Source organism: Vicugna pacos, chromosome 2 (assembly GCF_048564905.1).
Source record: "Vicugna pacos chromosome 2, VicPac4, whole genome shotgun sequence".
Taxonomy (NCBI): Eukaryota; Metazoa; Chordata; class Mammalia; order Artiodactyla; family Camelidae; genus Vicugna; species Vicugna pacos.
The window spans coordinates 3,442,615-3,723,903 of record NC_132988.1 but is presented as its reverse complement, the minus strand read 5'-3'; the positions used below and the strand labels follow the sequence as shown (position 1 = coordinate 3,723,903).

Below are 281,289 nucleotides of genomic sequence, written 5' to 3'. Positions count from 1 at the left end.
TCTATTAAATAGAAATAAAAAAATAGAAAAAAGAGAAATAGATTATATATAAATAGAAAATATATAACCTAGAAATAGATTATATATAAATAAATAGATTATATATGAATAGACACAGCCTCGCTTTCCTTTCTAAAATGCGAGCTCAGGGAAGGTAGAGATTTTTGTCTGTTTTTATCCATCGCCGTTGCCCAGAGCACCTACATTTGTGTTGAATGAGGAAGTAAATCTTGGCCTAGTCACTGAACTTCTTAACATTTCATGTTTTCTTCTTAGTGAAGTGAAAATGGCAAGGCGTGGCTTGCAGAATTATTCTAAGGACTGAACGGTGAATTTATGTTAAGTGTCTGATCCTGAGAAGAAGGTCCATGAGTAATTACCTCCCCTCTTGGTTTTTCTATTCACTTGATGAAACAATCACTGTTGAAGTGATGCAACCCTGTGGTATATTTCTTTCTGTTATTTTCTTCCTTTATTTGTGTCTTCCTGGAAACATTTTGTGAGGCCACCTCAACATAATCAATTGGAACCCGGTTTCCTGCACACCCAGCTTCACGTGTCCTATATTAATTTTCTCTTACTGGCTCATAGAACTTAAATGCTGACCTGAATGTCTTATGTTCAATTAAGAAACCAAATGTTAGAAAAAGAGAGAATTCTCACCAAATCATTTGTGCATGTGACATAAGCATCACTGTTGTCACTACCCAAACAGCCTTCAAACATGAGTCTTGAATTTATACATTATCTCTCTTCTATTTCCTCTCTATATGAGTCATATTTACTCTTTAATCATAACCTGAATTGTAATTGTCATTTATGAGATTTTTCTCAAAACTTCAGTTAGGATGCCATCAGATGTTTTCAGGAAGAAGTATGTCCAGCTGTTTAATTTTTTTCCAGTGTTATTGAGATATAATTGGCATAACATCATACGAGTTTCGGATGTACAGCATAACAATTTGATATGTGTAAATATTGTGAAATGATCACCTCATGTAGTTACAAATTCTTTTCCTTGCAATGAGAACTTTTAAGATTCACTCTCAGACACTTCTCAAATGTACAATACAGTATTATTATCATCACATTGTATGTTACAACTTCAGTACTTATTTATCTTATAATTGGAAGTTTGTATCTTTGATCACCATTAACCAATTCCACCACCATGTCCAGTTGTTTTTAGATGTGTTTTCCCTTGAGTCATCATCTTAAAAAATTTCTCAAAAATAGATAATAGAGGTATAAATGTAAATTAGAAGATTACAATAAAGGATGATTAGATGATGGGTAAGTTATTTTGCATCTGTTAAGTACTATTCATGAATTTTACAGGACAGCAAAACTTATATTGAGAAATGTTGATGAGTAATCAGTCTTATTGTATTAGAAAAATAAAAATATTATTTGATAACCAAAAATCACTTCCACATGTTTTTCTGACATAGCACATTATCCTTAAAATAGTCTCCAAACACCTAATTATTTTTACACTCACTTTTAAACAATCATTATTTTTAAACTCACTTTCAAACAATCTTCTTTAAATATTTGGTAGAATTCCCCTGTGAAGCCATATTTTTTGCTTGTAAAGAGTTTTTCTTTTTTTTTAATTACTGATTTAATTTCATTGCTAGTAATTGGTCTGTTCAGATTTCCTCTTTCTTCCTGATTTAGCCTTGAAAGATTGTATCTTTCTAGGAATTTATCTATTTCTTCCAGGTTTCCAATTTATTGGCATGTAACTCTCGTATTCTCTTATGATTATTCCTATGATGGTAGTTGTAACTTCTCTTTTATTTCTAATTTTATTTAATGGCCCCCTTTTTTTTTTCTCTTGATGAATCTGGCTAAAGATTTGTTCATTTTGTTTATCATTTTAAAAAACCAGCTTTTAGTTTCACTGATCTTTTCTCTTCTTTTCTTTTTTTGGTCTCTATTCCATTTATTCCCACTCTAATTGCAAGATGTTGTTAATACTCTTATTATTTTTTTATGGGAAGTGTTAGAGTTAGTTCATCTTTAGTGTCCTATTAGAACATCAAGTTTCCCACATCAGTTGCACATAAGTGAGTTGAGCAGCTTCTTTTTCAGACACAGACTTGGCTTGTACAGAATTCCGACTGCAGGTTAGCACATCGAAGCCAAAGAGGCCGTTCTGGTGCTAGACCCAGAATCTTGCTTCCAACTTCAGCTTGGTCCTAAAGATTTACTAACGTGTGAATTGTTGTTCACTTAATTTTCCTTTCTGTTCCATGTAACAGCAGTAACAATAATTATAACCATCATTCATCAACAATGTACTAGTCTCCAGTTGGTACACAAATATATTATCTCCTCTACACCGCCATGAAGTCGATATTATTCTTATCACAATTTATGGGGACATATCCAGAAGCATCATATAAATTTTCCAAAGTTTGTCAATATCATTCATAATAAATGATTGGGAGAACTATGCCCCTGAGTATGTCTGACATTGGAAACTGGGATCTAAAACTTTTTAAAATTATTTTTTGGGGGGAGGTGATTAAGTTTATTTATTTATTTCATTTTATTTTTTAAATGGAGGTACTGGGGATTGAACCCAGGCCCTCGTGCATGCTAAGCACACACTGTACCACTGAGCTATATCCTCCTCATAAAAATATTTTTTGTGTAATTGTAAATTGCACGTTCAATAATAGCTTATGACGCCCAGAATAGCATTAGTATACAACCAGATCAACTACGGTGTAATTTTGAGAACATAACAGTAGAAATGTAAGATACTCCTACTTATGAATTTGAGGATTGTATTCTGTTTCATTGAATTGAGGCAACAGTTCAGAACAATCAAAGGCCACTGTAACTGCCACCAAGCCATCCCAGCCCTTATTCACACAGAGAGGAACTACCTGGGATTGGCGGTGTGTGGGTGTCAGATTTTCTTGTTGTGTCAGAGTATTTACTGTGAAAGCACTGACATTGTATGATACAGCTTTTAGATAAATGAGATATACACTATTCTTTAGTTCTAAGTAAAGAAACAAAGAATTACTCACATCTTTGTCAATGACATGATATTCTTAATGCCCCTCAAGAACACACCTTAGGAAGAAACAGATAAGCCCAGAGCTTATTTGGTGCTATCCGGGCTAGTCCAGTAAGGAGGACATCAGGATCACGGACAAGCCCCAGCTCTTCACACCCAGCTGGGTGTCATGAAGCAGTTGTCATCCACAGATCAGCTTGTGTGAGTTGTTTGTTCCTTTGTTTCACAGTTGCTGGGTGACAGGTCAGCTCAGTCCCGACAGCTCAAACCCAAACGTTCCTTTGAAGCAATAACAATAATTCTTGGAGCAGATGCCTGGCAACTCAGGCCCACAAATCTTCCAATACAATGGAATCTCTTCCAAAAGTGTTTGCAGCTTTAACTAAGTCTGAGCAAAGCTAGAATTGCCTCTTTGGGCAAGTTTGAATCTGCCGGTCAGCAGTGCTGGAGGTCTAGGAAGTGGTCACGTGCTCCTCCAGCGGGCAGGACATCAAGTCTCACATGTTCGTGATGACATGCTGGCGTCCTCTGGTAACCAAAGCAGCTACTTACCATATGATCCAGCAATCCCACTCCTGGGCATATATCCAGAGGGAAATCTAACTCGAAAAGATACTTGCACCCAAGTGTTCACAGCAGCACTATTTGCAATAGCCAAGACATGGAAACAACCTAAATGTCCATTGGCAGATGACTGGATAAAGAAGCTGTGGTATATTTATACAATGGAATACTACTCAGCCATAAAAAATAATAAAATATTGCCATTTGCAGCAACATGTATGGACCTGGAGATCATCATTCTAAGTGAAGTGAGCCAGAAAGAGAAAGAGAAATGACATATCACTCATATGTGGAATCTAAAAAAACAAAAAGACAAATGAACTGATTTACAAAACTGAAACAGACTCACAGACAGAAAACAAACTTATGGTTACTGGGGTGGGGGGAGTGGTGGGAAGGGATAAATTGGGAGTTCAAGATTTCCAGATACTAATTGCTATATATAAAATAGATAAATAACAAGTTTATACTATACAGCACAGGGAGCTACATTTGATACCTTGTAGTAACCTATAATGAAAAAGAATCTGAAAAGAAATCTATGTATGTTTATGTCTGACTGAAACATTATGCTGTACACCAGAAGTTGACACAACCTTGTCAATTGACTATACTTCAATTAAAAAAAAAACAGTAAGTCATAGAAAGAAAACCACGGTATTTATCAAATTATTATGGCTTTAAAGTAAATTTAAAATCAGGCTCACCAAGCAAATTAAGCTCTTTGTGTTGTCATTAAGGAAGTCCTTAAGCTTGCTGTGGATTCTAAAGATTAGATCTCTCTGACCTAATTTTGAAAACTCACTTTGTCACTAGAATTTATATATAGCGCTGGCGCAGAAGGACATTTGTTCAAGGGTAGTGGAATCAACCGAAGGAGTGAGGGCTGAGAGAGAAACATCCACTTCTGAAGCTAGCATGGCCAAGGAAGAGAAAAATCAGTAAAGCATTAGATTGGACGAGAAAAAGAAGGACCAGATTAAACGTTTGGACGCAACTCTCGCATTTCCTAAAGCACATTTTTTGCAACATTAGCCTCAGACAAAGAATAACTCAAGGACTAAACAGACTTGTGGAAATTTTGTCTATCACATCTTCATTTAAGATTTATAATGTATTTTAGTATATCAAATGTTTGGTTATATCGTAAATTAAAAAAAAGTCAACATTGTTTAACCCAGCATCTCCTAAACATGTTTGACCAGGAAATTTTTTATGCTACACCTGTAAATATTCCATAGATCTATTGTTTCAAGAATTGTCATGTGGAAAAATGCTGCTCTGGGCAAAAACAGTCTAAGAGTAAGCTCCTGATTTGCATTTCTTTGATAAGGTATCACCTTACACCAGTCAGAATGGTCATCATTAAAAAGTCCACAATGATAAAAGCTGGAGAAGCTGTGGAGAGAAGGGAACCCTTCTACACTGTTGGTGGGAGTGTAGATTGGTGCAGCCATTATGGAGGACAGTATGGAAGTTCCTTAAAAAACTAGAAATAGACTTACCCTGTGATCCAGCAATCCCACTACTGGGCATATATCCAGAGAGAACTCTAATTTGAAAATACACCTGCACCCCAATGTTCATGGCAGCACCCCATACAATAGCCAAGACATGGAAACAACCTAAACATCCATCAACAGATGACTGGATAAAGCAGCTGTGGTATATTTACACAATGGAATACTACTCAGCCATAAAAAAGAATGAAATAATGCCATTTGCAGCAACATGGACGTTCCTGGAGAATGTCATTCTGAGTGAAGTAAGCCAGAAAGAGAAAGAAAAATACCATACAATATCACTCATATGTGGAATCTAACAAAAAAAGAGAAAAAGAGGACACTAATGAACTCATCTGCAAAACAGAAACAGACTCACAGACATAGTAAACAATCTTATGGTTACCAGGGGAAAGAGAGGGTGGGAAGGGATAAATTTGGGAGTTTGAGATTTGCAAATGTTTGCCACTATATATAAAAACAGATTTAAAAAACAAAATTTCTTCTGTATAGCACAGGGAGCTATATTCAATATCTTGTAATAACCTTTAATGAAAAAGAATATGAATATGAATGCATGTATGTATTTGCATGACTGGGACATTGTGCCGACACCAAAAATTGACACATTATAACTGACTGTACTTCAATTAAAAAAAAAGAAACCAATCGTCCCAAGTGAATACTTTTTCTCCCAAGACAAAATAATGAGCTGCGCTTTTGATAAAGCATTATTCTTGTGTTCAGTTTTTTTATTTATGAATTCCAATTAATTCAACTCAGTTTCCTATACTTTCTTCATAAATGATTGAAACCTAGGATCTGATTATTGCAAGTTTATGAAGGGGGAGGGTGTAGCTCAAAGATGGAGCACGTGCTTAGCATGCACGAGGTCCAGGGTTCAATCCCCAGTACCTCCATTAAAAAATAGTAAACAAACAAACAAACATAATGATCTCCCAAATAAATAAATAAATAAGATCTATTGAAAAACTTTTAAAAAGAAAAAAAATTTATGGAGATGGAAATGATAGGGAGTTAGAACAATTTCAGGCACAGTTTATTTTTAGTAAGAAAATTACTCACTAAGGCTGAAGAAATACCAGATAGCTCATTTTTATTCTATTTTCCTATTAATAATGTTTTTCTGATAATGTTCTGGATATCTACTATAGGTCAAACACTGTGTAGGCAACTGAAATATAAAAACTCGTAAGAAATAGTGTCTATACTACAGTGATCCAAGTAAGGGAAACAGACATATTTATAAACTATGGGTAAGTGTCACCACACAGGTGAGTAAGGACACCCTGAGATTGCACAGCTCAGACTCGGGGAACCATGATGTTTTCCCAAAGAAGATATTGGGAGGAGTCCTGTAAAATAATTAGAAGTAAACAGGATGAAAGTCCTTCGGGTGCAGATGTTTTTTCTAAACAGACAAACCGGGATGTATGCCGGCATGTGAACTGACTGTAAGCCCAGTCAGTAAGCATTCAGAACTACAGAATGGCCGGAGCATCCTCAGAAAATGTAAAAAGATAAAGCCAGAGCAGTCCACCTGGCATCTCTGGGCAGATGACGGAGGCAACCATGGCTTCTGCTGCACATTTTAGAATAAAGGAAGAGTGGAACTTCGTGGCCAAGGAAAGGAGGAAAGGCAGCCCCCAGGCTGCGTACTGCAAGAACAGCTTCGTAGACACCAGCGTGAGGCTTCTGGATAAGATTGAAAGGAGCTCTCTCACAAGACAGAGTTCGCCTTCAAAGAAGAGAGGCAAACCCAGAAGTGAGTTCGTGTTTGAACTTTCGAGGGAGCACTGGAAGGCTGCTTGAAGAAAATGAAGGAACCCAGTGTGAGTTTCAACCATCTGAAGAGCATTCCTCCAGAACTGGGAGATGGTGAAGACTTAGAGAAACTGGATTGTCCTGGAAATCTAGAATTAACCGAGCTCCCCTTTGACTTAAGTAATTTGAAGCAGGTTTCCTTCCTAGATATCTCAGCAAACCAGCTCTCCAGCGTCCCGGCCTGTGTCCCGCGGATGTCTAATTTGCGATGGTTGGACATCAGCAACAATAGCCTGAATGACCTGCCGCAAGACATGGACAGGCTAGAGGAAATGCAGGTCTTCCTCCTGTATAAGAGCAGGATGACCACCTTCCGCACGCCCTGCTTAACCTAAAGAAGCTCACCCTGTTAGTCAACCGTGGGGACCACTTGGTGGAGCTCCTGACTGCCCTTTGTGATCCATCCACACCTTTAAAATTCATAAGCCTTATGGACAGTCCCACTGAAAATACACAATGTCAAGATGGTGATGCAGTGATAGAAAGTGAACGAGATCGCCGGCATTTTGATAACGAATTTCTGAAAGCCTGTCTTGAAGATCTTAAAGAAAGAGAATCTGTTCCCAGCTATACCGCCAAAGTGTCTTTCATCCTTCGGCTTTGATACCATCCAGCAGAAGACTACGGAATCTTCCTGCCCTGAGAGGCCATAAATCTTCATGTTGTGGGTCATGCCAGAGAGGGATAATAGCTTGTGCTTAAGGGCAAAGTCTAGAAACCACGGTCATAGTTAGGAAAAATGATTTTCACATTCAAGTATGTGAATACCTCTTTCTATTAACTGGAGAATTAATTGATAAATGGGTTTATATATTGATATTTAGAAGTTTATTTGCATACACCTGTTTCTAAATAATATACATTTCGTATTTTAGAAAATGTGTTTTTTTTAAAACTGTCACTTAAAGACCAAATTTTGAAGTTGATTGCATTGTTTTCAGGAATCCGGGGAGAAAGGGGCTGTGAAAAGAATATTGATATTGGACTAGTCAGATGAAAGTTTATTTTTAAAGAGGTTAATACATTTCTGTCTTTTGACTGGTAACAGCTTTCCTTGGGTTTGTTACACAAATTGTTATTTTCACATGTTTTAAGTTATATTTTACAAGGGGTAGGCGCTCAGGAAAGGCTTTTAGGTGTATAATCTGGCCTTGAAGGTAGAAAGAAGGGCTGGATTCTCTGCCCGGGCACTGGGCTCAGATGGCGCGCTGGTGGCCCGAGCGGAGGAAGTGTGGGCCTGGCTGGTCACAGGAAGCCTTGCACGCCCTGCGTGGACCGTCAGGCTGCCCTGCGTGGGCACCGTGGGCACCCCTCAGAGAAAGGAGCAGAGGTGGTGCTGCCAGGGCCCCATCCTCCAAGGAGGCCATGTAAGGTAGCGGGAGTGGCTAGTCCACGCTGACGTGGCACCCTTAGCCAGGCTTTGCTGCAGGAGAACTCTGCCCCTGGCCAAGATACTGCGGCCCAGAGGGAGCTCATGAGACTGGGTTTATGTTTGGTAAAGAAGGGATTCATTACAGGGCTTTGGACTTTTCCACTGTGTTGTATGAATTGGAGAAATCATAAAAATATGGATTTTTATACTATTATCTTGGGCTGAAATAATCAAGATTGTCCCTCTGCTGAAGTTTGTTTAAACAAGTAGCATTTGTGATGGAGAAGGAAAAAAATACATATATTCACATAGTTATATATGAGTCAGCTCCCATATTGTCCAGCCAAGTGCTGTCTGATGGAACTTCCTACAGTGACAGAAATGTTCCACATCTATACTGTCCAATTTGGGAACCACTAGATGCATGTACTTCTTGAGCAATGCCTGGTATGACTGAAGAAGAATTTTTAATTACATTTAAATTTAAGTAGCCAAAGGTAGCTTTCATATTGGATAGCACAGATCTAGCCAGTTGGGTTTTTTGGAAGTTAATCTGCGCTAGAAATGAAGGGTGATTTTTGTTTCATTTCTATTTTCTTACCTGAAGAACTAGCCTAGCCGACCCCAAGAGGGGTTAATATTGACAACCAATATTTTGCCTTGATTGGCTTAATCATAATTCTAAGTATATCATCCTCAATAGACATAAAATAAGCAGAACATTTTAAAACACGGTGATGCTTCAGTAGAGCGCTGCTTCAACTTGACCTGCTTTTCGGAGTTAGTTTTTAAGAGATGAAATGAGTAACAAAATGAGAAATCACTTTAATTGAACCTCAATTGTATTTTTCTTTTTAACACATTTAAAGTATTTACATTTAGTTATACTACATGAGTGAATTTGGAATTTTATTTCATGCCAAGGTATATGTCACATACAGCCAAATGGAAATATCTGAAAAGGGGGGAAATAAGGGCTTTCACATAAATTGGCAGTCCATAAGTTATGTAAAATTTCAATAAAACCAATCTTTTGTGCAAAAAAAAAAAAAAAAAGATAAAGCCAGAGAGGTGAGCGCAGGTTATGAAGAACATTAAACCACCGGCTTAAGGTCTATTTTCACTTTATTTAGAAGGCGATCAGAGTCATTGAAGATTTTAAGTAGGAGATAAAACCACGACCAGATTTACATTTAAGAAGTACGGTTAGCAAGAGAACATGTTGATTTTGAATTGTTTCCAAACATGAAAGAATGTCGTTAAAATAGATGAAGCAAGCAACATAATGAATTCGCACTGAGAGTAAATCTCTTTCAAAGCAACAGATTGTGATCCCAAAATAGCACACCATTGTCATTTCACTTTTGTGCTATATTAGTTCTTTCAGGTAATTTTCTTGAAATAGCTATAAAACTGAAGCAAGAAACTATTTATGGCATTTTTTTTAAGTTACATCTCTCCATTAACAAATTCTGTACAAAACTTGACCGTCAATCAGTCTTTATCCACAATTGATAACTGGTTCTGTCCCAATTTAGGTGATTTTGTACCTAAATTTGTTTTAAATAAAAATGGTACTGGCATTAATGGAACATGATCTGAATACACACACACACACATGTGTTTATATAACTGCGTCACTTTGCTGTGCACCTGAAACTAACATAATACTGTAAATCAAATTTAAAAGCTGGTGCTGGCACAGAACAGCTGCTCTACCTCTGATCAATGTTATTCAGGAACTTTCACCTGTTCCGCAGGAACTGTAACCTGGGACGGCTGAGCCTCCGGCAGACCTGGTGCCGGAGCTGGAGCAGAAGGCAAGCCCATGCACGCATTCTGGCACCTTGCTTTCTGGCGTTGGGAATATTTAAAGACAAAGAAGAAGGACACCTGTATCTCAGGCTGAATTTGGGGCTCCCCTCGGAAATCTTTTCCACTAGATTTACGAATTAAAGATTTGGTCTTCCTAAGTTTTGGAGAATCATCTAACACAAATGGGTCAGCATTGCTAGCTATTTAATATAAATCTCTGTCTATGGCTTTAGGAAATTTTCCAGATGAATCATACATCTGAGTTTGAAAAGATGCATTGTCTTTTTTTCTAACAGAGAATATAATGATATGTATATAGGAGGACAAACATAGAAACAGATAAATACGGTACTTGAGACTTGAGCCTATGCCCCTTGAAAAATTATGGGGTTTTTGTTTGTGTTTTAGTGTGTTTTTAAAGGAAATATAGGAATTCCAGGAATAATTCTTACTTTATTGGCATTCCGTTTTGGTTAGTATAATTCCTGGGGAAAAATCTGGGCGATTGATTGGGTTAATTGTTTCCATTTGAAAACCAAGACAAAAGAGGTCTCATCCAGATGTCAAATCAGGTACAGTGTTACTGACGGAATCACTCAAAACAGAAGAGGTTTTATTAGACTCGCAAAAAGAGTATGTTTCAGATTTTACAATAGGTGGCATTTAGGGCCGTTTCACTGGGTTCATTAAGAACCCGTAAGTGATGCTTTCAATAAATTTGTGGCTCTAAATGGGAATTGATCAGGAAGATGAGAAAAGCCAAGAAGGAGGACGTGTGTTCAAACTGAAGGAAGTCCTAAGAAACTGGAATGTCAACATGTGAATAAAGCCCAGGAAATTTATGTGATTCCCATTGTGTTTTTTTTCTCCCATTGTTTTTGAAGCAATATTTTTTATCATCACCACATTGACAAGTAGGCCAAGATATAGTTCAAGAAGTAGGCCTCTTCATTTTCACAGTTTATCAGGAGAATATTATTTTGTGAATAAGTAGAGCAGTCTGGATTTGAGAACTTCTTGGCCAGAAGCAAAGTAATAATTGAAGAGTTTTTCTAATACATAGATGTATTTCTTTAGTTCATTCAAATGTGAGGATCCCTTTTACCTATAAGGGATGAAATATTAAAATTTCTTCAGCGTTCTCCAAGCCCACATTGCTGTATTTAAATGGACTCAAAAACGGGGGAGGGTAGAGCTCAGTGTTAGAGCATGTGCTTAGCATGCACGAGGTCCTGGGTTCAATCCACAATGCCTCCATTAAAATAAATTAAGTAAATAAATAAACCTAATTCCTCCCCCCAAAGAAATAAGTTAAAAAAAAACCTCAATATAAAAGAGTTGCTTTGTCTAATTTTTGTTATTGAAGAAGATGGAAAAAAATTAATAACCAGCAGCACAATGTGATTGCAGCTCGGGGCAAAGCATAAAGCTCTTATCTATAGTGTCCCCTAAAAAGAGGACTGGCCAGGGGACAGGAAGTCAGGAGAAGTGCCTCTTAAACTTGTGTCTTCTAAATAGAGCCACTCAACGCACAGGTCACGCTGCCAGTCCACGGGCTCCTGCCAACTGGTGACAGAATTCACTTCTAACCTCTCACCACCTGGGTAAGACATTTACCAGATAGGAGCAGGGAAATAAAAAATGAATTCTTAAAATAATACAAGAAGATACTTCAAACAAAAACTAGCAGAGAACAAAAAAAGTGTAAAAAATTTTAAGGCAGCAACAACATGATTTTGGCATGTTAAGAAAAGTTTAATAAAGGAAATTAAAAATAGATGGCTAACGACAAAACTTTAATTCAGGAAATTGAAGATCAGATTCCTCATGATACAAAGCAAGATGCTATGGAAGTTACAGGCTGAATTTCCTATTCAGAGACAATAGTACCAGAATATCTTACGCTACAAAACTCTATTTCTTGGGACATAAATTTCCTATGGGCTATTAGTTAGGAAATTATTTTATAGATGGGAATAATGAGTTCCAAGGAAGTAATGTGGCCCAGATTACATACCCAAGAAGTGCAATATTAGAAGGATTGACAGTTTGGAAACACACACACACACACACACACACACACACACACACACACGCACGCACATTACCTGACCTAGATTACAGTCGAGAAACCTGAAGACAGGAGGGCGTCGCCTACGTGATGGGTCCCTGGATCTTTGTGGATCTGACTCCCCACTTCGGGCACATGGGTCTTATCAAGGCTTCCAATTCGCTAGCCACTTTGACTCATCCGGTCCAATTAGCATCACGGCATGAATACTGTGGATCCATGTGATGTTCTGTGGGTCATTCTGAGGACACGGGTCTCCTGGGACCACATCTGGGCAGAGCAAGAGGGCAAACACAGCCCTGGCGCAAAGTTCTTAAGGGCTGGAAAAGTCTGGTCTGTTCCAAGTCCATGTCAGCTGTCCACAATCCTCTCTTCCAACTAGAATGGAAAAGAACAGGTTCCTCAAGTCCCCGGCCGTACAGCACGTACCTGTGATTCTACTTGAGCAGGGACAGTCACCGCTGGCCCGGCAGCCACAGCTTGGATGCCACCTGGGTGGACGTGTCAGGAGTCAGCTTCCTCCTGTGGCCAAGCGGCAGGTGGGCCAGCTCTGAGTCGCGTGTCAGCATCTGCTTTTTTGAACACTCCTGGCAGGAGCCACTGTGACTTGGCTTCCCGCTTGAAGCCGACTCTGCGATGAAGATGGCTTTGCCAGACTTTTGTTCAAGGTGCTCAGGGGAACCCACAGCTGGAGGAGAGAGACGGGAAATGGGGCTGGACGAGAGAGAAGCTGAGGTGTGATGATGTCCCAGCGAAATCCTCCCTCTTTGGACTCTGGACTCTGCAGAGAGGTCTGGAGCGGGGATGGCCTTTCAGAGTTGTCCCCGGTTGGGGAGAGGGGCTGGGCCAATGGGCCCCAGGGTGCAAGCTAACCCCAGAAGCAGCCGTGACCGTGATGGGCCAGTCTCCTCCAGCCACAGCGATCCCCAGAAACAGACGCCAGCGGGGAGCATCTCCCCAGAGCACCCGGCGGCTAGAAGGATATGCCCTTCACTTTTTAAGGGAAACACAGGCTGCACATAGGAGCACCTGCCGCTGTTAGATGACAGTATGTGGGGCCACTTCCGGGCTCTCTATTCCGCTCCTTTGTTCAACTTCTCCGTCTTTGCACAGCTATCACATCATTTTAATTACTACGGCTTTATAATAAGTCTGAGTATTTGGAAGCATCCAGCATTGTTCTTCCAAGGATCATAAATTATCCCTCCATTTATTTAGTCTTCTTTCATCCTAATAAGGATTTTAATTTCTAGTGTAGAGGCTTTGAACCTCCTCTGACAGATTTATTCCTGGATATTTGATGTCTATTGGTGCTGTCGTAATGGTATGTTTTTCCATTTCCTTTTTTTGGTTATCTTGTTGATGGAATGCAAACGATTTCTGTCGATTGAACACATATGCAATAACTTTGTGACATTCAATTATCAATTCTAAACATTTGTAAACTCTTTATATTTTCTAGGCACAGAATGACTGTCTGTGAATAGCAATTGTTTAATTTTTTTCTTTTCCAATTATTCCGTCTTTTATCCATGCCTTATTTTACTGGCTTAATCTCCAGTACAGTGTTGAATGCTGTGTTAGCAATGAGCATCCTTATCTCATTCTTAATTTCAAGGAACATCTCTTCAGTATGTCACCATCGTGAAAGCTGCTTGCCCTAGGATATTTCAGATATTCTTATAGACTACTTAGAGGTTAAGATACTTCCCTTCTCTTTCTAGTATACCCAGAGTTTTTCATCAGGAGAATTAGTTAGCATTAGAATCAGTTGAATTTTGTCAATTGATTTTTCTTTTTCTTTTTTCCTTTTATCCATTTATTATTAATTTTTAAAAATTTTTTATTGAAGTATTGACATAGTTACAATGTGTCAGTTTCTGGTGTACAGCACCATGTCCCAGTCATGCGTACACAGACATATATTCATCTTCATATTCTTTTTCATTAAAATTTATTGCAAGATATTGAATACAGATCCCTGTGCTATATAGAAGAAATTTGTTTTTTAATCTATTTTTTATACGTATGATTTTTCTAAACCTATCAAAATCGTCATGTGATTTCTCTCCCCTCCCCCATCTTTTTCTTAGATTGGTAAATCACACTGGTTTCTCAGTGTTTAACTCTGCACATGGGCAGACCCTACCTGACGTATACACACACACACACACACAAACACACTTCCTGAACTGGAAAGTACACATTTGATGAAGACTGTCTGCATCTATGTCCACAATTGGTCTTTAGTGTTACTTTCTTGTAACTTCCTTGTGGGAATTCCAAATCGATGGCTGAATGCTAGTATAAAAAGAACGAGGAACTCTTCCCTTCTTTCCATTTCTTGGAAGAATTTATGTCTGATTGGTGTTATTTCCTATTTACTTTTCTTTTTTCAATTTTTGGCAAGATACACTAGTGAAGCTTTCCGGGCCTGGGGTTTTTACTGTGGGAAGGTTTTTTAAATGATGTATCCAACTTTAACGTTCAGACTGTTTAGGGGCGACATCCAAGCCCTCTTTACTGAGTGGTTCTTACTCACCAAGTAACATGTCAAGTGTACATGACGCCCCACAGTGACAGAGGCTGATGCAAAGGTAATCCCGTGAAGCTAAAAGGAGCTTGTGTTGAAAACACAAATGTGAGATGCATGGCCCTTCTTTCGTGGAATGTATATTCTGGAGGGGGAGAAGGGCTTTTGTCAAATATACAGCCATAAATATCATACTTCAGTCTTGAAGAATTTAAAGAGAGGTTCGGGACAGCACAAGCGTTCATAATCGGAAGATTTGGGTCTCTGGGTGTATTAGGGGTAAATTTCTTAAAGAAATTCTATTTGTGCAAAATTAAGTACTTCCACCTAATCTGTGTTTATACTTTGTAATTATTCCTTTCATCTTTAAAAACATCCTGTTGACATAGCTACTCCTCCACAGAGCTCCTCCGAGATGGGCTGTGGGTGCCCTCCAGTCTCTCCTATAGTCCAGGGTATCCCCCCAGGAGGGGCGACTGCTTCCTCGGCCACCTCCTCTCTCTGCCCAAGGAGGGGGCGGCTGGGTTTCTCATTCTCCTCCAGCTGCCATTGCTTCTCCCCGCCACACGGGGTCTCTGTTGACAGCTGGTCCTCCACCGTCGGCCAGGTAAGGCGTCCCTGCATCTCTCCCAGCATCCGCCCGGTTTGGACGCACATCTCGCTGAGCCAGATGCAGGGAGCACTGCTTCCACATTATTCCAAAAACTGTCTCTGCAGTTCTGAGCCCTCCCTTCATAACTCTCAAAACTCGGAGAGCCCCCTCTGCCCCTCTGTCCAGGTCAGCACCGGCCCTTGTGAGGACTGTTGGACTAAAAGGCCCGGCTCTAACAGCAGGCAAAACACTGCAGAGGCCCAGAGCCCCTTTTACAGACCCGGGAAGCGACTGCGTTTGCTCAGAAAAGGGCAGGGATCTATTTCCAGAGCTCAAAGGAAATTTTCTTCCTAAGGATGACTTCCTAGCACCTTTCTCTCTAGATCAAAGAAACACAAACAGGCGTTTAACTTGGGGGGATGTATGCAATTAAATACTCTTTAATTAAACATCTTTTCTTTTGTTCTAGCAAACATCGGTATGGAGAAAAATAATAATTAGTCATAATCTCCTGAAGATACGCTATGTATCTAATTACAGCAGTCAGGCTGCCCCAGGGTTGGGGGGGGGTCCCTTCTCTGTTATGAGGAATGCAACTCTTTAAACCTTTCCTTGGCTACTATTTTCTCTCTCTTTCTTCATTTTCCTTATTCTTCCCTGACCTTTTCTAGTTTGTCCACATCTTTTAGAAAGTATAGCGACCAAAAGTAGCCACAGTTTCCTCATGAAGAGTTCATGAATGCATAATACAGCAGAAAGATTGCTTCCAAATGCCCACAAATTATTCCTTTTAATAAATTCCAGAATCCTTACTTACTTGGGTTCAGCATCAAGATTCCAAGTTTCCTTTTATATTTTTGTCTGGTCAGTCCTTTCCATTTGTTAACTTCTACTAACTGTTATCCTGCTTTAGAAACCAATATTTTTGCTCATGCCACTTTGATCCTTATTTTAACATTTGAGGAAAAGATGGCAAGATTTCCAAATCCAAGATTATTTCACATCTCAACCCCTTTGTATGTATTAGACTGATCATTCAGTAGTTTCCATGTATTGACCTTTAAAATAATTACCTTGTACTCTCCCCCAAATATCTGAACATTTATTTTAAAAAGGCACAATTCAGATAGTAACTTACAATGTCCTGCTGATTCCGGGCAAATTTAATAGCATTTTCTCCATCTTAACAATGATGCAACTCTTTTGTACAAAACAAAGACCCGTTTCTATTACATGTCTTTCAATAAAGTGCTATGACTACAGGGAATATTTTATTTTAGTTTTAACACTAACGTATCTGGAAGCAAATATGTAGGTAGAATAATTTCTCTGCATTTTTATTGCACCATTATTTTAAGTAAGGTCATATGTATAAGTTCTATAGCATATAGTTACACTGTTCGGCAGACAATACAATTTATTGTATTGTTCTACTATAATTTATTGAATCAAACACCCTCAAGTCTATGAATCTTAAAATGACATTGGAAATCATCACATAAAGCCCCACAATTAAAGACTCTGAGGTTCAAGCTTCAGAGATTTGTCTAAAATCAATTAATTCGTGATCAAAACTGGATTAGAAACCCATTTTTCTGAGGCAAAAATCCAAGGTTCTTTCGTCTACACGACACCGTCCTCTGAACTTGCCACTTCAGTAACTTTTCATGAAATGTAGAGTCCATTGGGAATAACATTGAGAAGCTTTCAGTCTGTGAACTCAAGTACCAAAGAATTGCAGCTTTGCAGCAAAAAAAATCTTTCATTAGTATCAATTAATTTGTTGTAAATATGATTTGTAATTAGCACTAAATGAAATTTGAGACGTATTTTCAAAGAAGATAATAAATAAACATTGTCGATCACTGCCTGATGGTCTTGCTGGTTTTAAACCCACTGTATCTCTGTTCTGTATCGACCCCCTACAGTGTATGCAGCAAAGCTGAGCTGGAACTCTGCAGGTTACACCTAACGGACTTCTACAAAAGCAGCTCTCCGGACCCAGAGCAAGATTAGGGGACAGCGGGAGGGGTAGAGGACATCTTCGTTACCCAAGCAGGGGCAGCTGGATTCAGCATCCAGCCTCCTCCGCCTCCCTGCTCCCACCCAGAGATAGCAGAGCAGCCAGGCCGGGCCTTCCATGCAGAAAGTTGCCCCAGATTCTGGGGGTACAAGTACCCCTTTTCACTCCCCTGACCTAGACTGGGAGCTACTTCCTGCTCTTACTCTATGAGGGTTCGGGGTTTCTCTTTGCTCCTAAATCCTCCAGCGCCTCGGTAGCAAATTTCCTGTATCAAATCCTCCCTATTTAAAAGCTTCTGATCCCTGACAGGTAAGGTTGGCCCCGTCAAAAGAAAGACTGGACATTTGTTTCTCTTTATTTTTTAGAATTTTGTACTATGAAGTTCAGAATTATCTACTGTTAGGGAGAACAAAAGAGAGAGAGAAAATCAGAGCACGGTGTGAATATCTACTTTCCTTGGACAAAAACTCTACAAGTCATCATGAGAAACAAGGTACCTTATGCTAGAATTAAATTCTGAAGTCAGTGTGCAAAATAGAAATAGGGTCCAATCAAATTAGCCTTGAAAGTCTCTTAATAATTCATTACTACGGCACAAGCAGCTTTGAGCAAAGTGCTGTATTGTAAATATTTATAAAATATGTGCATAAAAGGCAAAGGATACGTTACCGAGTCCAAACTCATTCTGTTCACCGCACGACAAGCCAATAAATCAAGAGATGGGGTGTTGGGGCAAGGAATAACCACTCTATTTGGAAAGCCAGCAGACTGAGAAGATAGGGGACTAATATCCTGGAGAACCATCTTCCTCAAGTCAGAATTCAGGCTCCTTTTGTACCAAAAAGGGGAGGGGGTGTGGTTGGTTGCTGCAAACTTCTTGATGTAGGAATCCTTTGTTCTTGCAGCCATCCACGTGGGTCAGGTCATGGTGTCCTGCAAACCTCCAACAAGACAAGTGTTAGTTTCTATTCTGCAACTTTTTGCCTCTATATGAATGGAAAAAGTGTTACCCCCTTAAAGGTCAGAGCCTTGAGGATGGGCTCTCCTGTCTATTTCAGGCTCCAGGCAACATTCTGTTACAAAAGGTGCAGAACCAGCGAGACTGAGCCCAGGAAACAGAGCCCAGGGTTAGAGCCAAAGGAACAGGTCAAATACGGAGTCAGGTTTTTTCTTCCCTATTACATACGTTTTTCATAGTATTCATGCAAAATATAATTTAATATTTTTTTGTTTTTGAACATTTATGGTTGAAGCTTTATAGTTTAAATTTAAATCTAATGCAACTAGGTCAGGCATTTGTAGAATTGGGAGAGGATATAAAAATTAAAATGTTAGCAATTTCCTTAGGATGTAGTTTTGAAATCCAAGAGGAGTAACATCAGCTAGCCAAGTTTAGTTGTCTCTAAATATAAAACTCAAAATGTGTATACATGTAAGCACTTGTGTTAATTAGAAAGGACTGAATGTACTTCCTACAGCACATCTATTTTATACGAAGTCCTCAGAGGATTTAATAACTGGAGTGAATAAAATTCTAATTTTAAATAATTATTTCTAATAATTAATTACAAATAGTACACAGTGTTACTCTGGAAAAAAAAATGACAGTTCTTCCATTTTTGAATCTGTTGTTATTAACGTTTTGCAGAATGTCATTCTCATCCTATTAATGCATCATATCATAAAGATGAAGAAAAAGTTGGATTTTTTAAAAGCAAGTTTTCATAGGCAGGAATCTTGCCATATAGTCTTAAGTATGATGATTAGTCTTTTATTAACGTAACTAATTTGTATCCTGGTGAATTCTTATGATTTACGCAAATGTAATTTTATTAATGATTTTGCTTTAGAGATAGTATTATCTTCTCTTAGAATTTATATCACTATCAGCTCTGCTTTCCTTATATTCATCCAGTCATGTTATTCTCTGTATTTATTCTCACATGTTATCCTCTAAGGTTTTGGAAGAACTGTTTTCTGGAATCAACAATAGAAACACAAACATTATGCTGCACACCAGAAATTGACACAACATTGTACACTGATTATAATTTTTAAAAACTAATAGAAACAATTACAGGAAATGGCTCACTTGTTTAATTACACAGAACAACTTAGAAAATTATAAATACATCATAACAATATATATGTTTAATTACTAAAACGGATTCTTCTTGATTTATCCTTCTTATTCAAGTGGCTTCCTGTGATAACTTCATTGGTGAGGTACAGTGTCTCTTCTATTATATTCCAGAAGTATGTGAATTACAATCCACTACTGTCCCCGGCCATCAGCTCGATGACAGTGAAGTGGTTATAAAAATTCCAAAAATTACTTTCTCACAAATATGCAAATTAGAAGATAAAATGGTTATTTGAATGAGCTTTATCGGTATGAGAAAAGTCTTTGTTGCTTTGTGTCCTTTGCTTGGAGCAACTTTTGAATTGAAACTCCATCTGCTTAATTCATAAGCTTAGTCTTTAAAAATCACTCAGCTTCAGCTGCACACACCAGGTTCTTGACTGAATTAGATGCTCTAGTGTAGTGAGCTGTCTCCAGGTATGAGAGTCCTGGGCAAAGCCTGAGCCTCCTCCCTCCCCTCCCCTTTCTGTGAGCTTGTCCTCCATCCAGGGCATCCCAGGGCCACACAGACGGTCGTCTCCAGGCCCGGCCACCCCTGGTGTCCACAGGGAGCGCACTGGGCTTGGCCTCCTCCTTCTGTCCCATTTCCCCCACCCAGCCGCATTCCTTAAAACTCAAGCCACCTGTCACAGCTGGAGGTCAGTCGTGTGATAAAAGAATTCATACAGTGGAATGTAAAGGAAAACTGCCCCAGGACTTTGCAAAAACAACCCCAAAACTGATTTTTGGAGGTGATATGATTTGAGATAAAGTGATAAATCCCTAACGGTGAAGTTTTGGTCAGTGTAGCGGGCCAGCGGGAACCAATGTGAGGGCTGAGTTCTTAGGGGAGAGACATCCTTTCACTTCCCTGCCTTCCAGCTTTGAAAAGCAGTACCGAGCGTAGCAAGAGGGGAAAGGTCTCCATGAGGGTCCACGGGCTTTGAAGTTTGACATTTTTTGTTTCACTTTGAACAATTTCTTGGATAATTCAGGTACACACATTGTAATCTTTGAACTGAGGAAGCTGAGCCAGAGAAAAACAAATCCAATCTCACTTCAAAGAAAGACATGGACCACAGTCTTCAGCATAAATTAATGTGATTATTGTTCGTTTGGCCACCTCAAAGACGATTGAATTTTTAACCAGTTAAAGACGGGATCTGGGGCATGATTTTATAAAACCTAAGCCAGATTAGCTTGTTTTATTTGGATCCTGGTTTATCTCAAGAGTTGGAATTCAAATTATCTTCAGAGCCTGATCTAAGCCCAGGCCATCCTTACAAGAACTGCTTACCTTAGAATCCTGGTGTTTGGTAAAGAAATGAATATTCATCTTCAAGAACAAATACGGAGATCATAAGTTTATTCAAAAATTAAGGATTTTTAATATGATGTCTCTGTAAGAAAATTAATATTTAAACGCATACTCAGAAATGACCTCTTTGCAGCTTGGATGTGTCCTCAAATGAAACCACCAGTACCTTGTGAAAAGTGCGGGTGACAAATCAGTAGGTCTAGGGTGGAGCCCAGGAATCTGCTTTTCTATTAAATGCCCCAAAGGAAGCTGGCACTGCTGGCCTACCTTGAATGGAAGGTTCCAGAACAGTGTTTCCAACAGAACTTCTGCAACAATGAAAATATTCTCTAACCATGCTTTCAAATAGGAGAGGCACAAAGCATGGTTGGCAAGTAAGCCACCGAAATACGGCAAGTGAGAGTGAATTTTTAATTTTGGTAAACTTAAGTTGACTAAAGGCTAAATTGTCAGATATGGCTAGTGGCTATCATACTGAACACTGCTACTCCCAGACCCCTAACGGCGTCTGAGAACTGACAGAAGTGAATCCAGCAAAGACCTGGGATGTCTCAGTGCAATCAATCGCCTTTTTCTAATAAGAGGTGTATCTCCCAGAGTAACAAATTGACATTTTGAGGTAAACCCTCAGAATGATGTACACATGCTGGAGTCATGGTAGTGATCCAAAGGAAAAGTTTAAGGATTATCTTGATTCACATGATAAAGAGATAACTAAAGAGGAAAGAGGGGGGAAAACAGAATAGGATGGCAAGAGAAAGGTTTGAAAGATTCGGAGTGTTGAAGGGACGACCATCATGCTTGAGCATCTCTAGAGAGACAGAAAGATAACCTGAATAAACATAGGAAATTTCCCTAGGTCTCAGGTGTTTTTCTGTAAAACTCCTTATTACTCTCCATTTTTTTTTTGTGCAGTTAGATACAGTTGTCTTTGCATGTGTTACCTCCCATGCCCACATCAATGGGAAAGCCAAGAAAGGCAGGTGGCTCCAAGCTGAGCCTGTGACCTTTATCCCCACCCAGTCTCCATCCTTCACCTCCATCGAACTCTGGAATTGACTCTCGGCTTGCATCTTCGCGATCTGTGGAAACTGTGGTTGCAACCGTGATTGTTAAAGAGGATAAGCGCTTTAGCACATCAAATTATAAAATAAAATTTCTTAACATAGTTCTATGCATATGAACTTGCATCCTTAACACTGCTTAAACCTTCAGATAGCCCTGTCTTCTGGCGTTTTATTCCCCATGAAGCAGTGGACTCACAGTCAGCTGGAAAGAGAAGTCTAGGCTGCTGACTGTGTCACGGGGCTCTCTGAGCCATGTTTTTCAGCAGTTTTATGCTGTCTTTTGACCCAGATAGCTCTTTATAACCTTCCTGGCCCGATAATCGACTCTGAATTTCCTGCCTACCTGTGAGAGATTCCTGCAACAGATTTTTGCAGACTTTTCCGTTCATCGGTTGAGCCCACAAAATCCCTGCTTAAAATGACATTGGTGAAAGCTATGAAGAAAACAGCTATTGTTCAGACTGGAAATGTCCGCGGCCAAGAATAGCAGCACCTTCTCTGCTGCTGCGTCTGTCATCAGTCTCCTCGTTCTCAGCAATTCCACACCAGCATGCGGGGAATTTGTTGAACAAAGAAAAATCGAATTAATGAGCCAACAAAAATGATCGACTTCAAAGACGGGATGGAGGTGGAAAAGGTGAGTGAAAGAATGGACGTGTTCAGTGATGCTGGTGCCTCGCGTGACTCTTCTAAAAGATGTCACCCATCAACCTTTGAATAAACAAAACATGCCTTCACGGTTGGCACTGCGATCGCCTCTTCCGGGGCAGGTTTGGACAAGATCCCAGTGAATATATCACCGACACTCATGTCCAGCACTCTAAACCCTAAGTCGTTCTGTTGACTCTTCAGAGCCTCTGATGCCTATTTAACTAATTCATTTATACCAGCTGCTGTGACTCTGCATGTAAGTACACAGTAGTCCCTGTGTACACCTCGCCTGGAAAGGAGAACGTTGACAATCTCTCTATAAACGCACAAGTCTTCCTGCTTGGGATGTGGCTCTGATACATCAGCGCCTGAGAGTGCAGTAAGGAGTTGAAGACAGATCTTCCTCAGGGTTCTAGCCACTAGATAGAGCAGGACTTAACACCAGGAGACTGGGCTCTGCAGTCAAAACAAACAGGGCAGCAGAAGACAGACCCGTTAGAAAGTCAGGACTGACATATAATAAACAGGCATGAGCTACCAAAAACAGCTGTCAAAAAGCACACGTTTGAGTGTTCAGTTCAGCCTACGATTGAGTCCAGACACTCCAGAGTGTGGCTCTGGGTGATTATTCGTGGCCTGCAGAAATTTTACAGCTGAGATTAGTTGTCATAGTCAAGTTAAACAGAGCATTGAGACACTTTAGGGTAATGGCTTCAAACAATCTGATAAATACTTGCCCCAATTCTGTGCCTCACGGGGGGATCATGGTGACACGGTGGTGCTGCAGGAAAAAGCAGCTTGAGGAATCTAAATAGCATGGAATTAAAATGTGTCCACAGCTAGAATTTTTGAAGCATTGTCCTTTAATCCAAATCTTAGGGCTCTTCCTATTTGGAAGCGTTTGAAACAATTTGCCACAGTTTCCTTCTCAGTTGGATGAAGAAAATGTCGTCACCCTAAATTTAGCACATGAAACGATGCATTGAAACATGTAAAAATTACAACCTGAAATTCCGCACGCGCGAAACAGGATCCAAAACATTTGTTGGGATTAATAATGGCTCAGCTCTCGCTTTAAGAGTTAAATTTGCCTTGAGCAGAAATGTACACTTTACCCTCAGAATTTCATTCAGGTACCTTAGCATCTCCTAGAGAGTGCATATGAAAACGGGGGAGTCCCCGGACCCCACTCCCTGCAGATTCTGACCTAGTAGGTGTGGGACGGGCACTCGGGGTGGCTCAGGGGTAAACGGTGCCCAGATCACCTTGCAGACGCTGCCCGTGACCGCCCCGCTACAGAAGGCGTGTCTCTGTCTCACCCACGGAGCGCCTGCGGCTCCCCTAAGGTCAGGGGTTCCTCTGTGATGAATGCACCTGTGAAAGCAATCACACCGGGTGCTCCATCAAGCTGCTTTCCTCTCTGATAAGTATATGAAGTCTTAGGAGGAAAACTGCTGCTTCTTGGCCTCACCATTGAAATAATTCTTTGTATCCCTTTTACCAAGTTCTGATGCCCAGTTCAGGGGAAAGGATGAAGTAAGTTTGACGCATGGTGAAATAATTTTCCTTGATAATGTTTTTCTACTCAAGACATTTTTTTTCTTATCCTTTTCGGAAAATGTTAAAAATACATAAAGATTATGTAGTTGAATAAATCAACATCTGACAATAAGATGTTTTCCCCTCATTGTCAGATGCGTGTGTCTGCGTGTGTGTGACAGAGAGACAAGGAAAAGAAAGTACGGAAAAAGAATGTGGAAAGGAATATATGATGTGTGACTGAATCACAGTGATGCGTTCCAGAAATTAACACAGCATTGTAAATTGCCTATACTTCAATTTAAAAAGAAAAGAAAAAGAGTATTCTTGGTTGCAGCAAGAGAGAACCAGAGAATCATGCCTGAAGGCAGGGCAGCTGGGACAGTTCCTACATTCTGCGTGGGACCACATCCCAAAATAAAGGAAAACCAGAAGCAAACGCTGGGCACCGCAAATGTTTACTCCACAGCAAATCTCTGTGGAGACTTAAAGTCCTCTCATGAGTGATACTATAACACACTGCTGTTATGATACAAAATGGCAAGTCTTCGTGCCTGACGATCATGCAAAATGGCAAGTCTTCGTGCCTGACGATCATGCCATAAATACGGAAGAGGAGGGGCGGACAAGGTAATGTAGAGAAGAGGAACCCTGGAATTCTTAAAAGTTCTTGGCCCTTGTATGTAGTTAACCTTTTGGCCATGTGGGATTGTCCCATTCTCCTTTTTTTAAATAATTTTTTATGGGGGGGGGTTAATCTTAGGTTTATTTATTTGTGTATTTTTTTTAAACAGAGGTGTTGGGGGTTGAACCCAGGACCTTGTGCATGCTAGCGTGTGCTCCACCACTGGGCTAAACCCTCCCCCCATTCTTCTTACTGTTCAACTTGAGGTAACTGTACTGAGACTCTAGAGTTCTTCTGGAAATTAAAACAAAGAGAAACTGATAATCAGACAATACCCACATCAGGGCCATCCCTCAGTCTTGGCGTTAAGAGCTAATATGAATTTTATAAAACCTCTATGAAGATGTATCTAAAGGATGTACAACGTTTCAAAAGATTTTGTTGGAGGGAGGTAATTAGGTTTATTTATTTTTATTTCATTAATTTTCAATGGAGGTGCTGGGGATGGAACCCAGGACCTCAGACATGCTAAGCACGCGCTCTACCACTGAGCTACACCTTTGCCCCAGGAATGTGCAGCATTTTGTCTAACGTTTTGGATGTGATATGGGGTGAAATTTGTGCTGCTGTGCTTTTAGAATTTTGGGCACTGAGGGACTGCCAGGGCAGTTTTTTCTAAATCATGGTGTTTACCACTCGACAAAGTTGTATCAGGTACATGCAAGAATGTCCCCTGTGTTAAGCACTTAAAAATGCAAATGCATTAGACGCCAGAGGACTCTGCCTGCAGGCCCACTGGGAAACACCAGAGAATTATTCCCATGTGCCCCTGCGTGTTGGTGTGACTCCTCCACTCACATGGGGGCCCATAAACCACAGGACACATAAATCACTCCTGCAGTCTCACATGACCCCCTCCTCGTGCCTTCCATCCTAATAAAAATCAATCTTATTACTTTCATAATAATAAATGTGTTCATGGTAAGTGTGATTTTTTTTTCAACCTCGAACATTTTAGGATTATAAAGTTATCAGCTTTACACTCAAAGGTTTTAAAACACATTTACGTGTAATTGATTTACCGTTTAGGACATTAATTGCTAATGTATCAAGTTAGGTGTGATTTGATCATTTGATAGCTTCCAAGGGAAAACATTTTAATTCATGATTTAAATCATCTACAGAAAAGTCTGATTTTCCTTGACTGGAGATGAAGGGACATCCTGATACATCCACTGTGGATTGAAAACATTGCAAGTCAAAAAGACACTGAGTATTTCTAAGCTATCAAACATCAGAGCTCACCTAACCCACCTTAAACAGACTCAGAACGCTTACATTAGCCCTCAAGTGGCCAAAATCATCTAAAATGCAAAGCTCATTTTATCCTAAAGTGTTGACTATTTCATGTCGTTGAATACTGTACCGGAAGTGAAAACCAGAATGGTTGTGTGGTTCCAGAACGGTGGTGAGTATCCGTTGTTCAGTCTTCATGGTCACCAGGTCGCCCAGCATTACCAAAGAGAACTGTCCTGCAGATCACCAGCCCGGGAAAGACCAAACTGCAAAATGCCAAGTGTGCCTGTTTCTTCCCCACGATCCTCAAGTCAAAAACTCAGAAGCCAACCCACCAGAAGCCAGGGACCATCATACTAGAAATTCCCCTCCTCTCTCTTTTTCTCTGTTAAGATAGGAATTTCAATTAAGATTGTGTTTGATTTTCAAAAGTCTCTTTTCACTGAGTAGCTCAAAAGGAATGCTGTGGTCCCTTGATTCCTAACACATTTAAATATCTTAAATATTTTGTAAATAAAGTTAATTTTCCTGTAAATTGGGAAGAATTTGGTCTCTATAATTTAAAATTAAACTGAATTATGAAAGTAAGTAAAAAGAGGGGGAAAACCTCTTGAATAATAAATAATAATCAGCAAAATAATAGAGAAATGCTTAATTTTTCACGTAGGTCCACAAGCATAACAACTGGCAAACTAGTGCAGTGAAGCCAAGGAATTTTATAATAAAATTCATGAATAACAATGAAGGGGAAGTTGAAGTCTGTGTTGAAAAGACACACTTTCAGCTTCTAGTCTTATAAGCAGTATTTTTAAATTCTTTCCATTATTTTAAATTTAAAACAATTTTTTCCCTATGTTTTGCTATCTATGCTCATTTCCAACAGATTTTTCTCCTCTGGATAGAATTCTAAAGATGACTTTGGGTTTTAATAGCTTCAGACTCTTGCCTGGAACTACACTGAGAACAGAGCATCAGACTAAAATATGTCTTTCCTATGAAGGGAAGGAATTTCTAAAATGACAAGATTTTAGAAGGCTTAGGATCTTTTCCTTCGTTCTACATCTGCTTCTGTCGTGGTGATGGGAGCAGCAGGGGAAAAAAGCAAGTTCAGTTCGCTTGGAGTCCTGCTACAAATTACATGACTCAAGTTTCACTTGGTTTGCATGAATATCTAGACATAATATTGGCAATTCTGTTTCACATCCCCTGAGTTTTAAACTGATGCAAACTCAGAAGAATAAGCCAATATACTCACAAACCAAGTAAACTTGGGGGACTTTTTTCTTGCACTCTAAATAACATTCATTGTAATATTTTTCTGAAGAATCCTTAGAAGATTTTTTCTTCTTTACTTCTGACTGTACTAGAAAAAAAAAATTAGTAGCAGACCATCTTTACTTCAGGACATTTTTTTCTTAGTGTTGCAATGTGTGGATTTTCCTAGTCTTTGTCAGAAACAATATTGAATCAAGTCAATATATATCTTGGCTAAAAGAGTACATTTATTGCTTTTTATATTAATATCAATATTAATGAAAGATAGCCCCTGGAGCTTCGATTTTCTTCCCTAAGTCTTAATTAAAAGTTTTTTTTGACCCATGCACAAAAATTATTTATGTATTTACATTTTATGTTAATTTGGTAAGCCTTTAAGTCTGCCTTTTTATACAGGGTAAATGTTTCTCCTTCATTTATTCAAAACAGATTTACTAGCATCTAAAATCTAAGACCTTGGGAAAAGTTCAAAGATGTGTATGTGTCATTCGTGAATTTATTCAGCAGCTACTTCTGAGCATTTGCAATGGGCTAAATCTCAAAAAGAGACACTAGTACAGACACCCAGTTATGAGGAGGTGCGGCTGCTGCCTGCGAGAATTATTATGTGCGGGCAAATTCTAATGCGGATGTAATTAACATGGGTAAATGGAACTGTGTGTCATAGAGCAAGGGTCAGACAGATTAAAGATGCTGCAAATGCAGTTTCTGTGTCACTTTTCCATTTGACAAGTGAACTCTAATTTAACCTGGGCTGCCCTTAGTACTTTATCTGACTAACAGAATGCATTGGAAGTAATGTTATAGGACTTCCAAATTCAGACCATAACATGACTGTGTCTTTATTCCTGACTCTCTTAAAACGTTCACTCTTGGGAGCTCACTCCCTCCGAGAGCCCAGCTGACATATGGAAGCCACAGGGAGAAGCCACACATCTTGGTGCTCTCGGCAAAAGCCCCAAATCAACACCCAGGCGGAAGCCAGCATCAATTACCAGCCTTGAGAATGAGCCCTCTTGGACACCTAGACCAGGAGAAGGTACAGGTGAGCAGGGCCCCAGCTGACCTCACCTGCACCTGTTCTAGAGACCCCAAGTCAGAGGCAGGATACACTATACGTTCAGTTTTTTGAACAAGGAGTTAGAAATATAATTGTGTTGTCCTAATACTAGCTCATCAGCACGAGGTAGGAGCCTGGCAGTCTTTCACACCCTCTGTGTTAGTTTATATGATGGCGTGGAAAAGCTAAACTGGGAGAACTCCGTGGTTTAACACATCACGTGTTTATTTCTTGATCATAGTAAATATCCAACACACATGGGTTGGTGGCTCTGTTCCATAGAGTTAAGATGAGGTCCAAGTTGACGGGGAGGGGCACCACTACCTCACAGCTGCATCTTCTGCAGCACAAGTTCTCCTGCTTGGAAGAAGAGAAGACTGGAGAATCATTAGTATACTGAGATGCTATGGCCCAGAATCTGGTCCTCTCCTTTCCAAGCTGTGAAATATCATCTGACCAGCCATGCACCATCAGGAGTGACTCAAGGTTGATGTATAATCAGAACAACACTATTCTTTTATAATGAGAACTTTTATGGCGCTCATATCTTCCAAGAAGTTCATTCCTTTTATTTGAGAAAGCTTTGAGGGAATGTAATGGTAAAAAGTGCTTGCTTATTCATTTATAATTAATAGTCTAGCTGCTAAGTAGCCTCAGCAACATAGATCTTGACCTGAAGGAAGCTGACATTGAACCTGAAAGATGTTTGGTGAAGAGGAGCAGGACCTAGGAGAAGTTAGTTACAGGAATCCATTGCTTATTGACATTAAAGAGAGTAGAATGATCTCACCTCCACATTAAGGATGACCTCTGTCAGGTGGAGACCATATGCAAATACACCATCACTCTCCATTCAGCCCAGACCAGAAGTTTCCAAGGAGGACATCTGAAAATCTCATCTGATCATGGCCCCAGGGTCCAAGCCCAGGATCTGGCGACTGTCTCCAGGTAATGTCTAAGTGTGGCTCCTCGTGAGTTTGAGACCCATGAAATAAAAAGAACTCACCTGTCCACATGCACATACTCCAAACACAATTGTAGGACAAAGCAGGTTAAGGGCAATAAGCACTACCTTCTGAAAAGTGGAAGAGTGGGAGCCACAGAGCAGGCGCTGGACCATAGCAATTCTGAAATCCTGCTGGGCAGGTGTTACACGGTCCCCCTGTACCTGGGGGTGGGGGATGGCTTTTGATTAAGCCCCACGGTGGCTCCCTGGGAACAGCTCTCCAGTCCACTTTCTCCATGGCTCTTGGAACCACCCTCTGGGAAGTTTTTTCCCTGTTATTTCTTTGCTTCTATGTTAAGAGGTCACTGGGTTGATGAGATCTGGGCAGCTCAGCTCGCTTCCCACAACAGAATTGGTGGCCCATGTGTCAGTTTAGGTTTAATAGAATCATATACCTTTAAATCCAAGCTGGCAATACCAGGAACACAACTCTGTTAGGGACTTCACTCACTTACATTTTTCACTCCAGCGCGATAGCTGTGTCAGGATTCCCCGTGTCAGAGAACCGTGTCTCTCTCACTAGAGTTAGTTACAACATTTTATTCTTATCAGCCCTCCCTGGGACCAAGTCCTTTTTTATTTGTCCTCAGCCATTGTATCCAAATGAATTGGAGGCCACAGAAATCCAATCAGTAGTCTTAAAGAAGTCTGTGATGGTCTGAGGGACACAACTGTGCTTTCTTTTCGCCCTGATGCTGTGCCGTATCAATCAGCATTTGCAGCTCAAGAATTTCTCACTTTTGTCTTTGACTCGCTAGACAAGAGAAACTATTTCTCCAGATTCTCTTAGACTTTCCATGTCCCCTTTGCAAACAGTATAAAGCTTTTCTGAGCATAGTTTTTCTTGTATTAGCCTTACAAATCTATCAAATCACAACCAATTTCAAACACCAAATACATTAAGTACATTCTCAGCTCTTATTTGCCTTCAGAAGGTCAGTCAAATGTTAACTTAATGCACAACACGGGGTGCCACCTTCCCAGACTCCTAAAACTTTTCTTACCTTACACCAACCAGCCCCAAGGCAATGTCAGAATTTTCCGTTTCCTTGATGTTATTGCGGGGGGAGGAGGGGGAGCACTTCCATCCTAGATATTACCTTCTTTTGTCAGCCTTAAGTATGTTATGCTTCATAACAAAAATAAATAAACAAATAAAAGGAAAAAACATCTCAAAATCATAATGACTGAGCACTGCAAATACTTCATCTCATTCACGTTGCATGTGGTTGGCTGTGCCTTGGGCTGTGTGTGGGATTCAGGTGTGCCCCACAACTTGGTGGAAACTTGTCATTTCTTTTAAGCTGTCAGAGTTATCAAAATGTCACTTTTGCTACATTCCATGGGCAAAGCCAATTAATTATATGACCAAGCCCAAAACCAATGGAGTGGGGAAGTAGGCTTCTCTCGGTGGTTAAGAGCAAAGATTGAATATTTGTTGGCAAATAATAAAATTTACCACATTTGCTAAACTTTTGTTGGCCTGACTAGGATGTGAATCAGTGAAAAGAAAGGACAATGTATCAGCATCCATATTTTGTAACTAATGATTAGATGCTAAAATATCATCTATGTTTTTAGCATTTATAGAACTGTTTTAATATAATTACTAGTAGTTACTTAGTTTGAACTCAAGCTGAAACATATTTACTCCTTGCTCTCTCTAATAAATGGCTTTATTAAAATAATGTACATTGAGAACTGCACAGGCTATGAGAAAGTCATAATTAAAATATCAGTAAAAAAAATGACAGTAATGTCTTTATCTGTAATGCCAAAGCATATCAAAGTCAATTTATCACCCCTTTGTGCAAATTTCACCATCATTAAATCATCAGAGTGTTGCACTGAAGTATCTTTAGCAAAGAAGTTGGCTTTTAGTACCATCATAATATTGCCAGTCTGCCCGTCAGCCAGGTTTACCCTCGTTTCCATTTGAAGAATAAGAAAATTCAGTTTTTCTGTAACGTGACCAAGCATAAAGTAAAACTTCTTTCATGATCCACCCTCCATCCTCTGCGCCCGGAATCAATAGTGTAGAGTTTGGAATGCTTTTGAATTATGTGAATTTTTCACCTCTATCCTTCAAATAATATTTATATACAAGGGTCAGAATTAGAACAGTCATCCCAAAGTTTCCAGCCAAAAGGGAAGTGTGAATCACGGAGAATGTGATTCTCCGACCAGGAATTTCTCTTATCCACTCTCAGCACCTTTAAAAGTCTCACTCAGCTCCTGACAGTCATTCCAGAATGCTAACAGATCCCTGGCACTCTGCGCTGAGCAACAGTATCAGCACCGTTAGCTTTGTCCATGTGCCCTAATCTTCAGCCATCCTGTGACCACTAGGTTATCCATCTGTCAGATCTCATAAATGCAGGGATAAGGGTAAAACATTCAATGCGTCGAGAGGAATTTTATACCAGCTGCTGATGTCAATTTTCCACCTGTTTATTTTACAACAAGCTCACATTTCTAAGGCAGGGCATGGATAACCACATTCAAGGCAAAGACGGGGCCATTCGTTCCAGAGTCGGGGCTGCCTCCTCAGTTCGTCAGGGGTGCAGTACCAATTCATCCACTTGTCACTGCGATCAGACCTGCTCTTGGACGTGAGCCAGAAAGTACTGGGGTGAGTAAAGGGTAAAGTAAACTTCACAGAATTTTAATTCGCAGAGGCACGTTCTGCAACTGAAGTCACTTCTTGTTTGTATGTCAAAGTTGAGTCTAAGACCCTAGGTGATCTAAGACATCAATAAATTAAGCCCGCATTCTCAGATGCAAACCTCAGTTTTCTAATACTTTCTTCCAACAGTTCATATGTAAGAAGGAAGACTTTTATCTGAAGACAGATGAGGACTTGATCTGAAAACATATGGCAGAATTAAGTACCATAGAATAAACATTTAGGAAGAACCACTACGTGCCTATGAAAATGACTAAATACCAAGGAACTGACAACACCAAATGTTGACAAAGATGTGGAACAACAGGGGCTCTCATCGTTCAGGGGGAGGTGCAGAATGGTGCCACCACCTTGGAAGACAGTCTGGCAGTATTTTACAATATTAAATATACTCACAAATATGATTCAGCCATCTTGCTCCTTGGTATTTACCCCAATGAGCTGATAACGTATGTTCACCCAAAAATCTGCCCATGAATATTTAAAGCAGCTTCATTTATAAATTGCCAAAACATGGAAACAACAATGATGCCCTTTGATAAGTAAATGGATAAATAAACTGTGGTCCATCCAGACAATGGGATCTGATTCAGTGATAAAGAGAAATGAGCTATCAAGCCAGGAAAAGACATGGAGGAAACCTAAATGCATATTACTAAGTGAAAGAAGCCAATCTGGAAAGGCTACACACTGTAGGATTCCAATCATAGAAAATTCTGGAAAAGACAAAACCATGATGATCAGTGGTTGCCAGAGCTTAAGAAGGAAGGCCCAATAGAGGGAGGAAAAGGCAGAGCACATAGAGAGAATCCAGGGGGCAGGGAATCTACTCTGTATAAGACTGTAATAGAGGATGTGCAGCATTACACATTTACAACACAACACAAGGAGTGAACCCTGCTGCGAACAATGGAGTTTAGTCACAATGATGCATCAATATTGGCTCATCAATAACAAATAATGATACAAGGGGGAGGGTATAGCTCAGTGGTAGAGCAAGTGCCTAGCAAGCACAAGGTCCTGGGTTCAATCCCCAGTGAAAATAAGTAAATAAATTGAAAAAAACCAATTACCTCCCCTACAAAAATAAAATAATAATAAACAAATAAGTTTTTTAAAAAGAAAAAAGAAACAAATAATGACACACATCCTGCCTCCGTAACATCTCGCACAATAATCCAAGCTGTTAATAGCAGGGAGAGCTGTGGGGAAAGGAAGGGTATAAGAAAATGCTCTGTGCTTTCCGCTCAATTCTTCTGTAAACCTAAAACTGCTCAAAACAATTAAAGTCTATTCCTGTAAGAAAAAGAGTTTAAGAAGTCAGAGAGAGCTGTGGAGAGAATGAATTATGTTGCAACACTATGAGTTAAAACGAATCAAACTGATACCATGTTATACATGGCAGTAAGTTTCATTAAACATTACTTTTTACTTCATATTTCATAATCATCCCAGATATATTCAGAAAAGAGGTCAAAAGAAGAGTGAATACTGGCACAGTATTTGCCAAGTGTTTAAAAGCTGTATATTTTTAAACTATAGTTTATTTTTTAAACCATATATTTTTATTTTTCTAATTTTTAAATGTATCTTTCTTTCTTTCTTATTTTGGGGGGAGGTAATTAGGTTTATTTATTTATTTATTTTTAGTGGAGGTGCTGGGGATTGAAGCCAGGACCTCGTGTGTGCTAAGCACTACCACTTAGCTATACCTTCCCACTAAACCATGTATTTTTAAAAGTACAGTCTTTTAAAACAATTTTGAAATTGAAAGGATCTTTACTCACACTGCCTCCTGACATTGCCTGAGTTAAAAGTACCTATTATCTCTTCTTTAGGATACTCATTTACTTATTTGTTCAATGTATATTGAGTACCTACTGTCTGCTGGGCATTGTCCTGGGTGTTTCAGGGGAACGAGAGGTGCAGATAAGTAACGCGACACCTCTGAGCTCAAGGCGCACCCACAATCTAAAGAGACAATGCGGTGTAGTTCTGTGATGGACCACGTCGGAATCTCAGCAGCTTCACACAGCAGAGGTGACTTTCCAGTTCCTGTCGCAGCCTGGTGTGGTTCCCCTTGCACCTGGTGGGGGCAGAAGTCAGGAGGGGGAGGGTGCTCCACGCGTTGATGCAGAAATTCAGGCTCTTTTTATCCAGTGGCTTCATCAGCTTCGATGTGTGGCTGTAAAAATTGCCAAAAGGGGGAAAAGGAAGACAGGATGCAAAGACTGAGTAAGGATTGTACAAGGAAGCCTCCCAGTTGCGCACATCACACGGTTCCAACCAAATTATAAAGGATGGAGGAAGGCAGAGTCTTCCTGTGTAGCCAGGAAGAAACAAAAGGGATTGATACAGAAGGGGATGTTTTCTGTCACACTGACATGTAAGGAAACATTTATGATAGAGTGTGGTGAGGGACACAACAAAGATGTGTAGGCAGTCCAGTTTTATTCAGAGGGGAGGTTCCCAAAGGCGTTAAATTGAAACTCACAAAATTCAACTAATTTTCCCATTAATACAAATGTTGGTTAGGGGAGGTGTGCTCTTGGATATTGTATGACTTGAGTAACTACTCTCCAATTTTAGCACCTTTCTGCTTGACCCTATCACCTTCCATTTTCTCAAAGTAGGTCTAATATTTTAAAGTTTCTCATTTGAAATAAATTTGCAAGATTCATGCAGTGTTGGGCCTTCTGGGCTTTTCGTCACTTCTGACTTGATTCCAAAGTTTGCAGACAAAGTTTTCAGCAAATGCAGTAAAACCACCAGTACAGATAACCTCCGGATGCTGCTGTGAATGGATATAAAAATATTATACATATTAATATCATATGATAAAATGCAGCTTCATGTATAGACCATCTGAGGCGCATAAACAAATACACATAATGCCTACTAAATACGGATGGAAGGAGTATCTGTTTACCAGCCAGACTGGTGCCGCCATGCGGCAACAATATTTACACGGTTTACAGTTTCTTCTGCCAACAGCTTTAAAAGTATGTGCTCTGGATGAATATTTAAAATTTTTTTTCAGGGGGGAGGGTATAGCTCAGTGGTAAGAGCACATGCTTAGCATGCATGAGGTCATGGGTTTGACCCCCCAGTACCTCCATTAAATAAAAATTAATAATAAATATATAAACCTAATTACCTCCCACCCCCCAAAAAATTTTTTTTAGATTCTCAATATCTCAAAGTGTGACAGTATTAATATGCTGGGAACTTAAAATCACATAGTAAATTTTGCATAAAATGTGACCACATTTATAGACTGTTTTCAATAGACTTATAAGCTACAGACTAATGTGTGATAGTTTTTCTGTCTTCAGCCCATTCCAATTCCTTCCCCACGTCATCCACAGAGAATTTTCCATGAGAAGCAGGGATCTCACTGTGTTATTCCCTTAAGTAAAAGCCCTCAATAGTTCTTACGGCCAAACGCTAAAGCTTTTAAATACAATTCCATACAACAAACATTTAATGAAATCTACTAGATGCCAAGTATTTGGGAGAAATAAAACTTGAAAACTTCATAATCTTTGAAATAATCTTCCATCTTTTTCCACCATTCTCCATCTCTGGCTCCAATGTTTTATTTTTCATTTTTTAAAATGTTACTTACTTTTCTAGGTGGGTAATTTATTTTATTTATTTACTTTTAGAGGGAACATGGGTGATAGAACCCAGGACCTCGTGCATGCTGAGCATGCGCTCCACCACTGAGCTACACCTTGCCCCCACCTCTGGCTGGAACTTACCCAGCTGCCAGTCACTCGCTGACGGCAGGATTTTCTTTTCTCACATCTCCTGGTCTCTGAACAAGCTGTATCAGCCAGAAGTGAGTGTGGTAAACAGATAGTTTCAGCAGAAGGGATTTGACACAGGAAATTAAATGCTTTCGAAATGACTGAAGGTCTGGAGGAGGGAGTCCCAGGGCTGCTGCTGGACCTGGGAGTTCAAGGACACCCTGGATGGTGACAACGAGGCCCAGGTGTGCTGATTTCGGCTCCTGCAATTACTCTGACTGCCTCGGACCCCCAGGGTGCTGGAACATTAAGCCTAGCTGCTACAACTGTCTTTAAACTCTGACGTTTCTGCGGTATCATTTGCTACCTAAAATAGCGAGACAAGGGCTGCACCACAAAGCCACATTCCAAATTTCACCGGAATGCGTCTAATTAGCACAACCTAATTTGCATCCAGACCTGGGCTACTAGGCAGCCCAGGAAACCTGGTTTCTAGCTCTCTGTCTCCCGTTGTTCAGGAATGGAAACAGAAAGACAGAAGTAGGAGAGGATGCAGAGTCGTACCCAGAACACAGGATGTATCCAATGCCTGGATTGCCGTCCATTCCTGACTGACACCCAACTCCAGCAATCCCTTCCATGAGATGAATCCAGAGGCTGTCCGTCGTGACCGCATCACTCCCTTCCCGAGGACACCATTCTCACAGAAGATACTGAAGATAAAGGATGTGTATATAAAAATAGATAAAAAACCAAATTTCTTCTGTATAGCACAGAGAACTATAGTCAATATCTTGTAATAACCTTTGATGAAAAAGAATATGAAAATGAACGTGTGTATGTATACACATGACTGGGACATTGTGCTGTGTACCAGTAATTGACACATTGTAACTGACTGTACCTCAATTAAAAAAGGATGCAGAGGATGCCCTGGGTTCAGCTGGTCTCCTGGAGAAACAGCAGCACATTGGAGGCTCCAATGCTGGCAAATTAGCTATTTAGAGGCAACAGGCCCCAGATCAGCCTCAGTATGTGGGAGTCCATACCGTGGCTGCGTGCCTATTCCCCGTCTCTGCCATTGTGGTCACCCTGCTTATGGGCTCATTGTGCTGGCTCTTGGATGGCCGGTGACAAAGCTGGCCAAGTCACCTTTCTCAAAATGGATACTTTCTGGCAGATGTGAACGTGATTTTTAAGAATATCATCACACTTTATGCCCACTCCTATATATCCACCTTCATGCCTGCCTCTCCCTCCCTTTTCTTTGTCTCTGATGTGTTAGTACTTTTCTTTCTAGACCGCTGAGCTACTGGCCAGGGCATGGACCACTGCCTACAAGTTTGTACAAATTCTCCACCTGGCTCCCTCTTTTCCCTCCATGAAAGTGAGGCTCCACCCATCGGGAAGGTTTTCCTGTGTCCCTGTTCACATATGCCCTGTTCCCCTACACCTTTCAAATGTCAGAATCACCACCCTGGAAAGAGCACTCCCCTCCAGCGGGACTTTTTCCCAGGTCTCCACTGGTGACATCTTTAGCGGCTGGGCCTCCATTTGCGCCAGGGAGTGTCTGTGGCCTGTACACCACGAAGGGGCAGCATCCTCTTGTCTCTTTGCCAGTCAGTGATGAGTCCTGGGACCTACAGACCCATCCTTCCTCCTGACTTCTCCATCCACCTGCAGCACCACCTGCGTCAGATCATGCTCTGGGAAGCAGATGCCAAGTAGACAGCAGACGTGCAAGAGGTCTGTTGGGGAAACACCTGCGAAGAGAAAAGGGAAGAGGGAGCAGGAGGAAGGAGGGAGAGCCCACCAACTACCATGCTGGTCTGACATTTGTGAAAGGAGATCGGATGGGAAGCACTTCTGACTGCAGAGCTGTGCTGAAGACACCTTGGCCGGACATCCAGATGGTCCATGAGAAGAGATCCACGTTGGGCAGAACACCCAACTCCGGTCCCCCCGCCACATTCAGTCACTGGCTGGAAGCAGCCCAGGGAGAGTGTCACTTCCATGTGGACACCATGGTAGGTCCCACAGATGGGGCAGCTGGAAGCCACGGGGTCTCCCAGCAGGAGGTCTACCGTGCACCATTGTGACTCTTTTATGGTTGCAGCATGATCTCTTCCCGCCTGGAGGGGTGGGAACACCATGGACTGGCTGCCAACAGAGCCATTTCTCACTTCTTCATCATTTTAACGGCACATTCATTAAATTACCTTCCACTGTCTTTGGGATCTGTTATCCGGCTCTTAATTACTTGACTTTCGGGAAATACAGTCTCTCCATGATGACTTACCAGCATGTGATACTTGATTCTTGCTAAGTCATTAGCATTTGATGCTAGCGCCCACCTTCCTACCTGGCTCTGACACACTTTTCTGATCAACCACTTGGTGATTCCCAGCCCTCTAGGACATCCTATTCTGCCTGGCATCCTGTTCTGTTGTCCCCAGCTGGCGCCTTTAATCACACCCTTCCCTTGGCCTGAAATGGGCTTGCCTGTATCTTGTTTATCCAGGAGCTTCTCCGTTTCTTGCTGATTTAACACGAAACACTAACATGAATTAAAAACAATGTACGATTCCTATGATGCCACTACAGTGAGGGCATCGACCCTGCAGGGATGACGCTGACATTCTGGCTAAGATTTGTCACAGTACAAGAGCATTTAAAATGCCCTACATCACACAGCTCACACTGGAGACTAGCTGGACAGAGATTTTCTTAAATGTGGCTGCAATCCAAAAAATTTACAGCATAATCCGACAAGTTGAAAATCTGCAACAATCATCTCTAAACCATTAAGAGGAAGAAATAAATTTTGGATCCACCACGGTATAGGACAGAATAGACTATTTCTCTGTTCTCTCTGCAGCAGCTGATATAAAATTATAGTTATATGAAGAAGAGGATTAGACAATACATCAAATGCATCAAAATACTATAGGAAAAATTTCCTACAGGAATGTATCAGACAGTATCATGTAAATGCTACACCCGCCAGAGGGAAATATTTTCAAATATTAATACAGTGTTATCTGTGTCTTAAGATGTCGATATAAAAGTGTAGCTCTGGTGGGAATGTAAATTGATACAAACTTGCTGCAATGAAACTCAAAATTTTAAGATTATTTCTTATATTTTTTGAAGGAGAAATTCTTAGGTTTTCAATATTTATACTAAATATGCTCTGCTGGCTTGGAGAGTACTTAAGTGATTGCATTTTGACAGAACTGAGGACATATTATCCCTCTTGAAATACTAGCATCATAGTAGAATAGAAAGATTCAGGACTGAAAACCAGGATAGCTAGCTGCTAGTCTCATTTCTACAGTAAATAATTTTTTTTTCCTTTGGCCGAGTCATTAAATTAGCTTTCTCATCTAAAATCTTAGAGGATTAATCAGTTTCTTGCTATTCGAAAATTATAGGAATATGACCATCAGTTCACCAGAATATATAAAATCTATCATTACAAATATGCTCTGCTTTGTACTGTGACACAAAACCAAATAAAAATTTAAGTATTATTAAAAGCTTGGTCAATGATTAGTATCATCAGTCAGTATCCAAGTCAGTTATCCATGCTCTTTTCTAGGGCTATTCTAGAAAACGTTTTCATTGCATTCAAGATGACTCCTTTTTTAGAGAGTAAATGGAGGTATATCTGCAGCTGCCAAGGCTAACTGTACTCTATATCAACTGTAACACAGACTCCAAAAATAGTGACTTTTGAAAAAAGATGGATGTTTTTCCCCATGTAACATAAATCCAGAGATAAGCAATCCAGATTCATGAAGTCTTTACAGAGCCAGGATCCTTTGTAGTTTCTACTCTGCTCATGGCCCAAAATGACTGCTGGAGCACCAGCCTTCACACTTGCATTTCACGTAGCAGAATGGAAGGGAAAATCCAGGAAGGGAATATCCAGCTCCTTTAAAGTACATTTCCTAAAAGTAGCGCATCACGTTTGCTGCAGCTCATTGGCTAAAATGTTGCCACTTGGCCATAACCAACTGCAAGAAAGGATGGAGAATGTCCTTATTTTTTCCTGGACTGCAAGTTGTTCACTGACCTTCAAAGTTATTACTACTAAGAAAGTAAGGGAGACTAGACATTAGGATACTGCTAGCAATCCCTGCAACAGCATGTTTGCCTCATCTTCTAAGAATTTATTGCAATGATTACGCTTTGCTTCCAAGAATTGGTTTGGGTCCTGACACTCCAGTTTTTTCCCCGATTTCTGCTCTCTTGCCTTACTCTGATTTTGGGGGTTTCAGAAGAAGACTTCTGGACATCTGTCTTCCTTCTAATTTGGCTTCTTCCTATGACTGCTTCTCAAAGCTCAGTCGCTACTCAGCTCAGCCACTTAAGCCTCCCGTCAAGTGATCACGTCCCCCACCTCCAAGCCCAGCTCAGTGACTTCCTACCCAGGCCCGAACCCAGCACCGAACCCAGCAACTGGGCTCCCTTGTCTTCCAGGAAGAGAGATTACCCACTAACAGGTTAAGCTTTTCCTGGTTTTTGAAGCCTTTTCTCAATTTCACAAACGGATATCCTCTCATCTTTTAAACCAGTTGCTCAGTGGCTACATTCACTCATTCATTCATTCCCTTGTTCCAAAAATATATGGACAGATGTTGAATAGCAGAGGATTGTTTTTCCTCTATACTGACATGTTTTGACAAGGCACGCACTCCGAATCCAGCAGCAATAGTGGGTTAGTGATAGATACATCTTTTTTTCTACCAGAACACTTTGCCTCATAAAACAAGGGATCACTGTGTACTTTCACAATGCCTCCTAGCCTAATATTTCAATTTTTAAGACAGTTATAGCACATTTCCTTATTTATCTCCCTGACTCTTTCAACTCCTGGGTTTCCGTCGTTGGCAGGTATGTTCTGGCACCTTCCAGTGGATAATTCTACACACCTTCCAGCAGGAATCGCTTCAAAGAATTAGCCTATTTACTGTTACCGATTATGCAACACATCATCTTGACAACCTGAGCACCACTTCCTGGAATTATGAGAACACGTTGTACTGAACTGGCAATTGGTGGAAAGGGTACAAAAATAATTTCCCACGAAAATAGTGTATGATAACATCAAGAACAATTTAAAGTATTTCTTCTGTCAAATGCTACCTAAATATATTTCAATAATCTAGAGCAAACAAGTCACAGAGAATATTTTGGGAAAGAATAAAGTGATTTAATCTTGGCCCTTAGTTTTAATGAGATCAAGTTCCTGGCAACGACGAGTTCAAATTCTTGGCAAATCACCAAATGTGTGAATTCTGACATGAGTTTCCAACCAAATATGGGATCAGAAGGTAAAAAGTGGCAGGATCCGCTAAAACAGGTTGCGTTTTATGATCTAAAAATCAAAAAAAGCTAACTCAGAATTTCTGAATGCAGCCCTCCCATCCACATTTTATAAAATCAAATAAAACATCCAAAATGTGCATTTTCCCTTAAGACCTTAAAATTACCTTTCTTTTTCTCCTTTTCTTCATCATCATCAGAGTCCTTCAAACAGTAATCGATATGTTTTTCACCCACTTTGTCATCACTTGGTCACTTTTATTACTTTGTAGCATTTGGTGTACAGTGTATGATAGACTTTTTGCAGGAATAAGTACATTCAAAAGCAGCAATGGACACACACACACACACACACACATAGCGTATTTCTTGCCTTCAGAGAGTCTGCTGCAAGCCCAGCGCCCTGTCCCAAGCAACTCCCTTCAAATGGGTCAGGGGTCTACAGCGTTCTGTCCCGTGGCTCCAGCATGTCCCTCGGCACCCCCCAGATCACAGTCGGGGAAGGAGCGAGCTAGAGGGTCACACAGTAGACGTCACTGCCTCTGCCCGGAAGGGACATGCAGAAGTTACGTCTCTTACAGCTCAGCTCCTGGGTCATCACGAACCACATGGCTTTGCCTGTTTGCAAGAGAGCTGGTGAGTAAGGTTCTTCCAACAATCCAGAAAGAAGAGCCTTGGATATTGCGATGCTCTAGAACGTTTCCCAGACCAATAAACTGAAACCATCCTGACTGTTGATAACATAAGCGTGTTTCCCTAATACCTTCTATTTATTAATTTTGTTATCATTTCCATCCTGCACGTAGTAATTCTGTTCCAAAATTTGGATAAACTCAGAGCGCCTTTTTTAACCCTTGGCCAAAGTTGCAGGCATCGTTTTAAAATTATTTATTTATTTATTCTTTTTACTGAAGTACAGTCAATGACAACGTGCCAATTTCTGGTGTACAGCACAATGTCCCAGTCATGCATATATATATATAGACTCATTTGCATAGTCTTTGTCATTAAAGATTATTACAAGATACTGAGAATAGTTTCCTGTGCTACGCAGAAGAAATTGGTTTTTTTTTCCATCAGTATTTATACAGGCATCTTTAAAAAAATAAACAGAAGTAAAGTGTCACCATCGCCTTGACCTCGCGTCTGCACCTTGAGAAATCCATCCACATTCCTTTTCTGACCTCTCGCCCTACACCTGCCGGGGGGGCCCTGGTCTCTCTCATTGCCGCGGAGCTGTCTGCCCTCACCGCCAGAAGGACACTGAGAACAGAAGCCACAGCTCACTACCGATGGCGTCAGCGATCTGCTGGCCCAGGGACTTGACTGTCTTTCCCTCCCTTTCCTGGAGACTCACTCAGGCAAGTGACGTGCTTGCTCATGACAAGAGCTTTCTGAGAGACCCGCCCATTTTTCGGTGGAAAGCATCGATATCTTGAGCCCTACGACTTTGAATTTCTCTCCTCCAGATCCCAGCCTGCCTGTTTCCAGCAACCCTGGACCACTGTGACTGATCATTCCCAGCCCTGATCAAGCCCCTGTGTCAAAAGACCCATCTTAGATCAGGCTTTGCACTGCCAGCCGTCTCCAACCTCCTTCTGCCATGTGCAGAGGCTCCAGCCTGGGTGGAGGTGGTGCTCTTCGTGCGCAGTGAGCCAGACCTCAGCTCTGTGTTGGTACCAATACACCATGTTGCTAGTGTTCGGGGAACCGGGAAATGACCTCTTGTCTGGTTTCTGCCTCTCTGCCTCACTAATTTAGAGTCAATTTTGTTTAAAAATATCTTCTTTTTCCATACGTTTAATTTTGCCACTGACCCCATCTATTGTTATTAATAATAATAATGATGATGATTATGATGAAGTTGTCATCCTTGGCTCTGTGCTTCACGGCCAAGAGTCAGTGGGCTCCAGCTCCTACCATTCACACACCTGCCGTCAGCACCCCGACGTGAATCTACCTTCACAGGAAGCTGCTTCTCCAGGCGGACAGGCTGGGAGACATCTATTTGCCTCCATGAGCCCACTTTTGTCCAAGCTACCTGCAGTGGGTTGAAGTGTGTCTCCTACAAAGTCATTGTTTCCCGCTGCCCTCTCCGGGAACCTCAGAAAGTCACTTTATTTTGCCAAGGGTTAAAGGCTCAAGAGGAGATCAAACTGGGTTAGGCTGAGCCCTACAATCCAATAACTGGTGTCCTTATGGGAAGGGAGGAAGACACTCAGAGACACAGGGGAAACAGTGGAGGAGGATGTCAAGACAGAGATGGAGGCTGGAGGGGTGCACCTGCATGCCAAGGACCCTTCCCCAGAGCCTGCAGAGTGGACTTGGGACATCCAGCCTCCAGAACAGTGAGAGAATAAATCTCCAATGTGTCAGCCCACCAGGTTTGTGGTACTCTGTTCCAGTAGCCCCAGGAAACAATGGATTTTTACCTAAACTGGAAGACTCGGAAGCATCTTCCATTTCCTTCTCCCCTGTCCACGCGAACCCCTGCTGACGTCCCGGCAAAACACAGCAGCCAGATCGTGTCAGCTTTACTCCCTGGGGGCACCCTCTCCTCCGTCCCTGCCTTTGACCATCTTCCTCACAGCCCCGCCAGGATCAATCACAATGTCGCTCTTCTCATGCAAAGAAAAATCTCAAAAACTTCCCATGGCCCTCCTTCGCTTACGGGTTCAATAAAAATTCTTCCGCTTGACATTCCAGACCCTTGGATGACCCAGCAGTATTTCCCACTCTTCTAATCTAAGATGCATTCTCTTTGTGTTCCTTTTCCGTGAGTGGTCTGTACCCTGACAGAATTTAAGGAAATGCAATTTTCCCATTAAGTTTTGGATTTTTTTTTTTGACAGAAAACATTAACGCATTAAAAAAATTCCAATAGCTTATTTTTGTTGCCTGTAATTAAGTTATATTTTGCCTTATAATTTATTTACACACGCCCTCCCCTTGCCCTGTCCAGATGGAATATGATTTACCTGCACATAACTCTAGACTTTTATTGTATTGTTGTTTTTCATGTATATCGTTGGTTTGCCAGTTCAGTTGACGTTTGTTGAATTTACTTGACTTAGTAACTGATCTGGAACTGACAAACCTAGAGACTTCGTGAGGTGGGGAACTTGAGGGATGGGGCACAGTTAGTAAACTACTGATATCAATCTCATTTAAGACACACCACCAAAGGGCAAACACGATTTTAATGCTTACTTTTTTTTTCCCCCTTACATAAGCTAAGGTTAATTTCAGTGTTTATTGGGGTGACTACTAGTCCTTATACATATGAAGAAACTTTTTAAAAAGATACACGGCCGTTTTATAACTATGTAGCCGTTGGGTTCTATGTGTGTTATTATTTTGTGGAGTTCAAGGTAAGACAGTATCTTTAGCAAGGGAAGTGGACCCTCCCTGGGTGATTTGATTTTCACTCTTCAGTTGCTCTGAAAGCTATTGCCCTGACTCCATAAACTGGAGACAACTGACAGCAACACAAGATCATTCTTATCCACGTCCATGCAAATTCTGTCCTGTCCACGGAGGCTTTATGGATGATCCCCCACCGCCCATCGTGGAACAAACAGCTCTGCCCCCGTTTGCGCCGTCATTTCAGTTTTCCTGACCTATAAATATGTCCATTCTTTGGATCCTTTGGAACCAGTTATCACATCTGCCTGGTTTTGTCGTGGATTCTGAGCTTAAGGAATCTTTAACAGGTATTCCTCTTACATCTGCATGAGAGTTGTGATTGAACCTTTTTCTGAAATTAACTTCAGACAGAGATGTGTTCCTGTTTCACTATTCCTGGTGTTGTAAATTCTGACTACCAGCTTTTAAGTAGGACATTGGATAAACTGGAAAGCAATGAGAAGGGTGGCGAAAAGTGGTAGGGAAACCTTGAAACTGCTGTATAGAGGACAAGTGGGAAAAATTTAGGTTGGGGAAGATTAATCTAATAGGGAAAAGAAAGAGGGGCAAGGAGGGATAAATTGGGAGTTTGGGATTTGCAGATCCACTCTACTATATATAAAATAGATAAACAGCAAGGTCCTACTGTGTAGCACAGGGAATTATATACAGTACCTTGTAATAGCCTGTAATGAAAAAAATGAAAAGGAAAAAATATATATATGTATAACTGAATCACTATCCTGTACACCAGAAATTAATATCACATTGTAAACTGACTATATTTCGATTAAAAACACTTTTAAAAATAAATTAAAAAGGAAATGATTATTATTTTCCAAAAACCTAAAGGGCTACCATGCAGAAATGTGACCAGTCAGGTTTGATGAGTTCTTAGAGGATAGACCTGAAAAAAATCGGGTAAAATTTACACAGAAATTTTGACTCAGAGTAAGTCCAAACTTGCCAGCAGTTAGGTCTGTACAGAAACGGTGTGGTCACCTTTGAGATGTAGAAATGTCCTGATCCCAGGGGTGCTCACGCAGAGTTTGGACAGAATCTTATTCGGATTCTTTTACCATTGATTAAACTGTGTTGATTCTGGAACTGGACTGGATGTCTTGTGGAGGATTTCAACCTAGAGTCACTAATTTCATGATTCAATTCGATCCTGGTCGTGTGTGTGGGTTGCGTCCCCTGGGACAGCCGCACCATCGGAAACACCAGCGGGAGTCATCTTTCTGGAGTAGGATGTGAAGGTGAGACTCTGCTTCATGGGTGCTTTGGCTCAGCCTCCAAAGCCGAGGACAGTATGATAAGAACCTTTGATGTGGATGATTTGAAACAGTCAGTGGTGGAGAATGGAGCAGCATACCAGAAACCCAGAAATATATCTCTGGACCCAGGCTGCTGTCCGTGAAGATGCAGAAACTCAGGCCTTCTGAACACAGAGGCCAGTGCTCAGGGCTCTGCGGTCCCCCGGGCTGGGGGTGGGGGACAGTCAAGGCAGAGGGGATGGATTCTTCCCCAGGGGAGTCCAAGTCCAGGGTTGGAGTTACTTAAAAATCAGAGCACAGACTGCAGCTGCCAGGGGTGTGGCCAGGCCATAAAGAATTTGATGGGCAAAAGAAGTGGAACATTTCCCAAAGCCCGAGGCCGTGGTCTGGACGGCAGCCAGGTGTGAGTCAGGGGGAAGGCATGTTACATCAGCGATGGCTCCTCGTGAATGCCCGCGGAGCGAGAGTGGAGTGGCAAATATCAGGGAAATGTTAGCCAAAACTTGTACTGCTTGGGTTAGGAAACCACTGTTTGAGAAGGGGTGGGGATGGGGGTGTCCCCAATCCAGCAGGAGAGAAACAGGCTCTGGGAAGGCCCACATTCCGTACTGCGAGAGCACCAGTCCCTGAAGGACTAGCCCTTTCCTCTCCTTCCTCCACCCAGCCTGTCCTCATCCTCAGAGCATCAGCAGGGAGGTGGGAGGAGGGGGACCGGAGGAGCCAGCTGGGGAAAGAGTGAGGCAACCTGCCCCCCCACCCCCCGAGGCCACACTGGGGCAGGATTCCCAGGCTGTTCGGAGCTGGAAGGGGAGAAGCTTTGAGAGACTGAAATGATGATATTAGGTTGGAGCAACGCTTTAAAGCTAAAATGACATTGTACTAATATCCGAAAGGCCCAGGGAGGCTGGGGACTCTGCCCAGTGGGTTGTACAGGAGCCCAATGGCAGGTGTGGAAACAAAACCATCTCAGCTCACACCCTACCAGGGTGTGAATGAAAACATTGCAGCTGTATCAGTAAACAAAGGATGCTGTGACCATCAGGACATCAGCCACTACCGCCACCCCTGACAGTGAGCGGAGGGGGCTCAGGTGCAGACAAGCAGGCAGCGTGGCCTCTGCTGCCACCCCCAGCGGTCCCCCCTGAGGGGACTCAGGATGGGAATGAGTAGGACACTGGCCCTAGACAGCTAGGTGCACATTGAAGGAATGATGTCAATGAGCCCAGACCTTCCCACCTTCCCTTACGTAGAAAACCACTAAATTCCTTAACTTAGGGTATCTGGTTTTCTTTAATAAACAGTAATCTTTTGATGTTCCAACCACCTGGTCTTTGTTGCAAAAACACCTATAAACCCTGGCCCCTCCCCACCACTTTGGAGCAGCCTCTTGTGATCTGAGAGGCTGTGTCCCGGGCTTGAGTCCTAACAAAATCCACCAACTAAAACGTAATTCTCAACTTTTAGCTTGTGCATTTCACTTCCGCCGACAATGGACAGCTGACCTTAGGAACCTGTTTCATGGGTCACAGCAAACCTTCCGCCCAAACAGAAGCTCCTCCTTCCAGGTCACTCTTCATAGTTACGTCGAGATCTGATGAGGAAGTGACCTGTTTTAGCATCTGAAATCTTGCACCCTTCAGCTAACATCAAGCTCAACAGATGGAAATGGTTGCAGAAATTCTTCTTTTCATGGACACTCAAGTTTTCCCTCTTGTTGACTGAAATAAAATGCACAAGCTGCAAGCTGAGGGTTCTGTTTTATTCGGTGCACTTTCTGAGGACTCGAGCCTGGGAGGCAGCCTCTCAGATCACTCTAAGAGACTGTTCCACCCAGGCAAGGGAGGACCCAAGATATACAGGGGTTTTCGCCACAAGGACCAAGAAGTCAGAACATCAAAAATGACTGTTGATTTTAAAAAGCCAGATGTCTCAAGTTAATGAGTTTAGCCCTTTTCTATGTATGGAAGGTGGGAAGGTCTGTGCTCCTTGAAATCATTGCTTTGATGTGCACCTTGCCATTGAGGACCACTATCCTGTTTTTTCACATCCTGAGTTCCACTGTTGGGGGTGGTGGCAGAGGCCAGGCTGCCTGCTTGTCAGTATTCTGAGTTCCCTCCACTCACTGTTCGGGGTGACGGTAGCGGCAGTCACTTGCTGGTCACAGCATCCTTTGCTTACTGATATAGCTGAAATATTTTTCATTCACACTCTTTCTGTCTTTGCCTTTTGCACTAAACAATGTCATAAGTTTTGCACATCTGTTGTTTGAGAACATTAGTGGAAGTTACATGTTGATGTATGATTGAAGGATTTTTTTTCTCCTCTTTGACCACATCCTTCATCAATGACAACCCACTCTCTATCCACTTGCAGCCTGGGGCAAAAACAAAGGGGTGGAGGGAAATAATAATATCATAAGAGGTATTTAAAGAAACAAGTTGGAGGTGAAGGAGAGACAGACCCTGGTTTATCCTACCACTGGAACCACATGCTAGCCAGAAGGTGTCAGCTAGAAGTGAAACTTCACATCTAAGATCTGATTTTCTTTTAAATAGTCCACATAGAAACTGGGCCATCTTGAGATCTTCAGTTCTAGCCCCTCCTCTCCTCAGTGTTGACCCCTCCCCTTCCTTAGTCCTCAAGAGCCAATGACACTGCACAGTTTTGTTTCAATTCCCTCAATAAGCCAAGCTTCCCCTTGTTTCCAGGTTTTAACAGATAATTTTTAATTTTTTTTCTTATTAGAACTTTCTGCCATCCCACCTTTACCTGAACACCTCCCATAATATCTCTGCTTAGAAGCACCTCCCACTGGGAAAGCCATTTCTGCCCCGCCGTCCAGGTGAGGTTTTCTTTCTGTTCTGCAGATGCTGATCTTCCTCCCACAGCATTTAGGACACCATGCCTGCCTTTTCCAGTTGCCATTAGGCTCCCAGAGAGCCGGGAGCTTCTGGTCACTGGTAGGTCCTCGGTACCTAGGACGTGCCAGCACCAGTGAGACCCTTGGGACACTGCCAGGGTGTCAGGGAGTGGTGGAGATGCAGAATTTGACTGTTGAAACCAAAATGGAGACACAGGACCAGTGTCAGCTTTCCAACACTCCTGTGGTTCTAGGGTTTGATCTCAGGACTCACTTGGTCAACTTCAAGGACCTTCCTTGATCATCTGTGTTCCTGAAGTTGTGTATATTTCTTGTTTACAGAACTTCTACATGTTGTTATAAAAATTTAGGGATGAGTGTGCCCTCATTCTAGATTCTCAACATATGGGCACATGTTTTCCTCGTTTTGGTACTGGGTTACCCACAGTGTGGGCATTCAACAGCACTTGCTAATGTTCATGGAACCTGGTGCATGATATAATCCTTTCAGAAATGTGATCCCTCTAGTGGCTAATCCACACTAGTACATACTTTCACTTTGACAAAATGCTTATTATGAACCAGCTCAGCCAAATATATAGCAAGAGAATTAAATTTTGGTCTATTGATTTTATTAGATGATATTAGCAATAACTTGTCTTTTATACACCTTTTTATTGATGAGAAAGAATAAATGTGGGATAAGATTTATTAATAAATTTGAAAATGTATTTTAAGAAATTTAAATACATTTTCAAATTTATTCTAAATAATTTAAACTTAAAAAATACATAATTTGGTGCAGCCATGATGGAAAACAGCGTGGTGATTCCTTAAAAAAACTAAGAATAGTGTTATGACGTGATCCAACAATCCCGCTCCTGGACATAAATCTGGAGGAAACTCTCATTCAAAAAGATGCATACACCCCAATGTTCATAGCAGCACTATTTACAATAGCTGAGACATGGAAGCAACCTAAGTGTCCATCAACAGATGACTGGATAAAGAAGATGTGGTATATTTATACAATGGAATATTACTCAGCCATGAAAAAGAATAAAATAATACCATTTCTAGCAACATGGGTGGACCTGAAGCGCATTTTGCTAAGTGAGGTAAGTCAGACCGAGAAAGATAAATATTATACACTATCACTTAAATATGAAATCTAAAATATGATACAAATGAACTCATTTACAAAACAGAAACAGACTCATGGACATAGAAAACAAACATGGTTACCAAAGGGGAAGGGGGAGGGATAAATTACGAGTTTAGGATTAGCAGATATACACTACCGAATATAAAATAGATAAGCAACAAAGACCTATATATATAGCATAGGGAACTATATTCAATACCTTGTAATAACCTATAATGAAAAAGAATCTGAAAAGGAACATATATATATATATATATACGTATATATATATATATATATATATGTATGATTGAACACTATGCTGTACACCAGAAATAAACACAACATTGTAAACTGACTACAATAAAAAATTTGCTCCATTCTAATGTTTATTAATCTCTTAATGCATGCCTAATGAACAATAATAATTCTTTAACACTTAAAAAGAAAATTTTCAAGTTTTTGTGGGCTTGTTAGTATATATTTTTAAATAAAATCTATTTACCATCAAAAAAGTATATAATGTTGCTTTTTGTACAATGCCATGTCCCTGGTAACAGGGGCATGCTGATTCAGTGATACACATTTCCTGTTTGGAATTTATTAGATATAGAATATACTCACAGGACTTGGACTGTTAACATTTGACTTGATGCCATGAGCTTCCAATAACCCCATATTTTCAGTCTTCTCCTGTTCATGTGAGGGGAGCCTACCAGTTGTTGAAAAATTATTGCTATTTTATGGAAACAATTCTTGGCAATTTTTTCTTTGGCTCTGTTGGGGTGAAGGAGGCAGTGAAACATGAGTGACTCCAATTTGCACACTTGTCACATGTAGTTTCAATACCTTTCTAGTAATTTCATGACAGAACAATAATGTACTTTTAAATGTATGCTCCTAATAGAACACTTATCTATAAATTAATGTGGCTAATTTTGTTTTTAACACCTTTCCCAAAGGACTCTGTTATACTCCATAGAGTCTGTGGGATGTCACAAATTCCAGGAGGATTGACATTGCTTAAAATACAGTTTTTAAAGCATGTTCCATTTGTGTATTAAGCTCAGATGGATGGGCATTTACTGAGTCAGCCAACATTTAATGAATGTCCGCCATGTGCCTTTTGTGTCCCAAGTCCTCTCCCAAGATTCTGGGGACCAGGGTGGGAGGTGAGCACATGTGAATGAATAGAAGTAACACAGTGTGGCAAGTGGGAGGATGGAGAGGTTCTCCGGCTCCAGGATCACAGAGCAGAGTCCTGTGACTCAGCACGGAGTTTTCCAGAACGTTTCCAGATGGAAATGGTGTCAGGGCTGTGACCTCATATGTAAACAGACACTTGCCAGGGAGGAAAAGGGGAGGAGTTTAGAAGTAAAAGTCTGAAGGCAAGAGACAGCCTGATGTGCAGGAGGAAATGCATGTGGTTTGATGTCGCGGGGACCAGACGGCACAGCGGCAGAGTCAGAAGATGAAGGACAGGCAGAGATAACAGGCTGGTGACTGTCCAGCTGCGTCATCTGTCCCAATGGAGAACACTGCAGAATTTCAAGGACGGGAGCCACACGGTCACATCTGGAAAGAAGGAGTGTGAATCTGAGAAAGATAAGACCCGAAGCAGCAAGGTCAACTTAACGGCAGCTAAAATAGCTCAGGCAAAGATAACAAAGCCCTTAAATAGAACAATAACACCAGGACAGGGTGGGGGGGGCGCAAATTGAAGAAATATTTCAAAGATGGCATTGGCGGTCCCTGCGCTGGGAGGGAGAGGAGGAATCGGGGATGCTTTCTCAGACTCCAGCTCAGGTGATAAACCAGCCTGGAGGGTTCATTTCACAAGTGACAGAAACCTCATTGCATGTAGGTACACCAGAGATTGACACGTTGTCACTGCCTGTACTTCAATAAAAATAAATAAGTAAACAAATACACAAGTAAATAACAAGACAACAAGAACGAAAGAAATCTCATTGCAAACTGGCTTCAAAAGAAGTGAGATGGAAACGTTCCTCCGTCCAGCACAAAGAGCCCACTGCATGCCATGAGGCTTTGTTTCTGTCCGTCTCCCTCTCCCTACCTGTAGCCCACCCTTCAAACACCCTGGCCCCCTGTCTGCCTCACCAGGGCCCCTTGGTCTTCTCCAAAATCCAGTCGCAAGACCTACCCCAGCCCAACGTGAAGCCTCCACGAGTCACCTCCAGGACTGAGGCCAATATGTGGGTGTCATACAAAAGGTTAAATATTTCGGATCGCCCCTTGGTATGGGACTCATGGAGCATATTCATTTCAGAGCCCCATACACGTGACGTAGAGTGCTTCATTATCTGAGAATGATGCAAGGGAAAAGGGGGTGAGAGGATGATCACGTCCCAGGTCCCAGGTGGGTCCTTGGGATGCACCCATTAAGTGAGTGTCTTGGGCTTCACACAGGAAAGAATTCAAGAGTGAGTCATAGTAGAGTTAAGGTGGATTTATTCAGAGACATGCCCACTCCACAGACAGAGTGCACGTTGTCTCAACAGGCCAGAGAAAGGCCAGGAGATACACGTTCCATAGGCAGAATGCGGGTTGTCCTCGTCAGAAGGGAAAGCGGGCGGCGGGGGGTGCTCAGAGCATGGAGCTGGCCAGGAAGATGAGATCGGCCACCAGCTGCAGAGTTGTTTGTTTTTATGGGCTCGGTAACTTCACATGCCAACAAGTGGGAGGATTATTCCAACCACTTTGGGGAAGGGGCTGGGATGCCCAGGAGTTGGGCCACCACTCGCCCTTTGACCTCTGATGGGCAGCCTTGAAACTGTCCAAGGGCCTGTGGGAGTGCCATTTGGCAGCTACTGTATTTTAATGAGTGTGGACTGAAGCTCAGGGTCTACTGGGAGCTGAGTCTTCTGCCATCTTGGTGCTAAGGGCTGTGTCATTCTCTTAATGGCTGTGCTCTGCCCCCTTCCCTCCTGTCTCAAGGTGGGGCTGAGGAATCAGATTTGCTGAGCAGGACCTGTTAGGTTCTCCAGATGCCCCGAAAACACACGTGTGCTCTGTCACACAAAACTTACCAAGAGTCGGGGGCCTGAGTCAGACTAAATTGTTCTGTCCATAACAATGGGGGCTTACATTTCCCTAGAAGCAGATCCTGAGACAAGGCTTAAAGTGCAATAAGTATTTTTGCAAATGACCCCAACAACCAGCAACAGGGAAGAATGGTGGCTGACAGTCGCTGCCGTCTTGCTGTGTCTTCATACGGTCATTCCCATCAGTTCAGTGTCATCAGTGTCTACACCGGGCAAAGCTTACCAATCTGTGTGCCTGAAGTGCACAAATTAATTGCATAGACATCATAATAAATGAATTTTTTAATTAAAAAGCAATCTCTAATTACTTCCCCAATTCATTCCATCCCAGCCGCTATCATTGCCTGGCTACTAACGCGGCTTTCTTCACAGTCAGCAGTGACGTCCATGTTCCCAGATCCAGCGCCTTCTCTGCCTGGTTCCATTAACCACCTTCCTGACCTCCAACAATGGAACGTGTACTCTGGGCCCAGCTCTTGTGACCACGCCTCCTGATTCATTACAAGACTGGCTCTTCAGCCCCTCTCCTCAATCTTTCTTCTCCACCCAAAGCCTACAAATCAGAGGTTCTCAGGGCTTCATCTAGGCTGCCCTCAATTGTCCCAATTGAGGGCACAGTGCCTGACACACATAGTTAATATTTGTTGGAAAAAGGGGTAAATAATAAATAAAATACTGCAAATCCAACACAGAATGCAGCTGTATCAATACAGTCTTAATGAGTCCTGATCTGGAAGAGTCTCCTTCTAAAGTGTTCGTAATGGCAATTTACATTGGTAAATACTACAAGGTAAACGTGCTGCTCTGTCCACTCATCCTAAAAATCATTTTGGTCAGCATTCTCAAATACGTCTCAAAATACGTCCCCTGTGTATTCCAACTCCTCTCTGTGATCCCTTTCCTGTTACCGAAAGTAAGAGACATCAGATAAGGGACAGAGCTATGGTCTGGCGCAGATTAATCTCGAGAGCCCATGTACATACTAATGTGTGAGCATTTTTAGAGGAAAACAGAAGTTGTAGCTCACTGTTTTTAAAAACTCAGCTTATTTGTTCATATTGTTGAAACCAGCTGTATTTTCCTTGGGAAGAAAAATAGGAGGCATAGGAGTTAAATATTTTTTTTAACGTGATGTTTAATTTTCAGTAACAATTCTTAAAAAAGCGGAGAGTGATATTTAAATTTATGCATAATAATGGTCGCTTTTTCTTTTAAAATATGGCCAATAGTCTCCATAGTAACAGATTCAGAGTCCCCTGTATGTGCCTCCTGGGGTTATCAATGTGCATAACCACACAATGTTAGATTCAGAGAAAGGCAAAGAACAAACCCATAGCAGACATCACAAGTTGCAGTGGTTTTAATTTACATTTAAATCTAGAAATTATTAATATTCATTATCATTTTATTATGTAATGATAAAGGCGATGTTTCCTTCTACATCTAGACAATATTAATGTTAATGCAAACACAATTTGCATGTGTATGGAAGACTGGCTGCAGTCATCAATCACTGTCCCTTTCTGGTGCTCCAAGGAGTTCACACATCACAGAACCATCGGCACAGGCCAAAACAGAAAGTGGCCACTGTCATTTCATAACTCATATTTATATAGAAAGATAAGGACCAAAGGGAGTCTAAGAATCCTAAACTGTTCAAGACTTGGAGAATAATTCAGATAATAGACTTTTCTAAACAAATGGAAATTCTGATTAGAGGATCTTTATCTTTCTCCCTTGGAAGCTTTCTTCTTTTTTTTTTTTTTCTTAGATTCCACCTTCTTTGCCCTGCTTCTTAGTAAGTTTGTGTGGTTTTTTGTTTATTTAAACATTTGAAAAAAAAATTTAGCGTGAACTATACTCTGCCTCTGGCTAGAAAAGTCTTTAAGGTTCAGGTAGGCAGGTTTCTAAGACATCATGACTGCTTTGATGGGATGTCCAGCTAAAAAAAATCTCTCTGGAATCAGGCTGTTTACCTTTAAAGAAAATAAAAAGATTCTTTAAAAAGCAATTGTCTACTCACAATAAAGATTATGAGAATATATTTTTTTCTAGTAAAAAAATCAGAGAATTAGAAATTGAATCAGAAAATGTTGGAAACAGAATCTTGAAATCAACTAGCTGAACTTTCATTTTTGCAGTTATAGAAGCTGAGGACCAGAATAGTTGACTTCTTGTTGTCGTTATTAAAGTCACGTACCTAATTGTGGTAGAGCACAGAATTTCTATTGTGGGCACTTAGCATTGTAACACGATGCCCTATGATAAATTACCATCCTGCACCAGCATTTGGTATATTTTAAAGCCCTTTTTATATCTTTCAAAATTAAATTTCTAATGAAAACTCACTCGCAGTTTCAGAAATACATGCTCCCTTTCTCCCATGCAGTTTTGCGTCTGATCAGCTTCACAAGGCACATTTAAATGGAGCATTGGTTGGAAACTCCATACCTTGTCAGTTGCCAATGCACTATTTCAGATGAAACCTACTAAGTGTATCAGATGAAACCTACTAAGGAAAAAGGAAATATTATAAATAGCATTTTTATTTATTTTTATTGAAATGTGTTTGGTTCATTCTATAGTAGTTAGAAAAATTTTAGTCCGATTTCACAGTAGAATTAACTGCTCAAAGCACACGAGATGCAAAATGAATTGTCACTACCTTAATTTACTTTACATATGAATATCCATAAAACAGGGACATTTCATGTCCCATTTTAGCTTGGTGGCTCTTAAATTTTCTTCTAGCCAGGCTGCAGCAGTCAGCAATTATTAGTTCAAAACCACACTTTCACACATATACATTTTAAATTGTAACACAAACTTCAAAATCTAAAATTAAAAAAGAAGAACTTCATTTGACATCATGATTTCAAACTAGGAAGAAGGTCTTTCGTACAGTTAGTCTCCAAAATCATTACATCTTGGCTATAACAGATTGGCTATTAAATAGACAGAGTCTTGTGAACCACCTGTCATGTAAAATTTCTCTACCATATATTTAAACCAGTCAAGCAATGGAAGTAGAGGCTGTTTGCCAGGCCTTAGAAATACCGTGGAGTGGATGTGACCACGGTATCTGTGAAAACACAGATTCTGCATGGGTTCCATCTTGGAAAATGCTTCCCTGGTCTTCTTCCAGGTCATCAAAGAAATGAGATGAATAAATTTCACTTAGGTGTGAGCTCAGAAATCAGTGCTGCTTGACTGCTGTTTTCCATGATGTAGGTCTTCCTCGTATAAAATCCTCTGACAGTCAAGCAAGACCATGAACTCCACGTGGCTCCAGTCTCCTTAACTCCATCAGAAGTAGCTGGTTTTCTTCTGTGAAGGTTTATCATGGGTGTAAGTGCATTTGGCTGCTTCATAGTTCTGTTAATTTCACTCACCAGTGATTAAAAGACGTGTTAAACGTGGAACCGCATGCACCTGGCGTTGGACACTGCAGTGGAGAGGCAGGACAGGGATCCTTAGCTGATCAAAAAAAGAAAGAGAGCAAGAAAGCAAATTTTCTGCCATCAGAGAGTTTGCAGTCAATTGCATGGAGGGTCTATCAACTAAACTAGAGGAGATAATCATTAATTTGCAGCAGCGAGGTTAAGGACTCATCCTAGAAAGTTCTCGGAAGGATGAGTGACTTCCCTGGTAATGTAGTTAGTGACGGAGATAAAGAAGAGGGGACAGAAAGACCTCTTTAGTCAAAAAATGATTGAGGGTTATCTTCATTTTAACACATCATTAGTTATAAAACTCTCCAGTGAATTAATAACAGCCTTTGGAGAGAGAGAGAAATGGGGACCTCTGACTTCAAAGCTTGGATCATGACTGGGCGTCTGTCTACACTGCCTCCAAACACTTGTTGGACAACCTCGATGAGAGGCAGAGTGATGGTCAAGTGCGTGGACTCTAGAGTTAGGCTACTTGAGTTCAAATCCCAGCTCTGCCGCTCTCCTCCTGAATGGTCTCAGGCCAATTGCTCAGCCTCTCAGTACCCCACACTGCTCCTCTGTAAAACTCGCTAAATCCACCTGTCTCCTATGGTTACAGTGACAACTCCTGTGACACATGGGAGTTCTTAAGATAGCACCTGGTGCGTAGTCAATCAGCTATTACACTATGATCAGTGCAATACGTTAAGTTCTAGGAAAAAGAGGCTCTAAAGAAAAGTGTAATGGAAGACAACTCTAGAATGTTCTAGAATAAGTTCTGGAATCTATCCTTGTGGCGTGAGCATGAGAAAGGAAGCAAAGATTGGCAGGCCTGAGGACAGGAATTGAGGTATGTCAGGAAACCCCGAGACCTGCAGGAGTGGGAGGCCCGGCCTACAGGGCAGAGCAGATCACACTTAAGGAGAAGTTTGTATCCTGAAGACAAAGGGAGACTGAGACCTTAAGACTGGGGGCTCGGGTTGTGATCAATTTGTGTTTAAACAGATCAGGCTGGTAATCTGAGGACAGTTTGCAGGAACATCGCCATAGGAGAGGCAGAGAGCGGTCTGGAGGGCTTTTTGTGGCGGGGAGACACAGCAAGAAGACCAGGGTTCTATCCGGGGTGGAAACAAACACAAAGGAAGATGACTGGAGGCCTCACATTAGGGGGCACTCACCGAGGGCACAATGATCCATTTTTATGGATGCATTGAGGGTCTCCACAGGTTGCTCTTTTGGTCAAGTCCACGAGAATCTCAAGGTCACTGGGAACAGAAACTCTGTCTCCAACTTAGAATGTTCACCTTCACCCAGAAACTAGGAGGTCATCTCCCTAACTTCGCATTTGTCTCCTTCTGTCCTTCAGAAACATACTTGAATACACATTGTCAGTTTCCTTCATCACAGGCTGTCAGCACCAGCAAGACAGTAACGGTGATTTTACAGCCAGGTTTTATTGCTAAGAATCGGGGCAGCAGACCCTTTTTCCTTCCTAAGATTTCAGAAGTTTCATTTCTCATGTCTGTAGCCACGGATCTGAGACAGTGATGGTTTCATCGACTCAATGTCTAGTTCCTGTACGCTCTGGGCACTGTCTTTCCATGTCAGGCAAAAGCAGAATGACTTAGTTTGTTGTTGGCAACAGAGTTTTAAACTACATACTTATGACTCGAATTGTGTGGAGTTACCAAATAAACACCAAGTGCTTAATAGAAATGTGCATTTCCTAGGTTTGAAATGTCTTTTTTGGGGTCATACAACACCTAGCACTGTACTAACAGCAGGGAGAACTAAAAACGAGATGGATTAACGTGCCAGCTCTGAAACCAGCTCCCCTCATTCAAGTTCTGCCTTTGGTCCTTATAAACGTGTGACTTTGGTCCAGTTTTACAAAGCCTTTCAGGGGCTCAGTTTCTCAACTATAAGATGGGGCTTTAAGGGGGAGGGTATAGCTCAGGGGTAGAGTGTGTGCTTTGCATGCACGAGGTCCTGGATTCAATCCCCAGCACCTCCATTATAAACAAAATAAACAAATAAATCTAACCCCCCCATTGTTTTTTAAATGGGGATTCAATGAGTATCTACTCACAGAGTTGTAGTTTCCCCATTGTTTGGGAAGTGGGAGAGGATTCTGCTGTAGTGCACTTTACCTCATTGTGGATATTTCATTAAAAAGGGTAGTAAGGTGTCACCAGCTTGGCAAGATGCAGAAAGAAAATGAGCAGGCTACTCTAGCTCCCAGAACAGGTGACAGTGGGTTCCCAGGCCAGACTAAACAGACTCTGCGGAACGCTAGATTTCTTTCCCCTGAGCTGGGCTGAGACTCCTGACTGTGGGTTTCACAGCGATAATCATCTTCGAACAGAAATCTGGTAGGCAGAAAGAAAAAGATATTAGGAAGTACTTCGAATTCTTAAAAGGCTGTTGTTTGTTTCTGTTTTTGTTTTTAACAGGTGTGTAGTGTAATCATTTGCCTCAATAAATAGGAATAATAGTAACTATAATAATTAGCCGATTCTCACATTTTTCACTTTAGTTTTATGTGTATCTAAAAAGTCATTCACAAAAGAAAGTAAGGAATTTTTTTCCACTGACTGTCCAGTGGGACAAAAAAAATGACAGCCACTAGTGTCTTTTCTCTAATATATCCTTTCAGATACAAATGGAGTTTATCTAAAGAGTTAGAATTTCAAGGGGGAAGATATTTGCTTGCCTGAGGGCTTAATAAGTCACTAGTCATTTCCTGGAGCCTCTTTGTGCTTTCAGTAACTCCAACCAATCTAAAAACACCTTTGTCAAATTATCAGTGAAGATGCTAATTTGCCTTGCCATCAGACTTTGAAAAAAACCCACCTCCCACACACAAACAAACAAACAAAAAAATACCAAACCAAAAAAAACTTGACCAGGAATTCTGAATTAGAAACAGGTAGAGGGAGACCGGTAGGAATCTTATGAAAAAGAGGCTGAGACGCTGACATCTATGGTGAATCATAAATTGAGTCTTCAAAGGGAGCAACTGGGAAAATAGCGTCTCTCTCCCAAGCCCCGATGCTGTGATTCGGTAGCAATCATGAGTACGGAAGGAGGAATGATAATTCATTCCCTTTGTCCTCCAAGACCAGGAGATGGATCCTCTGATCTAACTGCCTGCAGATGTCCAGGGGAAGGCATCTGGGGTGACCAGCTTCGCCCGGGATGAACAGGAGGCTCAGGGAGCCCGCGCTTTGGGTGGGTTTCAACCCCCAGGCCAGCTTCTCCATGATGTCTTAGTCACCACTGCTGCCTCCTGGCTCAACTGTTTTATTTAGGCTGTTCCAGAAAGATAGCTGTCTGAGTGTCGTGTTCTGTTCTCAGACACGTGGGAACGTGTGTCTCCCATCCCACGAGTCTACCTTGAGCGAAACCCAGGGAGGGCAGTCATCGGGAAGAGAACTTAGAGAAACCTACAAAAGCGTCACCCAGGAAGGTTTCTGTCCAAAATCCAGGGTTTTAGTGTCCAGTGAGAGGCACAGGAGTCGAAGGGGTAGACCAGGAGAGAAATGATAACCGTGTCTGTCCCCTGTGGTGTTGAGACAGGAAGGAAGTGGACAGGGCACAGCCACTCAAGGAGTAAGACAGCAGTTAATACCAGAATGGTGAGAGATTCAACCCCCAGAGGCCTTGAGGCTCAGGATGGTGGGAGATCTGACTTCTAGTAGACCTTGAGCTTCATTACACACTCATTGTAATGTACCAGCATGGTGAATAACACTCCCACAGGTGCCATGACAGTCCCATGGCTAGCCACAATAGGTCAAAGAGTGAGAGATGGCCAATTTCTGGGAATCCCAGCCCCTTCCCCAGGGTAGTTAGTCCTTCCACTTATTAGCACATGAAGCCACTGAACCCATAAAAACTGGCAACATGGTGCCTCGTGGCGGTCTTTTTGCTCCCTCCCCTTCGGAGACGGCCCGCACTCTGTCTGTGGAGTGTGCACCTACTTCTACTCTCATCTGAGCACCCAGCCCCACACCTCGTGGCCTTTCTCCTGTCTTCTGAAACAGCCTATACTCTGTGCAGTATGTATCTCTCTAAATAAATCTACCTTTACTCAACAGTGGCTCACTCTTGAATTCTTTTCTTCATGAAGCCAAGGGCCCACACTTGGTGGGGCACGTCCCAGGGACTCAACCGAGACCTGGGACACAGCCCTCCTCACGCCCCACATCGGTTTTTCCTGTGTCAGTGTGGCTCTGGGAAAATTAATTCTCCATTTCTCTGTGATCACCGGGGGAAACTCCAACTCTCCTCCAGGGGCTGGTGGGAAGATGAAATCTAATCTAAGGCAACTAATCTAAATCTAAGGCATCTAATAGCTCCTGGGACGTGACAGGTGCCTCAAAAAGTAAATTTGAACATGAATGACTGTCCCCTCCATTTATTTTCCCTGGTTGGCATTTGTTTAATTATAAATCCTTCTGAGCTGTCAGCAGGAGAAAAACTGTTTTTTACCCTCTTAATGTCCTGGAGGACGTGTAAAAGACAATTCAGGTGATGAGGAAGGAGAAAAGGTGGTCCAGGAAGATGGGGAATGCATCAGAGAAATTTGCGCCAATAGAAATAAAACTGGAAGAAGAAAGTGATGCCTTAGGATGTTGTAGGGCTGTTTTCGGACAGAAGAGAGCAAGTCCTTTTCTTCCTATAAAGATGGCAGATGGCGGACAGTCATAATCACAGAAGAAAAGGACTTGAAAATCCCTTGAACTGTCTTGAACTTCAAAAGCAGCTGAGGCTACTTTAATGGCAGATGAGTGAAGCTCTATTTTCCTTTCTGCTAACCAACTAGACTTCTTTAACGTCTGCTGAGTAGTGGACTGGGGCCACGCACTTCTTTTACAAAGGCTGGTAGCCAAGGGAAGGATCACGTTTGACACAATGATCACAAAGTGAAAGGGTCCTTCTCCCAGGACCTTTGAAAGGAGAGGGTCAGTATCCAAGAAAGGAAGATCTGTAGCTGCGTCTTGACCTCTTGACTACGATTTGTCATGACACGGACAAAAGCCTTCCTATCCTACACGTGATTTCCGGGGAGAGAAAAATGGCATCTTAGAGACGGGAGGATGCAACCAAACGCAGTGCTGGTGGCTGTCCACATTTTAGGGGATGCCCCTTGCTCTCAGGGCTGTACAGATGTCACCAGGGGGACTCTACGGGACTGCAGGACACTGGACTTCCGTTCTTGGCTGGCAGCAATGTCACTTTCTTATTATTTACAACTCACCGATGTGCTACAGCTATTTTTCTTGACCTTGGGACCACACTGGCCCCTTTTGTTGTTGTTCCCATGATATCACACACATATTAAAAATTAAAATGTGTACAACAAATTTCTTCTGTATAGATTTAGTATCTTGTAGTGACCTATAATGAAAAAGAAAATGAAAAGGAACCTATGTGTGTACACGTATGACTGAAACATGACGCTGTACACCAGAAATTGACACAACATTGGAAACTGACTCTACTTCAATAAAAATGAAAAAGTAAATACGTAAAAATTGAAATGAGGATACCCACACATAATTTGTTCAGTTTCCCCAAATTCAGTAAAATTCCCGAGACTCGCCTTGGTCAGGGATTTCCCAGCTCTTCTTCCTCTTTTTTTTGGTTCTCAGTAGAACTTGTCTTTCCAAACTGTAATAACAGATAAAAGAGAGCTACCTTGATGGGACGAATGTAGGGAGAAGTGCACGTTCAACATCTCTTGCTGGCCTCCAAGGCGCCTTCGAGTTGAGCCTCTGGAACGTGTTCCGTGCGCGCATTGTCACGGCGGCACCATTACGTTGGTAAAGCCTCCCCATCACTGTCTGTGGTAGCTCAGAGAATGGAAGAATTCCAAAGCCATGAGAGGAGTGAGGCAGACTCCAGGGCAAATCTCTCCTGTAAAGAAGAGGAGCAGAGAGGATTTTGAGGTCAAGTTTGTGCTGTCTGTTAGCAGTAAAGTCGGACCAAGTCCCCAGTCTCCAGTCTCCCGGTGAAATCAGCTTTTGTTCGCTGATCCAAGGTCACCAGGGCACCTCTTTATTTGAGGCTATTTCAGACGGCCTACTCCCTCCGACTTCTGAGTCAGACAAGACCTTCTGAGATTTCAAAAAGAAATCTTGAATACTCAGCTGTGATTTCCCAAAGGAAAAAGCAGCTTCACTTTGATGGGGACAGCCACAGAGGGCCACCTGAAGGCTAGTCCTTGCCACCCATTTCTTTCGGCCACTCACCTCTAACATTCCATCTCCCAACTCCCCTTCCCTGAAAGAGTCAAAATGAGAAAGTACACCTGCTCCTTTTGAGAGCAAGGCCTTAACACAACCCTCGACCACTGGCCTCAGCAAGCAAGCCTTTCTCGGTTAGTTGGCAGTTGCTACACTGGGAGGTAGAAGGTGACTGATCTAGATAAACAAGGTAGAAGGAAAAGTGTGTTGTATTATTAGTTTTTTTGGTTGGGAAAACAGAGTATTAATATGACCTGAGGTACTGAGACATAGCAAGGCTGTGTGTTTCTCAGGGCAGAGACAGTGGAGAGAGAAAAGTATGCTCTAAGAGATTATTGCATTTCCTTTTTCCCCCTTGAGCAGTCTTTCTGTCCTGCTGAGGTGTCGGCATTTGCTGTGCTCACTAATGACACCCCCAGCTCCCAGCCTCACCAAAGTGAGTGGAGAAGTTTTGCTCAGTAGCCATTCTAGACACACAGTGGACATTTAGGTGGGTCATAGCTCTCTGCACAGAAGAGAAACTCAAACTCCATTACCTGCCACTACAATACTGAAAAGTTCTGGGAAAAGTCTTAACTAATTTTGCATGCATATCTGTGTGTGTGTGTGTGTGTGTGTGTGTGTGTGTGTGTGTGTGTTGAATCAGAAGAGCGAGCAAGAAAACTTCTAACATTTGATTTTCTGAGAAAAAGTCAGGCCCCATGGTTCCTGCCCTACTGGGTGTTAAGTGATTAATTGAATGAAGAATTGGCTTTAAATCTTATTTCACTTCAAAAAAAACTTTTTTTAGGAGTGACACCCACCCTCCTTCTCCCAAATTATCATGGTTAATACCCAAGTACACTCTAGCATGTCCCTCAGCAGGGCTTTGCAGGTAGCTCTCTGCAGGCATCCAGCCGGAGTGGGCGCTCCCTCCTAAGGTTTAAGAAAACATGAAAACCACAAAGAATGCTCGCAATTATGTTCTCCTGGTTGGTGGAACAGATGCTTTTCCTCAAGGAAAATGCTTTAGGCCAAAACAAAGCCACATTCATTCAAAATGTCTTGTTTAGTAGTTGCGTGGAGTCTGGATTATATAAAATTTACTTTCGATGCAAGGATCTCACTTTCTTAGGAAGGGTTTATGAGCAAAATGGAGCAGGGAGACACGCAGAGGACACCGTGCTGAAAGAATCAACTATGCCAAGGGGGAGGGCCGTTCGAGAGACAACAGTGCGGGTCCCCTGGAAGGAAACAAGGCAACCTCGATGCAGTTTGGTCTGGGGGGGTCACTCGGGAGCACCTGGCTGGCTTCAGTTATAAGGCACATGTCAAATCAATCTGTAGAATGTGGATGAGGTGAAAGGCAGAGGTGAGGTATTATGCTAGATCATCTGTAACTTTTCAAATGCAACCTTCACGCTGAAATTCCAGGGAGAATGTAAGTGACTCCAATAAAGAAACCTGTCAGTCAGTCAGGAGTGTTCATTTATTGTACCCCTGGGCCAGGCACTGCTCTGGCCAAAATGAAATGATACGGAATAAAGAGTAGTCATCACCCTGCCAATCTTGTGAGAGCAAATGGATTAAATCTGCAGCCACACACACACACTCACTCTCTCTCGGTAGGTGGCCAAGAAACATCTCGATGAGAAAATTAAACTTGCAAAGTTAAAAAGACTGAGGAGTAATGAGTTTTATTACAAATAGATGAAAATGTGCTCAGAAAGCATGTCTTCTAGATGACAAGTCTCATGCTACCAGAACCGGGAACCCTAACCCTCTCTGCCCCACATCTACAAGACCTTTTGGGAACATATTTATTGTGCCTATACGGATTCACACTGGTGTTGAGCTGCTGCTGAAGTGAATGAAATGACAATGCTTGTGTCTGCTACACTGTAAATCCTCGAGCGTCAAAGACTGGGCCTGATTTATGGGCCCTCATATCCTGCAGTTTGAGGACAGAAGGCGGAAAGGAGTAAGAATGAAGGGATGGGATGGGTGACTCAAGGGTTCACGGAGGAGCTGAGCTGAGGAGAACCTTAAAAGGGAAAAAAAAGGAAGAGGACTAGGACGTCACAAGTTGGTTGGTCTCAGTGGGCGTCCAAGCACAGGAAGAGGGCCTGACCCTTTCGCCAGACCGAGGAAGGGTGGGCCCTGGTCTGGTCCACTAACAGGATGCCTCAGTCTGAGCACCCCTGGACCCCTTTTCTGGGCAGCTCTCCTCAATACTCACAGATGGCCTCGCAAGGCCAGGAAGGGCAGCTCCTTACAGTCGAGACTCCACCCTGACTCCAGCCCACACCTTAAGGCTCCGTCCTTCCCCCAACCTGTACTGGGCACCGGACCTGGTCTGATCTGCATTGACCGGCTGACCAAAGCTCGCTCTGCTTTGCTCTGCGTGGCCCTCGCTTGCTGTAAATTTGAGGCGGGCCAACTTGTAGGCAGGCTTCTCGGGGACAGAGACTTTGGTCCCTGTGCACTACTCCGGCCCCAGTTCCCAGAACACTGCCTGACCCAGGAGGCAGTCAAGTCAATGCGGTGTTCCCTGAATGAATGCACGACGTGGTTATCATTTTGGCCTTATGTCTTGACTTCTGCTTTTTCCACTCCCTGCTCGGGAGAGCTGGAAAGCGGAGGGGAATCCTTGCCTTCCAGTTTCCCGTATTCCTTCAGGCCAGAAATCCGGCCCAAGGGCCCCGCGCCAGCGCTTTGGGGATGGAGATGCCCTCGGGAGGGAAGGAGCAGCCCGGGCGAGGCGGGCGTGGGGCCGGGGGGTAGAGAGGCAGGAAGTTCTTCCCACTTCTTCCGACCTCCGCGGTCCCCGCAGCACCACGCGTGCTCTGCATCCCGCGCCAGGGCGTCCCGGGAGGGTAGCCCGCGCCGCACCCCCCCGGGGCCCCTCGTACCCAGGCCGCGCCGGCACCTGCCGACGGGCGGTAGACCGCCCAGGCGGGCGCGCAGGCCCCGGCCTCCCCTCCCTCCTCCCTCCTCCCCCCCCTTCCCGCGGGCGGCGGCGCCCCGCCTGGCCCGGCCCCCGGCCCCCTCCTCCCCGCGGCCCGGACGGTGGGGAAGGGGAGGGGACAGCCGAGCCCCGGCGCTCGGCCTGCTCTCCGCCCGGGGCCGATCGGCCGCGAGGCCCAAGGCGCGGGGGAGGGGACGCTGAGCAGGGCCCCACGCACCCGGAGCCCGACCTCCCGGCGGCGCGGAGCGGGTTCGCGCCCGGAGCGGGGAGCCGGGTCGCGGAGCCCGTCCAGGTGCCGGGAGCCGCGCAGCTCGGGGCGGGAGAGGGACCCACGGCCTCCCCGCGCCTGGCACCCCCGGCCCGGCTGGGACCCCCGGCCCCGGCGCCGCGCCCGCGTCTCCCCTCCCCCTCGGGGTGGGGGCGGGGCGGGAGCGGGGGCCGCGGAGCCGCATCGATCGCCGCTTTGTTATCGATCGGAGAGCGCCCGCCGCCGCCTGGGCTTCCGGGCGGCTCCGCGCGACCCTCGACTGGTCGCCGCTCCGGGCCCCCCCGGCTGACAGGTGCTCCCGGCGACCGGCTGGGGACGGGTGGGCACGCCCGGGCCCCCCGCGTCCCCACCCCCCGCACCCCTCCCCTCCCCACCCCCACCGCGCCGGCCGAGCGCAGGATTTGTGGAAACCTTGGGAAACTGGTTCGGATCCAGGTTTTGCTTTGATCCCTTTCACAAACTGGAGGCGCACAAGCGGGCCCTCGGAGAAAGTCTCGGAGGCGATTATGTGGAAACTACCCCGCGAGCCCCTGCGGCCCGAGCAGGCGCGGCGCGTCCAGCCCGGCGCGGCCCTCCCCCGGCGGCGCTGAGCCCGACCCGGAGCCCGGCTTCCCCAGTGCCCGCCGAGAGCGCGCTCGCCCGCCCAGCCCAATGCTCCTCCTCGGGCTTCTCCTGCTGACATCCGCCCTGGCCGGCCAGAGACCCGGGACTCGGGCTGAGTCCCACCTGAGCAGTAAACTCCAGCTCTCCGGCACCAAGGAGCAGAACGGTGAGTCCCCCGGCCCCGGTCCCGCCGCCCCGGGAGGCCGCCTCGTGCGCCCGTGCGGGATGCGGGAGGGTCCCCTCGCCCACCCGCCCCCCTGGGCACCGACGTGGGGAGGGTCCGCGGCGTTTGCAAGTTCGGAAGCGGCCGCCGGACTCCGCCGGGTGACCCGAGGGCCACCGCAGGCGCAGCGGGAGAGGGGACACTCTGGGGGCGGTGGGGGACGTCAGCCCTAACGCGCCTTGCAGGACCTCTCCTTGCCAGAGTTCTAAGTTCAAGAAGTGCCTCTAAAAAGGAGTCCAAAATGAATGAGTCTTGGCATGTTTGACTTTTCTCAGCTTTTTTCTATTGGAGTTGCCGAGACATGTATCAGCCTCATTAATTGAAGCGCTCGCAGTGGAAAGCCATCAGTTAATCAGTAAGTAGACAGGAAATAAGAGGTCAAGAGGCTGTGTGGACATTTTCAGGGGGAATTAAAACATGGATTTCTCTTTTGCCCAATTTTTTTTCTTTTCTTTTCTTTCTTTTTTTAATGCGCCTTTGTACTCTGACGCCCTCACCTTTTTGGTGGTGTGTTTTTCTGTGTGATGGTGAGTGACTGCTATTTTGTGTGTGCTGGAAACGACTTAATCCTGCCGAGGAAATGAGAATTACTTTCAGCTTTCAAGTGTACCTGAAATGTTTAGAAAACTCTCAGATGCAAGTTTTCTTGGGCTGGGATTGCGGGGAGCTGGAGAAAGGCTCCTTTCATAAAGCCATGGCTGCTTCAGGGTGTGTAATTTGCTTAGCCTCTGAACCCCATATGATTTACATCATTCAATTTCTAAACTCTTTTCCTCTTGATCTCCCATTATGAAGTCATTTTTTGAGACTGTTTTGTAAATAGAAATCTTATCCTGCCTGTGAAACCACCATGTTAATGTAGGCTGTCTAAAATTAGATTATTAAACACCCTGTTTACCAGAGGTGGCTCTCAGTGTTATTTGAAGAGAAATGTATATGTTTTTTTACTGCTTTGTATGCCATCTATTGGGAATGCCAGCATGCTGTCCCTTCGTTATCCAGGCGAAATGAACGCAAGTGGCATAATTAGGAAATCAGATCGGTGTGTAGGGTTTTTAAGTCACAGCAACTTTATGTTTTGGGGGAGTTTCAGAGCTTCAGCTTTGAACGTAAACTCTCTAAAGTGTTCATCTTTAAGAAAGTGCAGAAAGTTCTAGAGTACAAAAAACAGATACCATAAGGATTCCTGGGACCTTGTTGGACAGTTTGCATTTGCGGGATGTGCAGCAGGACCGGGTTTAAAACCCAGTGTGCACGCGGTTGCTGCCTACAGCTTGCTGGGTGGGACAGCCCGGGGCACCTGCACGGGTGGGTCTCCAGCCATGGGAGCTGCGGAGGGCTGGGGGCAGTGATCCCAGCAGCCCCCGCCCCAGGTGGACCCTGGCAGGAAACGGCCCGACCCACCTTTGTGCTTTCTCCTTTGAAAAAAAATATGCGGCTCAAAATACCACTTCTTACCGGACCAGCTGTTCCACAGTGGCCATGCGCGCCCTCCCTGGCTTCTGTCTTCTGTTTTTGACTTTTTCTGTCCTAAGTCCTTTCTCCTGCAGCTCTGACTCATCGGCCCTCATCTTCCTGATTACCTGTGCGACTTGAGCCAGTCCTCGCCCTGACCTTGTCCCTGTTTCTTGTGATACACTTGCATCATCACCTCCGCCTGGGCTCCCGGACTTCCCCAGGGTCCTTGTGGGCGGGGGACGCTCACACCCTCCCAGAGGTGGGTCCAGGAAGCCAGGCACACACTGTCCGTTGCCTTCTGGGGCCCAGCCATTTCCATTCCCAAGATGCATGCTGCTAAAAATAGCCGTTTATTTCTGAATGGGCGTGCGAGGATGAGGCTCTGTTTAGTGCTTGTAGGGTGGGCAGCCGGAAGTCCCTGGAGGCCGAGGCCCTGCCCGCACCTTGTCCCCTCCAGCCTGGAGCCGCGGGGCCGGCCAGCACCAGGGGGCAGTGTGGAGCTGTCTCCCTGCACAGGCTCAGAGTGATTTGCGGGGGATCTTAGGATTCCTGGGTCCGTGACTGGAGTTTAGCAGGTGAACGCTAAAGGAGGGCCCCCTGGAATGTCCACAGATTTGCTGCAACTTCTGTTTTTGTGGCTTTCACGTTTTCCACTCCCTCATGTGGGTATTTTTGGCCATCCGCTTGAATTATGGTTGATTTAAAATTTTTTTTTTTTTTAGTGAAGTGTAGTTGATTTACAATGCTAGGTTCAGGTGTACAGCAAAACGACTCAGTTATTTTTTTTAATGTATTTATTTATTTTGTTTTTTGGGGGGAGGTAATTAGATTTATTTGTTTATTTGTTTATTTATAGAGGAGGTACTGGGGATAGAACCCAGGACCTCATGCATGCTAAGCATGTGCTCTTACCACTTGAACTATACCCTCCCTCCAAAATGACTCAATTACACATATACATACATACATATATATATTTCCAGATTCTTTTCCATTATAGGTTATTAGGAGATAGTGAATGCAGTTCCCTGTGCTATGCAGTAAGTCCTTGTTGTTTACCTGTTTTGTGAACAGCATTGTGTATCTGTGAATCCCAGACTCCAACCAGTTTTTGAGTGCCTGCTTGCTCTTCTCAGTTTAGATGACTGTCTGACTCTGTAAGTGCCCGCCCACCTGAGGAGGCCACACAGAAAATGCCATCAGCCCAGTTTGCACACTGCATCCTTTTGTGAAAGGTCTTCCCGGTGCTAAATAGGAAATGTCCAGATTCATCTGTCCTGACTGTGGGAGCTCCTCCTGGCGTTCAGCCGCCCCTCCCCAGTGGTAGTCTCTTACCTTGAAGACCCCCAGGCCCCCTGCTGTGCTGAGCGGGTCAGACCCCCCAGGCCTGCTCAGTGTCCTGGGCGTCCTGGGACGTGGTTATCGGTGGACATTGATTGCTGTCGTCAGTGCCAGGGGCTGGGGTTGAGGCTGGGACAGGTGCAGGCGCTTCACAGTTAGGTTTGAGGGCTCAGTCTCCTTTACCCTGTTACTAGTTACTTGGTTGTTTACTTAAAACCCTGCTGCAATTCTTGCCTCTTGACTGTAAACGTAATTGCATCCTCCAGTATGTTAAGTGGCCTTTGTGTCTTTCATCCTGAACCTGACTACTCACAATGAAGTCTCACCTATCACCCCAGGGTCTCCACCCAGATTTAACTCAAAAGAGGGAGGGAGAAGGTAAGAACCCTGACTTAGGTGGGGCTTCTGGCCTGGCCTCCCTGTGAGAGCAGAGGGAAAATGACCGCCATCTGTGTGCACTCGTTTTAGAAGAGAATGCCCAGCACGGAGGGGGTCAGCCCTGGGGTGGTGCTGCAGGGAAGGGGCCACGTCCATCAAAAATGGAACAAACCCTAGGAGACACCAGGCACAGCGTTGTTGCTGGAATAAGGTCTCTTGTCATTGGAGAGGGAGTTTTTTATTTTATTTTATTTGAAAACGCTTTTTGTTTGTTTTAGAGGGACGTGATTAGGTTTATTTATTTATTTGCTTATTTAGTGGAGGTACTGGGAATTGAACCCAGGACCTTGTGCATGCTCAGCAGGCTCTGTACCGCTGAGCTGTACCTTCCCCCAGCCAGGAGGGGGATTCTGATTCACCTTTTGACCTGAAACAAGCCTCCTTCTGTTCTCTTCTCTTCCCACTCCGAGGACAGCTTTGGGACATGCCCTGCTTGGGCTATCCCTGTGAACCTCATTTTTAAAAAAACCGAAGTGTAGTCACTGTACAATGTGATGCGAGTTGCAGGTGCACAACATAATGATGCACAGTTTTTAAAGGCTGTACTCCATCTATGGTTATTATAAAGTATCAGCTGCAGCCCCTGTGTGGTGCGAGCCATCTTTGTGTTTCATGCATAATACTTTGTACCTCTTACTCCCCTCCCCCCAGTCCCTCCTTCCTCTCATCCCCCCACTGAGCGTCATTTATTGTTCCTGCTCTTTATCTCCAGGACTCTTGTGGCCTGTGGGGCCGTTTACTCTGGGGACAAGTGGCCCCCTCGCAACCCCTTGCCAAGGACACAGTCTTGTGTGCATGGCTCTCCTGTCTGTCTTTCTCCTCCTCCTGCTGCCAGTCCACTCCCCATCCCCCTTTTTAGGTGGTGGCTTCAGAGCAGATCGTCACAACCTTTAGAACAGTGTCCCTGAGTGAGAAGGCTCTGCCCGAGGGCCACAGGGGCTTTCCTGCCAGCTCGTCTGTCAGCTGTAGTGCGTGACCTTTGTGACATAGATTTTTGTTTTTTAGACACTTCTTTTTATTTAACTTCCCCCTGGTTCTTTGCTTGGGACAGTTGAGGAAGTGGAAGCAGTGAAGAACCATTATGTAATGATGATGTTGTTTTTCACACTGGGTCACAGAATTCCCCCTTCTATTTTACAGTAACTGTTCCCCCACTGCCCACTGTCATCTTGTACACTTAATGTGCCATCCTTGGTGTTTACCTCTAAGAACAGATCAGAAAGCACAAAGGTTGTAAGACACTTCAGGGCCGAGTGTCTCGTTTGTTAAATGGCTGTAAGTAGATGCTGGGGTCCGACCCGAGACCCGGACCTTGCTCCTGGGCGCGTTTGGTAGCGCCGTGCCGCGGGCACTGCGATCTAGCTGTGTCTGCTCTTGTGCCATCCTTCCTGAAATGTGTTTCCTGCATATCTTCTTCACAGCCTCTGCCAGTTCATGTTTTTCAGTCTTTGGCCCGCTAGAATTCCGTTTTGTCCGTGAACTTGCACAGTTTTGGTAGAAACAGCATTCAGATGACGATGTGATGATGTGTGTTAAATAAATAATAATTGAATCAATGCATTCATAATGTCCACAACCACCGCCCCCCCAATGTGTCCAAGACTCCTAGACCTTTCCCCACAGTTTATTTATTTTTTATTTTTTTAACTGAAGTATCGTCAGTTTGCAATGTTGTGTCAGTTTCTGGTGCACAGCATCATGGTTCAGTCATACGTATGCATACATATATTCCTTTCATATTCTTTTTCATTATAGGTGACTACAAGGTATTGAATATAGTTCCCTGTGCGGTACATTAGGACTTTGCTGTTTATCTGTTTTTGATATAGTAGTTAATATTTGCTAATCCCAAATCCCCAATTTATCCCTCCACCCCTATAGGTTTTTATTGATATCAGCCCAGATAGGAGAAGTCATAATAAAAGTCCATCGATTTACTTAGTCTAATTTTGCTGTCTCTGATGGTTTTGAAAGCATGATACTAAGCCAGCATATGTCTGTCTAATGCTGGGTAATGTCTGTGTAACTCGTTGGTTAAACAGCCTCTGTGAATTATTTTTCCCCACCCCTGCCTCCAACTGTGATATTTTTCCCCCCACATCTCCCTTGTCTGTCCCTAGAGCACCTGCCTCGTGGCTGATTTTCAGTTGTCATGCACTGGTACCACCACGTTGGTCATTAAAGCATCAGAACATTCCCAGGGGATCGGGAAGGAGCCTGGCTGTTCCTCTGGGACAAATGGACCATCTCTGAACCTGAAACTGGGCGTTGATGCCTGGCAGGCTCAGGACACCTGGGACGCTCCGGCAACCCTGCTGGCCTCCTTCCCGACTGACCGTGCACCTGCCACCCTGATGGTCAAAGATTTTGACACTTTGAGCTACGGACGATTTAGTTCATATGGGGATTAAAACTATCCTCCTCTTCTCCCCACTGCTTGGTACTCAGGCCTGACCCACCTGCTGCTTGAAGGTCCTGGAGGAAGAAAGCGACTGGCCCTGAGCCAGCCTTCTGCCTGTGGCCTCTCAGCATGGGGGCCTGGGAGGCGAGAGCGAGGTCCTGGCACACGGGGCCTGGGTAGCACCTGCTGTCATCAGGATTAAATAGACCATCCTTTCTGTGTGGTCTTTTTTTACCTTTTTTTCCCAGTTATACACATATATATTCTTTTTCATATTTTTTTTCATTACAGGCTATTGCAAGGTATTGAATATAGTTCCCTGTGCTGTACAGTGGGACCTTGTTGTTTATCTGTTTTATATACAGTAGTGTGTATCTGTTAATCCCAAACTCCTAATTTATCCCTCCCTCAATCTCCTTTCTCCTTTGGGAACCATAAATTTGGTTTGTATGTCTGTAAATCTATTTCTAGTCTGTAAATGAGTTCATTTGTCTTTTTTTTAGGTTCCACATATAAGTGATATAATATGGTATTTGTCTTTCTCTGACCTGCTTCACTTAGAATGACGACCTCCAGGTCCATCCATGTTGCTGCAGATGGCATTATTTCATTCTTTTTTATGGCCGAGTGGTATTCCATTGTATAAATACACCACAATTTCTTTATCCAGTCATCTGTCAATGGACACTTAGGTTGCTTCCATGTCTAGGCTACGTAAACATTGTTGCTGTGAACATTTAAGGGAGTTCCCTTCTCATGAGCACCACTGCTGTGCACACCCCTGTGTATTCTTCAGATGGGGCCATCTGGTGATCTGGACCAGGGACCCCTCACAGTGGTGAATTTTGAGAGGCTGACACCACCCCACCTTGAGTGAGTGTGCTTTCCGTCTTCTGTGTGTGGTTCACGGAGAACTTGCACAGACTAGAAATCAGTAGGAAGTTTGGTGTGTGGACTCTTAGGACTTGGGAGGGGGGTCCCAGAAGCCTGTCCTCACCAACATGTGGAGCGGGGACTAGAGCCCTGAGGTGACTTTGTGAAGGTCACGCTCGAGGGCACCTGTGCGCAGCTGCTCCCATGCTGACATCTCTTCCTTACAGGGGACCCAAGTCGTCAAATGGAATTCTGGCTTCAAAGTCCCAGCACTTTGTATAAAGCTTTTCTTTATGGTTTCAGGACGTTTCATGCTTTGGGGGTCTTCAGGGGAGGTGAGACTCCCTTGATCCTGAAGCATTATTTATAGGAACACTAAAGGCGACCATGTCAGAATAATCACATTAATTCAGTCGACCAGGTAATCTGCGTCATGTCTAACGTAACACTCTGTTGGGGTAGAAATCTGACAGTTTGGCAAATGACTTGAAATACTTCCTTTAGAATCGTTACTCTTACGTGTTGGGGTCTTATTTGAAGCAGGTGTCCCAGGTCCGTGGGTGGACAATGTTTATTTCCGTATTTTGGTGTGTTTATTGATGAGGTTGAAGAGAAAGGCTGATGTTGGAAAACTTGGTTCCACAGGGAGCTTTGCTTTGTTGAAGCAACTTTGAACATTTTTTACAGCAGGCTATCTCCATGGTAAGAGTTCCATAGAAATGGGTCCATACGTGTGGTTTGGTGAACTCCAGAGCGCACAGCCTGGGATTCCTTTGAAATGGGCTTAATAAGCAACTTTTAACTTTTATTTACCCCTATATTATATAGGATATTCTATTCTGTGGCTCAGGTTTCTCTTTCAAGTCCAGAGCATCAAGAAATAAATTCTTAGCTGTTGCATTGAATTGCTTGCCCAAAACAGGATTAATTTACCTTTAAAAAAAATTGTTTGCTAAGTTCAAAATGTGAGAACCCAAGGAGCTAAAGTGATTAAAGAGGAATTATCTTAATTACACTGATCCTTAAAGCCAAGTGGTTGAGAGTGAAGTGTTTGGGTTGCATTAGCTCCTTTTACCTTTGGCTTCTGGAGAATTCGTTTTTAACGAAGTCCAGCCAGTTTTCTCGGCTACCTGCCTCCACATCAGGCACCCTGTGTGTCTTCGAGTGGCTGTTCCCAATCCCCTGGTGATGGCGCAGACTCCTCTCTGGACTCCGCCTTGTTTCTAAGCCAAACCGTCTTTGCCGGCCCGGCTTCCCTAACTTTGCTTTCTTGGTTTGGGCTTAATTCTTCATTAATTTTCAAACTGTGTATTTTTTTTTTTGTACTTGGCATTTCCCCTGTTGAAATCAAGCCATTTCTCAATCAAAGGAGGAGGCACTGTGTTGTTACAGCGTTTGGGCGGATGGAGGCAAAGCGGATGTCTGGCTATTGGAGGGAAACCAACATCCCCAAAGAGCATGTGGCACATCGGTGCTAAGTGCGGGGTGTAGGTCTGCGTTGCCCCGTGTCCCGGTCCACTGAGGAGAAACCACGCAAGCGCTCCTGGGAAGGGCGGCATTTGAATGCAGCCTTTGAGGGTGATCAGATGGCCTCAGGGCTGGGTTCTCAGCAGGTCTCTGGATTTGCGATGCTTCACGCCAGCTCCTCAGGAGCGCCTGCGGGTACCACACTATGCTGAGTGTTTGCAGGCAGTGCCCAGTCTGTCTTTCTAACCTCCCAGTGCAGTATTTGGAAAAACCCCGAGGCTTTACTGGCCAAGTAGCTAAGGTCACATAGCTGGTAGGTGTCTGGACCAGGGTCTGACTCCGAGCCAGGACTCAGAGCCGCGTGCCCCCTCCTTCCTGAGTTAAATGGCCTAATGTTTTATGAGAACGTTGTTTGGAAACAGCAACTATTTACGAGCATCTGCTCTTTGCTAAGCTCTGCCCCAGAGCCTCAGAGAATAAGATGCAGCTCTGCCCTTGAGAAGCTATGGCCAAGGAGGCTGGCATCTCCTGCTTCGAGCTCTGGGACTTAGTTCTGGGCCCCAGGTGCTCTGGGAAGGCTCCGGGTTTACTGCACTCAGGACTCCTCCACTGATGGACTACACAGTGGATTCTACCTGGAAGACAAGTGCATGAAGTGTTCCCGCGGTGGCGGTGGGGTGACATATTTTAAAGTGGGCTCGAGAGGGAAAGAGGGGAAGGCGGTCTAGACCAAGGGAACCGCCTGCTCCAGAGAGCAGGGGCTGGACACGGTGCATCATGGGGGAGAGACAAGCCGGGTCCAGGGCTGAGCAGGTGCAGAGGCGGGAGGGACATGGAGAGGGGCCCTGGGTGCGCGCATTCAAAGGCCCTAATGCTGTTTGCAGGGCGTCCCCACTACAGAGTGTGCAGTTCACAGATGGCATCCGAGGAAAGGTGGTCTTCATGTTTAAGACTGAGTCAAAATCTTTCCAGTGACTTTCTGGGCAGGCTTGTAGCAGGGGTCGGCTTTGGTGTGCGCGGTTGAGACTCGGTGGCGGGGCTCCCCCCAATCGTTAGGCGCATTGGAGGTTCTGAGCAGGTGCAGGGGCAGGCTGCCTGGCTTCGGTGCGTCCATACTGCTCTCCGTTGCCTGCTTTATGTAAACAAAGAGCTGATGACACACAGCCTTCACAACAGGGATGGCAAGCAGAGGGAGGCTGGGGAAGGGTCAGGAGATTGTGATGTAGAGTTAACATCATGAGAGCTCTTCCATCTCCAGGAGCAGAGACAGCAGCCTTCCTACTAGCTGGGGAAAGGATTTCAAGTTTCCTGGAAAACTGAATCCTATGATGTAGTTTGCACTGAGTAACCCTCGGAGTTGGGGGGGGGCATTCTGCTCCCTCGTACCCAATGCTGGAAATACTTCCAGGTATTTAAGGAGTTGCTGTGAGTGAATTCTCTTGGAGGTGCTGTCTAGATGCCATGCCGGGTTTTGGAAGCCAGACTCCTGGCATCCTAGGACAGACAGCCTTGTTCGTGAGCGGGCTCTATTTTAAGCTTCTCAGTGTTTGCAGGATGGAGATGTGCTTCTGAGTTTACACATGCCCAGCTGGCCGCTGCACCTGCCTCCAGAATCGCTGCAGAGCTCAGAAACCATTAGCGGCAGAAGTCGGACTTCCGCGGTGCTTATCTGCTGCTGTTTCTGGCAGTTATTTTTGCTGGGTATTTACGAGGACATCTGTCTTTTAAAGAGTCATATTATTTATCTTTTTTCTTTTCCGCTGAGGAATGCATCAGAGCTTGCTTCCCGCACTGCCACCCGCGTTCCTAGTCTGAGGTGAGGAGACATGCAAGTTGGGACTGGTTGCCTTATCATTTCTCTTCCTAGGGCAGCAAGTCGTGCTTAAAATCAGTGTCTTCGGAAGGAACACTAGCTTAAAAATGTGATTAAGATGTGAACAGAGGAGAACAAAAAAAAACATGTTCAGTTCCTTACTGGAAATTTCTTGCTGGGTTTGGAAGAAAGGGGAACCTGCAGGGTTCCTTTCTGATTTATCTTAACTTTAAACCTTGAGACAGGCCGACAGGTGGTTTATGAACGCAGGAAACACAGTGACTTCCAGCATTTCCCTACTTTCCTATGGAAACACATTAAAGACTCCTTCCTACTGGAGTGTGATTTCCCGTCTGATTATGCATTCGAAGGACAGAGATGGAACCCTGTGAAAACAAGGAACAGAGTTGGCTCATGTACTTTGAGGAGCAGAGATGGAGCGGGTTTGCTGGAGGCAGCTGTCCTCTGCTGGTAATCAGTTCATGTTGTTGGTGATACAAGGTATTCGAGATTTATAGATGTTAACCACTATATATAAAAATAAATAAACTGTCTTCTGTATAGTACGGGGAACTATATTCAGTATCTTGTAATAACCTTTAGTGAAAAAAATACGAAGATGGATATATGTGTGTATATGCATGACAGGGACGTGGTGCTGTGCACCAGAAACTGACACATTGTAACTGACTGCACTTCAGTAAAAAAAGACACTGAGGGGTTACCTCTTGAATAAGCAGCAGTGTCTCAGTACGTGACTGCCTTTCCTTTTATTTATAAACATAAGTGCACTCTATTTCTGGAGGCCTCCATGAGAATGAATTCTTTGACCCTGTGATGGGAGACTAGATCTCAAAGCCCGTTTAGTGTTTTTTAGACTTTCAGATGCAGTTTCACGTGGATTATAGTTATGTATTGTGGCTTCAACTGTATCGTTATTTTGTGTTAGTCACAAAACCATCTGACCATTTGTAGAAAGATCGACAGTCCAAACATCGCAGGTATTTCTCAGTGGTCAAATCTGGTCAGGATCCTGGGAGATGCTGAGAGAGCCTTAGACGCCACATTGATAAGTGCTGATTCTTGAAAAAGTGGTTTTCACCTCTGTTTTCTTTTCTTTTCTTTGTTTTGTTTTTTTAACTTTTTTTTGTTGATTTATAATCATTTTACAATGTTGTGTCAAGTTCCAGTTAGAGCACAATTTTTCAGTTATACATGAACATATATATATTCATTGTCACATTTTTTTCTCTGTGAGCTACCATAAGATCTTGTGTATATTTCCCTGTGCTATACAGGATAATCTTGTTTATCTATTCTACAATTTTGAAATCCCATCTATCCCTTCTCACCCTCCGCCCTCTTGGCAACCTCTGTTTTCTTGAGAATAGTAACTGGCTTGAAGTTCCCGGGTGTGCTCAAGAATTTAAAATTAGGGATTAAATAACCTCTGTATGTTAAAAAAAAAAGAAAAGAAAAGAAAAGAAAGCACTCTTCCGGCACTCTAGAAAATGTATCTGTAATCTGTGCTGATAACTTTTAACAGGCATCGGTTGGACATGCCATTAAACTAACTGCTTCAGAATGGTTTCCTTTTAGAACTGACATTCACATCCTCGGAAATCAACCAGGGTGCCTGGATTTCCGGTTTCCTTGCCGTGTTCCTTGGCAGTCATTTCCGAAGGGGCCAGCCTCCTGTAGCAGAACACTCAGAGGTGCAAATCTTCTGGAAGACGTGCAAATGCCACACTTTTGCTTGAAAAATGGAAAAAAAAATTGGACTTATTTGAATATATCTGCTGGACATTTCAAACCTGTGGAAAGCACAGGAAGTACTTTTGGGGTGTGGAAATGGGCAGGGTTTCCAAACTACAAACGTTGTTTTGAGAATGTCCCCTGGTGGTGGTGAATTACATGAGACCGTGTCCTTCTAAGGGGAGCTTGTTTAACTGACTTGTGGTCCTGGAGCCCATTCAGACACTCTTAAACAAGACAAAGGGAATGGACGTAATAACTTCTTTATGGAAAGGCTGTAAAAAGGTGCAGAACCATGTAAACAAATGGAGTCATTTACTGGATGTTTCAGTGATGGATTTGCAGCCCTGGTTCAGGGGTGTGTGTTATGTTTTATAGGATCCTGATGGTGTTCTGCCTTGAAAACGGAGTTACCAGCTTATTCTGGAGGGGGGGTCGTGTATCTGTGTGTCTTGCTTTGGTGCATGGAGACCCCTGACTGCTGTTTCATACCACAGTTTGAAAGCACACTTAAGACGTGGAGCGTTGACACTTTCCTCCACTCAGCTTTGGAGAACGGTGAGAAACCCTTGTGCGAAGTGTGGAGGTGACCTGGTTTGGGTAGCCCTCGGCTCTCTCTGTTCAAGGGAAATAAGACGATTGAAATGGAAATTTTCCTTCCGGGCTCAGGCACGTCTAAACTAATTGTAAAATAATTGTTCTGGCAGCAGGAGGAGATGCATGACTGCAACTCTGTAAAGCAGAAATCCAGCCAGAGTTATGATTTACAGTCCCTGGAGCTCTGCCCATCCTGTAATGAAACGGTGACGATGGCCAGCTTGCTGTGACATCTCTGGTCTCACCTGAGGCCTGGGTAGAAAGTCCTGCCCCAGGTGGTCCTGCTCTGGAGAGCTGCTGTGTTGCATTGGAACATTAACGTGCCTCCTGCACAAGTGGGGGAGGGCTGTGCCCAAGGGGCCAGGCTGGGTGGGTGGGAAGGGGGCTCGGTAGGCTGGTGGCATCAGGTGACCCGCGGCCACGGGCGGGAGGCGGATGTCAACGTGGAGATCAAAGTGGGGAAGGAAACGGAACCCCTTCATGTCGGTCCTATCACTTTTCTTCATCCTATAACTTCTCCCAGTCAGGGTTGGCTCCCTCGGCCTGAAAGGAAGTGGATTGTGTAAGAAAGCTCAGTAAAAATCAATGAGCCTTTCTAAGTTTTAAAAGCCGATGGCACCGTGCCGTCCTGGCAGCTTGCACGTGTTGCTGCTGGAGGTTTGGCAGCGGAAACACGGCTGCGGCTCACGGTCCTGACAAACAAGGGGGAAAGGTAGACATACCAGTTGCTGTGGAGTTGGGGCATGCTAGTTCACTGGTCCTTTTATTTTTTTTTAATGAATAACTCAGGGCTGGATGGCCTTAAGTCTATGATAAGTCAGAGTCTCTGTGATGTTGAAAACAGCAATTCACAACCTGTTAACCTCCCCCATGTGGCCCAGAGCTCTGCACGGTGACATCCTCCCTAAGTGAAGCTCCCTTGATGGACGGAGGTGTCTCCCACAAGGCGATGCTTGGACCTGAGGCTTCAGGGGCTCCACGCGAGCACGGAGGCCAGGCCCTGCTGGCTGTGATGTGGATAAAAGACAGGGTTTGGTGGGACCTAAAGACAAAGGCAGGTGCATCCACGTTAGGGGACAGGAAGGGGTACATGTGGGAGTTTGAGATTTGCAAACATTAACCACTAGATATCAAAACAGGTAAAAACCAGATTTCTTCTGTACAGCACAGGGAACTATATTCAATATCTTGTAATAACCTTTAGTGGAAAAGAATATGAAAACGAATAAATGTATGTATTAAAAAAGTTAAAAAAAGGCTCAAGAGAGGCCCTGGGGGAGGCATGTCCAGGCAGGGGACTGGGAGATGAGCAGCGGGGGTGCTGGCAGGGTCAGGGCGGGAGGAGGGGACGGGGAGGGGACCCGAGAGCCAGCATGCAGAGTGAGGGGTCAGGGACCCACAGTCTAACGCGCGGCACCGTGACCCGACCTCAGTGGGCGGCTGCTGGGGCGGTGAGGACCGGGCCCCCCCGGGGAGCAGCGGGGGTTCAGCTTTGGGGGAAGTGAGTCTGGAGAGGATGTTTGACAACGTGAGGAAGCGATTTCAGAGGTTACCAGCAGTGGAGGAGGAGTGAGCCCTGCAGTGCGGTTTTTGTCCAGCCTCAAGTCTCATTAGTAACAGGAGAGCAGAGGTCACCAACGTCGGGTTTTTGCAGGGTCTGTGCGTCCAGAGGGAGGATGAGGTGACAGGTGTGGGGTTTGGAGACGCAGGAAACAGTGGGATTGGCAGGCGAGGACCCAGGAGTGCAGCAGCAGGAGCCAGGGTGCGTGAGGTAGTGAATATAACTACGAGGAAGAGAGCGACGTGGAGAAAGGTCGGTTGAAAAGACACGTGGAGACCAGCATCAGCTAGGACTTGGTGCAGCCTGTAAAAAGCTGCAGGACTGAAAAATGAACCAGTGGAATGCACGTGACGTGACCACTTTAATGTCCTCTGTTTTCCTGGTGCTGATGCCCTGAAAAATGTGCCCTCAAGTCATAAACGGTGGGCCGACACCACGGCAGGCCCTCGGGCTCTCTGCTGGACCGCTTTCACATCTGTTGGAGGCACCGCACAGTTTTGTTTTGTTTTGTTTTGTTTTGTTTTGTTTTGTTCTAACACCTTGTAAAGCCATGGAGAAACCTGCTGGAGTTGGTGTCAAGTTATGGGAGTCATTTGCTCGAGAGGAGAGAGCATTTCGACAGCCTCGCAAGATGGCTGTTTTCTGAGTCTGTCTGCAGAGTGGGGGCCGTGTGTGCTCCTGTCCTGGGGAACCCTTTTCTGTGTCCCTGTGACCCTTGGCAACAGGGACTTGGAATTGGTTTGCTGAAGGATCATGACCCTTGGATCCTGCTCAAAATACAACGTGGTTTTTGTTTCTCCTGAATTTAACTGAGCAGGGGGAACCTTCACTTGTCCCCAGACAGATAGGTCTGCAGAACTGTGGTTTCTTGCAGCTCACTCAGAAGAGATGCAGGCTTCTGAGTGACTTCGAGTATAAACACCTTACAGTTTGAAGATGAGATGGCCCAGTCCTGTGAAGTAATTAAAACTCTAAATGTGACCGATTTGGGTCTCTGGGGTCCCTCCCCAGGGCTGCTTCTGGGTGGGGGCCTGTCCAGGGAAGGAAGTAGGGTGGAGGGGCTGGGGCCTTGCTGTGCCTGAGGGACCCAAATTCAGGGACCGCTTCTGGTCCTTGGCCTCAGAACTCTGCACATGGTGGGCCCCTGACTTCCTGTGGCTTTGGTATCCAGGCACCTGCCATTGGCACCTCAGTCCCATTAGAGGGATACCAGTTACACGCATGTCTGCAGACTCCCCGGGCCTCATAGTTGGGCTGGATCTTAGCACTCCAAGTTGGAGAAGGCAGCCTGAAGCCAGCAGTTTTGGGCCCTTTTCAATATCATTCCTTCACAAGAATTCCTGATGCACAAGCCGAGAGTTACTGGTTAGCTAACGCCTGAGTATTAGCGTGTCTGGTTTCAGGCAGAGTGACTGTGTCTGTGGTTCCTGCGTCCTCACCGCATCACCCCGCGGCAGGGGCTGGCTGGCTGAACTCTGGCAGACGTGTCCTCGCTCTGCCTTCTGCATCCGGGCCTTGTCCCCGCCCCAGCTGAGCGCCTGTGGGAGTTTGACGTCAGGCAACCTCCCCGCGGTCGAGTTCTGGTGGTTGTTACTCTTGTTGAGATGGGTCCGTTGTGCCCCTCAGACTTAATGTGCTTACAGAGCACTGGGGAAGCTGAGTGAATCTGTTCTGATTTTGTGGGTCAGGGCTGGGGCCGGGGAGTTTGCATCCTAGCCAGCCCCCAGCTGGGCTGAGGACCAGACTTTGAGTTCTGAGGGTCTCCTGGGCTCCTTGAGGTCCGCTGTGACCTCCCTCACTTTGATTATCTTTCTAATAAAAGAATTGCACAGAGCCCGTCTCTGCTCAGCACAGAGATGCCTCTGCACCCCGTTCCTGCAGCCCTTTTAATCAAGAGGTCCGTTCAGTCCAAAAAACATCAAATGCCTTGTGTTCTGGGTACCAGGTCGCATCCTGAAAACGGATCACCAGAGTGCAGTCCTTGGGGTCCTTGATGTTAGCAGTCATGTGGCTTGTGACGCGCAGACGAGTGCTCAGATGCTCAGGGAAACCTGGGGGCTCCCTTTCCCAGCCACTAGAGACTCCTCAGGAGGCTGCTGGGCCAGCCGTGTCTTGGAGGATAAGGAGAATTCAACAGAAAAGGAAGAGAGTTCTAAGCAGAAGGCGTCGACTTGGGAGTGAGGACACTCTATCAAATCAACTCTGGTGGGAAGTAAGATTGGAAAAGTTATTCCTTAAATATGAAGAGCTCTGTCTGACATCCTGAGGGGCATGTTAGACCCACGAGGTGATGCAGGGAGAAGGCTGGATGCCTCTGCACTAGTTCCAAAGATAAAGGTCTGTCTTTCCCTCCATTTTCATATTTTCATGCCTACCACAGGCCAGTAACTGTCCACTGAACAGTCAGATTTGTTTCCTGTTCGTTTGTTTTCGTGTAATTTATTTTCTGCTTTCAAAAAAAGGTGCATCGGAATGATCATGATGGACGGGGAAGCCAGAGGCAGGGACACCGATGCGAAGTCGTTGGTGGCAGTTCAGATGGAGGGGGAGGGGCAGAGATGGACCAGTTTGGCGGGGATAAGGGCCACACATGATGTCTCCGTCACTTGGTGTTCACTACCAGGCCGGCCTTCCTGTTTTCCAGTCTGACATCCATACCTTCTCTAAACTCCCGGAATAGTGCAGAATGGACCACTGTCTACTTCAGAGCCTGATCACACACCTGCCTATCGCCCGTCATTTTCAAGTGGCAGAGTTCAGAGGGTCACGCGTGGAGCAGCCGGTGGCGCAGAGCCCCGCTGGCCGGCAGGTCTCCTAAGCGACATGAAAACAGCCCGCTTGGCGCAACGCAGTGGGCTCTGTCCGTGGGGCCCTCCGGTCCCGGGGTCCCAGAGGTCCCCGTGGACGGGCTCCCCCGAAGTCAGCCGCCTTATTTCACAACCAAGGGAGGCCACCACCGTCTGCTTCTTTTTGAGGAAGTAAAAGGGGACACACTGCAGGGCCTGTCCGTCTTTCTGCTTAGACAGTGAAATCAGGGGACTGGGAGCCTCGCTCTGCGCGATAATGATGACTGCTTGGAATCTTATTTCCTCAGCGCGAGCACGGAATGTGTCGTTTCCAGGGAAATTATTTTTAAATAGGGAACTTCGCGAAACCAGAGTGCAATCCGTGTATTGGAAGAAGAGCATGACTCTCAAAAGTCCAGTTTTTAAGAGCTTTAACTTGTTTCTGTTTTGATTGTTTCCCCCTTGTGTTCTTTCTAGTTGACACATGTACTTTCTTATTTTTAGTTTTTCTTTTTTTCTTTTCTCTTCTCTCTTCTTTTTTCTTTTTTCTCCTTTTTCTTTTCTTTTCTTTTTGAGATTGACAACTGTGATTTATCCCCTGGAAGGCAAACATCTTGAAACAAATTATTTTTTATAATCATTTACTACAATACATAACTGTAATTGTAACAGATAATTAAGTAATTATGTATAGATTATATAAGATAATAGATTATGTAAGATACAGATGAGCAATGTACACAGAAGTAATTAATTATGTATATACTGTGTAAGATGATCAGAGAATGTCTTTTCCCCCTGGAATACAGTTGACTTTCTCAGCTCTGACCGGATGAGACTGCAGGCACGTTGTCTTTAGTTCTGACCTGTGGACGGACCAGCAGCAGACCCTGGAGGGGAGGGTTCAGGACTCCTGGCAGGGGGCACAGGCTCATTGAGCCAGGGTTTCCAGTGTCACAGCCAGCTGCAAACCATGCCCTCTGCCCTTCACATCAGTGCGGCACCCCGACTGCACAAGGTTGTGCCCCTGTTTTTCAGTAAATCTGAGGCAAGACAAACGTGCAGGAGGCCAAGGGACCAGACTCTATTTTCACATTTTGCTCTTGGAGAGTGAATCGTCTTCACTTCTGTTGGTTCTAAAGGACTTGCCTTTAGCGGAAGGGCACACTGGCTCTGTGCTTTCACACTTGCTGTGTTCAGGGCGGTCGCACCCTCTCAGGCGCGGGGAGGAGACGGGTGTCCTGGTTACTCGTGAGCACGGACAGCTGCTTCCATTAGGTGGTAGTTCCCAGTCTTTGCTCTATTTAGTGTTCTGTTTTCACGTGAGGAGAGGACCTGGATTACACTAGTTTGGGGGGGGGGGGACAGACCAGCTTATTTTTGATGAGAAGACATATTTTATGTCTTTTTATGGCAACTTTTAAAGTATTACCAGCTGGTAGACTTTTAAGAACAGTACAAGTCCAGAAGCATTGCTGGAAGCACATCTTAGTTCTCTACTTTTACAAGACAAAGGAATCTAGTAATTTAACTTGTAATAACACTGTTAGGCACCCCTGGTGCCCTGTAAGTGACAAAGGTAATACAAAGGCTACAGTGGTTTTATTGGAAACAGTGTATCCCATTTGCTGGTGAGGGTGACACTGGAGTGGGAATGCATTCTTAATGATCCTTTTGAAAGGCCTAGATTTTTGTCAGAATCCTTCTGATTCTATCCTTAGCTGAGACTCTCTGGTCTAGAAAAAAATGTGGACAGGAACTGGGTTACCAGATATCTTTAACAGGTTGGCTCTTCGGGAGATGGTCCCCTAAGTCAGTGTCAAGTGAAAGTTTTTCACAACAATTGGTGACAGCAAGTGACCTTCTTTTCTACAAGGGGGAAGCTTTCTCATTTATAGGAGAAAAGTTTTCAAAGAGTAACTCCCCTATGAGCAATGGAAGCTTGACTATGTAAATCCTTCTTTTATAATGCAATAGAATCCAAGATATTTAAGACGTTATTTTATTTTTTCTTGGGTTCTGTAATTTAAACATTGTGCTCAAGCTCTTTTTTTGGTCGTCCAAACATTGACTATTAAGATTTCCCTTGGTGTTTCCTTAAAAAGACAAAACTCAGTATGTCCTTTCTTTGTAAGTAATTGTCTTAAAAATAGACAAAACAGACAACAAACTTTGCAATTTTTTTCAGATGAATTATTCAATCCTTTTGATCACAGATTTTTGCACTGATCTTTTGAAGACTTATTTTGGTGCTGGGGAAAAAATAAACTGTAGAGGTTACTCTGGGTGTTTAAGTCCTAGGCAGACTGATAGAAAAAAACCAAGGACATTTCCTTGGCTGCATATTAGAAGGTTTAGGAGGATCACTGGCTTTTGCAGTCCATCAGTGGATCAATTTATTGAATGTTTAGTGGTAGGTCTCTGGTTTACCAGGCAGGGCCGCTGGCACTGGGAGAACTGACCTGTGCTGTTTACCTTCTCATCTAGCTGCTGAAATTGATTTTCCCATTTTGTATGCAACTTGGGTCTTTGTGCTGGAGTAGATGCTGGGGTAAATAAACAGTCATGTCTTAAAACATTAATCGATTAAGTTCCAGGGTTGTCAGTATTTCTAGTGGATAACAAAAATACCCTTTTTTATGTATATTTTCAATGTAGATTTAAGGAACTGAGGAACTAAAGAACTGAAGATTTCTGTTTGATTTTCTACATGGTAATTAACAGTAAACATTACATTTCCTAAGAAACTTGACTGTATCCTCGTAAGTCTGGATGTAGTAACAAACCTATAATTTAGGCTAACTCCATCATTATTTTGTGACTTGAAATTCTTGGCTTCTGCTTGTTTCATGACTCTTTTTAAATTTTATGGAAAATACCTTATTTATTTAGGGGGGAAAAGGATGTAGGTAAAATCAGATATTTAGTAAAAGCTCTAGAAGAAAAATTGGATTATTCGAAACACCCAACATTGTGGAACCGAGCAAATTGATCCTTTTTGCCGAAATAGACTGTCTTGGGTTATAAATCGGATGTTTCTTTGCACTGTCTGTTTCAAACAGGTTCTGTTACAAATAAGAGAATGTGACCGACGGTTGTCATTTCAGTGTTTTGGGGAAGGAAGTCTGAAGCAGAAGAATGTGCCTAGGGCGAGGATTTGGTTTCTTTTCTGCCAGTTTAGACATTTCACTGTCACTTTCTTTGTCCCTAAAACTTATGCTTGAAATGGCCCAGAGATTTCAGATGTGGACCATTTTAGGGACCTGGGTACACTGCAGCTTTAGGAGTGACATCTTGGACCCCTGTGCATGAGTCTGCAGCGAAAAACAAGGACTTTCATCTTTCCAGCCGGTTGGAGATTTTGGCTCGATGGAGTAAGCGTTTCTCTGGTTAGAGTAGAACCAGAACTAAGGCTGCCTCTGGGACCCGGCAGGAGTTGCCTTCTTCCCATTGTCTTTGCCATTTGAATTGTATTTAATAGACAAGTATCGTGACCTTGAACACGGAACCACTCAAAAGCCCTGGTTAACTTCTGCCCTGGGAGGCGGTCTCCTGGGGAAAGTACCCTTTTAACAGATCATTCAGCAAGAAACAAAACCACTGAGAACTTCACAGTCCACTCAGCAGAACTGTGTGGTTGACAGTGATTTCAAAATTTTAAAAAACAATCCGATGCTGGCACACTCACAAGCAACCATATAGAAGAGCAGAAATATGTCTATTGTGTGTTCTCTTTAAACCGTCTGCATTGGTAGTGGTGGGTGCTCAGAAATTGAAAGAACGAATGAATAAATTTTACAAAGTACAAAAATGTAAGCTGCTGATTTTATCTGTGATAAAGACCTGTCAATTAACGTTTCTATTTGGACATTTTGGCCAATTCTTATCGATTTTTACATTTCATAAACTTATAGTCAGCTAGCACTTCAACAATTATAAACATTTCAGAGAGGGGGATTTTTCCAACTCAGCTGCTTTTCAAATTGTCTATTGAACTGTAGAAGGTGGGGGCTTTCTCTCCACACTCTTAGGTGCCTGTAGTGCAGTATGTAAATTAAACTGACAAAAGACAGATTAACAGAAGAAAGGCAAACACGTTTTGTGATATTTTAAATTTTATGTGCAGAGAGGCTTCACAGCACGGAAAGAAAAACACAAAGAAGCAGTTAGACTTGGGGGTATTATTAAATACCATTTTAACAAAGGGCTGGGGATTGGGTGAAAGTGGCCGGGAACTTTATGGGAGAAGCTAATGGAAGATGAGGGCTATGATTATTTCAGTAGGGTCTGTGTCTGGGTGCTCCGCTCCGTCTCCAGGGATGAGGGAAGCTCTTCTCATCCCGGGACTGGGGTAGAGGGGAGGAAGATGTGCCGCCCTCACAGAGGGAAGCTGATGCTCTGCTTGTAGGCAGACGAGGGGAGGGCAGAGAACTTTCCCTGTGTCCATCCTTAGTTGCCACCCACCCGAAGTAATCCTTGTGCCAGAGTGGCACATTTTGGGTGTCACACTCTGGACCCCTCACCAATGGTGACAACATTTGACTTTTGCTAATAGCACATGCAGCCTAAGAAGGGGTCTTAGGTGGGCTGCTGACGGCTGGGGATGCCGGAGGGCGTGCACCTCTGTGTAAAGCGACTTGTATTTTCTGGCACACTCCTTCCTTCTCTTCCTGGGAAAGCTGAAAGTTACAAATAACGCGGTATCTGATCTTAGTGGCTTCTGCTGGGACTGAATCTGCATGATCTCAGTTATGTCCTCAAACGCCGCGGGGAAGGAGGGTGAAACATCCTCGTTTGTGTCATCCTTGATTTCCATCGACAACCGGAGGCCCTTCTACTCACGCACAGGGAGGAAGTGTGCAGTGTTATGACGCATTGTATTTTGCCTTTGCACCGTGTAGAAACTTCCTCAGGCTGGGAAAGCAATGCCTTTCACACTGCCAGTCCCCTCCATCTTCAGGGCGACAAGTGGTCCTCATCCCTCTCAAGAGGTGGCTCTCTCTTTGCTTAGACAGTCTTCTGGGCTTCGCTGCCATGGGACCCCCTAACCCTTCAGTAATAATTCCCTGAGGCTGGTTTGTTATAAAGAAACACTGCAGCACAGGCAGTGTGTGTGTGTGCGCGTGTGTGTATGAAGATTCCTTAATGACCAAATCACCTGGTATTCACACTCTGCAGGAAAGAAACAAGTGAGCATTGGAATTCTTCCCTCTTTATTTGTTTATTTTTGATTTTTTTTTTAAATGGAGGTACTGGGATTTGAACCCAGGACCTCCTGCATGGTAAGCATGTACTTTACCACTGGGCTAACCCATGCTTGCTTCTTTAGTTTGCATGTTTTTTTTTCTTTTTTCTTTTTTTTAACTGGAGATAATTTGGTTTATTTATTTAATTATTTATTTATCTAATGGAGGCGCTGGGGATTGAACCTGGGACCTTGTGCATGCTAGGCACACCCTCTAGCACTGAGCTACCCCCTCCCTAGTTTGCATGTTAATCAAGGACATGGCAGCCTTAGGCAGAAGGTAACGGATGCTTTTTACCTTCTCTCCAGTATCCAAATCAGATGGCTCATTTTCTGTATTGTACACACACGTGAGTAGCTCGAGTATTTAAAGGAATCATCACAAATCTTTTAAGGCTCCTTGAGATCAGGAAACAGAATGCACTTGTCTTTTTCAGTTCTTCCTAGTTTCCTGAAGAAATCACCCAGGAAGGGATGGGCTCACAGATGGGCTTCCGGATTTCCATCTTGTGCCCTGTGGTCCGTCCTCACCGTCTCCTGTTTCAGCCCCACATGCCATCGGTGAACTTCACACGGGTCCGGGAGGGGCCAGCAGGGCAGACAGCCTCCCGAGAGAAAAGCTGCGAAGTGTCCAAATGTGCCATTGCTCACGGGGTACGAGGTGGTGATCCAAACGCTGTCTCCTACGAATGTGTGTGTGTACGTGCATGACTGGGACGTGACGCTGTGCACCAGATGCTGACACGCTGCAACTGATCGTACTTCAGTGAAACAGAACAAAGCCCCGTTTCCCCAGGGACAAGCCCGCCCTGACAGTGGAAAGGAGGGTGGAAGGAGGGCTTGGGAGACGTTCACGTATGTCTGCACACATTTTTCCGTGGATGTAGACGGACTGGAATGAAGCAGACTCACGTGTTATGAGTATTTATCTACAAGGGTCCTAGAGAAGCAGTGGGCTAATGTTTTCCTTCCCACCACGCAGGTAGTGTTTAAAAATCCCCTCTAATTAGGACATACTCGTACAGTGGAAGCAATGGAGTACCAAATTTTTAAACCTAATTTCAGTGAGGGGTAGGCGGACACAAACAAGAGTGTTTCCCCTGTTCTGAAGGAAGGCACCCAGCAGGCAAGCCCTGTGGTTAGAAGTGAGGAGATGGCGTGTCTGACCATGGCCCTTCAGGGCTGAGGACTGAAGCTGCCTCTCAGTTTCTCCCCGGGGGCTGGATGTGGCCGATGTGGCTCCAGGCACAGCCGAGCAGCCGTGGCCAAGGGTGAACATCACCACAATGATCTGTGTTGTTTCTGGCACTTTACAGGAAATGTTGTTTTCCCAAGACCTAAGAGATTTGTCTGGGAAGAAAGAGGAGAGTGGCCAACATTTGGCACCATACGGGGTTTTCTTTCTCCTTTTTTTTTTTTTTTTAAAGCTTAGTGTGTAGTCTGTGCATCCTGCTCTTAAGCCGTAAAGATGGAGAAAATATTGTGGTCTTGTTTTGTGCACTCTTGGAAACATCTGGAACGTGCCACGAGGCTGCATGCCACGGGCTTCATTTATAAAGTGTGCGATGTGAACCACCAGGGAGTAAAAGACCTGCCTTCCCGCAGCCGCATCCCCGGCACACGTGATACGAGGTCCATGTGGACCGCAGACTCTGCTGGTCCCATTCGCCGGGGCAGGGAGATCGAGGCACAGACAGCACTTGACCTTCTCAGTCCAGCAGGTCCTGTGGACAGACAGACACCTGGTCCCCTGCTGGGGTCAGGCAGCTTCCACCGGGGCTGCGTGGCCCTGGGGCCGCACGCTCTCACACTTCAGATCATATAAGCTCACCTGCTCTGTGACTACCTTTCTAAAAATGCAAGAATAAAAATTTGTAATAACCTATAATGAGAAAGAGTATGTATATATGTATCTGTATAAACTGAATCACTACGCTGTACACCTGAAGCTAGAACAACTCTATAAATAAAGTACACTTTAATAAAGTCTTAAAAAATTTTTTTTTATTGAAGTGTAGTCAGTTACCATGTGTGAGTTTCTGGTGTACAGCATCATGTCCCTGTCGTGTATTTATGTATACATATATTCGTTTTCATATTCTTAAAAAAAGTCTTAAAAAAGGGAAAAAAAGAACAAAAATGATTTTAGGCTCTAGGTGTAAGGCACATAGAACACTCTGCTCTGAGCAGCCCTGTTTTGTTTTTGGAAGCAACACTGCAGTGTCTGTGACACCAAAGGTTGAGTTAAGAGAATGAGGAAAAGAAAGGAATATTCTTTTTCACGCCTGTGCGCTGAGTTATACGTCAAGCAAGAGACTGATGTGGGGACCTCCCCACTCAGCAATTCACCCATCACAGAAGCAGTGACATTAGTCGTCAATAAAAGAACCCAAAGAAACAAAAACCAAAATAACAAAGAAACCACACACATGACTGGATTTTTTTTTCATGCTGCCCTCATCCTTCATGGCTGGGTCTTCATTTTGATGTTTAATTATTATGGTTCCAGGATTCAAATGCAAAATTCTGTCTGCAGAGCCTGGAACCCCTCCAAGTGAACTGGCCCCCGAGACTTGGCCATCTCAGGAGAACTCTATGTTAAAAGGGAGTTTATGGTTTGCAGATGCACACTACTGTATATAAAATAGATAAATAACAAAGTCCTCCTGTATATGGCACAGGGAGCTGCATTCCATACCTTGTAATAACCTATGATGAAAAAGAATATGAAAAGGAACATATGTACGTAAATGCATGACTGGGACGTTGTGCTGTACACCAGAAATGGACACATTGTAACTGACTGTGCTTCAGTGAAAATGGGGGGAATTTGAAGAAGAAAGTAGATTTGGAGGTTTGCATGGGATAGCCAGTGCCCCAGCTGCCCCTGTGTAAACTGTGGGGGTCAGGGCATCCCTGGCAGGGGGCTGGGGTGCAGCCGTGTCTGGACATGGATCTGAGCAAGAAATCGCTCGGCTGGGCCCGCCTGGGCTCTTCCTGTCTTCCGCCTTTGGCCCTCCATCCTGTTTACTTCCTAGGGCCCAGCATCCCAGGAGAACAACGGGCAATCCCCTCTGTCCGTCCTGCTGACCTCGTTCCTGCGGCTGCAGACTTGCAGAGTGACTCATGCCTGGGCGGTGCGGCGGGGCTGTCTCAGCCCCGGTGACAGACTTGCCTCCAGCCTTCCTGGTGTCGGAACTGGGAGACCTGGGCCTCGCCTTCTGCACCAAGTAGCCCTAACCGTTATCTCAAGCACGCTGCAGCAGACCTGAGGATGTCTTCTTCATGCTTGTTCTGTTTTGGAAACTTTCAGGGCGACCAGAGTCTTTGAAAGCCCAGGACCAGGCCCTGTGAGGGATGTGGGTGCTGTCAGGGGCTCCTCCTCTGGTCTGGGAGGTGAGCTCATCTTCTGAGTCACAGAGGGCTTGGCAGCAGGACCAGAACTTGCGGTCGGCTCTGGGCCCTGGGCTGTGGGCTGCATCCTGACCTGCCCTTCCGCTCGGGTGGTCCTGATGCAAGTAGGTGACGCCCTGCGAAAAGCAGAGCTCTGCCTTCAGGTGACCTTGGCCCACTGGGGCTCACCCTTGCCTCCGAAAAGGGATTTGTTGCTTAAAAAAAAAAAATCTTGTGCCCATTCAATGGAGAAACACCTGAAACCCTTGCTCTGACATATTTGTTTATAATGTTCATTGATAACCAATAAAATCACCAGGGGTGACTACTGTATGCCTTTAAACAGGTTGGTCTCCTTTTCTGATGTATGCCTTTTGTGTTTCTGGCTAGTTTATTACTCTAAGCTGTGACATCAGGGCTATTACTTATATTTCTTTTTTAAAATATATTTTTATTGACATATAGTCAGTATACAATGTTCTACCAATTTCTATTATTATTTTGCCTAATCTGAGGACATATTTCATATTCTAGGTGGTAGATAAGGAGACATTTCAGGATTTCAGTACCTTAAATTTCTTGATTTCTAAAATAATTTTTTATTTTCTCTGTGCGGTGTGCATATTAATAAGTAGTGCTTTCTGCAGGACTCACTGTACTCCTGTTTTTCAGATTCTGTAGGCTGTTGTAATAGGTAGGACATAACCTACTTTTATCCATTTTTCGTAAATAATAAATGCTCTGTGATTTACAAGAAGAAATATCAAGGCTGAAGCATCCTGTGGTTGGGATGATAAATTTTACAAAAGCAACTGTGAGAAGAGGACAGAACATGAGTAGCAGTTTCTTAGTTCTCAGCCGCTGACATGGATGCGATGTGATGGGTGTGTGGGAGCCGAGGGCTGGACCCTCGGGATAGTGGACCAGTGATGCAGGAGTGAGGCAGTGAGGCAGCGAGGCAGTGGTGCAGGAGTGATGCAGTGATGCAGGAGTGAGGCAGCGAGGCAGTGGTGCGGGAGTGATGCAGTGATGCAGGAGTGAGGCAGTGAGGCAGTGGTGCGGGAATAAGGCAGAGAGGCGGGAGTCATCTTGAACCTTGGAGTGGGTACCACAACAGAGAGGGAGGGAAGCCAGATTGGATACTTCTGAGATTAGAAAGGAAACACACTGCTAAGTCTGGATGGTCATGAAAATCCTCAAGGTGCTTCTTGCCATATTCCGAGCTGTTAGCCAGCACCCTGAGTAATTGCCTTGCCAGTCAGCTCTGTGGTTTCAGCAGTACGAGTCCTTTGCGTCCACCTCCTGAGCTAAGCTGCCATGTTAAGGGAGAGTGACCTCTTTAACTAGGAGGGGGCGGGTTCTTTAATTAACAAACCCATACATTTATGTTTTTTTTTTTCTTTGCTTTGGGAAATGAAACTGTGGTGGTTTAGCTACTATAAATTGGAGTTTAGCTTTTTCCCCCTTTTTTCTTTTAAATCTTCAGGGGGTGGGAAGGGATAGATTGGGAGTTCAAAATTTGTAGATACTGACAGGCGTATGGTTTTTGATTTAGATTTTTGTGCAGGAGGATGCACATTGCTGTCTTTTAAGTTTTTGCTTCTGAGATTTATATATATATGTGTGTATATATATATTTATATATTATATGTGTGTGTGTACATATATACACACACACATATAATTCTAAATATGACTAAATATTAGTGTATTTCCCAGAACATATACTTTTCTTGGGAAAAAAATTTTTTAGAAGAATTTTTTGCTCCAATTTGCTTAATAACTTTGTATCGTCAATAATGAGTGCCTGATCTAATCTGTGGTATGGCTGTACATGAGACATGGAAATAAATGTATATACACATAAATATATGTAAGTATAAAGGTAGTATGTGTATACTATAAAATATATAGGATAATGTATATGCTATAAAAATATGAAGGTAGTATATGTACTGTAAATACTTAGTGGTAGTATATATATATACTACAATGTATATAGTATAGTGTATGCACTATAAAAAATAAAGGTAGTGTATCTATATACTATAAAATGTTTAGTGTGTATACTATAAAAATACAAAGGCAATATATGTATGTGTATAATCACACATACATACACACACACACACACACATCATAAGGGTAGGATATACAGATATACCATAAAGGTGGCAGGTGCACCGCAGGAGATGTGCAGACTTAGTCTCGGGGTGAGCGGGGTGCAAGGAGGTGAAGCCCCCTGTCCACCTGCTCCCTCAGCGACAACCTCCTGCTTGCTCATCACGGAGGCCACAGGCTCCTGGACGCAGGTGATGCCACAGTGAACCATGTGGATCCCCTGAGCTTGCGCCTCACCTGTGTTGCAGGGCAGAGAGTGGGCGAGGACACACACCGAGGTCGCTGTTGTGTGGTCAGTGCTGCGCACTGAGGTGGGGGGGCTGTGCGGCTGTGTGTGTTGAAGTTGAGAGCAGGTTGTGGGGGCCTCTCGAGGCGGCTTTGTGTTCAGACCCGAGGAGGTGGGACAGAAGGCCTCACAGGCGGGGCCCTTAGCGAGGACTGTGCCGGACACCAAGGGGACACCGGGCAGTGGCTGGAGCGGTGTGAGCGGGTGAGTGACTTTTCCAAAAGGATTATTGCTTCTGCCGGGGGAGGGGAGAAAACGGTGGCTTGGACCTGCAGGCAGTCGGTGGCTGATGAGATTTCAGGTCCGCTCTGGTGTTAGAGCTGTCAGAGCATCTGAACCGGTGACTGAGTCGTCAGGACAAGCTGGACGCTCTCGCCCCGGATGTCTGGCTGGACATCTTGGCCTGTGGCCTTTGTTACGTCTTAGAAGGCTTCCCACCACCTGGTAACTGTACCAGTGGACACACGGCTCAATTGTGACCATGAGAGGATGTAAAAGATACAAGTTGGTGAGGGATTTTAGTGTTCATTTTTAAAAAAAATTTAGGCATATATATTTTTTAAATTGAAGTATAGTCAGTTTACAATGTTGTGTCAATTTCTGGTGTCCAGCAAGTCATACATACACATACGTAGATTCCTTTTTGTAGTGTTTGTCATTATAGGTTACTGCAAGGTATTGAATGTAGTTCCCTGTGCTGTACCTTGTTGTTGATCTATTTTATCTACAGGAATTAGTATCTTATTGTTCATTTTCAACAATGATAAGCAATCAATGTAGGTGAGTTTCAGGTCATCCAAAGAGAAGAAAGCAAATGGTGCATGGATTCGGGAGAATGTCCCTAACAGCGTGGCTCCGTGGAAGACGGGCCCGTTTTATTTGTAGCAGAGGCAGGTAATACTGGAATAAACTCCATTTGATAGTAAATATAGCTAACACGTACCGAATGCTCACTGTGCACCTGGCGTGCAGTGATGTACGATTCACACACATCCATTCCTTTAACCCTCACCGGCACCCTCTCAGGCCAGAGGCCGGGATAACCGCCTGTGTGAGGAGGATGTCACTCAGCCAAGGTCAGCGTCTCCAGCCAGGCAGCCCGGCCCCAGGGGTGTGCCCGTGACCTCTGCATCCTTCTGCTTGTAACTGCCACTCTGCGTGTTGAAGTCCGGTTAGGACCTGCGCAGACGTGTTCATCTTGTGCCCACAGGTCAACGAGGGCTCTGAACGCCGGGGTTTTTCTCTCCTGCATCATATGCTCGTTTTCAGGAAAAGCCTTGGTGTTTAAGATGAGAAGAACCCCTAAAGGAAGAAAAGTGAAAATATGGCTCCCTGGAGCCTGGAACTGAGTTTCAACCCAGGTTCACCCTCTTGTGAGTTATGTGATGTGATCTTTGCGGCCTCACCTTTCTAAGCGGCCAAGTCTCTGCTCTGTAAAATTTTAAATTTAATACCTGCCTCACAGAGCAAGTCATGAGAACAAGCGGCGGGTCTGGTCTGCTTCATACACTGGACATACTTTGCCCATATTTCTGGCCCAAGAGGCTGAAAATGAACGTGGGGCTTTCTAAAAACAAAGTGGATAGAAAGGAAAAAAGAGATTTGATGCTGGAGGCTGTCAGGGCAGTGCAGAGTCACTCCACTGGAGAAGATTAAAGAAATAATCTGCCTGCCTTTACTTACATCAGTGCTTGGCAGACTGGACTGTTCATCTGAACCCTCTGGGACCTTGCTAAGGTTCACATTTTGCTCAGTAGGCTTGGGGTGGGGCCTGGGGTTCTGTGTTTCTCACAAGCTGCTTCGATGCTGTTCTGTGGACCACACTCTGGCTGCTAGTGGACCAAACTGGGGTCCGCTCCCTGGCCCCGCTGCAGAGCCCAGCCGCTGGTACCAGGTGGTGGTGAAGGAAAGTACAGTGTTTACTGAGGCTCCCAGCAAGGAGAACGGGCAGCTTGTGCTCAAAAGACCCAAACTCCTCATGGTTCTCAGGGAAGGGTTTTTTTAAGGCCACCTCTGGGGTGAAGCTGCAGGGTGTGTCTTTCCTCTGATTGGTTGGTGGTGAGGAAGCAGGGTGGTGTTTCGGAAATCTTTAATAATCAACTTTCTGGTTCTAACCAGCCTGGGGTCCACCTGCTTGAGGTCAGCAAGTAGTCACCCTCGTCCACATGGACGGGGGTCTTAGTTTCTGCAGAACAAGGTGAAGATATGTGTCAGATTGTTACGTGTATCCCTTGAGGAGGAACCAGGACTCTGTTTTATCTCTGAACTGTTTTTGTTACTTTTCTGGCTTAATTGTTTTTCCTGTGTTTCTGCGTTCCCTCCCTTCCCTTATTAGTCACTGCATGAGTCTGCTCTTTGGGACTCAGGCAAGACCTAGGAGACCGAAGCCTTTTTCTGCAAACAAGAAACAGGGGCTTCAGAGGGCCTTTTGTACCTGGGAGGGCTCCCTGGGGTCCTGCTGGTTTCATGACCAGCAAAGACTTATCCAGAATGGTCCATGAAGCACGCGGGAAGTTACAGTGGCCGGCACTCAGGTCAGTATCAGGGAAGCATTTTTCCAGAGCTTCTCCGAGGTGATGGGGCTGCATCCCCGCTGACGTGTGGATACTGCTGATGCTCTGGAGGGTGAACCAGATCCGAATCTTTCCCTGCCCATTGGTCCCCATTACCCTCGGGTAGAAGTGAGTACAGCATTTAAGCGTTGTCGGTTCAGGAGGTTCCTGGGGAAGAGAGTTTGAGTCTCTCTGGACAGTGAGACCACCAGGCACAGATGTTTCAGCGGAGACTCAGTTGCTGAGAAGGTGGTCAGACGAGGTGACCATGTTCCCTGTAGCCTTGTGATGGGGCTTTAAATCAAATATGGATGCTTCCATATCTTGGCAATTATAAATAGTGTTGCTGTTAATAGCAGGTTGTATGTACCTTTTTGAGTTAATTCTTATTTTGCAGTTGGCTTTATTCCTTTGATAACTATGTAAGTTGAAAAAGCTAAAGCTCTAAACGTTCTTAGAAACAATGGACAGTACATATATGTAAATTTAAAAATATAGGTGCCATTAAAAAAAAAGAAATGAGCTATCAAGCCATGGAAGACATGGAAGTGACTTAAAAGACATATTACTAAATGAAAGAAGCCAGTCTGAAAAGGCTACAAACTGTACGATTCCAACTAAATGACATTCTGGAAAAGGCACAGCTACAGGAACAATAAAAAGATCGTGTTGTCCAGGGGTCTGGGTGGGGGAGGGAGGAATGAATAGATGGAGCACAGGGGATTTTTAAGGTGATGAATTATTCTGTATGATACTATAGTGGTGGCTACATGTCATTATGCATTTGTCAAAGCCCATAGAATGTACAACATCAAGAGTGAGCCCTAATGTAAACGATGGACTTTGGTTGATAATAATGTGCCCATGTTGCTTCATCGATTGTACCAAATATGCCTCACTGATGAGGGATGTTGAGGGTAGGGGAGTGTATATGTGTGGGTGGGGAGGGCTATGTGTGAACTCTGTATTTTCTGCTCAATTCTGTTGTGAACCTGAAACTGCTCTAAAAGAATGGAAGTCTATTAAAAAAAAAGTCAAACACGGTCTCCTGGGGAAAGCCATAATCTGAGATCCCTATATTGTCTCTTTAACACAAGCAACTAACCTGAAATCTCAGGTTTCCTGAGTTTTACATGGAAGCTGTTTACTGTATTCATAGTCATGTCTATGTCACACACACACGCGTGTGCACCCACACGTGCACACACCTGCACGCACACCCTGCACACCCCCACTAGGCATCATGTGGTGCCGTGTCTTTAATTATCGTGACCAGTGTTTTCCCTCAGTTTTACACCATGGTAGTGTGTGCACTTGCTGTTTCTCCAAAGTTCTCGAACTCTAACCTTCTAGAAGCGTCAGTGGACAGGCCGTCCTAGGGACACAAGGACCCTCTGCTTCCTTCTGCAGTGTTCGCACAGCTGGGACGTGACCGGGAAAGCAGTGCCTCTTTCCGGGGAGTGTGTCTCCCCTCCTCCTGCTCGATCGTAAAGGTGTATTTTCCAGGATTTCCAGACCTGTCACCTGTGGGATGGTCATGATCTTATGCTTTGTGGGTATTTTCCCCATGAGACAAGACGAGCTAGAAAAATAAAGGGCATTAGGTGAGGGGTGAGGGCACAGGCTGTCTGAATCCTGCTTGCCGTGGGCCCCGGACCCTCCTGTGCTGGCCAGCCTCCAGGCGCGTGAGCACAAGGGAATGGCATGCATTTACGCTCGGGGAAGGCAGACCCTGAGCGCTGTCCGCCGAGGGCGTGCAGGCCCTTTTATGGTCAACAGGGGCTTCCCTCTGGCCTGTCGGCAGATGGCAAGGCTCAGTGCTCCAGGGTATGTTAGTCTTTCTTTTCTTTTCTTTTTTTTTAGGTGGGGGAGGTAATTAGGTTTATTTATTTATTCTTTGGAGGAGGTACTGGGGATTGAACCCAGGACCTCATGTACACTAAGCACGCGCTCTCCCACTTAAGCTGTGCCCTCCCCGCCGCCCCCAAGTGTATTTTAAATGATACCATCCATGAGAGTGGTTTCCCAAGCTGGCTTCCTTTTGTGAAATCTTAGAAACGGTTTTGCGGTGTTTCCCTTTATTCAGTGAAAGTTCGTCTGGGAACTCGTGAAGGCTTTTATGCAGAAAGACAGAGTTTTTATCTTGTTTTTGTCAATGTCTCCTCTAATCCTGTTCAATTCTCAGTTTTATCAGTAGGCAGGACCTTACTATTTTGGTCATGTTTTGTTATGTTCAGAATCGCTTGTGCTCCTTCCAGGAATATACGGTATCTTATTCTGGGGCTTAAGTAACTTCCACATTTGTCTTTGAGGAAGAGTCTCGGGGAATTCTATACCCCAGGAAAGTATTAGCCAGCCTGAAAGGTCCGTGGGTGAGTCATTTTAGGAAACATTTCTGAGCAAATGCTTAATTGGTGTTTTTCTTTTGATTTGACCTTATTTTTAATAGCAGATATTATTAACATTGATCATAGTAACATTATTTGAAAAGTGATGCCTTCTAGAAACTGAAGGACCTAACAAGAAACCACACTTGTCCCCTCAGCACAGTTTTGCTATGAAAGATGCCTGCATGCCCAGCTTTAAATCCAAGATTTTCTCTAAAATCACAGCATCGAGTCTGCAGAGAGGTGATGACTTTTCATGGCTGTGGCCGCCTTGTCCTGTCCGGTTTCTTCTCTGTAAGGAAACACTTCACCTGCGTGGAGAACATTTTAAATAGCATGACTTATAAACTGTGTCTGTTGATCACTGCATCTGTGTGGCGTCCCTGCTAGTTCCTGACTCAGTCCTGACCACCAACCATATGCAGGACCAGTGGTCCAGCCCTCTTGATCTTCAGAGGCTTTTATCCTGGTGAAGACTATTGATGATGCCAAAGATCTTTTGTTTCTATAGATTAAACAGACTCACAGACATAGAAAACAAACTTATGGTTACTAGTGGAGGGGGTGGGTGGAGAGGGTGGGAAAGGATAAATTGGAAGTTCGAGATTTGCAAATACTAACTAATATACATAGAACAGATAAACAACAAGTTTATACTGTACAGCACTGGGAACTATATTCAGTATCTTGTGGTGACTTACAGTGATAAAGAATATGAAAATGAATACATATATGTTCACATATGACTGAAACATTATGCCATGCACCAGAAATTGACACAACATGTAAACTGACTATACTTCAATAAAAATATATTAAAAAATCAATCGATATATATTTTAGCTTTTCTTATTTAATTTTTTTAATTTTTATTTTTGTGTTGAATTACAGTCAGTTCACAATGCTGTGTCAAACTACTGATGTTTACCATGTTAGAAATTAAACTGAGGATGCTTAAACACACTTCTTTAGAAATAGCTGTGATAAATATTACTATGATTTATGAAAACATAATTACAGTTTTCCAAAGCAGACACAGTGGTGTGTTTTGTAGTGTCTGGACATCGCTCTTGTGTCTGGCTTGCTGGAAGGCAGCTGAATTCTCCTGTCTGGCTCTGCGCTCGGTCTGCTGTGATGCTGTGCATTGGGGAACCCTGAGACGACACCACTGCACATTTGTGGGAAAAGAACATTGACCTCAGACACCCCCAAATGCTCCCGGAGAGCACTTTGAGAACCCCTGTGCCAGCTGTGAGTGGCACAAAGAGCCACTAGTCCCGGCTTTGATGGACCTGAGTGGGGTGGATCCTCATAGTTCGTGCCGTTTTCCTTCTTAATTAATACTCGTAACTCTCCCGCTTCTGTAAAGTCTACGAAAAGACTCCTTGTTTTTGATTCTCACTCCCTGGTTTATTTTTCTGGTTCGCATTATTAAACATTGAGTGAGTGGATAAAATGAACTGTTGATGGTGTTGAATATAAATTTTCTAATTCTATATTGAGGCCATTTATTCTACAAGTCTGGACACGACTCCAGTAGCTTAGAGAACCCCTCTGGGTGAAGTGCTAGACTCTGAACTTTTTCAGGATACTTGGGACTGTATACAGCTGACCCTTGAACATCCCAGGTTTGAATTGCACGGGTCCACTTATACGCGGATTTTTTTGCATAGTAAATATACGGTACTGCACAATGCAAGGTTGGCTGAATCTTAGGCTGCAGGAGAACCGCGGGTTGAGAGGGCTGACTGTAACTTATATGTGGGTTTTCCGCTTCGCAGAGGGTTGGCGCCCCAGCCCCCACATTGTTCAAGATTCAACTGTACTAAAACACTTAGGGAAAAAAATGCTGCTTTCAAATTTGAAGATAATTGATTTTATGTAACAATAAGATGGCTTCCTTCGTCGTTCCTCGACTACAAGTCAGCAGTTTCATTCTTTAAATGCGTATTTCTGGTAATTCACCTAGTTCAGCGGGATAACAGGCTTTTGTGTATGAAGAGTCTGTCTGAATGATTATTAATTGTTTCAGGTCTTACAAAGAAATGAGAAAGTCAGTTCTTTTTAATTTTTTATTTCTTTTGGCACGGAGAAAAGCAGAGTTGCACAGCGACTGCAGTAACTTCCCAGTTCCCCAGACTTTCCCAGTAAGACGGCATCGTCTGTCGGGAACCCTTGTAGGTTCAGCTCCATCTTCACTCTGCGTCCTTCACCATGAAGCTGGTATCAGGGTGGACAGTGTTGTGGCCCACGGGCAACACCTGCCAAGTAGCTTGAAGACGGAGGTTCAAAGTTAGGACTCACAGTTACTACATATCAAGTGCTTAGAATCAGTGTTTCTTAGATGAATATGTTAATTTTATTTCTTCTGCAGACACACCTATGTCATCATGTTTTCATAAGCTATTTTATTTAAGCAAATCACTCTTTAATTATGCTGTGATAAGACATTTTCTTTTAACATTTTTTATTGATTTATAATCATTTTACAATGTTGTGTCAAATTCCAGTGTAGAGCACAATTTTTCAGTCATACATGAACATATATATATTCATTGTTACATTTTTTTCTCTGTGAGCTATCATAAGATCTTGTATATATTTCCCTGTGCTATACAGTATAATCTTGTTTATCTATTCTATAGTTTTGAAATCCCAGTCTATCTCTTCCCACCCCCACCCCCTTGGCAACCACAAGTTTGTATTCTATGTCTGTGAATCTATTTCTGTTTTGTATTTATGCTTTGTTTGTTTGTTTTTGTTTTTGTTTTTTAGATTCCACATATGAGTGATCTCATATGGTATTTTTCTTTCTCTTTCTGGCTTACTTCACTTAGAATGACATTCTCCAGGAGCATCCATGTTGCTGCAAATGGCGTTATGTTGTCGGTGCTTATGGCTGAGTAGTATTCCATTGTATAAATATAGTACATCTTCTTTATCCAGTCATCTGTTGATGGACATTTAGGCTATTTCCATGCTGTGATAAGACATTTTCTTTGTCTACACTCTTTGGCTCATAATACAGTTCTGAAGTGAACTCCTCTTTGCCATTTGAATGAAAAATGCGTTTTCCTAACTGTGAGATTTGCATAGACTCATCAAGGTTCAAGCCTTCTTTTATGAGCCTCCTTTTTTTAGGTTATGAGAGGAAAATTCAGCCCATGATAGGATTTTCCTTCATGTTGAGTTGAACAAGCTTGTTGCTTCTTGTTTCTGTAGCTGACTCACTGAGTTATTTTTCTAGTGAATTCACTTTGTTCACGATATCATAATTACAAGTTTACACCCATGTCATATAATATAATTTAAGAAAATATTTGGAACCAGAAAAAGAAATAACTCTAGAGTGGTGGTGTAGTAACTACAGTAGAGCTTGGACTGTGGTGCGTGGCCTGGCACACCACTGAGCTTAAAGAATAATGATATATAAATTAAATGCCAAAGATTCTTTAATTAATAAATAAATCACGCCTAGACTTTATTTATCCAAAGGCTGAGTGAGGGAGAGACCATCGTACAGTTTGGGTAGATTTGTGCGCAGTACTAAATCACAAATCCCAGACCCTAAGGCAGTTTATTCTGTATTGGTTTTGACATCTGCTTAAATGAAATATAATATTTGATAGTAATACAATCTTTATCCCAAATCAAATTTGATTTAAAAACTTTAAATTCCTGTAATATTTTCCTAAATACTGAAAAATATCATTAGATAAACTGCTTACATTATTAATAGTTGATTTATACAAGAAAGCTTTAACTATGCAGACTATTGATAATTTCCAGATTTTTAAATAAAAATGTCTAAAATTTGCTTACCAATTTTAATATTCCTTGCACAGCTTTTATAATTTTTCTACATATGATGTTGACACATTTCAAGTTCCTTTTTTACTAAAATGAGATCTCACATAATGTGTTATTTTTAAACCTGCCTCTTCTCACTCTTCCAAATATCGTCATTGTCTTTCACTGTAAGTACTTGCTTGTGTCGTCAGTGATTCTTAAACTCTTCTGGGTTGTAACATACTTGATATTCTAAAGAAGTCTGTGCAACATCTCTCTGTGCCCCATAAATAGGCATATAGAGGAAAATATTGTATAAAGTTTAGGGGTCTCGGGGCTGTGGATCTCAGATAAGAAGCCTTGATCACATCACCATTCTGACCAACAGCTTTTTGTTTAACCAGTGCCATAGTGTTGGACTTAAAGATTAATTTTAATTTCACTCTCATAAAACTACTGTACAGTGAACACCTTGATGTATACATACGTCTTTAAATATTTTCTTATGTATTTCATTAGAATGACTTCCTAGAAAGTTGAATTATTGGGTCAGATTTTCACTTTTTTCAGTATGTTTGGTATATATTACCATGTTGCCTTTTAAAAAACTTAAAAATGTCCTTTCAAAGAAACATATAAGAGTACCACTTTCCTTTATTTGGGATAATTCCTCTAGTCTTTGCCAAGCTGATGTGCAAGTGTAATATATTAGTCTTTTAATTAGTAAACGTGGTATATTAATATTAAGTGTGTTACTAAAGCTGAGACAAACTGCCAGGTCCTCATTTTCTGACTCTTCCATTTCTTAATTATTAAAGAACTTTATCTAAAGTGACTTTTTCCCCCCACCCAGAATAAAATTCCTACAGAAAGAAATTTGACTTCCAACCAATCTTAGAGTTTGTGTGGTAGTAGTAAACTCGGAAAATTACTCAGTGACATCAGACAGTTTAAAAAATACACTGTCCACCGTGTTCAGACCCGTGAGCGTGCCTTCCTTATTTTACGCCATCTAAGTACTTGCTTGGCTTCTTCACCCTGGGTTCTATGGTCGGACGTGCAGAAGAAATAGCTCACATGGGGTTTGTGACAGAAAGGCTGTAGCTCTGTGTCCAGTCCCACAAAGGGTCTGATGCCACTGCTGCCCGTGAAACAGGGATCCAGGGCTTGGAAGACGAGGCTCCCTTGACCCGTTTCTCCTGCTGTGACCTCCTCTTAGGAAGTGCCCTCCGCGACCATGGCTTTAATAACCACCTGTCCATCGATAGTTTCCAGATCTGTATTTCAACCACACCTGTCTGTCATGCTCCAGACCCACACAGGCAGTGCCTGCCGGTCATAATTACTTGGATGGTCCCTTAGAACCTCAGTTCTACATGTTCAAAACTGATCTCACCTCCCCAAGTTGAGACCCCTCATGAATTCCACCGTACGGGAAGGTCTTAGTCCGTTTGGGCTGCTGGAACAAAAAGACCATGGACTGGGAGCCTTGAAGATTTGTTTCTCACAGTTCTGGAGGTGGGATGTCCAAGACTTTTTGTCAGGTGAGAGCTGGTTCCATTTGTTCACACACTCTTCTCCCTGTGACCTCACCGCATGGAAGGTCCCTTTCTGGGGTCACTGATCCCATTGTGAGGGCCCCACCCCCGTGGCCTCATCTACCTCAGAAGGTCCTGAGCGCTGATAACATCACAGGGAGGGGCTAGACTTCAACACGGGGATTCCCTGAAGAGACACAAACGTTCAGCCTGAAGCTGGGGAGTGGTAACATGTGTCACCAAAGTGCTGGAGTCAGAAATCTGAATCCGTGAGTCCCCTGTGAGCTCCCTGTATATAAGTGCTTCCCAAGAGCCGTTGTTTCTCCTTCCCAGTGCATCTTAAGGATTCCTTGCGGTCCTTCTGCTGCTGCTTGAGTTGAGGGCGAGGTCACAGCATCCCGGGCCCCCGCGGTGCCCTCCCCTGTCTCCTTCTCCTTGTGTTTATAGGGTCTGACCCTTACAGCCTCCTCCACCCTTCCCTTTGTCTTTCTGGTAAAATCCACATTCCTCAGCATGGTGTTCACACCTTTCAGTCCGGTCTTTCCTCTTCCTCCCTCCGTGGACCTCTTGGTCCCACGTGGGAACCCAACAGCAGAGCTGGAGCTGTCCTTCCTCCTCCCAGCTCTGCACGCCCCCCACCCTCTTCCTGGAGCACCCACCCCTCTGCCCTGGGACAGCTATCAGTTTAGTCCCAGGTTCTGTGTTCTCCGGTCCAGGAAGCCTCCCCAGGATCTCTTCCCTGTGTCACCTGCTTCTCTCTGCTTTCATGAATCTCGGGCACCTGTTCACTGAAGTTAAATTTTGGTGTGACACCATCCATTTTCTTAGTGTGCATGTTTACATTTCTCTTTTCACCAAAGTGGAATATTACGGTCCATCTGCTTTGTCATAGGAGTTTTTGCTAAATAATGGAATACCATGGACATAAAATATGAGTTGACAGCATTAGTTTGTTCGTGATGTGCAGGTCCTTTCATGTTTTGTAATTCCTTCAACCAGTTTTCCACTGAACAATACACACATTTTGGCCCAGTTTTTTGTGTCTCTGTAGGCAGTGAGGTGATGATTACCCTATGTAGCTACATCTTGTTTTAAAACACTTAGAAAGCAATTTCTCAATTTTAGTACTGGTGACATGGAACGTTTTTCTTCCTAATTTGTCATCATCTGAGTTTCTCTTTTGGTGAGTGCATCTTCGTGCCCTGGGTCTATGTTTGTGTTGGTCTGTTTGTTTTTTTCTCATTATTTTATTCTTTTTTATGGCTGAGTAGTATTCCATTGTATATGTATACACCACGTCTTCTTTATCCAGTCATCTGTTGACAGACATTTGAGTTGTTTCTATGTCTTGGCTACTGTAAATAGTGCAGCTATGAACATTGAGGTGCATGTATCTTTTCAAATTAGAGTTCCCTCCACATATATGCCCAGGAGTGGGACTGCTGGATCATGTGGTGTTTTTCTCTCATTATGTGTAAGAATATATTTACAATTAAGTGTGTAATCCGTTGATACATACCTGGTGAATATGTTTTCCAGTTTATAATTTGCTTTTCAACTTGTGCACAGAAGATAAAAAATAGGTAATCAAAGGGATCGTTCTTTAACTTGCACACTCATGACTGAGAGAGTGTGAAAGAGGCAAAGTGTGTGTTAATGTTATTACGAAAATAATTTGGATCTCATGGACCCCTGGAAAGGCCCTGGGAGACCCCAAGGGGTGCCTGAACCACACTCATTGAGCCCCTAATTTGAGGACAGGGGTCTGGGGGGTTAGGGGACGGGAAGGAAGAGGGAGTCGGGGGAGAAACACCCAGGCTTTTCCTCCTCCTGCCCCCTGAGCTCGTGCCTGCCGTTCAGCAAACCCAGCAGGGGGTGCAGGGGGTGGGGCTTGTCTGTGGCCTGTGCAGCTCAGGACCTGAGGACACGGGCCCAGGCGAGAAGGGGGTGGCCTGGGTGGGGAAAATGGCTGATGCACCGCCTGCCTTTGTTTGCTGGTTGGACCAGAGGATGACCTGAGAAAGAACAGCACTGGGTGCGGGCCTCTGTGTGGGTCACAGAGAGAAGCCAGAAGCTGCTTGTGTTTGCTTTAAAGACACCGTAAGACACCAGCAAGATGAGTTCATCACGTGAGCTCCTCCCTGTCCCTCTAAGAGGAGGCGGTTGAGGGTGGAGGATGTGGGCAGGAGCAGCGGAGCAGGGTGGAAACCGTCCTGGAAGGAAGGATCCCTCTCCCCTACCTGAGACCCCTAAGCCTCTATCACAACTTACTCTCCAGATGCTGTCCAGGCTCGACGTTTAAATACTCTCCAGGGAATCAGTTCACACCCTGGACAAACAGACACAGCTCTTGAAACTCAGCCTATGGAGGCAAAGGGCGTGTGTGGATTTAGGTCACGGACACACCAGGCTGGGGTAGGATGTCGCCGAGCTAGCAAGGAGCCCAGCGCTTTTTAGCATCAGCTGACAGCAGCCCGAGACCGTGAGCATTTATATTTTAATATTAACCCCCAGTGACGTGATGTTTATGTATTTTTAAAATTTGGAGAAGAATGGCACAAATTTCGATTGTATTTGAATGTTTTACAGAGCGTGTACTTGACAGTTTAATTTTCTCGAGAGCGAGGGACTGTGTTCTTTAATTGTGTGTACCTGTGGTTTAACATAAGCTCTGGTTATTTGTGGCAGTTACACTGGATCGGTCACTGCAAAAGTTGACCTGGCAAATACAGAACCATCACACCTGGGGGAGACACAGGATCGGGGCCCGCCAGCCCCCGGTCACCAGTTTTCTCAGCTGATCTCTGGGCAACCTGGTCCTGTGTGTGTCTCTGTTTAAAGACACCTTATCTGACATGTACTGTGAGTTCAGGACCATTGAACTCAAGGCCGATGGCCGCTTCTGGACCAGGCTTGTCGCACACCCGTAGGGGGCATCTCAAGACACTAGCCAGCACTTAAGTATGCTTGGGGCCATTGAAAACAGTGAAGTCACCCCCAAAACACAAAAATGAGGAAGACATGGCACTCAGTATACTGGTGAAAGGACACTTGGTCACAGGATGGGACTGAAAACAGGAAGGGAGCTTCTCCTGGATGGACACCAGCTGGGACCAGGTACCTTGGGGGACCCCGTACAACCTGTCCCCGAATGACCACAGAAAAGCTGCATATTGATTTCTGGTTACAAACACGTTTGAGCTGATTGGAACGTTAGCGGTCCTGGACGCAACGAACAGTGAGTATACTGTAGTGGGTGTGAATGTTTTATCAAGCGAGTGAGCAGCATTTCAGTTTAGGAGAAGGATGTGGAGCTGAAATCTAGTGATGCCTCCTGTGACCAGGGCTTCCTTCACTGTCCCTGAGGCGGGTCTTGGAGCAGACCCCGGCTCCTGGTTCAGGGAGGTGTGGCACAGAACCTGAGGGCCGACACCTGGGTTCCCAGCAGGTGTGACTGACCCCTTTGGCGATGATTGGGTTACATATTAACTCTCTTTCCGCACTTTTTTGGTTCACTCTTTCAGCACAAATAGAGGGGCTATTTCTGGGTTTACTTTCTTCAACCAGATAAAGTCAGTATTATACCTGCCTGGAGATCCAAGAGCTAAACCTAAGTGCATTCATTCATAAACCTTTTTAAATATTGCCCTTAGAAATGGAGATGGTAGAAAAGGTGGGGAGGAAATTAACACAGACTCCTGATCAAAACAAGACTTTTTGGTGTATTAAAAAAGTTCCTCATAGTAAATTAAATTAGCATCATGTTACTAAGTAAGTAGCCCCTCCTCGCTCTTTATTCATACATTGTGTAGAACTTTGAGCTATTTTTAAGCCAAATCCTATACTAGAAATGTCCTGACCATGCATCACGTGCTTGTTAAATGTTACCATAAAATACTCTTCTTGAAGTGTGTATGGAACAATTTTCAAAGGAGAGAAGATTCTAAAACCAAAGGAAAACACCTTGTACCACCTGAGAGTTTTCTGTTCAACAGATGTAGTCAAAAAAAATAATAAACTCCTATAAATGTAGTGTTTAAAACTTACACAAAGATACGTTCCAGTGTAAGTATAAACTATAACTCTGAATAAATATCTCCACTTCAGTTTAAGAGAATGGTTCGCATAGCGAGCATCTGGGTGGTCCCGGGTTTCCTGGGACTTGGGCCTCCTTGGGAGGCAGGGCCAATGGTAACAGCTGGCATTTGTCCATTGTCCTAGCCTCGGGTGTCCAGATGTAATCCATGGTCAAGGTGTGATGGGCTGCCAGGGAACCTGGGGCTGTGATTCCTGGATGGTGAGGAAAGGTTATCCCCCTGCCCCTCCCCGCAGCCAGCCTGCCCGGCGACTGTCCCTTGTTCCAAGGCACATGCACTGAACAATGGGGGTGAATGTGATCCCAGGAGACTTCAGCCTCCATAGATCTTTGCCTGTAACCGAAGCCTTCTTCCTGGTAGAAATAGCACACTCCTGTCCCGGTGCTGAGAGCTCTCCCAATGAACTTTTATTGTGGCTGGGCAGTTATCTTTTCAGAAGCTCCTCAGTATTCCAGGGTAGGAACCCCAAATGCTGGTAACAGGAAATCTGTGCCAGTTTACCCATCACATGAAGGTGTTCCTGGGGTCTCGGGGAGCTGGGTCGTACCTCTGGTTTCAGGTTTTGCAGATCAGGACTCTGACACTGTCACGTCCTCTGCTTTCACAATTCTTGTCAGTGTCGTCTACAGAGAACCACCCGGCTGTGCCCCACACTTCGCTGCCCACCCTCCCTCCCCAGCTGGTAGGGAGCAGGGGAAGGTGAAATGCCATTATGGGATCACTGGGCAGGGACGTTAGCACCAGTCATAAAGGGGGAAGGGTGAGGCTGAATTTCACGTGTGCTCAACATATAAACCTAGATCCTACACTGTGGCCTTTGTGACAAGGAGTCTCAGCTTTATAATGGGATTTCATTTTTGTTTACAACTCTGTAACAATTGCAGTGACACCTTATTTTTAAAAAATGCCTTTTAAGGTCATGTCAACAATTCATTCCTTACCTGATTGCCTCTCAGTTCAAAAATTAATAACAGAACTTCCTATTTTGCAGATCAGGCTCAAATGCTTTATTGCCTTCACCCATCCACCTCTGCTATTTAAGCCTCAGCTTTTCTGAACTCCTTTCAATTCCCCCAATTTGATGATTTTTGCATGAATTTGAACACACTCTTCCCACTGCCTGAAATTCTTTTTCCAAGCGTCTCCCTGGAAAAGTCATACAGCAGTAAGGGTGACCTTAAGAGAATTTTGTTTTTTTCTTTAAAACCTGCTTCTGAACAAGATTATTTCTTAACATGTGGTTTTAAGTAACATTTACATCCAGCGCATGTAAGATACCCAGTATTTTCACAGAGGCACGCAGGTGAGGCAAAAATATAAAATGTGCCCTTTGGAGGTTAGAAATGTGAGTCTAATGACAAATTAATCCAGTGAGTAGCTCAGTTCATTTGGTTTCCATCCAGACTCAAAAAGCAACCCACTTGGTGTTCTAGCGTCTGGCACATTACCATCTGTGAACTGAGGGTTTTTTCAACATTCTACTTGGGTGGCCCCCCGAGCAGGACCCTGCGAGTTCGAGCCTGTCAACACAGATATCTTGAAAGGGCCATTTGAAAGGAGGAGAGGTGGCTTGATGTGAAACCAAGTATTTAAAAGCGTTATCAACTGTGCCCAGGACCCATAAGTCACTGGAGGGTAAATAACCGGGGATGATTTTTCATTCTGCTCTGTGTGAAGGCTGAGCACGAGTGCGCTCTTTTTTCTTTCCCCCTTAAGCTGACCTGTGTTAACCCTTGTGGAACAGTAAATCATTCGCTGAAGGAGGAGGAGGAAGAGGACCCATTTTTGTCTCTTTGGGTCATTCTTTTGTATTCTGGTGCTTTCTGGGAGGCTGGAAGAATAGAAATTACATGTGCAGATGCCACGGGGCAGAGCCAGTTTTGTTTTTTAGCTGGAGGGTAGTTTTATATTTTATTGCCCTTTTCTTTGCTATGAAAAATCGATATTTTACAAACTATAAAAGTTATTTTTATGAGATGTCCGTACTTTCCTCCTGTTAATTTCCTTTTTCTCTTCTTCCTTCCGCAGTTGGCATCTTACCTAGATGGCTTGGGACAGAGAATATGTTATATTTTCATAATTTCTAAGTGCTGAGCAGACAATGGTAGTTTTCTTTGGGAGTGCACAGAGATTTAAATATTGGATTAGCACTTTATTAACAGTCTTTTTTCCAAACCGGTTGATGGGTGTGTATGTTGTACCTTCTTGCTCAGTGTCATTTGCACACTTTTTTTTTATCTCAGGGGTTCCAGATCGTTAATGGTCTCAGATGCTGGGTCTGTGCAGGGCTGGCACCGCCTCTCTGTTATTTCCAGCTGACCCCCTGCGATGCTCCTCGGGCACTCATTTATTGCAACTGTTTCGACTCCTTTCTTTTTGAAAGAGGTCACGCACAGTCATCGAATTTACCATTTCTCTGCCCGTTGTGCTTTCTGTTTGCTGTTTGGTTTGGCGTTCCTGTCTGCGTAATCGTGTATTGTTATCATGACAGCCCTCTTGAGACCCACCGTGGAGATAAACACTCGGTCCTTCAGTGATTATAAACTTTATTCTGACAACAAGCAGTACAAGAAAATGTGGCATCTCGGGTACACAGTGTTTTTCACAAAGTCCTTTATGGCTAAATTTGTGTTTTTAGGAGCTGTGTACTCAGAAGTCTTTAAACACCACCATAAAAGGCTGTTTTGCATGATCTCAAAGAATGGCAGAAACCGAGCTGAAGGGTGTAAAGGGCAGGCTGTCTGGAGACCAGTGTGGAGCGTGGAACTGTCCGCGTGTCCACCCATCTGCTCCGTCAGCCTCTTCACAGCAGTGAGTCCCTGTACTTGACTGTCCTGAGCCTGCTTCATCTTCGTACGCAGCCCAGGTCTGCTCTTTCCCTGTACCCTGACCAGTAATTAGTAACCCTGCCTTACAGATCCAACTTTATACATGCATTTCCAGTCTTTAAAGATAAAAATCAGATAGGCAGATAGATGGAAAAGGTGCTGTTAAATTATCTATATTGTGGGGAAAATTTAACCAAAACGGACAATGTAAGTGAGAAGTGCACTTCCAGGTCATAATGACGGTTCACAGTGCATTAGTACCACGGAAGTAATATTCTTGAAAATGGAAGTGCACTGAAATTATGGCTTCTGAAATATTTTTCTTAAACTCAACCAAGTACATTTTTGGCACATAAGAAGTGAATTGTCTCCTCACATAGGCTACTTTAGAAATGAATTGAGTAAATGTGGTGTTCTAGAAATACTCACCACCTCGCCCCTTCATCTAGTTTATCATCCAGCAAATTCAGCTACTTAATGAACTCTAGAATTTTACTCCCTCCAAGGTCCCATGTCTGTGGTTCTGTCCTGTAAATCACAAACTTTTGAAACGCATCCACTTTTGAAGTGTTTACAGTGCAAGTTCCACAAGTTTGAAAAGGCGTTAAGCCTCAGCTTTAATGCTGTTTTCTGCTCAAAACCGTTTATGATTTTCCCAGGTGGAGGTAATCCCTTTCTCCTGAGTTTTCATGGTCCTTTTTTCTGTACCTCTTAGGACAGTTACTGTGGTCAGTCTTTAAGCTTGAAGTGTTTGCAAATCTTAGCTTTTAAAAAGGAGGATTAATACCTATTTTTAATTTCCTACAGTTCTCAGCATAATGCCTTAAGTCTATTTTATATTCAATAAATATTGAATGAATGAATGAAATAATGAGTTGGCTGTGATAACTGAGGTACCTTTTACTGGTCCAGTAAAAGGCTATTGACATGAAATTATTACTTGCAGTGTAAAAGTCTGTCTTTGGAACCATTTCTTCCTTATCTGTAATCTGAGGGGACATCATCTCGTCTCTTGCCTTTGATGCTGCATGTGTCTAGATGACTTTCTTATGTCCGTCTGTAGTTCCAATGTCTCTCTGATCCAAACTTGTATTATTTACCTGTCTGCAGGTATCACGTAGGCATCTTAACTTGATTGAAATGAGCCCTTCATTTTCCCCCCACAAATGTGCTCCTCCCCTAGTCTTCCTTCTGGTGGAAATCCCACTGCCCCCGCCATGGACAGAGTTGCTGGTGAAGAAGGAGGAAGGGTTCTGATTCATCCTCTCCCTTCTGTGCCCACATCTCTCTCTTCACATCCACCCCTCCCTACAGCCACGTCCTCATTTTCTGCTTCCTCTCAGACCTCCCTGTTCATGTGCACTGGAGTCCCCTTCTGGAAATGCACAAGCCTGTGCTCCCCCCACCCCAGGGTCCCCCAGGCATTTACTTTGGCTTCCAGAGCTCCCGTGGTCTGACTTGTCACTAGTCTCCCACTCTCCTCCTGACATTCCGTCCAGGGGACCTTCCATAAGCACACCACGCTTGCCCTGTACTAGCAAGGCCTTCTGTCAGGAAATCTTTTGCCCTGGGTCCTTCTGTCTGCTTAGATGCCAGCACAGGTGCCTCCTGGTCCTGCAGGGGCACCTGTCCACGCTGCCTGCACACCTGCAGCCCCACCCCCCCAATCTCACTGCCTGCATGCTGTCTGTTCCCCAGTGAGCCTCCCTTTACTGCCCAGAATGGATGCTTTCTCCTCCATCAGCTCTCAACCAATGATTGGCAGAATTTGGTGTATCAATACCCCAGCTCCCCATCACACAGGATTGGGAAAGTCAGAAACATGTGTGTTCACAGGGTCCCAGCATTTACCCAGATAATTAGCATCAGGGCTGAAGTGGTGTTGCTCACAGTGGTCGCTGTCCAGATGCGCTGTCCTGATATCTCTTGGCTACTTGATTTCCCAGTCTCAGCCCCCCCCCCCCAACTACTGATGTTTCTTTCTCCTCCCAGATAAACATTTTACACCTAAATCCTTGCCCCCCGGTCTGCTTCTCGGGATATCAGAACTAAGACACCTGTGACCCCTAGGGGATCCACCTGTCTGTGTCACATGGCAGCATTTTAATTCTCTGCGAAGCGCATATCATCGTCTGATATTTTTCTCATTACTTCAGATAAAATCTATTAAAAATTGTTTTTCTTCCTAATGGGATTTTTAAGAGTAGGGTATTTTTCTCAGGTCAGTATACCCAGCAACTGAGGGAAGCCCTGTGTATCACAGGCACTTGGTCAATGATTGACAAAAGAACAGGTAATGAGTTTACGCAGGGAAAAAAAAAAAAAGCCCAAATTCAAGAATGTAGAGTGCAGGTTAAAACTGTTCATCTGTTCCTGAATAGACACTTGACTGCAGGCTAATGAAGTTGGAAACTTTTATATGACCCAGCTCTGCAGAGACAAAAAAAATGGCTATTCACTTGGCCCACGATTACTGAGAGCCTCCTCTTTGCATCTGAGGCTAGGATGCATGGCTGGGCCGGCATATTAAGCAGGACCTTGAAATAATAATATTTCAACTGCTCTAATTCTGCATGGGGCAGGGCAACATTTCTTTTTAGGAATAGGCACCAGCCGTTCCACACTGGACATCTTTTCTTTCATTTTCCCTCCCCGACCACGCAGCTGCGTGTCTTCCTAATGGCCTATCTAACCCTCCTCCCCGAACCCCCCAACTTTTCTGTCTTAGCTGCTTTTCGGTCCTGTATGGTCTCCCGATCATGAACTGCAGAATTACAGGACCTGACCTTTCAAAACATCTCTTTGTCCCCTGTTCCTGGCATATATTAGTAAATGATGAATAAATATTTGCTGACTGATTAGACGCTGTGTCTTTTGGAATATGGGTTTATGTGTTGCATGATTTTTCCTTTTTTGAGAATGATACACATCATTTTAAAAGGAATGACTCACCATCGTTGGTCATTCTCATGACATTGAATGGAATTCAGAAAAAGAATCTCTGCTTTTATATTTCGTTTCAAAAGACAGCTTGAAAAAATGGCTTTGAGTTTTCTTGGAAACGACTTCTTTGTTTATTTACAAATTAATTGCTTTCCCCACCACTTCCCTTTAGTGCTGGTAATTAAAAGTATTTAGAAATAATTAGTAACCACATCCAGTCCTGATTTCTTAAGTCTATTCATTGAATAAATTGAATAGCACGGTTATTTTCTCTTTATTGTTCTTGAGCTGGTTTTCTTAGCTGTTTTTTGGAAGGCTCACAGAGCATCCATAGATTTGAAATATTCTTCATTTGGGTCTAACTGGTGTATCGCTAGGTCTCGCTGTTTTAAATAGTTTCCTATAATTGTAGCAGAACGTGAGATGCAAACATAATGAATTAATAATTATATTTCATTATGAATACATGTTAATTTTTCTCATACATTTTAATTTTATATGAAGAAGAAATTAATTACTCTGTAATTCTTTTGGCCAAAATAATTACTTCAAAAAACAACAGCGTGAACGTATTTTGGGATATTTTAAACAAAGGTTTGACGGTGCCAGAACAGGTAACAATGGCTTGGAATTTCATGTCTAATGTAAAATATTGCTACAATCCTTAAGTCACTCTCGGGGCTTTTATCTGTAAAAAGCTAGGAAATTCAAAGCTTAATTTGACACTTCATCAATAACAAACGCCTCTCTTGTGAACTGACTTTGCCATGATTAAGAAAAATAAAACGGATAGGGCTCACTATGGGAGACACTACCAGTTACTCCTCTTACACATTTATTTTTATTTATTTGTTTATTTATTTTTGGCGGGGGGAGGTAATTAGCCTTACTTATTTATTCTTTGAGGAGGTACTGGAGATAGAACCCAGGACCTCGTGCATGTTAAGCACGTGCTCTGCTGCTGAGCTGTACCCTCCCCCCACTTATATGTTTATTGAGTATGTTATTTGTTACTTTTGTGGGAAATTACTGGCATGGGGTTAATATGGTATGTCTGAATTTTTTAATTTTTTATAAGAGTACTGTGATTAAGTTAACAGAATGAAAACTGCTGATGGTATTATAATAATTTATTACAGCTCTGTCTAATATTTTTAGTTCCTTGACTCTAAGATGCACTTTATTTTACTTTTTTTTTTTTTTACAGAATTTCCATTGCTGCAGTTGCAGTAGACCTTAGAGTCAGAATACATTTAATGTCCTTTTCTTTTTCCTTCAGAGCTGTTGTTGAATCAATGATGCATCTTAAAGTCAATGACATTTTAGGCACATTAATTACATATAAAGAGTAACCCTTTCAAAGTTGAAGTATATTAAAGTAAATCCTACATATTTGATGTAGAAAAGACCTTAAGGTATCCAATAGCTGCCTAGTTCACAATCATTTATTTTACTGATAAGGCAGCTGAGGTTCAGAGAAATTAAAAACTGATGGAAAGTCAAATAGCTAATACATTCATGAGTCGAGTAAGAGACCAGTAAAGATGCTGGTAATCCAGCGCGTTGGAAAGGGCTTGGGGGAACTCTCATTTCAGTGCTGGTGGAAGAGAAAGCAGCGATACCATTTCTTACACACCAGCTTCTATTAATGTGCTGGGACTACAGCTGTGGCCTGATGGTGCAGACAAACATGGTAGCCACCAGCCACAGCGGGGTATGTAAGTTTAAAGCAAAGTAAACTTAAATGAAAACAGAAGTTCACTTCCTCACTTGCTGTGGTCACTTTGAAGTCGGCAGCCACATATGGCTAGTGTATTAGACAGTAAAGATGTCCCTAGCATCCTAGGAAGTGCTAATGGATGGAATGCTTCATTGGTACCCTTAGGCAGTCACCTTTAAAGCTGAAGAGCCACCTAAGACATGTTCTTATTATGACTTAATGCCATTTACAGCAACATGGATGGACCTAGAGATGATCATACTAAGTGAAGTAAACCAGACAGAGAAAGACAAATGTTACATGATGTCGCTCATATGTGGAATCTAAAGAATAAGGTGCAAATTTTATTTACAAACCAGAAATAGACTCTTGGTCATAGAAAACGAACTGTGGTTACCAAGGGGGAAAGGTTGGGAGGGATAAATTAGGAGTTTGGGATTAACAGGTACAAATTACTGCATATAAAATAGATAAACAACAAAGACCTATTGTAGAGCACAGGGAATTATATTCAACATCTTATAATAACCTCTAATGGAAAAGAAGCTGAAAGAATATATATATGTGTATATATGTGTATGACAATCGCCATGTTTTACACTAGAAACTAACATTGTAAATCGACTGCACGTCAATGAAAAATAAGTGATGTACTGATCATCTGCATCCTCTTGTATCCTAACCCTCCCCCGCCTTGTGAGCTTTCCCCCATGTGGTACCTGCACTTGTCTTCTAGGTTTCATCTTCTGTGTCACTGTTGTCGCCACCTGCCTACCTGCCGGTCCGTTTGAAGTTGTCCCTCAGTGGCCTTACTCCTTTCAAAGCTCTTCTCAGTCTGGAATGTCTTTAACTCGGGAATATTTTGTGATCATCTGTGATGTGCCAGGCCTTGTTCCCGGCCCTGGGAATGGAGAGCTGAGGCTCAGAGGTGGAGTCCCTGATAGAGCTGATACATGGCCAACAGGCACATGAAAAAATGCTCTGTGTTGCTAATTATCAGAGAAATGCTAATCAAAACTACAACGAGGTATCATCTCACATTGGTCAGAATGGCCATCATTCAAAAGTCTACAAACGATAAATGCTGGGGAGGCTGTGGAGAAAAGTTAACCCTCCTACACTGTGGGTGGGAATGTAGTTTAGTGCCGCCATTATGGAAAACAGGAGGGAGATTCCTCAAAAAACTAGAGTTACCATATGATCCAGCAATCCCACTCCTGGGCATTTATCTGGAGGGAACTCTAATTTAAAAAGACACAGGCACCCCATTGTTCACAGCAGCACTATTTACAATAGCCAAGACATGGAAACAACCTAAATGTCCATCGACAGATGACTGGGTAAACAATAGGTGGTATATTTATACAATGGAATACTATTCAGCCATAAAGAAGAATAAAATAATGCCATTTGCAGCAAGATGGTTGGACCTGGAGATCGTCATTTTAAATGAAGTAAGTCAGACAGAGAAAGAAAAATACCATATGGTATTGCTCACATGTGGAATCTAAAAAAAAAAAAAGACACAAATGGACTTATTTACAAAACAAAAAAAGACTCACAGACATAGAAAACAAATTTAGGTTTACCAGAGGGGAAAGTGGGGGAAGGATAAATTAGAGGAGTTTGGGATTAGCAGATACACACCACTATATACAAAATAGATGAACAACAAGGTCCTCCTGTATAGCACAGGGAACTATATTCAATATCTTGTAATAACCTGCAATGAAAAAGAATATGAAAAGGAATGTGTGTATGTGTATGCATGACTGGGACATTGTGCTGGACACCAGAAATTGACACATTATAACTGACTATACTTCAATTAAAAAAATGCAAAACTACCAAATATAAAAATAAAAAATACCCCCTGCCCCCCCCCCAAAAACACACACAGGGTGAAAAAAAGAAGCCTTCAGAGCTTGGCAGCCCCAGTGGGTGAAGCGGAGGCAGAGGCAGGGAGCAGAGACCCTCCTGGGCTCAGCTCCCTCTGCACCCACCAGCCCCCGCCCACTGATGACGGCAGGCTCACTGCCACTCCAGCTGGAGGTCAGGGTGCGAGGTCTTACTCTCCAGCACCTATTGCTCTGAACGCCTGGGTGCAGCTTGACTCTTGGTCCCCAGTCCTTCCCTCCAGCATCCTGCCTTCGGTGGATCTGCTCACACCCGGGGGCAGCTCCCTCCGTGACCTGCATGGAGACTGGGAAGGAAGGCAGTCCGCCCGGCATGGGAAGAAAACGACTCCAACTGCTTAGGTACTTGGAAACCTCTTGGCTGCTCCTTTCACAGAGGCTGTCTTACTGGTGGTCTTGCTCCTTCCCCGGATCCCAGTCGTGTTCTTACTGCTTGAGCGGCCCCCTCTCTACTGCGACTCGTCTTCTGTCTCCAGTGCTGTCTGCCGAAAGTTACAAACTCGTGATTTTGGTTTTGCAGAGAAATTTAACTTTCACTGTGCCACCTCTAGGCTGCAACTTACAATGGGAGGCATTACACTCCTCTGAAGAGAAGTGCCATCTACCAGGCCATGCACTTGTAGAACCAGAAAAAAAGGAGAAAAGGGTTTCCAGTTACAATTTTCACTTAAGTTGGGCCAGAGAAAATTCTTAGGCAGACCTGTTCCCGACCCAGGGGACAAACTGCAGAGGGGTGTGTGTGTGTGTGTGTGTGTGTGTGTGTGTGTGTGTGTGTGTGTGTGTGTGTGTGAGTTTCCCTTCCTTTGAGGATTTTCCAGAGCAGAATTTATATTTTCTCAAAATACACACACTCCCTCAGATCACTGGATTTTTCTTTTAACTGGATCAGTCTGCTGGTTTAAGCTAATTTAAAAATTATCTTGAAAACGAAGACTTTTTCTTGAGGTCGTGCTGGACTTTGGAGACAGTGTAGAACTGGGAGGCGGACTCCTCTGCATTCAAACCTTTGTCTGCCAGTTTTCGTTGTTTGATCTGTGGTCTCAGTGGTTTCCATCTGTGGGAATGACAGCAATGTCCATCTCTTGGAATTGTTTAAGGCATTAAGTGAGACAGTGTCTAGGCCATACCCTGTTTCCTGTGTAATGCACCTCTTGGATGTATTAAAAGATCAAAACCAAGAAATTGACCATAGGTTTATATGTTTTATACATATATATATATATTTATTGAAATCTAGTCAGTTTGCAATGTTGTGTCAGTTTCTGGTGTATAGCATTGTGTTTCAGTCAGACATGAACATACATATATTCATTTTCATCATAATAAGAAGAGTTCTGTGTTTAGAGAGTTAAGATATTTTGAAATTCCAGTGGAGTTTCATATAGGTAATCCTGTCCAAACGAATACTGTCCTGGTATATTCCAGTGACTCGGGAAGTCACAGCTGATGGAACCCTGCTCGGGCAGGTAACGTCTCCGTGCTGGTTGTCCCCGGGGGGCTGATGACACGTCCTGGGCAGCCCCCTCTCTGGCCCTCTTGTCCTCTCCTCATCCCCTCCCCCTGGGGACAAAGCCCACTTACGCAGCTGTGTGAGAGTGATTATAGTCTGATAAGTGGAACCTGGGGAGAGAGGAAGACACAGAGGAACAGACTAGGATGCTCTCGAGGAAATGGGGCTGGGCTGTCCTTTGGGCTGTCTGGTTTCCTTCTCTGGAGTAACTCCCTCTTTCAGTCTGGAGTTTCAGAAAACTTTTAAGTAAGGTCTTTGGTCTGCTCCATTTTCTTTCTTTTTGTTGAAGTCTAGACAGTTTACAATGTTGTGTCAGTTTCTGGTGCACAGCATCATGTTTCAGTCACACATGTGCCTACATGTATTCATTTTCATATTCTTTTTCATTATAGGTGACTACAAGATATTGAACATAGTTCCCTGTGCTGTACAGTATAAACTTGTGGTTTATCTGTTCCATTTTCCATACCAACAAATTCTCTGCTCAGATTGAGATTATAAAGTTTGGGGTCATTTAGGAAAGTTAGGGATTACCTGTATGTAGAAACCAGGACATGTGTATCTCTGTAATGAACTGTTAGCTTCCCTTTCTAATTTATAGTGAGATCAGTGAGAAAATGTGATCTGTAAGGCCAGCCTGCTTTGAAGGATAACGCTTTGCTTCACTTTTTTCAGACACCCTGATACAAACACTTTTTGAACTGTACACTTTATATTCTTCATTCACAAGCTGATGTGTGTCAGACTGAATGCATATTTGGAAACAAGTGAGTGTCTTTATAGCCCTGAAAAGAGGGTACTTGGTAAACAGCACTGGAAGTATGCTGGTCTTTAGAAAGCACGTGGTATAATCGCTTTGCTTTTTGTTGGTGTCTTTATTACCCTAAACCTTAACACAGTACTAGAAACCATTGTAAACTATACATTCAAAGAAAGGTCTTTTTAAGAAATTTGATAATACCTTTTTTGATAACTTCATGAATTTTACCTTTCAACGATATTCAGTAAAACAAATTAGTGTAGCAACACTCAACCCTGTCTAGGGGACGGGTCCTATAGTCACAGCCTTTTAAATTCCTGTTTTCACCTTTAATTTTCCTAAATGGAATATAGGCTCTTTTTAACTCCGTATGTGTAGCAGTATTAAAATTATTACGATTTCTTACAGTAAATTCCCCCAAAATAGTTATTCCTAAGGAGAAACAATAGTTCAACCAAATTTTAAAAGTGCCAGTAAGGCAAAAATCATGAAATATATTCAATTATGAGTTAAAGATGATGTGGTGGAAGTGATTTATTTAGCAATGTCAAGTTTGTGAAGATGAAAACTAAATGCATTTAAGCACACATTTAAAATTTAAACAGGCTTCTTTTCTCATGAATGAAATTTAATTAGATTTGAAACAAACTTCTTCTGAATGTTGGAAGAGACAAATGATGTTAAGTGTGGATCTACTTGAGAAACTGATGAAAACAAAAAAGCATTTTTTTTTACAGTTCTTGTAAAATTATTTTCTCCTATTGTGAAAGCTTGAAAGCTAAAGACTCCACATATCAGCAAAATATTCCACCGAATATAACTCATGCAAAGTAGGTGAGTTTAAGTTGGATGAGCTTAATTTGTTGAAGATTTTGCAAAATAAACATTTTAAAGATCCTATTTTCCAACTCGGCTCAGGAGATTCTATATTTATGTGTTTATTTTTTACTATTTAAGTGAAAGACCAGACTCAAGGCTTAAATGGAAATTTTTACCTTCATGAAGTTTTTAGCATAGTTGGTGTACAGGTGCGACGGCACGAACGTGATTGAAATGCTGTTCACTGGAACCTTTGCCGTTTGCTCGTGTTTTACCCTTGGCTGGGAGAGAGAATTGGACAGTTTTCTTTCGTGTCTATAAACACCTGTAACTTAACTGATTAAGTGTCTTTTTTAGGAAAGACAATGCTCTGAGAGCTTGGCGATCCGATATTTTAGGAAATGACAGGAGTAAATGGTAATTTTTAAAAGATAACCCCACACTTATACCCAATTAGTTAAAAATGCATCGAGGCATACAATGGTGAATGTATGGGAACCACTGAATTAGTTGTGTGGTTGTGAGTTATAGCTCAGTAAAGCTGTTACAGAAAGTAAATTATTGACCCAGGGATGCAGGTGGGCTGCCTCCTAGCCGAAGGATGGGGGTGGGTCAGGAACTGGGAAGCATCTGGATAGATAAACATGTGGCGGTGTTACCGAACTGGTCAGGTCCTAGCCCGGCCCGAGACCCCCATCCTGGTCCGGGAGGTTCGTTTTCTGATCGGATTTGCGCAGCCAGTGACAAAGCCGATGCAACAGCAGGGGCTTTGTTCTGTGGCCAGAGAACGGAGCCCTGGGAACCTGGTTCGCAAATCAGCTTCTCAACCCAATTCTGGCGGAGACAGCCAACAGATAGAGGGTGGAGGTAAGTGGGAGGGGACCGGAACGAGAGGGAAGGACATTCACGAGTTATCTGAGAACCGGGTTGTGGTTTGGACCCTGAACTGACAGCAGCTCTCCTTTTCCAACCTTGTACAGGCTTTTCTGTTGTTGTCATGGCAACTGGCAACTGTCATGATGTGATGGGTGTGTCATTTAGCAGTTAGTGTATTACAGTGAGCGCATGAGGCTCAGGGTCCCCTGGACGTCAAATCCACCACCATCTCGGGCCTGGTTGGTTCTAACCGGGTTTGTTTTTTTCTCGTTGCAGCTTCCTCCTGAAACTTAGATCAGAGCAACTGGTTTCCGTTGGAGGGAAGGGCGGGGCACGATCCTGGGAGCAACAGCCTCCGTAGCACTAGTTGACGCCCAGGATGTGTAAGAAGTCTTTCAGGAGCTCTCCTCTTTGAGAGAAAGGAGACACACAAGACTTGCTTTTTAAAGGCAGGCTTTTTAAACCTAGACTTTACATCTGGGTTTTTCTGCTCTGGGATCATGGGAGTCAAATTCCCAACTGGAATCCTGTGTCCAAAATGTGAGGATGGATGTGGGTTGTGTCTCAAAAGACTGTAATGATCAAAATGAAGGGAAAATAGCTCTTAAAGTTTTTTTTAACCCCTCTAGCTTTTTTAGCAGCATTCCTTTAATTTTATAGTCTATAATTAAAAATATATATATGTAGACTATCTGGCATCCTACTGACTACCTCCAATGTAGAGAAAAATGTAAATATTTATATGATATGGACCGTATACCACATGCTTTGTGAGGTTGCCCCTCCCCTTAATATTATGATTGAATCAATTTTATACATTTTTGTTGCCACTGTAAAATCTCAGTGAAGTGGACAAATGAAGCTAACTTAATTCATGGTAGCCTTTTAGAATGCTGCTGATTATCCGAATTTAGGGAGCCTTTTTGGCTTTGCCTTCCATGCTGTTTCCTCACCTACCAGAAAGACAGAAGGAAAGGCAAGAGGGGAGGAGGCAGGAGGGGGCTGCCCAGGGACGGAGGGAAGATGAGAGGGTGTTTTCTAAGGACGTTTGTCTTGAGTGCAGTAACCACTCCCTAATCATGAGAGGCTTGGATTCACAAATCTGTGAGCTTTGGGCATCTCCTTTGTACAAGGACTGAGTTCCTCAGTGGAGCTACATTCAGTGTCAGAAAACACAGGACGCCCAGCCTTGAGGAGTGTACCAGCTCGTTCCGCAGGTGGTGGCCTTGGCCCAGTGAGACACACGCAGAGTCACCTATTTGTAACTTTGGTGACTTTCTTAGGGTTTCCCTCATTCAAGCTCCAGATTTCACTCCAGTTTGCTGGAAGTTAGGTGCCCTGTTCCTGTCCTAGATTCCCTTTTTCTGACCTCCAGAGAAAATCAATTTCCAAGGTTTAAACTAAATTCACTCTCTTGTCTCCTTTGTTTTTGTCTACATGCTAACAAAATTCTCCTTAATCCCTCAAATCCGGACACCAACCCCTCTTTTTTCATATCGAAACCTTGATCCAAAACCATTTAATATCTGCCCAAGAATATAAATATTTGTTATGTAGCTGTAACAAATTCTCCAGTCTCGTACTATTGTATATAAGTCATAAATCTGTCTACCCACAGGAAATATAGCTTCCCCCTCCCAGTAATTAGATTATCTCCTGTATCTCCCCACCCGCTCTGTGCAGCTGTCTGGGGTAATTATACATGTGTTGTGCCCAAGGGTTTAATCCTGGCATCAGACAGAATTGGATTCATTTCGCATCTCTGCCACTTCCTCGCCGTTCTGGGCTGAAGGTTTGTGTCCCCACCAGCGTCATTCACTGAAGTCCTGGCCCCAGGTGTGATGGGGTTATTAGTGGGTGGGGAATGCTGGCGGGAATGTAAAATGCAGCCACTCTGGGAAATAGTTTGGCATTTTCTTACAAAGCTCAACATGTACTTACCATCTGATCCAGAGCTGTGCTCTTGGGCATTTATTCCAGGTAAATGAAAGCTATGTTCTGACACACAATCTGTATATGAAGTTTCACTGGGAACAAGCTAAGTGTCTTACAACCAGTGGATGGTCAAAAAAAAAAAAAATCTGGCGTGTCTGTGCAGTGAAATATTTCTCAGCAATAAAAAAGAGCAGATTATGGATAAAGTACAGCCACTGGGTGGATGGTAACATGACAGTTAATGAAAAAAAAAACAGTTTTAGAAAGGTATGTGATGTATGGCTCCATTTATATAGAATTTTCGATGTAAACTGGAGAGCTAGAAACCAGACAGGACAGGGTGGAGGATTCTGCGACTGGTGTGGTGTTTGGAACTCACACGCTCACACACAGGAGAGCGTGCTCGGGAGACCCAGGCAGCGCCGCGGCCTGGTTATCAGCCTGGTTTGGCTGTTGTGCTAGAATTGCTGAGGATGCCGCCGCTGAGAGGAGCCGAGTCAGTGACAGTCAAAGGGCCAACGCTTCTGCAACTTGTTGAATCTGTAGTCTTTCCAAAATTTTTAGAATTAAAAAAGTTATAAAGTATAATAGTGTCAGTTGCCCAGGGTCATGGTAACAAATGACCACATACCACGAGGCTTAGAATAACGGAGGTTCCTCCTCTGACAGTTCACAAGGGCAGAGGTCTGAAATGAAGATGTCGGCAGCGTTGGTCCCTCCTGGTGGCTCTGGGGAAGGTCCCTTTCCCAGTCCTCTGGTGTTCCTGGTCCTGTGGATTCACTCCTCCAGTCTCTCCTGTGTTCACGTGGCTTTCCCCTGTGTCTCCCCACGTCACGTCTCCATCAGCTTTCTCTTATAAGGACCAGTCATTGGGTTTAGGGCCCACCTTAAGTCCAAGATGGTCTTATCACCAGACCCTCAACTGAAGAATCTGCAAGTTCTTTCTGCAAGAAGTTATTTCCATGAAAAGTCCCATTCACGAGTACAGAGATTTAAGACCTACACGGTCTTTTGGGGGGAACAAACCACCAGAATAACCGAAAACAAAGAAAAATTACCCACAATTCCATTTTCCAGCGATAACCACTGTTTTAATATTGGAATATATCTGCATGTGGATATTTATGGAAAAATACCTATGCTTGTATAAACGAAGTCATGTTATAGCCAAGGTTTTATATGTTTCTTTTCTCGTTTAGCTTTGTATCATGAACATCTTTTTCAGGTCAACTTGAACTGAATGAAATGTAATTATAATTATATAGATGATTGTAAATTATACCACGTCAAATGTTTGTGCCTCTGACTCTCTTGACTCATTCTTTTCCTTGGAATTTTCTTTCATAGTCTTCATGTTTGCAAGGCAAAGAGAATTTTGCATGTCCCAACTTGGGAGATGTTTAGATACAGGAACTTGTGCTAGTGCTGTTTGTATAGGACTGAAATTTCACTTCATTTTAGGAATTTTTTCAATAGCAGCTTTATTGAGATTTAATTCATATATCTTACAGTTCAGCCATTTAAAGTGTAAAATTCAGTGATTTTTAGTATGTTCACAGAATTGTGCAACTGTCACACAGTGAACTTTAGAATACTTCTATGACGTCGGAAAGAAAGTGATACCCTCCAGCTAGTATCTCCGTCTCCCCTCATGTCCTCCTCCCTAAGCAGAGATTGATATACTTTCCATCTCTAGATATTTGCCTATTCTGGACATCTTGCATCAGTGGAATCATGTATATAAATATGTATATGTGTTTTTCTGTGATGTAATTCTTTCCCTTAGCATAATGTATTAAAGTACAGTCAGTTACAATATGTCAATTTCTGGTGTGCAGCACAATGTCCCAGTCATGCATATACATACATATATTCATTTTCATTTTCTTTTTCATTAAAGGTTTTTACAAAATATTAAATATAGTTCCTTGTGCTATACAGAAGAAATTTATTTTTTAACCTATTTTTATATATAGTGGCTAACATTTGCAAATCTCAAACTCCCAAATTTATCCCTTCCCATCCCTTTCCCCCAGTAACCATAAGATTGTTTACTGTGTCTGCGAGTCTGCTTCTGTTCTGTAGATGAGTTCATTAGTGTCCTTTTTTTTTCTTTTTTTAGGTACCACATATGAGTGATGTCATGCTATTTTTCTTTCTCCTTCTGGCTTACTTCACTTAGAATGATGATCTCTGGGTCCATCCATGTTGCTGCAAATGGCATTATTTTATGGCTGAGTAGTATTCCATTGTATAAATATACCACATATTTTTTATCCAGTCACCTGTTGATGGACATTTAGGTTGGTTTCATGTCTTGGCTGCTGTATATAATGCTGCTGTGAACATTGGGGTGCCTGTGTCTTTTCTAATTAGAGTTCCCTCCAGATATATGCCCAGGATTGGGGTTGCTGGATCATATGGTAGCTCTATTTTTAGTTTTTTAGTGAATCTCCATACTGTTTTCCATAATGGCTGCACCAAACTACATTCCCACCAGCAGTGTAAGAGGGTTCCCTTTTCTCCACACTCTCTCCAGCACTTATTGTTTGTGGATTTTTAATAATGATGGAAAGAATAACTTTTTTTCAGTGGTCTTGCTCCTACAAACCCATGACCTCAGACTAATCATGAGACAAACACCAGACAAATCTCAGTCAAGAGACATTCAACAAAATGCCTGACTGGTACTCTTCAAAACTGGTAAGGTCGGCAAAAAGAAAAAAGAAATGTCTGAGAAATTGTCACAGTAAAGGGAAGCCTAACGTAAGATAATATCTAAGTATTACTGTGATCTCCTGGAGCAGAAAAGGGATGGGACTGTCAGTAAAAACTAAGGACACATGAATACATGTTTGACATCTGTTAGTGGTAACACATGTCAGTCTTGGTTCACTGACGACAAAGCTACCATAGAGTGTTAAGATGCTGATGATGGGGAGACAACGTTTAGGGTTAAGGGGCACTCGGTACTGTCTTCACAATTTTTCTATAAATCGCAAATTTCTCTAAAATAATAAAATAAAACTACATGTAATTTTATGTAATTGAAGTGAAAATCCCTGTTGCCTGATGTCACTGAGCTACAAGTAGACCCCACTGGGCACTGCCCCCACCTGGGGACTCCCTCCAACAATGCCAAGGGATAGCCAGCACCCAAGTCTGCAGAGAGGAAGTTGCAAGAGCTTGTGAATCGTAAGTCTATTTCCACTTTAATTATTTCCCCCAACCTCAAAGGGAAACCTGTGTCCATGCTCAGAATTTCTTTAAAGTACTTCATAAATCATTTTTTATAAACTGCCCCCCTAAGCCACCTTCCAAGAATGCTTAATTACAACGCACTAAAGGACCAGAAAGTCAGCCCCCGTTACGCATTTGCCTGCTCTTAAAATTATGGTTTTACATTCCGCTGTATCCCACGTTTTACAAGTGATTATAAAAAGAGTAAGTCGAAGAGAGAAAGTGATTATTCCTACAAAAGATGAGACCAGACGACCCCTCACCATGAGCCGCAGACACTCGAGAATTTAAGCAAGGAAACAGAAACTGGATTTCAGGTACTTTATTTAACAATTGGTACCATTGTAATGGAAAGGAAAAGCAGGAAAAAGCGTGAACTTAACCATTTTCTAAATTTAGGACATTAACAAGTCCAAGTAGCAGTATTTTTAAGTGATTTGTATCTGTTTAGGTACAGTCAGCCCATGAAATTTTCTATTGTTTGTTTTTAAAATTTCTGACCTTATAAGTCCAGAAATGCCAGCATTTAAAAGTATTTTATGTGTCTGTTACATGTATATATACAAACAGACATTAAATGCATGTGTGTAGATTATAAACGTATGTCTCTCGATAGTTTCACACACACACGCCCCCCTCCACCCCACAATACAAGCAGACAAAGGAGGGGGCACCTTTCTCCGAACAATACTGGTTTCGTGTTTTACTTTTGGTCACTGACACATTTGCATAATGGACTTGTAAGCAGAGCTGATCTGTGTGTTCAAGGCCATTTATCTGCAGTAAATTAAATGTGAGATGCTGTAGGACAATTGTGTTATTTTATTCCATTTGAGAGAGAGAATGCCTGCTTTGGGTGCCCCTTGGGTAATACAGAAAGGCTTTACTAATGTAATTAAAATAAAGCTGAGCTCTTTAAACTCTAAAGAGATTCACTTTGGTATCTGGGCAAATAGTATTTCTTTGGGAATGAATCAGAGATTGGATGCAGATCCTTCTAAACAGTTGACGGAAAGGCGAGAAGCTGATACATGTTTTCCACTCCAAGGTGTGAACCACTTGATAATTTAGAAGATCTGTTAGACAGCAATTTGGAGCGGACGTGCAGTATTTTAGACAGAATAAGAAGCTTTGAAATCTTAGGCAGAAGTATGAATCCTGGTTCTGGTACCGAAGTCTCTATGTCATTTGGGTGAATTTTATTAATACCTTTGAGCCACAGTTGAGTTCACACATCTGCATGATGCGGGAAACTCTCATATCTTTGGGAAACAATATCAACACATGTGATTTTGTGAAATACCTTCCAAGGTGTCTGAGGAGTCAGAATTCAAGAGTAGAGCCAAAGCCATACAGGGCTTTAGTGGTGATTAGGTGAAATCGTACGTGTGAGATGTCTACAGCTGCGTCCAGCACGTGGTGGGCACTTAGGTGGGGTCCTCCTTGCTCAGCGGTGCTCTCAGATTGCTGTGCTCGTGTTCTCCACAATTAGGGTTAATTCCTTCGGTGAAGCTTGAAGGTTGTGTGTGAAATCTGTGTTTATTTCTAGCTGGAAGCCTACTCTTAGGCCTAACAACTCCATCCTTTTGTTTGTGTTTTTAATTTAAAAATTTTTTTATTGAACTCTAGTCTGTTTACAAAGTTGTGTTAATTTCTAGTGTGCAGCATAGTGATTCGTTTATACATCTATATATTCATTTTCATATTCCTTTTCATTATAGGTTATTACAAGATACTGAATCTAGTTCCCTGTGCTGAACAGTACGACTTTGCTGTGTATCTATCCTGTACATAGTAGTTTGTGCTAAACCCAAACTCCTAATTTATCCCTCCCTCCCCCCCATCCCCCTGGTGAGCATAAGGCTTAAGTTTGTTTTCTATGTCTGTGAGTCTGTTTCTGTTTTGTAAATAGGTTCATGTGTCCTTTTTTTTTTAGATTCCACATATAAGTGAGATCTTATGGTGTTTTTCTTTCTGTCTGGCATACTTCACTTAGCATAGCACCATCCAAGTCCGTCCGTGTTGCTGCAAATGGAAGTATTTCATTCTCTTTATGGCTGAGTAGTATTCCATTGTATAAATATACCACAGCTTCTTTATCCAGCCATCTGTCAAGGGGCGTTGAGCGTCTCCATCCCTTCATATTTCACATCTGGGTAAAGGAAGCCCAAACCCGGTCTGCTGGCCCTGCAGTGCCCAGGTGCTCCTGCTGCTACGACACATGAATTTAGGCCAGGATGCTGTTCCTTTTCTGATGTTTGATTTGCTCAGATGGTAATTTTCCTTTTAACTTACACTTTTATTCAGCAAATACTTACTGGGCACCGATTATGCAGTGCAAAATACAGATAAAGTCTCTCCGTTCTCAACAAGTTTTCGTCCCTGTGAGGGTGGACAGCCAGTAAACCTGTAAGTGTGGATGTGCTGGGTGGTGAGGAGTGCTAAGAGGGAAGTAAAGCAGGAGTGACAGATGTGCAGGTTGGCAGGTGCTGTTTCAGTAGTGAGGGAAGGCTTCACAGAGGAGGCACTTTTGAGCTTTGGGGTAAAGTTGATGGTTGGAATGATTGTAAAACACATGCGCACGTGAGTGAAATTTATTTAAAGCTTGTTTATAGCTCCTAAAATTTATGTCACACAAACATCTTAAGAGAAAATTGATTCCTATTTGTATCTTATAAGTGATGGAACCCTCCTGCCATCATTAACTGAGGCTAGGCCCCCAGTCCCTCTGTCCTCCCCTGCTGCAGTGTCCTTACCTTGCTGATGGCACTCTTAGACTCCCTCTGCATGTAAATCCTTTGCAGACTTTCTAGAGAGACCTCTAAGAGCAGCGTCCTTGCTGAGGACCCTCCCGAGACTCCCCACTCTCTCTAAGGGCATTTTTTATAATGCATGGATGTCCCAGCATCAAGCCACCTGTGGTCCTTGTCAAAAACGCAAGTTCCCTGGTATAGACACTGATCTAATGAATCAGAGCCTCTAGAGGTGGGACCCCCATGAATATTTATAAGAAACAGCCCAGATGACTTACATGCTTGATACGATCTGAGCATCATCAATGTATTAGATAAAATACCAGCTCTGGAACGGGGTGTGCAAAGCTCATTCTTTACTCTTCATGTCACCTGTTTCATCTCTGCCTCCTGCACCCAGTCCCCTGGCCTCTCCTGCTCATCCTTTAAGACCAGAGACAGCAGCATCTCACCCCAGGGTCTCATCTGTTCTCCCCCCGCCCAACTGCACATGCTTCTCTCTGTCAGTCTTCTCATCCCGTTCTCAGCCCCTCCCTCCCTTTAGATGATGACGATCTTGAGGCTGGAGAGTCTTGTTTACACAACACATAGCAAGGTATCTGGTATAAGGTACACCTTTAAAAAAATCTTTCAAAAAATAATTTTAGATGGATGAATAAATGGCACCACCTTCTAGTGGACAGGGAGTCCACTATGGAAGTTGAGCCTGCGTTTTAGGTAGGTCACACAAGAGATAGACAAGAAAGAGAAGGTCAGAACTGGACAAGTTGAATTCTAGTAAGAATTTCTAAAATTGGATGTTTAGGAGCTCACGACTGGAGATTCGCCTTAGATCTAGGAAGAGATGATTGGCACCGTGGGGCCACAGCCAGGTGGATGCAGAGGCTTTATGTTTTACACATATTTGGTACAACTTGCTGTTTATTTATTTAACAAAGATGATCAGGGTATTTATTTAGAGACACACAGTCATGATCTAAAGTCTAGAAATGAACTGTCTGGAAGATACCAGCCAAGCTGGGGTCATTGAAGTAATGTGATTAGATGATCTTCTAGAGGAAGGAATGGACAGCTTAGGATGTAGATGATAGAGAAGACCTGTATTTAAAGAGAAACTGAGAATGAGGGCTTCAGAGGAGAAAGCAGAGAGAGGGACTGGCAGCCGAGGGGAGGTTTTATGGAGATGGGGAGTGGTCGGCTGTGACAAATGCTGCAGAAAGATCCAGTGAATTGAGGGTTGAAAGCTGTCTTTTGGACTTTGCATTTAGGAGTCAGCAGGGACATTAAGACAACCAGTTTTCATGGGGCGACGGGGTTGGGAGCCCTTGGGGTGGCCAGTGAAGGTACTGCCATTGAGAATCACCTCCGTGCTCAGGAAGCTTTAGACCGAGGGCAGCAGGACGGCGAGGAGGCGTGCCCTTCCCTGGGTTGGTTTAGTTTGGTTTTCCTTGTGGTCCCTGTAACTTGAGCATGTGTAATTGCCCAAGAGTTAGAAATCCTAGGAAAAGGAAAGTTCCTTAGGAACCAGGAAGGATTGGACGCTACTGACATGGAGAGGAATGGAGGCTGCGTCCCTGAGCGTAAGTGGAGGAACGAGGGACGTTAGCTTGAGAAGGGGACACGTGCCTCTTCCTCCGGAGTGAACAGGGAAGAGGGGACACAGGCCCCCGTCGGGAGACATGCGTGTGGAGAAGTGAGAGAGAGAGACCTGGAAGGTCGGTCCACTCCAGGCTCCTTTATCTGATCCTCCGTGGTGGGTGCTGATCACTTTCAATAGTGCAAATAGCCTGTTTGCTGAGATACCACAGAGCTTCACCTCATCCATCGCACCCAGAGTCACAGCTGTGTGGTGGGAAGCTGATCAGTCTGATCCTAAAGCCAACAGTTAGGACTCGAAGTCTCAGTCACTGATGAAGGGTTAAGGCAAATCTCTTCGCAGCGCGGGTTTCATGTGTCTTACTGTCGCTTGTGTTTGGTGATTGGGTTTGCTCATTCAGATCTCTAAAAACGGAAATAACTTCACTTGCAAGTAACATATACCTTCCAAAATGCTGTGCTCACGAGTGTGAATATTGATGGTGCCTTTCTGGAAATCTGTCTAGCCCTTCAGCTGTCTCAGCTTTCCCCCCTATTTTCAACTCACATTTAATGTAGAACAAGGAACGGTTTTGCGCCCTGGCGGGGCTCTTTTCTGATAGGTCGGGTAGAACACATTCATTCAGTTTCATATGGACAAAGTCATGTGATTTGGGGCCAGAAAATGTGTGTATGTGCAGGGAGCAGAGAAGGCAGACTGAAAAGTCAAAAAAGAAGGCTGACCTAAAGCATGTTGAGTTTGAAAGAATGATTTTGGCTATCATGTTGTTAATTTGAGCAGTTTCCTTTGTTGAATTATCAAAGGAGATGCAGCTTTCCAATAACTCAAAAAAGTGAGACCACATCTCTGTTTTTGAGTCAAGATGATTTTCTGTATACCTCAATAAAACCTAAAAAATTAATCTCACTGCCTTTCCCTCCCCAAATCAGCTTCTGTCCTCTGTCCTGTTATGCATGGAAACCTGAGCATCTGTAGATTTCTGCATTCCTGCAGCAGGGCATTGACGCGCCTTCTTCACCGTAGGTATTAAATTATGCTCCTCGTGAAGTGAGTAAGATCATTTCTGCCAAAAAGGGATGCCTTCATTTTAGCAGGTGATCCAGAGACGTATGTTGTTGGTCTTTTTCTGGCTCCATTTCAAACCTTCATTAGAATCTACTCTTCTTAAAAAACAAAACAAAACAAAAAACCCCCCCAAAACTTCACTTCCAGATATGTCACCCAATGGTGCTGAAAACTTGCTCGGTTTTCTCATAAAGCATCTTTCAGTAGATGCCATGTTTCTGGGCTTCACTGGATGCTTGAGTAGCTTCCTATCTTCTGACTCCTTGGGTTGCCATGGTAACTGACGTCCAGTAAGCACAGCAATATCTGCATAGTTTTCTGTTTCCACCTCTTAATGCACATGTAACTTGTTAGATGTATGACTTTTTCAAAGGTAGAACTGAAATTCTGATTTGTTGATATTGTGTTGTATCCATCTATTAGTTAAAATGTGTCAGTTTAAAATTGTGATAAAGCTTTGAATAAGTAGGAGCTGTGATGTGGGCTGGAGGAATCCACATCAGGTGGCATTTCTTTTTTTTTTTAATTGAAGTGTTGTCAGTTTACAATGTGGTGTCAATTTCTGGTGTACAGCAATATGTTTTAGTCATATATATGCATACATATATTCGTTTTCATATTCTTTTTCATCATAGCTTACTGCAAGATGTTGAATATAGTTCCCTCTGCTATACAGAATAATTTTTTGAAATCTATCTTATATACAGTAGTTTGTATCTGCAGATCTTGAACTCTCAATTTATCCCCTCTTATCCACTTTCCCCCAGTGGTAACCATAACTTTGTTTTCTATGTCTGTGAATCTGGTTTTGTTTTGTAAGTAAGTTCATTTGTGTCTTTCTTTTTTTAAATTCCACATATGAGATATCATAGGGTATTTGTCTTTCTCTGTGTGACTTCCTTCACTTAGAATGATGATCTCTAGGTCCGTCCATGTTGCCACAAATGGTATTATTTCATTCTTTTTTATGGCTGAGTAGTATTCCATTGTATAAATATACCACAGCTTCTTTCTCCAGTCATCTGTTGATTGGACTTTTAAGTTGCTTCCATGTCCTATATATATTGTAAATAGTGCTGGTGTGAGCATTGGTGTGCATGTGTCTTTCTGAGTTAGAGTTCCCTCTGGGTACATGCCCAGGAGTGAGATTGCTGGATCAAGGGGGCCTTTCTCTTGACAGCAGACCTGTAGACCTCTGTGACCAGGAGCATGTGAACGACTTGATCTTGAGGTGTCTAAACTGTAGAATGAAGCTGTCATTTCTTCTCAGGGTCATTTGGGGAGAGAGTGGGGATGTATGAAAGCATTCAGCACTTTGCCAGTCATGGGTCAGACCCTCACAGACATTGCTGGAGAGTGGTGGCTCTCAGAAGCATCTTCAAGACAACAATGATGTTTATGTCTAATCTTTAGACAGTAGAGGGTTGTGATATATTTTTGAATTATGCTAAGAAAGATTCAATTATGCCCTGTATATTTCTGTGTTGTGTGTTTGGTAAAAAGGTACTTCATGTTTGATACATGAATTGCTTTACTGTTTAACCAGTCAGAATTCCTTCATCCTGATATCAGGTTTCCATTATCATTCGTTTTCTTCGTAATCTGTAGTTGAAATGCTATAATCTTTTCTAATCTTACTTAAGTTTTGTGGAGTTTTGACTAAGTTACCTTCTTTGGATTCACTCGGTGAAAGAGGATTACTTATTATTGTGGCTGCGTTAATGTTTAATATATTAGTCATGTTTGTTTTCCTGGTGAAGCAACATTTTCAGCTCGTGTTACTTCCCTGACTTTTCTGCTTCAAGTTCGTTCTTCCCTGTTCCCTCACTTTCTTTTGCCTTTCTGTGCGACTTACTTTAGTCTTGTGGTTTGGTTTAAAACCACTGAAGTGTTGTGCATGTATACTGTACTATATATACACAGACATGTGCACTTATACGTAGATTTTATGTCTTTATGAGGAATTCAGGTAGAATTTATCACTTTTATGAATCCGTGTTTTTTTCTATTGTTTTGTTATCCCAAATTCAATATAAAAGCATTTAGATTTTTGTATACTTTAGAGTACTTTTGTGTTGACATCACTTTTTCCCATTCGTGAGTAGGTCTAGTAGACCTCTTTTTATCCGTTCTGACCACGCATACCTTCTCGCCATCAACGCCAGGACTGAAGTTTAAAACAGGCATTGCTGCTGGTGTATGTAATGAACAGGAGAGTGTGTCTCACATTCAGAAAACCAGACACTCTTCTTACCTTATCCTTTGTTTTTCCACTAAAATTCTGTCATTGACTCACAGTGTTTTAAAAGAATTGTGGCAAATGCTGTTAGACTGTTATTAAATGAACAGTATTGCAATACAAAATATAGAGGAAGGGTGTTATGAAGTGCTTTTAAAACTCATCTGATTGACCAGTAGACACATGAAAAGATGCTCAGTATTACTAATCATGAGAGAAATGCAAATCAAAACTACAATGAGGTATCACCTCACACTGGTCTGAATGGCCATCATTCAAAAGTACATAAATGATAAATGCTGGAGAGGGTGTGAAGAAAAGGGAACCCTCCTACACTGTTGCTGGGAATGTAATTTGGTGCAGCCACTATGGAAAATAGTATGGAGATTCCTTAAAAAAATTAAGCATAGACTTACCCTATGATCTAGCAATCCCCATCCTGGGCATATATTCAGAGGAAACTAATTCAAAATGAGACCTGCACCCCATTGTTCACAGCAGCACTATTTACAATAGTCAAGGCATGGAAACAACCTAAATGTCCATCAACAGGTGACTGGATAAAGAAGCTATGGTATATTGATACTATATATATATATATATATATATATATATATATATATATATATATATTCCTTTTCAGATCCTTTTCCATTGTAGGCCATTACAAGGTGTTGAATATAGTTCCCTGTGCTCTACTGTAGGACCTTGTTGTTTATCTGTTCTGTATATAATAATTTGTATCTGCCAACCCCAAGCCCCCAATTATTCCCTCCCCCATATTTTAATTCATTGCATTTTTATAGTTTTCTCCCACTTCCCTCATAATAATCTCTCAGGATCTTCATGTCCTGCTTTGGACTCCCAGTCTACCAGGTATCCACTGCCAGGATGGTATTCTGTGAGGATTACCTTTCCTTTTTGCTTGAGAGTCATGGTAGGAAAAATGTTGGTGTCCTCAGAGATAATTAAAAAGGAATTAAAAAGTCACAACAACAAAATAAAAAAAATAGGCCCTGTCTGAGAACTGTTCTGGGGAGGAGACCGTTAATTCTGCTTTCCGTGGGGTGCATTTTAGTCGCTAGCAGGGCCTCAAAGCTGAGTGGAGGAGCACAGGTCACCTTTGTTGATGACGCCTCAGCTGGAGTGTAATCTACCTGAAGACACTGACCATCATCGTTGTACAGCGTCTGCCGCTGTTGGTGTCTCTGTGGTCCTGGCATTTACTGGTGCTTTCCATCTTTTTCGGGGGGAGTGGAGGGCGGGAGGGAAGTGCATTTACTTATTTACTTCTCTAACGGCAGGACTAGAGACTGAACCCAGGACCTCATGCCTGCTGAGCAAGGGCTTCTCCACTGAGCTTCACCCTCCCCGCCTCATGTCTTTTTTCATTTGTCTTATGAGGTAGATATTATTTAATAATAATAAAATGTATTATTTTATACACAAGGAGCTCCAAGGTCAGGATTTGAATGGTTCCAGATTATATAGCTGGTCGAGCTAGCCCCGAGCCTGGCTTTGGCTGTGTTCAGAGCTTCTGCAAGACTTCTAAATCCACACAGCAGGGCTCGGTACATGCCGGTTGGCAGACATCCATCTTGTCTGGGTGAAACAGAACTCTGTTCATCTCGGTGATGGCCTTTAGAACAAAAGTGCTGTCTGTGTTTGTGTTCAGGCTTTTCAGTTATGAAAGGCTTTTCCCATATTGATGCTGATAGAAAATTCACTTTTAGTGGGAAATGATCAGACTTTTCATGAAAGCGCTCCCTTTTGGTATAAATGATTGCTGACTTATTCAGCCGGAAAACCTGCTACCTTCAGTCACCACTACATCTTAGCACGCATGCTAAGAAAGGGGGAAAGGTTTATATTGTTTGCCTGAGTCTGTGATTAACTTAGTTAACTCAACACTATAAAAGTTTGCGGCAAGGTTAATCTGAGGTCATTTCAGTTTGTCTTTGGCGGCCGGCCGGGTGGAAGTCACTATTCCTGTCTGAGGGTGGATGTCATCAGACTGTGAGGTTAATGTCCACAGCCTCGCCGTCCTCAGTGAAAATGCAATATGTGTGTGTCTGTGTTACCAAGTGACGTGTGTGATGGGCAGCAGAAAAATGTAAATGTTGAAATGACACATTTAGGGAGAATTATGTTTGTACAAGTTATTCTTTAAATTCGTGTTTGCTACTGTGTGGCCATAGCAATATTTACATGAAACATTGTACAGCTTACTAGGTTTTTTTTTAAACATTAGCTTCTTATTCAACACATTTATTGAGCATCAGTTTACTCTGTTATAAACTGAGTAAAGAGAGCCCAGAGATCTTGCAGGAGCAAGACCTCAGGTTAGTGACAAACACAAGTAAACCAGAAAAAGGGGTCCATGTGGGAGCAGCGGGAGGAGAAGGTCTTAACTCTGAACATGTTAAGGATACGTGCAAAGCAAAAGCACAGTGAAGACTAACCTCACACCTGTCAGAATGGTGATCATCAAAAAGCCTACATGTAACAAGGGTTTGTGAGGATGTGGGGGGAAGGGAACCCCCCCTACACCGTTAGTGGGAATGGAATTTGGTGCAGCCACTATGGACAACAGTATGGAGATTCCTCAAACACTAAAATTAGAACGACCATGTGATCCAGCAATCCCACTCCTGGGTGTATATCTGGGAAAAGTGAGAACACCAATTCATAAAGACACCTGCACCCCAATGTTCACAGCAGCACTATATACAATAGCCAAGACATGGAAGCAACCTAAATGTCCATTGACAGATGACTGGATAGAGCAAATGTGGTGTATTTATACAATGGAATACTACTCAGCCATAACAAAGAATGAAATCCTGCCATTTGCAGTAATGTGGATGGACTTAGAGAATCTTATGTTAGTGAAATAAGACAGATAGAGAAAGACAAAATCTATATGATATCACTTATATGTGAAATCTAAAACATCTTTTTCCAAACTACTGTGAATACTGAGTGCAGGGAGCTGCTGGAGCCTCAGCCACCAGTTGGTAAAGGATGCAAAATTGTCAGACAGTAAATATATGCTGTTGTGGGGGGTACCCTGGAGGGAAGATGGATTAAACAGTAAGCTAGGATGATGTGAATTGCAGATAAACAAAAGATGGAGCAAGGCCGAGTGTTTTGAGAAGAAATCAAAGCAACGGGTGAAATAAGTCGATAAAAACATTAGGCAGAATGTGCAAGAAGGGACGTCTGAGGACAGACTCTGGGTGACGGCCTGAGAAGGAGGAGCAGTGTCACGTGATGGGGGTGGGTGCTTTTTAGGGAATCTTTTGATCTCAAACCGAGTTTTGCATCTGAATTTATGATCCGTAAAGACCTGGTTTCTTTACGGGCTCCCTTGAACTGATTATGTTATAACTCTGGAAATGGTATAAACACCTGCACAAAGTTGAGTTCTAAGTCGCTGTTGGTGGCCTGATAATTACAGCCTTAAATGACGTGTCACAGTGGTGAAGGTTTTTTTTTTTTCTTCATGTTATTTAAATACCAGGATGAGTATGATGGTTGTGAGAAATCCAAGCAAAGGGGACAGTCTACACCTGGGGCTCCGAGCAGGGGGTTGCTTTCCATCACCTGACCCTTCCCCATTCATGGTCCCTCCCGGGTTGGACATTGTGATGACCTGTGGGACACACACACGTGATAACCTGGCTTTAATTCCCTGTGGATATTTATCAAGAAGAGATGAGGCCGAGTGCTCCGTTTTCAGGGAGGTTCCTGAGAGAACGCTCTTGGAACTGTGTGTGCCAGCTTCTGCCTCTGCTCCGCGGCAGGGAGTCATCTCTAGCTTGACCTCGCCTCTCCCCCGGGTCCGAGACCAACACGGACTCCGAAACTGTCTTTAAAAATGGATTGATTTCTTTTTTAAAAAGATATTACTACTTCCGTGATGCTGTCAGTTCACTCATGACTCAGGAAGAGTTCGACTAAAATACATGACTTGAGGCAGAATATTCATGCTGCTGTTTAAGGATAGCTCACACCCTCTGTTCCTGTTCCTGAAAAAGAAGTGAGAATGTCACAAGGCAGAGCAGACAGCAGCAGGGAGGTGGGCAGCGCAGTGAGTTCCCTGCCTGGCTTGTTACTACGCAGTGGAGCTAGAGGAAGGCTTGCTAACAATTTACCAGTAAGACTTTTCTTTTTTAAGTTTTATCTGTTTTTTGTGGGGGGAGGGGCGTAATTAGGTTTTTATTCGCTTATTTCCTTTTTTTTTTAATGGAGGTGCTGGGGATGGAACCAGGACCTCATGCATGCTAGGCATGAGCTCTACCCGCCACCTCTCCCCCCACCACCAGTTAGACTTTTAAATAAATAACTGGTGTAAATTCATTCCCAAGTCAGATTTTCACACCTCCACTAAATTGGGATGCTGTGAAACTTACGATGATCTTCCTCAGATTCTAACGAATGTGACATCTAAAGGGTGTTTGAATGCAAAAAGACGTTTCTTTTTTAATTGAAGTATAGTCAGTTACAATGTTGTGTCGGTTTCTGGTGTCCAGCATGGAACAAGCTTGTGGTTACCAGAGGGGGAAGAAGGTGGGAAGGGATAAATTGAGAGTTCGAGATTGCAGATACTGACCACTATAGATCAAATAAAGAACAGGGTTACACTGCACAGCACAGGGAACTCTATTCAGTATCTTATAGCAGCCTGTGATGAAAGATGTTTCTTAACAGTCGGTCACATGGCTTTGTTTTAGGATGCACATTATGTATCTATCCGGATGCAATTTCTAATACAGTGTCATCCATATCAGGTGCTAAGAGCTGCAGGAACACAGCTTGAATGTTAAGTTTATTGTCTCATGTAACAAGAAATCTCGAGTTCGGGCAGGTTTAGGCTTTCTTAACTCCAGGGCTCAGAGGCATCACCACCAGGCTCCTTGTCCATTTTTTTTTTCCTATCATCCTCAGTCTGTAGACTTTAGATCTCAGGCATAGCCCAGTATCACCTCCTCACACAGCTGTGTCCAGACACAGAAAAAGGAAGCTTCTGCACAGCTATCTCTTTTTTAAGTGCAGCTTTTCCTTCCTTGGCCCGAACTTGGTCTCAGGACCCTGTCTAGAACAGTCGCTGGCCACAGGGCAAGTAGACCACCACGAACTGTGCGAGTTCATTTACGATTCACCACTGTGCTGGGGAGGTGGTCACCCTCCCCCAAAGGACCTGACCACTTTGCAAAGGAAGAAAAAAAAAACCCAGATTCTGTTAACAGAGTGTACTGAGTGTAGGATGACAGTTGGGGTATTAACGAGAATGTGCCTGCCAAATATTAACTCACAATATTTCATCTAAGCTGCTGAAAAGTAAAAACTACTTTTTTTTCCAGGAGAGTTAAAAAAGTGTTTCAATTGGAACAAGTCTTGTGGGAATGATCATTAAGGATGGAGCAGCAGTTAATCTTTTTTTAACTGTGAGCACACTGCTCATTGGAAGATAGTTTATAGAACGTTGACATTTTACTGATAGATAAGTAACATCTCTAAAAAATGACCCCCCAAATATACTTACATCAAAAGATAAGATTTTATTATTATAGTATTATCTTTGTCATTTCTCTTGTAGGATCTTGGAAATGGCCGTTTTAATTGATGTTTATCTATTTTATATACAGCATTTATAAATCCCAAACTCCCAATTTATCCCTCCACCTGCCTTCCTTCCCCCCTGGTAACCACAAGTTTGTTTTCTATGTCTGTGAGTCTGTTCCGTAAATAAGCTCATTTGTCTCACTTTTTAGATTCCACATGTAAGTGGTATCCTATGGTATTTTTCTTTGTCTTTCTAGCTTACTTCACTCATCTCTAGGTCTATTCATGCTGCTGCAAATGGCATTATTTTATTCTTTTTTATGACTGAATATTGTTCCATTGTATAAATATACCACATCTTCTTTCGCCAGCCACCTGTGGATGGACCTTAGGGTGCTTTCGTGTCTTGGATATTGTAAATAGTGCTGCCGTGAACATTGGGGTGCATGTATCTTTTCAAATTAGAGTTTCCTAAAATAAACAAATGGAACCTAATTAAACTTAAGCTTTTGCACAGCAAAGGAAACTATAAGCAAAACAAAAAGACAGCCTGTGGAATAGGAGAAAATATTTGCAAATGCTTCAACTGACAGTGGCCTAATTTCCAGAAATGGCCTTATTTGTGCTGTTTGAGAATCACAGGGAACCCGATTGGCCTTACTGGATTGACTCACAGGCCATGGGGCTAGTCTATAAATAATCAGTCAGAAGGAAATGTACATTTAGTTAGGAATTCAGTAAGAAACAGACTTTCTTGTGAGCTATCAAAATAGAGAAAAAGGAAAAATGGATATAAAATCCCAGGAATGGGCCATTGAAGACACTTCAAGCTCTAAAAATTCCAGAATATGTTCCAGACATAAAGACTACCAGTGTGTGTATCTTGGGTGGGAGGGGTGATAAAAAATAAGTGAAGAAGTCTAATCTGGAAGGAAAAATATCCAAGTACAATGCCTTTTCATAGGTGAATATTCAAAACAAAAAAGAGTTCTTGTTTTAGTTAAGAGACCAGCCTTCCAGGTTCTCTTGCTCTGATGGAACCTCCCCGGATTCTTCTCCCCAACTGAGACCCTGTCTCACGTCTGCCTCTTCCCAGCCTTATTTCCTGGTGGCAAATTGGCTGGAGCTCGGCTTTTGCAAAGCACAGTTTTAATGATTTCACAAGAATTCTAAGTGCTAATTATCAACCCAGGAGATAAAATGTAGCGTAAGGGTAAATATTCCTGTAAGTGCGCTGGGATACTAAGAGAATTGCCAAAATTATTTTGTTACTATATTGGGAGCTGAGGGTAAGAACTGCTGGACGCCTCAATCTCATTCCACAAAATGCAGCGGGAACCAATTTGGCGGTAGGGAGTGCGCCCCTCAAATTAGCCATGAAAACTTACGTTTTTTATATGACATTCGTATTTACAGTTAGAAATTTCAAGTCATAAGCCACACACGCTGCTTTGAAAGGCCTCTCAGACAGTCTAACAAGCCTGATTAAGCGCACTTTAATTAATTAATTGTTGCTGTCTAGAGAATCCCGAGACGTGCACTTCTGTGCCTCTGATTCTTAAAAGTAATGCCCGTGGTTTGTTTGAGGACGTGTGGGTAATGCAGGGTTTCACTGGACGCTGTTGAAATGGAAGAGAGGAGACAACAGAGGCACACGTATACCGTCCCTTTGTGGAGCAGAACGGTTGGTAAAATACTTGGAGACTAAATGCTCATGTAAGCGTGTGTGTGTGCGTGCGAGTGTGTGCGCGCACAGATGCACACACGTGCAGGCTGAGTCCTTTTGCCCCTCCTGTTCTGTTTCTGCTTGGGTTAGGTCACCCATCCTGAAATGTCTAGCAGAAGAAATATTATGATTGCGGTCTCTCCCGAAGCAACAGTGCCAGTAACACTGAAAGTGTCTTTCATCTAAAGATTTATTTATAATGCATCTCCAGGGACTGGACGGGTTCTTTCTGTGAGAGGTCTGCCTAAGCCAAGCCTTAACTCCCAGAAAGTTGAGAGCTACAGATGGACCATCATTTTTTTTTTTTTTTGTAAGAAAGCATCAGTAAGATTCTGCTTTTGTAGAATGTGTTAGGTGACTTAGTATGTCTCACGACAGCCAGGTAGCCATTTCATACAAGTGCGTGTGTAAAGTGACTTCCACATTCGCTGCGGAGAATTTGGGGTCCCTGTCTGCTAAGCCTTGGCTGGCTTGCATTTGAGATTTGCATCAGGTAAGTGTCTCCTTAACCTCCAACGGCTATGTGAACGTGCTTGTCAAACTCAGCATGATTTTTTCAGGGTTGGTAGGTTCTTTCTCTCATTTTTGGAGAGAACTGAAACTTTTAAACTGACTTGAAGTAGATACTATATACAGCTTACACCGCTGCGGCAGACGTAACCAAGCCATCAGCAACAGTCATTTTCTAAATACAAACACAATTTTCTTTCTGTTGATGACAGGTCTCTGATATTAACAATTATAAGATAAAGATATCTGTATGTATTTAAATCAGCCTCAGAAACAAATAACACCCAATAAAAATGCAGCATGTTGTATGCATGTTTCCCTAAATGTATATGCACTTTAAAGAATTATCACTGTCCTTGCTTTCCTAATTTATTTCTGTTACAAGGAAAAGGGGAAAACTCAGGATGGAGAGTCCCTCAAATTTCATAGATGTTAAATATATGTTATTTCAGCTGATTTTATCCCATTAATATAAAGCAAGTAAATGTGGCATCGTGGAATCTAAATGTATTTGAACGTAGAACCAAGTTGCTGGGTTTGCCTTCCCACGGGTTTCCTCCTGATCTTGCTTAACTTTCTTCTTGGAGGCAGATCTCCAGATAGGACATGACCTTAAAGAGGAGAACGGTCCATAGGGACCTACAAAGGAATCTATGCCTTTACTTCTGCTAAAAGTCAGGGTGGGTCAATTCTAAGTGACCTGGAAGAGGTGGAGATCCTTCACCTCCCCTCCAGGTCGGTGTGTGAGTGGTGTTGCAGAGAGACCCAGGAGACCTTGTGCTTGGATTTAGGTAGATACTCTTAGTAAAAGCGGAAGTCCAAAGGGCTCCGTCAGATCAGATGATGTTTTTAATTAATTTTTCAGTGCATAGAAACAACAGTTTAGAAAATAATCATTTAGATAAGCAGCTACTTGGGTTTTCTTTAAGATACTGAGAGGGAGAGAAAGAAGTCCCAGGTCATCCAAGACTTCCACACCCTTATCGAAAAGAAAGTTAAGAAGCCACATGAAGACTTCTGTAACCCAGTGGCGGATCCTGAAGACGCTGGAATAGCAAAGAGCTTAGCATAGACTACTTTGAGAAAGTTTTGAAAAAAATATGTTAAAGGAGGCCAAAGAGAAAGTCAGACCTCCCCTAATTCACATCTGTCTCCAGAAAAATCACTCTTCCAGGCTTAGTGGGTGGTAACTGCAGGCAGCAGGGAGAGATTCAGGACCAGGGGTAGACCAGGAATACGAAATTAACATCTTACCATGTCCATGGTGCCTTTCTTTCACTCACATCAGCCAACACTCACCTCAAAGGCATCGCATGAGATGGATACCCACTGGTGGGTGGGTTAAAAGGTTGTTAAAAAAAAAGGTTGATGTGGGGGAGGTGTTGCTCAGTAGTAGATTGCATGCCTAGCATGCACAAGGTCCTGGGTTCAATCCCCAGGACCTCCATTAAAAATAAATAGATAAATACGTAAATAAACAAACAAACCTAATTGCCTTCCCCCCAAACAAACAAAAAAGTTAAAAAAAACCTAAAAAACAAGCAACAATAAACAGTTGTAAAGAAAAAAGGCTGCTATAATCCAGTGACAGTAACGCCTAATAGTGAATGATCGCTGGAATCATCCTAGCTAATTTGTCTTCTTCGGCACATGGTACCCGGGCAGTGTAACCGATCAAGGCAACTGTATTTGAACGTGCGCATTTTTAAAGCATTTCACAAGCGGAGTTGACCTAGCCCCTGCCCTGAAAGGCTGCTTGTGAGCATGTAAAGAGAATGTGATGCAGCAGCCAGGATGAGCTGTAGACCAAGAGTCCGAGATCACCAGGCTGCATTTTCAATTTCAGCGTCTGAAAACCCAGGTTCCTTTCATCCAGCAACTTTGTGTCATATCATGGTGCTCAGTCAAATAGTCCTTGTCTGTAAATTAGGAGTTGGAGCTGATGATCTCTGAGGTCTTCTCCGACTGTACAATATTCTGAAATAATAGAAAAAATACGACAGTATACGAAAGAATGCAGTGTGGTTTGATCTAGACAAAGACACATTCAGAAAAGTGCGTAGGCGTGACATTGGGGATAGACCAGTGAGGCCGTCAAGCCAGAGTCACTGAATGGCGTTTCCTCGCTTATACGGTGGGACTGAAAGGTGCAGGTATCATAACAATACAGTTCATTTAAACTTGTGCTTAAAATGGCTGTAGGGAAACCTGTTTCAGAATCTGCTGCTGACTGCTTTTAGTGAAAAGAGCTCCACTGAATAACGTTTAAGCTTTTTAAGAAGAGAGAAGAGTCATTGTTATCCATATGCGACTTTCTAGAATCATAAGCGTCAGGTGCCGCTTCTGCTTGCCCTGTGTGTTTATGTATGTAACATGGTCATTTTTACTATCTTATAGTATTTTTTTGGAGTCTTTCTTAGGTTGTCTTATATTTAGGGCCTTCAATGCACATTTAAGGATAACTGCCTTAATATTTCTTCACCTTCAGCAGATTATATGATTAATTGTATTTCTGTACATACAATCATGACTTCTTAGAAACAGTGGGGACGATTCTCTTAAGATTTTTGAGTCTTGATGCAATTTGTATTCCCTAAAATATTTTCTTCAGAAAATGCCTTGGTTACCATTTTACAAAAGGAGTAAAAGACAGATTTATGAATGCTAAGATTTTTCTGACTAAAGACTCAACTTTCAAAGTTAATACAGATTTTTCAGTTGCGAAATAATGAAACAGCCGGGTATGTACGTGGGAGACTTACTATTTGAGATAAAACAAATGTGGCTTAGAATTCTAAATCTGCCTGGAAATCTATGGTCAGAAAAGTAACTGATGCATTTTCACTTATAGGAGTGAAAGGCTCTTTTTCACTGGAGGCTTTGAAAGAACTGTATTTCAGGAGAGGGAAAATAGCATGTTATTGTTTAAAATCAAAACAACGAAAATCTACATGTTCTATTCAGTAGCTAGAAAATGTCTGTAAGTCATGCTTTAGAATACTGGAATTTGGACTAAATGCCCCTTGTTAGTAGAAAGGCTTAAAGGCGTCAGCAGTTTTATCCTTTATTATTAATGTACTATGTTTGCTAGTGACACCCAGTTGTTTGGTTTTCTTGTGCCTTGGAGATTTGGCTTTTTTTTTTTAAAATATATGTCACTCTGAGGCTTTTTACTAAGGGGGAGGTCTTTAAGAAAGTAAGCAATTTACAAGAGGCAGCGAGGAATTGAAATCTAAATCAACCTGCCTCCTCCGGCTTTGCTCCACGGGACTGGATGGTGGACCCTCAGATCTTGGCAGATTTTTGTTATCCAGAAATGTGCAAGCAAATCTTTCAAAATACCTTGTGACAATAACAGAAATGAGTTAGTTATTCTCATCAACTTTCAGGGACAAACCTTTCCTTAATTGTGATGTCCACAGACAGAATGGTTTAAGGGTCACCTTTTGTTGTGTTGTTCAAACTAAACTTCTAAGACTTATCAAGGCTTTTCAGTGTAGACCAAGCAGGAAGGAAACCTCCAGAGGAAAGAGGAATGGGGGAAAGAGTGGACTTCTTTTGGAGCAGATACTATGCATGAACCACTCCATAAGGCAACTGACAACATCTACACTTACAGAAGAGCTATTCGGGGCACAGAGATGTCACGGAAATCCATCATGGTCACACAGCTAGCCAAGGTTTGGGAAGGTTCAAAGTCAGACGCATTCCAGTTGCTTAGGACCTTTAAGATGCCGAGTAGTAAATACTAGTCTTTGGAAATGCCAGGATAAATCAGACATGGAAATGCTTTGGAGGACTTCCTTCCGGAAGTGAGTCATTATTCTCTGATTCTAAAGTTCTAGCCCTGTTCGTTTATTATAGGATAGTGCTAGAGGTGGAGCTTACAGGCTGTGTAAAGATTCTCTCCCAGTTAGAGGAAAAGGTTTTGAACACTAGACCAGTGATGCTGTACTAATGTTGTCTGCACTGCGAAACCATGAATGTTTTTGAGCAACAGAATGATACTATCTATACCGATCTGTTCATTGTAATGTTGAAATCGTTTTTGTGGTGACTTTTATCCCTAGTCAAATTCATGCTGCTGTATTTCGGTGGCATCCTACTTTCTCAACCATTTCACGATGATTGGATCAGACGGGGCTTGCCTGCCCCTTGCTCACACCTTCCCCAACAAACTAAAGACTTCCTTGCTCTCCTTTCCCAGATCGAAATCACAGATAACTCTCTATCCCAGCCATTGGCTACTTCCGCAAATATTTGAGTGCCTTGTGTGTACAAAGCCCACGGGTGAGTCCTGCAGTGTGCTGGTTGAAAGAGAAACCTCGTTCCTTACCTAAGGAGCTTACCATCTGGTTGGGTAGGTGAGCAGCAGAGACCTGATTAGCCTTGTTGCATTTACTGTGTGTGCTGTGAAAGACAGTCCGGGGCAGCCTCCTCTGAGCAGGGTCCTGTCCTAGCCTGGACAATGATGGGCAGTCTCCGTGAGCCGAGGATGGCCACTGAGAAGAAAATTTGGGATGTGGGTTAAGGGGGTGGGGTGGGGACCCCAAAGAGATGACCTCGGAGGAGGAAACAGTGCTTCTGAATTTCTTGGCACTCCAGTGTTTGTAACAGGCATTTAGTATTCATTACATACAAATATGAAGTTGGCTGTTACACCTTGCCTTACTTCCTGATTGTACAATCGTAGAATTTTGGAATTTCTGTTTTTACCTCCAGTCTCTCGAACAAGGCTTTGCATATAGTATTTTCTCAGCGGGATACTTGATTACAGTATATGAATAGTTTTTGCAGGGTTTGGAATGGAATCAAGAAGAAAGAAGAGATTTTTATAAAAATAGCCTACACCATGCATCACTAATCCTATTATAATTTTGTAAGTTACCTAGAATTATTAAGTTATGGCCCTTTGAATGTGCCCCTTAAAAACTGTCATAATTTTTAGATTAAAAGAGAGCAATGTTAAAAACGAAACTATCTTTATATTCAATAACTAACTATAATGAAAAGTATGTTAAAATATACATTTATTTTTGTAAACTGACTCACTGTGCTGTACACCAGAAACTAACACAAAACTATAAATCAACTATACTTCAATTTAAAAAAAACATTTATTAGGAGGATGTGTAGAAGCTATTCATTGTTAAGTGATATTGAAACGGTTAATTTGAGATATTTAAATAAATGCACCTCTCTTTTTAGATTAGGTATTGTTTTTGACTGCTGAAAGGCATAACACAGCTCTATCTGATCTGTTAATGGAAGATGCATTTCTTGCACAGAGGACAGCATGTTGTGCTTAGCCTTTGTGCTGCCATGTTTTGCTTTGATGGTGTTTCAGCAAATGAAAGTAGGCTGTTAATGGTGAGAAAGCCATCCACATTTCTTAATTCTAATAAAGATCCTCTTATCCAACAAATAACAAGAAAAATAATGTATAGTTTTAATGTTTTAAGCATATTCCTAAGTTCTCACCAGAAATTCTATTTTATGAAGAAGGAACTGATGTTATAACCTCATATTTATCTTTTATTTATTTATTCTTCTTAGGGGGAAGGTAATTGGATTTATGCATTTATTTTTCAGAGGAGGTACTGGGGATTGAACCCAGGACCTCATGCATGCTAAGCACACACTCTACCACTGAGATCCCCTTGTAAACTCACATTTAAAGAAGAGTTAAGCAATGCAATCAGGAGAAATCAGAGTAACCATGACCCTTAGCGATGTGGACAGTGACTCACGTTTATATAGGCCTCCTCCCTCTTTCTCCTTGTGGTGCCGTCCATAAACCCTGCCTCCAGGGTCCTCTGTGATTCAGTTTCCTTAGCTATTAACTAGGAGATTAAGTAGTACTTATTTCAAAGGTATATATTAGGAAGTATAAACACAATAAGTGATCTGAAGTTTACTCAAGGATTCTCCCTGTATTTTTATATGTTAAAATATTGTGGGGAAATGATTAGGAATAGAGCTGCTTTCAGTAAGTTTGTGAAGGACAGTGGGGAAACTTTTAATCTGTTTACTCACATTGTTATTTTGTTTTGTTTGGTTTTTTTTTTCTTCTTCCACACAACCAAGTATTTGAATTTGATTCTGTTTCTGTCCCAAGTTTCCATTTTCTTTCCCATAAGCGTGTATCATCCTTAGGCTGAGTCTGTGTTATTTGTGTTCCGTAGCTCACATCTCCCACAGCTCAGGGGTCTTGGTTCCCCAGCAATTCACTGATGTTGTAGAACAATCTTAGAATTCTTTCTTCACGTTTCTGTGCTCGGTCATCTTTGATCTGATTTGTTGGGATAATAGTACCCTTTGTCTGTGCTGCAGTCATTTTTTTCATAGTATCCGTATATTTATTTTACCACTTACCTTGATTGACTGAAGAGACATCTGGTGGGCGCTGGGTTTTACTGGCAGGGAGGTGTAGGGACTTTTTCAAGGATCAGCATCTGCTTGGATGAGGGTCACAGTCCCCCTTCAACCAAGTAGAGGGAAGCTTGATGAGCTTTTAGATCCAGCCAGTTCCCAGTGAGCCAGGCTGTCCTTAATCTTCATGGCCTCCGATTCTGTTATTCTGATCCAAAGGAAGACAGCACAGACACCCGTACATCCCTCCACGGGCACTTAGCACCTGTGTTTCTGGGTGCACTCTGCTTGTGACGGGTTAACATTTAACATGTCCGTTTTCACACATGTTAAATGCCATCTCTCTTAACTTTCTCACACTCACCCATTATGTTTGCTTTGCGTTCTGATGGCTGCAGTGTCTATGTGACCCATCACATAAAAGGCGCTGCATACACCTAAAGTGACCCAGGTCATTTCAACAGTAAGTTATCAAATAGAGGAGTGTTCATCTTGTCTGACACGTATTCAGTGTTTTTGACCAAGAGGCAGCGGGAGGGAAGATTCATTTTTTTCAGGTGGGTTGGCTTTTTGGACTTCTTGAGCTAAATCATATGTAAGCTACTGATTTGTTTTTTTATTTCAGCTGCACTGACGTTCTTATACGTGGAGATTCTCCCCGATTGCATGGGATCTGTTTCGCTCATCATAATTTGTAATTATATTTAAGTCTTTATGGTTCCTCCGGGTCTGTCTTAGAAACCACTTTAAACGCAAGATGGTCTTTTGTTTGAGTCTTCAAACTGGATATTTAATCAGTGTTTTAAGGATTGAAATAAATATGGATATACAGCCTGTGGCCTGGAATATTTTACTTCTTAAATTCTTTGAAAGTGGCCATCTTTACAGTCGATTAATTTTTCTTTCCATGTTTATTAGAGGTCAGACAATTTATTAACTGTATAATACACAGCTGTGCATTTTCACAGTTATACAGTTGTACAATTATACAACAACATAGTGTGGTTTTTGAACATCTTGTAATTTAATGTCTCACATTAGAGCTGATGTCCAAAGTGCTGATGAGCTGCTGGCTTTGATTGGAACGTAGAAGGTACGTCGTGTCTGGAATCTGGCCATGCCACACTCCTTCAGTCTTCTAAATCGCCTGAGAACTGCTCTTGCAAGTGAGGATATGTGCACGTGTGACAGGAGATGCCAAATCTGTTACCTAGCTGTCATTCATGGGTGAACCTGGCTTGCAGGGATCTGACCAGATTGACTTGTGGTAGTTTCAGACAGTTTAGTAAGAAAGGTCTTTCCAGCACCGAGAGTTTCATAGTCATTGAATTATTTTGCATATGTAATTATGATGTCTTTTGCTCAAAGCTGATACATTATTTTTAAAATCTAGTGACAAGACCTATGTACTATATGTGTTCCACAAATGTTTATTAAGATCACGATAAGCCCAACGAATGCGCGAGGCCCTTGATATAAAACAATGAGCACATCAGCCTCGGTCCCATTGTCAGGACCTTGACTCCTTTCCTCCAGACTCAACTTGGCATTACATGCTTTCACACTTTTTAGCAAAATTATGCCCACCTGCTATTCACTAAATTAGTCACTAAATATTTTTTCCTTAAAATTGAACAACTTTTCTCTTAAAGGAATAGATTTTTAAAACAGAAGCAACAAGAAATGTCCGTGAAAACAAAGTATCATTTGCAGATGTTTAATATCTATTAGAGTGAATTATCAACTGTTAAAATAGCATGGCATTTTTCTGTGCTAACCAAAATCATATGAACAACTCCTAGCGGTACAATTCCCATGCTTTCAGCCACCAGGGTTCTGACCTGGACCGCAGGAAGGAGCGGTTGTCATTGTCACCGTGACGTTGGATGTGGGGGATGAGAGCTGTGGTCCAGTGGGTTTTCCTCAGCCAATCAGCGAGCTGCTAATACTGATGGGTGGAAGGCAGTTGGAAAAACCTAGTGTTCGAAAGGGTCAGTTGTAATAAATAGTAAGTGTTTTGTGTCTTATGTGAAGCTCATTATGGGTTTAACGCTATGTATACATTCTTGGTCAGTGTAAGAGTTTTTTAACAAAAGACTAACCAACAGTCCGAATGAATTTTGTAATTCATAGAAATCCCAAAATGCATATGTACCTCAGTGCTTACTGTGTACAGAGTCATTCTTCTCAAAGATGGAACCATTTGAAATTCTATATTCAGTAGAATTAACAGGGAGGGTTGAAAAGGAAAACACAATCAGGTGTATTTTGTGGCCATAAGTAATGTCCATCTAGTTAAGGAGATAAAACTTAAACATACCCTTCAGTTAAAGAGTAGTGAAGGCCTGTGAGCATCCATTGCAGGTTGTGGGAGTCAGACAGGTGGGCCCCAGGCGTTCGGATGGGATGAGGTCACGGTGGGCTGTGTGCGCGTCCCACCCTGGCCGGCCCTTTGGAGCTTTGGGTCAACAGGGTCCTCCAGTTGGAGTGCACCAAAGCGGCACCACCAGCGGTGTCTGCTAATGTGTGTGCTGAGAAAAACAAATCCTCACCAGCTTTTGGCGTTTGAAGACCTAGCCTCGTGTGCATTTCCTTCAGGCCATAGCCTGCTGGCTTTGGTTTCCCAGAAATCCACACTTCTGGTCCATTGTTCTGCACTTGGATTTAGTGATGTGTGTGCCTGTGCCTGTGTGTGTACAAGTAAACTTCATCACATCATATTTAGGGAAAGCACGGTAAATGGCAGCAGCTGTGACTGCTGTGGTAAAGTGGCCCCGGTGTGGCTGGAGTGGGCAAGCTGTTATTCTTAACCTGCAGCGGGAAATTAGAGGTTTAGCGATCTTATATTGTGTGTGGGTTTTCTTAAGAGGTTTATTTTTATAACCTTAAATTAGGGTTTTTATTATTCATTCTTTAATTAGTTTTATTCCTTTAAAATGTGCCATTCAATGATTGAGAACCAAAAAAAGTGCAGATTTATGAGGAAAACTGTTTGAGAGCTAGTCTTTAGAGTCCTGTAACAGGCAGGCGCACAGGGCTAAAATTCCGAAATCGACATGTCCTTGGCTCCACCTTTATATTTCTGTGTACAACACATGATCAAGATTCCAATGTTTATTTACAGTAATACTGACATGTTACAGACTAGCCTGTAGCTTTAAAAAAAAGTTTTTATTTAAGCTTGTGCATAAAGTAGTTAAGCGCTATATACATACATATATATATATTTATTGAAGTGTAGTTGATTTGTAATGTGTTTCTGGCGTTCAGCATAGTGATTCAGTCATACATATATATGCATATTCTTTTTCATATTTTCCATCATAGGTTATTACAAGATACTGAATATACAGTTCCCTGTGCTGTACAGTAGGTCCTTGTTGTTTATCTATTTTATATACAGTAGTGTGTACCTTAAGCAGTATATTCTAAGCGGTGTATTTGCTTTAATAAATTTTCCTGGATTCTGTCATAACTCATTTTCAGTTGAATGAAATACTTAAGCACACTTTTTATGAATCCATAAACAAAACATAAATATATACATATTGAGCAGAAATGATTGAGAGCACTAAACTAGATGACAGTTGTAACAGATGAGTTCCTTTACGCACGGCCCATTTAGATTAAATTTCCTCATCCCCCTTGTTTTATTATTATACCTACATCATTTCTTATCTTCATTTGCACCTGTAAACCCCACACTCGGGGTGACACAGTAACTTTTCGGTTAGACTCCCTGGGTCCTTGTGATTGCGTTCATGTTTTCTGGATTTCCAGTCCTCACCAGGAAAGTATTTTAAAATCTAATCCTTTTCAGCCTATAAATTGCCTAGATTTGTTCCAGTTCCGTCCATTTGTCTCTGTTTTTAGTGCTAATATTTGCAAGGAATTCCGAACACACTTCCCATCGTAAGCTGATTAAAACCCCTGTGTTGGCATCTATTTAAGAGAAGTCACAGCTGTTCCTACAAGCTGAGCAGTTCAGAGGAAGGCGTACGAGGAAGGTGGCCTTTTCCCTCCCACGCTGGTTTCCTTCGCTCCACGCCTGGTACACAAAGACGCTCCGCTTGAGAACAGCTGTGCTGTTTACCTCTAGGATTTTCCCTCCACATTTCCTTTCAGTCTTTTGAGTCCCTCAGTGTTCAGTGTTTTCTTTTATCTGTTCCCCTTTATGTTTCCTTTGTCCAGTTTCTTCAATGAAACTTTCCAACAATGCCACAAAGCATCAATTCTGTCATCGTGTAACTATAGCAAGATATAATATACAAAAAAGTGGCATTAAAATGGGGGGAAAGGTTGGAATACCTTGTGAACATGGACGGGTGAGGAAGTCATTGAGTTCTTCGTTGGCAGTGTCTCTGTTCTAAAAGGATTCCTTAATCTTCGTGGTGTTTACGTATCTGCTGTGTAGGGATTGAGCGTGCTTTTGAAGCAGTAACCCCGTGTTTCTTTTTTTAAAGATAAATTTAGATGAGTAAGCCTGGTGGAAGGAACTTTGTAATGTCAATTTATTTATAGGTGAAGAGGATAAGAGCTATTTAAATACAGCAGGGGCACCATCTGGTTCAAGAAGATGATGGGGCAGAATTAGTTGCAGAGAAAAAAGACAGCATCCTGCAAAGGGAAAGTTCTTAGAAGCAGAAGAAAATAATATGTTGTGTTCATCCTTTCCTGCAAGATTTAAGACAAAAGCAAGGCTTGAAGCTCACTTCAGCCTTGTGGCTTTATAACACTAAGAAGTTTGTTCAGAACACTCTGAACTTTTTCTCCTAATGAAATTCCTTTGGGTGAGATAAACAGATAGGAGTGGGGAGGAGAGGAAAAAGGAAATCCCATGAAGGTAGAATTAGACAAGCAAAGACTTGTTCGAGTGTAATAAATGTGTGGAAAGAAGAGAAGGGAAGAAGAGATTGGAGGAGACATGAACTGGGGATGTCAGTTCATCTTCCTTTAGCAGATCCTCCTGGTTTGGCCATGATGCTGGTCCTTTGGTCTCATTCTAGTGGATGGCAGAATTCCAGAGTCATGAAACAGGACAAATCCGATGATCATATAGTTACATGTAAGACATATCATTAGATCAATATGAATTGATTAACGCAACAAGTACATATTGTGCACCTCCTTGGGACAACGGATTATGCTAATTGCTGGAAATGCAGCAATGAGAGATACAGACAAGATGCTGGCTGTCAAGGAACTCACCTTCTGGAAGGGAGGGATGGGCAGTGGAGCAGATGTCTGTTATGTAAGACGGTATCAGACCTGTAAGTACCATAGAGAAACTGAAAGTGATGTGATGAGGAACCCATGGGAAATAAAGTGGAAAAACTATCCTATTCATAATAGCTACAGAGTTATTACCATTTAATTCACCTGAAAAAGGATGTGCGGGGTCTTTGTGACAATAATGAAAATGTTATTGAAACAGTAGCTCGACAACTGTTAAAGGCTGTGAATGTGACTTCAGTGGGGTTGTGTCTCTTCTGTTGATGGGTGAGTGAGCTAAGATTTAGAAAATTTGAACATCTGACATTTTCGAGGAGGATAGCTGTGGTTACTGTGGTCACCGGGCATCTGTTTGTGTTCCACACCCTTAGATTCAGCTCTGGGAAGTTGTCACACATCTGATGTTGGCATTTCCTAGGTGACAAAGGCACACTGATCAGAAGTTTTATACCATTCCTTTCATTTTCAGTAGCTGTCTTTGGAGTTGTTCTAACAGTCTTAAAAAGAAAATAAACACATGGAATGTAAATACATGAAGAGAGGAATACCACATTTGCTGGCAGTGGAATTTAATATTACAGTTATGTACAGTGTCGTCCATTAATTTTATAAATTAAACATAATTTGAATGAAATTCTTGTAGAATTTCATGGAAATTGATTAGCTAATCTGAAAGCTGATATAGAACAGTATACGGCCGTGAGTGGCCAAGGCATCAAAGCTTATTATAAAGACATAGTAGCTATATGATGTTTTTGTATAAGAACAGGCAAAACTGTACAATGGAAAAGAACAAAAGACCAGAAATTGATTGACGTACATATAGCAGTTTGGTTTACGAGACAGAGAAGGGAGAAATGTTTAGAATATTGACCATCTATATGGGAAAGTAAATAAAATTAAACATGACTCATCCCATAAACAAAAATATGTTTTTAGAAACATTCAGGGGTGAAATATAAAAGAATATCCTTTTGACTTATAAGACATGGTTTATTAAATAAAACACAAAAGACTCACACTTTGACTATTAAAATTAAACTATTGTGTGTGTATGACAAAAACCACACCAAAGTTAAAAAAAATCAAATAGCTTTCCTCTCAATTGTGTTCATTTAAAAATTCACTCTAATAGAAGCAAACATGAATAAGCATATTTGGTGAAATGTGTTTACTTCCTGAGTTTGTTACCAAGTCCAAACTCATTTGAACTGGCCAGTAAATTGGGAGACAAAGTGTTGGAGCCAGGAATAATGACTTTATTTGGAAAGCTGGCAGACCAAGAAGATGGGGGACTAATGTCCTGGAGAACCATCTTCCCCAAGTCAGAATTCAGGCTCCTTTTATACTAAAAAGGTAGGGGACGTGGTTGGTTGTTGCAGACTTCTTGGTATCAGAATCCTTTGTTCTAGCAACTGTCCACGTGGGTCAGGTCACAGTGTTCCTATAAACCTCCAAGATGACATGTTAGTTTCTGTTATGCAACTTTCTATCTCTATATGAATGGGAAAGTGTTACACTCTTAAAGGTTGGAGCCTTGAGGATGGGCTGTCCTGTCTGTTTCAGGCTCCAGGCAACATTCTTTTACAAAAGGTGCAGAACCAGCGTGACTGAGCCCAGGACGTATTCAATATGGAGTCAGATTTGTTCTTCCCTGTTACAAGTTTATTCCTTAAGGAAGTATGGGGTTACCAGTATTCATTTTAATATGGGAGACTTGTTTCACTTATAGATGTGTCCAAGTAGTACACAAATATACTGTTGCTTGAAGATGGGTCACTGGGCTGGAGAACAGAGACTTCATTAAGGAAGAGGGAGGTTTCCACGTGAGCTAATGCATGATCTATATTGAAGACAGTTACAGAAACAACAGTAACCAGTACGCATTGACCATTGCCTGTGTGCTGGACCATGTTTTATTTAAAAGTCGTCTCAGTCGTATTACATTGGCCATGTAATGGCAGAAACAAAAGTGAAAGTCAAAAATAATGAAAATTTGAGGCTCACTGGCTGGCGAAATGGGGATTCCATTAGTAGAAACTAGAAAAACAACATAGAAAATGGACTGGACCTTACAAATGAGTTTGGAGTAGGATCCATTGATTTAAAGGGCTAGTGAGACCCCTGGGAATGTGATTTTGTGACTTGGAAGAGTTCTGAGCTATTACTATAGATGTAAAGAGCATATGCTTGTGGAAGAGACTGACTTCAATCCAAGAGGTATTTTAGGCTGCCAGGGATTTGGAAGAAGACTGAGAATAACATCTTAGAAAAGAACAAACTCCCAGTGTACAAGGAGACAGTTCTGTAGACGCGAAGACATCTGAAGAAGCAAAGGGAGTAGGAGGGGTGCCAGATAACAAAAATAAACCAATCAAAAGATCAATCAGTTTCTGTCATATCTTCTTCCCATTGGTGATTGGTGGTTCGTTGATAGAAAACAGTTTAAAAAATCAGTCTCTGAAAATGTCTGAGAAAATAGTACAGGCTTCTAATTTCGGAGAGTTATTTTTACACATCCATTCTTTCCTCAGCTGTTTTAGTTCATTGTCAAGCATTGTTAAATTGATCCTTTGACAGATGCACCAACCCATCATTTATGTTTTCAGTGTTGGTGACAGATAATCCTTAAATAACAATGTTTGCCCAGGAATCCTTTTCAGAACCGTCTATTTTTGCAGTACTAAAATTTTATTTGACTTTAAAATGACCTGTGAAAGATTTGGTTTCCAACTCCACAATTTGTTTTACATTAGATAAAAATGTTTCATTTGAAGTTCCAAAATGCTTCTCTTTCTTTTTAGTGGCAGGTATGAGTGGTATTTGCATGACATTCATAGTCTTTAATTTACTGCCTCTATTGTCACAAAATATTTATTCATTTAATTTCTTCCCATGATGTTATTTTTGTCAGTGAGTGAAATGCTTTAGACTTTTTTGCTTGAATTTAACTTTCACATTTTTCTTTTACACTCACATAGATTCTTAGCAGTCCCATCAATTCTTTGGTATTTAAAGGTTTATGGTTTTAATTTTAGCGACTCTGTTTAATATAGAGAAAGCATTAAAACTAGCTATAATCACATGCTTGTGAACCACAAGAGAGACCATCACTTAAAACATGAACCTCCTGAGGTTATGTTGAATATTTTTCAATTCTCTAAACCTTCTCTAGATGACTGGCTGGTTTTCTTGAGGTCACAGCAGAGTGTGGGAGAATTGGCAGTAAGTTCTTTTGGATTTATAGGCACACACACCTGGCCATGGCTGTGATGTTAAAACGGTGGCTTTCTACCACCTTCCACCACCTGGACCATCCCCAGCCCCCACCATCTCTTGGGCAAGAAGAAGCCTTAAAGATTATGAATATGGAGACATTATATGCTTTTAAAAGTCACTTGGTTCAAGAGGTAGAAGGGTCCCCTAGTATTATTGCTTGGAGCTTTGTAGTTCAAGTATGTAACACCTGAGTAGGTAGCAGTGACCTGGACCTCCCCCCCGACCCCTGTAGCAGCCTGGCTCCACAGCTGGTGCCCTGAACTCAGTAGGCAATCAACGAATATTTGTTGACTGTGACACTTAGTTACAGTTCTGAAGTCTAATTCTAGTTAGATATGTTCTATATGTGATTTACTAAAAATTTCAGCTTCATGTGCATGCTAAAATATTTTGCTCTTGACTGAAATGTAAAATTTGGGGGTGAAGACATTTTTGTCATTATAATTGAATCCCCCTTTTAGGATTTTTATTCTACTGGACTTTTTATGGAGAAGGGATAATGTGAAAAATTAAGGAGATCACAGTTACTGAATTGTCTTCTCTGTCCTGTTTACACTCTGCAATGATAAGTAGAAAATAATGGTGATTCCAGAGCATTATATGAGCCTGAAGCCAATGATAATTTAGAAGATACTCACTGTGCACTATTTTCCCATAAATTTTCTGTACCATGCTGACTAAAGAAAGAAACTACTGAATGTATATTGGTCAAGAGAAAACCGTTTCAGTTACAATTATTGAGTAAAAAAACATAGTTATGTATATAATACATATATATATATACATATATATATAGATATATATAGATATATCTATATATATATATGGCCATATATATCTATATATATATATAGCACTGTTATATTTTTGTGTTTTTTCCTTTTTGGCGGGTGGTAATTAGGTTTATTTATTCATTTTTAATGGAGGTACTGGAGATTGAACCCAGAACCTCGTGCATGCTAAGCACACATTCTACCACTGAGCTCTAACCTCCCCCTGATTTTTTTTTCATCCCTAATTGCTAAATTGGTTACTCTTTTACACTGATGTTGTCTTACCAAACTGGTACTGAGTTTGTTCGGCTTTCTGATGGGCATGTTATTTTTGAGTAGAGCGTTCTTAACCTTGATTATTCATAGGTAAAAGGGTTCCTGGATACTTTCTTGGGGCCGGGTGAGTCCTGTGAAATTGTATGCCACTGTGTGAAAACTATGAGAGTCTGTACTGAGAGATATAATTTTCTGGCTTGAACGCTCCTGCCTTTCATCAGATTCTCAGAACTTTCTCAAGCGATTGGTTTACAAGGATTTTAAAAAAAGTAGCTCTTGTTATACTTGGTTCAGAAGTTTAACCTACTTGAGGAATTCTGAAGCCTGGTTTTATAATTGGAGCTATTATAAAGGAACAGAGAATTATAGGCATTTTGAGCAAATCATGTCAAGGTTTGTTTTGTCTCATGAGCTTCCTACGTTATTATATTCTTCTGCCCAGACCGTCCCACAGCGTGCTCTCCACCATAGTGGTGCTACTGGATCCTTCTACCATACCATAATACGCACAGTCAGGTCTGCACACTGCCTGTCATACCTCTCATCTGGCACAGAAAAATTAAGCTCTGGGCTAACTAAAACAAGTCTCGATCTTGGAATTGTGGTAAGAAAGGGAACCGTGAGAAGAATATCTCAAAATTCTCCTTGTTTAAAATGGATATATGTGTGATTCTCAAGTCTGACCAAGAGAATGGGGATTCTTTTTTTAAAACAAGTACTTGACTTTTGATTTCAGAAAGGGAAAAATAGCTTCTTCCCTGAATGTGATCAGCTCTTTGGATGAAATCTTGCAGTTGCCTGCAGTTTTATTTTAGGGATCTCAACGGGATGGTGAAGTCATTCCAAATATGAATTTAGTACAACTCAGGCCCACGGAAACAGATTTGATGGCATCGCAAGAGGGTGCTGGCATCTTTGCTTATAATATAGTGAGGGACTTGGATCAATTCCTTTTAGGTGAGCTGTCCTCAGAAAGCAGCGGTGGGCGGAAGTTAACCCACATGCCATCCTCTTTACCCACTAAATGTTCTTTATAAATGTGTCTGCAGGTGAAATGTGGGCTTTACTCCTGCGTTCAGCCAGTCGACAAATGTTTGTTTATTAATTATCTGTCGTGGGTGAGGTGCTTTGTTATACTTTGGGGGTTACATTAGTCAAAAAACAATGAAAATAAAACAACTGCCTCAGCAAAGTCCAGGATCCTTTAAGAGTTTATTAATTAAATCACACAGATACGTTAAAAACTACGTAATCCAGTAAATAAATGAATATGCATGTGAGACTGTGTTCATTGTGAAAGATAAACAGTTTTTGCTTTTAGTATAGCTTCATTTTTCTGTACTTTTTAACTGTAATAATAATGCATCTTTTAAATGCTCTTATCTTCTCTAAATTAATGTGGAATTTGTCATTTGTGAAAGAGTACCAAATTCTGGAAGAATATTTACAGTTAGAAGTACAATTAATATCAACTCTCCTGTGCCAAGCAGTGGCATGAAGCCAGAATCCACCAAACGAATAATAATTGGTGAAAATGTCTCCCACTTCATTGGTAGGATTAGAAACACCCCACAAATAGCCCATTAGAAAGTGGTTAAGCAGAAAAAAGTTACTAGGATTATTCTTTTGTATTTTTATTGAAGTATAGTCAGTTTACCATGTTGTGTTAATTTCTGGTGTACAGCACAGTGCTTCAGTCATACATGAACATGTATGTGTTTGTTTTCATATCATTTGATACTGTAAGTTACTACAAGATATTGAACATAGTTCTCTGTGGTATACAGTATGAACTTGCTCATCTGTTTTATATATAGTGGTTAGTATCTGCAAATCTTGAATTTATTCTCGAATCCCAATGTATCCCTTCCCAGCCCCTTCCCCCACCCCGCAAAAGGAGGCAAGAACATACAATGGAGTAAAGGCAATCTCTTCAGCAAGTGGTGCTGGGAAAACTAGACAGCAGCATGTAAATCAACGAAGTTAGAACACTCCCTCACATCGTACACACGAATAAGGTCAAAATGGCTTAAAGACTTAAACGTAAGACAAGACACTGTAAATGTCTTAGAAGAAAACATAGGCAGAACATTCTCTGACATAAATCTCACTGTAGGATTGTTATTTTTGCTGCTGTTGTTTGCACCTACCTTGAAGTAAAGCACTGTGTAAGTAATAGGCATTACCAAGTTTCATGAAAACAAAGGAAAAGTTCTCCTCGGTGTGCTGAGCTGGGTAAGGAGGCTACCAGGGAAACAGACACTGAAGAATTCATCACTCAGATGTTTAGGTCGAAAGATTTCATGGAGTCATGTGATGTCGCAGGAAAAAAATAGGATTTAAACTCAAAAGACCTGGATTGAAGGTTAACGTTATCATTTGTCATTGGGGTCACTCGACATCCAGGTCTTCTGGGGACCTTCATGGTTTGTCTTTGTCCTGACACAATTGAAAATACCACCCTCTTTCATTCTCAGATATGTGTTGGTTTGGACAGGAAGCTATAGGGTCATCCAACTGTGACAGCCAACCCAATTTTTACAGTAATGAAGTTTGCATAATACATTTGGTCTTGAAGGTGGTTGTGAGAGCTGGGAAAAACCTGTGTAAGAAAATGTTTTGTAATCTGAAAATCACTGTAAGAACTATGAAGAGGTATATAAATATTAGTGTATTTATTTGGGCAGGATGACTAAGGTGAATGTAGAAATGAGAGTAGGTTTATTTTAGTCACTCATCCTTGGACACAGTGGTGTTACTCTTGTGTGGTAGTTTTATTTTCCCAAAGTATGGTATGTTGAAATCAAGACACAGACCATGATGACAAGGATTATTGAAACCTAGACTTGACTTGTGATTAGGAAAAGGGATAGATTCCATCGCATTAAAGTTTCAATGGCTTTCCTAAACTAAGTGAGAAAAATGGAACCAATTAGTGTGGAATTTCATCAATGTTCCATTGAATTTTGAATTTAAGTTCTTACAATTTACTTATTATCTTTAAGAAGTACTTACACATCCTTCTATGAGCTTTGGAAAATGATAATAATTTTATTCTTTTTATAAGTCATTGCTAGTGTTAGTGAGTCCAAACTCATCCTGCTTGCTACATGACAGGCCAGTAAATCGGGAGAATGAGATGTTTGTTGGGGCAAGGAATAATGACTTTATTCAGAAAGCTGGTCGACCAAGAAGATGGGGGATGAATGTCCTGGAGAACCGTCTTCCCCAAGTCAGAATTCAGGCTACTTTTACACTAAAAGGGGAGGGGGTGTGGTTGGTTGTTGCAAACTTCTTGGTGTCAGAATCCTTTGTTCTTTCACCTGTCCCTGTAGATCAGGTCATAATGTCCCTATAAACCTCCAATAAGACACATGTTATTCTCTGTTCTGCAACTTTTTATCTCTATATGAATGGAAAAGTGTTACACCCTTAAAGGTCAGAGCCTTGAGGATGGGCTCTCCTGTCTATGTCAGGCTCTAGGCAACATCCTTTTACAAAAGGTGCAGAACCAGCATGACTGAGCCCAGGAAACAGAGCCCAGGGTTAGAGCCAAAGGAACAGGTCTAATATGGAGTCAGATTTGTTCTTTGTTGTTACAGCAGTAATCACAAATGTTAGTATCCTTAGGAATTTGATCTTAAGTGAGCAATTTCTCAAAGGAAGCAAAAAAAAAAAAAAAAAAAGGAAGCAGTTTCCATGGAGTGCTACTCCTGGACTCAGTTTTATTTCAGATGGTACCATTTAATCTCTATCAAATGGTTGCATCTTAGCTTTTTGCACTTCTTCCTGAAAAGCTGCTAGAGGACCTGTGTTAATTTCAAACAAAAGCAAGCAAAAACAGTTTTTACCAATAGCAAACGAGTTTCCAGGAAGAAGATACTAATTCTGCCGAAATCTAAGAAGCCATTCACCAAACAGCATATGGACTGCAGAAAAAACTCGGCAAGCAAGAGCCAGCTCACCATTTGGAACTTTTAAAAATATAATTCAGGAGCAAGATATTAGGGGATAATGATGACTGTCTCACAGGGTTGTTAAAAATAGTAAATAGCTAGTGGATAAGGAAACATCTGGTCAGTGACCTGCAATTTTGAGTGGCTCCTCTATAAATGTGAGTTGAGTAGATGAGCGAGATTTGGAAAGAATGAGGCATCAAGGGAACACAGCCTACAAATAATGCTCTTTCTTTTATTTTTTTTCTATGCCAGCCAAGACCCTCTCCCTTATAGATTCGTACAAATGACCACAGAGAAAAGTTCATTCGACTGACTCAGATAACAATTATTACAGGCTTTTTGTGTCTTCTCAATCATTCAAATGATTTTTACTTCCAAAATCTGCCATTGAAGATTCTGAACCACCTAGATTGGGATTTGAGGTCACCAAAAGACTCAATTTTACTCTCTCTGTCTACTGGCAGGGAGGAACTATTCTCAAGCATCTGGACTGGCATAGAAAAGAGGAGAAAGAACATTTAAAAGGTAAGCAAAACATGTATTTTTGTTTACTCTACATTTTCAGCCTGTTCTCCCACACTCTAAGATAATCTCACCTGATCAAGGCTTGTCCAGTGAACCCTAGTAAAGAAGAGAACGTTTTAGGTGGACGGACACTCTTTGCTGATTCTTCCACAGGAACAAGTGTAGACTTGAACAAGCCCTCCTTTCTTAATGGAAGTCTTTTCTGTCCTGGTGCTTCTAAATTTCCGCCTGGCTATGCCAGTGTTTCAGTACTGTTGTCATGTTGCTCGTGCTCTTCAGACTGCAGTGTGCTTGCTGAAACACCTCTGGTCTCATTTCTGTATTGTCTGATAAGTCAAAGATCTGGCATATTATTTGGACTGTTCCGGTGTAGCGAGGGTTGGAAGTGTGTTTTGCAAAGTGTAATCGATTATTCTGGTGTTTTTTGACTTTTTTCCCCCTCTTTCACGTCTATTTATTTTCTTTGGAGGAAAATACTGAATAAAAGGACCTTGTTAATTACTGAGTAAAAGGCTTAATACATATTTTTATCAGGTTTTGTGAGTTTTGTTTGTTTGGTTTGGTGTTTTGCTTGCCCATCATGGATCCTTTGTTTGGGTTACCACAGGGCGATCAGATCTTAAAGCCTGACCACTAGTTGTTATAAAATAAGTATTTTGATGGTGTGTGTGGTGGTGCTGGAATAGATCTCTGGAAATTTAAATCATGTAGTTTAAATGGTTAGTTGTTCTTAAGGCTTCTGTTAGGCATAGCTTTCTTAAAAAGCCATTATCTCAGCTTGAGCATATAACCACCATGTTATTAGTATTACTACACTTGCTGTAATTAAATTAAGTATAATTGGTACTTTCTCCTCTGTTAGTTTTCTCGGCTTTTCCTTGCCCCCTGGGCATGCATTTCTGTGTCTCTGTTCCATCCTTTGGACAATGTTCCATTTTTTTCAGGACAGGATTGGATGCACTTATAGGGAACATGGGTGGAGAGTCTCCCAACTTCAAACTTGGACTGTACGGCCACGAATTTTCAAGGAAATACTCTGTTCAGACAGGTGTGTTCTCGTGCTGGGAGGCCACGGATGCAGCAGGTCCCTTTGCTGGCCAGGGGATTAAACTCACATCAACAGTGCGAATACCATAAAGAAGGATTCTTAAATCTTGTGGCATCTGACAACGTCCAGTCTGCCAGATGTGTCCTCAGAGTCTTCCTGGAGGTCAGAAGAGAGGAGAGTAGATATTTTTGGATAATGTTGAAGGAACTAGTGGTCCTGAGGTATTAGAGAATCATGTCTCCTCACAAATGGAACTTCTTTCTGGTGGACTTGGTCAAGTCCAGTCCAGCCCCTATTTTGAATTTTCACTCAGAATTCAAAGACTTATCTTCTGGAATCTGTCCTGTCCTCTGTTTCATCTCCTCTTTTTAGACCACTTGCTTCTGGATCTTTGGTTTGTTTCTTGAACTACCATCCTAAGACTAGCTGTGGCTGAAGAATTCTGCTAATGGTTATATTCAAGCCAGTTACACAATATCTTCATGTGTATGTTTACTTATTTTTTAATGATAGACCCACGGAATGATAAAACAAAGGAAGCTGACAGGAGATAGCTTGGCATGCTTAGGTATTCTCAGGATCATGATGAAAACTGTCTTTGCTTTGAGAAATATAATTTAACTGATCTATTTTCCCACCAAAATTATGTGTTCTGTTATTAATTTATGGCACTCATGTCTTTGAAAAGCCTCACGTTTATATTTTATTAGTATTTTAACTTCCCTTTAAGATTGACGAGGGTTGTTGAACGTGGAGTGTGGGCTGGGGAGGTGACGTTTGCCTGCAGGCAGAATGGTGTGGATATTCATGAGTGTTAAGTTGGTTTGAACTTAGCCTGTGAAAGGCAGTCCTGTCCAGTGTAAGTGTACTGCATTTATTCCTGCTCTCTTGGTGTGGAATTACTCCAGAAACCAAAGATCTTGCTACACATATAACTGATAAATCTCAAATAGTGCTTATGGAACTACAAACCCTTTATCAGTAATTGACAGCATTCCGAACATCAGATGGGAGGACGTGATCTGTATGGAATTGACCAAATTTATTATTTTGCCTGCCTTTGGATGTTACTCGTAAGAAATTCGTAGGCTCATTACATATAAGTTATGTGCATTCACCTTGGAACATAAAATCCTAAATATAAGTAGAGAATCTGACTTTTCAGCGTTAATGACTGCTAAATATAATAAGATGGAAAGAAATGCATTCCTATTTGATCGTTTCTTAGGAATCATTTCCTTAGCCTAATGCAGACCTTGCCCTAAAACAGAATTTTAAATATTTTAAATATTCCCTGAGCTCATGAACGAATGGCCTTATTTGCCCTTTTTTGACAGAGGAAGTTTGTATTTGATTACCTTTTCATGATTATTACTCTTGATGAAATTGCTGGTTAACTCCATCTGAATGTTATAAATTACACGTCCAGTACAGATGGAAAATTGACAGACGCTGGTTCTCCAAACAGACGAGGTTCTCCATTGAATACATCTTTTTCTTAAATAAGCATGTTTGTTAGGCTGTACAATATGATTTTATGCTTCGTCGCGTTAGCCAGTTTTTGTCATAATATCTCATGTAAATGCATTTCGCTGCTTAAAACATTTCAGAGCTCCTAACTTTTAATGTAAACTTTCTACACTAAATAATTTAATTCAACAAGACAGTTGATTCAGTATTGAAAAATGAAATCACTATTGAACTTTTAAAGTGAATGTTTCTTTTGTAAAGCGAATTAATCCGAATTTATTTATCTCTGTTCATTCTGGTTTTGGCCTCCTTGTGGTATCTGAAATAACACAACTTAAGAATGAAAACTAATAGCATTGCCCAGACACGTTTCCCTGTAGTGGTGTGTCTAATGTGTGGTAGGCAATTATATTCATTACTAATTGGTATGAATCAAAAGCTTTAAGGAGATTCTGTGTATATATACTTGGCTCTTCATCCTGCAGGGTGATAGGTACAAAGATTATTGCTATTTGCCTCTCGTAATTGAGCTTTTGTAATTTTAAAACATTATATCCTATTGTATACAACCAAAATAGGTGATTTTTACCATTATCTTAAGGCTCAAACGCCATACAGTCAAATCGTTACCATTTCTCTGTCTCACGCCTCAACACCAGAAGAATTTTGTAGATCTTCCTTGATGTGTCCTTTATGACTCAAAGTTAAGGTATTTAAGTGCACAGACAGGGAACACCAGTGATAATCACACCAGGATAACAGGCCGGAACCACAGCCACTCCTGGAAAACCTAAACACGTCACTATGCAGTGATTTTGGTTGCATTTATAAAAATCTTAACTCTCATTGGCTTCAATAGTAAAAGTGAGGCACAGAGGTGGGCTGAGTTTGTTGTGTGGTTTGGGCTGGAATCTGGCTCCCAGTGGCTCTTCTACTGTGTATCTGTCTACCTCTGGGCACTGACTCTTCCATCAGACCGGATTCAACAGGACTGCTTATTGGATACGGCAGTTCTAAACCTCATGTCTGCACCCAAAATGGTCCAATCCCCAACTGTTGAGAAAAAATAAATAAATGAATCATTGGATTCACTCTGACTGGCCCATTAGAGCCACCCATACAGTGAGGGGGATGGACTCGTATGTATCTCTGGATTTTGTCAAAGTGGGTGTGCTTCACAGAGGGTGAGGGGAGCTGGGAGGGTGCTCACTGTGAAGACTCTCTCTGTACATGAAAGGTCTGCTGTGAACGCCCTGAACACAGGCCCTCATTTCCTGCTGTTGCTCATAGTTAGACAGGAGGGCAATGGCTGAATTCTTTTACTTCTTATTAGACACAGAAGAATTCAAACCTTTTTTAAAAAGATAGTGTTGTTACTGAGTCCAAACTCATTCTGCTCACTGCATGACAGGCCAATAAATCAGGAGACAAGGTGTCGGGGCAAGGAATAGTGACTTTATTCTGACAGCCAGCAGGCCGAGAAGATAGGGGACTAATGTCCTGGAGAACCATCTTCCCCAAGTCAGAATTCAGGCTTCTTTTCTACTAAAGAGGGGAGGGGGTGTGGTTGGTTGTACAAACTTTTTGGAATCCTTCATTCTTGCAGCTGTCCACGTGTGTCAGCTCATGGTTCCCATGTGTGTCAGCTCATGGTGCCCCTGTAAAACCTCTAACAAAACAAACATCATTTTCTGTTCTGCAACTTGTTATCTTTATATAAGTGCAAAAGTGTTAATATCTTTAAAGGTCAGAGCCTTGAGAATAAGCTCTTCTGTATATTTCAGGCTAAAGGCAACATTCTTTTACAAAAGGTGCAGAGCCAGCGTGACAGAGCCCAGGACACAGAGCCCAGGGTTAGAGCCAAAGGAACAGGTCTAATGAGGAGTCAGATTTGTTCTTTTCTGTTACAGGCTAAGGAAATGACAACATTTCTTCAGTTATCCTTTTCCCCTCCTTCTTCAGTCAGCGTGTAGGAGGGAATCAGAAATTGGCCATTTCTGCCAAAAAATGACAGCTTCTTGCTTAATCAATTTGATCCTTGTGAAAGTTGGATTCCGTATACGTATTGAACAATTCTGATTATCTTCCCTAGCAATCTCCTATCAGAAAAACTTGGTACCTGATAATCACTTTTCTTCCTCACTGTATTTGAACTAGATAGAATATGATGACCAAAGTGTCTCCTTCATGTAATACTGATTTGTAATTATCAAGGTAGTTAATTTATACAAATATCACTTCATTTGAACTTTAAAACAGCCTCTGGTTATCTTTAATTTATTTAAAAAAAACCCCTGATATCAAGTGTCTTGCCTAAAATCACAGGTTTTATCAGCACTGATTCATATTTCAAAGTTAAAATAATGACAATAATTGTGGCATTCTCAGTCTGGTAAAATTATAGAACATGTTTTATTTAAAAATAAGTTACCATGTTTAGAAAATGGCAAATCTCAGTAATGAGTAATCTGAAACCTGTCACCTTCAGCTAATAAATATATATATATATATATATACATATGTAGATGAACATACACATATTTTACTCAAAGTTCATCTCTTATAATCATAGGTTGTATGAACTTTGAGTAAAATATCAATATGAATTAAGGGACTTTAGCTGGAGAAGAATATACATTGTAAAAGCTGCTTATTCTTATAAGTACGGTCTGAGGACGCTTAGGAATGAAAGATGGAATGTTGAAATCATATGTGAAACTGGTTTTTTTTTTTTGGCCATGTTCTATTATAGCAAGTTTCTTTACAGCACCAGTGTATACTAGGCAGTGCCAGGTGCCAGGTATAAAGCGAGGTACAGGTGTGGACATGAAAATCCGTCTTCCCTGGAAGTTTTTCTGCCTCACTAGAAGGTCAGAGTGTGGTGGGAAAGAGAGAGACGTCAGCTCATACGTGATGATTAGAATGTGCACAATGAGGATGAAGGATTACATCCCCAAAAAGGGCACTTCTGACGTGGGTTTTGATAATTGAATATGGAGCTTACTGGTATACCTAGTCTAGGAATGATCCCAAATCAGAGTCCCAGAGCTGTCCCATTAAGAGGACAAGGCATTGTTTTGTTTCTGGTGTCCCAACCCCTCTGTACAGAGAGTGAACCTTAATAGGTTATCAATATATGATTTCTGACTGCTCACCCCCTTGAGGAGTAAAATGATTAACTATGTTCTGGAATAAATTCAAGATCCTCAGTTGGACATATTTTAAATAATTATATTTGTTTTTTATGGCTTACTTAATGTGGCAATCTCTTTTATTTTTCCTCAGCGAACATTTATTCTTGTAATTTGTAAAAGGTGTGCGGTAGACATCACTAACTTTTTTGATTGTCTTTGTTTTAATTTGCCATTGTTTTAAAGGTATGGGAGATGGTAGATTGATTCAGTGATAAAACAAAAACTAGACTCTGAGTTTTCTGTCTAGCATATTATTGTACTTTTATATTAGTCATCAGAATTTAGAATATTAAGCACGAAAATGGTGTACTTGTATATAGTTTGGAATGTATATAGAGTGACTTGTTTGCATGTGGAATTCAAGTATGCCTTTTCTCTACAAAATCAGAAAAAGCTTAGGTGAGATTACTCTGGATTTTCTAGGCAAAAAGGTGCCAATTTATGGAGCCAGTGCAACTAGCCATATATACATATAGTATATAGGTATGCATATGTATATACGTGTGTGTATGTATATATATGTCATATGAGTTTAATCAACTTTTGTTAAAAGTGAAATTTGTTAATGGAGAGTTAATGAGATTGAAAGTAGAAATAGCCATATAAAAACTAGCAAGATTAAGGTAAAGAAATACTATCACAGACAAAAAAAAAAAAAAAAAAGTGGCGAGCAGAGCAAATTCTACCTTGCTCAGAAAATTCTTTTTTGATGTTATCTTTTTAAATAATACAACTTCTTCAATAATTACATTTTTATTGCTTTTTATGATTCTCTTATCCCTGCCCCCTTTCATTCATAATAAATGCACCTGAAAGGGACCGACAGTATGAAATGCACGGCAAATATCGCGAAATCACTCTGATTTTAATGATAAGCTTACTGACTATATACAGATGTGTGATGACTCTTTGTTCTGAATTGTGTGTGTCCGTGCATAGTTGACAGTTTTGCAGTATTTACATTATTAATCTCACATCCTTTCCTTTTCTGTTTTTGTTTCACGTTAGTTTTCAATGCTTTTTGCCTTAAGGAGAGTTGAGCAGGATAGTATGATATGGTGTATAATGTTAATTTTTAAAAATTTACTGTTTATGTGCATTTTCATTTTTCATGCTAATCTGATTATCTAGATAAAACAAGACTTAGTCCCGTTTAGGGGACATTTGCAAGGAGCGTGTTGTAGATAATGATTTGGCTACAAGCATTTGGTTTATTGGCATTGGCACTTTCTCTGAGCATGCTGTCCATTGGACACAGGAAAAGCAAACGTTCCATAAAGTAGTCACAAAATCTATACTTGCCTCATCCCTAAAACCCCAGTAAAGCTGTATGTTTGAAAAGATGATTTTTTTAAACAACCAAACTATAAATGCAGAGTCTTAACTTGGTAGAACCTAGTCTAGTGTTTGTTGTTTCTTCTTCTCTTCTTTTTTTTTGATTAAAGGCCTGGTTGTTTGAGATTTACATAAAATGTTGACAGTCGTGTGCAAATCATATGTATTCGGTGCAAACCTCACTGTATTCTGAGATGATTTGAGGGAGCAGCAATTTAACTTAAAAGGACATTTACAATTCTTTTACCACAATTAAGGCCTAGCTTTTCAGTCTTTAAATTATGTTCAATTATAGTTTAATGGAGTTGTGAACTATAAAGGAAAAAAAGATGCAAACTCAATTTAAGTATATACATTTTAGCCATGAGTGTTTTTGACTGGAGTTACAAAAATAGACTTCAGATCTTTCAGTGGCAATGTAGTGTTCTAGACTCCATATGAGGGAATAAACACTGCTGTATTTGTAAAGAGGGCCTTGAATGATATAAGGCACTCTTTTTTTTTTTTGAGACCAAATGGGGCAAATAGTAAATTTTAATAGACCTGACTGAAAAAAATAATTCATTTAAAAATGCTAGTTGCCAAAATGAGAAGGACTCTTGATATAAACTAGTGCTTTAAAACTCCTCTGAAATATGTAGACTATTGTATTACTACTTACAGAGTGGGGAAATGTCTCATTTTTAAAAGAATTCTTTGAAAACTGACAACATATTAATTTAGTTTTAGGAGTAAATTATCATTGTTTTCTTAAAAAAACTTGTCAGTATAGAGGAGAATTCATTTAACTGTGTTCTTAGGAGATAAGTCATGGTGATAAATGATGTGCATAGGAGAAATATTGATCATCTCATATTTGGCAGGATAGCCTATGGCTGTATTGAGCAATAGTATCCAATAAGAGGGAGCCTACTTCTGCTCAGGTTACTTATTGTTGGGGACAAGTTTAGGCACTGGGAAGAGAGCAGCTGAAATTAAACTGTTTAATTTAAAAATTCCATGGTGCTTAAAGCATATTTACCACTATGATGATACTCCCCATAATATGCACTGAATATATTTAAAGAAAATTACGTTTGTCTTTATCTTGTCTTCCTAATTAACAGTTAAACAATATAAAATAACACCTACCAGACTCATTGTTGAAACAGCTGTTTAAGAGAACAAAAAATTTGCTTTAAGAATTATAACTACAACTTGTTAAAATCATGTTGGGCCTTTTAACAATAAGACAAATTCTTATTTTATTTTATTTTATTTTATTTTATTTTATTTTATTTTATTTTTTATGCTTTTTTAAAATTGAAGTGTAGTTGATTTACAGTGTTAGTTTCAGGTGTACAGCAAAGTGATTCAGTTATACATAGACATACATGTGTACATTTTCAGTTTCTTTTCCATTACAGCTCATTACAAGAAATTGAACGTCCATAATTCCCTGTGCCGTACAGGAGGTCCTTGTTGTTTTTCTATTTTATATGTAGTAATCATATCCTAACTAATGAATGACCCTTGACATTGTGTTTTCAATTCAGCGTTTCTTAGAGCAGTGTTCTTAAATTGGATTCTATCCCTATGAAATAGGTATTTTGAGTCACATGGATACTAAGTGAAATGTCATCGCCATTACCATCACCGTAACTGCTGTTGAAGACTGGGGGCAAGCAGTCCAAATAGCTTTGTGCGTAGTGTAAGATGTGCCCGTCCTCTCCTGTTATCTAAGAAAGGACCACTAACCAGCATCAAACACGCCTTGCTTGCTCTCAGCTCTTGGGCTCAGGAGTCCAGGCACTGGCCTGGGCCACTGGGCTTCTGCTCAGTGTCTACAAGACTGAAACCATGGTGCCATCTAGCCTTGAGTCCTTTCCGGAGGCTGCCTAAGAGTCTGCTTCCAAGTCACGGATGTCTCTTGTGGCCTCGGGATGGAGTCCCCGCCCTCCTGCTAGCACTCAGCTCCCACACCTTCGGCACCTGGCTGCTTGTCTTCTCAAGGCCAGAAAAACACAGACTTTCCCTCCTGTTGAGTCTCTCTCCCACTTTGAATTTGTGAGTTTAGGAGGAACCCAACTTCTATTATGGGCTCACCTGTTAGGCGAGGCCCACCCTGCAGTCTAGCTTTTGATTAAGTCAGAGTTAACACACCTGATCAGGGGAGTCACAGCCCATCCTCCTCACAGCTCCTGCCCTCTCTGGGCAGGGGTCATACACACGTGAGGGACATCGGGGTCACTTAGAGTCTGCCTTCCAGAGTGGGAAGTGGGTTTATCAGTGTGAAATCAGAGTTTAAAATAATGAGTAGGGAAATTGGGCACTAGGGAATTCTTTGGTTAACAGGCAGGTATGATGGACAGATGCACAGTACTATGTATAAAAGAGATAAACAACAAGGACTTACTGTATGGCACAGGAGCTATATTCAGTGTCTTGTAATAACCTATAATGGAAAAGAATCTAAAAAAGAATATATATAAATATATAATAATTGAATCCCTTAGCTGTACACCTGAAACTAACACAACATTGTAAATCAGCTACACTTTAATAAAAAATGAGGGGGGATTAGGGTGTGGGAGTGAAAGCATTGAAGAGGAAAAGGCAGAAAAATATAATAGAAAAAAGAAGAGAGAAGAAAAATGTACTTTAGTGTAAAATGTCATATGACTGAAGAGGCCTTAGACAAGTCTTTATTACACAGTTTGATGGGACATGCCTGAAAGGAGAAAATAAAATGAGAAACCTGTCATACTTCTGCAAGTAACTATGTGTTTATTGAGACTGGATGTTGGGAGAAGGACAAATAAAGGAAAAAGTGATGTTTATAATATGATATAAAACAATACTCTTTATCTCTCTGTAATTACTGCAAATGCAACGTCCACTATCATAAAGTGTATCTCTAAATCATGACAACCAAAGAGGTACTCGTAGAATTTAAAATTGTTGTCTCAATATTACAAGTATATGAAAGTTGCACGAAAAAAAGGCCCCATTGGGAATTATACCGTGCACATGCCTTCAACGTCTGGTTTAGGACTTTTAAATTGTTTTAGAGATTGAATAAAAGATTGTTTAAAACTTTTTTTAAATGAAATTTAGCATACTTAAATGGATTGGATTTTCATGGCCTGAAAGAGCGTAATTCTCTTCTTAGATTTTCTTTGTGCGGATAACAAGCTGCTCATTTTCCATGTTTTGTCTCAGTATTAACTCTCAAGTGGCTGGATATATGAACGCTTCTCTCTCAACAATACCAATTCGCCCTTCCCCTCTTCTCTCCCCAACAATCTAATCAAAAGAGAGAGATCATTAACATGATGTTGTTAACAACGTAGTTCAGCATTTTGCAGAGCAGAAGGTTGCCGTGTCTAATAAACTTGGAAGCTGTTTTATACTGTAGTCTCCTCTTAGAAATTTAAAATTCATTTGAGCTTTTTAAAGTCACTGAGAAGTCCTGCAGCATTTCTTATAATTTACTATCTTCACAGAGTGCTGAAAGTTCCCTTACAACAAGGAATTGAGACCATTATTTTGATCCCATTTCTTTTTTCAAGGTCATTTAAAGGTTGGGATCATCTGGTAATTATGGTTCATATGAAACTTGGGGCTTGTATTGGATAACTTTTTTCAGAAGTTCGTTTGAAACCCATAATTTTTAAAATGTCTAAGTGTGTGTTCATGCCTGTGTTTTTACTTTTAGGAGTACAAGATCCCCAGCATGAGCGAATTATTACTGTGTCTACTAATGGAAGTATTCACAGTCCGAGGTTCCCTCATACTTACCCAAGAAATATGGTCTTGGTGTGGAGATTAGTAGCAGTAGAGGAAAATGTGTGGATACAGCTCACATTTGATGAAAGATTTGGGCTCGAAGACCCAGAAGATGACATATGCAAGTAAGTTATCACACTCGAAATGCCCGCAGAGTGTAACAACTCTTACAGTCTTTCCAGTTGCTTCACTTTGATGATGTGATTTTCAGTGCCATCTTTTGTTGTTATATTTTTCTGATGAGCCAAGAAATTTACAGCCTTGTTTATGGTATGTTTCTGTCTACTTCTGAAAATAATTTGAGGTGATCTGTGGTCAAAAATACATATTGAGTAAAACAATTTAAAATAAGGACTAGAGGGGGGAGGGTATAGCCCAGTGGTAGAGTGTCTGCTTAGCATAGCATGCACGAGGTTCAATCCCCAGTACCTCCATTAAAATATACATGTAAATAAATAAACCTAATTACCTCCCCCCAAAGAAAAAGTCAAAATAAGTAAATTAATTAATTAAAAAAAATAAGGAATAGAGAATTAAAAAGCCACGTAAAGGGATGCAGTGTGCCAGAGTTACCGTTAGTGCCCACAATTTTACGTCTGAGCTTCCTCAGCCAATTCAATAAAACAGATACTAAATTATTGAAAGAAAAAGCAGTATGCGTGGATACTTAGAGTACCCACAGGTACACATATAGATACATACACACACAGGACGAAGAAGAAACACACGTTCTGAAAGTAGATTTAGGAATGTCAGCTGACATTCCAGTTGGCCAGGTGGAAATTCACCGTAATTCTAGAAGTGCTCACGAGCCAAAGTCACCTAGAGCATTTCACCCGGGCAAAGGACCACCTGCCGCATAGCATACAAATACTGCTCCATAAACCCTGTGTGCATACGCTTGTCAAGGTTGGGTGGTCTCATGGGAGACTTTGACTTCAGTGTCATTTGTGTATCATGCAAATATCTTCCCTGAGCTTCTTTGCAGGGTTCTTTATTTTCTCTTTGGTATACAAGTTCAAAGAGAATTTTTGCCTTACGGCATATTGCAGATAAATATTTTAGTCCGGATGAAATAAACTTTATACTTGCTGTCACCATAATTTGTATCTTGACCATTTATATAGCGAGTTACATTCTGTTTCAGTTTCTTCTTTCTGTGGCTCTGCATCTCAGGGTTTTTTTTCCCTTACATGTGTAACCTTAGCCTTTGGAAACTAGACGTTGTCCTAGCTGTCGTTAGAGATGGTGTTTTCCAGCCCTTCATTTTATGGGTGAGGACACAGGGGCCAGAGAAGCCAAGTGAGCAGCGTGAGGTCTCATTCATGGTTTCTAACTAAACTGATTTTAAAATCCGTTTTCCCCACAGTGCTGTAGATAGTTTATCACCACGTTAAACTGCAGCTCTTGCCTTCTCGTCATACGGAGGGTCACATAATCCTGTCAAAATTGCCAAGGGTCTGAGATTTTGCCCTCCCCGCAGAGGAGCAGGTGAGCCTAGCACGGCTGCATGGACGCCGACCGCAGACCTGAGGCTCCCGGGTCAGAGACGAGGGGCTGAGGACAGCCCTCGCCAGAGGCCCAGTGCTCTCTGGCCCCGTCCCCACAGGTCCGGGCCAGGAGGGCCACGTGGCCCCTGCGCACCTGGTGCTTTACGTGGCAGGAGAGGCAGCACTGGAGGTGCGTGTGTGGGTGACTGTGATGCATTTATTAATCGTCAGATGATAAAAAAAAATAAACTGTCGTACAGAATGCCTCACCTCGCGTGGGACTCAGCTTCACTCAGCCTGAGACTCAACCCCATAAAAGTGGCTCTTCCAATAGTTCTGAGGTCCCTTTCCTTGTGCCAGCCCGAGAGCACCTGCTTCTCAGTCCTGCAACACAATCATTGTCCTGACTTCCCTTTTTTGACTCTGACTCCTGATTTTCTCTATAATTTTACCACATGTACGGATTTCCCTCTGTACTATCCCATGAAAAGTAAATTGCTTTTTGCTTGCTTTGCGTGATCCGATGGGACCATGCTGTGTGTTCACTTTTGTGACTTGGTACACATCTCAAAGCAAGCGGACTAAGCAGTACTATGTTTTTCAGTTCACGTCGATGTGGATGGCTTCCATCTTCTGTTTTCCCTGATGGACAGTGTTTTGTTGAATAAACAGGCAGTCTTTCTGGAGTCTTCTACTTTGATGAATCTTTGGCTTGTTTCCAGTTCTTTCTCCAAAAGTGCAAGGAAACGTTCTCGGAGTCTGTAGCTAAGAATGGTACTGCTATCTTAAGACATTAATACTTTTCAACTTTACGAGGTGGAGTCAAATTATTTTTAGCAGTGACCAATTTACACTTCTACCAACAGTATACAAAAATTTGTTTTCCTGTGTCCTCCCCAACCTTTTGATCTGGCATTCCTCTAATTATGGGTAGTGTGGTTAAGTGTAAGATTGTGCCTCAGTGTTACACTCTATCTATTTTTTCTTATGACTAATAAGGCTGAGGATTTTTTCACTTTGTTTCCAGCTGCTCAGATTTCCTCCTCTGTGACATGCCTCCTCATGCCTTCTGCTCAGTTTTTAATGGACCCTCTGGTTATTTTATAGATTATTTGGAAAAGAATTGACATCGTTATAGTAATGACACCTCCTGTCCTTGAGAACTTTGTTTCTCCTTTTATTCTGGTCTTTATTGTCCATATGGTTTTAAAATATTCTTTCTAAGGATTTATAAATCTTTTATAAACATGTGGTGCATCATTATTCGCATTTATTTCTTTGGTTTTTAATAGACTGTTGCTAAAGTCCCTTTTTGAAAGTGACATTTCTAATTATATATTGCTGATGTATAGAAATGCAGTCAATTCTTAAGTATCGCTCTTCTATCTAGCGAACTTGCTAAACTTTTATTTTAATCATTGTTCTGGCAGTTATTTTGGATTTAGCAAAAAAAAATCATGTGGTTGTGAAAAAGATTCTCTCTTGCTTTCAGTTCTTTCACTCTTTCTTTTCTATCTCTTACTAAGTTGTCAACTGCATTGGGACGTATCTCCAACTTCTTCCTGGTTTTAGAGTTTGCTTCTTTTAAAAATCAAACACTTTAAATTTGGAGTAACTTTAGATTTACAGAATGTGGCGAAGGTGGCACAAAGAGGTTCCATGATGCCATGTCCCTCCGTGGTCACATCTTCTGGAACCAGGACACCTTTGCACAACCACGGGGTTAGTGTTCACACAGTACTGTTAACTAACCTACACACTTTCTGCAGGTGTCAGCATCTTTCCCTTCCCTGTCCTTTTTCTGTTTCAGGAGCCTCTCCAGCGTGAGCACTGCATTTAGCCTCTCGCCTTTCAGTCTCTTCCAGTCCGTGGCAATTTCTCTTCCCTTGTATTTCATGAGCTTGACACTCTTGAAGAGTATTAGTCAGGTATTTCACAGAATATTCCTCAGTTTAGGGTCTTCAGAGGATTTCTCATGATTCCCCGGGGATGATGGGTTTGCAGGAGGGATTCCAGATCAGTGCGACACCCTTCTGTTCATAGTGAAGTGGAGGGTGCCTGCTGTGAACCCCGCCGACCCTGATGATGTTGACTGTAATCCCTTGGGCAGGGCGGGCTTCTCGTCTGGGGAGGAGTTGCAGTCCCTTCATGAGCTGTTTGGAGCCAGGTAACCAAGTCCAGCCCGCGTTCAAGGAGGTAGTGGCTAAGTTCCACCTTCCGGAGGGGGGGATATATACAATCTACCATTTGGAATTCTTCAGTAAAGAAAACTGTGCCTTCTCCTTCCCTCCCTCCCCCACACTGTCCATCCTTCCTCCTTTCCTTCCTTTATTTCTTCCATCATTTATATCAGTATAGACTCAGGGATATTCATTATATTCAGCGTGTTATAATCCAGTGCTGTTGTTGTTCAGTTTGTTGCTGAAATTGTTTCACCTTTGGCCCCTGGAAGTTAAAGATTTGCTGTTTACATACCGAGATTGACTAAGAAGATTGATGCAGATTTTCTTACTATTTGAAGTATATGATTTTCATGTATTATTTGTTCTTTACCTACGAGGCATTTTTCCCCCTTTGAGAAACATGTTTTATTCTTTTCATTTTGCTTTCAAAAGTAAGTTACAGACATGATGAGACTTTACTTCATGAACTAGGAGATTTCCAACCAATTGTCTACAACAGTGTCACGTGCAGGAAATGTAACATTAGTATGGAACTATCACCAGATACATAGTGGATTTTCCAGTGTTTCCCATGATCCCAAAATGTTACCACTTCATTATTTTCTTTTTCTCCTATTATGTTTTGATTCAGTAATTGACCATTGACTGCGTTCAGTTATTGTAACTCTTTTCTTGGCTCTCACAACACTGCTGTTTTCTTTCACCAGTCCAGCCTGTTGGTCCTGCAGAACGTCTCTCAATTTCAGCTTGCCCGAGTCTGTCTTCGTAATTAAGCTTTGCTGAAAGATTCTGGCCGGAATGTTCTCGAGGGGATGGGTGCTCCTGACTGACTGCCCAGAGTGTTGCTTACTGCATTCTCGGTGACACGAATTTGCTTTTTCTATCCTGTGTTAGATGCGTCCTGCCAGTTTTAATAATGTAGTATTTTAATTTTGTCACTTGAGGATTTTAATAATATCCAGTTTTCTTCTTTTAAATCATAGATCATATATAGGAGCATATTGTTTGGTTTTCTATGTTAAATTTATAAGGTTTTTAAAATGCATTTTTACTATAGATTCCTAAATTAATTGTATTTTCAATAGAGAATACGGCCCTTTGTGATTATCTGAAAGTTAAGACTTGGCTTCATTTGCTTCCATTTTTTTAATTTTCCGAATGCGCCGCCCTTCCACTGTGGGCGGCACCGCCGCCTGATGTGCGGGTACCTCACTTTTTGCACTTGTGCTGATGGCAGCATCCATATCTTTCCTGATTTTGTTTTCTTCCCGATACACCGATTACTGAGAAAGACGTGCTAAAGCTTCCTAACAGAGGATGAGTGTATTTATCAACTTTGCCTATAGGGCTGTCAGTTTGGGTTTTTATGTTTTTAAATCGTGCCGGTTGGTGTGTGCGAGCTCAGAGGTCTGAGCTGGTTTACTCATTGTTAATGTTTTGTTTTTACTTCAGAGTGTATTGTGCCTGATGTTCGTGTAGCTGCAACAGGTGATTGTGGTTGTTATTTGCCTGGAAATCTTTCCCCCGTTACTTTCAACCTTCCTGTGTCCTTCGTGTGTGTGTGTGTGTGTGTGTGTGTGTACGTACATGCATGTTACTGTGTGTCTGTGTGTTTTGGTTGTCTCTTGTGAGAAGAACATAAGAAACATTAAAAATGCAACTAAAAAAACTTTATAGTTTCACTTAGGAACTTGCTCTAGAACATTGATTCTTAGTATGCATATTTTATTTTATTTTATTTTTTGGAGTTTAGTCAGTTTACAGTGTGTCAATTTCTGGTGTACAGCATCATATCTCAGTCATACATATACATACATATATTTGTTCTCATATTCCTTTTCACCATAAGTTACTACAAGATATTGAATATAGTTCTCTGTGCTATACAGTATAAAGTTGTTGTTCATCTATTTTATATATTGTAGTTAGTATCTGCAAATTCCAAACTCCCAATGTATCCCTCCCACCCCCTTTCCCCTGGTAACTATAATTTTGTTTTCTATGTCTGTGAGTCTGTTTCTGTTTTATAAATAAGTTCATTTGTGTCATTTTTTTGTAAGATCCCACATATAAGTGATACTATCATATGGTATTTTTCATTCTGTCTGGATTACTCCACTTAGAATGACAATCTCCAGGTCCATCCATGTTGCTGCAAATGGCATTATTTCATTATTTTTTATGGCTGAGTAGTATTCCACTCAGTAGAAATCAGTATGCATATTTTAGGTTGAAGGCTGGTATTTATTTTGCCCATTCCGTTTCTGCTCATTTTTCTGATTCTCTGTTTCTTTTCTTGCATTGGTTTAGTTTCTCTTCTTACCCCATTTTCTGTTCTGCTAATTTAGAAAGTGTACACCTATTTCTGCTTTTAAGTGGCTACCTTGGAAATCCACGTTGAACTTAGTATCTAGGGCGAGTTCTTATCTACCCACCTGCCCAGATACAAAATCACCTGAGGACGTTGGACTGCTGTGGGAAGAGCCCTGGCCCAGCTCACACGCCCTGCTGACAAGACAGGGCAGAGTTTACTGCTCACCACAGTGCCAGGGAGACCACCGGACAGCCTTGGGGAGTCTGGGGTCGGGAGCAGGACCAGACTTTCTTGAGGATTTGAAGTTGGGTTTCAAATGCTTTGTATGTTTTGACGTCCCAAGTTAAGCACGTGTTGTTATTGTTTCGTGTAATCATTGTTTCTGTAGCTGTACCTCTGTCTGCTTTTGGTGCAAATGATTTCTTCTTGCGTTTTGGAATTGTAGGGGTGGGATTATTTTATTTCTTTAAGTACAGTTTTCAACTTCAAGTGAAAGCCTGTTGGAAGTAAATACTCAATTCTTATTTATTTGAAAAGTTCTGTGTTTCAACTTCATTCTTAGAAGTTGGTCAGACTCAATATGGAATTTGGGGTTCACTTTTATTCTTGGAAGTTGGTCAGATGGGACATGGAATTTTAGGTTCACCCTCATTCTTGGAAGTTGATGAGACTGGACGTGGAATTTTAGGTTCACCCTCATTCTTGGAAGTTGATCAGTCTAGACATGGAATTTTAGGTTCACCCTCATTCTTGGAAGTTGATCAGTCTGGACATGGAATTTTAGGTTCACTCTCATTCTTGGAATTTGATCAGACTGGACATGGAATTTTCCGTTCACCCTCATTCTTGGAAGTTGGTCAGGCTGGACAGGAATTTTTGGCTGTGCGTTGTTGTTTTTCTTCATAACGTGAAGATGCCATTCCACTGTCTTAAGTGTTGAGAAGTTAGGTCAGATTACTGCTGAGACACCCCCGCAGCCTCCCATTGGGTGGTACATTCAGGGTGGGAAGGAGGAATGGAGCTAGGACCCCGCCCCAGGCCCCTGTGTACCACCCGTGGCCCGTGAATCCCTGCTCCTGCACACTGAGGCTCGGCGGAGACCCACAGGATCCAGAGCATATTTGTCTCACTATAATCTTGGTGTCTTGTGCCTGTTTGTCCTCCTGAGAACTCTCTTATTGCCCTGACAGTTCAGTATTGCATTAAAGACAGTGGTTTTCTTTGAATCATTTGTTCAGCAATTTTTATTGTGCTATGCCAAGAGGAGTTTCACTGCCTTTGTCTACCGTGTGGCTGGAAGCAAGACTGTTTCAAGCAAAGTAAAGTTTCTCTTAACAGGATTCAGCACTCTCAAGTTTAAATTTAAAGTTGATCTTTTAAAAAATGGCAAAATCAACTTTTCTCCATGACAGTGCTAGAGAAATAAAATACAGATGTGCTGTTGCTGAAATGCATCTTATGAATGTAAACTGCCTCATTTTCAGTATTTTTTTCAAGCCTGAAACATAGGAGAGTCTGGAAAATGTGAATCAGTGTTTCAGCTGTGTCTGTAAAAGGACAGACTCCAGTGAGATGTTTGACATTTTCCCCATGGCCCTAGAGGCTTCTCAAATCATATTTTATAAAGAAAGAGAGTTGTGTCTTTCTGCTACTGAAGGTGGATATTATTACAAAGAGCAAAGCATGTCAGAGGCAAATTAGGTTCCATTGCTTTAACAGCCTGGGAAAGTGTGCAGGCAGCATGGTGGAGGTGTCGGTGTGGGGCTGGAGCAGAGGGACGGGGGTGTGTGTGTGTGCATGCGAGTGCACTTTGGTGTAAAAAATACCGAAGTAGGTCTTGTTTTTTAATATTGTCTGTGCCTGAGTGGTTCTTATATGAGTGACATATGGTGTCTTTAAAAGGTCTTATTTTTAGTGGAAAACTTTTTAAAAAATATTTTTGTTTGTTTTCCTTCTGACCTAAATAACTTATACTTATCATACAGTGTATTTTACAAAGAGAAAGACCGTAGGAACAGCATTTAAAATCAATCAGTCCAATTTAACATAGTGCCTGTTTCACCAAAAACAGCTGACTTTCTTTTGGAGGAAACTCTCACCAGTCCAATGGGGAAAGAATTTTATGATAGAAATGTTAAATACGCTAAATGAAATAAACACTTTTCTTAATATTTAGAATTTGAGATGATCAAAATTGTTTGTTTTTCTGTAAAATTAAAGACGGCTCTTAGACACTTTCCTCGCTTCCTGCTGTTTGCAGTGGAATCCATGTGGCGTCATTGTTTGCTCATGTACTTACTCTTGAATTCAAGGCGCGTGTTCTGATCACTGTGTGAGGTCGGAGGGGGCTGCGCCCTCAGGTAGCTCACAGTCTGGGGAAAGAGGCAGACGAGTAAGTAGGCAATTAAGATCAAGGCCACCAGCCCCCGAAGATGTTTGTAAACACAGAGCCCGGTCATGACCGTAACTGGCGGCATCTAGATTGCTCTGTTGACCATTCTCTAATTGAGACTTAACTGTGTATCTTACCAGCAACAGTCTCCAAATAACTGCTGTTCATTATTATGGAGAAAGTAGGTGCAGACATTAACCCACCAGACAGACCTCAAAGACCCAAACACTCACTCTCTCTGTTTCCCTCCAGTAGACAGAACGTTCGAGTAGAGCGTAGATTTCTTATATCAGCTTGTCAAGGACAGTGCAAGCTATAGCTGCTAACATTTTGAAGGAAACAATTATTTTATGAAAAGGAATAGAAAATATTTCTTAGTTCCGCTGCCATGCAACTGAAATAAAGGGAGACAGTGTTATTTAGCCGATAATGACCCTTAGAGACCCGTCCGTGCGTCATAAAAGAGTTAATTTTTCAAGCCAGATGTTTGCATGAGCCCCTTGTACTGATGAAAGGAGGGAAAAGGCAGCGCTAGTCATGATTGGGCATAAAGGACCTTACCCTTAAGCCCTGAGAGGTCCAAAGGCCTCCCGGGAAGCCCCAGGCCTCCGTGATCTCCAGAACCGGGGCTCGGAGTGCGCAGCGAGGCAGGGATGAGCACCTCTGACTGAGAATCCCAGTCCTGTTCAGATGGAAGAAAAGCTCAGGTGGGACAAAAGCGTCCGTGCCTTTGGAACGTGCGCTGTGGGAACCCTGGCGTAAGACCGGATGAGTTTTGCCTGGTATTCTCCGGTGTGCCTTCCGGACCCATGGCCAGGGGTAAGAGGACCAGGTTGGCTTGGAGTCCTGATTATTCATTCCCAAGACTTTCTGAAAGGGCCTGTCTGAGCAGAAGCAAGTGCAGGTGGGCTACCTAAACAGATCACTGCCCTTTTAAGGAAGAAGGGGAGAAAATTCAGTTAAAATAAAATAATGTGTGGGTTTTGGAGGACTGAGCCCTCCAGACAGAGCGAGGCTGGTTCCCGGGAGCAGGCGGTGCTGTGGGGTGTAGCTGGGGGCGGGGCTGGTTCCGGAGCCCTTGGGATGCTGGGCTGATGGGTTTGGATTGCCTTCGTTTGCTCTCCGAAGCTAAGGGTTTAGTGGCAGACAGAGCATGTTCTGGTCTCTATTATTTTAGATGAAAAAACTGACAGAAGCCACGCAAAACAGATGGGAGAAGAGTTTAAGGGCACTTAGAAGAGATGAAAAGAATTTTATTTCTCAAACACAAAACTTTACAGGTCGATAGTTGCTCAGCCCCCCCTCCACCTTGGCCTGATTGTTCTCCTCTTCATCTAAGGACAGCACGCACCCTCCTTTCTCACCGTCACCTGCTTCTGTGTTAAACTCCGTGTCGGGGTGGGGAGAGCGGAAGTGGGGGCTCAGGGACTGTGTGCGCCTGAACTCTCCATTGGGATGGATGCTTTGTACTTCAAAACGCCATCCTCTTGGTCCCAGGGCACAAGTTTTGGGAGGAACAAAATAACCAATTTCAACACTGCTGACAACCTAAATGTTTATATTAAAGACAGACCAAGGAATAACTTAGTGTGTTAAGTGGCTGCTATGTTGCAGGGAAGAGACGCCTTCCTCATTCCTCCAAGGGTTGGGTCAGGTTCCCACAGGCTCAGAGTGGAGCCGAGGGTACAAGCCGCTGCTGGGTAGCTTCCGGGAGCCCTGCTGCTACAGCACTGCTGCACGTGTGCCGGAGCAGAATACATCCCCCTGCTAGGGAACAGCGTGAGTTGAAAGTGGGATTCGTACAAGAGTCACTCGAGGATTCTTTGAGTTTCAAATAATCACAAAAAATTAGCCAGTAGCCGACTTAAAAAGGAAACGTTTGGATCTGTTACTGAACGTTTCAGGAATGGGCTTCATCCAGGTTTTGAATGGTGTCACCCACTCTGTCTCTTTTTCTGCATCCGTAGACCTGCTTCCCCCAGGGTTGACTTTCTCCTGCATCAGTCCGTCTTCGTAAAATGGCAGAGAAAACCAGAGAAGTGCCCAGATTTTAGCACTTGCGGTCTTTGAAAGAGCCAGAACTTTTCCTGCCACAGTTCTCGAAAGGGTTTTGCTTGGCCTGGTTTGAGCCAGGTAGCCACCCTGGACCAGTTACCACAGGGGGAGCTACGAGCAGGTGTTACGGTGCCTGGCGAGATTTGGGTCACCTGCCCATCCTGAAGTGATGGACTGTACTGGTGGAAAAATGGTTCCTGAAAGCCAAACTTTCTTTTCCCATCAAAAGGAGGAAGAAGTGTGGGTGGTGCAAAAATCACCATCCCCACGATTGCTGTTGAGACCCAGAAGGAGTTAAGTGCAGCTTTGACATGTACACCTATTGTTTTTCTTGCCGGCACTTGTGGCCACAGAATCCAGTTCTCTTTAGAGTGAAGACGTTGCCCTTTCCAGCACCTCTTTTGAGTACAGTTAGCTCAATGTCATAATTTATAGTTTTGTTATCCTTTGACCTCTGTAGCAATTACTTGTGTAACTTAAAAAAAAAAAAAGGCATTCCCGAGAGGGCTCAAAATGAAGGGTGGGGATCTGACCAAGTCTGAGATCAAGGGACTCTGCCCTTGGCTTAATGAGATGTTTTGGTTTTATGTTTTGAAATGTTCAAAATCAACATTCCAGCCGAGAAAGAATGAGTCGTGTAGCTCCCAGCACACATGTCTGGCTCGCCCAGTGCTGTCTGTTTCAGATCGTCTACCTTTGTCCCGGGGCCTGTCCGCCCTCCCCTGCTCCCAATACCACCCTCTTGTTTTACTTTCCATCCCTGCCTATCCTGTTTATTGCCCAGGTACTACTCTCCCGCAGTGATGCAGCAGGAGTTTGATGGGTTTTGCAGTCTGCGAGGATTTGGGGAGTATTTGGGTACCACCCAGTGCCAGGTCTGTACTTGGAGTTGCTACTGTGTCTTCCTCTGGGGTGATGGTGGGATCTCCGGTTTGACTTTCCCACTGGCACAGTGATACACATGGGCAACTTCTGGGACCAAAGAGACGCCCATATCACTGGCTAGCTAGCTGGTTATCTTTCTGTATCTTTTTACCCCCAAAGAAAAACCACCCAAGATCAGTATACAGCACCAGAGTAACAAAGGACCTCTACGTGTATGAACCTTAAATACACTGTTATAATTCTGCACTGGCCTCTCGCTCCTAAACTTAGTGTTTTATGCAGTTGAAAAAGGCAAAAACCAGCTATTTGCTTTTCGTTGTTGTTCGAACTTTGAAGACAGTGCATTGGAGAAACGTACCTTTTCCCCTTTTTGGAGTGCTGTATTAATATAGCACAATTATTACTGGTTTTGTAATTTTTCCTGATTTTGCCCTTCCCTGACTCTTTTTAAAAAAACGTTTCCTCCCTCCACCCAGGTGTTGAACTTGATTGTACTGTTGGTCTGTTTTGAAATGCGTTGCCCGGTTTCTCTTCAGTGTTTCTGGACGTAAACTCATCTTGGTGATAAGAGCATGGCTGTTCCAAATGCCAGAATGACTTCTGACTATTCCAAGCTTTCCACTAAATATATTTTATCTGTGATTAGCCATTTGACTAACAATACTGGCTAACAGATGTTGTGAAACAAAGCAAAAGCAAAAAAAAAAAAAAAAACCCAAAAGAATTTCTCTATTGTTTGCTTTCCTGTTAATTTTGGTTTAAAATATGTTTGCACTTGTCTGACTTGTGTTTGATCAACATTGATTAGCATATTAAAAGTCACTCTGAGCCTACCTAAAGAAAATAAAGGAAAGAAAAATTTATATCTCCAGTGTTAAACTATTAATACCATTTTGCTATACAGCTTTCAAACCGCAGGCTTTCTTCAAGTCAGCTGGCCGTGACTCTGAGAGCTGGGCGGGGTTCAGATGCCAGCTCTCTTTAGGGAATAGTCTGACTTCTGAAGAAGTCCGTCTTTAAGTAGCCACCTCCTCTGGCTTTTGCAGGACAGGGAGATGCTGACTTAGGGTTTACTCCTAACTGATGGATGGAGTTGTTTCTAATTATGATTTGAGTTCCCATCTAATGTTTTTGACGAACGAATCAGAAGACTGATGATTATTTTGCTGTGTCATTGACAGAGGTTAAGTCGGAGTGTTTAACAAGACCCTTCCAAGTTAACTTGAGCAATGTCATCGCGCCTGATTTGTGTGTGAAGGTGAGGATGGGAGTTAAGGGCCACCTTCCTGGCTTCCTTGGCCTTGTTGGTCGTCCCTACAGCTCCGTTTTTGGCAGCAGGGATGGCATGAGTATTGTCCTCTTGTCCACGTTCAGTGCAGGTAAGGCAGGGCCCCTGTGTGCCCCAGAGGGCTGATTCTGTGAAGGCAAGAAGCAAACATGACCATTCACTGAAACTAACAGAACAGAAATAAGGGGATTTTCTGTGTGTAAAAAGAGGATCTCAGAAATCAGAGAGAAATTTCTTTTATTGGATGAAAATACTTAATGATTAAATGCTATGGAAAAGACCTTTAACATCTCATTAAATCAAGTCAGGGGAACCTCACCTTATTAAGGACAATGTTCTAACGCGAGGGCTTATGGTGCTCACTACTTGCCTACAGATGGGGTGAAACTGAATGAAGGTGATGATGGGTGCCTGTGTAAGCCACCGCCTGGCTTGACAACAGTTGGCAGGACCTCTGTGTGTTCCAAGATACCGACCCAAAGGTGGGCGGTGTGGAAGGAGGGCAGAAGTCTGATCCCCAGGGAGTGAACTTTGCCTCCGTGACCTCCAATTCAGAGCCCAAGAATGGTTAGTAATGTAGGGAAACACTTCTTTTTATATAGATCAGGATATATGTCCTTGCCCAGAGTAACGTATACCGTCTTTCATTTCTGTCTATAGGAACATTCAGGTTACTGGCACACAGAGCTGTGTGTTCCTATTCTGTTATTAAAACCCCAGGGGACACCATGATGAGAATGGATTCTTCCTCATGCAGCAAGGTGAAATTCTGGGTGCATTTTTCAGCGCACACAGTATTGAGACTACTAGCTTGGAAAATGAAGAAATTCCATTTGTACTTTGCTCCAGGTCCCACACAGATGGCTTAGGTTTTTTAATAGGATGAATTGGCAACTCCTGCACGTGAGAGAATTTAATTCACTAGGAAGAACACTGGCTTGGATTGCCAGCCACCGTTCAGACACATTTGTGTCATTTGTAGTTGGCTTTGTGGCCTGGGTTCAGTTACTTAACCTGTTTTATCATTGTATTCTTTAAATTAAATAAAATAAGGGGGCTGGATTCCAGATGAAGATTCAAGTCACTTCCAACATAGAAAGATCAGTTTCCTCGGTATGCCCACACACATAGGGTCACAGTAACATTTGTTTTGCCTTTATCCAAACAGGTAGTGCTTTATAAAAGTTCTTTGAAAATGTTAACGTACAAGGTAATATCATAACTCTTTTGTTCCTGTGGCAAAAACCACTACTATAAAGTAGTTGTGTGTGTGCAGAATGGGGAAAGTTTCATCAGATAATCTTTTCTGGAATTTTTTTTTTCTTGAATGAGCATAAACCTGGTTTCTGGGACCGTAACATTTATCATTATTATACTCTTATTGTGCATCACTTCTCTTTTTAAGATTTTTTTAACTGGAGTAGAGTCAGTTCACAGTGCTGTCAGTAAACACATTTTCTGGAAATGCCATACTGCACAATCCTTTCCTCTCTCAGCTTCCACACCTTGCACATCGCTTGGCCTCCTTCCTCTCCGTTTCTGAACTTTAAGAATTGCCTTCCTCTATTCAATATCTTGTAATAACCTTTAATGGAAAAGAATATGAAAGAATATATGTATGTATATGTATGACTGGGTCATGATGCCATACACCAGAAATTGACACATTGTAACTGACTGTACTTCAATTAAAAAAAAAATCACCTTCCTTTAAATTAATTTTAATGGGACAGAAATTTCCCTACTTAGGAATCTATCAGGTGCTTAGTTCTTTCTTTTGTCATTTTCAAGCTTTGTGATTCAAGCCCAGGACAGACCCCTAAATGTGCCGGAACCAAGAGCTCTGGTTGAACGTGCTGCTGAGAGGTCCTAGTGAAGGACCTACCCATCACACACAGGACACTTTGAAGCTTCATTGCTCAAAGAGCCAACCCCCGAGTTACTCCTCAGAGCTCCTTCAAGCACGTGGAAGAATGTTTGAGTAAATTTTCGAAGCTCAAGGACCCAGTGCTCCCCGGCCGCCTAGAGCCACAGGTTGCTCCCCAGATGGCCGTTGGCTTAACCCCTCCTCCTTTCTCAGCAGAAACCCCATGCTTTGACTTCAAAACCGTCATCCACTTCTTGACCTTTCTGTCTGCGGCACCCCGTCTCAGCCCGTCCATTTGAATAAGCAAGCCACTTCATGATATCAAAATATTTGTGTGAACAGAACCAGTCCTAACTTATTGCCAAAGTGTTTCATGGGATTGTGGCAGGCGCTGTCTGTGCTGAGGCATCGGGGTTAAGCTCGGTGGTAGTGACACCCACACAGCATGTTGTCCTAGGGAATTGTGGCCCCAACTCTCTAATCATAGTTTATCCATCACTTATGTAGACTAAGGGCTTCCAAAAGCGTGACTCTAAGAGTGGTACCTCACTCCCCATGTGGTGCCACTCCTCCTTTAGGCTCAGCAAAATTCCGAGGTTTATTTATTTCTCTCAAGAACTTAAAAAGGGGGAATTTCTTAGGAGCTAAGAGGAAGGTTTGAAACCCCATTTGGAGTTTTCCATGCAGCCTACAAAGAAAGAAGAGAAGGGAAGAGAGAAGGAAGAGAGGGTGGGAAGAAGATGATCTGGATGCCACGGGCCGTCTGCAGGGGACACTCCTTTCCCAATGTCCCTGTCACCAGGGCTGGGACAGAGAACCCTGGCAGGTAGTGGCCATGTAACCAGTGCTACCACCTACAGAGCACCTGTTTGGGAAGCCCTGACCTGGGTTAGTTAATCACATGAGCTCTTTCAGCCACTCTTCTTGGTAGAGATTAGTCCTAATTTACAAACGAGGACACAGGCTGAAAGAGGACATGAAAATTGTCCAAACAGACAGAGCTGGTAAATGGTAGAGACTGTCTTCCTACCTTGGCTCGAAGGTGAAGCATGATATAAGAGTAGAATTACCCCTGTCTCTACCGGCTGTTACGTTATTTGCTCAGCAAGAGAAACATCATTATCTGTCTTTTCCATTCATCACAAAACCGAATAAAAACAACACCTTGTAGAGTAAATCATTAATACAGCCATGATTGCATGACCAATTTACTTCCTCTCTGATGATTTTGATGATTAAGTGGTCACTGGCTTACCACACGTCATTCCTCCCCAAACCATTTGCTAATAATAGGAATTTATGGCCATCAAATCTTTATGGTCAGTGCAAAGTTCAAGTTTACTTACTTAGGCTCTGGTTGACCGTGCTGCGTTGGACAATGTGAGTTTCCCATCCCTGGACGGAGATTAAGTGTGAGCTAAGTGAGGGCCACTAAGTGTGAGGAGGCCTCAGGGACAGAGCACGGGCTTTGGGGAATATCCACAGGAGCCAGACACAGCGGTGTTTGAGAGAGACAAGATAATATGAAATTAATCACTGAATTACAAAGACTAGATTTACAAAGTGTAGAGAAGTCTGAACAGAAATGAATAGCCTGGTGGAGGGTCACAAGTCCAGGAGATGTCAAAAGTTGATATTTAACTTCATGAACTCATCACTGGAAGGTGGCCTTTAGCTGAGGTGATCCAAAATCTGGTGTGAATTAGACACTGAACAGTGACCAGCTTCTGGATGACAGGGGTATGAGAACGCAACTCCCTAAATACCAACCTGTAAGCCAGAATGAAATACGTTAAATTTAAATGAAAGATGTAATTGTCCAAGGTTCTGATCCCACAGAGAGGCAGATAAATAACCGTTGGTGGTTCTGTCTGTGGTGTATGTGGTGTGTGGGCCAAGGTGTCCTCAGAGAGTGGCTGATGAAAGAAGGCTGGTGTGTAAGGGAACCAAACCTCCCAACGTGTAGAGAAATTGGAGGAGGAGGAAGATCCAGAGTCGGGCTGGCTGTTGGAATCCTCTGGGTTGTGTTAGGGAGGGCCTGAAGTCATGGGATTTCAGGATGACGCGAGGAAATAGACTGAAATCTTTGGAAATGAACAACAGTATTTGCACTCACAACTTCCGGGCCAGGCTGCGTGTGATAAGGAAGGGTTAGTCGGAGACCACTTCATGACTCATTAATCTCCTGTTTAACAAAGCAGGTGGGGAGAGCTAGAAAGCCTTCACTACAGTTCTGCTTGCTACTTCCTTGGAAGAAGTAAAAATGTTTAATCAAAGAGAATGATTGATAATAAAAACAAGGCCGGAGGTTTACTGGAGAATATGTAAATACTGCTGTGCACTCCTTTCTTCAGTTCAGCGACCACTCCTGAGGTTGAGATGTATGTCTCCCAACTTGGAGACAGAGACAGATTTCAAAACCAAACAGTGAGATTCCCCGACCACAGAATTCAAACACAGCAAGTTGCATAACCAGTATCAGGTTAGTGTGCTAGTGTGCTAGTGTGCAAATCAGAGTGCCCACCATGGTAATGATTAGTGTGTGAGAAAATGAAGGATGATTAACATCATAATGATTTTCTAAAAAATTGTGTCTAATTTATTATTCTGAATAAAGTCCAGTGTCCTCATTTTTTAAAAGCCACTTGCAGTTATTTTTGACAAACTCAGTCATGCTTGTATGTAATGTGAATAGCCAGAATGAGATAAAGAAGGAAAAAAAATATTCAAGAGTATAAATATTAGTTATATAGGGTTATTTCAAGACCATACATGGAATCATGACTATTTGGTTACCTACTCTGCCTGCATACATTTGTATAGAAATATGTAAGTTAGCATATATGTATGTGTAAACTCACTCACTCACCCACTCATCCATCCACCCATCCATCCATCCATTCATCCATCCACCCACCCATCCTACCCACCCATCCATCCACCCATCCACCCATCTACCCATCCACCCGTCCACCCAGCCACTCATCCATCAATCCACCCATCCATCCATCCATCCATCCATCCACTCACCCACCCACCCATCCATCCACCCATCCTACCCACCCATCCATCCACCCATCCTACCCACCCATCCATCCACCCATTCACCCACTCATCCACCCATTCACCCACTCATCCACCCATCTACCCATCCACCCATCCACCCAGCCACTCATCCATCCATCCACCCATCCATCCACCCATTCACCCACTCATCCACCCATCTACCCATCCACCCAGCCACCCAGCCACCCAGCCACTCATCCATCCATCCACCCATTCACCCACTCATCCACCCAGCCACCCAGCCACCCAGCCACTCATCCATCCATCCACCCATCCGCCCATCCATCACTCAGCAGTATTTAGTCCTTACTATGCATGAACTAAATGCCATGGTAAATAATGGGAATAAAACAATTACTAGATGGAGTCCCAGGCTCCAGGAGGCACTGAATAGTAAAGGAACAGGCATGCAAAAAATATAATTGAAAATTGTAATGAATGTGGTGCGGACATGCTGGAAAAGGTTGTGATCCTTCTGCCTGTGGGACTCCCAGACGGCGTCTCTCAGAAGATCCTATTCAGCTGAAATCTGGAGGATACATGGCATTGTGCCGAGTGAAGTGGGGGAGAAAATGCTACTGGCAGTATGGGGGTGGCCTCAGTCAACTGTTAAAGTACTGGGCATGGGACCCATTGTTTTAGAGGAGTCCACGCTCCGTATTTTAAAAGCTGCCACTAGGCAAGTTCTAAGTGAACCCAGTGCAACGTCCTGCCCAATGTGCTTGGAACCCATTAGTCATAACTTAGTGATATAAAGTGTGTTCTTGACCTATGACAGGATTATTATTGTCGAGTTGCTGCTCTGAAAGATGTGATCATGTTCGCCATCTGGTGAGCAGCGCTGTCTCGCCTGGGTTGAGGTCCGCGGATGACTAAAGCCGAGTAGCCCACAATTACTCAGTTGCCCAAAGGCCCACATGTGGACTGGAAAGCTGTCTGTGTCATGAGATCCCTGAAGTTTGCAGAGGGTGGGGGCAGGGAGAGGACGCACATTTTGTCTTATCTCTCACTTTGCCGTGTTGTTTGAAGGACTTCAGTTGTCACGTCAACCCAAGGGAATGAATAGGTCGGTGTTCCTGCCTTAGTGTCACGTGTCACATAGTGGAGAGTGGGGACTTGGAGATTTAAAAATAAAGGAAAAAAGGAAAGAAACGCAGCCCCTGCCTTCCAAGCGCTTATATTCTAAGCTCGTGTCTTATGCAAATACATTATTATAAAGACATTTCACGGGGCTTTAAATTCCAGTTTGAATGACAGTATCGACAGTTCTGTCACTTAAACCAGGGAGCGTAAATTGCTCTGAGTGCCTACTTGTCAGACGTCGGTTTTGCCTGTATGTGGGGTGATTACCACAGCTTTTCAGATACATTTTTGAACCAATGAGGTCTCATTTCTGTTTGGTTCTATTAAATTACCAGAGTCATATTAATAGGAGGTTTCTCAAACTCGCACAGGACTTGGTCCTCGCCTACTTTATATGATTTTCTTGTTTATCTATAAGATTAATAAAATTAAGCAGTGAAATGAATGATTGATTCTTGTCATTTTCAGAGAGGAAGCTGAGGCTTAGTGGACTAAGTAGGTAGATAAAAATCTCTGAGTGTACAATGGAAGTCAGGGTGGGTGGAGGGGTAAATTGGGGGTTCGGGATTTGCAGCTGCACACTAACTCTGTATGTAAAATAGGTAAACAGGTTTATACTGTACAGCACAGAACTACATTCAGTATCTCATAATAGCCTATAATGAAAAAGAATATGAAAAGGAATACATGTATATGTATAAATGAATACTATGCTGTATATCAGAAATTAATACAACGTTGTAAATCAACTATATTTCAAAAAAAAAAGAAAACCAAAGAAATTAAGGTGGGAAAAAAAAGTTATTCTGCCTTTTCCATCACAGAGTGAGAAATCTAAGAAAACATTGGAGCAAAAGAGAAAATGATGAGGGAGAGTGTAGCTCAGTGGCGGAGTGTGTGCTTAGCATGCATGAGGTCCTGGGTTCAAACCCCAGGGCCTCCACTAAATGATAAATAACCTAATTACTTCCCCCCTTCAGAAGATAAATTAAAATAAAATAAACAAATCTATTTTAAAAAGCTGAAAAAAGTTAGCATGCTGACTAACAAAAAGTAAAGTTGAAAGTGAAAAAGTTTTGAAAAAGAAATGCGGAAACACAGTGAATGACTGACGCATTTGAAAGTGCTGAGAAGGGCGGGGCCTTGTGGGAGCGCGGACCCCGCTGAGGGCCTGGGTGGGAAGCCTGGACACCGGAGCCGCTGGAGGGGTCGCCTTGCCAGAACGAGACAAGCAATCCAGAGCAGGGGGGACATTTTAAAAGTGAGACGAGAAAACAGACGGCAAACCGGGGGCCGAGGAGGCCGGGCTGGGCGACGCTGCCCCGGGCGGGGAGCGCGGGCCTCTGTCCCTTTTCGCGCCGCGCGACGTGAGGTCGTCGCCTCCGCGGGACTCACCAGACCGACCCAACCAGCCACCGCCCGAAACGTTCCCTTGAATCTGAAGGCTTCAGTTTAGTTTCTCGAGAAATGACAGTCTTTTTTTTTTCCTCTCGCCTCATTCTGTGATCAGGTTCTGAGGGAGAGGTCACCCCACAGACCCCGTAAATCTTTAGTCATCGGAAATAAAGGTGGTGACCCTAGAAAAACACAAAGATGGAAGGTTTCAAAATTGCTAAGTAAACTGAAAAATAACTTATCCCAGCTCGAGTTTCTGGAGCTTACGTTTTTCTAATGTTTTCATAGTATTCCAAGAGATTAATTGTGTAGATTGATACTGAACATCCTTAAAGTAAATACCTGTCTGATTTCTTTGCATTAAAAGAAAAGTGTAAGCAGAACTTTAACTATCCTACCTATACTGTAAATATTTATACCTTACATACATACGTGTATGTGTGTGTGTGTATTTACATCTGTGTGGGGTATGTGCACACACAAATACATGCATGTTTCTGTACAGTGGTCACTGAGGAAAGGCAGAAAGAGCAAACAAGATAACAATAAAATGCCATTTCTACGAGTTCCACAACAAAGGTGAATGAGAAACTGGGAAGTCAGAAAATGGATAGAATTTTCATTAGATGATACAAAACTTCCATTAATTAAGCATCTTCCTTATGTCCTGTTGTTACTTCTTGGAGCCCCTCTGACTGGTGTATCTGATGAGGGATGAGGATATAATTCGTATCAGAAGAGTCACGTAGCTTAGTGGTAGAGTGCATGCTCAGCGTGCACAGGGTCCTGGGCACAAGTCCTGGGTTCGACCCCCGGTACCTCCATCAAATAAATAAAGAGGCAGGTAACACCTGTGGCAGATGAATTCCAGAACGTGTTCTTGTCTTCCAAGGGATGACTTGGCTACACAGCATGTGAGAGAGACAAAGATATAAATTACAGATAATAGAAAATATAAATGCTAAAAACAAATGCTTAGAGTTAAAAAAAACAAAACAAAAACAAAAACTCACATCCAGGAACTGTACCTGAACTTTTCCAATTATCTTAAGAGGAAGAATATTTTTATTTCACTTCGGTGTATTCTTGAACAAACTCATTTTATCACCAGAAGGTAAATTCGTGTGTCCAAACAGATGAGCCTTTTGAAAGGATTTCTGCCGCTGGGCAGCCACTTAAATCTTTTCTTTTAAAGTCAGGCGTGAAGTCATAATAGCGCTGTGATAAGCGTGGCCTGAACTCTGTCCAAATTTTATTATCACACTCCTTAAATATTTCCCTCAGCTTCAGATAAGCCCGTATCTAGTGGACCTTGGTGTGTATGCCGGGCACCAACAATGCGGCACAGATAAAAAAATGAAACAACCTAACCGATCATCATTCTTTAAAAATGTCTTGATGAATGATGAAATGGCCTCCTGTTAATATGTGTGGGCACTGGAACCCAGCTATGCAGGGAACACACGTGAGTGGGCAGGAGACAGTGGACAGGAGGAGTGGTCTCTGGGGGGTCTGGGTGATGGTTAACTGTGGTTTCCTAAGCCCGGAACCGTCCTGGTGTTGGGTGGAGGAGAGTGTATTCATACCTCCTCTTTCCTGGCTTGAATATTGATGCCCTCTGAGTGAGCTTTGCTACCTACATTTCCAGTCCAACATTCCTGCTATCCTGAACTCAGGAGATGGAACGCATGGCAGGAAGTCCTCCTGTTTTTTTTTTTCTTTCTTTTTTCCCCTTTTTAAAAAAACATTTATTGAAGTGTAGTTGCTTGACGATGTTAGTTTCACATGTACGGCAGAGTGACTCAGTTATACGTGTGCATACACATGTGTTTTCTGTTCAGATTCTTTTCCATTACATGTTACCACAAGAAATTGAATCTAGGACGTCCTCCGTTTTCCCCTGTCCACCTACCTCTCCAGGCATGTTCTCCCTTTATTCTTACTCCGTGTATTGAAAGCAGACGGGAAAACAAGATGATAATTCATCAGAGAAAATTTTTGCTTAGTAGAAATGTTAATTTCATTTCTTTTTTTTTTTTAATTTATTTTTTCCTGTAACGGAGATGCTGGGGATTGAACCCTGGACCTCGTGCATGAAAAGCACGTGCTCTACCCCCGACCACCCCCATGTTCATTTCATTTCTTCAATTATTTCCTCAACCGTCAGTACTGTGATGATTTAGTTGTGGGCACGTATAATAAAGGTGTGTTGCCTCACATTTACAGGAACTGTTTCTTTTTAATTATTACTAATTTAATAGTGCTTCACATGATACATGTTTTAATAAACAGCCACGCACCACGAAGCCTCACACTAGGTGCCTGGATGTTAATGAGGTTTTGTGCAGAGATGATGCAAGGGGCTTGAATGCCATGCCTTGGCTGGAGCGCGATCTCTGAATCCACGCCGTAGCGTTAGCTGCCCAGACCCTGGCATTGTGTCAGGAACTGCACAGTGATCCAAGGTGATGCTTCTGTCCAGGTGCACCGTCCACACAAGTTGTTGTCGACTGAGGATGGGTGACTTTGCATTTCAAGGGCAGGTCAGTCTCGGAAGGGATCTGAGCAGGCAGGTGAGTGCCTGTTGCACAGTGACTCATTTACTGCCCACAGCCGTCACCAGTGATACTGGCGTTGTGCCTGCTTTGTAGGACGTAAGATACAGACACAAAATCTAAGAATTCACTATTTTTACAGTCTGTCGATGAATCTGCCTTCTATTATTACAATGGAAGGACCAACTGAGAGTAGTAATAGCAACATACTCTCGCTCGTGCTGTTCTAGGCAGGTGCACTTCAGGAAGAAAGGCCGGGGGGCTGGATCTGAGGTCTGCCCTGAGGCAGAAGCAGTGCTCTGTGCGCCTTCTGGCCAGGGGAGGAGCTGTGGGCTCTTCCCTGCATAGATGCGGTTGTGATGACAGCAGGTATTGAAGGAAAACTACCACTTACGCAGCAGCTTATTTCTAAGTGCTTTACATAGTCTCTTGCTCAATCTTCACAACAGCCTTGAGAGTTAATGAATATTACCCTCCTTTGTAAGAAGGGAATCTGGGGAGTTTAATCAGAATTCTCAACAATGGGTTTGGGGCTCAAAGAGTCTGTTTTGTCCTGTTCAGCTGGAGACAGTCCTGTGTGATGGTTAAGAATGCGGGCTCTGCAGCTGGGATGAAAAGTCCGCCCCAGCTCTGTTACTGGTCCCGGCGCCTCCCTGTACCTCAGTTTCCCTGTCTGCAGTATGGCTCCCATGATGGGACCTGCAGATAGGGCTGTGTTTGGAGATTGAATGAGTCAATACTTATTATCTGGCACATAGTAGGGACTTCATACTGTTTGCTTTATTATGATGATTTTTTTTTGCACAAATATTTTAGAAGACTTGGAATTTTGATCAAAATTATTGTAAGACATGCCTTTTTGTCATTCAGTAACACTATTGGCATTTCTTCATAGTGTTTATGTTTTCTTGGTTAAATTTATTACTACACATTTTTATTCTTTTTTTTATTGAAGTGTAATTTTAGTTTCAGGTGTACAACAAAGTATTTCAGTTATACATATATATACATACATGTTTTTTCAGCTACTTCTCCATTACAGCTCATTACAAGAAATTGAATAAAGTTCCCTGAGCTCTACAGTAGGACCTTGCTGTTTATCTGTTTTATATACAGTAGTATGTGTCTGTTAAGCCCCAACTCCTCATCCGTCCCTCCCCGCCCTTTCCCCCCCCCAACCAGGAACCACAGTTTGTTTTCTCTGTCCATGAGTCTATTTATATTACTCCACATTTTTATAATTCTGCTGAAAGACATTTTTCCCTATTCAGTTTCTAACTTTTTTTGCTGTCCTAAAGAAAAACTGTTGATACTTGTATATTGATCTGATATTTATCCACTTTACTAAATTCTACTTTTCGTTCCAGATGGTTTATTAACACCAAAACCTTGACATTGTCTTTGACACCTGTTTTTGTTCACACCCACATGATCTCATATCAGATCTGCCTTCAGAATATTCACAATGTGGAACCACTGTTTACATTCACATCCCCACTGTCCTTCAAGCCACACCACCCACAGCTGGGTTACCCCCAAGCCCTTCCCACCTCAGTGCTTCCTCGACCACAGTCTGCTCTTAAGGGAATCTGCGATCAACTCAGGATCATTTTTCTCTTCTGTTTCTGTTACATTTATTTTCTTTCCTCTCTTATTAAATTAGCTAGCGCCACCCCCCCAAATGCTGAAAATAGTGGTGAGGATGCCCAGTCCTGTCTTTGTTCTAATGAGAGTGACTTTGATTTTACCTAATGTAATACTTACACTTAGTGTCTGTTACATAATTTTACCATGACAGTTTTTAATGTGTCAATTTAACTGACAGTTTCTTACTTTTCAGTTTACTCAGTTTTTATCTAAGGAGTTGATTCTGTCATTTTTTTCAACATTTGTTAATATAAGAGCATCTATTTTTTTCTCCCTTGAATACTCTAAAAGGTCATTCTTACATTAATCCTCAAGTTCGTGAACTAAATCCATACACTGTCAAGAAGTATTCTTTCTTTTAATCCACTGATTGATGATATTTGATTACATTTTATTTAGAAGTTTTGCATTTCCCTCAATTTCGGAGTGAAATTGGTCTTAATTTGTCATGTTTGATACTGCCATTTCGAAGAACTTGGATACAATACTTTTTTTTCTATTTACTAGAAATTTTTATTTTTATCTTTTCCAGCTTTCTTGAGACATTGTTGACATAGAACATTGTGTAAATTTAAGAAGTGCCACCCGCTGGCTTGCTACACTCACACACTGCAGTAGGATTCCCTCCGTGGTGTTAGCAGGCAGCTCCATCGCACCACATACTTCTGTTCCTTTTTTGTGGTGAGAACATTTACGATCTGTTCTCTTAGCAATGTTCAAGCATATGATGCAGCTTTGTTACCTGTGCTCACTTAAACTAGCTTTTTTATTATTGTAATTCACTGAGTGAATATTTGCCATTTTCAGTTTTTTCACAATTGCTTACATAAAGTTGAAATGATATGTTCCTATAAAATCAAATAGAACTCCTCTGTAAACCCCGTGCCACTGCTTTTTATTGATAACTGTTTGACAGTCTTTTCAGTTTCTTCCACTTATTAGTCTATTCACTTTTTCTACTTTTTTAGTCAACTGTTATCATTTATGTTTTCCTAGTAAGTCATCTATTTCTTTTAGCTTTTCAGATTTAATTGGCATAAAGTTACTGAAAACATGCTTACAGATGTTGATACATTTTTACCTGTGATTATATCCGCATTCCCAATGTATCTAAATTCTGGGTTCCCTCCCCCTACCCACCCCTCTCCCCCCTCCCCCTTCCTCTTCTCTGAGAACCAGCTTTTGGTTTTATTTCTGAATTCTAATTTTATATTTGATTATATCTTTTATAGCTTTTGTCTTCACTTGTTTTCACCTTATACTCATGTTTTGTTTTAAAATTTTTTCTAGCTTTGTAGATGGAATTCATGGCTTATATATTTGCAGTATTTTTATTTAGTAATAAAATCATTTAAAGCTATTCCTTCCTACCAGCAACAGCTCCACGACACACACGTACACCTTCCCATTTCTTGCAGGTAGAACTCTCATATTTTCCTGAGAACTATTCCATCGTATGCTGTCTTTTTCTGTCTCCCTTGCTAATTGGTTTGACTTGCACGTTTCCTATGTAGGTTTCAAATTCTCCATAAAGGATTTAGTGTGCCCCAAATTACATAGTGCTGAGTCAATTAAAATAAATATCTGTAAAACTTATATGTCCAAATTATCCAGTTGACTGATCAACTTAATCTGAATGACCCTTAGTGTTTCTCCAGCCACTGAACAAGTTTTGGCCAATCTGAACAAAGACACACAAATTCTACACAATTAGGCCTCAAAATAGAGCAAGTATAAGTATACAGAAATATTTTAAATATCACAGGCAGTGTGGCTTCACTCTTGAGAGCATGGGCTCTGGCATTCAGCCCCCAGAACTGGAGCCCTGACTTCACACTTGGTTGCTGTGTGACCTTGGCTGGGCACGTAGCTTCTCTGTATTTTGTAATCTGGAAAATGGGCACAATGATACTGTCGACATTTCATGATTTTTGTGAGGATTGAACGAATTAATGTATAAACTGCAATGAATATGTGTAATTATTATTTTTAAACTTATTTTTCAATATGAGGCAAAGCATGGGTAACCATTTTGGTGTCTAGACAGGGGTATAAACGTCTTCCTCCGCGTCTGAGTCACATTCTGATAACTGAAGTGTAAAGCAGCCAGCATGGTCAGGTGGTTGTCCTCTCACTCATGTCATTACCATCCCAGCAAGCCCAGGCTCCAGGGGACACTAGGAGGGCGATGAGTCTCCTCAGCCCCACGTGTACCTGTTGGCAGAGTTTCACAGGACCATCAGCTTCCACAATTCATGCGGTGGATTTCATCGACAGGGTTTTAGTTAGTAAGAACCAGAAACCACCTGCTTGGCTGGGCTGGTTTACTCCTGTTGAAGGACAGGCTGGGTGTGGGACAATTATGTTTACCAGTGAATTTCTTTCTTTGGTTCCTCTTATCTTCACAGTTTTTAAATTCCCACAGGAGAAGGAAGATTTAGTCTACAATCCCAGACTTGTTTGTTAAACATAAAAGAACATAAATCCTCCGCAGGCCCCGGGGCTATGCCGGAGACGGGGAGTGAGCACAAAGCACTCAGTGCTGTGTGCTCTGTATCAGGTTCGCCCTGAGAAAGTGACATCTGACTGGCCCGTAAAAGAGGTTTAGTAAATCCCTGAAATAGCTGATGTGGGCACCTGCGCACCTTGGAACTTGATACCCGAGGGTGCCTCACAGGGACTGCTGTGTCTCCAGAAAGTCACCTGGGCGTGTGCAGAGTCCTGACTCTGCAGATGACTCTGATTCGTAATTTCACTTTTACGGGTCAGGTGTCATTTGGTGTCCTCTCCTTCCGTTCCCTTGGCCGAAGCCCAGACCATCCTTCATCATTGTCCTCTCTCGTCGTCTTCTTGATGTTCTGAGCCAAGTCCTGGTCAATCAACCAGCCAGCGTGTTCGATGCTTCCCAGATTCAGTACATGGCATGCTCTCTGAAAAAAAGGAAAAGTTCAAATTATTGGGGAAGATGATTGGATTTAATGCATGAGTCTTTTTCCAACTAAGGCAAGTTGGAAGAAAACAGGGAATCCAGTGGCAATATTTTTGTTTGGTTTTGTTTTCTATTTTGGAGATTTGATAGCGACCATGAGGCATGGAACCCTTTCCAGGTACATCTTCACTGGTTCTGTCTTACACAACTTGACTGTGATTTAAGTAACAGAACACTGTTTTTTGTAATCATACCCTTTAGCAAGAGGACTTACTGTTTTGATTCATCAAATTAATGGTAAAATAATGGGATGAAATTTAGAATTACAGTGTCATGTGACACCACGTCTGAAAAAAAATCTTAAAACACCTAATTTACAATGAAAGAATTAGTCACATAACTTTAAGTTCTGCTGTTTAAAGGCAAAAAACATAGGACTTTTTTAGACGTTCATTTCACTTAACTCCATGGAATGTGAAACTATGTAGATCTTTAAAACACTTTGATAAATGAATGCACCAGGCTTGTGTGAGCATGTGAGAATTAATTACCAGCTATCTAACTGCAAATCCAGAAATTGTTGTAAAGATTAGGGTACTTTTTTTTTTAATGGCATCAAATTCAGTGGAAAATCTTCATGACAAAAAAAAAGTAATAATGTACTTGTCTTTCCTTTGTTTGCAGGATAGTGATTTTTGCATCAGGATAAAAGTTAAATAAGGCAAAGTATAAAACTTAGTTATTCCTTAATGCATTCTTAACATTTTTAATCCAGATATTCCTGAGAGTGCTTAAAAACTGCTTAACTTTTAAAGCGCTTACAGATCAGATTAACGCATAATGGTGTTTCTTTTTCAACAGAGATGGAAGGGAAATTATAGATAGTAAAATAGTGACGTGAGTTGTTAGGAAAGATTGTAAATAGTTATTTGGAAAACGGGCTGGAGAGAATTTTGGATGTTCCATGTTCGCCCAGCCAGTTTATCGAAAGTGACTATTGTGAAGTCATGCCGAGGCCGGTGGGTCCTGCGTGGTTTCGCCGCCTTTGACGGCTCCTTGGCGTGGACAGCTCCGGCCGCTTCCGCCCCCCGGACGCCCTCCTTCCCTCCCCTCTCAGTGCCGTGCCCTTCCTCTCAGCGGTTTCCCTCCTGTTTCTGGGTGTTTCTGTCACAAGGCCTTTTCTCTCCACCCACAGCAGAGATACTGCTGTTTCCGGGTACTCCTCAGACATGTTCTGATCCAAAGTCTCTGTTGCTCCCTCATCGAAACCGTCACACTGGGCCTCCTATGCACTCAGGTGCCTGTGTGGGCCAGGGATGGAATTAAATGAAGATCTGGGCATTAAAAACAAACAAAACAAACAACCCCCCCCCCCAAAAAAACCCCACCAACATGGAAAGGAGACCAGGATTTTTAAAAACCAGGAAGAGGACGTCCCATCGAAAGGCCTTTCCCCTTGGCCCAGCCTCAGTTTCCGTGAAGAAGTGAGGACCGGCCACCCTGATCTGGTGCAGCAAACGCTCCACGTGCCGGGGTGAGGCAGAGAATTAAACAAAGACACTGCCTCCCCTGGGGCTGACGCCCAGCCCAGAGCCCCGAGCCCTCAGGGAGGCCCACTAGGCCTAATAACATTTAGCATTGCTGAGGATTCAAATTTGCTTTTAAAAAAAAGACTGAAATCCAAGGGATGAGGGTACAGCTCAACGGTAGAGAGCACGCTTAGCATGCCTGAGGTCCCGGGTTCCATCCTCAATACTTCCTCTAAAATCAGATAAATAAATAAACCTAACTACCACTACCCAAAATAATAAGATAAAAAGTGTTTAAAGACAAAGACTGAATTTCCGTTTTTTCTGTGAAATTCGACCTTCGCCAATGCTGACTTCAATGTTTTCAAGATGGGTAGAGCCCAACAGAACGGTGCTTACCTGTTTGGGACATCAGTCCACAAAACGGTACCACAGTACCTGGCTCTGACATCCCCAGGCCTTCTCGCCCGCACCTGTTTTTCCCTCCTGACCTCCATCCACCTCTTGGTTTCTCATCCTCTGTTCAGGATCACTCATGCCCAGCCTCTTGTGTCTTCTGTTGCACTGTAAGTGTTGTCTTTCCGGCTGGAATGTATTTCCATTTCCCCTGCCCAACCGCAGTCAGGCAGTCCTCAGTGACAGCCCCCGTGTCCCTCCATGAGCTGACCTGAGTCCCACCTTGTGGAATCACCCTCACCCGCCAGTGTCCCACACGGTTCCCTGCATCCTCGCATGTGAGCTCTCCCTGCAGTGTTTTAGGAACCCTGAGCCCATAGAGCTGTGGTTTCATCCTGAGACATATCACACAGCACTTAATACCAAGGCAGTGCTTCCTGTGTCCTCATGGAATGATTGACCAGGTTGTCCTCCAGCTGGTCGTGGTGGTGGCCTGTATCCCACAGGTTACCTCCCAGCACAGAACAAATAGGTACTTTGACGGAAGCTTTGTTCCACGTGGAAACCATCGTGATCTAAAAATCACTCTTTGATATGAGATTCTATCTGTAACTCTTGTACCAGGTGCGTCTGAAATAACCACTCAGTCTGCTTCGCCCCCCTCCCCTCACCCCGCCCCCACCTCTGCCGGGTCCCCCCTCACACATCCAGCAGAACGCCCAGAATGGTTATACCGACTGGCGTGTGCTTTCGTCATTTGTGACCCGGACTTGTCACATGATGGAGCAGGAACACTCTCTTCCTTTTGTACCTGAGTTTTCTTATTTATTCCTTTCAACTCCCAAGGGTATATTGAAAGGTAGGTGTGGCTGGGGGCAGGGGATGCAGGGCAGAGATGAGGGACAGACTTCACCGAGTGGCCACTGACAGGTGGTACCGCTGTCCCAGGTACCTTTCTTGAAACACCCCTGTACACTAGGTCGCATTAGCCTCAATTTAAGAAAGGAAAATGAGACTGAAACAGGCACTGTATGCCATGAGAGTGCTCTGGTTAATTCTTTAGGACATTGGTTTGTTATACACTGTGTCCTTTTTTTTTTTCTTTTTTTTTTAATGGAAGTACCATCAGTTACAATGTGTCAATTTCTGGTGTATAACACATTGTCCCAGTCATGCACATACATACATATATTCCTTTTCACATTTTTTCCAGTAAAGGTTATTATAAGCTATTGCACATAGTTCCCTGTGCTACCTTGTCCTTTTTCAACAGTTTTTTTTTCTTCTGTAAATTCACAGCTGCCCAATATGTATTACTTTTAGTTGTCCAGTATCTACTGAATTTAGACTTCTGAAGAAATCAACCAGTGGTTTTCATCCGTGTCAGACCTCCCTTAAGAAAAGTTTTGCAATGTCCTCTGTAGTATTCTGAAATGCAGCTCATAACAGTGATCATCTATTTATATGTGCAGCTGTTTAAAAAACAAATATAATGGCTTAAATGCTATGGAAAGCTGAAATAATAACAGTAATTGATAGCAAAATAATGTATTTAAGTACATAAATACACATGCACAGTTACAAGTAAGATGTTTATGTCCCTTAAGTAGCAGACTCATTGTGAGTATGACAGCTGTAGAAATAGACTAATATGGAAATGTTTAATTGTTTTCATTTGATGCAAATAGCGTAAGCAGTGTTCCAGGAAGTCATGTGATTTTCCAAAATCGTAACTCTTGGTAAGGTTCCCAAGTATAGAAACTTCCTTCTATTTATTTGACAGTTGAATTTCTAGAAAGATTGGCTTAAACTAAACCCGCAAAACGTCTTTGTGTTTCTAGGTGAGACAGTATTAGGTTCCAGACTCCAGTGAAGAGCAGCCATGTCACTTACATGAATGTCCAGAGAGCTGTTGGAAAGGCCTGGAGGCCACGGGGCCAGACACCCGTTTTCGGGACTTGCTATTGTTGGATGTCTGTTGGCCTGGCCCTTCCATCCCCAGCCACTGGCACAACCCAAAATGCCTTGACATGTGTCTGAAATGTTCTCTTCAGGGGCAGCACTGCTCTCCATGAGTGCCACTGCTGGAAACTTTCAAACCCAAGTTAACACTTGCTAGCAAAATAGTGTCACTCAATCCTTGGGTTTAAGATACTGAGTGTAGCACGGTGTAAAACAGAAGAATGTAGGAACTGGCTCGTTTCTTCCAGGGCTTGGCAGCCTAGCAACCAAGTTGGACCACTTGCAGAGATGTGGTTAATATTAAAGATGTGTGTTTATCAAAAAAAGAAAGATGGCGGCGCCGGGCTGAGGGCACCCAGGAGGGTCTCACTCACAGAGTCTCTGCATAGGACAGAGGGAGACTTGGAGACTGTGTCTGTAACAGGTGGCCCTAGACAGGCTTGGAACACAGATGAGGAAGGTGAACCAGAGTCTGACCAGGTGCGGAAGGTACTGTCGGAGGTCATAGGCAGTGATAATGAGAATTAAGATTGGAGCAGGGGGCGGGCATAGCCCAGTGGTAAAGTGTGTGCTTAGCACACATGAGGTCCTGGGTTCCTTCCCCAGCAGCTCTGTGAAAAAAATAATATAGATAAACAAACCTAATTACCTCCCCCCCACACACATACAAATGAAAAAGATGCTCAAGAATACGTTGTATAAACAAAATGGAAATATCAATAAAGAGATGGAACACATAAAAAGAAACCAAAAAGAAATTCTGGGGCTGAAAAGCACAATAACTGAAATGAAAAAAAAAAAGGGATTGGAGCAAAACTGTCAAATCCATATGGAAAATAGAAAGCTCGTGGTTCTTTGCTTGTGAATGCATTTTCAGTGTGTCTCTTCTTTGGAGTCTCTGACTCTGAATTTGGGGTGAACCCCCAGCCGCAGTCCCTAGATGGATCCATGGCGCCGTCCGTGGACGTGGAACATGAATCGCTGAAATCGTGGCTTTATGTCTCTTTTGTCTTCGTCTCTTGCAGGTACGATTTTGTGGAAGTGGAGGAGCCAAGTGATGGGAGTGTATTAGGGCGCTGGTGCGGTTCTGGCAGTGTGCCTGGAAAACAGATTTCTAAAGGAAATCAAATCAGGATAAGATTTGTATCTGACGAGTATTTCCCTTCGGAACCAGGGTTCTGCATCCACTACAGCATCGTGGTGCCGGTAAGAGTCACTCAGAAATCCTGTTGATCCCGATCGGTTGTTTGGTTACTCCTCCCGCCCTTTAAACCAGAGAATTAGGAAAAACAAGAACCAAAAACCTTTCCCTCACTTCATGTATCTTTTTAGTAAATGTCGCTGTATAGTTATCACAAATGACTTCAATTTTGTCACGGTGGATCATTAGTCTCTGGATTGCCCTTAACGTCCATGGTCTTACGGGATGTTTTACCTTTTTCCCCCGTTAAGGTGGCATCATTCCTTTCTGTACCTACCAAAAGTTGGGTTTTTTTAGACGTGTTGTTTACAAATATGCATGTAACATGTTTCTTTTTATCTTTTTCTGGAGAAAGGTAAACTTACTCTTCATTTCAAATCAATGTTCTAGTAAAATACACTTTAAAAAGTAGTTATCTGTTTTCCGACTTATCTTAATATTTATCCTGTTTAAATAATAATTTATGGCCTTTGTGCCCCCAACAGGCATCTTTTGAAATTTCTCACGGAAATTTAAGAAACCTGTCTATTTTCTCTAATTATAATTGTTACTGTATTTTTGGTTGTGTTGCAATTGCTTGTACCCTGTATTTTCTATATCATTTCAAACATTTGTGTCTATTTGTTGCACTAAAATACTGAAAACCTGTTTGCTGTTTTTTGTCACATTCTGCTGAAAATGGTCATTCAGAAGTACTTCTATAACTATGCTGTCATCTACTATACTTTTAAAATGTGATCAATATCGCTATTTGAAACGATATAACATGGACACCTTTAATGATTTTGACAAGTTTAGCAAATCCGCAGACATGCCGGGAGCAGTAGCGTGGGTTACATGCGTTAATACGAGTGTTCTAATTGGGCACGAAAACAATGCACACAGCAGGCTAGGGATTCATGAGACAAACAAGCAATATTTAACTCAACGCGTTATATTCTGTTGTAATGTTATGCAGAAATCTCCCTTTTTGATTGCCCAAATTCAGTTCTGTGGAATGTTGTTTAAGCAGCTGATTCAATTATGAAATTTAAATATTATTTGAGATACAGCTGAAAAGAAGCAACAGAGTGTAAACTGAAGTTTGAAAATGATTATTTATTTATTTAGTAACAGACTCATTTATGGGGGTACAACTGAAGTTAAAGGAGACATCTCTAAACTATATACAGTGAGTTTACATGGTGTATCTTGACCAGTTTCCTTATGTAGATTGTTTACCATATCTGTATCTATTCCATTATAAAATACTTTTCCCAGGATAGATTCGCTACCATTTCCTTTGTTCATTCCCAAAATTTTTCTTAATGTAACGTTTTTTATTTAAATGTAATAAAATTTGGTAATTTCATCTAGAAATGTGTTAATAGTAGAAAAGAATGAACTTATTTAAGACACTTTGCCACTGTGATTATTTCTTTGACTAAAGCCACTAAGAATCTGTTTATCACACTTTCACGGTACCCTACTTCACAAAACTTATGAGTATAATATTTTTTTAAGTCTAAAATGGCCTTGGGAGCCATGGCTACCGTTTCACAGAGTTATTCAGTCCCTATTTTCAGTTTGGGTTTTAGCACATCTAATGTTCTCAAATATTTAAATATGAAACAGTTCAATTTTACCATAAAACATAATGGTAGTTCTCGTATCACAGCAAAGGTTTTATTTATCCCAAACCTGCGACAAAAATAAACTTGGAACTGAGAAGATATTTGTATTTTAAATGAACTAGTGTCTTCATATTCTGTGAATAGCGATCTAGCGCCATACCATTGAATAAGACATGAAAACTGAAAGTGTCTATGCCAACACTAGGGGTTGTCTTTTTCTGTTTTTACCATGTCGTGAGTTAGCTGGTTGTGTGACCCAAAGAGTTGTGTGGATGAAATGAAGTATGTAAATACAAAAACACAGCACACGTATAGCATGGCTCGGTTCTGGCCCCACTGTAGTTTCTCGATAAGTAGTTGAATGCGGACTTGATCTTAAAACACAGTCACCCCAGCTTAACTAACAGCAGATTCCCTGATGCTCGTATGTCCATATGTAAGTGTGTATCATGTTCGTGAACCTGGAGATGAAAAAAGAACCGTAATTCCATCCTCTAGACCGAGAAGGGCCCTGCCCCCAGAGATGCGCTGTGACCAAGGCCGGAAACTGCACCTGAGGGGCTTTGTGGAAAAGGTATCCGTGGTCGCATCATCGGAGTCGGAGTCAGTGCATTTTCAGATAGTTATCGAAATAGTTTGCTACATTGTCCCTGTGGACCTTGGTGGCCGGGGACTCACACTTTCCTGGCCTTTGCTGAGTAGCTCTCCGTGTCTCTGCTGGTACCTAAGCGGACCCGGGCCGGGCTGCAGGACCCGGGGACCTGTGGGGAAACAGCACAGAGGACCTTGTTCTAGTTTTTTTTACGCTTAGGAGACAGCAGCCCAGGCTGGAAGAAATCAGAGAACACGGCCGTGGGCTCCTGCCTTGCCTGATAAGTGTGACCTGGTGATGTTAATCTTGCCGGATCGCTTTCCGGAGCAACTGTCAATCTATGACTTTTAGCTTTGAGGTTTTGGTTTACTTTGATGGCATATCTGCTGTTTCCTGAGTTATCCTGTCTTGAGTCCACAGATCGACCTGTCCTCCCATTCAGGGCACACTCATTCTCCGCTATCTCCCCAAGATATGAGGAGCGAAAACTCGATGAGTGATTTTGCCTTTAAGCCTTGCAGAGTGTTTTGAACTCTGACTGTGTCTGGCTAAATGACACCCCTCCCTGCCTGCCTTGCCCCCTGACACTCGCCAGGAGGACAGCTTCCATCAGCCCTGTCCATCACTGAAAAAAGTTAAGGGAAGAAGGTCTGCCTTCTGCAGAGTAGACTGTAAAGTTCCATGGCTTTGCCCAGGGACACATGCCCCTCCCAGCCCCTGGTTCATCTCTAATGCTTCCTTTTTCTCTTTGTTGCCAGAAATGAACCTGAGAATGAGCACACCCAGCCCCCCAGAGACAGCGGTCTCACTGATGGCAAACCCACTAGGGAAGAGTAGGACCCTAGGGGCCACTGGCCACATGGGGTCTTAAATTTGTAATGATAACATGGTATTAACCACACGTCCCAAGTGGACTGTTAACCTCCCTGAGCTGCTCAGCGGTACCTCCCAGAAACTCCGCCGTTGCCCCAGGGCTTTCTGAGCCTGTGTGGAGAGGCGCTGACTTATGATTTACCATGTGTCCCACAGCAGTAACGAGGCGCCAACCGGAAAACTGAAGAATCGGGGTAACGATGCCAGATAGGCTCCTGGTCCTGGAATATGAGGCTGTATTGCCAAGGACACATTCTTATCCTCCTTAAAGAGCTGAACTGTGGTTTCTTTTCTTTTCTTTTCTTTTCTTTTCTTTTCTTTTTTCTTTCCTTTTCTTCTTTGTTTCTTGATTGAGGGCTGGAACCCCTAAGGTAGTTAAAGAAATGAGTGCATACTTACGGCTTTGTAGGCATGCATGTGTATAATTGATGTGTACCTGCTTTTTTTGTTTGTTTTGGGGTTTTTGTTTGTTTCTTTGTTTTGGTTTTTTGGGGGTAGGGAAGCAGTTCTATTAATTAATTCATTCATTAATTAATGGAAGTACCAGGGATTGAACCCAGGACCTCATGCATGCTGAGCATCCACTTTACCATTGAGCTCTACCCTCCACCCCTTACCTGCTTTTTATAATTAACTTAATAATTTGTATCTATTCACATGTAGAAAAAACGTTGAGTTTACTCACATTTTTTTTTCTGGGATAATGACAGTGAGCTTACTTTAATATTCTTTCTATTCAGCAAATAAGGGGGGCACCCCTGCAGCCTTCCTTGGGAGCAGGGGGGATATTCGATTCCAGTCAAGCCCTAAGACTCTGTGGTTCCAATTACCATGTATCTTAGAAGCTGAGTTTTAAGGCATTAAAATTCTCAGAAACGGTCTTTGCCACACATGTTATTAAAAATTATGTTTGCCTTTGTAAGATGATTCACCTACCATTTCTCCCTCAGCTAGTGAATGAGACAGCATGTAGTTAAGGAGTTTCTTACTGTTTTGAACAAAGTGATGCTGATCTAATGTATTTCATATCTTTTATACATAGATACACTTTCCTTAGTAATGATATACTTCCTGTATCCCTGTCTTGATTCCCAGGTACTTTAGAATAAGGATAAGGCGTAAATAAAATTTATCTTTCCATTTGGCTACTTTAAGTTGGCATTCCAAGCTAAGTTTTACTTTAGAAAAACTTCAGCATAAGATGTTCACCTGAAATTGTAGCTAGTTGTTTGCAGCTTTAGGAAAATAGTTCTAGATGTACTATACAAACTTAAAATTTTAGGACTTAAGAGATGATCATATTAAGTGAAGTAAGTCGGACAGAGAAAGACAGATATCATATGATATCACTTCTATGTGGAATCCAAAAAAAATGATAAATTCTACTTACAAACCACAACCAGACTCACAGACATAGAAAACAAACTATGGTTACCAAAAGGGGAAAGGGGAGGTGGGATAAATTAGAAGTTTGGGATTAGCGGATACACGCTATTATATATAGAATGGATAAACAACATCGCCCTACTGTATAGGAAGGGGAACTATTTTCAGTGTCTTGTAATTACCTATAATGAAAAAGAATCTGCAAAGAAAATATATATATGTACGTGTATGCATAACTGAATCGCTTTGCTGTACGCCTGAAACTAGCATTGTCAACCAACTACACTTCAATAAAAAATAAAATTAGAAAACAAAACAAAACAGAATTTAAAAATTTAGAATTTTCATGCTATTTTCAAGAATTCTTTATAGAAACAAGTATTTCCCAGTCATACCCCGTTAGTAAATAATAGAAAAGAAATTCGTGCAAATTGATGCCACACAAAACACATTCAGCTTTATGATTGTGTGGAAGGGGTTAATAGCTAGTCTTTGGTTTTTGTTCCCTTCGTGCTGGAAGAGAAGAAAAAAAAAAGGCCCAGTAGATTAGCAGTGAGAGATTGGGAAGAAATGAAGCAAAACTGAAGTAAAACAGTGCAAGCTTGTTTCTGCTTGGAGGCCACACACAATGAGAGCCCCACGCACAGTTCAGCTCTCTCCGAAGGAGAAGAGCATTTCTTGTTTAATTCTGGAGTAATTTATGGTAGGTTACGTGTGTTTTACTCTGGGGACTGCAGCATGAGCACCATGATTTTAAAATGTTAAGAAACCTCCAGGAGCTGAGAGGCACCGTCTTTTCTCCTACTACCAGAAACCCTTATGAAAAAATTTTATTCTTTTTTTAAAATCTCAGCCTCCGTGTAAAGTACATCACACAGTTTTGTCAGGTGGTTACACGAAGCCGTACCCGTGTTTGAGACGAAATACACAAATCCAAACGTGAATATTTTTACGGCTTTTCCCCCTCTATATAGAAGTATTCTTCTTGAGTATAATTTTACTTGTAATCCGCACTTGCTTAAATGGTGATGAGAGTTGAGGATTTTCTTTTTCTCCAAGCTGGCTAACATTCTGAAGGGTTTTTAAACTACTGTGGCTTTCTTGGAAAACGGTTTGATTGAATATTCTATTTTTAAACAGTTTTCACCTTAAGCTTTCTGGTCAGAAGTAATATCATAGTATTTTCAACAGTGTATTTGCTCTCACTTTCAACCTAATGAATGGATCAATTTAGATGAAAAGCAATGGAAGTTACAGCTTCCATGCCATTAGATTCCTTGTATTTAGATTTTTTCTTTATTGCCTGAAAAGGGGCGGGTGGGGGAATGAATGAACTGAAAGCTTTAAGTTGCTTCCCAGTTTTTTCTATTATTTTTATGGTTTTTACTTGTTCTTTTTAAATATGTATAACCACTGGCACCTGTTGGATATCACATATTTTTATTCTTATTAGTGAAATTACATCCAGACACTGATGTACATGAGAGAGGGGTACTATTTCTGCGGTCAGTTATAACCCCAACTGTGTGTTTTCCTGAAGAGCGATCTTGTAAAGGACTTGGGTCGAGGGTGAAGTCGTGCTCGGCCAGTGCTGGCTGCCGAGGGTGTGTGGTTTCTCGGGGCAAAGGCGTAGAAGGACACTTGATGCTCGAGGTGCCACTGAAGAATGCATGACCGATTGCCAAAGTAGTTATTAATTATGCAGGATGCGGAGAACAAAGCAGCTCAGTGCATATTGGTGTTGGGGGAAGAAGGAAAGGGGTGGGTATTTTTCCCCATCCCTTCTGGGTCTGCCAGTAGGGTTATCAGTGTTAATATCTCACGAAAAAAAAAAGTCTTACCTGAGGCCAAGTTTGCTTTTACGTTCAGGGTAAGAAAAATTCCAGCCAACTCTCAAACAAGGCATCCGATTCACTAGTTCACTTTCTCAGGGAAAGAAAAAAAAAAAAAAAAGCAGCCGGGCTTGGGGCGGAAAAAAAACACAACACTTAGAGAAATATCACAGCCCAAATCCCTCAGGAAAAAAGTGTCAGATAATATACTTACGATTTGTAAAAATCCTAAATCCTTGTAAACAAACTCCTGCCCTCCCATATTATTACATTCAACTGATTTGATCGAGTAAAACTTTAGGTTCAAACCTTTCAAAATAAAGTTTTATGTACCTTCTGAGACAGTTAAGAGGAAATTTTGTTCTCTGAATTTTTTGGTAAGAGAGCATAGAAGTATCTCCATTATTGCATGTCTAAACTCCAGCCTGATACACTTTGGGATGATACGATTTTTATTAAAATATACAATGTATTTGTATCTTTATGCAGGGAGTCTTGAGGTGGCAGCATTTTATTGCATCAAAGAAATGATACAGTTTTTTTGCAGAGGCTAAACTCTTACTTGCCTAAGAGATGTTTAAGATGTTTTTTCAGCCAGCCTCGCCCCCCGGAACCCCATGCACTCTTTCACGCGAAGAGCATGGTCTCTCTTCCATATCTACTGATTCTTTTTGCCCTACCTAATTCCTGGCCCTCTAAAAATGAATTTCACAGACAGTGTGATTTGTAGTTAGCAAAGGCAGCTGTTAGTATAGCAGGAGGGGTAAAAGGCAGACAGACCATTTTAAGTTGATATACAGGGGGGCTGTAAATTAGAATTTAGACTAATTGAAAGCTCAGAAGTTGATTCACATTTTACCTCTAAAGCCGCAAAGATTTAAAAGCTTAGTGTTAACGCGGCAACTCAACCCAATGGGAAGAACTGTTCTCTGGAAGTAAGTTTGTTATAATTTAAAATGATAAAATACTTTTCTTTAATACCCCCAACCATTTGCCTGTTAATGCTTTCAGCATTTATTGAAGAGTATGTGATGATACACTTTATTATGAGATAATTCAAAGATGTGTATGCTATTGTTCTGTGTCTCTGAGAACTTAGCTTGTTTTCAAGAAGAAATAGACACACCTGTGGAAAATACAGTATGTGATTGTGTCCTGTTAGTGGTTTGGAAAGATTTTGAGAAGGAAGAGAGGCAGTTATTGAGAGCAGAGTGGATGTCATCACTCTTAGATTAAAGGGAAAAAAAGAACCAGCAAACAAACGAAAACCCTGAGACTTGCCGGGTGTAAGTTTGATAACAACTATATTATAAAAACCTGTCATGAGCTCATTAAAATGTATATTACTAGATGTCAGAGATTAGGATTCTGTGGTTCAGGAGCGATGCCCGGTTCTCTGCATTTTCATCAAACTTGCTTAGAAATTCTGACCTAAGATACTTCCACCCTGAACTTGGGGGAAGAAATTGCTCTATACTGTATACTGGGCAGGACGTAGCAAGTTCTGGGGGAAATATTTTTTAGAATCAAGCAAGCATGAATATTTTGTGGAACAGACTGGAAACTGCTTGCATCTTTTCTAGCTGGCATCCCCATGTGTTCTCTGTTTTCAGGACTGCAGACAGAGTGGGATGTCCTGGTAGAATTAGATGGATGGATTTCAGTGTTTAGTCTTTGCATTTATTGTACCGACTTTTCTAAGTTATATGTGAAAGCCTGTCAGTTTTGTCAACTGTCCACGTCCGTTGCCCGTGGAGCCAGGACAGATGACCACCTGCCGCCTTTCCTGGGGTTCCAGGAGCTGGTCTGATGAGCTGCAGGTGGGGTGGGTCCGGCACTAGGGCACAGTTCCGGATGATATATCCTTTTGTTCCGAGGTGTGAGATGCTCTCAGTAAACAAGACAGTGCCAATCATCAAGAAATGTTTCCTTCTCCTCCTCCTTGTTTCAACATGTAATTTTAATTTTCATCTGACACATACGTGTACATCATTTTAAAAGACAATTATTTCCCTTGGGCTGGTGACAGACACAGCAGTCGCCCCCACTTTCCCTGCCCCGACCACTGTCCCGCTCCCTTGGAGACAGACCCTCCCGGCTCTTGTATCTGGTCCTCTGAGAACTGACCTTCACCCTCGGGTCACGCACTTTGCCTGTGATGTCCTGCATCTTTGGTTTTAATAATTATTTGTGGACTCACATCTACTGACTTCAGACTCTGCAAGGTGAGGCTCTCCCGTTCTTCACAGCACCCCATCGTCCGCTAGGTCCTAATCACATGAAGACCCACATGCACTGTGCATCCTGGTATCCGCAGAATCGTTCTTCTCAGTTGAGCCGTGAAGCTTTGGTTCCATTTCCTTTCCTGCCCTGTGTTGTGTTTTCTGTTCCCTAGAGTTGTGTCATGCTGGGGTTTGCTTAGCTTTCTCTATGTTTATCACCGATTCGTCCCCAAACCATCCCTCAAATGGTGTGGAGCTCAATACAGTCAGATGTGTTAGGTTTCCTGCTGGTGACATCTTCTGGAAGAAATCCCCGCTGAAACAGTTGGGGCTCCTCTGCTTTGGGCTGGTTGTCCTCAAACCTGCTGCACAGCTGTCATCCTTGGGGTCTCCTCCATCCCTGTCCCGGGTATTTCCTTGGCCACCTTCGTGAGTTACATCCATTGTCTGCAGAATCTTCTGTCTTCCTCTCTTCATTTACTTCTTGTTTGCGGAGGGAGTAAAGCCCCCATGAATTTCCTGGAAAGAAAAGAAAGAGGAAATGTCTGCGACCTTGCGTAACTGAAAATGCCTTTATTGAACCCTCGAACTTGAATACGTGGCTCAGTCTAGAGTGAGTTGACTACTTGGAAGCTGACTGGACATCCTGTGCACCTGATGGGGCTTGCTGACGTCGCTGTTTGCTGTCCTGTGAGCTGTCCTGTCACACTAGTTTCTTGAAACCCCCCAGACTCCTCTCACCTCTTTTCTGAGGGCATAAGCCTGACAGTTCTCTGGGTTGAGAGCTGCGTGGAGTAAGACTGAGACACTCAGCATTCAGTAGAAAGGTTTTTTTCTCAGCCTCCTCCACACCCCACATGCAGAACAGCATCCCTGCTTCCGGCTCGGCTGGGCCTCCCGGACCGTAGATCCTCAGGTTTATTCTGTTCAGGGAACACGTCTGAGCAGGGAGGACATCATTCTTCTCCCCAGCAGGGGTGTCGGTCTGGGGCGTCTTTATGGCTTCGGGATCCCAGCCCGTCCTCGCGCTTTCAGCCTCCCTGTCATGACCCGGGTCGTAGGTACCTGCCGCCACGTGGTCCCAGAACTTTTGGGTGGTTCTTCCGTGTAACACAGATGATTCCTGGCTTTGCCTCCTGCTGAACTGTCAGATCCACCAAGGCAAGGACTCCACATCCACCTGCTTTTCCGTTTTCAAAATTTTATCTCAGTTGGCTCCTTTCCAATTTTCTTTGACTTTAACTGATTGTGCATTTAAAAAATACCTTTAGAACAGAAACTACACCACAATCTTTTCCCTTTTTTTTCCTTTATTCATATAACAAAGTCCTTATTAAAGACTAAGGTTATATTTGCTCAACAAAATATTCAGAAAGTCAGCACAGTATATCAAAGACCCAGTGCGAGCAGGTACCAGCCTCTGTAACTGGCTTTCGGAAAGGACCCTCTGTTATTCCCCCCCCCCCCGGCCGGATAAAACTAGCCCCTGCAGAAGTTGCTCTGCGTTGATTATGTTAATATTATGTTTACTTTTTTGCAGTGGAGAGGCAAAGAGGGCTTGATTAGCTATTTAACACTTTCTGAACTGTGTTTCAGTATTAGTAGTAGCCACTAGAACACCAGCCATGATTTATTCCTTATACGTATCAGTTGTAACCAAACAACTCCATATATAATCCATACATTTGGGAAAATGCTATCCTTAAAAACAGTCTTCAAATATTCACCTGCTTGAGTAACACTGTTCGTGTATTTGAATGTTCAGACATTAAAACTGGAGTTGCACAGCTTTTCCCTATTCCTTTAACTAAGGTGACACACTTGGAATGTCGTTTATTTAAGGTTACTTTGAAACCACATGAATCTGATTTTCTCTATAATATAACCATCAGTTTTACATCCTGTGACAGTCTTAGAACAAAACTAAAAGGTGAGTGCAATCAGTGTTATGTACTTTTGAAGAGGTTGATTTTTGAAAGTCAGGTGTGTTCTAAACATATTTTGGAAAGGAAGTGCATAACGTGACCAGCTTGGAAATAGTTGAATCAAGCAGAGGAGGATGGACGTATATTGAAGGATGCACTAGGCTTGAGGGGTGTTTTCATATCCTTTCATCCCCGTAATGCAATGTTACCACCGTTTTGCAGAGTGTAATTCAGAAAAGTGAGGATATTAATTAAGGTTTCCCTACTATTGCAGAAAAATGTGCTACAGCTGGGTGTTAACAGCTCAGTTGTGACAGCAACCTGGCTCTGGGCAAGAGACCAAGCAGCACTCGGAGAGTTGGAGGTTTATTATGCCAGCAAGCCCAGAATAGTTAACACTCCAAGCTCTGGAGGCTGTCTGTAGGTTTACACTGGCTTTTATAGGCTTCCAGTTTTACACTTTGCAACATCATATGCAAATAAAGTATACCAGAAGTTGACCAACCAGGAACAAGCTTTGTAGAAATAGACCAAGCAGGAGTGAGAGAAATAACCAATCAGGAGTGAACTCCATGCAAATGAAGTACTACAAGTGGACCAATCAGAAGTGAGACTAATAACTAATCAGGAGTGAAGGAACTAACCAATCAGAAGTGAGCTCAGGGAACCAATAGAATTTTAGGGGTAAGTAAGCCGTTTCAGAGGCAAAAAGTGAGATAGAGCCTCTGGGCCAGGGAACTGGATGGTACTGGCAGGAGAGTAGTGGCCCTGCCTAGGGGTCCTGCCGGTCTTTTTATGAGGCTTCCCGTCTCACTACTTCTGTTGAAGGCCAGGCTGCCTCTAGACTGGTTTGGGAAATATATTAGAAAGGAGAAGCAAATGTATTCCCATTAAAACACCTGAGTGTAATTTCTGTTGATTATGGTGTCATGGATACTTTAGGAGCTTTGAGAAGTTGGTGAACTAAATCAGAATTCACCAATTCGGTAAAAAAATTCTAGTGGTAATAAATATCAACGGTTATCATCCTTTCTCCACACAGTTCCCTTTAAAATGCAAACAAGGCAGGTGTTTCTTTAAGAGTCACTTTCAAAGTAAACACAGTGTTAAGGCAAAAAAGTAAAAATGCATATGGAGTCAATATTTCACTGATCAGATTTCACCGATCAGTCAAATTCCATCACTATTGAGAAATTACACAGATACATGTAAGCACCCCAGCGATCTTTTCAGCCCCAGAGTGGCTTTTCAGAAGGTGATCATCAAGGAAGCCTGGGAGGCTACAATTCTTATAGAGAAATAGGAAAATAAAATTGGAATACAGGCGTTAACTAGGCAAACGAGACTTCCTGGAAAGTCTGCGAAGCACCTACGTGGTGTGTCACTCACTCTGGAATACAAGAGCATTTTTGGTTTGAAATTAAGCACTTTGTGCCCAGTGTCTGAAATACGCTAGTCTCTTGGTAAGATTTCACGCAGATGGAAGTGGAAGCACTAAGGACTAATGTGGGGCAGGGAGATGCTGCTTGGCAGTTGTTTGCACAGGCGCTGCCTGGAGGCCCCAAGACACCCGGTGAACTGGGGGAGGAGATCTCTGCACCAGGATGTCTTGGTGTCTCGGCCCCAGGGCAGAGGTTCTGCACCTGCCTGGGTGTTTCCACTCTGGTTAAGGAAGTCAGCTTTTGTGTAAGTGTGAGTAAAAGCCGTTATGGAAATTCTTTCCCCACTGCAAGCAGTAATTCAGGAGCTGGATTAAGGCTGTCATCTGTTGCCTGAAAATACTCTATGAATTATCTTAAGTACTTCCAAAGCAGGTTTGCTTAAGAAAGCTAAGATTTACATTAAAAGCCTTTTCTTTTTTTTTTTTTTCTGCCCCTTGGGAAGAATAATGGAAAAGGCTCTGAGGTGGCAATTATCTAAGACTTTCAGATGAAATCTGAGCAGGGAACTGGGACTCAGCGTGGGTAACTCCCAAGTCAGCCCGTGCAAGGGTCTGATGACTTCTTTGAAATTGTGCTTTTAGATTTCATAGTATTGCTAAAGAGGAAATGCCTTTTTCCAGAAGAATAACATTCTGATAGAGTTCTTTTTTTTTTTTTAAGGCATTTTCCTGCCAGGTCTAAGTTAATGAAATAGTATTAAGTATAATTAGTTGTTTTAGGAGAAGACATGCTAAAGACACTGGATTGTTCCAGAGACAGAGACAGTGCCTGCCAAGGCTTGACCTCCCATGCTTGAGTGAGGCGGTGTTGAGACATGACATGTCCTTTGGGTGAGATTCTTTAGAAACCATCTCAAACCTTCTGACAGAAATGTTTTCCTTTCTTTTGGGAACCTGATGAGTGATGCTTTGTGGTTTTCTAACCCCAGCGCTGCTCACAGTAGTAAAGAGAACCCCTGGGTCCACCCAGATAGACGGTGTTTTGTTTTTAAAGCCAGGGGACCCCTCTCAGACTTGGTCTTCTCCTGACTTCCCCCTGAATGTAATGTTTTTGTGCTGCTTTGTCACCTTTGGGAACTCCAAAATTACTCCATGAGCAGATGTCAGGAAGGGTGCAGCTGATGGAAGTCTGTGATGGTGACAGAACATTAATTAAGTGACAGTACTGATTAAGAATTGTGCATTTGGGCTGCAGAGTTAAATCGGTTCCCCAACATCTTGGGATCGTGCGTTTCATTTACCCTAAAACGTTCTGTTTTCTCTTCCGATGGAACTCCTCCTTACCCAGGAGGGCTTCGCTGTCGGCCCTGGCTGGCCGCAGTCCCTGCGGTGTGAGTGGTGTGACATCCTTCTGCGTCACTGAGCAATTCAAGGGCCTGAAGGCTTTAGAAGCACCATCTTGGACCTTCTGTTGCAGGCCCTTTGCATCTGTTTTTTTCTTCTTTATTTAGACTGCAAGGCGGTGGCCAAATGCAATTTAGCTTAATTAGGTGCTCAAGTCATTTGACTTGGAGAAATGTGTGATGTTGTTTTTTAGCTGTAGTTTTGTATTAAGCTGATTTTTACAACTCCAGCCTTCCTATGTAGATCATAGAAGTACCCACAGACCCATTTCTTCAATATCTGCTACTGGCTTGGGTTGTAGATACAGGTCATCTTGTTTATTCTTTGTAATAACTCTATGAGGGGCGAGGGTGTAGCTCCGTGGCAGAGCACATGCTTAGCGGGCACGAGGTCCTGGCTTCAATCCCCAGTGCCTCCATCAAAGTAAGTAAATAAACCTAATTACCTCCACCCTAAAAATTAAATAAATAAAACAAAATTTTTTTTAATTTTTAAAAAAATAACTCTAGGAGAAATTATTCCCATTTTACCTGGGAGAAAATACACTCAGAAAAATAGGAAGCTAGACTAAGGTGCAGAGCAAATACATAGGGAAAAACTTATAGTCAAACCATGAATCTCACCCACCGTGTATGATATCCCTAATCAACTTTCCCCAGTAAGAACTTTTTCTTAACATTTTATTTGGAGAAAAGTGCAAGTTGACCTTCATTTGTAAGAAAGAGCCCCGTACCCTCCACCTGATTTTCCCCAAGGGCGGCGTCTTGTGTGACTCTCCGTAGGGCAGTATCACGACAGTGACGCTGACACAGCCCCCCGACCTCCGAAAGACATTTTTGAATGAAAATGCATGACACCGTAGTAGGTAGTACATGAAAGTGTTCTGTGAAAAGACTCAGAAATAAAGGTTAAAAGGATGTTTCATGAATCTGTAGTTTTTAAAACGCCTCCATCGAGACGAACAAGAGAGTACACATTTTTGCATCACTCGGTGGCTTCAGAATTTCAGCTGAAGCCAGGAGGGGAGTTTCTCATCATCTCCTTCATCTGAAAGTCAGTAGTGTGGCACAGAACCATCCTTTGCAGCTGGGAGGAGGACATCTATCATAGACGAAAGCTTACAAAACCAAAAATAATACCGCCCATCACCCCTCGGGACGTGGGATTCAGAGTGAGTGTGGGAAACCTCGTCGCTATAAATACATCCATGAGTAAGGCCCTGCTGCCTCTGAGACAGAGATGAATGAACTTTTAGGATGCTGAGAGCCTGAGATATAATCTATAGCTTTAAACTGATGTCAGGATTCAGAACTGATTGCTTGAAAAGCCCTTCATTTCCCCAGAATAGACTGATGACTTCAGGGCTACTAGATCTGTTCTCATGCAGAATGTGTATAATTTGGTTCCAATAGGTACGGTATGTGGGAATATTTACATAGTCCGCGGAACTGTACCATTTGTAGAGGTTAAACTATTACAAAAGCAAAATACAGCAGCATGCGATGTTTTCCAGGTATGTTTTAATCCTAGAATTCAGTGGAATCCAGCTTACGAACACCCTGGGGCTGATTTTTTGTTTAGGTCACGACCTTTTCTTTAAGCAAGGATATGCCACTTTGAAGTCTTGATGTATTTCTTCCAAGAATCACAGCCATGATGCTTTGATGTTGACTTGCAGTTGACTTTAAGTCAACCTGAGAACTCAAAGATACCTTTCGAAGCAGTCGAAGTGCAGAATTCCTGTAGGATGCTGTGAGGTTTTTCCCTCCTGTGCCCTGTCTGTCATCCCCACCTGAACAGCATCTTTGTATAGTAACTCATTTGGGATGGAATCCTTCCAAAGCGCATTCATCTAAGTTTTCAAAGAGGCGACACCTGTTTGACTGGGTTACATAACGTGTAAATGAGGAGCGTTACAGGAACAAGTACCACTGATAGGAACAGTTCGGGGAACAAATGCAGGTATTTCTTGGTAAGCGTCAAATCCAGCTGGTGGAGCAGAAAGGATGCCGGTAGCATTCTGTGGGTTATGGGAATCGTGGGTCTGCATGCTTTGCACGACAGGAAAGTTACCTGAAGCAGGAGGCCACTTGAGTGAAGGTCGGCTGAGATAATGCGTCTTGTCCTTTGTCCGGTTTTCAGATGGCTACTGCCTCATGCTGTGTCCCCGGAAAACTGGAAATTAAATGAGTGGGGCCAATGGAAACGTCGTTGGTAACTGCCTTCGTGTGTCTGTCAAGGCGGGAATGGGCTGCCCGGCACACTGTAGACGGGGAATGCATTTTTAGTCTCTTCTGTCAGTTTTCCTATGATTTAGCTCCACTGTGTTTTGAGCTTTAGAGGATAGCTTGACCCCTGGAAGTTACTTAGTTTGAAGGAGTGAGTTTTCTACTAGGGAGCTGCCCTTTAAGGAGAACTCTGGGTGAAGATTTAGAAGGAGATAGTTTTATCTTATTGAACAAGTGAAATGACTTATGAAACGTATTAGATATTCACCAGAGTAGAGGGGAGCGGGCTTTCCTTTTTTCCCTCCCCTTCCTCCTTCCTTCCTTAATGTTTGACTTTTGTTATTTTGAAGTTAGTATCTCACTCTGTGTTTACTTAGGGAAATGCCACACTTTCTTGTTTGTTTTTCAGCTCTCCTTGTTTTGTTTTGTTTTTATTGAAGTAGACTCAGTTTACTATGTTGCATCAGTTTCTGGTGTACAGCATAATGTTTCAGTCATACATATAAATACATGTATTTGTTTTCATATTCTTTTTCATTACAAGTTACTACAAGATATTGAATATAGTTCCCTGTGCTATACAGAAGAAACTTATTGTTTATCTGTTTTATATATAGTAGTTAGTATCTGCAAATCTCAAACCCCCAATTTATCCCTTCCCACCTCGTTCCCCTCCTGGTAACCGTAAGTTTGTTTTCTGTGTCTGTGAGTCTGTGTCAGTTTTGTGACTAAGTTCATTTGTCCTTTTTTTAGATTCCACATATAAGTGGTACCATATGATACTTTTCTTTCTTCTCTTTCTGGCTTACTTCACTTAGAATGACAATCTCTAGGTCCACCCATGTTGTTGCAAATGGCATTATTTTATTATTTTTTATGTCAGAGTAGTATTCCATTGTATAAATATACCACAGTTTCTTTATCCAGTCATCGTTGATGGACATGTAGGATGTTTCCGTGTCTTGGCTATTGTAAATAGTGCTGCTATGAACACTGGGGTGCAGATGTCTTTTTGAATTAGAGTTCCCTCCAGATATATGCCCAGGAGTGGGATTCCTGGATCATAGAGTACACCTGTTTTTAGTCTTTTGAGGAATCTCCACATTGTTTTCCACAGTGGCTGCATCAAACTTCATTCCCACCAGCAGTGTAGGAGTGGTCCCTTTTCTCCACAGCCTCTCCAGCATTTATCTTTTGTGGACTTTTAAATGATGGCCATTCTGACTGGTGTAAGGTAATGATATCTTATTGTAGTTTTGATTTGCATTTCTCTGATAATTAGTGATACGGAGCATTTTTTTCATGTGCTTATTGGCCATTTAAGTTAAACCAACTCCTTAGTTCGAACCAGGTGTCCTGCTTTCTAAGCGACCACCTGCCCCTCCAACACAGGCTGTGCACTGACTTGCTCGTCTCCTCGTGCTGCGGGAGAAGGGGGCTGAGTCTGTCAGCCCCCACTGCCCCCCAGCCCCGTGCCAGCCTCCCCAGAATGGTGAACAGATCAGCTGAAGACACCCAGCTTCAAATGAGCTACGGTTCATTTTCCTCACGAACCATCGTGACCCACACAGAACACACCTTCGTGAAGGCTTGGCTCAAACCATGGTTTGTTACACCTTGCAGACATGTGTGCTACTGTAGACGTGGTCAAAAATTTTTAAATATACTGATTTAGGGCAAGAGTAGCTTGGAGTCAGATTATGCCTGTGAATCTGACCTGAAAACAGAGGTAATGTATTTGTTGACCTTTGCCGCCCAACCTGTCTCAGCAGGAGTATTTACTCCTCTGAGGTCGTGGCTACTGCCAAGGTGCCCTTGACCTCAGGATCACTGACCTTGACCTAGACTCTTTCCCGAGGCCTCACTGCGAGGGGGTTATGTGCCTGTGGCCCTGAGTCTGGAATCCTCACTGTTCCTCTGAACTACTTTTGCAACCCTGGGCAAGTTTTCCTGCCCCCAGAATGTGAATGACCAAAGTTTCTGCCTTACAGCCTTGTTGAGGATAAAATATCAAATGCTTAGCCCAGTGCTTGGGGTGAAGTAGTCAACAAACGTGTTGTTTTAAGTCAGATTCACTGGCATGACCTGGGTCCAAGCTACTCTCTCCCTAAATCAGCATATTTAAAATTTCTGGCCATATCTACATGGGCACACACATGCACACGCACAAACACACAATTGTATTTTAAAATATATGTGTATGTGTACATGTATATATTATGAAGTAATACTTAACCTTAACATATGAATTCAGTCTTATAATTTCTTTTTCATTTCTTCTTTTTAAGAATGTTGGTGCAATGTACTCAAGTGATTTCACAACCCACTAAACATGTCACAACTTGAGTTTGAAAAATCTGACCTAGCGTATAAACAGGTGTACCATTTGTCCATGAAAGTGTATGACTTTTGACCATTTTACTTGCTTTTCTGGGAAAATACCATATTATGCTAAAATATGTAAGAATTCATTCTTAAAATCCCCAAACTGATATTAAAGAACACCTTCCTTTATAACCTACAATACCTACAATGGATTTTAGGAAGCCCAGATTCAGTGTTGGGTTGAATGTTGACCATCCATGTTGACATGTTGAAAACGTAACTCCTTTTCGGAACTTGTCCCTGGGGGGTCACTTTCCAGGATTGTACTGATACCTCAGTCATGATAGGTACTACTGATTGAATGCCTTCCTATACGACGTTAAAACGGACAACCTGTTTGTGATGATGGACTATTGGTTTAGTTTGCTTTCCCACTTGGCTTTTGAAGAACTCATCCGCCTTTTAGTGCAGGAATTTAGGGCTCACTTTGTGGTGTCAGAGTCAACAGTCCGGAGTCCAGCCAGCCCCCGGAACTGGCTGGTGCTCGGGGCTGTGAGCACAGGTGAAGGTCTGCTCTTGCAGACCCTCCGGCCCTCTGCACATGTTCAGGGAAAGCAAAGAAGAGGCTGGTGCTGCCGTGGAAGGTCTCAGGGTGGTGCTCATAAAACACGGGAGTGTGAACTTGTTCTCTGTGCGCTCCGTGGCAGAACTGGAAACACAGATGAAAGGTTTTGGAAAGCACAATCCTTCATTGTTTAGACAGGTCTCTAGGCTTCCTAAACTGTGCACACTGTGAAATGGGGCCCTTACTGGCATTTACTCTTTGTGTATGAATGACACTTCTGCCTGAAGAGAGAGCATTTGGGGTAAAAAGTAAATAAATAACTTGTCACTCAATGGAGACGTTTTGCTTGAAAGGTATTTTCGTTTCACAACATTTCTCTGCTCATCTTAGGTGTTCTGATTTTGACACGCTGGTTTTTGTTGTGAAACATCTGCTCTGAGATTTTTACTTTGTTTTGCATCTGTGTAAGGTGACTGCTGCCGATGTGTTTCAGTACCTTCAGAACAATTTCCTTGGGATAAACGTGATGCCAAATAATTAGAGCTAAGCATTTCTCATGGAGTGGGAAATACTTAGGTCTTAATTCAATTCCAAATTGGCTCAAATTTCCCACCAATACTGCCATTTTATTCATATTCTGAATAAGTTATATTAATACAACTGTATTTTTCCTTCCTTTATTTGGATTATGGCGCCAATGAAATCTGTATGTTTTCCCTCTTTTATCCACTTGTAAATATACAGCTATTAATACTTATTTAAGAATCTTCCTACCTACCCGCCCACTGGCCTACTTTTGAGAATATTGAGAATTTTAGCCTGTTGTCCCATTTGTTTTAAGCAGACAAAGATGCCAGACTTTTTTCTTAACCCTTGGGACTGAGGGAAAATATTTACAGATGTTAACCATGGGGAAAGTACTTTTCATAAAGCCCTTTTGATCTCCATGAATAATAAACAGGAGGGTTTCATTAAGTGTATCAAAGTTTCCAGGCCTTCCTAGAATAGATTTGCAAGTTGATGGCCAAATGGAGATTAGACTTCCAGCCCCATCATGGCAGGGTATCTCACTGGTCCCACCACAGTGGAACGTAGGGGGTACACGTTTTTAATATGTTTTAAGACTCACCTTTGCATTGCGTCTGTGTGAAGTGACCGCTGCTAATATATTTTATTACTCTTAGAACAATTGTGTTGGGGATTTCATAATACTAAACAATTAAAGCTAAATAATTAATATGTAAAACTTTGTTTCTAAGATTTATTTAACTGCTATAAAATCTTTGTTTCCACGTGCTTTGTATTCAGCAGATTTCTCCACAGTCAACGTGGAAATCAGTTCTTTACCCTTCAACTCTTATTCTACATAATTCTTATTTATCGTGTCATTTTGGTACATTTTTCACATTGTTTCCTGTTTTGCCTTTTGATTTCCAAAAGTTGTTAACTCTTTTCTTGATAAAAAAGAAAATCCATCTTTGAGGTCTCTCAATTTGGATGTTTTAAAGGCACATCAAGCTCAACGTGGTCCTTTTTAAATGTTCAAGTTCCCTATAAATGTGTTGTTGACCTAACACCAATTATTTCTCCAGAAATGGATTTACTTGGGGTCAACAAAGAATTGCAATTTCATGTCCACAGCCATGGTGAGCTGCATGCAGGTCCTCCCATAGCAGGAAGAGAAGACCTCTTTTATAGAGGGGACAGGAAGTGAGGCTGCAGTAAACCGAGAGTCCATTCGAGGAGCTGGGAGAGGGAAGTGTGGTGGCTTTTCATTGGCTGAGCCAGGGCAGGCTCTCCTGGGCTGAGCTGGGACAGAATCTCATTGGCTGAGCTGGGACAGGCTCTCATTGGCTGAGCTGAGAAAGGCTCTCACTGGCTGAATCAGAACAGACTCTTATTGTCTGAGCCTGACAGGCTCCCACTGGCTGAGCTCTTGCCAAGTGAGAAGGGCATTGTCTCCTACCTTTTGGGCTCTGCTATCACCACAGGGCATGAGACTTCCATCTCCTGGCCTCCTGACTCTAACTGGGATTCCTATTTTCTCATTTTCACAGAATCACAAATTGCACGTGAACCACAGTAATTACACTTTCTTCAGGGATTGTGGTAGTTCATCAGCACACCTTGCTCCGCAGGACTGCCTGGTGCTCTGTGTTCCTGCTACCTCGCAGGGTGCCCGTTGCCCGGGGAGCACTGCATGGTGTTCAGCGAGTGAATGGGTGATAACTGATAGCTTCATGGGTGTTCTGGGCTCAGATGACATCCTGTGACAGCCAGTGGCACAGGCATGAGTGGTGCCAGCTGGACAGACGCCAGTTTTGCATTCTGTGTTGGTTACATCAAGTCCTAGAGCCTGAAGCCAGGGAGGGGTAGCCCTGTGTCCACCAGGAATGCTGGTCCTGGGAAAACCTTGGTGGTTTGCCTGGGAAATCAGTGTCACTTTCAAGATGTGAAATTGATGCTTATATTATGTAAATTTAAAAGTGAGACAGGAGGAAAAAACTCAGGTTATAAGAAGGAATAAAAATGCACAAATTCCTACCCTGTGAGTGGCCTGAATTACTCATTTCTTAGTAGAGCACCATAATATCTATACCTAAGTTTATATCACACCTTTCAAATTACATGGTACTTTTACATGCATTCACGTGTGCATTGTAATAGGTAACTGAGACTTTTAAAGTGTCAGTAAATAATTGGTGCAAATTCCTGTGTCTACTTCTTAATATTTTTATTTTGAAAGCTTGGGATGAGTCGGGTTTGCAGTAGCACACAAAGCAGTGGGCCCTGGTGGCCAAAGTAGGGCAGAGAGTCTTTGTATTATTAATATTTGAATATTTTACTCTACCCAACTTCAGAGAGTTTCAAAATTGGGAGAACCCTTTAAATTAATCTTGTTGCATAACTTCCATCTGAGTCACAATTCTGTTTACCAAACAAAAGGACTTTGTGACTTTGACACAAAACTTACGATTTCATTCTGTTTTAGCTGTTGAGGTCACTCCATTTCAAAACAGTCTTGTTTTTAGAAGTTTCTTTTTTATATTAAGCAAAAATCTTTCTTGTCTTCACTGCCTCCTACTGGTCCTAATTGTTCCTTTGAAACTGCATGTAATTATTCTATGACTTTTTCCTTCACTAGTAATGTATTGCCTTAAAAAATATACCTATGCACATTATCTGATTTGAGCTTAAAACCACCCAGGAAATTACTATCCTTGTCATATACATAAATACTCAACAGATGACTGGATAAAGAAGTTGTGGTACGTATATACAATGGAATACTACGCAGCCATAAAAAAGAATAAAATAATGCCATTTGTAGCAACATGGATGGACCTGAAGATCGTCATTCTAAGTGAAGTGGGCCAGACAGAGGAAAAAAATACAATATGATGTCACTTATATGTGGAATCTAAAAAAGAAAAAGAACATAAATGAACAACTTATTATTTATAACTTAGATGATTGGTTTCTTGAATATGTGTAAGCACATCAGACTGTCCTTTATGATTAGATTACTGCATTCTGTTAATTCTTATTTTGTGGTTGGCTTTATTCCTCTGATTACTATGTAAGTTCAGAAAGCTAAAGCTCTATACTGCTCTTAGAAACAATAAACAGTACATATATGTAAATTTTAAAAAATAAATTAAGGGAAAGATAAATACTCTAAAGCACAGAGAAAATAAGCAATTTACCAGTGGTCACGCCCACATATAATGAATGGTGGACCTGGGCCCCAGATTTTCTGATTCACAATCTTACGTTCTTTCCATGATGCTGTATTGCCTTAAAATATCCTTTCCAGCAGTAAGTGACGTCCTATGTACTCTTTCCTCCTTCAGACACGGGATCGCCTCAGCTTCTTTACTTTCTCAGTTTTGCCAGCCATTCCTCAAGCTACCTGATTTTCAGTGAGAAAAATGTTTGTGATTCTAGAAGGTGTTGTGTGTGTGTGCGTCTGTGTGTTTGTGCATGCACATGTACCTGCTCGTGCAGATCTTAGGAAAAGCCCACAGCCTTCTGGTGGTTGCAGTGTATTTGGAATCAAAGCCAGTCTGCGTAGGCTCTCACCCCCACATAGATACTTTTGACTTATCTGAGTCTCTTATCTTATGTAAAATTTTATATAAATATTTTTAAAAACAAATGTGGACCTCATGTACCATTTCAGAATCCATAGTTTCCAACTGAAGAATTATGGGCCTCCTCCTGATTTTGTACATTAGTCTTTAGTAAAAGCAGAGAATCGTATTTTTCTCAACAGCTGTTTAACGTGCGTCAGTGTCTCTGTCTGTCCCCTGTGTTTGGTTCCAGGGAAAACCTCCCATCTGAGCAACTTCATTCAGCTTGGCTGGCTCAGGAAATAAATGCTTTTGGGTTGTAGCAGTGGGCCCAGTAAAACCTAAGGATTTCTGAAGTCCGCTGGAGAAGTGCTCTACCCAGTTGGTAGGGGATTAGACTGGGCTCCGAATATCAAAGGAAGAGGTTAGCCCAGTGTCAACAATTATATAATTCTATACCGTAAACCCCAGAACAAAACTAACCACTTCCTAGATGGTGAGGAGCAGTAGCGAGAGCTGAAACCACAGTTGATTAGAGCAGCTAAAACCACAGTTTTGCCAGGACTAGTGTGTAATTATTTCCATATATTCTGCAGAAAATCATCAGAAGCCAGAAAGTATTTCCACATCAGTGAATAGGAAAGACGTTTAGAAAGATAAATTATTTTAAAGCAACCATTTGTGAAAAACGGGGAGTTGGGGAAGTGGCGTCATAGTCACTGCATGAATATTCATATTCTCAGACTTAAATGAGCTTCTTTGAAACTGACTTATCTGAAATTATACTGCTTGCGTTCAAAGTTTCCAGTTCCCCACGAAGTGAGTAGTTTCAACCCAGTACTCTTCCTGGAAGCTAAGTGCTCAGAAAGTGATTAAAAGTAGAATTTTAATGTCAGCATTTTTTCACATTGAGTAAGAGGTGACATTGAATTCACTGTGATGACTAAGTTAGCCAAGTGCCCGACTCAGTTAAGGAGTTTCTGACATGGAAATTCACCTCTTTTTATAAAAACTTGTTGTATTAGTTTATCTTTAAAACCCTCTAAAACAGATTTCTACAGACCCTTGTTGAATCTTAGTCCAGGTTGGTTTTTCTTTTTTTGATCTATTATTAATTTTTTAATTGAAGTATAGTCAGTTTACAATGTTGTGTTAATTTCTGGTGTACAGCATAATAGTTCAGTCATACATGAACATACATATATTCGTTTTTATACTCTTTTCCATTACAGGTAACTACAGGATATTGAATATAGTTCCCTGTGCTATACAGTATACATTTGTTTTTTATAAATTTTATATATAGTAGTTAGTATCTGCAAATCTCAAACTCCCAATTTATCCCTTCCCACTCTCTTCTCCCCTTGGTAACCATAAGTTTGTTTTCTATATCTGTGAGTCTGTTTCAGTTTTGTGAATAAGTTCATCTTTTTTTTTTTTTTAGATTCCACGTATGAGTGATATCATATGGTATTTTTCTTTCTCCTTCTGGCTTAACTTCACTTAGAATGACAATCTCTGGGTCCATCCATGTTGCTGCAAATGGCATTATTTTATTCTTTTTTATGACTGAGTAGTATTCCATTGTAGAAATATACCACAGCTTCTTTATCTAATCATCTGTTAATGGACATTTAGGTTGTTTCCATGTCTTGGCTTTTGTACATAGTGCTGCTATGAACATTGGGATGCAGGGGTCTTTTCCAATTAAAGTCCCCTCTGGGTATATGCCCAGGAGTGGGACTGCTGGATCACATGGCAGCTTTACTTTTAGGTTTTTAAGGGCTCTCCATGCTGTTTTCCCTAGTGGAGGGCTCTTCTTTTCTGACTGCAGACACACACAGACTTCTCTCCTTATTCTGTTAAGCCTCCTTATCGTCCTTCCCAGGAATCCACTGTTCGTTCTTTTTTCTCACAGTCAGACTTCACCAGGTTCCCCTCCCGTCCTCTATTTATGCTCCTGTTCCTCAAAGGCCTCTTTCTTCCTCACGACTTCAGTGAAAATCAGCAGATCCTGGGACACAGAAGGCCCCTGGTGGTGACTCCACGCCTCTTGCCTCCCTCTCCTCTGTCTTCCCGCCGCGTTAAGGCTGCCCCGGTCTCACTGCTCAGCACTGCCCTCTCCGGCTGCATCATCACGGTCACGCAGGTCCTCTGACTGGTCCAGCCCAGGCCCAGCGCCGGCTCCGCTGCCCCCACCGCACGTCTGAGTGTCGGGACACCCGGGTTCCGCTCCTTGGTCCTGGTCTCTCCTCGTGTTACCTGTGTCTCAGTCGTGGCCGTGACTCACGGTGTACGTGAGTAACTCTCTGTATTTAATGCAGGGGAGGGGGTGGTTTGCATGTCCACGCCCCACGACTCCTCCTTAGAACGCCCCAGCCTGAACTTTCCCTTTCTTCCCATCCTTGCCTGCTGTGCGCGCACTGGATGATTATGTCCCGGGCAGCCCTTCTCATGAGCTGGTGTTCAGCCCCCCAACGGGTCCTTCCCTCCCTTACACCCTCTTCCAGTCAGCTCCCGACTCCCATGGATGCGACCACAGTCAGGCACTTGGACACACACCCTCCCTTTCTCTGCCTCGGTGCTGGTCATCACGTCATCAAGTGTACTCCTGCAGCCTCGTGAATATTTTCTGGCCAGATCCCAAAAGGCGTTAGGGATCCAGAGAGTCCAGGAGACAGGAGACCTGTCCTCCGCCAGGGAGGAAGGAACGTGCAGGCACGTGGGAGAGAGATGTGCATTAATTTCAAGTCAGTGTCATGGGCCAGCTGAGGAAGGGCGGTGTGAACAGAAGTCTGGCTGTGACTGCCTCCTGGAAGAGCAGTGACAAAACAAAGGAAGACGGGACCCACCCCGGGGAAGAAGTCTGGGCAGACGTTCACCTTCCATTAGAGCGTATCTCATTTTTCCCCTCAAAGCAATGTCCTGAGGGATTATTTTTATTACCCTTCCCAGTTTCAGCTCTTCGCTCACACTTTTTGTGTTGTCAAGCTATTTTAAATAAAAAACTCAGTAGTAGTGTTTCTTCTCCAAAATAAAGTCTTCTGCCCACAGAGACTGAGGGTCTTCTATGACCATTAAGCTTACTGAACTGAAAATCGAAAATACCTACCAACACAGGTGCCATTTCTCAGCTCGATCCCCACGAAACTTCCTGCAAATTTCCCTGAACGGCCCTTAAGCCATACCTGAATAAATACTGAACAACAAGAGAAGGTTCTGCAAGCAAGAGCCCTGAGGATCCTGGTTTGAGGTGCACGGCCGTTGCGGTGTGTCGGGGGAGGTGCGCTTTCCTTCCAGCCGTTCTTGGTTTGCCTTCTCCTGCACCTGCGGCCCCTCACTGGGGGCGTTTCCCGAGCGCTGTCACGCAGCAGATCCCAAGCCGTCTGTGTGATGGGGTGGGCTCTGTTGTCAGACGCTAGCAGCGGCGACATCTCGCTTCAGCTTCGCATGGCTTGTCACATTTTTTGGATCAAAGGAATAATTTTTAAAGTCTTAGGAGGAACAACCCCCTGATTTTTGGCTTCCCGCAGATGCCAACGTGGAGGATGCCCTTGGGACCAGATTGTTGATTTGGCCCCTGGAATCCCAGTTTTCCGTAAAGATTTGGATGTCCAATCCGCAGTTTTACCGAGGAAGTGGGAAGTCTGTGTGTTGCACCGGCGTGCAGTCCAGCCGGCCCTGGGAGGGCGCTGGCTTCGAGAACTTCCACCCTGAGGCGCTGGTGTCGGGGTGAAGTGCTTTAACCGGGGTGACTGCAGACCTTGGACTTTAGGTGACGAGGTAATGGTGTTGTCGTCTGTAAGTGTCGTCAGATCGTGGTGGTGCTGGAGTTTCATGCCGTTAGACACGGTTGTTTCATCCACTAATTCAGTAAGACTGTGCTTATAACAAAGCATTCCTTTTAGGGGGGAGGGGGGCAACATTTTCCACAAAGCGGGCACCTCTTTTTCCATAATTGAGCCCAGGCAGAACCCCGATGCTCATGGCCTTAGGAGGTCAGCTCTAGGTTCCAGCCTTAAGATGCCTGCTTTTTGGTGCTGAAGGGTAAACACCGCGCCCTGCTCAGACTGGACCGCCACCAGAGAGGACTGTTTAGACGGGCCAGGTTTTATTCAGTTGCCACACGCTGGGAGGAAGATGCTCCCGGTCTTGAGACGCGATGTGACACAGCTGCCTCCTTCCCTGGGATTTCTCACTTAAACACACACAAGCTGCAGCACTCACAGTGCTAACGCATCCTTGAGCAGGGGTGCCAGCTTTCATCTTCTCTGCTGGCTTAAAAGTAATTTCAGACAATAACCCAGATGACTGTTTGGATGGTTTCAGGTAAGAACAGAGGGGAAGACCAAGAAGTGCGTTTAACTCGACTGTTCCAGGGCATGCTGGTGTCTTTCCAGCGCCTCCCGGCAGCCCTTCCTGGCAGGAATTGGTGTCTGCGTGCCCCATCTGCTGCTCAGCCTCTTTAAAGAAGTCAGATGTGCATTCAGAATATCAGCTCACATTAGGGAACTGAGATGGGAGACCCTTTCAGGGTCGACTTTTCCTTCTCTTCTGTTTGTTACTGTTTTATTCTTGTGGTGCTGTCTTGTTTTTAGTAACCACAATAAAACCTAATCAGCATTCCTAACCCTGCTGTTAGGTTATGAATGAGGCAGCAGGTTGCTTATCAGTCTGAAGAGGCCTGTGTCCAGCTGGCTAAGAGAGAGGCAGCCTCGGGGGGAAGGGTGGAGCTCAGTGGTGGAGCATGTGCTTAGTATGCACGAGGTCCTGGGTTCAGTCCCCAGCACCTCCATTAAAATAAATAAATAAAAATACATAAACCTATTTACCCCTCCTCCCAAAATTTTAAAAAATAAAATTAAAAATTAAAACATCAAAAGAAAAGAGAAGCAGCTTTGGGGGGAGGGTACAGCTCAGTGGTAGAGCATATGCTTAGTATACACAAGGTCCTGGGTCCAATCCCAGCACCTCTGTTAAATAAATAAAATACATATATAAAAATAAACCTAATTACCCCCTAGTTTTTTTTTAAATAAAATAAATTAAAACATTAAAAAAAAAAAAAAGGAAGCAGCTTTAGGGAGAGGATGTATAGTTTAGTGGTAGCAGTGCGAGGTCCTGGCTTCAATCCCCAGTGTCTCAGAAAAATGTGTATATATGTGTGTGTATGTATAACTGAATCACTGCTGTACACCTGAAACTAACACTGTCAATCGACTACACTTCAATTAAATTTTAATTTAAAAGAAGAAAAAATACCTATAAATAAATTAACCTAATTACCTCCCCCTGCCCCAACATTTAAAAAAATAAAATTAAAATTTTTTTTAAAATTTAAAACATTAAAAAACCCAAGAAAGGAAGAAGCAGCATCAATATTCGTAAGCCCTAAAAGTTTGGTGACAGACACTGCTGCTCGGGGTAAACATTTGTGTATGTGAGTGTGTTTGCCCAGGGAAGGTTCATTGTAAAGGCTGTATTTTTAAGATCACCCTCCCCACAGAAATGCCAACAAAAAGATAAGCTCGGTGTTTTTAGAGATAAGGATTTATTGTGAAAAGACAGGCAGTTCTGAGAGCATTTCCCCAAATAGGAAGTAGGCTTTCCTTGTTCTACGCAGACAATAATCCACACGTAACATATTTAAGGTGGCCGCGATCAAGTACAAACACGCGGAGAGGCTGCCTTTTTTTGTAATGAACACGGGAGGAGTCAGCAGGGGAACTTCCTCCTGCAGGCTGCTGTCTTGAGCTGTAAACAGGGATTCACGTGGTCATTACATGGTCCAACCACCTGGGCTGCCAGTTATTTTTCACTAAGAAAAGCAGAAATATGTTGGCTTTTCAGTTATTCTTTCAGATTAAGGTCACTTTTAATGGGTCACACTCAGCAGGATTTGTTGCATATATCTTGAGTTGCTTAGGTGATCTGTGATAGAAGTTCTCCGTCTGGCTGTGTTTGGGCAAGGGCAAAACCTCTCCTGTGATGCAAGTACCTGTCTTGTAAAGGTTCAGCTGCCCAAGGGCAAGAATTTTGGTCTGTTTTGCTCGCCGTGCCCACGTGATGGACTTTTTAATAAATATTTGTTCAGTGATTTAATGGACGTGGTATACCATTAACCTTCGTTTGCTCCTATAATAGATACTGAGTTGAGAATTTCATGACAGCATGTTTTAGTCCTGCTAAGGCTGGTATTAGAAGGTATCCCAGATGCAGGGGTTAAACAACAGAAATTTATTTTCTCGTGGTTCTGGAGGCTAGAAGTTTGAGATCAAGACTGGTTTCCTCTGGGTGCATTCTGCTTGGCTGGGGACTGTCACCTTCTCCCCAAGTCTTCATGGGGACTTACCTCTGTGCCCAAATTTCTCCTCTTACAAGGACCTCTGCTTGCAAATTTCCTCTTCTTACAAACCCAGCAGTGGGATTTGCTGGGATTGCTGGATCATATGGTAGCTCTGTTTGTAATTTTTTTTTTGCTGAACTTCCATACTGTTTTCCATAGTGGCTCAACAGATTTACATTCCCGCCAATGATGCACAGGATTTCGGGGAAATGACACCAAAAGCACAGCAAGAAAAGCAAAAATCAAACTGGTAGGACTTCATCAAACTGAGAAGCTTCCACACATCAGAAGACACAATCAGCAAGACTGAAAAGGCGACTTGTGGAATGGAACAGAACACGTGCACACCAAACACCAGATTAGGAATTGCTATCCAAAATGCACAAAAAACTCACACAACTCAATAAGCAGTAAAACAGAACAAAACAAAAATCTGATTGTAAAATGGGCAGAGGAACTTAGGAGACATTTATCCAAGGAAGATGTACAGATGGCCAACAGGTCCAGGAAAAGATGCTAAATGTCACTGATCACAAGTGAGCTGCCACCAAAACCACCATGAGATACCACCTCACACCTGTTAGAATGTCTTCTTCATCAAGACAAGAGATGGCAGGTGGTGGCGAGGAAGTGGAGAAAACAGACCCTCTTGTATCTGGCGATTACCTAGAATTCTTAAATTTAAAAGCTGAAGAGGAATTTTAAGGTGACTGAGTTTAGCAGCCATGCTTTACAGAGGAGGAAACGGAGGCTGATGGGGCTACTGGATTGGCTCAGGTCCCTCTCCTGGTGCTGCAGTTTCTGGGTCCCTGCAGGCTCCCCGACTCCCGATCAGGGGCTTCTTTCATATCGAGCTGCCACTCAGGGCGACTCTCCCCAAGGAACTGACACGACCTCACCGTGTGTAGGATCATGGCCACGTGCCCCTGACGTTTTAGAAATGCGTGCTTGGGCAGGACAGCTCAGCTGCATCGAGGTTTCAGATCTCTCTTCTGGTCTTCCACCATCTGTCCTCCCGAAGTGCTGTGCCCACACGGGTCATCCACCCAGGCGCTTGCTGCCACCCTGCACATCAGAGCAGAAAAGCTTCCTTCTGGCTTACTAAGCAGGGGCGTGGATTAAGTTAGTGATGTATGTTACAGAACCTAGACTCTGCCTTCCATCGCTGACCACAGTCACTCACTCAGTAGCCCCAGAGCAATCTATCACTTCAGAATGCGCGTCAGTTTTCATGGCAACTGAGATACGGGGTGGGGGGTGTGGAAATCCAGTTTTCACTTGGAGGCACTTGGCCCAATCGTCAGCGTTTTTATACAGCTAAGACATTGTTGGAATTTTCTAGACAGTAAGTAAAGGAGGGCAGGGAGGCTTTGGTTAGAGGAAAAATTAAAACTTAAAAAATAGTAAACAGTGTTTATCTCCTCCAACTTCTTTTTATTTTTTTCCATTGCTCCCCCTTTTCTCTGAAAATCCCTGTAGACAGCTTCAAAAAGCAGAACTTCACAAGTGAACAACTCGATTGTTCCTTGAACCAGTGGGTGGGGTGACAGTCATAAGAAAACCCTTGAAAAATAAAGGACTGGCTTTCTCTGTTCTGTCCCAGGGTTGAATCTTTGAATCCAGGGGAAGTGAGTTCATTCTCCGCTCCTGCTTTTTTGGGTGGGGACTGCTGGGTGTGCTTGAAATGTGTGGGTGTGTGGTGATCTTCTTAAAACTGTATCTTATTTTAATTTAAATATTTAAAAGCATCGAGGTTAATAGCAGCAACTAGTATATGCCTGCAGTAGCATTTGCTGAGTTATTTTTTTTCCAGCCTTTGTCATTGGAGGGGATTGATGTCTGATACTTCACTGAACCCAAGATCTGCATATTCTGTTTGTCCCACATCACGGACTTAATTTTGTTTTGCTTCCTTTTGTAGAACTTCTTTCAACCTTATCTCCCCAATACTGCCTTCACTTGGAACATTTCAGTGCTTCTGAAGGAATGCTCTGTACCTTTCCAGCAGATGTGGAAGCAGATTAGCCAAATCCATACCTTTAATAACAATGTTATATCATGTCTGAAATACACATCTGCACTCTGACGCCTCAATGAACAATATATACTTTAAAAAATGTTTTTTTGAAATGTAATTGATTTACAGTGTTAGTTTCAGGTGTCCAGCAAAGTGATTCAGTTAATCACTATATAACTGAATATACACTTTTTGTATTGGCTTTGTGTGCTGTTTACTCCCTTCATGCAGATCGACACATTCCCTTTATTTTGTATCATCATAGTCATGAGTAGTAACTCAGTTATTCTTTGAGCATCTCTGAGCCTTAATTCTCCCTTTATATAAACATATACATTTTGGCTTATAGTTTAAAAATCTTCAAAAGAAATTGCATTAACTTTTTCACATTATAATTGGAATCAATATTAACCAGAATGGTTAAATTCATCATGAAAACTTTTATTAGATAATTGCTTATTTACAGCTATACTGTAGTTATCAATCATAAAGCACTCCCTATCAAAGCAGTTTTGCATTTCTTGGACAATGAGAAAATTACTAGGAGTGAAGACAAATATATTCAGTTTGGTTTCTACTCTTACAGGTTGGAGAGAATAATTGAAAATAGCTTAGTGCTAATATTTTAGCCAGAATCTTGACATTTTTGAAAATGTTTAAAATAAGAAAGAAGTTGTGGTACATTTATACAGCAGAATACTACTCTGCCATAAAAAAGAATAAAACAATGCCATTTGCAGCAACATGGATAGACCTGGAGAATGCCATTCTAAGCGAAGTAAGCCAGAAAGAGAAAGAAAAATACCATATGATATCACTCATATGTGGAACTTTAAAAAAGACACAAATGAACTTATTTATAAAATAGAAACAGACTCACAGACATAGAGAACAAACTTACAGTTACCAGGGGGGAAGGGGGTGGGACAGAATAAGTTGAGAGACTGAGATGTGCAGATGCTAATGACTATATATAAGATACATAACAAGTTTATACTGTACAGCACAGGGAACTATATTTAATATCTTGTAGTAACCTAGAATGAAAAAGACTAGGAAAACAAATATATGTATGTACATGGATGACTGAAACCAGAAATTGACACAACATTGTAAAAAAATTAATAAATAATAAATTTAAATTAAAAAAAAATTTAAATAACGATAAAATCAGTGTTGACCCAAGACTGCCACATTAATTTCTGCCAATTATTTTTTCTATAAAACTGCCCCACTTCCCCACCGCTGGCAAAGCGGGGCCCCACGCCCACAGAGCGTGAGTCCCAGCAGGGGCAGGGTCTGCCCCAGAGGACAGATGTCCTTCTTCCTGACTGACAGACCAGCTTCTGCTTTTCCCAGCCTCTTCCCCTTGGGACAGCCCGAAGAGGAGAGGAGGTGTTTCCAGTTTGACACAGCTGAGATGTAGGGGTTGGTGACGGCACTGAGAAGGGTTTCAGGGATACACTGCGTTTCAAGAAAGGCTGTTGCAAGTGTAAAGATTTCTTCTGTAGCTCACAAGAGGGAGAGAGAGTCTTGCCCACAGGGGCAGGGGGGAAGGTACAAGGTCTGAGACGCATGTGACCTGTGCGGCAGCTTGTGAACAGACTAGACTGATCGGGACACAACGTGCTTGTCTTTGATGATCTGAGGATTAGGAGGGAAAGGCGAGCGAGGTCAGACAGTGAGGATCCCGAGTGCAGGGGAAGGAATTTGGATTTTATCCTCCAGATGAGAGATCACTCTAGGCATTTGTCCAAATTCATCACATGACCAGCAATAACTTGTTTTAGGTAGATTAACCCAAGGTTATGCAGCACGAAATAAAAGCAGTAAGGACAGACTGAAGCAAGGAACAGTTCAAGGCTGCTCTGTGTCATCCATGGTTGTCGGTCTCTACCTGACATCCAAGAAATGGGAGGAACTAATAGGATCTTTTTTTTATTATAGCAAATGTTAAAAACATTTTTACCTGGTCCTCAAAAAGAATCCAGACTTATTATACAGAAAATGCTGAAAACATGGATAGTATATGGAAGAAAATTAAAATCACCCATTCTCACTAAAACCAGAGATGAATACTCTTGGCATATTTGGCACTTCTGATTTTTTTTGTTTTATTTCAATTAATGTGTGTCAAAGAATCATGGTATATTAATGTTCTGTTTTATATAGCTTGGATTTCTTGTAATTTACTACCTAGTGGCCATTTCTGTTTTTGTTGTTCTTTTGTTGTTGTTTTTAATTGAAGTACAGTCAGTTACAATGCGTCAGTTTCTGGTGTGCAGCACCATGTCCCAGTCACGCATATACATACATATATTCCGTTTCATATTCTTTTTCATTAAAGATTATTACAAGAAATTGAATATAGTTCCCTGTGCTGTATGGAAGAAATTTGTTTATTTTAATAAAAAAAAATCCTAGAAGTCCTCATTTTTAATGCCTGTACAGTATTTCACCTTAAGAGTACAGCGTTGTTAACTATTCCACTATCGTAAATTTAGATCTTTATCAATGTTTTGTTACTATAAATGCTATTCTGATAAGCACCAGTCAACACAGTCAACATAAATATTTTATTTAATATGATTTTTCTCCCTTCCCTGCAAATAAACTAATTAATTAAAAAAAAACTCAGTGGAGCCTTTGTTCCTTATTTTTTTGGCCTGTTTTGATTTTGGTTCGTATCTCCCACTCCCCTTCCATAGTCCACTATAAAAATTGGGAGGCAGTTTCTAATGTTTCTAATTGAACTTTTCCTGAAATTATCGCCTCCTTTTGGTGCTTGCTGTTTCAAATGGTGTATTTTAATCTATTGCTCTAGACCTGGACATTTAGGGGGTTTTCACTTTTTCTCCTTTTCAATACTGTGATGACTTGATATTCACGTGCATGTATTTCCAAGGGTACAAATAAAAGGATACAAACCTCCAAAGTGAATTACAGGGCCCTGGGACAGACGCACCTTCAACTCTAGCATCCTGTGTCCATCAGTTACATCCACCAAAGTGGTACCAACTTACACTCACTTCTGCAGGCAGAGCAGAGAGATTCAATTTACCTGCATCCTTGGCAGTCCTTTCTTTTACATGCTTGCCAAGCTCATGGAAGTGAAATGGTATCTCCTTTTTTTTTTTTTTTGGTAATATCTCTGTCTTGCATTTCTCTGATAACTAATGAATTTTAGCATGTTTTTGTACGTCCAGTGGCCATTCAAGCTTCTTACCTGAAATTTGCCCATTTTCTGTCATTTGTCTTTTTTTAATACATATCCTGTGACAGGTATATGGTTTGCCAAAGTGTTCTCCCAGTATCTGGATTTTGATTCTTGTATAGTATAAAATTTAGGCAAATTTATTAAAGTTATCTCTTATGTTTTGGGTGTTTTTTATCTTGATTGCCAAGTTCTCCAGTGTCATAGGCTCTCACCTGTATTTTCTTGTAATTCTTTATGGGTTAATTGCTTTATATTAAATTTTTAATTCATCTGACACTCATTTGTGTAGCAACCAGGTGATTTTCCAGAATGAGGAGAGTGAAAAGTGGAAACAAAAGAAAAATTGGGTAGACTCTATACGGGCTTCCATTGTATAAGTCCCTACTTGAACCATTGAGATGTTTTCTTTTTTGTTCAAACACCACAGATCACACCCACCATGGTTTGTGGTGAAGAAAGTGAATGTCTTTCCCGTTGAAAATCTTTTTCCACAGAGGCCCTGTCCAAGTTCATCTCCATGAAGTCTTTGCGAAGGAATGGCTGCTCGCTGGGGCTGAACATAATTTCACCTCCGGGGGTTTTCAGCCTGGTCTTCAGCCACCTACTTAACTTCACACATGAGCCCGGAAGGAGCCCGTTGTCCCTTTTAAAACAGTTGACATAGGTCCATTTTCCTTTCAGCAGTTCACAGAAACCGTGAGTCCTTCAGTGTTGCCCGCCGCGGCCCTGCCCCTGGACCTCCTTAATAACGCGGTCACTGCCTTCAGTACCTTGGAAGACCTGATTCGGTATCTTGAACCAGACAGATGGCAGTTGGACTTGGAAGACCTATACAGGCCAACGTGGCAACTGCTGGGCAAAGCTTTTGTTTTTGGAAGGAAGTCCAGAGGTAAGCACCCTCTTCAGGTTAGAACCTCATTTAATTTTCTCCGCAGCTAATGTTTCAGATTCTTCTGCCCCAACTTTGGATGAGTCGAGTTTGAAATTCTCCCGTGAGATATTTAAACAATCCATTGTCATAACACGTGAGCCTCTTTACCTGTGAAATAAGAAAACCTACAGAAGGAGGCCCTGACGTAGTGGGCTTGGAAGACTTAAAGAGATGCTTTTGCTGAGAATTCTCATTTCTTTCATGCAAAAATATTTTGATGAAGTCTTCTGTTACATTTCACCAGAATCATTACTTCTTCAAATTTAATATGGGGAGGTAAATGGACTTAGAGACTCAAGGGAGATTATTGTAGCTGCTAACCCAAGGTTGGGGCTAGAAAAGTGGAAAACTCAATTAAAATCGTTGTCCACCTGTCCCCGTGAGTCAGGATTATATCAATTCCCATTTCCTAAACCTAGAAACTTTTCAAAATAATGTGAAAAGTAACAGTGGCTTGTCATAAACTAGAACTAGTAGTTTCCAAGATTAGGGTGCACTGTAAGAAAATAATGGCCTGGAGGAGCCCACACAGTGGTAATTGCTTCCTGCGTGAAGATGCTTCCGAAATGATCACTTCTGACTGTTTGAGCTCATCTCCCTTCAACAGTGAAAGTGTTGATAATTAAACTTAATTCCACACGGTCAAGATATTGGAAATAATGCCAGCCGAGTTTGCTCAAAGGCTGGCTTATCTTCCCAGTACCATTGGAGCTGGAAAGCATCCCGGTCAGACACAGGTGAAAATGTTAACTGGGTAATTAGAAGGCGAAAATCTGTTTCAGTCTGTCAGACACATTGAAGTCTACCCAGGGTCACTTTAAAGAAGGGACCGACAGTCTGAAGAGTGGCTGTAGAAAGAGCAGTGTTAATTTCAGCAACTCACAAGGGCAGATTGCATCAGGCGTGTTCTTCTTCGGAAAGAAACCGGATTCCTGCCCTTTCCTGCTTAGAGGTGCAGCCTTTCTGCCCCAGGAACTTTCAGCTCCGTGGGTCCTGTTCCGACTTGCCCAGCCACGGTATTTGGCTGTTTCCCTCAGCGATATTTGGAATCGCGGTTCAAGTCCATAGGCAGCTGAATCTTGTCCAGATGCTGAAAGCTGTTACATATTTATAAGATTTGATCTTGATGAATAACTTACGAACACTTCCCTCCCCTCCCACTCAGGAACAGGGGAAAAAATGCAGACCTGCAAGGCTAGCTGAAACACCATGAATAGAGCTTTTGTGAGCAAATTTGAAGTAGATTTTCATGCAGATCTGTAAGAAGCAGAGGGAGTGAACAGGCTTCTGAGCTCTGATCTAGTTTTTTGACAGCTGATCTAGGGATTCAAGCCTGCTTATCTCCCCTCTGGCCATGCCTCTTTTGCCTGTATCTCTCTCTGCTCTGGGTGCTCAGTGAGGGTTTGGCCAGCGGCTAGTGTGTATTTAAAAGGTCCAGCACCCACCGCATCAGATCTTTCAAATATTCGTTGAACACTTTCCAAATTGAAGCCCTTTGCAGTTTGCCAAAGCTATTAACTTTTTTAAGCATACAGTAAGTGTGAGAAAAGCAGTGTATATTTTTGGAACTTTACATAAACTAAAACGCAGGTGTGAGATAACATCTATGTAGACAAAACCAACTCCCCTCCCAAGAGTCTTTCTACAAAGGAACCAGGAGTAAAACGTTTAAAAGCTTCTAATTAAACACTGAAATAGATTTTCCACAGAATAAACATATCACAGTGTTACCACATTCATCTTAGAAGGACCACCCTCAGATTGCATTATAGTAATAGAATACCTTTGGACTGACTATCTTAAGAGAATGAACACGAACAAAGTAAAATGTGATCATAAATTTTTTTCAACCAGTATTATCCTTTTTAGTAAAACCTGCAATACTTCTGCGTCTGAACAAGAAAATACGCATTAGAAACGTAAGTCTTCATTGATGACAGGCTGCAAATCTTCCTTCTTCAGAAAGACAGGCTAATGCATGTACTGTCTTAGGGAACAGTTATGAAAAGGAAATAAAACTTCTGAAGGCTAAGTTTTACTTTACAAATATTTTGCAGAGAGAAACTTCAAAATATTTGAGTTATTTTTAAACGTATGTGTTGGTACATGATCCCTCTTTCTCTCTGTCTCTTTGCTGCCTAGACGTTCTGCCCTTTTGGAGAATTTATGACACCAAGTTGTAGTCACGTGACTTAACTTTAATGAGGCTTAGATGAGTTTGAAGCCCTGAAAGCAGGAAACCAGAATTTCAAATGAGATATGCCAGACTGAAGGTCCTTCCTTGCATTCTCAGCCCAGGGTGCACTGCATTAATGTTTTTTCCGTTCCTTTATTTGCCCTGCCTTCCTCTGGTTCAGGGTTTTCATTCATACCTTACTCCTGCCGAAAAAAAGAAAAACACCATATTTTCTAAGTCAAGCTTAACTAGTACTTTAAAAAGGGCTTTTGACTTTTGTGTCAAACATGATAAATGAGTGGAAGTGAGGTTGAAAGCGTGTTTAAATTTTCACATTGTAGCAGGTACCCTAACTTCGTTCCCTTGGGAAATCCATCTAACCTTTTATTGTGGTTAAGTAAACATTTGAAAGGGAACATACACAGTCTCATTTTCTAGTTTCATGAAATAGTCTGCTTCAAACTCTTTGAGGTAGATGAATAGCTTTTGCAAGTTAAGAGCTTCATTCACAGTCTAAAGAAGCATAAATCTTCAATAAGCATTAAAAATGTTGGCAGCCGGCTTTGGTAGGTGTGTGCCTGCTTTAGGCTTGCTCTCCCCCAGCCTCAGTACTAACTTCCAGAGAAAAGAGTTAAAGACGCTCATCTGCCATTCGGCGGTGGGAGAGTAACATGCACACAGACCGTTAGTTCAGCAAAATGAAATCAGGTAAAATGCGTGACATCGTTTAACCTAATTATCTCATTAATTTTATTAGGGGTAAGCTGGCCTTTTATGACACTCAAAAAGAATAAACTCATTTCCTCTTAAAAATTGAAAAGCTATCCTTTCACAGGACCAGTTTTCAGATAAAAAGGAAATCTTTAGCTGTTCAGATAAAACAGTGATTGTTCTTTTGCAGTGGAGAAAACAATTTTTAGCTAAATAAGGTGTTGAAACGAGCCAATTGAATTAACATTTCTTTGGTGTTTCCCTCTACCTGACCAAGGTTTTAGTCAACCATACAGTAAACCATATAGTTTATAGGTGCTTTTAATTTACAGTTGCACATGCATAATCTATAACATATTTTTGAAAATACTTATTATATTGGCTTCCTTTGACATTTTAGAAAAACTTGACCACATGATACAAAAATAACATAGCTAAGAAAATAAGCATTTGATTTTTAATTACCTTGTCGTTTTAAAAGTATTTAAAAACATGTTGGCACAATTTTTAAAACTGGGTTACAGAGTGATTATTATTATCTGAAGCTCTCTTTAGCCAGAACCTATTATTTGTAATGTTCCCAATATTAGTAAAAAGGTTTTTAGCCAGATTTATTTTATTTTAGATAGTGTTCCTAAATTTTAACAAAAGCTCTAGTTTGAGGAAAGAAGAGCTTTGATAGATTGTCTGTTATTCAGAACTTCAATTTTATCGGAATTGCTTTTCTTGAATGTTTCTAGGGGAAAGGGCACAGCCGTACAGCAGAAATTAAAATTAAATTAGAGATGTTTATCCGAATAATTATCAACTACTCCATATGTTACATATAAATTCATATTAAACATGAAGTATTATTCAGTGTCATTTTGTAGTTTAAAACAATGGCTCTTGGAGAACTTACTGTAACAATCTAATGAAAGGTAATTCTGTTCGGTCTTCACAAGTAGACACTCTTAAAGAATAAGGCACAACATAGTTAACCAACTTGCTAAAAGAATAACAATGGTTCTAAGTTAGATATTCTTTCATCCCTTAGAAGAAGAGAAATCTGAAGGAGTCTGGTTACGCTAAATTTCAAAGTCCCTAAATTACTCAATACACCAGTGCTTCTGCCCTTTTTAATGTATCCTCTTTTTCACTCCTGGTCCACTCAGCTGCCTTCAGAAATTCATTCCTTCTCATTCCTCTTCGCACTCTATGATTCTTATTGCCAGAAAGATTGTAGAAATGTCTCTCAGCCAGTTTGGTAAGTCATTCTTCATGAATTGCGTGAGCTTTGTCATCCTTCAAAAACTGCCCTTGCCTTTTCATCGAAGCGTTCGTCGCTGGACCTTCCGGGCTTCCTCCAGTCCTCCCCTTGCTCACTTTTCCACGAAGGTTACGCGTGTAGCCCTCCTTTTTCTCTCTGAAGTCTCCTGCCTGTAGCTCCGGACTCTGGGTGCTGTGTTCTTACCCCGGCACAGTGCCATCTCTTCACTGGCCCCTGAGTCGTAGGAAGCTTGCTTTACCACCGCGTAGAGGCCAGGCTTCCCGCAGCTTCACGCTCAGACCCGGTGAAGGTGATGAGGATGCTGCTGGGGTGGCTGTTCGTGAAATAGCTAGACTTCGGCACGAGTGCGGACAGGGAGTCTGCGGAGGGGCGCACGGCTCAGCGCGCGAACGCCTGTCTTGCTTGCCCCCCGTGTGCCCCGCAGCGGTGGATCTGAACCTCCTGAAGGAGGAGGCGAGGCTGTACAGCTGCACGCCTAGAAACTTCTCGGTGTCCGTCAGGGAGGAGCTGAAGAGGGCGGACACCATCTTCTGGCCGGGCTGCCTGCTGGTCAAGCGCTGCGGCGGGAACTGCGCCTGCTGCCTGCACACCTGCAGCGAGTGCCAGTGCGTCCCCAGCAAAGTCACCAAGAAGTACCACGAGGTAGGCGTGCGCTTCCCGCCGCGCTCCGGGGAGGGAGGGGCTGTGTCCGAAACAGTAACAGAACAGTGTGTCTGAACTGGGTTCTTGTTGCGAAGGAGATGCCGCGTTCGTGAAAACAAAACAAAAACACGGCTTATAAAACAGTTCATGTTTTTATCCTATTTTTATTTTTAGTTAGGACCTTGAACTCAGAAACCTCGACAGCAAGGATTAAGAAAACTTATCCTCTAAGAGTTCATCGCGGATGATCAGTGGAGTTGGGGTTTTTGGGGGTTTTTTTGTTTTTTACTTATTCTTAAGTGCTTTCAGGTCTTTATTTATTTATTGAAGTACAGTCCATTACAATGTGTCAATTTCTGGTGTACAGCACAGTGTCCCAGTCATGCATATATATACATATATTTTCATACTCTTTTTCTTTAAAGGTTATTACAAGATATTGAATATAGTTCCCTATGCCATACAGAAGAAACTTGCTTTTTTTCTTCTCGGAGTTTTTATCTCTTGTACAAAAAAGAAATAGGAAGGGATAATATTCTCAACAGAAACTTGAGGAGGTAAATGATCATCTGTTTTGGAGAAAAGAGATCTTTGACATTTATGTTTCCATTTGGAGCATTGTGGGCACATGAATCCTAAGAGACATACTCATAATTATAGGTCCTGTTATTCACAATTTATATCGTCCTGTTTTTCACGCTGCCCCCAATATGTTCACTCTTTCAAACATTCTTCATCCTTCTGTCTCTATTCTATGGAATTAAGGAAAATGTAAAATCAAATGTGAGTAGTTATTGTTTCTCAGAGTCTTGGGAACCTTAGAATTTGTACATTCAGATTTCCGTTGTCCCCAGTGATACCCCGCCCTCTTTCCCCCAGCTTCACGTAGCTTTCATCTGTCAGGAAGCAATCCCTCTTGATGGGCCAACTTTAATTTTTACAAAACGTTCTTGACAAACTAATTTTTACCACACCATGCCAAAATCTGCCTTCTGACATCATTTCAGTATGGCTTCATTAGCTATTTTTTTTCCTACTAAGTAAAAGAAGAATATAAATAAATATCTCCTTCATAAATTAAGTGATTTTTTTTTCTGGGCATGCAGACGTCAAAGAAACCCCATCTGTCAGGTGATCTGAACACACACGGGGTCAGAAATGCCCTTCACAATACTGTGTGGACAATTGATTAAGTGGGAAAACAAATACTCCAGGTTCCTGATCCCAGATCGACCATCACCTTGTTGGGACCAGATGCAGGACACTTAACCTTAGTCAAGCGAGGGTGAACTGTGAGAGTCTCCCAGGTTTTCCCTAGAGGTGTTATTCTGTGACAGTTACTAGATGGCGAGATTTAGCAGAGGACGTCCAAAGCTGGCAGTCTGTGACTAAAAACAGGGCTGCGGGCTGCCGTCACTCGTGTTCCACTTTCATTCCTGCAGCGCACGCTTCTCAAGATCCCTGTGCCGGGTCAGCCTCCACGCCTGTTGCAGGAGCTCGCTGGAGCTCCCGCCGGCTCTGCCCCGACGATGGCTTCGTTGCTGTGCTGTGAACTGGGGGTCTAGTCAGTAGAAGACCCTCCCTGCAGTAGTGCTAAGGCATGCTGAAGTAAAGTGCCTTTAAGGGTAGGCAGATAGCAGAGCCGACTGGCGTGATACACAAGGATCTGACGAGAGGGCTCCTTTCCCACCTGAAGTCATTCCATTTTGAGCTCTCTGAAGCAGGTACTTACTAAACAAAGTATATTTGGGGACCTGATTTGAGCCAACAAGTCTTGGGTTTATGCACCACCTTTCTAAGAACGATAAAACCCAGAGTGGTCGTACTAGCTTTTTGAAACAAGCTCATCAGTCGAGATCATACTTCTGGTGTCAGCAGACTCAGTCCTCGGATCAGGCATTTCCTCCTCCAGCCTAGACTTGTAAATTTCTTTGCAAATTACATTAGTTTTCGGATTATCCAGAAAGTCACTGCAGAGCGTGAGCAATCTGTTTTTAAAGTCTCAGATAAAATTCATGTGCAGGGAAAGACCATGGGCAGTGTGTAGACTCGCTGGCCTTCTTCCAGAATGACAATAATTCACCTTTCTCCTGCCTTTGAGTGGGGTTGGTCACACACGTGTCATCTGTGTGTGCACATGTACGAGTCTGGATGTGCATTTAATCATATGAGCGTGTAGCACAAGTTTCCCACCAATATCTCTAAACTACATGTTACCTTCTCCACGCTTCTCAGATATCTCCAGTAACAGTCGTGTCTTACTTTGTTTTATTGCTCTGTGGGAATTATACATTTTTCTGTGGTGGCCTTTTTATTAACCATCAAATTACCCTAGGAAAAAAAGGATTATTTGCTTGGTGGAATTCATAATTTCCAAGGCCTAAATTTTTCCCAGTCTTAGATTTTGGAAGGCAGTTCCGAGTCTCCTAGTACTCCTAAGTAAATGGCAACTTTTAAAAAACATAACTTAAAATAGTTCTAAAATCATGAAGTCATTGAATACCATCAATCGGGATCTAGAGATTTAACTCATTTAAAGTGAAGCCCATCTTGGGCTCTGATTCTTTTTGATGATCATTCTCCCGATTTTCAGTTTAAAGATCATTCCACTTCACAGAGAAGGCACAAGCAAGGACACGGCTTGGAAGGTGAAATTTCCCTCTCTCTCATCTCGCTCTGTTACAGCTTCCTGACACACTAAGATGAATCATAGTCACTGTGTCACCACAGATGTGACTGAATTATTCCCTCTTTTGGTTTCCTTTGGCATTTTCATTGGGTTTTGTTCAACCACTGTGAGCCCCCCAAAAATAAGTGTACAAACTTAAAAGTCTCATAAAATATAGCAAGGATATTACTGCTGTGATGTTTTCCCGCTGTGCACCGGAAAGTCACACGACATTGTAAATCAACTATACTTCAGTTTTTAAAAAGTTAACTATGTCTCATAGTTTTACAAGATTTTGCACTTTATCCCTTTAGAAAGAAAGTTACTAAATAAACAGAGTATGACTAGTCATGTTCTGAGTCTTCATGAAATTAGTATCTGTCACTCAAACTCGAATAATTCTTCTTTGGCAGAAGTACAGATGCTTGTGTTCCCTGAGCTGTTCACTCATGTGTAAAATAGGGGTAATAATTGTAAATTACTTCATGGAATTCCTGGGAGTCAAATCATGTAAAAACATTATTATAGAGCCTGGCACCCAGTAAGCATTCAAAAAATGTTAGCTAATTAACCTTTGATATGACCACATCCTTCAAATGAGGGACCCGTTCTCTGTTCTTCTTTTTTAAATCTTCTAGTAGAATAGTCAGAAAACCTGACTTGCACCTTTTGGGGGTTTTTGTTTTTGTTTTTAGGGTCTTCGGGGGAGGTAATTAGGTTTGTTTATTTATTATTGTCTTTTTAGTGGAGGCGCTAGGGATTGAACCCAGGACCTCAAGCATGCTAAGCACGTGCTCTACCTCTGAACTACACCCTCCCCCCTAAACTAGGCACCTTTTTGGATTAATGAATATTTCTAGGAATGGTATCTTTCAGAAGTGGCTCTATGAAGTTATGTGTGTCAGACCCAGAGAGCAGAGAAGCTAGACAGTCTCATATCATTCTGCGCTCTGGGCTTTGTCCATAATGCAAACACACATCATTTCTAGGCAATGCATGTTGAGTAGTAGGTAGTTCTTATCAAATACGTCAGATAATCCACAGCTCCGTCCTTTTGTCTCAGCATTAAAGGGGAATGTTTTGTATCACTGTTAATTTTGCTATACTTTTTTGTTAAAAAAGAAATATCTCAGCCATTCAAAGTGCAAATAACTTCTTTAATTGAGGCATGCTTGGTATTAATGCCAAGCCATCTCCGCCTGGTAGGACCCAGCTGCCGAGTGTTAGTTGTGACGGAGGCTGATGTCTGTGAAGTACATCTAATCCGTCTCATCGAGTTCATAGTGGACTTGGACGGTGGCCAAGAAAATTAATGAGCGGCCTAATTGAGCAGACTCAGCTGCGGAGGGGTCGTGTTTCCTCCTACAGCATCGCTGCAAGGATGGGTATCTGTTCCAAGCGTGAAGAAATGAATGAGTGAAAGAAACCAACAAATGGGGAAATGAATTGTGTGAAGGGTGCGGCAGTGGTTCCAAACTCCCTAACCAGGGTGACGTTCTCCCTAGTGCTATCAGATGTGGAAAGTAAAGAGGGCTGGCGGGTCTTTGGACGTACGGTCTGTTGGTGACTCCTAGCAGCCTCCTTCCAAATGATTGGTGTTACAGGTTTTTTTTCAGGAAATGATGGCAAGCATTTATGAATTCCTTGAGGGGTGGGGGAACGTGTTCCCAATGCTCCAGGGAAAAATTAAGATGTGCTGAGTGGCTGCTGGGGCCCCGAGGTTCTGCGCCAGGAGATCACCTTTGTCCCTGGGATCAGACGTCACAGGCGTGGGTTGACTTTAAGGTGGTGACCTTGTTCCCTTTCAGGTCCTTCAGCTGAGACCCAAGACGGGTGTCCGGGGTTTGCACAAGTCCCTGACCGACGTGGCCCTGGAGCACCACGAGGAGTGTGACTGCGTGTGCCGAGGGAACGCGGGAGGATAACGGCCCCGCAGCCCCGCCAGCGCGGGCTGGGGCTGCCTCGGGGGACAGGGCCCGCACCGGCCTCCAGCCCCCTGCCCGGTGCTTCTCCAGGGCCCTTCCATCTGCGGGGCCTACAGGCGATCCAAGGGAGGAGGCAGCCCGCGGCATCAGGGCTCTGGCACCCGCTCTTTGCAGGGGATGCTCGGATGCTGGGAGGAGCGGTCCAGGTGTGGAAAAGGATGCAGGGCTGTCGGCCGCTGGCCAGTGGCCCGCCCCCACTTGCTCCCAGGTCTCCAGGTGGCTGGCATTCACGTCAGCATAGGAGAGACGTGTGGCCCCGAGCACCTGATGCTGTCACCTCGCTTAACTCTCCAATTCTGAGCTCTGGGCCTAGAACGACGGAAATCTGGGATTTTCTTCTTCTATTCACATATATAAGCCAGAGTGTTCTATGTCCCGCCAGCGTGGGCTTTAAAAAGGAACTCTGTTGCCATGAATTAAGCTTCTGTCACCCTGATAAGAAAGACTGGAGTTTCCACATTTCTTATTACAGTTTCTACCACTTAGAAGCAGAGAACTACATTCATGGCCAGGAAGAGACAGCTTTCAGAAGAGTGGCCTTATTTTCACTTTATAAGTTGGTTTATTTGTTTCGTTGTGTACATTTTTATATTCTCCTTTTGACATTATAACTGTTTGCTTTTCTAATCTTGTTAAATATATCTATTTTTACCAAAGGTATTTAATATTCTTTTTTTTTATGACAACCTAGATCAACTATTTTTAGCTTGGTAAATTTTTCTAAACAGAATTGTTATAGCCAGAGGGACAAAGATGATATAAAATATTGTTGCTCTGACAAAAAAAAAATACATGTATTTCATTCTTGTATGGTGCTAGAGCTTAGATTAATTTGCATTTTAAAATACTGGAGCGGGGAATGGATAGAATTTGGTAAGTTGCCAAGACTGTTTGAAAATAAATAAATTAGCCTGTCATTCACTCGGATCATTGGAGGTGCCAGTAAGAAGCAGCACATGGGAACAAGTGTCCAAATCCAGGCATTAATAATCCCTAACCCTTATTTTGGGAAACGTGAGCCTAGCTCAGAAGATCGTAAAGCACCTTGAAAAAAGAGACGTGACAGCTTCCTGACAGAGCGATTTGCTGTCCTGTAGGAACACGTGCTATTTATTGTGACGTTCTGGTTAGATTATCTTTAAACTCAGTTCCATACACTTGTATAAATACATGGATATTTTTATGTACAGAAGTATATCCTTTAACCAGTTTGCTTATTGTACTCACCGGCAACTGAGAGGAAAATCAGTTAAATACTTTGCTTGTAAAATGCTTAATATTGTTGCCTAGGTTATGCAGTGACTATTTGAATTAAAAATGGATTGAATCACCAAATAAAAGAATGCAGCTATTCCAGGGAGAAACTGAGTGTGTGTTTGCAGAATCTGTCTCTTAAACTCCAAGAAAATAAAAGTGATAAAGTTTTGTGTTACCAAGATTTTTATTACACAAAATTATTTTTATTACACACAAAAAAAATTATTATGCCAAAAAAATGTATTGTGAGAAAAAAACTTTATCAATTCAAAAAATTGGCAGAAAAGTGAGCCCTTTCATTAAAACTTTGCTGTCTCTTGGCTTCAGGGCTTTTGAGCAGTAGTTTTGTTTTTCTCCATCATCTTGATGCTGACTTTTTGTTTAAATTAAATGGCAGCGACTTGGAGTTGTGTGTGATGAATGAAATGCTTGGTGATAGCTCGTATGGCAGTATGAGGCTGGGGGAGAACCCTGTCGCCTTCTACTCATGTCTTCATTAACAAGGGCTGAGACTAGGTGGGGTGAGTGCAGGTCCGTCTCGAATATGAACCCACACGCTGTACCCAGGACACCTCAAGGTGGGTGCCGCAGTTTCAAATGCAGATCACTAGACAGGCAGGTGGGTAGGCAGGTGTCTTCAGCACCTGAGCCTTGCCTTTGACCTTGCCTGCCACTTCTCAGTTTTGAAGCTTACTGCAAAGCCATAGAAACAGTGTGGTAAGGCTAATAAGTTTACACATACAGAGAATTGAGAGTCCAGAAATAAACCCTTAGGTTTATGGTCAATTGATTTTGACAAGGGAGCCAAGACACTTCAATGGTGAGAGAGTACTCTTTTCACCAAATGTTGCTGGGACCACAAGTTATCCACATGCAGAAGAATAAATCTGGACCCTTACCTCACACCATACACAGAAATTAATTCAAAATGAATCAAAGATCTAAAATATAATTGATAAAACTGTGAAACTCTTAGAAAGGAGAAAACTCTGATGGCCTTAGATCAAGTGGTCATCTCCCAGCTATGACACCAAAAGCACACATGACAAAAAGAAAAATAGATAGACTGGACAGTCTAAAAATTAAAAAAAAAACTTGTGTACTTCATTGGACACCAAAAATAAAATGAAAAGACAAACCACATAATGCGAGAAAATTTTGCAATTCATATTCTGAAGACAGTCTATTTAGAGTATATAAAGAACTCTTATAGCTCAACAGTAAAAAGGTAAGTAATTCAATTGAAAAGTGAGCAAAGGGCTTGATTACACATTTCCAAAAGAAAAAAAAAAACACACAGATGGCCAAAAAGCTCATGAAAAGGTAGTCAGTATTATTAGTCATTAGGGAAACACAAATTAAAATCCTGAGATAATCACTTTACTCCCCCTGGAATGGCTAGAATCAAAAAGGCAAACAATGGTGAGGATGTGGAGAAACTGGAACCCCATACATTACTGGTCTGATTGTAAAATTTTGTGGCCATTTTGGAAGACAGTTACTCAGTTCTTCAAAATGTTAAACCCAGAGTTAATATGCAAATCAGTAATTCCACTCCTAGGCATGGAGTTAAGAAAGTTGAAAATCCTGCACATGAAAGTTCATAACAGTTTTCATAATAGTCAAAAATAGAAACCACCCAAAGGCCCATCAACTAATAAATGGATAAATAAAATGTAGTCTACCCATACAAACGGAGTATTTGTAAGCAATAAATTTAAATGAAGTACTGATACAAACAGTATGGGTGAACCAGGGAAACATACTTGGTAGAAGAAGCTATTCACAAAAGGCCACAGAATGGATAATTCCACTTGTGTGAAATGTTAAGGACTGACAAATCTATCGAGGAAGGAAGTAGACTAATGTTCTTCCCATGGCTAGTGGAAGGGGTAAATGGGCAGTGACTACTAACAGGTTTTCTCTTTGGAGTGATGACAATATTCTTAAATTAGATAGTGGTCAAAGTTGTTTGGATATGCTAAACCTACTGAAGTATACACTTCAAAAGGGTGAATATTTTTGTATTTGAATTATACCTCCATGTAGTCATTTCTTTTTAATTAGAACTCCAGAATTTTTTTCATTCATATACTACAGTATTTAAGAAACAAAGCCCCTCCTCCTGAAAAATAAAAGGAATAAAAGAAATTATCTAAAATGCAGTCACCTAGTCCACACCATCTCTGTCCACTCTCTGGTAGGTCAGTGCATAGATAAATGAGTGGACAGTGTGATGGAATTCCCAGGCTCACATTGGTCCCTGGTAGTGACAGTTGATGTCTACACCTTTGCCATGGCTTAATGGTGGTTGGGGGATGTTTTCTCATCTGAAGTTGGTCTTTGCCTCATCTTGGTCTAACCAGCAGGATGAAGGTGCCTATGACAGGTGCCGTATGCTGGCACAGGTGGGTCTGGTCTCTTTGCTGTCATCACCAGGAGAAAAAAGTAGTCCAGAGAAACACAGGTCCCAGAAGACTCCTGCCACAGATCTGAACCCAGTCTCTGCCATGGGGTCACATCCTGTGGAGTCCAGGCAACCCCCATGCTCTTGGCTGAGAAATGGATGATTCTTGTTATAAGCTGCTGGCAGCTTGAGGATGTTTGTTATGCAGCATTAACTGACAGTGGTGACCAATACATATTAGTTCCTTTAAGATATTTTAGTGAAACTCTCATATATACCTTCACTTGGAACTTACGAACAAAAAAAATTGAAATGGAACAGAAAAAAATGTAATTTGAAAATGTTTTATCAACCTAAGAGATAGCCCTTCTAAACATTCTCACTAAAGTTGTGAAAAAATGATGTTGAAAACATTAAAAGCACAGAATCATTTGCTAAGCACTGGATTCTATTTCAGTCAGTGTCTATTTTGTTATTAAGAAGAGGAAATAAGCACTTGGACATACAGCCCACCTCTTCAGTACTATCGTCACTGTTGTTTATTTATTTTATGTTTTAATAAACATATAAGTAATACAAAACATTAAAACCATTTTACAAAAGTGTCTCATGTTTGTATTTTAATAAACTTTTATAACTTGAAGCACTTTGGGAAATTTTCTTCTGTTCTTTCGGTTATTTTTGTTTCCAGACTTCACTCTCTTCTCTCCTTCCTTCATTCCCCCCTCCTTTTTGTTTTTATGGAGTTATTTGTATAATTTCCATGCCTTTAAATTTTTTTTTATTATTTACATAATGCATAGTTTATGGCCAAACTATTGTTTACTCTATGTGGGAAGGTTGAATTCTTGATTCCAATATTACTTTTCAAAAACTTGTTTGCCAAACGGAACTACAGTTTGAGGATTAAACTTACATTCAGTTTAATTTTCTGTTTCCTGTGGAGGCAGGAGGTCAAGAGGTCTTGAAGAAATGTGTAACCTCTGGTGAGAGAATCCTGCTCATCCCTCTTACAAAATCTCCCTTGGTGGGATTCACTCTGGGGGAAGCATGCACACGTTCTTCATGGAGTGGGGAAGGGAGATGGATTTCAGGTCTTATTCATGACTCAGCGTAAAGACCTTGAGGCTGTACTTTCATGTGAGGGCATGGGTCCTCACCCTGCAATTTGCATGTTTCATCTGACTCCCCAGAAATCATTCCCCACCCCTCGCTTCATGCACAATAGAGAGAGGATAATGGCACCTTCTCTGACTGCTGCTCTTTAAAGTTAGCCGTATTCGTGAGGATGCTTACACGTTAATTTCAGTACTATATCTGGAAAGAGAAGTTCGAATGGGGATTATCCTAAGCCTCACCAGAAGCTACTCTTCCTCTCTAAAACCGCCATTAATGTAGCATAAAGTACATCTCTTTCATTGGATGCTATTAGCAAATGAGCCTTTTGTTGGAATTTTCTTCCTGAGGTTCCACTCCCCTTTGCTGTTATTATCCTGGTGTTAGAAAATATTTTAATACCATAAATTGTTATGATCCTAACAATAATTTAATTTTTGCTTACATACTTATTTTTGCAACTGAAATAAGCTATTCCCATTTTATACTTATAAACTAAATACTATGGGACCCTATAATAGTTTTTGAATTCTGCATTTACCTTTTGTTACACATTTAACTATCAAAAGTATTACTACTGCTCAGTACCAGGTAGGTGGTGGATGTTTTGCCCATTTGTTGAGAAAACTGAGCTCTTACCCTAGTCTCATTTGTTACAAGGCTTTCCACAGAACTCAGGTAGACAAACAATAATTTTCTAACCTAAATTTAAAATAATTCTGTACAAGTGTTTTTTTGTCTCATATTTAGGAAAAAACAAAACTATTATACATTTTGTAATGGTCTTAAATCCGTTTAATAAGTACATACCTTACAAAGGAGTACAAAATTTAATTCTTTTTAAAGAGCTTAGTATCACTTCCTTAAGTGATACCTCCAATATAAGTCAAATTCATGACAACCCACTAAATGTGATTTGAGCTTCCTGTTAACCAAAAGAACTCCTAGGGGAAAAAACAATCAGTTTTAATACAGTTATTTGAAAAGTACTTGCAGGATTTACTGATAGACAAGTAACTCTAATGACATCCCAGATGGAGAGAGAGAGGTATATAAAATATCTTTTGTATATTATAACCTGACACAACTAAAATGTTTATATATTCAATAATAGTAAGCAATAGATAAATTTTGAGCATCAATCCCTCCAAAATCCAGACAGTAAGATATATCCCTAGTGTCCTATATTTAATACCTCCTAATGCAGATGCTAATTTGTTTAAAGAGAGTACGAATGGCCAGATTTCCAGCCTGGCAGTCTCCATTTCAGTGAGCATTCAGACCTCAGCACCTGTAGGTTGTGTATCTCTGGAAAGAAGTCAATTACAAGGAAAGAAAGCAGTGCCTTGTTTTCATCCTAAAGCTGTGATCTGAATATGTGATTTGCCAGAATTTGAGCAGAAGTAGGAGGGAGCAAGCTGGAAGTGCTTCCTCCAACTCAGCTCATGGAAACCCTGGAGCTTAAGGGGCTACTGTCCTCAACCACCGTGAGATGAAACTGACCAGAAGCAAAAAGTATCAAATGAGGAGACTTATATTGACCAATCATATCCTAAATATCTTTAGAAGTCTTCTAGAAGACATGACGATTCAACCAGTGAATTTTGATTACCATCATACGTTTTGATAACTCAATGTACAGGATTTGCTAAATCAAAATCTTCCTGTATTGCATAGGCTTATGTGCTTTGACAATACATTGTGTCATCACTGTGGAATAAAGGCATACAAATTGTTATCAACAAGACATACATCTTGTTTCAGTCTTAAGTGGCATGGTAATCAATTAGAGTGATTTGTTTTTAAACAGATCTTTATCCAAAGATACTTTGCAATGATTACTTTTGTGTAAAGTTTCTCTTAAGTTTTGCAGCTGGAGATTGAGTCAGGAAGTGAGAGTGTGATGTGACTGAATAATTACTCGATGTCACACACAGACATGTAAAAATGCTTGAAGAAAATTACAAGGCTCATATTTGGTTTCTCTTCATGAGAGAAGGCAACTATTTTGCATCCACATGCATCTGCTTTTACAATTAGCCTATGAATAAACACAATCTGTGTTCTTATCTCCGTAAAGCAAGCTTCATTTTTCAGTCTTGAACTCTATCCAAGGTATTGCCCAGTGTCTGTTTAGGAACACCTAGACCGTGGGTGCCCAGCCCAAACCTGGAATCAAAACAAGTCACAAAGCCCTATACCCTCCATCCCCAGGCTGCTGCTGTCTATCAGACATGATGAGATGTGTGAAGTCCTCAGTGAGCCCACTCGTCACCCTGTGGTTACAGCTGATACAGTCTTGGCTCAGAGACACTTAGATGCTCTGATGAGGAATGGTTTGAACCTTCCAGCCCAGCTTCACTCCTCAAGTTTCACAGGCAGCCTTCAGTCATCCCACAGGAGTAAATTCATCAATAACCTCAGCCTAAGATCTCATACCCAATAATTGTTCAATGAATTTTGAATAAGTGAATTTAAAAGTCAAAATTCAAATTACTTTCCTAAGACCTCTCATGGTTCCAGTTGGTCAATGAGATGATTTAATCAGTTTGATCACATGTAACCCACAGTTAAGTACCTAGATAGTGTCCTGTTTCTATCACAGGTGCAAATTTCTGATATTTCTCAGAAACCTATCCAACCCCCCAAAAAAAACCCACTAAGTTTCCGTTTTGTTTACTTAACAAGTTGACTATAAAATTGGTTCCTGGAGCGAAGATCTGTATGTTAATTTCTCCAGTTGATGAATGTGAAAGATCATTCAGTTAAAACTATCCTTCGAGGTCATCAAGTCTTCAGTACAAGAGCCAGTTTTAAAACAAAACCTGACTGTTAGAAACTTCTACTTCTTTCCTTCATATTTAGATCTGTGAGTAGTTTTGGCTAGATGATCTCTGAGATTTCTCCCAGCACTTACACTGACAACTCCATTTGAAAACCTTCAACAGAGAGGGAAGACCCTACTCACTGGGTCAGGATTCCTCTGGACACTTCAGAAAACATTTCCCTGTAACTTCCACCCATCAGTTCAGGTTTTACCTTTGTAACAATTAAAAAGATTCTCTTCTTCTTTTCTTCTTTCTAAGAGATCCCTGTACTTTTTGAAGCATTCTTGTCAATCTCCTGCTGCCTCCAGTTGCAAGCCATTTAACAGTGTCACCAGATCACTGGCCAGAGATCCCTTCCAGTACCTGTGAAAGGTATATATCCAGATGTGTTTTTTTTTTAATTTTTATCTGTTTTTGTTTTCTATTATTTTTAATGGAGGTACTGGGGTTTGAACCCAGGACCTTGTGCATGCTAAGCATGTGCTCTACCACTGAGCTCTCCCCTCCCCCAAACCAGATGTACTTGGAGGTGGATCTAGGAACTATAAAGGTGAAGAATGAACAAATTCAACTTTTGTTACAACATATCCATGGAGAACTTCTCCCTGAAGATACACGTCCTCATCCTGCCTCTCAACAGGCTTTTTAGTTTCAGAATGTGTTGTTTACTGACGATGTGATATTGGAAAGTTACTGTTTTCGGGGATGCTTGCATCTGAGCATCACTTTATTGTATCTTTTGGTAGAAAGAAGTATTTAGACATGCATCTGAAATTTCAGTGCCAACCAGTGGGAAAACAGGACTCAATTATAGAATCTTCTCAGAAAATCAGCATAATTCTCAATTTCCATGAGTTCCTATTCCAAGAGTCTACTACAGAAATCTGTTTATCTATTTTAAGGCTTAGACAAAAGAGCTCTTAGACTGAGGTCCATGAACGCACTTGAAATTCCCTGTGAACTTCAGGAGGTGTACATGGACAGTTTGTAAACACGCATACACTTTTCCAACATTGTCAGAGGACTTGGCTCACAAAAGTTTAGGGATCCGTGACGTCACAGAGGAAGCTGGAAAACAATGCAGTGATGGAGTTTAAATTTCTTAGTTTCTGCGGAATGAGAATAAACGTGACTCTAAGTTCAAGTGCGCCGTAGACCTGCTCTGTTGGAGGCGGCCATGCGGGGGAGGCGGGCAGTCTCCCTCAGAGACCATCTCCTGGAACAGTACTGCTGTTGTTAACTGGTATTTAGCACCAGTGAAAGCCCGTGGGAATCCGGCTCACAGCCGAACTACACAAAAATTTAAAGTTTGAGGATGCTTCAGTGCAAGGTGAAGTTGCCTTCCAGGACTACAGGAAGATTCTCATGGATTAAGTTGCCAGATGCATGTCAGTGATAATTACTAGGAAAGAAAACAGAACCTTCTTTGGTGAAATTATGGGGGAGATGACAGGGCGTACAACAAAAGCTTAAGCACATTAACCTCTGGTCCATTCCGAGATCACCTCCAACATCGCGACCACCTAATTTTCACATTACCCCTCCCAGCCTCCCAAACCTTAAGAAAGCAGCCCTCACCATGTGCTCAGAAGAAAACCATATGGCTCAGGCAACATAGTCCATATTTAGAATAGGATAAAATAGGGAAAGGATTCTTGCCTGAGAGTGACCCCAGACGGTTCTAACTTCCTAGTAAGTTGTGTCCCTGATACGGGATGTTCTACAAGTTAGAATTTGGTTTCGTATTTGTTTCAAAAAATGCACACACATCCTTCAAAACCAGTCCAACATAAAATGTACATGGGATATTTAATTTTTCAACATTTGAAGCATATGTGTCAACTCCAAGAAGGGTCTCCCTTGATAAAACCTACCTCCGAATGCAAATTTCAGAAGCCTTGATTACATTTTATGAAGGAAATATTTTTCCTCACCTTAACTTTTGGCATAATTATTTTCCATTACCTCTTATAAATTTGGTCTCATAATGTTAACAACTTCCCCCTCTTTTTTTGCTCTTCATATTGTATGATGAACATTTTCCCCATGATATTGAAATTTCATCATTGAATTGAACGGTTTCATCATATTCCAATGCATGGATATACCATCACTTAGATCTTCTCCTTCAGTTAAAATTGCATGTATAACTTTTTGTTATTAAAAAATTTCAAAGGTGAGCACCTTTGAATCTACTGATGAATTGATTTCTATGGTAAATGTGATGGTGGTTGGATTATAAACCCACTGTGAACAAATTATAGCAAAACACACGAGCATGGTTTCTTGGTAGTGACAATGGTGCAAATGAGGCAGGTAGTGTTTTTGGAGAGGACGTTATCTCTTGTTTTACTGATTTTTCTTCAGCCCAATCTCTGTTATTCATGGATAGAGACACCTTTTCCTACAGCTTAAATTGTGCCCACTATCAGGGCAATATCAAGGAAGCAATAAAATGAAGTTGCTTGATCTCTTTGGGGCATCTTTATTACACAAAGATTCCATCTACAATGGAAGTTAATTTTTTTAAATAAATGTTTAATAATCCATATGTCTCTCGTATGCAGATTGTTAACCCCAGTACAAAATTTTCTCTTTTGTTTCTTAGAAAATGCTTTAATTTAAGTAGGGGACCAATTGCCAGGCTGGTTTTGCTCTCTGTTTAGCTTGACGGTTTTTATTATTAATTTAATGAAACCAAGTCGATTAAATTATCTGGTGACTTGGATCACGTTTATTATGGAGTTGTTGTTAGATTCCTGCCACTAATACGGGAGCAAAATGACCTGCATTTTCCCTGAAGTTTATTGGAGATGCTGTCTTCCCCTTCTAAGTCATGGAGGGAAGTAACTGTGTATTTGTGTAGCTCTTGGAGCAGCAGCTAGACCTAATCTGGCCCCTAATACCAAAGACACACAGCTTAAACTTAAAAGGCCTATCGTAGCTTGACAGTGAAGAATTGTCAACCTCAAAGAGAATGAGGAGAAAAAGAGTTTCAACCACCACGAGAAACAGGCCCTGGCTATAAAAACGTCCCCTCCAAAATCCTTGCACCTTTGCACTCACAAGTTGTTGTGGTTTTAATGCCAAAGATAAAAAATAAAAAAAAACTACCTCAGTGTTTTGCACAAGCAGCCCTGAGGAAGAAAAACAGCTTTATGACCATATGTGGTCATTAATGTTCCATTCATAAAAGAGACCAGACACACACACACACACACACAGACACCCAGCCTGAACATATGTGTAATCATTTTAAAACTGCGTCTGACATTTAATGGATACTGAATGAATATGTGTTCTTGACTGGTTGACTAAATGGAATAAATACATTAAAAATGTGAACATAACCGAGAATATCCTGAGAGTTTACCCGGGGTAAATAAATGTAATGCTCTAAAATATGCACATTTAAAAAAAAAAGCAGGGGTGGCGGGGGAGAGGCAAGAGGAAAGTTCTGGAGCTGATGGGTGTGTTTATCACCTTAATTGTGACCATGGTTTCAAGGGTGCACACACAGGTTCCGCCCCAGCAAAGTGTAGACATTAAATATATGCTTGTTTTTCATATATCAGTGACACCTCAGAAAAGCTGTTAACAAAATAAAAAACTGAGAAACCCAGAGTAAATACGTTCAATTCTCTAAAGCATCCACATTTAACGTTTCCTTGACAAAACCTTCCAGAATCTGTGTTTCATCTTAAGGAACTCAAGTGTGCCTTGGGTCACACACACAGATTAAACCAGGTGTGTAGAGTGCACTGTGCACCCAAGTTTGTCTCTTTGGCATCTTTTGTGTTGTTTTCTCCCACTGTATCTCATTCTTTCCTGTGTCATGTTTACATCTTATCTGAAATCCTGCAAGCACAGTCTAAGACCTAAAAGAGAAGTGTTTCAAGTTTTGGACTCCTTTGATTTTTTTTTTTATTCCCGTTTCTCAGTGCAATACCATGGCGAGGGACACTTTCTAATTAGGAGAAACGGATACATTTTTTTCCATTAGAGCACTTCATTATTAGACATGACCAGAGGGAGTGAAATTGAAAATATTGTATTTCTAGGAGAATTTCCTTTTCTCCTTTATACCTCAGTGAGTCACAGGATTGCTTCATTTCCCTTAAGAAAAGTTTGGAAGCAAGTAAGAGCCTCTGTGAAAGAGGTTTCAGCTCTGAAATCTGCGTTTCCCACAGGAAGCTACGTTCTGAATGCACTTTCATGGGGGATTGGTCCCCCTGTCTCGCTGATGGAAAAATATCCCTTCCTAATTTATGATCTTAAGATACCCGACAGTGTAGCTGGATCTGTGATTATAGCTTTTAAATATGTTCCGTTCTGGGCAGCTGTTAAGTAGCTTCGTTTAAAATACCAGTTACTCTAAATATTCTCTAATTAAAGCATCAAGTTGTGATTAAATTCAGGATCACATCTTCTCAGTAACCCTGCTCAAGAGGACTTGGGCGCTACCAGCGCCACCTTCACCACTTAGACAATCTCTTTTCCGAACGACCAGGAGTCCTTATGTTTTGGAATGCAGACCGTTTCAGATTCCTGGAAGGCAAAATAGTGGGACATATTCTGGATATTATTATCTGGGGCAACACCCCAGACTCCAGCACTTTAAAATTTAGCAGAACGGATGAAGATGAACGTAATAGATAAATACTACAAATAGCCTGATGTCTGCTCGGCTTATGTGTTTCTCCCTATTAAGCTAAGTTCAAGTCAGATTTTGTGGCCAAATGAATTTTAAAAGTCCTCTGGGTTTCAGAATTTTTTCTTACTATAGCTTCTCTGCATACCTTTCTCTTGTTTTAAAAATCTGTTTCTCCCCCAACATCACTCTATCTCCATTTCAGTAGATACAGTGACTCTTTTCTAATGTGAATACTTTGTAATATTCTCTTTACATTCCTGGAATAAGGCAGAGATAATAAATCTAACTACAGGAATAATTTTTTTTAAAAAAATCAATGCAATGGTCAAACATATAAAGCAGAAATACAAGGAAATAAATGCATAATAAATTAATATATGTAATAACATGTAAATGTTCAGACTCTAAGCCTGTATGAAATATAATGGAGTCTAATATTTGCTCCTAAGGTTAGAATCACTGTGCTAGTGCCAGTTGCAAATGTAGGCAGAAAGGGATGTTTTATGTTTATGGGCATATTGAGAGTGATGTTCCCAAGTGGTTTCCAACATGCTAAACAATTCTTGATAAAACTCCTACAAAAACATATATACATTCATACAGACGTGGTTTATTGGCAGGTGGACCAACAGCTCTAAGGGTCAGAAGGCAGCAGAGTTGGACTGAGAAGGGGACTCTGGCTCTGATGTGGTCACAGTAAAAGCCTCAAACAAACTTCCTGGGAGCCCTGGCCCTGGGGTGCCCTTCCCAGCTGTCCTGAGTGAGGCCCAGGGGCTGAGCCTTTCCTGCCCTGTGTCAGGAGTCTCTGTCCTGAGGGCTGCATCTGGGTTCCCCCGCACAGCGCCCACCAACACAGATGCAGACAGATACCCCTCCAGTCGTCCGCCCAGACGGGGATGGACCCACACCTGCTGCTCACACGGCTCTCAGTTGCAGTCTGCAGGGAGGGAATGCAGACTGGATGGGTCTCTGGGACAATCCGTCTAAGTGAGTTCCCCTTGGATGGGGAGGGAAAGAAATGCTGGCCAATAAAATTCGTGCGCGGTCTGATGGACATTCAGAAAATAGTTTAGGAAACGCAAACTATCTTCGCAATTTGCTTGAGGAGTCATGACCTGTATCCACAGAGTGAGCCGTAACCACAGCTCTGAGAACACAGGGGATGGAAGTAGGCGCTGGGCGCCATGTGCAAAGTTGGTTTCTACACCAGTCACATCGTAACAGCACACTGGTGTTAAATCCACAGCCGTCAAAGCATGTTTTACCCATCCCGGATAAAAACGATCTCTAATTTAAAATTGTCCCTTTGGGGCTTGCCCTTTAAAACACACTAGGGCATGTGTTTGCTTCTATGAAAATGTAAAGCAAAATGTTTGTTTAAAATACGTTCTAATTCCCTGCACCATCACTTTGAGCAGTAAGTGCACATTCCTTCCAGCACAAAAGCCATGAACAAGACTCGTTGCATAAATATTTTGCTCTGTGGCACCCGCAGTAACAAATCACAGCTATAAAAACAACACTCAATCACGGTGCCAGAGTTTGGATTCTCTCTTAAACATGGTAGGTGAGGCTTCAAGGATGTAAACATGGAAGGATTCCCTGAGTGGTGTCTGGGAAGGTATACCTAAGTCCTTGCCTTCTTCAGTCTCCTTACTCAGGAGGGAAAAAAGAGAGGCAAGGATATGACCCACGTTCACGTGCACACCCAAGGGGGCCCCTGTGCACTGGGAGTGGCCCGGCCTCCCTCCGTTCTGAGTGCTCCCTGGGGCTGTGTGTCCATCCGGGGTCTTGTCTGCAAACCACAGAATCCTTGTTGACCCCAGTAAGCAGAGAAAAATGGAAGGAATTGACCTCTTTTCCCCTCTTCTAGCCAGTGTTACCAGTTCTAACAAATGTGTATTTGAATTATTAACAATGGTACTTATTTTAATTATATTTGTGATATTAGAGCAACTGTTGAACGCAAAATCTAAGGGGTAAAATATTCAAAGTATTCCCTTCCGCAGACAAGATGCTTTATTTATTTGTTTATCTAAGTCACGTTTTTTTCCTAGATGAATAGTAACTTGATCATTGTTACTGTAAACACATTATGTAACAAATGTTTTATGTTTTAGTGGGTTAATTGCAAATGAAATATTTTTAACGTGTTGTATTTTTGTTACATTTTCTGTTTTCTGTCAACATTGTTTTGATGTTTCTTTTGTTTTATAAAATTAGACATAAAAAATGAAAAAAGAAAAATTAAAGAATGCAATTCTGTCTAATTAACCATGAATCATTATCAATTTGCCCTTTCTTTTATTTTTATCTCTCCCTCCTCTCAGCCTCCTTCCCTCCCTTCCTTCCTCCCTCTCTTCCATCTTCCTTCCCTGTGTCGGTTAGCCCTTCAACAAAGAGTCATTGGTCACCCGCTATGTACTGGCCAGTGATGCCTATGCCGGGAAACACGCAAATCATTCATTGCTACAGGTCTAAATGGCCTCTCGTTCTATTGGCAGAGATGTTCCTCTGTAATGTAATATTCCGCCATGTAGTGAACATCTATTATTTACTCCCCAGAAGAGTCCCCCCCTTCTTTATGGTAAGAGTGTCTTGACTTTATTTTGGGAACATTCCTTTCTCATTTAAATTTTAAGGTTTGGTTGGGAGTGATGTCAACCACACAGCCAAGGACGGACCCTGCTTATTCTGTTTCCCCAGCAACAGCAATTGGCATGGAACCGAGCTAAGGGTGAAATTAACCGAGGGAGGAAACCCGGGGCTTGGTGGCGGCCATGGTGACGCTGCTTACAGACTGAGTCCAGACGAGGTTTGCCGGGAGCCACAGCTGTGAGTGACTTTCCCTCTGTCACAATGACCAGCAGCCCCAGAGATCACCATGGTTCCATCACGTGCTCCCTCAGCAAGATGCTTGGGAAGGATGGCGCCAGCCAACCCACTGCGTCTTGCACCATGAACCAGAGAGGAGGATTTGTAGCTTTGGGCCAGTGAGATTTTGGGATTGCTTATAACAGCAACATAACCTAGCCTGTCCCGACCGATACAAGGTATTGAGTAGAGACTAACGAGATTGCAGAGGAACAGGAACCAAAAGGGCATTTGCAAAGGCACATTCTAATTAACAGAGTTCTTACAGAGTACAAAATTATTGTTTTCTAGGTACATTGGCCAGTGTCATTAACATCTATACTATATTTATGAACTTTTACACATGTGTTGCCATAGGACTTAACTATTTGCCACAAATTTTTTTTGACCTTAAGATCTTTATTTATTTATTTTTTTCTAGCCGGTTAGTTTTTTTTTTTTTCTTTTTTTTTTTTTTTTAATGGAGATACTGGGGATTGAACACGTGCTCTACCACTGAGCTATCACTCCCACCCACCCAGAGCCACTTAGCTCTGATTTAGCTTCTCTTGTCTGACTTTGCACTTAAAATTAAAAAAAAAACTTTTTATTTTAAAATAATTGTACATGTACAGCAATTAACAAAAATAGTAGAGAGAGGTCCCATATACACTTTTCCCAGTTTCTCCCAATGGTTACATCTTACATAATTAGAATTTGATATAAAACCAGAAAACTAGCATTGTCACAATGATGAGTACAGAGTCTGATGTCACTTTATTAGGTGTGGAGACCCATGTGATGTGTTGCAGCCAAGGTACAGAACTGTTTCGTCACCTCAAGATCTCTCTGGTGCTGCCTTTTATGCTCATGGGACCACTTCCTCTCCATTATATCCCCGCTCCTGGCATCAGTATAATCTGTTTCCCATCAGTATAATCTTGATGTTTGGAGATATATAGTGTTTTTGAGCACATTTCTTTGCATAGGTTTTTTTTAGTGGTTGCTCTAAGTTTCTTTTTTGTTTTGTTTGTTTTGTTTTGTTTTTGTTCATTTTGTTCTAGGTTACTCTAGGTTATAGCTAACTTATCATGGTCTATCGGTATCAACATTTTGTCAGTTCAAGTTAAGCGTAGACACCTACTTGTCTTTATAATATGTTTACTTCTGCCATTTATAATAGTTTTAAGTATGCCTTCTACATACATTGAGACCATAGTAGACAGTGTTAAACTTTTGCTTCAACCATCAAATATAAATTAGAAAACTCAAGAGAATATCATACTTTGGGGGCGGGGTGTGGCTCAGTGGTGGAGCACGTGCTTAGCATGCACAAGATCTCAGGTTCAATCCCCAGCACCTCCATTAGAAACCAACCAACCAACCAACCTAATCCCCACCCCCAAAAGAAAAAGAGAATGTCATACTTTCATTCCCTCTGTTGTTCTTTCTTTCTTCCTGGTTTTCCAAGATTTCTATTTTTATCATTTTATAGCTAGCGAGGGCGTGTCCTTGAGGCACTCTTTTAGGGTAGGTGCACTGTTGACAGTTTTAGTTTTAGTGCGTAGTTTTCTTTCGTAGGAAAATGTCCTGGTTTTCCCCTCATTTCTGAAGGGGCATTTTCCCTTAGATATGGAATTCTTATAGGCAGTTCTTTTCTTTCAGTGCTTGAAAAATGCACTACTTCCTCCTGCTTCCTACTTCCATATGAGGAATCTGTTATCATTCAAATTGGTTTTGCTCTGTAGGTCAGTGTGTCCTTGCTCTCTGACTACTTTTAAGACTTGTTCTTTGTCTTTAGTTTTCAGAAGTTTGACTATATGTCTTGATATGGGTTTCTTTGGGTTTATCTTGTTCAGTGTTTTTTTGGCTTCTTGACTCTGTAGGCTTATGTCTTTGGAGAAATTTAGAAAGTTCTCAGCCATTTTTTATGTGAATCCTTTTTCAACTCTATCCTCTTTATCCTTTGCTTCAGGGACTCAGATGACACAGAAGTTAGAATTTTTGTTAGTGTCTGCCATGACCCAGTTCTTTTCTTGTTGCTCAGATTGGGTGATTTCTGTTGTTCTCTTGAGGGTTTTTATTTCAGTTTTTGTATTTTTCAATGCTAACATTTCAGTTCAATTCTTCCTTATATTTTCTATTTCTTTGTTAAAACTTTCTGTTTTTTAAATTTGTTTCAAGTGTGTTCATGACTGGTTATGTATCTACTTTTATGTTGGCTGTTTGAATTTCCTGTCAGACAATTCTAACAACTGAGTGTTAGTGTCTGTTGATTACCTCATTCAAGTTGAGGATTTCCGAGTTCTTGGTAAGATGAGTGATTTTTTGATTGAAATCTGAAATCTGGATATTTTTGGTATAATGTTAAGAGTGTTACAATCGTGTACTTTAGCAGACCTCTCCTGACACCTCTTGAGCATGAAGAAAGCACCACTTCATGACTGTCAGGTGGGAGTGTAAGTCTAGGTCCTCCGTCTGCCTCCACTGACACCTAGGGAGGCTGGGGCTCCTTCTACTCCTGGGAGGGGGTGAGAATTAACCTTTCCCATTGGGTTTCCATTTGCAACACCCTGGCTGAGAGGAAGAGGGAGCTCCATTACCACTGTTCACATGGTCTGTCCCCCACCCCCACGTCGTGGAGGGTGGCTCCATCACTGCTGAGTTGTGGGCAGTTCTGAGTCCACTGGGCCTCCTGTACCTCCCTAGTGAGGATGAGGAGAGCCTCATTACTGCTGGTGGGTGAAGTCCAGTCTCCCTCTTCAGCTTTCTCTGATACCACACAAGGGAGGAAGGGTGTCTTGTGAGTGTCTGGTGAGGGCGGGAGTCCACGCTTTCGACCTGGACTGCAATGACAGGGATGGGGATGGACCACAGCTTTTTCTCTGGCTTTGGCTGAAGCAGAGTGGGTATGCTCTCTGTCTTTCTAGGATGGCCCTTTCCAACTCCTTTAGTGAGAGAGCAGCCTTTTCTTGGGCTTTTTTCATCTGACCCTGTTGGCATTTCCATGCTGTCTCCAGGACTGCATAAACTATGTCTGAGGGATTCCAGGCAAAAAGAGAATCCAGGGTACCCACCTCTGTGTCCTTCCTTCTTCACATCCTGAGGTGCCTATCTGCTTTGCCTTCTCTCCACCTTTCAGAGTATTCTGTTTATTTTGTATATAATATCCCAGGTTATTACTTAGTGAGAGGAATAGAGAAATTATATGTACTCCATCCTTCCCAAAGCTGAAGTCCAGAAAAAAAATTTCAATTAAAATGATGATCTTAATGATTAATCATGATTACATAAATATTGCTTTGTATTTTATGCCAATTACTATTAAAGTTTGAATAGTTATCTAATACAATTGTTATAAATTTGCAGAATCAATATAGATCATTCAGTCAAAGATATCAGAGATACTGCTGTATAACACTTAATATTAATGTATTTGACTGGAAATAATTGATGGCCTCATTGGACACACCCCTATTTCTGGTAACATTTGACTCTCTGTTTTCTAATACTCTCCTAAGAATGGTTTGTAAGGAGTCTAGCTTCATTCTATCTCACAGTGAGCTGACAATCTAGAAAATATCTCCTAAGTTTTCATCTAGAGTCCCGTCCAGAATTCTACTTTTCGGTGCAGTATAACTTATTTGACAAGTAATGCTTCTGGGTCTGCTGCAACTCTTTAGATGCGTGGACCTCTTTTCTTCTTTCCTTGCCTTTGGTTACTGTCTGTTGTGCTCATTTTCATATCCTAAATTTGTCTAAATTCGTCTTACAAATGAAGCATTTAAAGTGCAGTCTTTCAAAAGCTAAGCTCTAACCATGCCAAGAGTAAGCTGGCACTGTTCCGATGAGCGTGATGTTAGCACTTGGACAACTCAAGTCATGAAATGGAGAATTATTTAAGGAACAAATGGAAACATTTGTCACAGTATTAACCTATCTTTGGAGAAATTGGCTTCAGGCTACATTTGTAGACTGTTGTTTCTAGCATTCATATAAGACTTCCTGGAACAAGTTTATACATTTGCATTTTTAAAAATTTTTACTACCAGAGTGGGGTTGTCTTTGAGGGAATTCAGACTTTTAATTTGCTAGCAATCTGAGTCTATTTCCTTGTATTAATGTTACAGTAAGTGGTGTGCCAGAGACTAAGCTCGCTGAAGATCTCTTGATAAAGTGCACACGTTGGAAAAGGAAGAAGCGCACTGTATTTGGTGGGGGTGAGGAAGATAGGAACAAATCCAACCATCTGTATCCTGAAAAGTATTTCAATAAGAAATTATTTCACTTGTTACAGGATTCCCTTAATCTATGGTTGCCAGTTCTTTAGTGAGTTAATATAAGATCCTAACTAAATACTATCTCCCACTAATGCACCAAATATAGAGTGGTGTCCAGTGATGGGCAAAGCATTGCATTGTTAATTGTAGGGGAGGGGCAAGGACATAAGGATGTGGAGGAAATGGCCCACCATCCCTCACTGCTCTCAAGGAAATGCTATATTTGGCTTAAGAGGCAAGATATACATGCATGACAATGATGATCAATGGAACTTTATAAATGTCAAATAAACTGTAAAGCCAAAGGTGGGAAGCCTGCTGGATGAGACAGGAAGACTCCTCGGAGGACACTGATGTGCATGGGAGGTGAGGTGGCTGAGGGGTGGAGAGGAAGCGACACAGGACACATCAGGTCTGGGTCTCAACACGAAACCTGGGAGCTGGGTGGAGGAAACTGTGATGTCGGGGGCGGGGCACGTAAGAAGAGGAGTTTGGTACAGGGAAAGGAGGAAGAGAAAAGTGACTCGGAGCAGATTCCACACGTTGACAGCTTGGAGGTTTGGTGGAGGAGTTTCTCCATTGTCCAGAGACCGCAAGAACTCTTGGCGAGTTCAGATACAAGGCAGATACATGATCCAAGTGTTATTTAGGAGGTCACACTCTGCAGAGGTGCGATTCCACACGTTGAAAAAGTCAGACAAGGGCAGATGCGCTGGTTGAAGGTTAAGATGAAAAAATCAGTTTCAAACCCATCAAGTCCAGTGATCACAGCAGAGATAGAGGGAAAGGATGATTGTGAAATAAATGGCAGAGATCTAGGTTCCTGATCGTACGTAGTGGAGTGACTAGGAGTCAGGAGTCATCAGCAAGGACTCTGAGCCTCACTTGTTGGTACTGTTGGAAATCAATCTGTAGATTGTTTAAATTGATGAAAAAAAAGGAGATTACATTCATGGGATACTTATTCTAGAAGTCATCAAAGGAAAGAAGTAAGGCGATGATAAGAGACTGTGGAGGTCAGTGAGTGTCCCTGTTGGTATACGGAGGGGGTCAAACAAAGCAGAGAGGAGGGAGCTGTTGGAGAGGATTCGTTGAAGATACTGAATAGACACTGTGGAGTGAGGGTAAGTCCTGATTTATCCCTCCCCTCCCCACCCCTTTGATAACGGTAAGTTCGTTTTCTATGTCCATGAATCTGTTTCTGTTTTGTGAATAAGTTCATTTGTGTCACAATGTAGATTCCACATATAAGTGGCATCATATATTTGTCTGTAGGGGAAGACGTGAACGTGGTACCTCTCCAACGGCCATCTCTGCTCTCCACCCATCCATTTGACCTCCACCAAGACATTGACCTTGCATCTCTTGGATTCCTCCTCCTCACTCCACAAAAATTTTAAGTGAAAAGCAAGCAAACATGATTCTAAAAGAAAATATTGATCAAAGATACTTCAAATATTTTTCTTCTACCCATATTTACACCAGAGTAATTTGGAATTAATACACAGCAACTCTGTAATAGAAGCTGTTTAGCTTGTTGTTACCCAGTTAATTTCAGGCATTTCAGGGGTGAAACTTCAAAGTTCTGTGGTCTCTGTCATAAATCCACCGCAGGGCTGCTGCTATGCCGTTGAAATTTGGGGAAACACTCGGGAACACAGCCCATCTGGAGTAGTTGAATAGCAGTTCCCATGGTAAGAAAGAAAATGACCTAAATGACCTCATTAATTTCAACTTTCCACGATGCCCTAATTGCGTTGCCCAAGAAAAATGCCACATTTTATTTCATCCACAGTCTGTGAGGCTGGATATCATTACCATTCTTTGCATATGTGTGTCCATTCCAGCACTATCTCAGCTCTCACCGTAACATCTCGTTCCTTTCCTTAGTGCAGAGTCTGCCAGGCCTTGCTAACTCTCCGGTACATCTGAGAAGTTTAAAAAAATTCCGCTAGAAGGAAAGGATTCTCTGTAAAATTCTGTAGCAGTTTCAGCAATGGAAACACACCTGCCTTGCAGAGAATTAAGAATGGAGGGCAATGTGGTTGTGTGTTCTCAGATGTTGAGCGATACATTTTTTCTCCAAAGGATATGATTCTAAATTATCAGTGGGACCCTGCTTTCCTGGATACTTTTTTTAAAACAAATAAACCTGCTGTGGAGTGACATCAGCACCACTGAGAAGCCCGGTAGAGTCTGTCCTGAGCCAGGCCAGGGCTGAATGTATGATGTGCTGTCACAGAACTGGGCTCCTTTCCTGACAGTGGGATTCCAGAATATGATAAAGGGGCCGGGTGACAGTGCGAGGTGTGTGCAGTGATCACCCTTGGGGCCAAGGGGGCTCAAGCTTCAGAGAGGAGTAGGGATGGTGTTCCTGGAGACAAGACTGAAAGGCAGTCAACAAGGATACTTTCGAACATATAGAATAAAAAAAAAAATTTGAGAATGGTTAAGCAGGAGACTGAAGAGGTGCCCCAGTAAAAAATTGTGGTTCCTCAGCCAGTTCCTGTACCTGGCCCAGTCCTCACACCCGGAGCCCATCCACAGAGGGAGGAGCCGGGCTCCCAGGAGGAAGGACCCTGCAACCCCTGAACTCTGCAACACCACCGTGAGCCCACTCGCTGGCAGCTCCCCCATCCTTCCCTAAAGTGAATTATGCACGTTAACCCATGCCAGCGTGCATTGGGCAGACAGGTACTCAGACCTTCAGAGACCCATCACAGAGAGTCAATTATTATTGTTAGCCGGACACCCAAAGTACTGACACGGCCCTCCCGGTAGCGTGGCTGCAGGTGGCGGGCAGGTAGTCAGTGGAATCGTGGCTCAGGTCTGGTCCACAGTGGGCAGACTCGGTAATTGGCAGAACCCTCAGTCGTTTCCTGGTCTTCAGGGTGAGAGCTGCTGTAGTGGGAAGACCAAGTCGAAGCTTCTGAAATCACCTCCTTCTCTCCAAGTCAGTCCATCAACCCTGCACCTTGGGAGTGAGGGTTGGAGCCTCGTGTCCTGCTCACGGGACTCAAGGAGGTCTCCATCCTGTTCCCATTAAGTTAGCCAGCCTGGTCTTTACAGAAATGTGACGGATCATGACGGATAATGGTGGAACTCTACAACTTAATCAAGTAGGAGCCACACTGGTAGTTGCCAGGCTGAATGCGGTGTCTTTGCTGGTCCAGATGAAGGCAAATCCTGACCTGTGATACGCTGTCTCTGATCTGGGGAATGTGTGCATCTTCATCCACATCAATAAAGAGCATTGGGAATTGCTCACACTTACTCGGGACAGATACGTGATGGGTGGCCAGGTCTGTTACGTCTCCTGCTGTCATCTGGTCCCCAGGAGCCTGGACCGGTCACTCTGTGACACTGGTCTGATGTAACGACAGCCTCGTGCTTGCAGGACCAGAGGAGCACACGGTGTGCACTGTGTGAAGACCTGCACACTCCACAGGGTGAGAGACAGGTTGAGGGACCCGTTGCATTGATGAAGTGTGCAGGGGGCTAGTGGCCTGGAGGATTCTAGGATGTCCCTTCCAAACTAAAGGACAGATTCCAGCCTATCTTGCCGCTCACCACTAAGAAACGCAATTCTTGGTAGATTTTTGTCCGGTTCTGCTGACAGCAAAGTCTACATTTGGAAACCCACTTCTAACCTATACACTGGTTGTACAAAAAGCTGCCAGCTTTGAGCAGGGGCCCAGGCAGGAGAGAGCTCGGTGGCAGACCCAGGAGCTGCAGGAGAGGATACAGCGTTCAGAAAAGCAGCATTTGGAACGTTATCGGTCCTTGGTAGAGACCTGACCGTGGAACATCAAGTGACCAGGCTCATGCAGTCAAAGATGCTCATGTTGAGCAAGATCCCGCTGACCCACCAAGTCATAAGGTCAGGCAAGGCCAGCAGTGATCGGGCTTGAGTCAGAAGTGACTCCACAGAGCCCGAGCACAAGCAGGACCGGATGGCACAGGTAAGCAAAGCAAGCAGGTGGCACAAAGCCCCTCCCCCCACCCATCACCTCTCCCCTCTGCTTTCTGCGGGCACTGGGGTCCCTCAGTGACTGTCTGATAGAGGGGAAGGCTGGCTTGGCTCATTCATCGGTTTGCTCAGCATATCAGTGGCAGCTGAGGAGGGCCTGCTGCTGACGGCAGCCCCATTCCGGATGGCCCTGGAGAAATGTGGGGAGGGGAAGTCCTCCCACGGGGCAAAGTCCCAGGTGGTGTCCCTAGTCATGGACTTTGTGTGAACAGAGAAGCAAAACCGAGTAAGAGAATCCACAGACTCATGTGGGTTGGAACTGGTCACATAGGTGCCAGAAGCGAGAAGACTGGACGGGCTGGTGGAGGAGGTCTGGGCGACGGCTTGGGATGGGCCTCCAGGGCTTCAGGGACCATGAAAGCTGCACGGTTCCTGGTAGACTCTTCACAAGTCCCAGGGAAAGCCGCTGTGTCCTCAGTATTTCCATCTGCCTTCCTCCCTTTTTATGGGCGTGTCTCTGAAATTTCTCCCTGGAAAAATTTCTACATGCCACTCTCTGCTTCGCAGAATGTTTCCCCATAACCCAGGCTGAGACAGATGGAGATGACATTCAGGTCTGTCATAAATCCGAGTAAATTAGGGAACGTTTATGGTATTTAATGAAGACCCACGTATTTTAAAGAGGGGAGAGAGACTCCTCCCCCATCTGCTCTTTAACAAGTCTGTGGATAATTTGAAAAAGGTACAATCTCTGCATTATGCTAATGTCAATTAATGTGATGAAAAAATAGATTCTATATTAATAATTTCAAAGACAACTTCCTCTACCTTCTAAATTCCTTCTTCTCTTAGAGGAATTGACCTTATTGAGCAGGCAAAATTGTTTTCTCTCATCAACCCAATTTCCATAAAATTGAAGCATGAATTTTCTTCCTCCACTAGACATATTTTTGTCCTATTCAATCCAAACTTGAAAACTTTTTTTAACGTTTTTTAATTGAGTTATAGTCATTTTACAATGTTGTGTCAATTTCCAGTGTAGAGCACATTTTTTCAGTTATACATGAACATACATATATTCATTGTAACATTCTTTTTCACTGTGAGCTACCACAAGATCTTGTATATATTTCCCAGTGCTATACAGTATAATCTTGTTTATTTATTCTGCATATGCCTGTCAGTATCTAAAATCTTGAACTCCCAGTCTGACCCTTCCCACCCCTTCCCCACTGGCAACCATAAGTTTGTATTTTATGTCTGTAAGTCTGCTTCTATTTTGTATTTATGTTCTTCTTTTTTTTTAGATTCCACATATGAGTGATCTCATATGGTATTTTTCTTTGTCTTTCTGGCTTACTTCACTTAGAATGACATTCTCCAGAAACATCCATGTTGCTGCAAATTGCATTATGTTGTCATTTTTGTGGCTGAATAGTATTCCATTGTATAAATATACCACTTCTTCTTTATCCAGTCATCTGTCAATGGACATTTAGGCTGTTTCCGTGTCTTGGCTATTGTAAATAGTGCTGCTATGAACATTGGGGTGCAAGTGTCTTTTTGAAGTAGGGTTCCTTCTGGATATATGCCCAGTAGTGGGACTCCTGGGTCATATGGTAAGTCTATTCCTAGTCTTTTGAGGAATCTCCATACTGTTTTCCACAGTGGCTGCACCAAACTGCATTCCCACCAGCAGTGTAGGAGGGTTCCCCTTTCTCCACAGCCTCTCCAGCATTTGTCATTTGTGGACTTTTGAATGATGGCCATTCTGACTGGTGTGAGGTGATACCTCATTGTAGTTTTGATTTGCATTTCTCTGATAATTAGTGATATTGAGCATTTTTTTCATTGCCTATTGATCATTTGTACTTCTTCCTTGGAAAATTGCTTGTTTAGGTCTTCTGCCCATTTTTGGATTGGGTTGTTTGTTTTTTTCTTATTAAGTCATATGAGCTACTTATATATTCTGGAGATCAAGCCTTTGTCAGTTTCATCGTTTGCAAAAATATTCTCCCATTCTGTAGGTTGTCATTTTGTTTTGTTTATGGTTTCCTTTGCTGTGCAGAAGCTTGTAAGTTTAATTAGGTCCCATTTGTTATTCTTGCTTTTATTTCTATTGCTTGGGTAGACTGCCCTAGGAGAACATTTTTGAGATGTGGTATGTCAGATAATATTTTGCCTGTATTTTCTTCTAGGAAGTTTATTGTATCTTGTCTTACGTTTAAGTCTTTGATCCATTTTGAGTTTATTTTTGTGTATGGTATAAGGGAGTGTTTTAGCTTCATTGTTCTACATGCTCTGTCCAGTTTTCCCAACACCATTTGCTGAAGAGACTGTCTTTATTCCGTTGTGTGTTCTTGCCTCCTTTGTCAAAGATGAGTTGACCAAAGGTTTGTGGGTTCATTTCTGGGCTCTCTATTCTGTTCCATTGGTCTATATGTATGTTTTTGTACCAATATCATGCTGTCTTGATGACTGTGGCTCTATAGTATTGTCTGAAGTCTGGGAGAGTTATTCCTCCAGCCTCTTTCTTTTTCTTCAGTAATGCTTTGGCAATTCTAGGTCTTTTGTGATTCCATATAAATTTTAGTATGATTTGTTCTAGTTCTGTGAAACATGTCCTGGGTAATTTGATAGGGATTGCATTAAATCTGTAGATTGCCTTGGGCAGCATGACCATTTTAACAATATTGATTCTTCCAATCCAGGAGCATGGGATATCTTGCCTTTTTTAAAGTCTTCTTTAATTTCCTTAATCAGTGTTTTATAGTTTTCCATGTATAAGTCTTTCACCTCCTTGGTTGGATTTATTCCTAGGTATTTTATTACTTTAGGTGCTATTTTAAAGGGGATTGTTTCTTTACTTTCTTTTTCTGTTGATTCATCGTTAGTGTGAAGAAATGTGACTGATTTTTGAACATTAATCTTCTAACTTGCTACCTTGCTGAATTCTTTGATTATTTCTAGTAGTTTTTGTGTGGGCCTTTTAAGGTTTTCTATATATAGTAACATGTCGTCAGCATATAGTGACACTTTTACCTCTTCTTTTCCAATTTGGATCCCTTTTATTTCTTTCTCTTGCCTGATTGCTCTGGCCAGGACTTCCAAGACTATGTTGAATAGGAGTGGTGATAGTGGGCATCCTTGTCTTGTCCCAGATTTTAGTGGGAAGCTTTTGAGTTTTTCACCATTGAGAACTATGCTGGCTGTAGGTTTGTCATATATAGCTTTTATTATGTTGAGATATGTTCCCTCTGTATCCACTTTGGTGAGAGTTTTTATCACAAATGGGTGTTGAATTTTATCAGATGCTTTTCCTGCATCTATATTGAGATGATCACGTGGTTTTCGTCCTTTGTCTTGTTGATGTGATGTATTGCATTGATTGATTTGTATATATTGAATCACACTTGAAAACTTTTTTTGATGCAAATTCATGTTAATATAGCTTCTCCAAAATTCATAGCATAATCTATACACTCTTCTAACAGCCCCCCGTACAAAAACAAAATATTATGATCAAGTGCATATCTGCGGCTTACATTCTGACTCAGAATTTTAGCACATTCTTTCTGGTAATATCATACGTGTCCCAGAGTAATGCAATGCTGTAATGATAATTACAAGCTATAATCGTGCTTTTGCATGGAGATCTCGAGCTAGCACGTGAGGCCCGCATCCTCTTAGCTGCTCACATAACACCTACAGTTCCTGTTTTGTCTGACTAAGTCGACTTAATGTCTTGCTGTTCTCTTTAAAAAAAAAAAAAAAGGTTAATGGTGAACAGGAAGTCTTAAGCTTAATTTCTGAGTATGCCCTACTCAAATCAAAATAAAAGTCATTCTTTTCCATTGACTAACATTTTCTGTGTTTTAAAACACCGAGATGTTTGATAGCCAATTTTCAAGACACTATATATTAAACTGTTAATGGAAAAAAAAATGAAAGGAAGTTCTGCTTATTTTTTTAATTAAAACTAAAACACACATTTCTTTTCCTTCTCACGCATGCACATCACACCCCGAGGTATGCCATCTTAGTCAATCGTGTGCACAGTGGCCATGGCTCCTCCACTTTGGACAGCTTCAGAGTCACCTGGAGAGCTTAGAACATCCTCATGTGCTGGAGATTCTGATGATGTTGGGTTGAACTCAAAACTTGGGTGTATGGATTTCCCCCCAAACTCTGGGTGATCCTATGTTAACACCAATTTTTGGCACAGTTGAAATCAAAAGAACATTAGAGAGCATAGATTAGCTGTTAATATTTCATACACAAACTGTATATGAGGAATTTAGTTTAGTGTCCATTCCCAGTGATGCAAATGTGTTCTCTCTCTCCCTCTCCACCAAATAATTACTTTTGTGATAAAACCAAGGCTCTGAGATGATCTGTATTAGAATATCATTCCCTTTCGCCAGAATGAAATGCCCTGTGAATAATTTGAAATCATATTTGGGGTTTCCCAGGCTATGTCTGTATAACATTTTTCTTTAACAATAGTGAAAATAAAACCAATACCTAATTTTGTGACCCAGTGCATTCACAAATGGCATTTGTTTGTTTGTTTATTTATTTATTTATTTATTTATTTATTTATTTAAATTGAAGTCTAATCAGTTTACATTGTGTCAATTTCTGGTGCACAGCATCATGTTTCAGTCATACGTATACATACATATCTATTCCTTTTCATGTTCCTTTTCATTATAGGTTACTACGAGATATTGAATATAGTTCCCTGTGCGCTATAGAAGTAACTTGTTTTTTATCTATTTTATATATAGTAGTTAGTGTTTGCAAATTTCAAGCTCCCAATTTATCCCTTCCTACTGCTTCCTCCCCGGTAACCATGAGTTTCTTTGCTATGGCTGTGAGTCTGCTTCTGTTTTGTAGGTGAGTTCACAAATGGGTTTCCCTTATAGCAAAGGTCAATTTTAAATTGGTTACTCAAGAAATTCATCCTCATATTCATACTGACATTCTCACTTCAAGAATTTCTTCCTTCTAGGGATTTTTCTAAGAATAAATTTAAAAGTTTCATTGCTGTTCTTCACTACTGAGCTCAGTGATCTGAACAAAATCATTTCACTTCCCTGTTTCATAATTTACTCATTTGATGAATAAAGGATAACCTGAGGGCTTACTGAACCACACGTCTCTCAGATAAGACAGAGGATATACCTTCCCAAATAGCAAGACAAAGAAAATTATAAAAATAAGGAGCTAAGCTCACTGTGGGGTATAAAGGTTGGGGAGGTGGAGATCAACCATGTTTTGCCTTTGAAACCTGCCTTTTCAGTTAATTTAGTATCAGCATCTCTCATATCTGGAAAAGCATCACCTGCCTGGAAAATTGAGGTAGAAAGTGTATTTGTTTCCTGTTCTCTAAATTTAAAGTAATAGATTGTTGAGGGGAAAAAAAATAAAATTTAGTTGAAAGTTTTATTTAAAAAACGCAGATTTAAATTTGCCATTTCTTTCTAATTTATTGCAGAAGAGGGACCGTTCTTTGGACTAAAGGGATGTTTCTACCTTTGCCATGGTGTTTTTTTTCTTATTAGATATGGGTATTAGGCATCTTGCCTAAGAAGAGTGTGAATTGAATAAAATTTACCTTCATTTTCACTCCTAAAAAAATCTAACGCCTATAATGAAGTCTTATTCAGGATGACTCTCATTTTATAAGAAATAAGATTAACTGAAAGAGTCCACTTTGGTTTCCAGGATGGCATTTATTTATAATACATATATTTATAATATACACACACACACACACACACACATATATGCATGTATATATATTATATGTTTCTGTTTTGTAAATCATTTGTGTCTTTTCTTTTGATTCTATATATAAGTGATATCATATGGTATTTTTCTATGACTTCAGTTAGTCTGGTAATCTCTAGGTCCATCCATGTTGCTGCAAATGACATTATTTTATTATTTTTTATCATTGGTATAACCTACCTCGGCAGCTTGGTGACTTTTGAGGCTGCAGTAGAAGCCAGTGTCCTTGGTGGAAAAGAAGGAGAAGTTGTGCTGCTCTGTTGAGTGAAAAATACCACTGGGCCTTTGACCTACTTTCTTTCTGTCCACCAGGGCTGAGCACTGACTCTGGCCATGTGAGACAGTTGGAGAAGAATTTAAAACCCTTTGTAGAACTTGTTAAATTACCAAAATTCTAAACTCCAACTCAGGGGGGTATTGCTCACCCCACAAATTTAATGCTAGGATGATGACCTGGAAATTTAAAGTCAGAATTTCTGTTATCTATTGTCTCTACCAGATATACTAGAGTAAAGATAGCTACTGCTGATTTAATGAGAAAGTTGATGAATGATGTTCCTGGAAGAGAGGGCTGTGTCTTCAAACACAATACTTTGGTTCAATGGGAAAAGCGAGGAATACAGAAAAGGGATTTAGAAAATGGCAGAGTTCAAATTGATGGCTCATGTCGGAACCATTTTTGAAGAACGAGCGAAGTCAGTGCTATCTGCTCTGAGAGATTCAACATCGATGTAAGACATGGTCTCTAAGCAGAAGCAAAACCTCACATATACATAAACCAAAAAAAAAAAAAAAACTATGGTCTAGAATGGACTTGTCTACTATTCAAGTCATAACGTGATAGATATCCAGAGTCACACAGAAGTGGGACTGAAGTAAAAATATTTTTCTCAGTTGATTACAGAGAGTTCCTGGCTTTGGGCTTTAAGCAGGTGAAGGATTTAAAAAGAGTTCAGAAAGGGAATTTCAGTCCCAACCAAGGGCTATGGGATGGGAAGCTGGTGTCATTTGTGTCCAAGAGTGGAGGATGGGGCTGGATTTGGGTGCCTCTTGGATGTCACTGCAAGTAGACCCAGCATCAACTCTAGGGAATTGGAGTCTGTTGGCAGGTTGCTTGTCTGCTGCATGTGAGATAAGAGATCGCTGGTTTCTGGCTCAGGATGGAGGTGAAAAGGGAATTTGATGAAAGTCACTGAGTGGATGCTTCAGGGGAATGGATTTCCCAAGTGTGGACCATCAGGCCAGATGACTCCAACACAGTGCAGGGGCCAGCAGGACAGTGCCCCAGCATTAGTGAGGAAATACAACACGTTTCCCTAACACAGCACCTCTCAAACTGTCGTGGGCAGAGTGAGTCTTGTTAAAGATGGAGCCCCTGATTCAGCTGGTCTTGGGTAGGGGGCACCGAAGAGTCTTCCCCCGTAAGGAGATCCCAGGTAACTAACCTGCCGCTGCTGCTTGGTGACCACACTCTGAGAGCAAGGCTGTCCAAGGCTGCGGAAGTCTGAGCAGATGGAAGAGGGCAAGAAGCATCATCTCTTTGTGGAATTACTGGAGAGAGACACACATCAGGACCTTGCGGTCTCTCTTTCCTTTCCCGCAGGATGGTCATAAAGTCAATTTTCAGTTGTTTGATCTGTGTTTTGAGGGCAGTGGTACCTGTTCAATGAAAGGTTTTGAACAGTGGGATAGCACAAAAGTCCTTCAACAAAGTGATGTGTGGACAGGATGAAGGAAAGAAGGAAGGCAGGTGACCTGGGGCAACGCCACTCAAATCGTCTAGTTCTAAGACCTTGATTGCCCAGCAGAAGAGGTGGCA

General features: G+C 42.2%; 1 protein-coding gene, 2 long non-coding RNA genes and 1 pseudogene across 9 annotated transcripts; 2 read left to right on the top strand and 2 right to left on the bottom strand.

Annotated features, from left to right (window-relative positions):
- Positions 1–6,681: 6,681 nt before the first annotated feature.
- Positions 6,682–7,552, top strand: LOC102544813 (leucine-rich repeat-containing protein 2 pseudogene; annotated as a pseudogene).
- Positions 7,553–55,944: 48,392 nt separating this feature from the next.
- On the bottom strand, positions 55,945–66,265 carry LOC140700714 (uncharacterized). Its single transcript, XR_012079298.1, has 3 exons — positions 66,142–66,265; positions 61,968–62,186; positions 55,945–56,310 (listed from the first exon to the last, which is right to left on the bottom strand). It is a non-coding gene; the product is annotated as an uncharacterized lncRNA (long non-coding RNA).
- On the top strand, positions 66,124–254,619 carry PDGFC (platelet derived growth factor C). 7 transcript variants are annotated; one of them, XM_072974779.1, is made up of 7 exons: positions 66,159–66,499; positions 162,815–162,875; positions 173,620–173,815; positions 205,752–205,932; positions 240,608–240,815; positions 245,439–245,656; positions 250,133–254,619. In XM_072974779.1, exons 3-7 carry the CDS (start codon positions 173,712–173,714, stop codon positions 250,247–250,249), a joined length of 828 nt encoding a protein of 275 aa, XP_072830880.1. In that variant the 5' UTR covers positions 66,159–66,499; positions 162,815–162,875; positions 173,620–173,711; the 3' UTR covers positions 250,250–254,619. The 7 variants fall into 7 exon arrangements, with proteins under 7 accessions (XP_072830870.1, XP_072830862.1, XP_072830880.1 ...); XM_072974769.1 differs by lacking the exon at positions 162,815–162,875 and having other exon boundaries at positions 66,124–66,499; positions 240,611–240,815; XM_072974761.1 differs by lacking the exon at positions 162,815–162,875 and having other exon boundaries at positions 66,155–66,499.
- LOC140699646 (uncharacterized) lies at positions 101,089–104,301 on the bottom strand. Its single transcript, XR_012077892.1, has 2 exons — positions 104,216–104,301; positions 101,089–101,302 (listed from the first exon to the last, which is right to left on the bottom strand). It is a non-coding gene; the product is annotated as an uncharacterized lncRNA (long non-coding RNA).
- Positions 254,620–281,289: the final 26,670 nt, after the last annotated feature.

Excerpts from the sequence above, each read along its gene's own strand:
- PDGFC (XM_072974761.1), top strand. The coding sequence starts at position 66,382 with ATGCTCCTCCTCGGGCTTCTCCTGCTGACATCCGCCCTGGCCGGCCAG. Across the intron at positions 240,816-245,438 it reads TTTTGGAAGGAAGTCCAGAG|CGGTGGATCTGAACCTCCTG; the intron begins GTAAGCACCCTC and ends TGTGCCCCGCAG. Across the intron at positions 245,657-250,132 it reads TCACCAAGAAGTACCACGAG|GTCCTTCAGCTGAGACCCAA; the intron begins GTAGGCGTGCGC and ends GTTCCCTTTCAG.